At 43.0% G+C, this 288,358-nt stretch overlaps 7 protein-coding genes, 1 long non-coding RNA gene, 2 other non-coding genes and 2 pseudogenes across 15 annotated transcripts; 7 read left to right on the top strand and 5 right to left on the bottom strand.

Annotated features, from left to right (window-relative positions):
- Positions 1–4,252: 4,252 nt before the first annotated feature.
- On the bottom strand, positions 4,253–13,441 carry PSMG1 (proteasome assembly chaperone 1). 2 transcript variants are annotated; one of them, XM_037042971.1, is made up of 7 exons: positions 13,262–13,439; positions 11,818–11,924; positions 10,711–10,862; positions 8,766–8,828; positions 6,304–6,502; positions 5,166–5,302; positions 4,253–4,461 (listed from the first exon to the last, which is right to left on the bottom strand). In XM_037042971.1, exons 1-7 carry the CDS (start codon positions 13,393–13,395, stop codon positions 4,387–4,389), a joined length of 867 nt encoding a protein of 288 aa, XP_036898866.1. In that variant the 5' UTR covers positions 13,396–13,439; the 3' UTR covers positions 4,253–4,386. The 2 variants fall into 2 exon arrangements, with proteins under 2 accessions (XP_036898866.1, XP_036898867.1); XM_037042972.1 differs by lacking the exon at positions 4,253–4,461 and having other exon boundaries at positions 5,230–5,302; positions 6,237–6,502; positions 13,262–13,441.
- Positions 13,442–13,563: 122 nt separating this feature from the next.
- On the top strand, positions 13,564–14,447 carry LOC118984830 (uncharacterized). The gene is made up of 2 exons (XR_005066000.1): positions 13,564–13,746; positions 13,862–14,447. It is a non-coding gene; the product is annotated as an uncharacterized LOC118984830 (long non-coding RNA).
- Positions 14,448–14,488: 41 nt separating this feature from the next.
- BRWD1 (bromodomain and WD repeat domain containing 1) lies at positions 14,489–132,766 on the bottom strand. Of its 2 annotated transcripts, XM_037042969.1 has the most exons (42): positions 132,372–132,766; positions 132,216–132,274; positions 132,057–132,086; positions 131,825–131,884; positions 111,548–111,698; positions 109,373–109,471; positions 108,862–109,022; positions 106,900–107,121; positions 104,907–105,007; positions 102,856–102,926; positions 101,137–101,237; positions 100,341–100,381; positions 99,456–99,554; positions 94,549–94,699; positions 93,921–94,055; positions 93,013–93,141; positions 91,254–91,479; positions 81,514–81,699; positions 75,629–75,812; positions 72,128–72,221; positions 69,750–69,881; positions 64,219–64,313; positions 62,149–62,338; positions 60,659–60,784; positions 60,445–60,552; positions 59,425–59,549; positions 58,692–58,774; positions 54,843–54,954; positions 54,145–54,206; positions 51,530–51,685; positions 51,182–51,302; positions 49,792–49,917; positions 48,222–48,294; positions 47,286–47,324; positions 45,314–45,460; positions 44,199–44,351; positions 38,465–38,631; positions 33,569–33,795; positions 31,982–32,149; positions 28,714–29,622; positions 26,937–27,869; positions 14,489–17,820 (listed from the first exon to the last, which is right to left on the bottom strand). In XM_037042969.1, exons 1-42 carry the CDS (start codon positions 132,418–132,420, stop codon positions 17,462–17,464), a joined length of 6,960 nt encoding a protein of 2,319 aa, XP_036898864.1. In that variant the 5' UTR covers positions 132,421–132,766; the 3' UTR covers positions 14,489–17,461. The 2 variants fall into 2 exon arrangements, with proteins under 2 accessions (XP_036898864.1, XP_036898863.1); XM_037042968.1 differs by lacking the exon at positions 14,489–17,820 and having other exon boundaries at positions 23,282–27,869; positions 132,372–132,765.
- Positions 63,615–63,721, top strand: LOC118984914 (U6 spliceosomal RNA). Its single transcript, XR_005066013.1, has one exon. It is a non-coding gene; the product is annotated as a U6 spliceosomal RNA (small nuclear RNA).
- Positions 89,079–89,183, top strand: LOC118984913 (U6 spliceosomal RNA). The gene has a single exon (XR_005066012.1). It is a non-coding gene; the product is annotated as a U6 spliceosomal RNA (small nuclear RNA).
- On the top strand, positions 91,531–92,665 carry LOC118984821 (heterogeneous nuclear ribonucleoprotein A1-like). Its single transcript, XM_037042959.1, is given in 3 exon segments — positions 91,531–91,561; positions 91,699–92,171; positions 92,173–92,665. Coding segments are annotated over 3 exon segments (987 nt in total). The 3' UTR covers positions 92,656–92,665.
- Positions 132,767–149,304: 16,538 nt separating the features above from the next.
- On the bottom strand, positions 149,305–155,645 carry HMGN1 (high mobility group nucleosome binding domain 1). 2 transcript variants are annotated; one of them, XM_037042977.1, is made up of 6 exons: positions 155,458–155,645; positions 155,107–155,139; positions 154,989–155,018; positions 154,855–154,905; positions 151,566–151,711; positions 149,305–150,133 (listed from the first exon to the last, which is right to left on the bottom strand). In XM_037042977.1, exons 1-6 carry the CDS (start codon positions 155,470–155,472, stop codon positions 150,004–150,006), a joined length of 405 nt encoding a protein of 134 aa, XP_036898872.1. In that variant the 5' UTR covers positions 155,473–155,645; the 3' UTR covers positions 149,305–150,003. The 2 variants fall into 2 exon arrangements, with proteins under 2 accessions (XP_036898872.1, XP_036898873.1); XM_037042978.1 differs by having other exon boundaries at positions 151,583–151,711; positions 155,458–155,641.
- Positions 155,646–161,232: 5,587 nt separating this feature from the next.
- Positions 161,233–178,044, top strand: GET1 (guided entry of tail-anchored proteins factor 1). 2 transcript variants are annotated; one of them, XM_037042976.1, is made up of 5 exons: positions 161,233–161,362; positions 173,609–173,774; positions 174,562–174,629; positions 176,374–176,488; positions 177,882–178,044. In XM_037042976.1, the coding sequence occupies exons 2-5, from the start codon at positions 173,609–173,611 to the stop codon at positions 177,953–177,955; spliced, it is 423 nt and encodes a 140-aa protein (XP_036898871.1). In that variant the 5' UTR covers positions 161,233–161,362; the 3' UTR covers positions 177,956–178,044. The 2 variants fall into 2 exon arrangements, with proteins under 2 accessions (XP_036898871.1, XP_036898870.1); XM_037042975.1 differs by lacking the exon at positions 161,233–161,362 and adding an exon at positions 168,557–168,741.
- Positions 178,045–186,871: 8,827 nt separating this feature from the next.
- LCA5L (lebercilin LCA5 like) lies at positions 186,872–213,494 on the bottom strand. Its single transcript, XM_037042980.1, has 9 exons — positions 213,343–213,494; positions 208,477–208,790; positions 208,068–208,214; positions 201,760–202,274; positions 199,103–199,240; positions 192,136–192,220; positions 190,670–190,773; positions 190,392–190,506; positions 186,872–187,818 (listed from the first exon to the last, which is right to left on the bottom strand). The coding sequence occupies exons 2-9, from the start codon at positions 208,781–208,783 to the stop codon at positions 187,097–187,099; spliced, it is 2,133 nt and encodes a 710-aa protein (XP_036898875.1). The 5' UTR covers positions 208,784–208,790; positions 213,343–213,494; the 3' UTR covers positions 186,872–187,096.
- On the top strand, positions 188,305–188,530 carry LOC118984909 (uncharacterized; annotated as a pseudogene).
- On the bottom strand, positions 195,665–196,748 carry LOC118984887 (hsc70-interacting protein-like; annotated as a pseudogene).
- A 12,108-nt stretch (positions 213,495–225,602) lies between the features above and the next one.
- On the top strand, positions 225,603–258,014 carry SH3BGR (SH3 domain binding glutamate rich protein). Of its 2 annotated transcripts, XM_037042973.1 has the most exons (8): positions 225,603–225,813; positions 232,160–232,345; positions 234,118–234,198; positions 242,390–242,464; positions 243,403–243,492; positions 252,159–252,161; positions 254,891–255,029; positions 257,599–258,014. In XM_037042973.1, exons 1-7 carry the CDS (start codon positions 225,769–225,771, stop codon positions 254,993–254,995), a joined length of 585 nt encoding a protein of 194 aa, XP_036898868.1. In that variant the 5' UTR covers positions 225,603–225,768; the 3' UTR covers positions 254,996–255,029; positions 257,599–258,014. The 2 variants fall into 2 exon arrangements, with proteins under 2 accessions (XP_036898868.1, XP_036898869.1); XM_037042974.1 differs by lacking the exon at positions 252,159–252,161.
- Positions 258,015–288,358: the final 30,344 nt, after the last annotated feature.

Below are 288,358 nucleotides of genomic sequence, written 5' to 3' on the forward strand. Positions count from 1 at the left end.
ATTACGTGGTTTTTTCACCCTTCTTTCTGGGCGCCTTTCAAGTTCCCTGCGGCTATGAGGGTTTAGATGTAAATCACTCCGTTTCCTTTGAAATAAATACACTTGGAGCTATTTTGGTATCGGTCATGTTTAATATTGGGTTTACAACATATAGACATGAATGTATGAGCAGTCTCACATTTTAATATTAAGAGATTGAGCAGGCGGCCGAGTTATTAACGTGTGGTTTAAACCCAGCACTCCAGCCGTCAGAGAACATGCAGCGGAATTTCTGAGTCATCACCAGGCAGGCTCAGCAGTCTGGCGGCCACATGGCGGCCAAGACGAAGGTTGTTTGGTTATAAACATCAAAGGCCCGCACTTGACCCTGTGGAGACCCCCGCTGCTCAGAGCACTCGTAGGACAAGACCACCGACCCCCGTGCGGAACTCAGTGTCCAGTCGTGAGAAGGACTGGAGGTGCCCAGAGCCTGCCTTGGCCCGGGGAACCCTGTGACGGGCCTGTGCCTCGTGGACAGGACAGACTGGGCCTCTGGGGCCTCGGCCCAGTCCCAGCATCTCTTGAAGCCGGCAGCTCTCTGGAATCAGAGAGAGAAACCCAACCTCTTCTGAGGTGAACCCCGAAACCAGCATGGACCACCAGGCCCGAAGGCGGGGTTTGTGTTGGCTGAACCGCCAGCACCAAGAACGGGGTCGAGGGGCCTGTGGGCCCAGGCCTCTCGGGAGCCACGCTGTCTGGATGCTGCTTCGAAGCAGCGGGGAGTATGCCCTGGGACAGCGGGCCTGGCACATGGCTGCTGTTGGCAGGGCGTCACCAGGCTCAGGGGCAGGAGCTGGCTTCCCAGAAGACAGGCTTCCAAATGCGGCTTTGCCATGTGAGCCCAGTTCTGAGGCCAGTGCTGCTGTTTTCAGGACATCTTCTCCTCACCGAACACCTGCCCAGGTTTGCAGCCTGACGCGCATCAGAGCCAATGCCTGCACGACCTCTGACTCCCTTCCCGGCAGGACTGGCATCTAGGACCTGGGCCCTGGCTCTGCCCGGCCCCCTGCCCATGGCTTTCAAATTGGCACCAGAGGAAACCGGTTCCTGACAGCGACTTCTGAGTCCACAGAAGGGAATGAGAGCCAGGAGAGCTGGCCCAGAGGTGGAGCAAACACACCCTCCACAGAAGCCTGTGACGGGGACACGTGGGCAGAGCTTGGAGACCCCACAACTCAATGCCCGTGCCCGCTGCTCTGCCCGCAGGCCCACTTGGGGTGCGACGCTGCTGCCGCCAGGCACCTGGACCGTCGCCCTCCTGGACTGTCGCCCTCCCTGCAAGGCGGAGCGCAGCCTCGGCATCCGCCGGGTTTCCCGTCCTCTGGGTGGTTCCGGCCGTGAGGCCTGGAAGCCGGCACTCACCAGGGTCCTCTGAGGTTGTGTGTGAGACAGGCTCTTCCTAGGCCTGCATCAAGGATGACGGGGCGACAACTATGGAACGACTGACATCAGTGTGCTGTGTACCTTGGCTGTACATCAAACTAACTTTTTACCAGTTTGCATCCCAAACCTCAAATGATGTTAATTACATACCTGTTCGTACTGTGAGAGTTTCTTTGTACACTGTATGGGGCACTGAAAATTAGAAATGAAACTATCATGTTTTAAAAAATGATATGAAGGGACACCCACACACCTGTCCAGGCAACGTCTAGCACACTGTGGAATTCAGGGGGAGGGGACTAAAAGCAGCGACCGTGGAGGTGAGGATGAGGGGGGGGGGGTTCTTTAGCTCATACTGTTGGTTTTTTTCTAGGTGGGCAAAGCTGGCATCCCTGGCTTTTTCAGTTCCCCTTCACACAAGTACCTACACTGAACTGGCTTCTGGGAGAATCTTTCCCATCCACTGTCTCCCGTGGACGTGTGGCAGCACAGGGAGACCAACGGGGAATGCGGGGTCACCTTGGTGGGGCGGCTGATCCGGAACCAGAGTGGCGGGCTGCCGCCTCCGCTCCTTTCCTTTCCGAAGGCGGGAATGAGGAGTCCTGCCCCAGGCTTTCGCCGGGCTCAAACACAATCTGCAGAGAGAGTGCCAAGAAGAGACTTCTGTTCGTGGGGGTATAGTACAGTTGAGTGGCCGCAGAGAGTTCTTAAATCGGCCACCAGATAGGGGCTGGTGGCATTTTTCATATTCAAAAGTGGTGGTGGTGGTCCTGGCTGGGGGGCTTGGTTGGTGGGAGTGGTGCCCTGTACACCAAAAGGTTGCGGGTTTGATCCCCAGTCGGCACACACCTTGGTTGTGGGGTTGATCCCATTAGGGCACATTCGAGAGGCGATTAAACAATGTTTCTCTCTCTCAAATCAATTAAAAAAAACAGTTAGAACATGGACTGGGCTATCATTTGACACATAGGAAGCCCACTGAGTTTTTAAGGGTATTACATTGCAGGTACTCATCCACCCGTGGACCAGAAAGCTACTTAGCTGCGATTAAAGATCATGGAACCAGGCGTGGCGCACGATGACAGGCCTAGACTGGCGAGGCTCTGCCCGAGGACAGAGCTGGGCCCAGCGAGGACTGCTCACTCCCAGAGCAGAGCGCGGGTCTGGCTCCACGTGCCTGGTGGGATTTCAGAATCGGCAGGCCGTGTGTCCTAGCCTTTGCCTTTCGAACGGAAATAGTTCTGACCGATGGCTTGTCCCTGTCTCACCGCCGTGCACCCGTGGTCAAGCACCACTTGTCTATTTACCTGCCAGTCTCTGGAGAAGATGCATCTGGATCACAAGCCCCTGTATTTCAAGCCCGATGGAACGGGCAGACTGTGGTGCCCGGAACTGGTGTGTACAGTGCAGGGGTAGGGGAGCGTGATGATTGTGGTCAGGGGGCAGATGCAGGCACACTGATTGTGTTAACGGCCAGCCCCAACGTCAGGCCACCCCCATCCAAAGCTTTTGATGGTGCCCCACCACACCCTCCCTTCCAAACCTGTTGGTGGTGCCCCCCACGCTGCCTCCACATGTGACCATACTGGGACTGCAGCGCACTTGACACAAAGCTTGAAAAGGCACTTGCACACTTCCGTTCCCTCTCCCGCTCCTCAACAGCCAGGAGAAATGCCTGGGCAGGCCTGCCGAGCAAACCGGAGTGACACGGGGAGGACGACCAGGTCATGCCAGGCCAGGCCGCCCAGACCAGCCAGGCCACAGCCAACTCACGTCAGAGACGTGACTGCAGGCTCAGGAGCACAGACTGCTGCGCGCGGCGTGGACTGGCAGGGGCACCCCTCCAACCTAGACTCATGAGAAATGATGGTGGCTGCTTTAAGCCTCCAAGGTCAAGTATGGGCATCGGGCACTAACAGCTGACGGATAAGATAGGTCATTGTTTTATTTGTACCTGCCTGAATACTCTGGCCTTAAAATTCAATGTATCTAATTAAAAGATACATTAATTGTATCTGTATTAATTGATTTGAGAATTTTGTCTTTTCGTTTTCACAAACTGACGTAACCTCTAGGGTCTGCAAACCCATTTCCAAATGGATACATGCTTTTTTTCTTCTGCAGAAAGGAAAACACCTCAATTTCTATCACCAGGACACACTCATACCACACTCCCACTGCACTACTGGAAGGAAGCCAAGGAGCCAGCACACAGTGTCTCCCACCCCACCTCCCGCTCCGACCAACCACAGGGAACTTACTAAAATCCCGACTATGTAAGTGGGTAGGACACACAGATCTATGTAAGTGATCCCATAACTGAGAGAGAAAAAGCATTCATGAACTGTACCATTTTAAAACTCCTTTTCATGGACGCACTTCAGTTTGCAGTTCAGTGAGGCAGAGGGGCGACTGCGGTGCCCGACCCAGCCCCGTTCCCACGACAGGACCCTTGGAGTCACACCCGACGCCGCGGAGCCCCAGGCAGGTCTGGGAAGGTACTGCCGAAGTGAGGGTGCCACCTTCCTTGTGTTCAGTAGGAGGAACATGTAACTGTCACCTTATTGTCCATTTTTACCCACAAAGCAAATCAGAAACCCTCCCTCTATTAGGGTCTCCAGCAGGTTATCCATTTTCAGGTATCACAGCGAATGTCTACACCAAATTAACTATACTCTGCCATATTAGCACAACCTGTATGTAGCTTTTGAAAAGTTTAACTATATTACCTCAAAATATTCAAAGAGAACAATACCCCCACCTAGTGGATAAAGAAGAATGTCTACTTATTTCAGCTGTGAACAGCACCACCATAAAAAAGAACTGTAACTACAATGAATTTAAAACCAATTTATTCTGGTTTTAACACCCCCAAAATACTCCTGGAAGAAAAGGAACCTCATGGAACAGTGCAGCTGCCCCCCGAGGAATGAACAGGTGACACAGGTGACAAGCTATCTGGAGTCACGTGTAAATGTTACTCTGGATCTCATCTGCCGTCACCAATTTCTTCAGTATCTCTGTGCTCTGGGGAATGTTCTGAGAGGAGAGAGTAAAGGCGTTAATACAGTGAGACTGACAGTTCAGTGAGAAGCACCGTGCGGCCCCAGTCCCGACCCCAGGCAGCCGACTGCACAGGCTTTGTGGCTCGCTCTTCACCCAACACACAGACAAGCAGGTCAGACATGTAAGTGTGTCCTCCCATCGTCCAAACCTGGCCAAGGACCGGCCACGGAAAGCCCTCAGGCAGACACTACGCACCAGCCCGGCCCATCTCTCCCCGTGAGCACCGACCTCCCCCCGCAGCCCAGTGCCTCGCTCGTCACCCTTCTCGGGGCGCCCAGATTCACCCACTCCTGGGCTCCTGCTGCTGCCCTCTGCACACAGCCGCCCACAGGGGTCCACCCATCTTTCAAATCCAGCCCAAGTGCCGCTGTCCCAGAGGGACCTCTCTCCCTCGGGTGCCACACGACAGCGCCCTCTGTTGGCAGGACAATCAACAGTGCCTCCGGAGGCCCCAAACTGACCTATGGCAGCAACAGAACACTCCTGGTTACAGGGGAAATCTACGAGAGAGGGGCCCCATCGAGTCCAACTGCCAGATCAGGAAGCGCCATTTTGAGGCCAAAGAATCTCCAACTACTATTTAGGTTTTAAATTGACACCATACATTCATGGCTGTTACTGCATTTGTGGATTATAGTAACTCAGCTATTAAGTTAATGAGTTAAATAAAACTTTACCTTGACCAAACCTTTTAAGCTTCTGGAAGAAAGTACTGGCTTAAAAGCTTCGATTGTAATTAGGTCCAATTTCATCACGTCAGTGTAACACAAGTACAGAACGGCGGGGAGTTTCCACACCTGACAGTAACTCAGAACTAGGAACACGTAAGGAAAAATGCTTCAGTTTTCTATTGCGGGATTTAAAATGAAACACCTGAAATGAAGGCTGCTTTTAAAAATTAGTTGTCTCTATTGCCTTTGAATCAAAGCATTTACTGCCATTTTGAATTGATTCTAATGCATACTTTCTTTCAAAGCCAATTATTTTCTTAGGTATTCTCCTGACTTTGCAAATATTAGGATTTTTAAATTTTATTTTCAATTTCAGTTTACATTCAATAGTATTTTGTATTAGTCTCAGGGCACAGACTGGGCAAGTACTGTCTATTCTGCACTTCCTGGACATACTACTGAGACACGTCTTGAGGAGCTGCAGAGTTAAAAATTTCCTGACCGTAATAAACAAAGTTAATTAAATGTAAGTAATATATGAAGCATAGCACAAACCACTGAACTGCTTACTCTAATAAACTTAACATTTAAAGGGAAAAACCCTTTTATTTATTAACAAATAACTAATTACACACAGTAACACTAACTACCGGAAAGTGACAATCTAATTCTGATGTGATGTGATTAGTAACAGAAACCAAAAATATTACTACCGAGATTCAATACCCGAAACCTCCTATTCTGACTATTAAAACACACTTTCCCAACTCTTCACGCAATTTATATCTAACACTGGCTCACATGAGTTCCCAAAGACCAAAAGGAAACAGAGCAACTCTGAAGGGCAGCAGTCAGAACCCTGAGCTGCTCTCACGTAACTGCGTCTGGGAAGTTTTTAAACTCAAACCAGACGGACCAGCGACTACAGGTGATGAGTGTCAGCAGCAACGCACTGGCAAGCACTGACAAACTACCTTGAAAAGATCTCTAACATTCATCCTGAAACCTACATAATTTTGTTAACGAATGTCATCCCACTAAATTCAGCAAGACAAGAGGAAAGAAAAGATCTCTAACATTCAAGTATCAGCTGTCAGCAAAGCAGTAACAGCTTTGACGAAAATGTCATGAGCTGTAGCGCCACCTGCTGCAGGGAGGTCGTGCACGATATTCGGCTGCTCCAGTAGCGAACAGCACGGAGGCTCTTTGAAATTCTGTGTTTTCAGGGCTCTCAGGAAAGGACAGCGAAGGCTGCTGGTAGGTTCTGAGGTTTTATAGTCAGTAACATGTCGACTTGTGAGGATAGTTACTTGCATATTCTTCTTTGGACAGGAGCCAAAAACCTGACACAAAATCGAGAGCAAATTAAAACAGACACATGACTATGGCTGAGCGACCTTTGGGCCAACTTCCTGCCTGTGAACTAAGGACAGCACCACCCACCCAAGGGAGCTGCGGTCTCGGGGAATGAATGGGGAGCAAAGACGGCCAGGGCAGCCATCCCGACAGCCAGCGATGCCACCCCAGTGACGCGTCCCTGACGGTGAGCCCTATCAGCTGGCACGTCCGCTCCCTGCCCTTCCACCACCATCTGCAAACAGGTCTTCCTAAAGTGAATTTTAAGCAGGGAGAAAATTTTTAAAAGGGAAAACTTTAAGCAGGGAAAAACTGGAAAGAATTTAAAGTAGTCCCCCCCTCTGGAGTTTTGCTGAGGTTCTGCTTTCTGTGGTTTTGGTTACCCATGGTCAACCATGTTTTGAAAATATGACATGAAAAATTCCAGAAATAAACAAATCATACCATTCCATGCACAGAATGTGATGAAATCCCACACCATCCCACCCCGAACGTGAGTCACCTCGTCACCCAGGCAGCCACGCCAAGCGCGTGGCACCTGTCACTGAGCAGCCGTCTGCGTTACCAGACCGACTGCTGAGGTATCACGGCTCGATTTCGTTGCGGCCATTCTGTTTCGCTATTAGCTGTTACTCTCTTAATTTCCAAGTTAAACTTCCTCACAGGCATGTGTGCACGGCAAGAACACAACACACACGGGTGTGGCACTCTGCGGCTCCAGGCACTGCCAGGTCCGGAAGCCCCCACGCCTGCAGGGTGGGGGCTCCCACACACTGGGACCCCTCGCAGCCCCAGGGCTCTACCACCACATTCCTAGGTTCGCGTCCGATGGCTTCCCAAGGGTGCTTCTGGATTTAAAAATCTAGGACGGTGTGAACAAAGAAAGCACCTATTTCTTAAGGAAAACATACTTCAGGTCACTGCACCTTGTTTGAAAATATTTTATGAAGAGAAAGAAATGGCTATTTCAAATAACAAAAGAAGATTTTATAGTATATCATAAATGATTTGCAGGACTCATTTCATTGTACAGCTTTGCAAATAAACACCAAAAAAGTTACCACCAAGCGTCCTTGCTACAGTGCCCATCCCATTTAAGACACAACACTGCTCACGAGCCTAATTCGCACCCACCCTGTAATGCTCACAGTCCGAACCCACAACACGAGCGCCATCAGGCTGTGGGTGAGTGTCACTTCTGTGCGGCCCACATGAACCAGACAGCAGCGGGGCTCAATGAGCGTCCTCAGGCGAAAAAACATGGATTAAAATCTGCTGTTTTAGAAATGTGTAATTGCACATTTTTAAAGTCTGGAAAAGTAGTTACATGGTACAAAAATTTTAAAAAAACATTTTTTCTTACTAAGCATCATACATAAATTTAAAATAAAATCATAGCTATGATATCCAATGAACCCTTTCTCCCTAAGAAATACAACTAGGTAAATGAATATAAAACTTGTATATAATTATCAGAAGATCCACAGACCTTCTTAAACAATCCCTCAATTAATAAAATGCATTTAATAACTTTTAATGAATGTTTCTAAGTATGCCAATCTAGTTTAAAATGAGAATACATCAAATTTCTTATTTCTAGTTAACTGTGGAAAACATACCTAAGAATTAAGCTGAAATGTTGCTAAGATGCACATAATAGGCTATTTCAATGAAAAATAATATTGTCTATAACTGCCAAAATTATGATTATTCTCTAAAATTCCTCATTTCTTCATTAGGAATTATTATTCCTAACCTGTATTATTCGGTACATACTATGTGCATAATTTTCCACCAAATGAAGCCCCAACGGATTCACCGTAATGCTGAGAAAAACCATACAATATTGTGGAGTCGGGGTGAGTGGCAGCGGAGTGCCAACCCCTGCCTCCCCTCCCCACACGGCTCTAGCTCTGCAGTTTTCACCCTTGGCCATGACCCTATTCTGTTTCATGTGTGTGGCTTGTACTTCTTTTAAATAAAGTAATAAAGTGGACGGGAAGAATTACTTCAACTCACATTTTATGATTCTATGACCTACAATCTTTAGCACAATGCTAATTCTGCTTGTTAAATACATCCTTTTATTCTTTATATGCTCTAACGAATTTCTACAGTATTTTTAAGGGGGGAAAAAAGGTACCTCCCCCACTTCACTATCTGACCGTGAAGGTTTAAGTGTGAAGATACTGACCTGTAACTTAGGGCCACCCCCGCCTCCCAAGCCCTCACCGCCCCCCTCTCTCTCACCTTTTCCAGCCACTGGTACTGCTGGTCTTCGGCCACGTAGCAACTGCATTGACAAAGGAAAATCTGGAAAACCAAACTCCAAGTTTCTGTACAGCCAAACAAATTTTAAATGCAGCCCAGACTGTCACCAGATACACATCATGTACATCCTAACATAACACTTAGATAACACTTGTTTCCCTGAGTTTGCCACTGGCCTGTTGTTTTTTTTTAACATTTAAGAATCAAGCCCTGGCTGGTGTAGCTCAGTGGATCGAGCACGGGCCTGCAAACCAAAGGATCGCGGTTCGATTCCCAGTCAGGGCACAGGCCTGGGTTGCAGGCCAGTTCCCAGCAGGTTACAGGCACGAGAGGCAACCATACATTGATATTTCTCTCCCTCTTTCCTTCCCTTCCCCTTTAAAGATAAATAAATAGTTTTTAAATATAATCAAGCTACTACTGGCAAGTAATTGCCAGAATAAAATGCATACTGACAGAGTTGGCACACAAGACACGGAAGACACGCCCAGTGAAGACCACCAGGATCCACTTCCTAAAGCAGGGCCAGTGGCAGCCCTGCTGCCTTGTGAGTGTCACACACTGGGACTGAAGACCAGACCCAGCACCAGGAGTGGGCACCACGGAAACAGTAGGTGCTGGCGCAGTGAACAGGGCGGCCCGAGGGACCTCCCCCAGTGGCACCCGGCAGCGTCGCCATTGCCTCTGAAGATGGTGTTAGTTTAGAAACCAAGTACCAGGCTGTGTGCTCAGGTGAAATAACTGGCAATGCTGCGAGGCCATAAAAGTATGATCACGGATGCTCAAGAACAATACTATCCACAGAAGTCAACCATGTCTTCTGGTAAACTCTGCCAGATACGCTGTCTGCACAAAGCAAGCCCCAGAGGGGCAAGGGGCCGCAGGACAGGCGAGAACAAGACAACTGCACTGATATTTAGCTGCGTGCAGAGGGTTCTGCTCACTCAGATATCTAACCAGAATGGTACAACCAGACCCAGTGACAGAAATTTCTCATTATCTGAAGTAAAACCCTTGCACTGAGGATCAGATACAGAACATGCCTCCTTCCTTATAAACACTGGATATTTTATAAAAATCCTCATGAAACTTCAGTAACTTCAGAGTACATGCTATAGAAACAAACTGTAAGTACTATAAAATCAAACTCTACAGTTTTTCCGGCCAACATTTGCTCCTTACCTTCTGAAATAAGCAACACTGTACATTATGGAATTACTGACTGCCCCCGCCCCCTACCCCTGGCCCTGTGTGTATGTCCAGCAGGTGTGGAATGGAACTCTTGTCAGACCACCAACGGGGAGACACCTCACCTGTGGGGCCACCTCCTCTGCCTGACCTGCTGCCCAAACTCAGCACACCGCATTCTCTGAATGAACCCAAGAGTAGGATGAGGACAAACACAAGCCAAAGAAGTCACTCAGCATCCGCTGCAGTGTCCTTCCCGACTTAAGCAATCAGGACACACTGGGTTAGGATGAGAGTCTGACGTCAGCAGGACTGTACTTAGAATGCACACGGTGTTCATTTGTCCAGCACACGTTACCGGGGTTTCTAGTGTGTACTAGGCACTGGCTAAACACTGCGTTACACAGCGATACAGTAGGGTCCCTGCCTTCACAGGATGAATGCATTTTGGCACGTCTGGAGTCACCGTATTTTTGAATAAGGGCAACAGTTTAGGTATCTAGTGTTTATGGCTTGTTTCTATCAAAGTTAGATTGGAATTTCCTAACAACTTTGCCAACATAATGTATACACCTCGTTAATATTTTTATAAACAACAAAATGGTTACTACCACTGCCTACAGGCAGAATTCCTCAGGCCAAAAGTACACACAGAGGAACGTGGCATTCAAACGAACACTACACGAATGAGGCCCACACAACTACTTCTTAAACAGGCAAGACAGGTCCCACATACCGAGGGATTTGATTTTAGATGATAAAACACACAGAAAGCCTCAGTGGGAGAGAGATGTGCAGTGTCTGACGTTCTACACCACTCATTCCAGAGTTTAGCACAACCAACTTCTTCCCAGGCTCCTGAATTCATGACAAACGATGTCAAAAATGCTGTAAAAACAATTCACGTAAGTTAGTGTTCAGTTCTGCAAGCTGCATTTTCTATTCAATAAAAAATAAGGGCATTCAAGTTACTGTAGGATTCTAAAGCTAAAGGAGCCATTCCAGGCCACTGCCCGTACACCACCATTTTGCAGAAAAGGAAACTGAGGCCTTAAAGAGTCAAAAGCCACCCCAAGTACAGATGGTACCAGAGCCAGGAGGTGACAAGGTTTACCGACACACTGTGCAATGCTCTCACAATGCAATACTTACCCGGGAAAGTGTAGGCCAGGAGAACTTGATATAATGACTCAGTACTTACTGTACTTACTCAGTACTCAGTACTTAGCCTGCACCAGTTCTGCAAGCACTGGGGCCACCTGACAGAACAAAGGATCCTACTGGAGTCCCAAACACCCTCCCCCGAGCCAGAGAAGCCCCTAGAATTATACAGGTTTGTGCTCTTGCATGTGTGTGTTGTTTCAGCCAATTCCTGCACTGTTCTCACAACTTCTCAAATAGAGTAAAGACTTTAGAACTTAAGTACTCGAAGATAGTGCTTAGTTACTTTTTAGAGTTACCATTATGTTCTCAAAGGAGCATTTAAGAAATGTTGAAAAACAGGTAAGAACCTTTGCTATAAGTGGACCATGTACATACACCACCTCTGCTCCTCCAGGTCTGGCCAAAACAGGCTCTTGAGCTCAAGGAATTCTGGACACTGAACACAACAGAACCAATTCCCTGGGTTTATAAATTCCTAAAGCCAAGAATGTTCCTTTAAATTTTATTAAGTTTATGAAAAAGTGCCACGCAAGCAATGATAGACTTTACTCAAATACAAAGTTACTCTACTATAGCTTTTTCTTTAAAAAAAAAAAATTTAAATCTTTTATGCTGAAAAGAAGTAACCTGAGATTTTATTCTTTCAACAAAATGTCTAGTCTAATGCACATCCACTCACCTACTGCATTATTTCCAACCGCAATTATAAATTTGGAGCAAGGATATTTTTCCAGCAGAGAGACTTCCAAGGCTGTTTTTGTTTGTCTTCGAAGGAGCCGCACCTCCCTAACACAAGACACAAAAGACAAAATTAGTTTAAATATAAATGGTACCTTACTATGATAAAAAGAATACTTACTATAATTTTGTATTAAGTAAAATATAAACTTTGATCTTATCAAGAACATAATTATAATCTTCAGGAAACAACAGAACCAGGTGATAACTAACAGAGAAAACCAAAGTAGATACAAAGTTGCCGGAGAATTCCACAACAGAGATTAGGCTGTCCACCTAACCTGCCTACCAATCGATCTTGGCATCCCCCAAAGTGGGATGACCCAAAGGGACACAGCGAGGGGTAAGGAACACCCACCACCACCTTTGAAGCATTCTTGCCAGCAAAACATTGAACCTGAATCAGACCAAGCCTCTAGACAGAACTTCCATTTACAGGAAATGCAGGGGATGGAAACAAGTTAAAGGGCACCAAAAGGAAGCAATCAGACAAATCCAGAGTAGATACAAATCCTGAGAGCCTGGCCATCCCACAGGGCAGCCAGGCTCTCAGCAGGGGAGAAAACGGAGGGGCGCGCTGCTACAAATGAAAGGAAGCTGAAAAAAACAAAACATCTACATGTAACTTGTGGGCCTTGTTAGGATTCTGATTTATACAAACGCACTGTTAAATGTCATATCAGAGGCAACTAGCCAGATTTGATCATGGACTGGCTATTTAACAGTATCAAAAATTATTAATATTGTTGGGCTGACAATATCATGTGGAAGAAAATGCCAATAGCATTTATGATGCATTCTGAAAAAAGTTCGGGTAGGAGAAAACCCATGCTTCTGGAACTCATGGGTAATGGGAGATAATGGGGCCAAAATCTTCATTTTGTTATTTTCTCTAATTTTTGTGTATTTGGAAATAATACTTAAAAAAAAAACCGCCACTGACACACAATGCTAACTGAAGTGTGGGGCGGAGAATAAAAGTTCTAAGAGAGTTGTCTTATGTTTAATGAACCAAATACATGACAAACTTGGGGCACGAAGATACATAGCACGGCAACCCTGGAAAAAGCTAAAGGCCGCAAGAAACCACCTAAATCAATGCTAACGGAAGTCTTGCACACCGCCCCTTTAAAGAACACGTGAGTCCAAACAGTCCACCCAAACTGCAGCAGGCCAACACGAGCCCACCTCCACCCTACACCCCAGGAAATGGTTTTGCAGACCCACGGAGGGCTCCCCGAGCCCCAGGGCAGAGCTAGGCCGCGAAAGAGCGGCCGCGTCCCTGGAGCCTTCCGAGAACCTGCCCCGCTCCCGCGACAGCCGGAGCCCGGAACCGCGGCCGCAGTCCCAATTGCGCCGCCAGCTCCTCGCGCCCAGGACCTCACCTCTTCCGTGCCAACTGCCGCCGGACCTCTCTATCTTCGGGCGACTCCGTTTTCCCCTCGTCTTCTTCCTCCTCGTCCTCCGTCCCGGCTCGGCATGGCGCCTTAACCACCTCACCAAAGAAAGTAGCCGCCATGGCCCTCCTCCCGTCCGCCCTGCTTAACAGCAGGGTCAGGGCTCGCGCATGCGCTCCCCGCGCATCGCCCCGCCCAGCAAACCAATCCTACTTGAGCGACCCTGATACTCTGGCCACGCCCCTGAGCCCTCCACCGGCTCACTGCCACGCCCCCTACGCTTTCTCCGCGCACGCGCTCCAACCCCTGCCAGCACCCACTGCGCACGCGCCGGGGGACTCTGGGGTCACGCAAAATCGGGGCGTTTTCTCCCTTCTCGGGATCCTCGCGGGGACACCGAAAGATCGGATGATTGCGGGCTGGAGAGGCGGAGTCGAGAGGCGGACGCAGGGCTGCGCCTCCTGTCTCGACAGGTAACGGAGCGGGAAAGGGAAGGGGTCGGCCGCCCATTCTCCTATCCTTAGTGCTCCGAAAAGAGGCGGATCTCTGAACCTTTCCCTCCCTCTCTCCGTTTTCCTGCTCCGTTAGGAAAGAGTCTGGTTGAGCTTTCGTTTATTAATCACCCTTCTCCAAACCGCGATCGCTCTCAGGTAGGTGTCGACCGGGCCCCGGCGCGTCTATGGGACAGCGGGCAGTGGGAGGATGGCAGGGCAGGAAGAAACACAGTGCTTCGTGGGATTATAAATATGAGGCCTTTACTCTGGCAGTAGGAATTCACATTTCAAAACATGATGGTCGTCAAGCAGATCGAAAAGACTTTATGAGACTGCAAAAATATTAGCTTTTTTAAAACTTGGCCATTTCTAGTACAAAGTTCCGCTTTAAATAGCCTTTCACTAGTAAGCAAAGTAAGTGTTCAATTGGTTCTCTTTAAAATTTGCTGGAAGACAAAGTTCACAGAGCACTATTCCAAACAGGAGGGGAAAAAGGACAACTCTACCACATAGTTCAAATGCAAATGAAACTATCCGAATTGCAATGGAAAAAATTTTTAAATTACCTAAATTTAGTTGCACTGAAACTAGATGGCATTGCTTACATTTTGGAACCCTGTCAATAAATAGTCACAAACTTAAGTACTAATTTGGGGTTTTGCAAAGCCTCTTGAGATAATGAAAAAAAAATTCCCAGAAAGTTGCTAGAAACATCTCGTTGTAAGATGTGGAGAAACAATGATCAACAAAACCATTTACATAAAACCGATATTTAGCAATTTTACACATTACTGCAAAGTTTAAGACTGGGCTTAGAAGCAAAATTTGAACCTTTAAGTATAAATATTAAGACCCAAATTGCTATCCTGTAAGAGCTTAGGAAACTTTAGGTACAGTTAGAGAGCTAGAATATACAAGATTACCAACGTGATGTTTTAAAATTGCTCTACGATTCCTGGGTTAATTGGCTTTATGGAATGACCAAATTGCAGAATAAAAACTTTGAGTATCATTTTGTCTTAGTCCTTTTGCTGAATAAAATAATGTCATTTTTTACCATTAAGATCCTCAATTTGATTTCACAATTATGTTATGAAGAAATCATTTCTGGAAAGCTGATTATAATTATAGAATAATATTACATTTGGCCATAATTAAGATTCTGCACACATTTTAGCAAGAGCGTTTTACAAGAATGTTAAGTTTTAAACAAAAGCTTGTTTCATACAGTTACAATAATTTTAGGCCAAGCACTTAAAAAAAGGCAAATATATGTTCAAATTAAATACTTAACCGGAGGAGGAGTTCCCTTATGAAAGAATGCTGATGATATAATCTCAAGTACTGACAGAATTTAACCCCAACAGAGTAACTTATAAATTCTAAAGTGAAATTCTTTCATGACACTGAAATTGTCAAAAACTTCTGCATAAAATATTCTTAACTAAGCCCTGGCTGGTGTGGCTCGGAGGACTGAGTACTGGCCTGTGAACTGAATGGTCGCAGGTAAGACTCCCAGCCAGGGCACATGCCTGGGTTGCAGGCCAGGTCTCCATTTGTGGGCTTGCGAGAGCCAAATGAGCAGTGTTTCCCTCTCTTACACTCTAAGAATACGTAAGATCTTTTAAGAAAAATCTTAACTCAAATATTTCAAATACTTTCATTTTGTGTTATTTGTTGATGCTTTGCCCAATAAATATAAATGTAGGACTGGAAATAGATTTAATTACATTTAAGAGATCAAAAATCAAACCCCATGCACCTAAAAATATCATTTATTAGGAATTCTCCCCTTTCTCAACTGCACTGAAACACTAGTATCAGTGTTTCACATGAAAATAGACTCTGAACAGAGCAAAGGACATGAACTGTAGTGTAGAAGTATTCTGACTTATGCCAAGAAAAAGAAAACAAAAAAGCCTTTTTTTAAGCAGACATGCAACCACAAGTTTCTCAAATAATCTAGACACTTGGCCAATCTGTATAACCAAAAAAAAAATGCATTGTGTTAGTCTTTTAATGAAAAACGAGTAGAAACCCTTAGGTTTCCATGTTTTACTTTTTCAGATTTAAACATGCAAATCATATATTAGTATTCATAGATATGTTTAAATAGGAAAACAATCAACAATTCAGCTTTCCAATATTATGTTCTATTTTAAGATTTGACAGTGCATTCATTTAATCTGGTGACTTTAATTTCAACAACTACCTATTAACAAATTAAACATCATTTCAAATAAATTCTTTATAGTAACAAAACCAGATTTTCTAATCCTAGTGAAGGCCACCATGAAATAGCCCAGCCACACTGCCATTCAAGTTGGTTCTGATGAGATTCTAATAAATTCTGTACGTTTTCATAAAGTTCTAACTTTTAAGCTGCAGAGAAACATAAGAGGACATCACTGAATCATCTAAAAATATGAGTTTTGATCTTAATCTATACTTTATTTTCTGACTGATTAAGACCGGCCTCATCATGAGACACATTTTGGCATCTCTGTAAATGCTTGCTGCCTGAAAGTAAAAATGAAGACACGACGTTGTGATCGTCACATTCATGGCTTTCATAGAAAAATATATATTCCTTGAATAGTCATACCAAGTGATCATCATTCAATATGAATTCCAATATTATGAATAAAATAAGACATTAATGGATTTTCTGTTCCCAACACTACTTCAGAACTCGGTTATTAAGATCCACATCATTGAATCATCCTGTCCTAAAGTTGTTTCGATGTTAGGGCTCTGCATTGTCCAGACTACACCTTGCTAAATTATTTGTTTCACTCAGAAGTCAAATAGGCTCAATGGCACTTCCTGAAATGTGCCTTTTCATTTAATCATGACATCATCCACAGTCGTGGTGGTCTGAGTTTTTATTCTCTAATGCAGAACCTTAAAATTATCAGGTTGAGATTTTGAATTTCTTTCATTCCTTTAAGGTGTTTCCTATAGACCCTCTGTACTAACCATTAGGGTGGGTCCTCCATCTCCAAGGGTTCCACATGCACTGTTGGGGGTGGGGAATCACATTGTTACTGGCATGTACTATGTAGTTAGGCCAACTGTAGTTGCTTTGTAGTGAATATACTTTTTTGTCATTAGTCCTTAAACATACAGTGTGATTGTTATATGCAATGCAACTGTTTATATAGCATTTGCACTGTAAGTAATGTAGAGAGAATTTAAAATACATGGGAGGATGTGCATAGGTTATATGCAAATACTTCCCCATTTTATAGAAGGAACTCGAGCATCTGCAGATTTGGGGGGGTCCTGGAACTAACCCCACCTCTGGGATATATGGATGACTGTATTTTCTTGCTCTAAGGAGTCAAGAAATTTCTCCAAGGTCCTTCCTTTCTGAAGAGGAATAATCTTAGGAGAAGCCATTAGTCTTTTCTTTGTACCTCTGCAACTACCGGCTTCACAAGTGTTTCCCCCTCAGAATTCCTTGTGGTTTGTGTCTGTACAATGGCTGGCTGGGAGGAAGCCTGCCTAGGACCCACCTTGACCCTCTGGATTATGGCTTTCAGAAAATTCCTCCAAGGGGGCCAACAGGGGATTAACTTTAGAGCTAAGAGCAAAATGCAACTGCCAGCTTACTTGGAACCCGGGATGGTTTTCGATTCCATTTCTACATTTTCATAGACACTAACTGTGCTTTTGCTTTCCAGGCTCTGATCTAACACAAAATCATTCTGCTCTTAATATCTTCTAGCTCTTTTTCACTTTCAGAGTTTATACTTGTATCATCCTCTTTATAAACATGCAGTAACTTTCTCTTAGCCACAGCAGAAGCATTTCGATGGGGCAGTTTTCTGCTACTCTTCCTAATCCAGACATTTTCTGGTCCTGAAATCGTTTCCTTTAGATTACTCATTATCTTTATTTTATTTGCAGCAACAGTAGCACATCTGCGGGGAACTCTCTCAGGCACCATTTTTGCTTTCAGAGTGTCACTAGGCATCTGCACTGCATCCTTCTGATTACGCAAACATGTTCTCATTTTTGTACTGGGTTTTCTGTCTCTAGGAACAGATTCTGAAAAATGAGTGAAAGGTCATGTAAATGCAAAAATCTTGTAACACAAGATTTTACTACTTACATTCCACAACAATACATTCCTAAACAAGAAAGTGTAAAATCAGTCACACTGCTAAATAAAATACATAAGTGATCATCAATGTGTTTCTGACGTTGATATAACCTTTCATTATCTACATTATCTAAAAGGAAGTCTATTCAAGAAGCTAAGTTCCCTTCACCTAACATACTTTGTAATCTGTAAGGGTAACAGGCACTAAAAACAGTAGCAGACTTGTAAGAATGGTGTTAAGTATCATAAAGCATCATAAAGCCGTTAACCAGAAATCTGAACTTTAAATACGACCACTTACAGGTTTTATGGTTTTGGTATCATTTCCAGTGCTCTGTGTTCAACTACTTAAACACACTCAATGGTTCTATAATTTTTCTAGAACCTAAACAAGGAGGAAAGGCCATCGTGGCGTAACAGCACAGCAGCAGCTGGACTCCAAGATCCTTGTTAAGGTTTTAACTGGAATGTGGACCAGTACTTCCTTTGGTTGCCCCTCCCCACAAAAAAATCAAATTGGTTAACTAGTAGATAGAAAGGAATTGTATATTGAAATGTAGTTTTAATCCCAGATTCACTTTTTTCCAAGTATTTGCGCATTTTACATAACTGGAACTGTTAACCTCTAGTGTCATTATTCAAATAGTTTCTGAGCTGGGGATGTGCTAGGCACACAGAGGATCCGGATAAAGATTCAAGACACAATAATTCTACACTTGTAAGCATAGCCGTATAAAGAGCTAAGCAGTGCAGAGTGCTGTGAGAACATATTCTAGAAACTGAACCTCCAGTGAGGGGCAAGGAAGGATGCCTTTGAGGAAGTGTCCTTGCAGCCAGGAGCTACAAAAGGAAGAGAACAGCGGGCAGAGTGCAGCTCCTCCAGGCCCACTGAGGCAAGGGCAGCTTGAGAGCTGTCGCCCTGGAGCTGTGCTGAGAGGCCACCGGATGTTTAGCAATTTAGGTGGACCCAAAGCCAGATTTTCAAATTTAAAAACAAGATGAACTAGCACTCTCCTGGGGCAGAAGTATTATCTAAAACCACCTTAAAAGTCAACAAGTCTGGCTGGGGATGAGTTTGTAGGTCCCCACCTGGTTTCCACAGATTCAGCAGTCCATAAAGACAGGCTGTAGGTCAAGAAATAATCATGCTTAACATCTTGGAGAACTGATGCCCACGATAGCCTTTTCACGACAACGGACTAGAAAATAAGGCTTTGGGGTTAGTTAGCTGCCAAGCAGTATTCTGTGTCAGCGCCAGTACCAACTACCAACCCTATTCTCTCTTGTGAGTGGAGAAGTCTGCTCTCCCACCACAGAACAAATGAGTACCTGCCTGTGAAAATGGCTTCTTTGAATCGACATGTTAACAACAGTGAGAACTCTGAGGAAAGTCTTCTGTCCTTAAAAGGAAAGTCCTTCACATTTTACCTTAATTCTATGAACCTCGTTTCAAAGATATGCCTGTGCTTTCCCAAAACCCATCAAGAGTTCTCCCCAAACAGGTTAGGAACTACTTTATTAAAAGAAACCTCCTACACACACTAGTCCCTTTTGCCAATTGTTTCACATGCCTTTCCAATGGAATTCTATTTCTAAAGATGTCACATTTTGTTAAATACCAATCACCAGACATTGCAAAAATGGCATTTTAGCAGAGTAACGTGACCACGGCAGCGCCCCCTGCCCCCGTTATTTGGGTTCTGTGAAGTCGAATATGCCCCTGTGGCTGGGGGAGTGACATGGGAAGTAGCTCAAAATGCATTATTTCTACCACTTAAAAGAGTCTTTTAGGAACTTTTACATTGTGAACATTAGTCTCTGCAAACCAACGTTTGGTCCAAAACCGATCTTGAACCGATCGGTGTCGGGCAAACGCCAGAACATACAAGGGTGGGCAAAATTCGGCTTACAGTTGTGGATCCACAGAAGTTTGTTCCTGTATTGATTATTACACTATTCATTTGTACTACAATTGTAAACCTTTTGGCCCACCTATATATTAGCATGCTACAACAGATAAAATGAAAAAAATATATGGCAAAATTAAGGTGGAATTTGAACTTATAATGAACTTGTAACAGACTTAAGAATATACTAGCATCATTCAACTAAATGTAGCCGTTTGCATGTTGAAATGTCATTAAAAACAGGCAACTGGTTCATTCCCAACAACACACCCCGTTGACAGGCACACAAAGTCCCATTACAACTAAAAAGTGCTGTGGGACAAAATGACTAAAGTTGCAGTGATTAATTCCTTTGTGACAGAGTGATGCAAGTACTCTATACTATCAATTTAGGAACCCAGTTAACTAAGACGTTTTAGTAAATGCTTATTTATAATCCAAAATAAAGTTAAGATTCTACAGAAGATACTACAAGTAGCTTTTAAAAATACTTTAAGGAAATCTGAACTTCAAATAAATAACTGTCCAGAGTGGGGAAGAATATGGGAGTAAGTTATATTGCATATAGCAACTTAAACTTGATAAAACTATCTCTCAAGTCTTAGAACATACAGTGTGAGGAATACATGAGTAACATGTGGAACTGAAAAGTAATGCATCTAAGTCAGTGTTAATTTTATTACTGAGAACTTGGTAAATTATGAAGTACTTTATTTTCCTTGGAAAACTCCAGGTTTTAGAAATATATACAGGATAATTCAGTCTAGTTTATGTTAGTGTACAAGCTTCAGAATTTTGGATGCTGCTGTCACAATTCATCTGTGAGTGTGTCATTCAGTGCTCACAGTACAATTCAAAGCCCCTGTCTCAGATGGTCTTGGGTCAGTCGGGTGTGTTGGAACCGTCACTCAGTGTTTGCGGTGCTGTTGCTCTCCTACAAATAATCCCTCATCTGGGTGTGGCAAAAACCTCATTAGAAGAATAAAAACCAACATCTGCAGTAGGGCTTGATCAGGTTACCTAAATGCCCACTTTAAAGCGTATCTCTTATCACTACGTATTCATTCTAAGAGGATCTGCAGTAGACAGAAATGGGCATAGGACAGTACAGCTTTGACCGAAAGCAATAATCTCCAGGTTCTATATTTTAAGGATTCATATCCCAACTATACTTCATACTAAATTGCCTTCCTAAATCCAAACTACACATCATTGCTGTAGAAGAAATTTTAATCTGATCAGCATTGTAACTGGAATATTAAAAACAAATTTGAGGTGGAAAGAGAATGCCCAAATCGGAACTGAAAACCACACACAGGCCTACCTCACACACTCTCAAGTACTGACATGTGGATGGGTATGGCTGGTGGGTGTGGCTGGTGGGCACATCAGTCCCGTGTGGAGGGAAAACCCTTCAGTGGCGAATTCTAACCTCCCTCAAGCCTTCAGCAGAACTGGGTGGAGATGTCCTTTCTTCCTTGTTTTCCTTCACTGTTAACCAAAGCTCAGGAAGCAAATAGCATGTCACCAATACTCATCCCTGCCCTGAAGTTTCCAAAAGGATCCCACAAACTTAAGTGTCTTTAGAAAATGTAGAATAAAATGTTTTCTGTGACTCTTACGGGTTTAACTCTCTCCTAGGGGAGTTGCTAACGTTGAGAAGTCAACTGCTACTGTATGGCAGTGTCGGGTGAAGAGACTATCAGAAATAATTGCATAATCTAGAGCTGTTCTCCACTAGTTTGGTCACCTTTCTGGTTGAATAGATGAACTTATGAAGTCTTCGATACAGCTACTGACGGCACCACAAGACCTTGTTTTATTTTGTACCTAGAGCTAATCTACAGCTTTCTTCTCTAGAACAGTTAACTGGTAACATTCTGAGTCTCACAAGATTGGTGATGGCTATTCCAACTTTTTCCTAAAAATCTGATGTAAACTCTATTATAAAGTATGAAAGGAATCTGATGCTCATCTGCTTAATGAACTTGTAAGAGGTTATCTCAGAGCATTTTCGACTAGCATAGGCAGGGTAGGTGTAAGAGGAAAATAATGAACTTCCCATCAACTCTCTCACTTCCCTAATGGAAAGCCACAGGCACAGACAGTCCAATGACAAGGGTTCAAGCACACCTCAGACCTCCCTTCAGCACCCCCAGCTCCCCCAACTTGTAGCCCACTGTTCTGCCTGCCCAAGTCACCAATGGGTAGAGGCGAGGGAGCTCCATTAGACAGGAGGTAAAGATGAGTTGTGCAGACCAATGAGCCTATATTGCAGACCTTACTGAATCCCATCAGCCAGGAGCTTGAAGTAGTTTTTTTTTTAAGCCTTATTAAATTTATTATAATAATGGACTAAAAACTGGTTCCTAGATGAAAATGCTATGACTCAGATATGCTAACTTTCCTTAAAGTTAGAGAGAGATCTTGTGTGGGAGAGGAAAATTAAAAGATTTGGCTCTTTCCCAACCAGTAAAATGCTGAGAATTTTCCAGATGAACTGAATGTGTACAATCCAGGGACTAAATATGGATCAACACTTAGAAAAATACCTTCAGTATATTAAAAAATAAGAATCCTTTAGCATTTAACCACTAAAAAGGGTAACAACTTCCGAACGGTTTCCTTGTGGGACCCAGGAAGTGGGGCTGCTGCTGGATGTAGCTGGTCAACTCCTTTCAGAAAGGTCGGCCGGAATGCCCCTTTCTTTTAGCAGTCCAGATCCCTGTTAAAGTCTTTAATAAACAGTAAAACTTACCTTAAAGTTAACTTCACAACTACAGTATGACCAGAAAATATGTTGTAACACTGATACTTATTCTGAGTGAAACTTCTAGACTTGACTCATTAGGGTGTCGAACCCACAGCCCAGGATGGCTATGAATGCAGCCCAACACAAAATTGTAAATTTACTTAGAACTTTTTTTTTGCTCATCAGTTTTTGTGTTTGTGTATTTATTGTGTGGCCCAAGACAACTCTTCTTCTTCCAGTGTGGCCCAGAGATGCCAGAAGGTTGGACACCCCTCTAGGACATGCTGACAAATACAGAAGCCAACCTTCCCCGCCCCTGTCAAATTCGTAAGAGCAATCCTTGAAGAGACAACAAGGAAGAGTCTATATATTTTTCTACCCTGTTAACAATACATCAGGAACAATACAGCAGGTTCAGTTGGTCTTTCTGTTCCCAAATACTAGAGAAGAGACAGTCTTTAAACTGGAAGCTGCAAATTTCTTAGGCTTTCTGCTTAATTACTCCCCAATATCCACAGCAAAGTGTGAGATATACTTAAGTAATTAACAGGCAAAAATTTCTTCTACATTGAAGACACTTTGTTCTACCCCTTCATACTAGAATTGACCTGTAATTTCCATACAATTAAGAAAACTACAGTACTGTATTTGATGACCAGTACAAGATACCTACCAAAGTAGATATGCTGACTTATCAATGAAAAAGTGGGGCTGGTATTTTAGCTATACTAAAGGGCAAGACAAAAAGCCCTTACCCTGGACATTTACATGTCACTCGAAAAAGCAATGCAATTTAGTAGAAAAGAAAACCAAAAATGTATGTTAGGCGCCTTTAACAATGTTCTTACATTCTGATATACAAAACCTTCATTTTGTTCAGGTGGCACAACTGAATCCAATTTGTACTGACAGAAGACGTTAAATCCTTTCAGCTTAGTTTTTAATACTGTACAATGAAGTTAACAAACTTTGTGTTCTAATTATTCCAAAGTAAAAAAAGGCTAGAAGAGGGACAGGAAATGTATGGACCCAATGTTATTCTAAATTTGAATTTTTACTTACAATGTCATCAACCAATGGAGTGGGAAGAACTTGGTGACGTGTGTTACTCCTGTTTTTAGACAGGAGTACCCTCAGACAGTATTTTTATTGGTTTATGTCTCCTTTTCCCATTTGCACTTCTAGGTTTTAAAGTGCATTTTCCTAAAACAGAAGGTCTTTCCTCCCACTTCGTTATTAAAAAACTATTTCCCTTTTCAGGTACAACTCTCTACTATTTAAAGGCAACTCTTGTTTTTAACTTAGAAGCTGTAACTGCCTTATCCTTTTCTGTGGATTACTAAATTGAGAAAGGGTTTAATCAGAGATTTCACCCTAAAATAAAAAAAGGGAGAATGACCATCCTAGGAATCTAGGGATAAACTTTACTTTTATTCAGAAATCACTATACATTGTCAGTATACCCTTTTTAAATAAGTAGGATATGGAAAAATGCTTTTAAAACCTCACCTCCTTTCTGAATGAAAACTTTTTTCTTAATATGCTTGGTAAAATTAGTCTTTCAAAGAAATCAAAAATCACATCTAAGTAGCTCAAACCTTTCTGTTCAAACCATAACTGAATACAATTGTAGGACCCTGGACATAGACAACCACAGAATTTTTTATCGTGCCCCTCTAAGTTATGGAAGGGCCGTGGGAAGGGCTGTGGGAAGTGCAGCACTTCTGGATCAGTTCCCCTTCAGTTTGTAACCTTGTATCTTTTTGGTAAGAAAAATACAAACTGATCCCAAACACGGTGAAGTACATCTGTGCATTATATCCTTGTGCATTTTTGCATAAAGACAAGTAGAAAAAAGCCAAGCCTTCTAGTGGTCAATGTAAACATTTTGAACCATTATTTATTAATTTTCCTTAAAGGTATTTAGGAGTGTGTGTCACATACTCAAAGTTAAACTTAGGAATAGCACCATGACCAAAAAACACCATAAAAATTATTCTCTCTATAATCCCTTAGTTTTACTTCAGAACTTGAGAAGCTACCATTGTCAATCATGCCTTCCAAGTCACCAGGTCAATTCTTGTTTTTTTTTGTTTTTCTTTCAGATGAAACCAGAATACTTCTGTAAACAAGGGTCTAACCATTTTGGACAAAATGAAAAATCAGTAATTAGTTGACTAGCCGATCATTGTCTAAATCATTGATTCAGTCTAAGAGATAAGAATAGTTCTGTTGGTGAAAGCTAAATGGTCAAAGTATCATTTTACCAAAAGAATGTGTGTTTATGGATGTGTTCCATATTTATTTTTCAGATTTTTGGTACCTTTTTGCAAATGATGGTAAACATGGAATTAAAACCCTGAGAAGAGATATTAAACTTAAAGAAGAGTTTAAATAAATAAATGGATATGACATCTATCACCACTTCTTATTAATTTTTTCACATCAAAAATCAAGGACAATTACCCTGCATCAAACTATTATAAACTCAATGCAAGCTTTGAGAAGAAGCACATCATACTTCTAAAGTGGTGATAGCTCTCTAAACAACCAAAGGAGAGGCAGGTATGCCACCTATCTCAGCTGGTAATGTCCAAAAATACCCTTCCCCTTACATTAATGCAGGAAGAGAAAATACGTCCCACCGTGTCAAACAGAATAGGTAACGACAAAGTGCAGCACTTAAAAACATTTTCTAACACTCATACCCGAGTCGGGTGCTTTTCCCTGTCTGCCACGTTAAGGATACACAGGAGAAAAACGGTTAATTTTGTCTGAAACCAAATAGAGCCAATAACAGTAAAGGTGGAAGTACTGTCACATACCCCTTCACTACAAAATATGTAAACCATTTGAATCAAGTCCATTTTCAGGCACAAACAAGCTAGGAATGGCTACCTGCACTATGGAGTAGCACAACCTATCAAGAAATTATTTGGCTCGAAAAAAGGTGTACTATGGTATTTGATGATGTGATAAAAGTTTCACTTTAAATGGATTCCAAGATTATTTTCCCACAAAACATGACTTTCTTAGATTGTAACTAGAGGTCACTAATAAAGATACACTTAGTTGCCCAGTGAAGAATGAATGCTTGAGATTGCACAAGGCAGCAAAGCCAAAACAAAGAGATGGAGAGTAACAGTGAACTGGTTTCCTATATAGATGAGATCTGTAATTGCACACTTCACTCAACTCTACGATTTCAATAAAAAATGGGGGAAACTACACATAATTTAAATACTTTTAGTCCTGTACACTCTACTAAAGAACAAACTTTTCCTAAATCTAAGGCACACAAACTCCTCTAATTCACAGAGTAAGACTACGGAAGACCAAGAGTTTGGTTAAATCCCTTACATGGAGACCAGGAGATCTTAAAAAGAAAATTACATGGCGTTTTGTTAGTGCACAATTTAAAAGAAAATGCTAGGACGAAGGTCTGGCCTTAGAGGTTTGAAATATACAATCAAAACATTAAAAATAATTTACCAGCACTTTATAAATTCAAGTTTATAAAATAAAAATGATATTTTCCTTTAAAATAAAGAGACTCAACAGTATTTGGAAAGCAAACTGAAAACCATTTCAATGAAAATGACCAAATCTGGGATAATGCATTCTACTCAAGTGGCCTGGGAAAGAAAAAAAGTGGTAGGTGCTTTCCCTACTACTAATCATGGTCAACACCCCCCATGATTGTAATGTCAGTATGCATGTAATATTCATGAAAAATCCGTAAATGTAGGTCACGTGAAATTGTTCTAGTACAATGGGACACGGGTTAGAAACTACCACCTCTTGACGAATTCAGAAAACATCTGCATGGCACTTGTTACCACGGAAGTAATGCTCATTGGTTACGATAACCAGGGTGTCTAGTGTTTAACGTATCTCCAACTCCTGCCGTACGTACGTAGTTCCATACTGTTTAAGTAGATCTGCCCCCAAAATGAAACACATTTTGGCACCTGTGCTGAATGCTGCTACAAAGGCAAGTGCAAATAAAAATAACAGTCATGATTTAGTCACATTCATCACTTTTCATAGAAAAATATAAATATATTCCCTGAATTTTAGGACAAAAAAATAATTTCAATAGCCAGGTTTCACCATAAACTCCAGTCCATTTTCTCTTTAAATGAACTGGTCTTCCCTCAAGGTCATAAGGTGCAATCACCAAAATCTAACACATTTTCTAGGTTTCTGTCATCATCGGCATCATGGTACCTCACGGTCCTTCTACCCTGATTTCTCGTTTTTATTTTTGAACGTCGAAGAACTCTCCTAGATTTTGCATAGTCCAAATCCTCCCAGTCATTATCATCCCCACTTAACCTAGGGCGCTTGCTCTGTCGTTGTCGCCTCACGGTTTTAGATATGTTAGCTGTAAAAGTTTTACCTTTTCTAACTACTTTTGCTTTTCCTTTCATTTTCCTCTTTTTGGTTTTTGTCTCATCGGCACAGTCACCATCCGATTCAGTTACAGACCCCAACTCTGAATCAGATCTGGGACTAGTGTCAGGCCCACACTCTGAATTCCCTGTCGTTTCTGAAGTTTTCACGTCCCCCAGTTCAGGATGTAGTCTCTTTCTTCTGATTTCCGTCTTAGCTGCTTCCCGTGAGTCCTGGATCACTTCTGTGGCACTGAAAGGGGCCTTCCCATAGGTCCTGAGTCTTCTGCCATTCCACCTGCGCAGCCCATAGTTCAGTTCCTCTTCAAAGTTAGTCTCTGCAGCATCTTTCTGCTCCAAAGCTGACTCAGAAGAAAATTTTCTACCTATCTCACCCCCTGGAATATGGCTTTTTGAATCTTCCTCTGAAGACCCAATCAATGAATTCTTTGTTCTAGAAGGTGCAGCTTTTGTTTTGTGATTACTGGTATGCCTCATAGGCCTGTTCCTATGTTCCGAACTTGACACACCTTCAGAACCCGAGTCTCCGTGTGAAGACTGATGAGTGCTCTTTGCACTACCTTCCGAGTCGGCTTCGGGCGACTCCCCTTCCCAGGCATCCTGGTTGTTTGGCACTTCACCGTTTGCATCTGCCTCGGAATCGCTCACGTCCTTCTTAGCCGCGGCGCATGCAGAACGGAGGGGCTTCTTCCTTCCACTGTTGCTTCTAGTACACATCCTTTCTAAACTGACACCTTCCACATCACTCATAAGTTTAATCTTACTGGCAGCGGTGGCTGCGCATCTTCGAGGAATCCTGAGGAGACCTGTTTTGGCTTTAGAGGATTTCTTAACCACCTTTGAATTGCTCTCTGAGTCACTGGAACAGACCCTTTTCCTGGAAACTTTTCTTCTTTGTCCATGGTCTTGTGATGTCGAATCTAAAAATTAAGAGTATTCCTTTAATCTTTAACAGAACATTTAAACAACTTCAGTCCAGAATTCTTCATTCTTACTAACTTGGAAGGGGGGTGACAGTGAGCATGGTGGGAAGAAGTAACTTGTCAGCCTCGGCACCATTCACAAATACGTATTCTCATCAGTAAAACCCCATGCCTTCCAGCTACTTCAACAAAACACCCGACACTGAAACATTTTACATGAATACAGACTAAACTCTACACTAACATACGCACATAAACCACTGACTCTCAGCCTTCCTGAAACTCTTCTTAACTTCGCAAGTCCCCATCACACCAGCAACCTTCTACCCCAGCTTTAGCTGCCCCTGCTCTTTAATATTTTCCATCAGTTCCCATTTACCAAGAGTGCAATCTCAATTCAGCAACTTAGATCACCTCTCCACGCTCCAGAGTTATCAGTAAAAGTGACAATAATAATAGTTCCTACCTCATAAAAGATATGAATGCTAAACTGATTAATAAACAAAGCATTTAGAAAAACATCATGACACACAGAACATCTCAGTAACTGTTCTGGTAGCTGCTGCTATTACCACATTCAACCAGTCCTACCCTTTTCTTTCCTCTTCTCATAAATGGTCATAAATGTGCTTGCCTCTGCTTTTCTTAAACCCTTATTAGCCAATACAATATCCCCATCACCAATACAAGAAGTGAAATCTTTACAGAAATAGTTAAGGCCAAGATTGCCTGTTACTTGAAGTAAACTAAATGTACTCACCAAACAGTTATGTGAGCACATAGCAACATAAGCTATGATGAAAGGACAGTAAGAGTGAATCAGTGAAATGTTTTCAATTACCTTTCATAAAACTGTTTGGTTTTTCTTTTGTTTTGTCATCATCTGAATCCAAATCAGTTTCAGATACATGATCTGAGAAACAATGGGACCCAGCAATAGGGTCACACTTCAGATTTCCTGACATCAAGTTTGCTGCCATTTTGTGACATCTACCGCCTTTTCTATCTTCTTCAGATGCAGAGTCCTCTGAATCACTGAAGATCGTTGCTTTTTTAAGGAAAGCAGCATTCTTGCGACCTTTGTTGTATTTCCTACCATCATACTTTCTTGGTTCAGAATCTGCTTCCTCCTCTTCCCCTGAGATGCTTCTTGCCTTAAGTTTCTGCCCAGAAGTTGACGGACCAGTAGTTCTGTTATGTCCATGATCTGAACCATGACTTTTAGAGTCTTCCTCAGAGGACTCTATCTTAAGAAATCTTGTTTTAGAAGTTGTTGGAGTGTGTGACTTGTAACCATTCGCTTGCCAACTTTTCCGGACTACCTGCAAGTCACTTTCTGACTCTGAATCTCCATTTTCAGATTCACTGACATTATTCTGGGCAGGATGAGAGCTGGACACTGGTGATGGTTGATTTTTTTCCTTTAGCTCCTCTTCTTCAGTTTCTGACTTTAAGCTTTGATCATCTTCAGAATTATATAACAACTTTTTTCTAGCTACAGCAGAAGCATTGCGGTGAGGCAGCTTACGGCCAGAACAGACACTTTCAGAGCTAGACTTCTCCTCTACATCACTCATTAGCTTTATCTTATTGGCAGCCACAGCAGCACACTTTCGTAGTACTTTCCGGTTATTTCCGGCTCGAGCTTTTAGACTTCCACCGGTCTCCACTGAATTGTTATCAGAGTCACTTAAATAGACCCTCTTTCTAGTGGCTTTTCTGCCACATCCATTTTCTAAAGAAACTGGACCTAGAAATAAAGTAACAATAAGATTAGAAAGGTCTTCCTTATTTCAACATTTTAAAAATGATTTTATTATTTTAGTACTGATATTCCTTATGTTTTACTGCCCAAACCAGATTTTCTTTCTAAATCTAAAAGGCTTGAAGGAGGGAAAAGAATAGACAATCTAGAAATAAACCCACACATACATGGTCAATAAATTTACAACTGAGCCAAGAATATACAATGGGGAAAGGACAGCCTCTTCAATAAATGGTGTAGGACCATTGAGAATGGCCATCGTAAATAAAGCAACAAACAAGTGCTGGAGAGGTTGTGGAGCAAAGGGAACCCTAGTGCACTGTTGGTGGGAATGCAGACTGGTGCAGCCACTATGGAAAACAGTGGAATTTCCTCAAAAAAAACTAAAATAGAACTGGCCTTTTGACCCGGCAATTCCACTGCTAGGATTATATCCTAAGAACCCTGAAACACCAATCCAAAAGAACCTATGCACCCCAATGTTCATAGCAGCACAATTCACAATAGGTTGCTTCCAAGTGTTGGAAGCAACCTAAGTGCCTATCAGTAAATGAATGGATCAAAAAACTATGCTACATTTACATGATGGAAGTCTATGCAGCAGAAAGAAAAAACTACCCTTCTCGACAGTGTGGATGGAACTGGAGAACATTATGCTAAGTGAGATAAGCCAGGCAATAAAAGACAAATACCATATGAGCTCACCTTTAACGGGAACCTAATCAACGAAAGGAACAAGCAAGCAAAATATAACCAGACACTGACACTGAGAACAGGCTGACAGTGACCAGAGGGGAGAGGGGAGGGGATTATAGGGGGAAAGGGCAAAGGGTTTGCAGGAACAATTTTAAAGGACACATGGACAATAACAAGGCAGGGTAGAAACAGGAGTGCTGGGGTGGGGGGGAAAGGCAGAAAACTGTACTTGAACAGCAATTAAAAAATGTTTAAAAATAAATAAATAAATGGTGTAGGAAAAACTGAACAGCCACATGTAAAAGAAGGAAACTAGACTACTATCGTACACCACCGCACACAAAGATTAACTCAAAATAGATTTAAAACTTGAATGTAAACTTAAGACTATAAAACTTTTAGGGAAATCACAGGCAGTAAACTCCTTGACACTGGCCTTGTTGATGATTCTTTGAATCTTAGGAGACCCATTTTGGCTTTGACCAACAAAAGCAACAAACAGAAGCAAAAACAAACAAATGGGACTAAATCATCAAACTATAAGCTTCTGCAGAGCAAAGGAAAATATCATGAACTTCTATAACTCAAAACAAAAAAAATCCAATTTAAAACAGACAAAGAACCTGAATAGACATTTTCCAAAAACGACATACAGATGGCCAGAGTGCTCATGAAAAGATGTTCAAAATCACTCATCATCAGGGCAATGTGAATCAAGACACAGTGAGATGGCAGAGTGGCTAGTACCAAAAAGGAAGGAAGAAGTGTTTGCAATGTGTGAAGAAAAGGGAACCCTTGCCTCCTGTCAGTGGGAATGTCAATCAGTGCAGCTGCGATGGAAAACAGCATAGACAGTCCTCAAAAAATTAAAACTAGAACTACCATATGACCAGCTATTCCACATTGGGGTATTCATCCAAAGAAAACAAAAACAACTCCAGAAGTTCTATGAACCTGCGTGTCCATTGCAGCATTATTTGCAATAGTCAAGATATGGGAACAAGCAGTGGCCATCAACAGATGAATGAATAAAGAAAATGTGATATACAGATACAATGGAATACTATTCAGCCCTAAGAAGAAAAGATTCCTGCCATTTGCAACAACACATTAGGACCTTAAGGGCATTATGCTAAGTGAAATAAGTTAGAGAAAAAGAAATACCATATGATCTCACTTGTATGTGGAATCTAAAAAACAAACAAAACCAAGCTCATACATATAGAGAACAGTGAAATGGGTGAAGGCGGTCAAAAGGTCCAAACTTCAAGCAGAACAAATAAATCACAGGGATTTAATGTACAGCATGGTGACTAGTTAATATTGTATTGCATTTTTAAAAGTTCTAAAAGAGTAAATCTTAAGTCCTTATCTCAAGAGAAAAATGAAAAAGGAACTTCCATAACTATATATTGTGATGTATGGGAGCTAGACTTGTGGTCATTTCACAATATACACAAATATCAAATCATTATGTTGTACACCTGAAACTAATAAAATGTTATGTGTCGGTTACACCTCAATTTTTTGAAAAGCCTAAAGAACATTTAATCACATGTAGATGCATTAAATCAATAAGCCATTTAATGTTTAGCTTTTGAATTCTCTTGATGTACATTCCTCCAAAGCACCACTGAGAGTCTCTTACCAGTTTTTCTTTGGGCAGCTCTGGTTCTGGTCACTCTGAGATTGCTGCTTCTGGCCAGCCTCCCACGTAAAGAGGGTTCACGAGCTCTTGAACTCTCTTTGCTTTCCTCAGAACTACTTGAAGCTAAAGATGATGAAGAGGTACCTAAGGAATCTTCCATTTCACTTTCTAAGAAAAATAAAGCATCAACAGTTTATTACCTATATTCTGTCTTTACACACATAAGCAGTTATTTCACAACAGAAGACTTGGAGCAGATTCTTAAAATACTTAAGAGTATATTCCTAAAAATTATTTGAAAGAACAGCTGATAAAATTTTAGCATCAAAAGGTACATAATCATCATACCAAATCAAGTCCATTTTCTTATTTCTGAAAGTAACATTACTCCTGGTTTCAGAAAATTCAATTTATATATTTAATAAACAAACTTGCATTTAAACATTTAATTAGCCTCGCTATCCCACTTCCTTCTGTTATGAAACAGGCATTTCCAACAGAAAAGACCTATCATTTCAAATCTAGGAATTCGAATGGTCATTTTTACATGCTTTTAAAAAAATGGAAAAAGTAAGATAAACAATTTAATTAGCACAGGTTGTTTCCCCCCTATATTCCCAATAAACAAGTGTATGCCCCAGTGGGAGCACAAGACAGGAAACTCAAATTCCTATTACTCCATCCAGACTTATTTCTTACATGCCTAACACAAAATGAAAACTTCATCAAAATGAATGGGAACACTGTTAAAAGACAAATTTTACACCATTACATGACCCAACTCTATGTCAGAGAAGAAAGTGGATGTGTTAAAAAAATGTTGGTCACCAAACTGTGTTTCTTCCTTTGAAATGACTCTGCTGTTTGTCTGCTTTGACTGCTCCTACTCTATTCCACTACCTACTGCATTGACTGTTTCCAGATTCTTCCTCTTCCCTACTTATCACTTCCAGAATGATCCATCTTCTTAAAACAGAATTATTCATGTGACTCCCTTACTCAACAAGAGACCCAATTAAGGGACTCTTCTGCAAGGCTTGCCAGTCTCTTAAACATGGCTACATTCTACCTGCTTGATCCTATTATTTTAATTACAACAATTATTATTATATTATCATCACAACTCACCAAAATCACTCAGAGCAACACCTCCGAAATAAACACCACAGCCTTACCCACACAATGCCAGCAAAGGGTTAGCATCAGCTAGTTATACCACCAAATAACAATAACATAACTTAGAATTTACTAGGTCATCAGCTGTAAGTACCATGCCTCTTTTTACTTAAATGTCAAAATTTTTTAACTTAAATGCCAAAGACTGCATACAATGTGTGATATCGAATTATTTAAAATGTGGAGGATTCAAATTTGCATAAAATGTGGTAGTACCAATTGCAAAGAACAATACTTATCAAACATACTCTAGTTGCTCCGTGTTTGTTACTTTTGTCTCCCACTGAACTTCAAGTTCCTTGAGTTGTGAAGGCCATGTCATAGTTATTCCTTCCTGCAAACCCACAGTAACTAGCAGTGTTCAACACCTGAGCGCTCAGCCGTTGACTAACACAATGCTCCCCTTCTCACCGGATAAGGCAGAACCATTTGTCAGAGTGACAGTTCTATTTCTTCTTATCCTTTCTGATGATCCTGTTGAATCTGAAGAGTCGCCAGAAGCAACGCCTGAAGAGACACTAGCACTTGTCTTGTGGCTTGCAGAGTAAGCTGCCTGACTTGAGGTAGACTGGGTAGGAGAACCCACCAGCTCAGTAACTACTCTTGTCTGAGATTTTAAACGCTTCTGCTTGATATTTCTGGTCAAAGAGATGAACAAAAGAAACAACATTTAACAAAACAAAATGCCTAAATAAAAGTGTATTATTATTTTAATCAAAACATAATTTTAGATCAAAACATTCATTAATAACATCTTATTCTGGCATGAATTACTATTAATATTCTTACTCTAAATTTGACATCATTTTGTTACAAACTGAAGTAATGAACAAATGATCCAAGTAACAGAATTAGAGAAAATCACATTGAATATCTCATGTTCTTTGGATTAAATACTTAGGTGAGCCAGTATGTGATGTAGGCATCTTTCACATTATGAATCTGAATCTTAGTATGACCCAACTTTTTCTCTAGTCTACTATTTATGTTTCTAAACATACTATAAGATTAAGAAGAGAAATCAACAAAACTTGAACACAAGTAAGAGAGAGGCAAAAAGGAGGGTGGGAATGGTAGGAAAAAGTAAAGGCGAGGAGGTAAATGGTGATGGAAGGAGTCTTGACTTGGGGTGGTGAACACACAGTACACATCTGCTGATTATAGAATTGTACCCCTTAAGCCTAAAATTTTATTAACCAGTGTCACCCTAATAAATTCAACTAAAAAAGATGAACGAAAAGGCTATTTTTTCTAAAACCAAATTGTTTACATCTATGTGCCAATTCACACCATGTTTGGCCCGAGCCATGGGGAAAATAGTAGAAGTATAATAAAACAAGTTAATTGTTGCATTTACATTATAGATCTGGGTAAGGGCTTTTCTGGAGTATAAAGCATTTCAGCTAAAAGATAACCACAGTTTTTTAAAGTAATTGTGCTGAGGCTGCTGTGGCTCAGTGGGCTGAGTGTCAGCCCGTGAACCAAAAGGTTGACCGTTCAATTCCCAGTCAGTGCACGTGCCTGGGTTGCAGTCCAGGTCCCCAGTTGGGGGTGTGCTAGAGGCAACAAACTAATGTATCTCTTGCACACTGATGTTTCTCTCCCTCTCTTTCCCTCTCTCTAAAAATAAAAATAAATTCTTTTAAAAAAATTACAATATCATGATGATCAAGAAAATTCAAGCTTGTTATGTCAAAATTTTACCCTCTAATATAGTATCAACTAGCGGATAGACCAGTAAGTAACAAAAAGAAATCATTACATGCTTATATTTATCATAAACTTAATTTTTAATAGTAGACAAGCTGGTAATACCTCAAGAGTGAAAGCTTTCCTTTTTTATCCTATGTTCTCAACTGTTAAGACTCTTTCATGATTCAAACAAAGTAGAGTTTTGAAATATAATAAAAATAAAACTCATATACTAATAAACATACCCAAACTCAAGGTCATTTTATAAAATAACATATAGTTTTTTTTAAATGTCAACCAAGAAGGCAAAGTTGCAAATAAAATTCCAGCCTAAAAAAGACTAAATGAGACAGAGCAACTAAAAGCTAATGCATAACCTAGATTAGGGGGGAAAACTGCCCTAAGAACATTATTGAGTTAACTATTGAACTGTAAGGTGTGATTAAAACCTATTCTTAGCAAATCCACACCAAGTATTTAGGGGTAAACAAGCATGATGTCAGAAATATTCTTTTGAATGATTTAAAAGGAAACACAAGTTAAAATATAAAGAACATACAGTAGTTTTCTGAATTCAACTTTTCTGTAATTCTGAAATTATTTCAAAAAAAAAAGTTAGAAAAAAGATGTGGGGCAGAAAAGATGTTAGAAGAAGGACTCATACTACTGTGTACTGTATGTACTTGAATTAGACTGNAACTATTGAACTGTAAGGTGTGATTAAAACCTATTCTTAGCAAATCCACACCAAGTATTTAGGGGTAAACAAGCATGATGTCAGAAATATTCTTTTGAATGATTTAAAAGGAAACACAAGTTAAAATATAAAGAACATACAGTAGTTTTCTGAATTCAACTTTTCTGTAATTCTGAAATTATTTCAAAATAAAAAGTTAGAAAAAAGATGTGGGCAGAAAAGATGTTAGAAGAAGGACTCATACTACTGTGTACTGTATGTACTTGAATTAGACTGCAAAGAGGCTGAACAGGGGCTTTACCGAGTGTTTATATTTTCAATGAGGCTCTATTATTCTAAACATGGGGGAGCGGTTAGAGTATGTTAGCAAATCGTCTCACCCAAAAAACAAAAATATGACTGGCAAAATAATCCAAAACAACCATTTCAGAACTAAGGAAAACAAAGGCATATAAATTAAAAAGTGTTTACTGAAGAAAAACTTCTGAACCTAAGTAAAAACAGTGGCATCCTTGGCATTTAGACTTGGGGCTGCTCCCAGTCACACATACACACCCCCAATTCTGTGCTCAACAGCCCTGAGGATCAGGATGAGCAGGCGGAGAGAGCTGGCTGTTAGGGGAGCCCCACAGAGAAGCTGCATGCTCCCGAGCACTGAACGCACCACACGGTACCACTGGCAATTCAGTAAGGCCAGCGGCTGCCTGAGGCTGTGTCACAGCTGGAGCAGGAAAGAATTCGGCCAGATTTAAAGGGGAGATTTAGTGAAGGACATAGTCCCAGGAGTCTTTAAAACATGTGCCTGGGGCCCTCTCTGGTGTGGCTCCAATGGACTGAGCACTGGCCTGAGACCCAAGGGATCACCGGTTCGATTCCCACTCGGGACATGCTTGGTTTGTGGGCCAGGTCAGGTCTCTCTTCAGGGGTGTGCGAGAGGCAACCACACATTAATGTTTCTCTCTCTTTTCCCTCCCTTCCCTCTCTCTAAAAATAAATGAATAAAACCTTTTAAAAAATCTTCCTGGAGATGCAGAAGGTTCCACACATATTCAAGAAAGACTGGAGAGAATCCAGTTATATATACATCCTTGGCTGACCTTGAGACTCTTGGGTCTGGTAAAATATAAGCAAAAAGTCAACCCAGACATACCCAAACTCAAGGTCATTTGGGTGTGTGATGAAGTTTTCCCTACATCACACGCAGACACCTTTCAGAAAAGGGGTAAGCATTACCTAAAGTAGTTAAACACAAATTTCTAATCCATGAGCTATGTTGAGCAAGGGAAGACATCTAGAAAAACAGGCTCAAAATTTCTTTTTAACTTTTTAAAAAGAAGCAGAGACTTTAGTGACTAAATACTGCAAGAAGACAAACTCTGCTGAAATTGGTCTAGTCAATTCACTGAACAAAACCAACAGCAGCTTCTATCACTAAAGGAGAAGGATCAGAATCCAGAGTTTCTACAAACAGCAACAACAAAACCTGGGGCAGATGTGATTTCCAGAATTGCCAGATTATATAATTAAATATGCCCAGTCTGGGTAGCTCAGTTAGCTAGAGCATAATCCTGATAATGCCAAAGTTATGTACGGGTTTGATCCCTGATCAAGGCACATACAAGAAGCAACCAATGAGTGCATAGATACCAATTTAGAACAACAAATTTATGTCTCTCTCTTCCTTCCCTCCTCCCTGTCTCTCTAAAAATCAATAAATAAAAATAAATAAATATGCTCAGTTTTCAACAAAAAAAATTACAAGACATATGAAGAACCAGGAGTGTTTGTCCATATACAGGAAAAAGATACCATCAACAGAAACTGTCTCTGAAAGGACCCAGATGGAAAACAAACAGCAACAAGCCTTGAAAATTCTGAGCAGACAAAACCAGTTTAGCCATACAAATAAAGCTTAATTTAGCTTATTTTGCACAGCTAACTTGACCTACATCACTTCTTGCTTATGCCTTTGGAAATCATAAGCAAAACTTGCACTGTCTCCCAAAGCTATCATTGGGTAAACACTGAAAATTTGAATATTATAGTCGGTCACCAGGAAGAACAGTCACAATTCTCTCCATAAACTGCTTCTTAACAATATACTGAGTCTCATTCCATGTTTTCGTTTGAATGCTCTTGGTTTACAAAGTCTTTTGGGTTTTTGCACAACAAACTTACTAATTATTACTTCATTAAATTCACTGGTTTTACTTCAGCTGTTTCTGAACTTTTTGACCAGATATGTTAGTCAACAATTATAAATATCTGAAAATGAAATAAATTCATGTTTACAGAATTAAAGGAAAATATGATGACAGAAAATATCAGTAAAGAGGGATGAATTACAGAAAATAAACAAAATGAAAATTCTGGAGTTGAAAATTATAACTGAAAAAAATACGCCAACATGGGCCCAAGGGCAGATTTGAGCTGGTACAAGAAACCAGTGAATGTAAAGTTACGTCAGTCAATAAAGATTATCCAGTCCAAAAAACATAAAGGAAAAATATGGGGGGGAAATGAAGAGAGCACCAGAGTTATACATACACCAACATACGTATAACCACAACACTAGAAAGAGAAAAAAAGGTAAAAAAATTGGAAGAAATACAGCTGACAACCACCCAAATTTGATGAAAAATATTACACATCACAAAGCTGGCCAAATTCCAAGATGAATAAACTCAAGGAAATCCACACCTAACTGCCTTATATTTAGTTGCCAAATTTGCATGCTTATAAATTTACATAATAACAAATCAATGCACCAGTTCTATATACACATGGAACACTTTCTAGCCAAAAAAGGACTACTCTGAATATACTATACAATGATTGAGAATTTTTATCATAATAAAATTAAAGATGGTATCACAACCTGAAATTTTACAATATTGCATACAAAGCTGGCAAATCACCTGATACTTCTGTTAGCCTGATTGACCTGGTTACAATTTTGCTGTCTCCTGAACCTCTGGCTTCTTCGAAGTTTTTCATTGAATTTTTGACCAATTTTAAAATCAGAGGATATTTTCTTCATTTTTTCTTCAAATAAGGCAGATAGTCTCAAAGTCATGCTGTAAATCTGTAAGGATATGAAAGCAAAACTATAACCACAAAATATCTTTACAAATACTTTTCTAAATAAGATTATAATCATTGAGGCTACTTGCAATCTATTGTATTATAGTACTGTCACAGACAATAGCTGTTACTGACTTTATTTTCCATCCCTTCCCTTCAGTGACATCTCCCAGAGCCTGCAAGAAAGAAAGAATTTTGGCTTTCCCATTTTCACATCTCCATGTACAAGCCTAGCAAAGCGTCCTTTTCTGAAAGTTAGATGGGAAGTTGGTTTTCAGGGTGCTACTCGGGCAGCACAAGGGCAGTGTCTCCTTGAAACAAGGGAGCTTTTACACCAGTGTCTACGTGAAATGTGACTCCCTTTGATACAGAACTAAATATGAATTACAGACAGAATTACTTGCATCCAGTAGAAGGGTGAAAATATGCCCTAAAACTTTTATTTTTTTAAGATTTATTTATTTGTTTGTTTGTTTATTTATTTTTAAGCAGAGGGGAAGGGAAGGAGGGAGGGAGAGAAACATCAATGTATGGTTGCCTCCCGTGTGTCCCCTGCTGGGAACTGGCCTGCAACCCAGGCATGTGCCCTGACTGGGAATCAAACCACGATCCTTCGTTTTGCAGGCCTGCATTCAATCCACTGAGCTACACCAGCCAGGGCTGCCCTAAAACTTTTATATGAAAGATTGTTTTAACAATTTTTATAATTAAATGACATCAAATCTTTAAAAGAACAGTAATGTGGTGTTAAGTGCTACTATAAGTAACACTTGGTCCAGCTATGTGTTTACAGAAAATACTCTTGATTCATCCGCAACCATTCCTGAAAGTTAGTACAAAAACCCAGTGTTCAGAAGGTAACATCAACTACTCTGATGCACAGGAGAGGTGAGTGGAGAGAGTCTAACACTAGAGAACCTTTAAAAAATAAAGTATGTGAGTAACTCAATTTCTTATATGCATCCTATGTATAATATATAAGTATAAAATATGTGAAATTTGTAATCCCTGCTAGTATCTTTTATATATAATCTTTAACAATTATTTCCAATATTTTGTGCATACACTAGATGTATTCTTTTCATTCAAACCTGAAGTTTAATGTAAATCACCAATTTTAACAAGGGTGATTTTTTTCTCATTCTGTTTGAAACCTCTGATTATTTTATCACCATTTTCATGTTTTCTCATTAGCTTTTATGTAAAATTCATTAATATATTTGAATTGAAAATAAGCATTAACAAAAATGGATGCTAAAATTGTCATGAAGAAGGGAACGTATGAAAAACACAGTTGGCATCATACACAATGGCGAAAGACTGAAAATCCTCCCCCCGCCCAAGGACTGAAATTGGTCAGGAATAAGACAAAGGTGCCTGCTTTCATGACTGCTATTCAACACCACACTTTAAATTCTAGCCAGAGCAATTAGACAATAAAAAAGAAATAAAAAGCATTCAAACTGGAATGGTGCAAGTAAAACTATCTCTATTCACAGATGACACAATTCTATATATAACACTCAAAGAATCCACAAGAAGTTATCAGTGCTAATAAATGAACTCAGCAAAATTACAGGGCACAACAATACACAAGAATCAGTTGTGTTTCTATACATCAACAATGAACAATCAAAAAAAGAAATTCAGAAAGCAACTGCATTTCACATACCATCTAAAACAATAAACTGGGAATTAGTTTAACGAAGGAAGTGTCAAGACTTGTCACCAAAAATTACAAGGCACTGCTGGAAGACATTAGACCTAAATAAATTAAAAGGCATCCCCTGTTAAGAAAGAGGAAGACGTAATATTGTCAAGATGTCACTACTGTGCAAAGCAATATACACATTCAATGCAATCTCTATCAAAAATGCAAAGAACTTTTTCAGAATGACAAAAGCCATTCCAAAAAATTCACAATGAATTACAAGGGACCCCAAGTAGCCAAACATTGACAAAGAAGAAGTGTGAGGACTCACACTTCCCGATTTCAAAACTTACTACAAAGCTACAGTAAATAAAACATTGTGGTACTGACAAAAAGACAGACAGGCAGACATACATATACATACATAAGGATGCAATGACAGAACTGAGTTCAGGTGGTGCCAAGTTTATTCAATGGGAAGAGAATAGTGTCTTCAATAGATGGTGCTGGGACAAATGTATTTCCACCTTACACCATAAATATTAACCCAGTATGGATCAACAACTTAAATATAAGAGCTAGACTACAAAACTCTTAGAAGAACACATGGGGGTGAATCATTACAACACTGAATTTGACAATGGAGTCTTAGACATACAAACAAAAGCACACACACACACACACAAGATTAAATGGACATCATCTAAATGAGAAACTTTTATACATCAAGAAACATTACGAACAAGTTAAAAGACAAAGTACAGAATGAGAGAAAATACCTGGAAAACATTTATGTGACAAGGGTTTAATATCCAGAACATAGTAACAAATTCCCACAACTCAACAAAAAGACAAAATCCAAACAGAAAATGGACAAAGCACCTGGCTGGTGTGGCTCAGTGGAATGAATGCTGGCCTGCGAACCAAAGGGTTTGCTGGTTCAATTCCCAGTCAGGGCACATGCCTGGGTTGCAGGCCAGGTACCAGTGGGGGGGCGCATGAGAGGCAACCACACACTGACGTTTCTCCCTTTTTCCCTCTAAAAATAAATAAATAAAATCTTTAAAAAATAATGAAAATGGGCACAGCACTTAGATATTTCTCCAAAGAAGATACACAAGCAGCTAATAAGCACATGAAAAGAGGTCAATATTAGTGTATTAACTATATTCTGTGGTTTGTTCAGTTTTTTTTTTTAAAGATTTTATAGGGAGAGGGAAGAGAGGGAGAGAAACATTGATGTGCAGGAGAAACATCAATCGCTTGCTTCTCACATGCCTGCCAGCCAGGCACCTGGCCTGCAACCCAGGCATGTGACCTGACTGGGAATCAAACCAGTGAACTTTTGGTTTGCAACCAGTTGGAAACTTGATTCTGGAGAGACTGCCCTTCACGCAGCTAGCTAATTCCTAGAACTAGCAAAGGATTCTCTTAAAAGCATGCCTTTAACATATAAGACAATCCAGAGTCCCTACCCCTAACTTCTTTATCAAATTCTCACATACCAAGCCAATATTCCATTCCTCTCATCCTAATCACTCCAGAGCCAGGAACCAGACATTTAGAGACCACCCCTGTAACCCAGAGCTACCAGGAATATTCAAGATAGCCAATCCTAAAAACTCTTTACTTTGCCCTGCGCCTTGCCTTCCTGCAAAAACCTCAATACTATAGGCTCTGTGCTATAATCTTCCCATTCCTCTCCTCTGCCTACTTACCAATGCTGGTCCATCCCAACATGGCCCTACGTGTTGAGTCATGCCTCCTTGTTTTTGGAATCTGTCAGCATAAACTTACCCCTTCTGGCAGTCATTTCATCTGCATGTCCTGCCATACCTGATTAAAATATATCCCAGGTATGATTTGTAATAAGCCACAAGAATAATGCAGATCAAAACACTATGAGAGGCCTGGCTGGTGTGACTCAGTGAATTGAGCACTAGCCTGCAAACCAAAAAGTCACTGGTCCAATTCCCAGTCAGGGCACATGCCTGGGTTGAGGGCCAGGTCCGAGGCTGTGGGCCTATGAGAGCCAACCCAATCGATGTTTCTCTCACATCGATATTTCTTTCTCTCCCTCTCTGTCTCCCTTCCCCTCTCTCCAAAGAATAAATAAAATCCTTAAAAACTCATTTGAATAACAATTTTTTAAAAAAGAAAAAACAACAACACACACGTGATTTGAGATAATATTTCACATTCACTAGGACAGTTACAACTAAAAAATGGTCACTGTTGGCAAGGATGTGGAGAAACTGGAATCCTCACACATGGCTGGTGGGAATGTAAAATGATACAGCCATGATGGAACAGTTTGGTGGTTCCGTGAAAAGCTGAACATTCAATGACCCTATGAACCAGCAATTTCACACTTAGGTATATACCCAAGGAGATTGAGGGCAAGAACTCTTACAGATACCTGTATTGCAATATTCACTGCAACATTAATCACAATAGCCACAAAGTAAAAATAGCTCCAGTGTCCATAAGAGATAAATGGATAAACAAAATGTCATATACCCACCCAACACATACAATGAAAGATTACAGTAAAAAAAATAGTTATGATACATGCTACAGCATGGATGAACCTACCTTTAAGACATTATGAAAAAGTGAAATAAGCTAGACACAAAGGGACAAATTGTATTATTCAACTTACACGAAATACCTAGAACAGGCAAATTCTTAGAAACATAAAGTAGAACAGAGGCTACCACAGGCTAAGTAAGGAAAGGGTGTGGAGTTACCGCCTGATGCTTACTGAGATTCTGTGAGGCGTGAGGAGAGTTTTGGAAACAGCAGTGGTGCTTAAACAATACTGTAAATGTAATTAATGCTACTAAGTTGTACACTCAAGAGTAGTTACACATTTTATGTTTCACAGACTGAACAATTTGAAAATTTGATAATATACTCAAAACCATTCAATCCTACACTGTAAATGGTTAATTGTATAGTATAAATCCTCAAATGTGTTTAAAACAAGGGAAAAAAAGACATGAAGGACATTTATTTTCTCTCTAGAAAGGAACGGTGTCACAAATGGTGACTACTGACACGCAAGCCTAAAAAACGTAGACCTGCATGCTAAACTGATCCGATAAGCAATGGTAAGCGTTCTCAAATGGAGACAAGACTTGATCATGCAGGGGAAGTCTGATGGTAAGTACTGAAAGTGAAACTAAGACAAAATGGTTACTTAGTAATGACAGTCACTGATGACAGAAAGTGCTGCATCAAGCAAGCGCTTTACTTTAAAATCTTCTCAAATCAATGCTGTTTTTAAAAATTACCCAGCACCTTGACCACACGAATTTGTGTTGTTTGCACAGATTCCCTGACAGCATATGTGCTCTTCTGTATATGTATTATGCTTCAACAAGTTCTCAAAACTTATCCAATGAATAAACTTTTAAACAAAGATTTAGGAATGTACTCCATACTTGTATTCTTAAATAATCAGATAGCTCATGTGCTTCTTCTTGGGATCCAAAATACTAGTTTACATCAGTAATCCCACTCCCACCTTCGGACGTTCCTTCTCTTCCTTTCAATATTCTTCCAGCTCTATCGGGAAGTTTCAACCGACTTTTCAAGATTCCCGTATGTATGAAAATGTAGATTTTTCCCATTCTACATATCAAATTTAAATTTGTTCATTTTTCAGTGAGGCCCTCACCCCCGATCATCATTTGTTTATAAAACTTTAGGAAAGATAAACATTAATTGTTGTGAGGCAGCAACAGCAGACATTTGGTCAGTGGCAGAAACTATTCTCAATAGTAGTCCTGCTCTACTCACTCACTTCTAATGTTCCAACCTCTACCAGCCAGCAGAAAACCACCCACACAGATCACCCCCTTTTTTCTTATAAAGATCACCCCCTTTTTTCTTATAAACCAGCTTTAAATTACCTTTGATCTTTTATTTGGTGTATATGCTTTTGCGTTGCTAAATATCAACCGGATGTCTTTGCAAAATTCCAAAGGGCTGTCGTAATTTTCCGCTTCTAAAGTCTCCCTTACTGTCCCAAAATCCATTGGAGTGTCTATAATATCTCTGTAGTCCTAGGTTTTAAAAACAATAATTAGTCCAAAGATTTCATTCCTGATTTTAGAAATGTAAATGCATCAGATCTCTAAGATATTCCAAGTTATAGAAGAGAACACAAACAGAAGCTTAAGAACCATTAATTTTTTTTAAAAGACCCACACACAGAGACAAGGTCAGAAATACACCAAAATGTTGTACTTGGTAGTAAGACATGGACTGGTTATTTTCTGTCCCCCAACTCCCCAAACTATAAGAGAAAGTTTATTTAGGAAGTTACAAAGGTAGTAGAAGTGAGCCAGCTGCACTGTGCAGGCTCGGGAAACAAATTACAGAAGCAAATGAAGGGCTCTTGGAGTTTAGCAGAAGAAAAGGCAAAGGCAGCAGGACTGGGGGTCGGGGGAGGGGGCCAGGGAGAGGTGTGAGCATGCCCCCTAGAGGGTCATCTTCCATTCCCCTATTACTGGAGTGGAGACACTTTTTAAAAAAAAATCCTCACTTGAGGATATGCCTATTGATTTTAGAGAAGGTGGGTGCACAGCAAGGAGGGAGAGGGAGAGAGAGAGACAGACTGACTGACAGACAGACAGACAGACATATCAATGTAAGAGAAAAACATGAACTGTCTCCCATATGCGCCCCAACTGGGGATCAAACCCTCAACCTACGTATGTGCCCTAACCAGGAATCAGACCCACAACCTTTTGGTGCATGAGCTGATGCTCCAACTAACTGAGCCACCTGGCCAGGGCAAGACAGGCACTTTTTATCTCATCGTCTCCCTGGAGTCGGGCCTCCTTAGGTAATGGGCGTGGTGTAAAGGCCTTCCACCATCCTGTAACTGACTCAGTGGTAAGAGAAAAAGCTAGCATAACACCTAGACATCTTTTTCTTTAAAAGTTTAATTTAAATACTTCCACCCCCATCTCCTCTACACAATATAAGAAAAGACCCAAACAGTCAAACAATGGCAACTTACTGGATATTCAACCAAATCAACAGGTTGTCTAAATGGCTCAGAATCTTCACATTGAAAAATTAAGTTCACTAGTTCCTTACACTGCTTCTTCCAGTTGCTTTCAACATAGTTGCTTGATTTGCTACTCCTTTTTTTCCAATCATGGACCTAAAAATATATTCACAATATTAAAAGTATTTTCAATGTTGGAAAGTGACACCATAATATGATATTTGTTTTCCTACCCACTTGGAAAAAATCCACTCTTCTGTAAAAATCCAATAATGTCACATATATTACTCTAGAAACATTTTTCACTCCAGCATTTCTCTCTCGTGTTTAGAAAATGTTATCACAGATTCTGAAATACCACATTGGATAATGTGGTAGGCAGAATAATGATACAGAGATAGCCACACCCTAAACCCGAGAACCTAATCCCAGAGTGACTACCGGTATGTCATTTTACATGGTAGAAAGTAATCTGTATCTGTGACTACAGATATAATCTTGAGATGGGGAGACTGTCCTGGATTATCAGGGTAGGCACAATGTAACCTCCAGGGTCCTTACAAGGGGGAGGCAGAGGGTCAGAGGAGGAGACCGGAAGAGGTTAACCTGAAGGTGGAAGAAAGGGGTCACGGGCCTCCAGAAGCTGAAAAATGCGAGGAAACAACTTCTACCCTAGAGCTCCCAGAAAAGAACACAGCCATGCTGATACCTTGATTTTAGCCCAGTGAAACCCATGTCAAACTTCTAATTTACAGAACTGTAACCTAATATTTTTGTTGTTTAAGCCACTAGATTTGTAATTTGCTAACGCAGTCATAGCAAACAAATTCTAAACGAGTACTAATCACTTGAGAGAACCACATGAAGAGGACAAATCAGCTGACAGTACTTCAAGTCTAACTTTTCAGTGTTATCTGGTACAAGCATATTATGAAAACTGTTATAAAAACTTAAGTACAAGCACCATTTAGATAAAATTTAAAACGTTAACATTTTTTAGCATTTTCAGATCACCTTAACTAACATATTACATTAGAACTTCAAGAGTTCTGCTGGTCATACCACAATTCTAACTACACAATATCCGAAATATTTCCATACATCCCTCAACTGATCCTCTTTTTTTCTCTAATCCTCATTTTTAAAAAAAGTTTCAGTCACCAAATGCTAGTTAATTTTTTCCCTTCGAAGGTCTCATCTTTTCCCCCTCCTCTGCATTCCAAGCAACACTATCCTTGACTAGGTTCCCATCCTTTACTCCTAGATTCTTGCAAGACTCCTAATTCACATCCTTCACTACCTTTATTTTAAGATTTTATTTATTTATTTTTAGAGAGAGGGAAGAGAGGAGAAAAGAAAAGGAGAGAAACACCGATGTGCCAGAGAAAACATCCACTGGCTGCCTCTCATACAGGCCTCTAACCAGGGCCATGGCTCGAAACCCAGGCAGGTGCCCTGACCTGGAATCAAACCAGTGACCTTGCAGTTTGCAGAACAATACCCAACCCACTAAGCCACACCAGTCAGGGCTACTACCTATCTTCTTATCCCTCAAAATCTATTTATCTATTTTGGCTATGCAATTGATTTTCTACTTTAAGAAAAACCTTGGTTGTTGATATTACCATAATCTTCTCCCAAACAGACACAGCCGCTTCGCTCATTCCAACATTAAACCTCGGTACCAGTTAGGCCCTTGGTAGTCCAATGACCCGCCATGCTTCCCTCCTTTTTCAGCTGGGATCATAATACCCCCTACTTTCTGACTGTTCGCACTCCATCTCATTCTGAGAACATGCTTCGAATCCCAACTCTTCTAGTAAACCCTAACTATCCAGCTTTCATTGATTGCTCCTCTTTCTCTTACAAAATATTCCCTATCTATATTCCCTAACTTCCCCAAGACAACACCTAAGATCTGAGGTTGATTTTAAATAAAGAATAAGTAAACCACAAATGTCAATCAGGCAGATTAACTTACTCTCCTTCCAGAAGATGTTTTAGGGAGATCACTATCATCCTGGAAACAAAAATCAGAGCACTTTAAGGGTTAATATTCTCATTAGAAAAGTAATAATCTTAATTTTAAAAGTGTATGAAAGACAAGGTTATAACTTGTTAAAATCTCCAAAGACAGACTGTATCACATGATCTTTGCAGCAGGCAGACTCCAACAAACCAAACATCCTTAGCAACCCTTTACATTCCCTAACAACAGGCACTAATTCGAAAATACAGCTATGAAATGCAGCTTTTCATTTACATTTTATATCTGTTCATATGGAGTCCCCTATAATGCCTGTATTTCACATCTCCGTATTTTCTTATTCCCTAAGTCTGTACCCATTTTTATTTCAATATAAACCAGCATGAGAATCGATGTATCACAATAAAAGTTTGTGTAGAAATTACACCCCACTGTTTTTTAGGAATATCTTCCCTGCCACCGAGTCTGACAGCCTGACTCTGTAAGGAATTCAACATTGCTGATAGTCACCTTACTGACACTTCAAGACCATCTGAGTGAAGAACTTTAGGGTACCTGGAGCATGGTCAAGTTCATTAATTTTTAATTACAAATAGATTCAATTCTCAGATATTGGTTTTACAAAAAATATTCCCAAGGTACTTCTTTAATGCACCTTTCTTAAACTAAATTTGGAAAGAGAACACATTCCACACTGAAGTTACTCACTTCAACATATTTTGTTTGATATATTGACATTACTGGCTAAAACAAATCGCATCACTGACCACCTAGATAATCAACATTTATACATTTATCAAGTGCCCTATATTCATAATTCATTGGAATATAGCAAGAACTGACATAGGAAATCAACATTTTCTCCTTCACTATTTTCAAGTTACCATTTGAAATTAACAAAAATCACTGTAAAATTGACAAACTTCATACCAGAGATTTGGCATTTTGCTCATCATTTTCAGAAGTGATAGAAAGTTCTGAGATATCTGTACAGTCTTGATTCCTAAAAAAAATAATAATAATTCTTTCTTTTAACAGTATATAGATGTCATTATTGTTGCCAAAGATTCAAACAAACTACTGGTTAGATATAAATAGTTGCCTAACTGGGCATACTTAATTTCAAGCAGAAAAATATCAGGTTTTTATTCCATCCTCTATGGAAACAACTGACCAACTAAGAATACGGAAAGTAAGAGGGTTTCCCCTCTCCCCAGTTAAGTATGTATGCAAATTTAGCTGGTAATCCAGAAATAACAGATGATGACTACACAGATGAGTTTTTCTAAGTATCATCAATAGTAATAATCACAGAGATTCGCTACCAGAAAAATGACTGATTTGAGATAAAAGAGGATAGAAGAAAAAAGGAAGAAGAAAATAAAGCAAATTACACCTTAACCTCAACTGTAAACACATAAAGAAGCCTAAAGTAGGAATAAGCATAAAGAAGATGAAAACGGGTATATGATCTTCCTGAAGAAAAAAAGAAGAAAGTTCTGGGAAAGTCCACATGTTCCTGGAAAGAGGGACAGAGTACAATTAGTTACTCCCCAATTTATTGCTACCTACTGAAAATAATGGCACAGTTTATAAATTGTATTCTGTAATACATTCTTTCACAGAATTTTTAGAGCTATGGGGAAAAGACATGTAAGTTCATATAGCAGAAATCACTAATTTTAAAAGATAACAGGTTGAAAGTTTGTCCACACCACAGAAAACATATTCACTAGAACAGACTGGGCTAGACCTTGGATTTCAGCTTCCAGATCAATCTTCACCATACTATTCCAAACCTGATTTCCTGATGCACAGAAGTATGTGGTACATTCATGCATGTACAAACAGTCTCATAGGACACAATCCAAAAATTAAAATTCAATCTAATCATGAGAAAACATTAGATGAACCCAAGTTTAGGACCTGCAACAAATTGTCTAAGGCTTGTAAAAAATGAAGAGGTCATGAAAGAAAGACTGGGGAAACAGGTTAAAGGAAATTAAGAAAACAAAATAGTAAGTAAGATGGAAATTCTGGATAGGACCCTGAAACAGAAAAAGGACACTGATATAAAAACTAATAAACCCAAATAAGTGCTACAGCTTAGTCAATAGTATTGTACCAAGGATAATTCCATTGCATTTTATTGGGACACCATAAATATGTGAAAAAGAAATGTTAATCAAGGTAAACAGGTGAAAGATATATGCGTACGTGTGTGTGTGTGTGTGTGTGAGAAAGAGAGAGAGACAGGCATCTAGTACCAAATTATTTCAAAATTTTAAAGAGTACAAAAATCATTTTCTTATTCCTTTACAGAAATTACGATCACAGTAAGTATGTAAAGAAATGGCATTTAAAGTAACATATTAAAAGGATATAAAATTCAGAGAGCAAAAACTAAGCACTGGCGAGCTTAAATTAAGGACTGGATAGCAGGAACACAAAATGCAAAGTCGTTCACTTTTCCACAACCCCTACACATGAAGTCACTTACTTGATAAATTTTAAAAGTTGGTCAGTTATCTTCTTAGCTGATTGTGCAATTACACTCTCAGGTTCATTAAATGTCCTGGCATTATGTTCTATGTATCTGACTTCCCAAACCAATGCAGATAGCCTCCTTCAAAACAAAAGGAAAATTTAGGGTTTAGACAACAACAACAAAAAAACTAGTAAAAAATCCAGCATGTTAAGCCAGCTTGACAATATTACTTAAATCATAACTGCAAAGTAATAATGAATAAGTTTCTCATGCTGTCAACTTGATCATAGTCATAAGCAATTACACTGGATGCTGAACTACAGAGAATACATTCAAGGATACAAATCTTAACAGACCACTTATTCACATTCAGAAAACCAACAGTGATCCCCCATTTCACACTGCCTATGGGTACATTTGAAGCTGCTGAGACTCAATGAAGAAAATGTATTCAATACCATCAATCCTGGGAGTCATTCTCACTGTAAATTTGCAAAGGGGTTTCTGATCAAATGCACATTTCCATGTTTGAGATAAATTATGCCAACAATGTAAACTCAAAAAGTCAATTTTTTATAATAATTTTTCGAAGTAGTTGAATTATAAAAAATTTAATACCATCAACTGCTTTTAAAAAAATCACTGAAAATAGAAAGTTTAGAGTTATCAATGCTCTAGAAGCCAAACATAAAAAGTACATGACTCTAGGGAATTAATTTTTCAAAGGCCAATCATTAACAAAATTAAATTTTATTTTTAAATGGTACATCTAAATAGGAATGTAAAACATACAAATAAAAATATAATTTGTAACTACTTAACATAATTTGTAAGAAGAGACTAAAGATTGCAGAATGAAATCTGAACATTTTTCTTACGCAGGTTCTATTAACACATACTCCTAGGCACCTAACACAATGTCTTACAGTAGGGATCCTCGACCCCTGGGCCAAGAGGACCGCTATGGGTCAAGAACCAAGCCACTACCCTGTTGTCTCCTTCCCACCCCTCCACACAGCAGGCAGGCGGGCAAGTGAGAGCAGCAAAACAAGCTCACCTGAGAAAACCCTCCTGGTAACCCAACCCCTCATCCCACCAGGAACCCACCTCCCAACATCCACAGCAGGTGAGCTCCGAGCTCCACCTCCTGTGTGTCCCTCACACCCCACCCCCTGGGCTCACAAAACCAGTCCCTGGTACCACAAAGGTCAGGCACCACTGTCTTACAGGACCAAAAAATTGTAATTAAAAAACAACAACAACAACAAAAAAAAAAACAGAAAATGATGTTAGTCCCTCCCCAGTCTACCACTGTCACAGTCAACTACCATTACCTCTATTTGCTCTAGTTGGTACGGCCAAGTATCTTTTCAAGCTATTTTTAAAGTAGGTTTGGACTTACCTGTAAAATCGATTAACAAGTCTCATTCGGATTGTGTAAAGATCAGTTGGGTAGGCCACTACAGTACAGTACTTCGGGTAGGTGCACAGATCAACTGGACCTGCAAATGCTGCCGCTATATCTGTCAGGGCAGACGGAAGAGTTTTTATCAATAAATTCATGACCTGTAAGTGGTATTTCTCTACAAGTTCATAAAATATGTTACAGCTACATTTAACACTGCAGGCTTAACTGAAAGGTAACAAATAGAAATTGTAGTAATAAACGCAACCACAATTATGATTTTTTTAAATACTTGTGTGGAAAAGAGAGCTTGAACATGCAACTTTTCACACTAAAAATACTCACCAAGATTCAAAAGTTGATCTATGCCACTGATAATTCGTTCACATTCTTCATCTCTGGATTTATGACCCCATTCACCATCTTGTGGTTTGTAGAGCAATTTCTCTAGCTCATCTGAAGTGACAGAAATACTAGCTCCTAATTCTTCAGGTGGATCAACTAGCAATTCCATTAAAAAAGAACAAAAAAGATAAAACAAAATGAAAACCAAATATACACTATACATTCAGTTGTCAAAGGTCATATACAAGACACTAATTACAAAGGACAAGGTGGTTGCTCAACAGCAGAGAAACCTGGCAGACACCACCATAATCAAATGATTAAAGCTAACATTCCCACCAATAGGACAAGCTGGTATCACGTGCCCCCAACATGAGGTGCTGAAAACACAACATCACTTCTTTGACACTCTCACCCCAAATGCAAACCCTGCATTTAATCATGACAACATCAGACAAACCCAAACTAAGAGGAATTCTACAGAACAACTGGCCAGTATTTTTCAATAAGTTTCATGGTTATGAAAAATAGTGGAAAGACCCAGGGATCTCAGATCGAAAGAGATTAAGAAGGTATGCCCTGGCTGGTGTAGCTCAGTGGATTGATCACAGCCTGCGAACCACACAATCGCGGTTCGATTCCCAGTCAAGGGCACATGCCTGGGTTGCAGGCCAGTTCCCAGCAGGGGACTCATGAGAGGCAACCATACATTGATATTTCTCTCCTCTCCTTCCCTTCCCCTCTAAAGATAAATTAATAAAATCTTCAAAAAAAAAAAAAAGAAGGCATGGCAATGAAATCCAGTACGGGAAAGGACATTAGGACAACAGTCCAAATTTGAAGGTCTATAGATTAGAAATGTATCAGTGATAATTTCCTGATTTTGACAGCTGCACTATAGTTATGTAAGTTGTTAACATTTGAGAAAACTGGATATTCATAAATTTTATGTACTATTTTTGTATAATTTTGTAAGTCTAAAATTATTTCAAAACAAAGTATTATAAAGTGTAATAAAAATTGATAATAAAAGAGTACACATATTAAAAAGGAACAGGAGGCACTGTTCCTTTTTATTCAGAGGACATTTTCTTGACTAGAAATCATAAATAAAAGGAGAAAGTGTTAACAGGACCAGAAAATACACTTACCTATCTAACAATCTGATAAGTAAAGCCATATTTTGTTATTTTAACATGTATTTCCAAGAGTACTAGTGCAAGTGAGTCTCTCTTCCTGTTTTTCTGCCTGCTGATGTCTTTTGACAATTCTAAAGACTTACTGACCTCATTAACATGAAAGATCTCTTCATGTAAGTGCTTCCACTGATTTGCAGATCCTTTACAAAAGAGCAGCTGTGATCAGTAGTAAAGGCACTGGTTGGAGCAGACAGTTTGGGTTAGAATCCCAGCTCCTACCCTTTTTTCTAGATGTGTGCACGACCTTAAACAAGTTACTGCCAACTTCCCGAGCCTTAGCACCTTCATCTGCAAACTAAGTAACAGAGCACCGACCCCAGAGTAGGGATGAACTGATACACACAGTTCTTAGAAACAGAGTAAGACCTCAAAAATGTTGGCTTTTACTTACCTCTGATGTGGTTTCTACATTACAAAAATACCATCTCCCACTATTTGTAAGACACTAAGCTCAAATGAAAATCTAACAAAGGGAGGTCACTGGTGACTCTAAAGAGTGCAGTTATTAGAAAAACATTTTTTGAAAGAAAGTTCTCATTTCCATAAAAATCTTTATTTCCAAAGCAAACCAAGACCATGATTGATGGAGATCTATCAGAGTAAACACAAAGGGCTCAGCTAAAATAGAAACAGGTAAAACTTGTGAAACAATGATTTCATATACCAAATGATTTCAAAGGTGGCGGTGGAAGAACATAAGTTTCTCTATGTTTTTACATTGAATAAACACTAATATAAAACAAAGCTTGAGAGTGAAGAAATGGAGGCAACAGACACAGAGCACTCCTCCAAAAAATTTGTAAGAGGAAAATAACTCAGTAGATAAAATGTTCAAGAATGTCAAACAAAAGGCATTTTAAGGTACAGGAAACAAATGCAAACTCAAAAGGAGAAAAAACAAGGAAACTAAAACTGTTGCTGGGAATCACTCCAGTGTTAAGTGTCAGGACCAAGAGAAGTTGAAAGCAGTGGGACGGCAGGCACTGCAGGAAGAGGCTGGATGCAGCACAGACACGCCCCCTCTCGAGGGAAAGGGACAGACAACCCACAGTAGAACGACAGGTTGAGGTACAGCAAAAGACAGAAGGAAGTCAAGTGAGAGCTGCCCTTTGAAGGGAGAACAAGGAAAACAGAGTGAGGATGAGGAAAGGGAAATGTAGGCCAGTGGGTTTTACACAGGCTTACATGAGAAATGACAGTGGTCTACTAAGACACAGCCAGCATCAAGCTGGAAGCTCAGGATAAAAAAAAAGAAACTAGATATACAGAATTCTGTTGACTTCTTTTGGTAAAGCTCACAGTTACTGCAGTAATTTAAAAACATTTCTCAAAGAATACAATTTCTTCTAAGTACTTTAGTGAGATAAAAATGAAAATATCAAAATAAAATACTTTAATTACTTAGCAATTACATACCATTATCAGGAATTGGTTCCATATCCCATGGGCTAAGCTTTTCAATTTCAGTGTTGTCCCACCTGTTCAAACCAAAAGAAAAGTTTGCTTAGCCTGTCATACAGACAGTCTGTGGCTAATACCTAGGATCCACTACAAGAGGAAACAGGAAGAGAGAACATGTGAAATTAACCTGACTGTAGCAGTAAAAGTCTAAATATTAACGGTAAAATTCTTTTAGAAAGCTGTAAGAAGTGAGTGAAAATGTATGGCGGGTTCAAGGACAAAACCAGAAACCTGTAGACTGCACTAGGGTAAGTGAAGAAAACCTCATGCATACTGTGAAGCCCTTGAATGTGACGCTTCGGCATGTGGACTTTATTCCACAGCCAACTGAAAGGCAGCAAAGATTTTTTGTATACAAAGGAAATGATGTGCTGATGCTCCTAGACAATGATCCTGCAATGTCAGATGGAGAAGTATCAAGAAGCTACAGAAAGGCCCCAGGAAAGGAAGCAGAGACTGCATCCTTAGGGATACTAGTGTACAAGAAATGACAGGGACATGTTAAAGAGACACTGTAGAGGTGAGACTAATGTGACATAATGACAGATTAAATTGTGGGGATTTTTTAACCTGAAATGTGTTAGTTGTTCATACAACAACCTGCCACAATGAACCAGTGTTTGTAGATGATTCGTATCCATCTGCATACAGACCTAACAATGTAACACTGGAAATGACTATCAGGGTACTGTGGCTGATAGGGTTCTTGACTTAGCACCGTTCCAAACCACCAGGCATCATCAATGATAGAACGGAATCTGTCACCTAGAAGAGATATGACCCAGTCTGAGACACCAGTTTGAAACAGTAATATTGTTAATTTATAAAATATCATATGATAAAGATTTCAGTAAAGATAAAGTAATCAAAGCATTTTTCTGTATCAAAATTAGCCATTTCTTCCCACTTTCCGACAATCTTCAGTGATAAAACAGATGTAAAAAGACATGTTACATTCAGCAGGTCACTGAAAGTATATAACCATACAACCTAATTGGCTAAAGTGGTTTACGACTAGGTTCCATTGTTTAGTGAATCCAAATGCCCACTCCAAAGTAAGTTCTATTACATTTCACAATGAAGAAAAAAATTTAACAAACATCTTTTATAACGATATATACTATCACTAAATATTTGTGTAACAACTACATTAAATACATACTTATTAAATATAACATTTCCTGTCCTGGCTGGTGTGGCTCAGTGGATTGAGTGCCAGCCTGTGAACTGAAAAGATCACCAGTTCGATTCCCAGTCAGGGCACAGGCCTGGGTTGCAGACCAGGTCCCCAGTTGGAGGCATGGGAGAGGCAAGCGAATGATGTACCTCTTGGCACATCAATTTTTCTCTCCCTCTTCCCTCTCTTTTTCCCCTCTTTAAAAATAAATAAATGGAATGTTTAAAAAAATAAAACATCTCCTGAAAAATAAAACAAATTATAAAAGTATGATTAGATTTAATCCATGATTATTTTAAAGTTGTTCCTGTGTATAAGTATCCTCACATAAAGCAATGTTCTAATTCTTAAGATCTCATAATAAAAATCAGGTGTATGTCTATCTTCAATAACATGTATTTACTGTTTTACAATGTTAAACATCCACATATCCTATTATCTCAGCATAATATAAAAGCAGGAAGCAAGTCCTAGTAAGGCCTCTGTACAAACCAACTGTGGAACAAATACGTCAATTACTTCAAGGATTTTAGGTTACACAGATTTCTAAATGTATTCTACAATTATAACACGTCTAGGGAAACAAACTGCATTTTGCTTTTGTACTACATATATCACAGAGAAACACAGACTGCTCTAAGAACCCTATCTCTCCTTCCCATCAATCCCACCATTTTTCAAAACAAAATAAATGAGGGAAAAAGTCAATCATCCAGCATTACTAATTCTTTAAATACTGTCATTTAAAAAAATGCAATAAAATAATTATTTAGTAGATTAACAATTTCTTCTTCAATGAAAGTTTTGCAGAAATACCAATCAAAATCAAATCTACATTTCACCCCTAAGAAAGAGAATATTTACTTAATAAAATACACACAGTCTTGATTAAAGAGAGTATGCTTACAGTGAATCCCGTAAAAACAGCAATATCACAACTATCAGTGTTACATGTTTCAATATTCTTAATGTATTTTTAAATTCATGTAAACATGACTTCTATGTATATTTTACATCATTCCTTCCATCCACCTCTCTATTGTTAATAAAATACCACTTTTGAAAGTATTTCATTAATATATAGATATTCTAAAACTTCACCTTTCAAAATAAACCTTAATAAATGTTTTCTAACTTTTTTCATTTAAGGCACATACTACAAATCTGATATCATGGTTTCTGTCCAATCCCATAATGTAAATAACCTAACGTAACATGAATATCAATCACATATTTATTATAAGAAATGGTATAATAACAAGTCCAATGGCTTCATTTTGAGATGCCTATAAACATGGTTATAAGAGAACCAGTCCTTTTTTTAAATATCTTATTTATTTATTTTTAGAAAGAGGACAAGGGAGCGAGAAAGAGAAGGACAGAAACATCGATTGGTCATCCCTCATATACACCCCAACCCAGGACTCGAACTCACAACCCAGATATGTGCCCCAACCAGGAACTGAACCAATGACCTTTTGGTTTGCAGGATGACACCCAACCAAGCCACACCAGTAAGGGCTAGAGAGCCAGTCTTGGAAAACAAAAATTTACTTTATAATATTTTCTTCTCTATTTACCTAATACTAGAAGATTCACTCAGTTTAGACAAAAATATTTCTTTTAGTTAAGACTAACACTTTAAAGAGAGCTACAAAAATTACTCTTCTCATGGTAAAAATTGGTGTTTCTATTCCATTAATTATTTTCTTGGTTATTCATGTTGACTGTTCCACAATTTAGCTGTAATACCAGTTTGGTCCTGCAGGTGATAAGTAGAACTCTCACCTACTCTGCTGCCATCCTGAATTTCCATTAAGAATTTTCAAGTAAACCTATTTTGCTATTCACAAGGGTAAACTTCTGATAAGTCCTCAACACAGTATAAACAGAAACAGGCAAAAATTCCTCTAATACTACAGCTCAAACTTCAGGAGAATAGGTAAGGTTTTACGGGGAAGCACAAATGAATTAATTATTGAACAGCAGTATAGAAGATCTAGTACAATAATTCCTCAGCCACAAAAATAAAACAAAAATCACTATATTGTAAGAGGCAACTGGGAATCTGTATCTAGAATCTAGCTATACAAAATTAAGTTTAAAAACATTTCTGGCATGGGCATGTTAGCAGAGCAAAATAAGAGCTGACTTACATGTCATAAGAGATTGAAAAAATATTAACAGATAAGAAACTTTAAGTTCTTTGGGACTTGGCTGTATGACTTGTTAACACTCACATATTCTAGCTACCTCTTTTTGTGTGTAAATGGCTAGATGCTTTTCTTCAAAAACAATTCCTTTACCTCTAGTCCCAAAGTAATCTTGATTATTTGTTCTCACATTACTGGTAAAAATAGTTTACTAAGAACAGCAACACTCTGATGATCTTTTGTTTGAATAGAGATGGCTCAAGGAATCTATCTGAAATGCACCTGTTTATAGTATCTGCAGAAAAAGGCAACAGAAACTAGGAAAATTAATGAGGTCCTAACATCATGTATGAAGGTGTATACCAAAAGACACAGCCTGGGTAAAACTTAATATTTCTAATAAGCAATATTATCCAAACTGGTAATAGTACAGTAAGTTATGCTAAATGACTGACATTAATATGAGCTCCCCAAGAAAACTGTACACACTGAGAATATTGTCTGTGCACCTGTGAAAGAGGTGTTACAGTTGCTGATGTTATCTGGCCCAATCAGTCATCACTTATGACCTGACAAGGTTCATGACCTATAACACAATTAATTATGGCCATCATAAAAACCACATTCAAGTTAGTGCCTATGCTGAAGTGATTTATTTTTTTCTGTCCACCTACATACATCATGATTATAAAGCATAAGTGTTACATACATTTTTTTATTTTTTAAAGAAATGGTTTCCTCGAGTCAGCCTCTTTAAGTCTGAGCTGATATGACAACAAAGGTAAAATATTCTGCTGTGCCAGACATTATCTGTGTAAAATTTACATTACTTTTCAACTTTCTGATTATTTTACATCATAGGGTAATTCTGTGAACTGACCAGTGTCACGTTAAATGTAATTACAGATAATATAGTATGGGGAAGTCTGAAAGAAAATCAAAGGTCTAGACTACAGTCAACAAGTGAGAAATACCCCTTCACAATGTCACAGACCACACGAAGAAATGCTGTGTGACTAAAATGTTTACTGAGAAGTAGCAAGTACCAAGCCCTAAGCAAAATATATTTATCGGTGCTTGTATTTCTTTCCAGAATTTACATGTTTGCACCACCAACCAAAGGAGAGATTAGTATCTAAGGACACATAAAAACTCAGTAAAAACAGACTTACTACACTGCCAATTCCTTTGTCTTGCTTCATCGTAAAACTGGCGCAACACAAGAAAGTCAATAACATCTGGCATATCATGATATCTAAACAAAAATAAAAGATTATTAAATTCCTTGTATAGCAGGTTATACTCTAGAGCAACACTGTCCAAATGAAATACAATGGGAAATGCATATATAATTTTTATAAATAGAAACCAGTGCGCTTACTCTTAACAGCCTATCATATTTAATTCAATAATATATCCTCATATTGTCTCACCAGGTAATGAATACAAAATAATGATATTTTACATTCTTTTTCTTCACACCAGTTTTCCAAATTCAGTGTGTATACTTACATCACACTCAAGTCTAATCAGCCACATTTCCAATGCTCAGAAGCCACATGTGGCTAATGGCTACCATCTGGACAGCACAGGTTTAGAAAATTATTAATTCTAACATTTTCTCAAAAAAAAAAAGCAGAAGTTATTTCACCTACAGGCCAGAACCCCCCACACATTGAACTGGCATGGGAAACTGTATGCAAAGGCCAGGGCCAGTGCCTACCTGCGGCTGCCGTAGCATGCTTAGTTTCGCCTCTAGTGGGGTCCTGTCTATCAGAACTTAAACCCACATTGTACGCTGTCTGCAGCACTCTGCTATTTACCCTGCAGCTAAATAAAAACAGCAAGCTACCCAGCAAGAAAGGAAACCTAAATTTAAAGAACTCCACAAAAAATAACACATACCTAATAGAGAAAGATTTGTCCATAAGTTTCCCAGTTGCAGGATCTATAAATGCCAGTTTGAGGCAACACAGCGTTGGGGGCCCAACCTCATAGCGTATTCCAACAATTTTGACCAATTCTTGATCCTTCAACAGATTTTTTAAAAGAATAAATGGTTAAAATAAATCAATTCCTCAAGACTCCAATTCTCTACATATTGGAAAATTTAGCTAACTCACAATTTAGACTTTCAAACTAGCAGAAAAGTTTAGGTGACTATTAATTACAATCATCTTTGCTAAAGTTTACCTTTGCATCTTTTTGAAGACAGACATTTAACACTGTTTCTAATGTAAGAAATATATTCACTTTGGAAAATACAGTAATTCTCCCTCATCCATGGTTTCGCTTTCTACTGTTTCAATTACTTGTGGTCTACCACAGTCCAAAAATACTAAATAAAAAATTCCAGAGATAGGCAATTCATCAGATTTAAATTGTGCCCGTACTAAATAGCATGATAAGTTTCCTGCAACTCTCCACTCCGCCCCACTTGGGGCATGAATCCTCCCTTTGTCCAGTGTACCTACACGGTGTATACCACCCACCCATCAGTTACTTAGAGGCCTTCTCAGTTATCAGACTGACAACTGTTTCAGCTCAAGTTTTTGTAAATGTTGCATGAGGTTGAACCTTTTCCTTTTCCCCAATTTGTATTTCTTTTTTTGAAAACTTGCACTGCTTTCTAAAATCTATCCTGAGTGTGCACATTTTAAGATTACTGATACATACTGCAAAGCTGCCTTCCTAAGAAACTCAAACACACTTAGAATTTTACATGTTAACCAGCAATATGAAGACTGCCCACTGATAAACATTAGTCTTCCTACTGGATCTTAAAGCTTAGAGTACTAGTAGGAATGTTTTTAAGTAGGAAATTAATGTGAAGATAATAATGAAATATGCCTCCAGGTTTTTAAAATGATTTATAAGTTATTCAATTATATATGTGCTAAATGTTTAATAATATCATCATCTTACCCTAAGATCCATTTTTCTCCATGGCTCTTTGTTACAGTTCAGTTCATAAATGTTATTTCTTCTAACAGCCTCAATATAAGCTTCATGACCCTGTCGAAAATATATTACCTACAAGAGAATAATTAAAACATAACAAATAAAAATAAAAACATAAGAATAACATTGATTTTATATTCCATATTCAAGTTTTTAAATGTTATTTAATTACTCTCACCTCATCACCCATTTGCGGAACAAAAGGAGACCTTCGAAGTGTGGTGTCAGTTATCCAAACTGGAGGATGAAATTCATACAAATGTTCCATATTTGCAAGCTCTGACGGAGTCATTCTCTGCAAATTCTGCCAAGAGGAAGAGAACAAGTTTAGTAGAATATAAAGGAGCAGCACATACTCTTTAATTGAAAAATAAAAGAAACATCACGATTCAGAATGACTCTTCACTGCAAGTCACCTGATGATTCGTTTTTGAACACCGTACATGCTCAGTTCCCGAACACACACAGGGACATGTCGCTAGTCTGCACTGGAGATCTACAGTGCACGTTCTTGCATCTCCTGAACTTAACAGACTCTTTTAACACTGGACATGCTATATGCAGAGGAACTAATTTCCACCCTAAATCCTCTTCAGTACACAGCCTGCTCTGCCTGAGACACCACTCTGAGTTTCTTCACAGACTAATCAACACAGGCCATCTCCTCTTGATTTGAGGTTTTAATACTGGCGATTTTCAAATATGGCCTAAGGTCACTGATACTCGTCCTCTCCAAAGTCTCTTCTGCTTGAATATGGGCTCAACTTGCTTCTAACACAGAGAGTAAAGCAGAAATGACAGTGTGTGATGTGAAGATTAGGTAATAGAAAGCATATGAGTAAACCCCTCACTTATGCTTTTGGATCACTAGCTCTGGGGAACACAGTTACCATGTTTTGAAGACACGCAAGCTGCCCTACGGAGAGGCTCATGCAGTGGAGAACTGAGGCCACCAGCCAACTGCCACATGAATGGCTTCAAAGATGATCATCTAGCCCCAATAAAGCCTTCAGACAACTTCAACCCCAACCAAATGATTAGGCAACCTCATGAGCCCAAATTCCCTACGCTAATCAGCTCCCAAATCCCTTTCCCATCAAAACATGAAGTATATATTTGCTACTGTATGCAGCTAGGTTTCAGGGTGATATGTTACAAACAAATAGATAACTAACATAAAGACATGGCATTATTAAATAATGAGAGCTACTTGCACAACAGGAGAACACGCACTGTGCATATAAGGAATAGGGATAGGACAATTAGAAGAAACGTATGAAGGTAGAACACAGCGAATGGGAAACATGGCAGTAACAGACAAAACAACAAGAAACAGCCTTCAAATGCCTTGAAGTAGATTTCTGGTGTTGAAATTAATAGGAAAAACGTGTTAGGGTAGGATCCTGAGCAAAAGAGAACTTTCCCTTTCAGTTTCAGATTTAGAAAGGCTTAAGCCCCAAGTCCAACTCAGAGCAGATTAGAGAAGTTTAATAATAAAGTAGCTTTTCCAAAAATAAGTTTGCATTTTACATTTAACTCCTGATGACATAACACTGTCAACAGAAAAAAAGAGCTCCAATTTCAAAAAGATTTCTAATTTCAAATATGAACAGAAACACTGAATAAAACTGCACAGGTATGTTATTTCTAAAGATATACTTTTCTTACCTCTTTTGGGGGCTTATTTTCTTTCTTTCTCTTTTGTCTCCTTTTAGGAGGAGACAAATTTTCAGCAGACATTTCATCTTCTGAACTACTGCAAAATCGGGTAATACGCCGACGAGATGAAGCTCTTAAAGGGGGCTGCAGATTGATGCCTGCATCAGCTGTCCAATCAGAATACTGAGATGAAGAGTCACTAAAAAAAGGAAAACATTTTAAGTTGTAGGGAACCAGAATCTAAGCCTTGAGAGACTATGAGGAGGAGAAAAAAGACCTCCAAGAAGCTTCAACTTGAACAATTTGCCCTTTCCATCAAAGATCAAAGGGTACTGAAACGATCAAAGATCATGATCATGAGAAAGAAACCCTCACTGACACTGGGAATTAGGAAAGAATGTAAGCCTGGGGGATTTCTAAATGATAACATAAATAAGATCTCATGGAAGACAATATCTAGAGCCAGCTAACAATTCCCCTTTTAAAAAATGAAGTGTGGTGATGAAACAGTAGTGGTCACACAGAACATAAGTAGCACTCCACTAAGATCGAGGAGGCTTTGGAACAGACTAGAAATTTTAATTGGATTAACAAACCATTAGTGAATACACTGAGAAGCCCAAGGAAAACACAGCCCCACCAGAAAGCGCTAAGAGGTCAGTTTCTTGCCAAGAAAAGAACTTTCCCAGCTATGACGAAAGATCCAAAAAAGGGACCACTCCTAGCCTACCCTGAGCAAAAGCAGAGTCTAATGGGAAATGAGCCATAGAACACAAGCCATAGACCCACCACCAGCTTCAACAAACACATAGAGGCCTCTCTTGTGACCACCACTGGCCAACCACTTACCTCACTGGCTCAATAAAACACACTTACACAAACACATTTCCAAAAGCTTTTTATTATAAAAAGAGGTGTTTGAGAAAATTTAAGAGCATCTACTTTATAACATCCAAGAAAAGCTGAACTGAAAAACAATGAATGTAGAAATAGAAAGGAAAACGATGGTTGCCAAGGGCAGAAACAAGACAGAGAACTGTTGTTTAATAGGCATATAGTTTCAGTCGTACAAGATAAAGAGAGTTCTGGAGACTGGGTGCACAACACTGCGAATATACTTCACACTGCTGAACTGTACAGTTAAAAATGGTTCAGATGGTAAACTTTATGCTGGGTAAATTTTGTCGAAATATTTAAAAAATTTTTAGAGTAGACAAGTGTTCTAAAAATCACTTCAGCTCGTACTCATAATGGGATAAAAGTAGACAAGAAAGCAAGCAGCAAGTAGAGTACGGTGGTGTGGACCAGTCCAGTATCAGTGGAAACAGAAGTGAGATTATTTTAGTCATACTTAGAAGGAAATTTTCGAGACTTGGTGATGGACACATTGTGAAGAGAAAATTATGTCCAGGTATATGGCGTAAGCATCTGTCAAAACAAAGTTGACATTTACCAAGATAAAAAATAGATGTCAAGTGCTCGCTTCTGTAGCATATATGCTCAAATTGGAACGACAGAGGTTGGCATGGCCCCGCCCCTGAGCAAGGATGACATGCAAATTCGTGAAGCATTCCATATTTTAGTGGGGGGGCACGGGGCAGAGGAGAGCAATGGGAAAAAAGGCTGGACAACTGTAACTGAACAACAATAAATTTTAACAAACTAAAAGAGAGAGATCACTCAATCATGAAAAAAAGATGTTAACATCTTGGTCCAATGAAATCTGGTTATCAAAGTAAACGAAGCACAAAAAGTAACTAGTAATGAATGTAATAATGGTTTCACCACACATACTCTGGACACTACTCTTTATAAATGCAGCCCAAGACTAAATCAATCTTTTGAGTAAACATATTTTACACTTCTGGCTCAAGTGTTTACAGTCAAATAAAAATACACAAAATATCATCTATAAAAACAGTGGTTAATTCAGTTTCCTTCTCCTTTTAAATGTATTAAACACTCAATGTAAACTGTTCCATAGTTGCAAACCCTTGTGACTTGAACACCATTCAAATACAGGTCCAATCAAGGCTCTAACTAAAATGCTTAAAAGATCAAAACAATCAAAACAGATACCTTGAACTTTCACTATCACTTTCACTTCTTCTATCACTTTTCCATTCTTCTTCTTCCGAAGAACAAGAACCTTCACTTTGATCACAGGAGGTCTCCTAATTGGTTGGGGGGGAAGAATAAAATAAATACCTTGATCTCTGAGTGAAGTTAATAAAAGTCACGTACATGTTCTCAGTGTTTTGGACGTAAGGCACTGGAATAGGAATGTCCTGGTACCTCCCACTGTTCCCCTTTCAATTCCCTGATGCACAGGGTGTCGAGCACTTTCTATATGCTTATTTGTCATCTTATATCTTCTTTGAGGGAGTGTCTGTTAGATTTTTTTACCAATTTTTAAGTGGAGTTTTCTTGATGATAAGTTTTAAGAAGTTGTGGTATATTTTGAATACAAGTCCTTTATCAGATATGAGTTGTACAGATATTCTATCCTGTTCCACAGCTTGTCTTTTCATTCTCCTAACAGTGTCTTTCCCAGAGCAACAGACTTTAATCTCAATGAAGGGCAACTTGTCAAGTTTCTCTTTCATAGATTATGCTTTTTGTATTCTATTATCTAAAAAGTCAGCACTGTACCGAAAGGTACCTAGATTTTACCATGTTATCTTCTAGGAATTTTATAATTTTATGCTTTAATTAAGTTTATGATCCATGTTTAGTTAATTTTTGTGCAGGTTCTGTGTCTAGATTCACTTTTTTTGCATGTGGATGTGGATATCCAGTTGTCCCAGCCCCATTTGCTGAAAAGAATATACTTTATCCATTGAATTGTCTTCAATCCTTTGTCAAAGACTAGTTGACAGTATTTGTATTGGTCTATTGCTAGGTTCCCTATTCTCTTCCACTGGTCTGTTTGTATATTCTTCACCAATACCGCACTGTCTTAAAAACAGTAAATTTATAGCAAATCTTAATGTCAAGTAGTATCAGTCCTCCAACTTCCTTTTTTCAGTATTCTGTTAGCTATTCTGTCTTTTTCCTCTCCTTATAAATTTAAGAATCACTGTCACTATCCACCAAATTATCTTGCTAGAATTTTGATTGGGATGGTTGAAACTATAGATGAACTTAGAAAGAACTGTTTTATTAACTGAAATATAATTGGCATACATTACATTAATTTTAGGTATACAACATAATGATTTGATATTTGTATATATTGCAAAATGTTTACCACAATAAGTCTGGTTAACATCCACAACACAGAATTTCTCTTCTTATAACGAGAACTTTTAAGATTTACTCTCTTAGCAACTTTCAAATATGCAATACAGTATTAACTATAGTCACTGCAGTGTACATTATATCCCCATGCCTTATTTATTTCATGACTGGACATTCATACCTTTTGACCCCTTTCACCCATTCCACCCACTCTCATTTACTGCTGATGGGAATGCAAATGAGTATAGACACTTTGGAGGACAGTTTGACAGTTTTGTATAAATCTAAACATAGGCTTAGCACAGGTGGCAAACACAAGGCCCATGGGCCGAATCCACCCCTTCACCTTGTTTTATCCAGCCTAGCACCTGTTTCTACCCAGCAGCAGCACCAAGCTCCTTACCCCTAGTTAAGGAGTAGTTACATTTATACTATCTTAAATTACATTCTACCCTTTGAAGGCAACTGTGAGGTTGATATGAACCCCAATGAAAATGAATTTGATACTCCTGGTTATAGTATATGATCCAACAATTATGCTCTTTGGTATTTCCCAAATACACTGAAAAATTGTGTCCACACAATAACCTGCACACAGATTTTTTAAAATTAAGTTTAGAAAGAGGAAGAAAGAAAAGGAAGAAAGAGGGAGAAGGAAGAGAAATAGGGGGAGGGGAGAGAAAAAGAGAGAAACATCAATTTGTTGTTCCACCCATACGTGCATTCATTGGTTGATTCTTGCACATGTCCTGACTGGGGACTGAACCTTACAACCCTGGCGTATTGGCATGATACTCCAACCAACTGATCATGTTTACAGCAATTTTATTCATAACTATCAAAACTTGGAAGCAACCAGTATGTCCAACACTAGATGAATGGATAAATAAACTGTTAAATCCAGACAAGAGTTTTAACATGAAAAAGAAATGAGCTATGGAGTGATGAAAAGACATAGAGGAAACAAACTCTTATTATTAAAAAGTAGCTAACCCGAAAAGGCTATATATTGTATAATCCAACTACATGACATTCTTGAAAAGCCAAAACTATGGAAATAGTTAAAAGATCACTCAAAAGAACCTATGCAGTCCAATGTTCACAGCAGCACTATTTACAAGTGTTGGAAGCAACCTAGGTGCCCATCAGTAAATGAGTTGATCAAAAAACTATGGTACATTTACACAATGGAATACTACACAGCAGAAAGAAAGAGGGAGCTCCTACCCTTCTTGACAGCATGGATGGAACTGGAGAGCCTTATGCTAAGTGATATAAGACAGGAGATGAAAGACAAACACCATATGATCTCACCTATAAGTGGAACCTAATCAACAAAACAAACAAGCAAGCAAAATCTAACCAGAGATGTTGAAATAAAGAACACTGACAGTAACCAGAGGGGAGGTGGGAAGAAGGGGAAGGGTCACCAAGGAACATGTATAAAGGACCCCTGGACAAAGCCAAAGTGGGGTAGGAGTGAGGGTGGGAGGCCGGGGCAAGTGAGGCAGGGGGAAGTGGTGGTGGGAAAATGGAGACAACTGTATTTGAACAGCAATAAAAAAGATGATCAAAGAAAGTTTTTAAAAAAGGGACATAATGAAATGTGAAACCATAAATAATAAATTTAAGATGAAAAATAAAAAAAGATCAGTGGTTACAAGTGGCTCAGGAGGGAGGACGGTATGACTTAGTATACAGCACAGAGGGGCTTTAGGGCAGTGAAACTTTTCTGTATAATACTGTTCTAATAGATACGTAACATTATACCTTTGTTAAAACCCACAGAACTGCACAACAGACTGCTCCCTAAAGTAAACTATGGAACTGAGTTCATGACCACACAAAAATTGGGTTGGTTCATCAGCTGCAGCACAGGTACCACAGTAATTCAAGTCTGTGTGCAGGGAGCAAGGGAGTACATGAGAACTTGACCTACTTACTGGGTGCGCAATTTTTCTGTAAATCCTATTAACTGCTCTAAAGCATGAACTATCTTTTGAAGTCAATAAAATGATGAAATAGTCTCAGTACCTAAAAGGAGACCATTTATTGGGAGGGTTGGGGGTAAGGGATTGAGCAAAAGATTAAAAAAAAAGAAAGAACTCAGAGACATGGACAAGAGTGTGGTGACAGCAGCAGTAGGAAAGGAGGATGGGTGGAGGTGGAAGAAGGTACTAAAGGGTGAAAGAAAAAGATCAAATAAATCATTTAAATGAACAGCTCTGATGATGACAGCAGGTAACATTATTGAATATTAGGCACTGTTTTAAGCACTTTACATAAATCAATTCTCATAACACCTGAGGACATACTATTACCAATTACTTTCACAGACATGGCAGTAGTACAGAAAGTTTAACAAGGTATCAAAATGGAAGACTTTGGGTTTAAACTAGAACCCGGTATGTTCACTATTATGCTAATGCTTTGTAAAGTAGTAAAATAAATTATTCATCCATACAGAACATTTCATTCATCAAAATATTAATCATAAAACATTAATATTCTATTATTAATTTTTAAATATGCTTTACCAAAAATATTGGTTTCCCAAGAAAATCAAAATGAAGACCAGTGACTAACAGGATTACTGAAAGTCAAGGAAAGAGGTTAGATACAACAGTAAAAGCAGTAAGGGAAATATAAACTGGACGCCATCAAATGTCAAACTTTTGCGCTTCAAAAGAAACCATCAAAGTAAAAAGACAACCTGTTGACTGAGACAAAATATTTGCAAGTCATATACCCAATAAAGGACTTGTATCCAGAATATCAAAAGAACATTTACAGCAATTAAAAATAACCAAACTAAAAAAAGAGCAACAGATTTGCACAGAAATTTTTCAAAAGATATACAAATAAGAACATGAAAACATGTTCAACATTATCAGTCATTAGGGAAGTGCAAATCAAAACCTCAGTGAAATACCACTTCACACTCACTAAGATAGCTAAAATCAAGACAGACAATAACAAGTGTAAGCTAAGATGTAGAAAAACCAGAACCCTCATACAATACTGATGGAATATAAAATATGCAGCCATATAGGAAAAGAGTCTGGAAATTCCTCAATAGGTTTAAACACAGGATAAATACTAAAATGAACTGAAAACTTATGTTCAAACGAAAACCCACACATGAATGTTAGTAAGGAGCACTGTTCATTAATAGGCAAAAGCGGAAACAATACAAATGTCCCTCAGCGGATGAGTGAATAAAGAAAATGTGGTTTGTTCACATACTGGACAATGAAAAAGAATCAAGTATTCATACATGCTACACATGAATCAACCCTGAAAATATTACAGTAAGTGAAAAATGCAGTCACAAAATCACATATTATTATTCCACTGATATGCAATGTCTAGAATAGGCAAATTCATAGAAGCAGAAAGTAGATTAGTGGTTGCCAGGGGCTGGGGGGTGATGGGAATAAAGAGTATAGGGTTTCTTTTTAGAGGTGATAAAAGTATTCTGAAATTAAATAGTGGTGATAATGGCACTGTTGTGTTAATATACAAAAATTACTGGATGGTACACTAGTATAGTGAGTATCCCAAAAAAGCTGTGCATAATTTTTTTTAATTCAAAATGTGAAATTGTATCTTAATCTCTACAGAACAGTATATTGTCAGCCCTGGCCGGTGTGGCTCAGTGGATTGAGAGCCAGCCTGCAAACCAAAGGACCGCTGGTTTGATTCCCAGTCAGAGCACATGCCTGGGTTACAAGACCAGGTCCCCAGAAGGGGGTATGGGAGAAGCATCCAAACACTGATGTTCCTCTCCCTCTCTTTTTCTGTCCCTTCCACTCTCTTTAAAAATAAATAAATTCTTGCCCTGGCTGGTGTAGCTCAGTGGATTGAGCACGGGCCTGTGAAGCAAAGGGTCACCAGTTCGATTCCCAGTCAGGGCCCATGCCTGGGATGCAGGCCAGGTCCCCAATGGAGGACACATGAGAGGCAACCACACATTGGTGTTTCTCTCCCACTCTTACAACTGTCCCCTCAAATAAATAAAATTTTTGAAAATAAAATAAAATAAAATAAATTCTTAAAAATGAAAAAAAAAAAAAAAAAAGCCCTGGCTGGTATAGCTCACTGGATTGAGCACACGCCTGCAAATCATAGGATCACAGTTTGATTCCTAGTCAGGGCAATCATGCCTGGATTGCAAACCAGTTCCCAGCAGGGGACTCACAAGAGGCAACCATATATTTATATTTTTCTCCCTCTCTCCTTCCCTTCCTCTCTAAAGATAAATAAAATCTTTTAAAAAAGAATAGTATATTTTCACATAATTTCAGGGTAGAATCAAAGTAAGAAAAATTATTTAAGATTATTTTATATAGTTTAAAGTTAAAACTTACATGTCTTATAGAGCCTGAAGACTCATTTTCAGAAGATATCTCAATCCGTGCAACATTTCTTCTACCATAATTTGGATATTTGCGCCTACATGTCCTCTGCCTAGACTGTGACATCAAAACCACTGAGTCAGACTGCAATGTGAAGAAACAGGCATATGAAAATAAACACCAAAATAAGTACAATCTTCAACAAAAAGAGCATTCAAATTTCCAAAAAGATTTAAGGCAAAAAAATAAAAAATAATAACAGTTGAAAAATAAAATAGTCTTTAATAGATTTTATTTTTGCCATATGCTGTTAAATCAACCTTGGGAGTTTTACTTTTAAGATACTTGGAAGACATAGCTAAATTAGGCACATTAGATTAGTATTTTCCAAATAAAACTGTCAGTTAATTGGTTCACCATGAATGAAATAATAACCCAAGAAGTTCATCACTTTAGAAATATATATCTTAGAAGTGAAAATACGTATTATGAGGCATAAACAACCTTCAGAAATGTATCATTCTGTGTATACATACAGGTATAGAGAAATATCTGAAAATTTCCTCAAATATTAACCTTAGTTATTTCCAGGTTTTAATTTTTTGGATGATTTGTTGTCAGTACTTTAAAATTCTGCTTGAGCCCTGGCTGGTGTAGCTCAGTGGACTGAGCGCGGGCCTGTGAACCAAAGGATCACAGTTCAATTCCCAGTCAGGGCACATGCCTGGGTTGCAGGCCAGTTCCCAGCAGGGGACTCACGAGAGGCAACCATACATTGATGTTTCTCTCCTTCTCTCCTTCCCTTTCCCTCTGAAGATAAATAAATAAAATCTAAAAAAAAAAAAAAGAGAACTGTGGAGGATGTTTATTAAAAAAAAAATTCTGCTTGAATTTTGAAAATATCGTATTTTTTTTTATTGTTGCTCAAGTACAACTGTCTCCATTTCCCCCACCACTCCCACCCATAGAAAATATCATATTTTTATCAAAACAAAATAATTAAACTTTAAAATTCAGCCAAATAAAACAATATTTTTTTAAATATTTTATTTATTTATCTTTAGAGAGGAAGGGAAGGAGAGAAGGAAAGAAACATCAATGTATGGAACTGGCCTGCAACACAGGCATGTGCCCTGACTGGGAATCGAACCTCGATCGTGTGGTTCACAGGCCCAAGGAGCTCAATCCACTGAGCTACACCAGCCAGGGCAAAACAATATATTTTAAAGGTTTGAGGGACAACCTATATTCCTCAAACCCCAAAGTCATATGTGAAATCAATCAATAAGGGTATATTAGTGTCTTTTGTTTGATAGTCAGTACTGTGTACTAACATTTCAATGTATCACTGGCTGATTCCAAAATCAATTATGTTTTCATAAATTTGTCAGTACTAATTTTTGTTAAGGCAAAAACTCATGAGTTTCATAACTGGTAATATATAAAAAGAGTTGGATCACAAGGAAAAAGAACTCATGGACTCGGACAACAGTGTGGTGATTTGAGGGGTGAAGGGGTTTGATGGAGCTGGAAGAAGATATAGGAGGGATAAATGGTAAGGGAGAAAAATACAATAAAAAATAAACTATTAAAAAATAAAAATGAAATACACAAACTGTAAAAAACATTATTACTCAGAAGAACAAGCAATTTGTCAAAATACGTATTTTTTTTAAAAAATCAGTTTGAGAGCATTATATACTGAACAAGGCTATGAACAATTAGACAATAATCCCAAACACTAAAGCCCATCCTTGTGATGAATTCTGAGAAAATCCTGCAAATACACAACTATTTTTCACCAGTTTGGTAGCACTAATCTTACATACATCTTGTATATCTTCCATGAACCCAATATTAACGCTGTTCATGTAATGTTCAAGAAACTCTAAATAAAAAATTAAATACTGAGGAATAAGATTTTCTTGAGTTTCAAGGATTACCAACCATTGTAACATCTAAAAATATTTATAAATGCATGATTTGGATAAACTTCAGAAACAGACAAACTAACCAACAGTTTAGAAGTAAAACAACTGGTTACCTATGGGAGAAAGGAGAGTGTAGTGATTGGGAATAGACACAAAATGCTTTTAAAGGGCTGGTAACGTTCTAGTTCTTGACCCGAGTGGTCATTAGGCAATAATTTTCTAGAATCCGTTAGCACTATTGGGTACTAGGCTACTTTCCTTAACTATTCAAATTATTATCTTTCCTAACAGCTGTACAACCTTATGTCTACCATTTTAAATTCCAAACAGAAGGCTTTAAGCAAGATATATTATTTTACTTCAGGTGAAAATTACTAATATTCTCACTGAAAAGAAAACCATAAATTCCAGTTTTATTTCTAATTTACTCATTCTTAAGAAAAATAAAATTTAGGTTACCTTTTGTGAGAGCTGAAGGGTCTTCTTTTTTCTCCCAATTACATAAAGATTTCTTTCCTCTTCACCTTTCTCTATTCTGAAGTCTTCCAACTTCCTACAAAGTTAGTTATCCAGTTATATTAGTTACCAAACTGATGGATAAGCAGAGGATAGCAACGGGGAAAAGTAATCACTATGATTCATAAGCGATTCATTCAAAAGAATGAATGATTAATTCCCATATGATTCATTCAAAAGAAATCATAAGCTTAAAAACTTTTAAATTAATATAGGAAATACCTAAAGTTATAGCATAACTTAAGTCAAGTTGTATTTTAGGTTAGAAATTTAATGTGAATAAAAATAAAATCTCAATAGTAGCTAGGGAGGCCTGTTTTTCATATTTTACACAGAAATGGTTATTTGCATTTTGACTGGCTTGAGTAGGACCAACTCTAACAGGATCTCTCAAATTAGCTACTCAGAATGTCCCTGTAATTTTCCAAGATTGCAATGCCTTTCTCTAACGAACAGGTAGGAGCAGAATCCTCCTCCAAACAACTCAAAATGAATGTTTTATAATTTACAGAAAACCAGAGTATCAATGTTAGTACTTCTTCTAATCACCTATATTTTACTTACATGATATAAATGAGACATTGTAATGTTACTGTGACCAATTTCAATGCAAGGGACCTCCCACTATGATTATTATTTTCCTTCTCCATGATAAAGAGAATAAATGAATGTCCTCATTCTCCAATCTGAACATTATTAAAAACACACAGCTTTGTTTTTGTTCACCTTTTTAAAACCTCACCAGAAAAAGACTCAAAACTTGACCATGCTCCAAGATATAACTGGACACTCAAATGAGTACAAGCACAAATGCTATAAGGGCAAAAACTGATTTCTAAGGAAACCACCTTTTTCTCAAGCTTCATCTGCAGCCCATGTTCAAATTTCAGTGAAACATTATTCTATCCACAGGGAAATTCTAAATTAGACTCGACCCTTCAAAGTTGTCCATTTCACCACTTTTATATGTATTTAAGAAATTATATGAGGTTTCTCACTTGCAGCCAAATGAAACTCCTACCACATATCCGTTCTGACAAAACACTACATACCATTCACTCTCAATCAATAATAAAACAAAGGAACAATCTAGGCTTCAAAAGTCATCACCTGTGAGTACAATTACAAGCCTAATGAACTGCTAGCATCACTCAGCTATGAAAAGTGATATTACAGAAGATTTTAGATGGAACAGAATTTCTACCATTATTGGGTAAAGACAAACGATACGCCTGAATGATAGCCCCAAACAGAATTTCTCTACTAGGAAGCAACACAGTGTGCTCACCTTTCTGCACAAAAGGGTTATCTATCTTCTCACTTTTATCTATTACCTAAATTTTTCAGTATGGATACAAACTGCTTCTATAGGCAGAAAACAAAGTTTTCGTTTCTCTTGATCCTTATCGAATGACACTCTAATACCACATGAAGTCTGCCGTTGCTCTCCACTATACGGGCTGTTGTCCAGGGCACTGCCCACTATCTATCACTCAGCATCTCCTTCACAAACTCAGTGTATGTGCTAGAATACAGAAGTAAAAAGAACAATGCTCTTCTTCAAAAAAATTATTTTGTGGCAGACAGCTGACTCTCAAAATCCATTTTCCCTTTCTTCCTTAGAAACAATCTCAATTTTTATCTAGGCTCTTCGTTGCCCTAAATGGAAACTATTACCTAGCCTCTTCTGTAGCTTAGTGTAGCCATACGACAACATTCTAGTCAATGAGTTATAAGCAGAAATGTCATGTGGGGTCAAGGCTGCTTAAATAAAGGAATTTGTGTCCTGTCTCTCCTCTTCCTTCTTATGCTCTAAACCCCAGCATCCACATCACAAATGCTATCTTGGACTTAGAGTTGACCTTAGGATTAAAAGCCATACTCTAAGATGGAGATCCGAAACAAAGGAACTAATAAACTAGAACCATGATTCCAGCCTTAAACTACTTCCACTCTTCCTTTATGTTAAGAGAACAAATGCTTGTTCGATGTTCTAGGACTAATTCTTCACGTCTTTCACTCCTGATACCTGTTTACTTCCCATGGTTTTGACAACAAAAAGTATCTGGAAATGACACTTCCCATTCTAATAACCATACAGCTCAGACACAATTGTAAGGCTCAACTGTAGCATTCTACATAAATGATGATGATTTGCTGTATTTCTCATCTCAATTTCAGATTTTGCTTTTCACTATTTTGTTATGTACTTCAAGTACCTCAAATTCACTGTACAATTTACAAGTATTATGCAATATTATTCTAAATCACCAATCACTAAAACTCTTGCTAATAAACACATGAAGGAAACACTTTTTCAAAATTACCTTCAAAGTATTAATTATTTTGAGACACAAATATGACAAAATACTGGAAGATTTTAGATACTGATGAAAAACAGTACTTGCTGCCTCTATTTCAACAACTCAGTACCAGAAAGCACCTACTGCCCAGACTATAACTATGAAACATTATCTCCCACTAGAAGAAAATGGAGCTGCTTAAGAGAAAAGACTAATTCCAGGTCTAGATCAAGAAATTCACAAGACAAATCTAGGACACTTGGCCACACCTAACAGCAAGGACAGAATAGTACGCTACTTACAATCATTTCAAAAGGACTCAGAAGCCAATCTGAAGAGACCCAGGTCAGATAAAGGAAAATTTAAATATCAATAAGGAGTACAGAATAAGCTAAATCACAGCAGTATGATTTATACAGTGAAAAACACAAACACACACAAACTGGGTCATTACTGAAAGATAACAAAGAACAAACCTTTATTTTGAAGGCAAATACAGCAAGTAATCAAGCATCTATCCTGTCTTCTATATACAAACTATACCACTGAATTATCAAATATTAGACTTGGGAAAATTTCTTTTTTAGAAATATCCAAAGTAATAAATGAGGACTTCGTAGAGTTGAAATATCACTATTTTTATAATCCCTAATGAAATAATGAGTCTAAACAATGGGCACCAATGCCTGCTAGAATCACGAAAAATACAGATTTTAGGAGCCTTCTAACAAAATTATTGCTATTGTACAAATGAAGCCTTACAAAAGAACTAAAAACATTTATGACCTGAGACAATCTGAAACTGAAACACTAAGATACAGTTTTATTAAAAATTATTGTTTATAAAATATAATAATGGCATTATAGTTATATTTTAGGACAATCCCTCATCATTTAAAATCTATACTTACATACTTTGGACAAAATGATGTAGATGAAACAAGATTGGTTATAAAAAAATTTGCCAAAGTAAAGAGAGAACAAGTTTGACATTTTCTTGCCACAATTAAAAGACTCCAACCTATTACTAAAATATATTTATATGATTATTTGTACCACTAATGGATTAAGATATGTAAATAATCACATAGATATATTTTCAGAGATTACGAACAATACAAATAGATACCCTAAAACAAACCTAAATGTGCCTAGTGGTACCTCTGGCACAACCACCCTTCGTTTCCAGGCCTGCAGGTCACGCTCTGTAGCAATCTGACTACGGGGAGCGTTCTGGTGCATCTGACGAACACCTTCAACTTGTCCACTACGACGCAGACCAATATTTGGAGGGGACTGGATATCTAAGCTTAGTCTTCTGAAACCTAGAAAAAATTTATCAAGAAATGATTCTAAAACAAAGTTCAATCTATATGCATTTAACACGTAATAAGCATATACATTCCTTCTGAAATACAAACCAAAAATAAAAATCTACAGAAAAAAGTCTGGAAAAAAATCTTCATATGACTGAGATCAAAATGTAGACTAGAGAACAAACATTAACTACTAACCTCAATTTCCACTTTTAGCAAACTTTCTGAAAATTTTTAAAGTACAGGCATTGTCTATTACATCGTATTTGCATTCCTACAAACTTTGCCTTACTCAGAGGTGCACATTAAAAACACATCTTTTTGGAAAAATTAGCATTGAAGATAGACTCCTCAAACTGCAGTGGCTTTAAAACAAGAGCTCTAACAACATTAACTGCAACCTCAAGAGATAATCCGAGCCACTCAGGCAAGCAGCAGCCAGAGCCGAGTATTAAAAATCCACAGAACTGCCAAGTGGGGGAAATGCTGGCAGACTCAGAATTGAAGCTGGGAAAGTGGGTGACAGGGGAACGCAGACAACAGTGAGCTCTGAGCCTACGCAGAGCTGATCGCTCGGGTGAGCACTAGAAGCAAGGCAACCTCCCAGGAGGTCAAGTCATAGAACATAGAGACCCATGTGAGGGAGGAGGGAATCCTAGACAAGCGTTTGTTTTCTTAAAACACAGGGAAAAGGGCTCCTGCTACAACTGCAACAGAGAAATTAGGGGGCTATATGATTTCCTGCTGGAGGCTTTAAAATGCTACTCAAGCTATGCCAGCTCTCCTGGCCCAGGGTAAACCCACATGTGTAAAATAACTTCTGCCTTCTTCTATGCACAGCATTCTGTTTACCAATCAAATGAACCACTCTGCACCAAATTGGTTAAACTACTAAAAATGGCATTAAACATTTATATTAAGATGTACTGATGTTTAAGAAAAAATTTTTGCCGGCCTGCAAACCAAGGGATCATGGTTTGATTCCCAATCAGGACACATGCCTGGGTTGCAGGCCAGTTCCCAGCAGGAGGCGCACAAGAGGCAGCCACACATTGATATTTCTCTCCCTTTCTCCTTCCCTTCCCCTCTAAAAATTAATAAATAAAATCTTTTAAAAAATTGTTTTGAATGGAGAACTAAAAACAAATTCTAGAACTTCCCATCAAGATGGAGGCATAGGTAAACATGGCTCACCTCATCGCATAACAACATCAAAATTATAACAACCATCGTTCAGAACCATCAGAAATAAGGCCTCAGTCCTACGCCAGATGCACATCTATAAATGAGAAATAGATTCCCCCCAAGGCCAATCCCCCCAAAAGCCCAATGATCCAAACCCCACAAAGATGGGAAGCTAAAGTACAAATTGGTCCTGGTGGAACCTGAGTATTTCAATGCCATCTTCCACCAAAATTACCGTCTTTGGGGTAACCTGATTTTTACATCATTCTGTTCTTATCAGTAAAGGCAATCTGTCAGATATTTAATTCAATGTTTTACAAGACTTCTGACATGGGTAAGATCATAGATTACACAAATATTTTACTGAAAAAAAGGGCCTAGTGGTTGGTGATAAACCTGGGTAACTTATAGAATCATTTAAACCATTCTGGAATGAAAAGCCCTCATCATTCTCACTGATAATTTCCTACTAGGGACAAACTCAAAATCTAAAATAATACATAATAATATATAATAATACAGATACATGACAATATAGGATTAGGCTCTTCAAAAAACTTCAGACAATAAGAAATATATGATATAAAATAACTTATAAGGAAAAAAGAAAATATGGCCAAAAAATACTCAACTTCATTAGTGAATTTTTGAAATTTCAATTTATGATCTGCATTACCATTTGACACCCATTTACATGGCAAAAATCAAGAAACCCATCAAATATCAGAGAAATTAATCAATAGCACCCTTTATATATATCATACAACCAATTTCACTCGAAGATTAATATTTAAAAGAAAATCTTTCAAATGTAAACAAGACCCATACAGGACTATTAATATTATTTCTTCATGATTAGCAACATGTCAAAACCACTCAAAAGCCTAAGAGAATGAATAAATAAAATAAGATATAGTTATACAAGGAGTAACACACAATTGTCAAACTGAACCTGATGCGATAGTGGAGCAATCTTAAGATATAATATCACATGAAAAAAGTAAATCTCAAATGAGAATATACAATCTAATCTTTTTATAAAGTCTAAAACCAAATACTTTCCAGTAATACATATACGAATGTATTTTTAATGTACTCTAAAGAGGCAAAGAAAGAACCAAAATGAGATTTGAAATAACTGCTATCTTCGAAGAGGGAAACAGAGAAGGACCACATAAATAGATGTAGGTTATCCGCATGATTTAAAACAAATAAAAGAGAACCTTAGTAAACAACTGGTAAGAGTAGGTCATAAACAAAGGATTGACAGATTCAATTCTGAGCAGCTAGGATCCAAAACAATTAAAGACATTAAAAAAGTAACATTTCAGGCAAAAGTCACTGAATTTAAAGTGAGGTTTTAAAGAGAATCAATAGAACTTCTAGACTTAATAGCCACTGCAAATAAAAATCTGAAGACCACTTACACAGCAGATCAGATGTAAGAGATCAAGAGTAACAGCGCAGACACAGACGTGAAGAAACTGTCCAGAAGACAGCAGTGAATAATAGAGACACAGGAAATAAAGTAAACTTGGCAAATATATTCTAAAGTTTCTGTCTACAAACAAAAATTTACTACCTATAAATTAATTTGTTCAAAGTAGTTTTCTTTGAAATGAATTATTTTGCCATTACTAAATAAAAATTAATTAGAAGAGTCTACATAAAAGAAAAAGTAAATCACCGACAGAGAAGTAGAAAGACTGGCCAAAAAAAAGATACTGAAATTCACGGCCAAGTGGCCATGCAGGTATCATATGACCAATATTATCTTTGTGGCACTGTTGGGATTTAATGGCATTTGAGACATTTCTCAAAGCTTCTCTAATCTTCCACATTTATTGTTCCAAGAGAGACTTATCACTTACATGACAATTACCAGCCTCCTCCAGATTGTTTCCACTACTAATATAATTACTACTATATTCCAATATCAAGTACTTAGCCCTGAAAATTCACTTCAAGCCTTCTGTTTCACAAAACACAACCAGGCTCTACCCAATTCAGTTTTCCTTAATTCCTCACCCAAGGACATTTTTTAAATTGCTTTCAGAGAGAGAGGAAGGGAGAGAAACATCAATGAGAGAAGCACAGATTGGTTGCTGCCCAGACCTGAATGGGGATTGGTGCAGTGACGGGGATTGGCTCCTAGACTGGGAATCGTTTGCATCCAGGGGTTGCACATGCCTGTACCCAGACCAGGGATTGAACCCACAACCTAAGTATGTGCCCTGACCGGGATACAAACCCAAACCTTTCCGTTATGAGACGACACTCGAAACAACTGAGCCATATCAGCCAGGGCCCAATTAAATTCAGTTATTTTTTTCTCTCCTTGCACAACCAAGTTTAAAGACTAAGTTTTAGTAACAAAAACGCAACCAAAACAAAGAAAAGTGAACAGTATGGAAGTCCAACAACAATGAACCATTTAGCCAGACTGGTAAGAGGGGCGGAATCAGTGGCTAGCAGAGCAGATCGGGCAGGAAAAAGCCGCAGGACCCACCCAGGAGCCCAGGTGGTGGTTGGCAGATCCCAGGCATGGGGTGGCAACGGGCAGATCCAGTGAGGATGGAAGAAGTCTGGCTGACCACGGTCACACATTCGCAGGCAGATAAACCAGGCGTAGGAGCTAGCAATGAGACAGATCACACAGGCTAGGGCCCCAGTGACGGGAACTAAAGCCTAAAAGCACCAATTGGAAAAACTTTCAGGGTTGAGATGCCAGGAAAAGCTCCCAGGCTCACAGAGAGTTTGTTGGAGAGACCCACAGGGTCCTGGAGGGTACACAGGCCCACACACCCAGGAGCCGGGGAGCCAGTGAGCCGACACCAGGGGCCCCGGTTTGCTTTCGGGAAGCAGCAGAGGGGACCGAGGTGAGAGAGAGAGTAGAACAAACGCTACTGCCCCTCTCCGACCCCACCCACACACACAGCGTCATAATTCAGGGACTGGGTCACCCCACCCTGGTAAACACATAAGGCTCTGCCCCTCATATGCAACAGGCACAAACAGACCAAAACATTCTGGCTCAAAAAGTACAGCTCAAAGCCCCAGAGCCCATACTTCTAAGTGACCAAGAAATAGCCAACCTACCAGATGCACAGATCAAAACACTGGTGATCAGGATGCTCACAGAACTGGTTGATTTTAGTCACAAATTAGAAGAACATATGAAGGCTAAACTAAGTGAAATGAAGGGAAATGCACAGGAAACCAAGAGTGATGGAAAGGAAACTGGGACTCAAATCAAGGGAGTGGACCAGAAGGAAGAAAAAAAATGACCAAACAGAAAAGAATGAAGAAACAAGAATTCAAAAAAAAATGAGGAGAGGCTCAGGAACTTCCAGGACATCTATAAACGATCCAACATCCAAATTATAGGAGTACCAGAAGGGGAAGAGAAATAGCAACAAGTGGAAAACTTATTTGAACAAATAATAAAGGAGAACTTCCCAAATCTGGCAAAGGCAATAGACTTCCAGGAAGTCCAGGAAGCTCAGAGAGTCCCAAAGAAGTTGGACCCAAGAAGGAACACACCAAGGCACATCATAATTGCATTACCCACGATTCAAATGAAGGAAAGAATCCTAGAAGCAGCAAGAGATAAGCGGACAGTCACCTACAAAGGAGTTCCCATCAGACTGTCAGCGGATTTCTCAAAAGAGACCTTACTGGCAAGAAGGAGCTGGAAAGAAGTATTCCAAGTCATGAAATCCAAAGACCTACAGCCAAGATTGCTCTAACCAGCAAAGCTTTCATTTAGAATAGAAGGGCAGATAAAGTACTTCTCAGATAAGATCAAATTTGAGGTGTTCATCATCACCAAGCCCTTATTACATGAAATGTTAAAGGGACTTATCTAAGAAAAAGAAGATAAAAAATATGAACAGTGAAAGGACAGCAAACTCACAGTTATTAACAACCACACTTAAAACAAAAGCAAACCAAGAGGACAGCTAGATCAGGAGCAGAACCATAGAAATGGAGATCACGTGGAGGGTTAGCAACAGGGGAGTGGGAGGAGAAGGAGAAGGGAGAGGGTACAGAAAATAAGTAGCATAGATGGTAGGTAGAAAACAGAGGGGAGTGGCAAGAATAGTGTGGGAAATACAGAATCTAAAGAACTGTGACACATGGACATCAACTAAAGGGGGGGCATTGGGAAGGGGTGGGCAGGGTGGAGGGGAATGAAGGGGACGAATGGGACAAGTGTAGTGGCATAATAAAATATATTTTTTAAAAAATAAATAAATAAATTCAGGGTTTAAATTGTAAATGTTTAAAACAAGGAAAAGCCAGAATTTTAGTTTTCCTTTATAAAACCTTTCATAGTATTTGAAGATCAAACGTCCATTTGTTGGCATATCAACTCTACATCTAAAAAGCTATCCAAACTAATACTTACATTATAAAAAACACTACTTAGTTTTTCTTTTCCCATGTAATTGACAATGACTTCATTTACTCTTCAATTTCAATCCAGCCATATTAAGGCAAAACATATCTCACATTTTATTACCTCTTCGTGGTGTTTCTCCCTCACGGGGAAGTCCATTTGGACTAGTATCCTGACCAGCTCCCATTCTCTGATCTTGCTGCTGCTGCAACTGTCTTATCATTCCATCAAGAACACTGGATTCTGGGCTTCCTTCACCACTATCATTAGTTTGTAGGCTTATAATTTGTTCAATTACCTCTCCATCACCTGCAAATTCAATGAATGAAGATAAAATCATAATCCATATATAAACAGGAAAAAAAACTTCCAGTAGGCTACAATTAAAATTATGTTAGCAATTGTCAGAGTTCCTGGTTTTTAAAAAAAGATACCCTATATATTTGTAACAGTAAGACAAAAAAACCTTTCCTTCAGAAAATAATAAATGCCACAGAAACCTCAGTAGAGCCTTTGAAACCCCAGCAAGTGAGTACATGGAAACACATTTCAGTGAAAATTTTATTCTGCTAGTTCACACTAACCCACACCCGTCAATTATACAAAATATGCCTCATTAAAATTAAAATCTTTTTTTTAAAGATTTTATTTATTTATTTATCTTTAGAGAGGAAGGAGAGAGGGAGAGAAACATCAATGTATGGTTGCCTTTCGTGCGTCCCCTGCTGGGAGTTAGCCTGCAAGGAACCAGCCTGCAACCCAGGCATGTGCCCTGACTAGGAATCAAACCACGATCGTCTGGTTCGCAGGCCCACACTCAATCCACTGAGCTATGCCAGCCAGGGCTAAAATTAAAATCTTATTGCCAAAGGTCCCTCTCATTAGAACACAGCAACAATGCATGATTTATGAGGGAGAAAAAGCAGTGGCATTTCTTCTCCACTGTTTAAAAAAAATTTTTAAAGGGGAAGTATATCTCTTTGACCTTCAGCAAACTATGTAACTCTGGCTCTCCTCCCACTCCAAGCATCCTGAGAGAGCAGGGGCCTTTGAGGGAGGCAGCTATACATGCCTCTCCCACTCAGCGTAAGTTTCTCCCCCACCCTCTGAGATATGCTTTTAGCACAGCCAGTACCCATAATTCTTACTTCAATTACAAAATCAGGTTTTTTGAAGTGTCTTTTCTTCTTTATTTTTCAAATAATACATTTTCAGAGATATTTGATAGGTTCAAAGTAAGTGTCAAGGAGTAAAAACTGTTCGGTGGTTGTGAGGCGGGAGACAGCCCAGGGAGAACTCTGAGACTGCATGCTGCTACTGGCCAGCACCTACCATCCTGGTTGCCAGGAAACACCCTTTACCACTTAGATGGATTAAACAGTAAACTGAGGCAGGGAGGAAGAAGACATGTCATACATGCTAACTCAGCAGTCCTGAGCCTGGTCCAATAATATTGCCAGGTGTTTCAACGTCACAAGAGACACTATGTTAGCAAGAAAGAAGGGAAGTCCTAGAAATTCTACGTAGCATTTCCACTATCTGGGAGAGAAAGCCTTGAAACTGTGCTTTCATCCCAAGGCCTGGAATGCAGGAGAGGGTCCCCGGTGCCCAAAGAAGGAGCCCATAAAACAACCTTGGTTAGTTGTCTACCTCTGGTCACTCTCTGTTTTACGAGGGAGTCCCTGATGCTCACAGAAAGAGCCCATATATAACTTTGGAAAGTGCCCCAATTTTAATTAACTGCCTCCTGTCACGTATTTGTTTTACAGCAAGATGAACAAATGAGGTCTGGAGCAAGATAAGGATTTGGGCGAACAGACCAGCACACATACCTAAGTTTGGGTAGTCACATTCTCCCAGGAAAGCTAGCACCACACTTACCTGTTAATCAACATGTAACTTTTCTTCTCTCCTATCCCACCAATAAGTCTTCAGAACAAAGAATGAACTATCTCTCTCTCTCGGGCCTGGGGTAGTCTTGGCTCTTGGGCCACAGGGCCTCTGGCCCCCCAGCCTCAGGCTGCCTGGGGGCTTGCCACCCTGGTCTTTAGCCCATCTTACTTTTGCTGCCCTGCTTTGCCCTGAAACTTTGCCTTTCACCCCCACTCTACCCAGTCCTGTTCTCCTCAGGTGACTAATAAACTGATCACATGCTAACAGATTTGCTGATCTGTAATTCTTTACATGCATGAGCAAGAACTGGGTCTCTCTCGTCAACAGTTGTGGATCTGGAAATTCATCAAAACATTAACATTTTAGTGCAAAAAATTCCTTACATAGCCCTCCCACCATAAAATGCATCTTCTTTGAACATAATACATAACACAGACCAGCGCCTCACCAACTTTTAAGCAAAACTCTAACTGAAATTAGTAGTGAATTAAGCAAAAGGAATGCAAAGATTTAATTCACTTTCATATATCAGATCCAGAAACTGAAAAATGTCATTTTCTGTACCAACAAAAAAAAATACTTCCATCTTACTAAGTTAATTCCCTCATAGCTCACTGATAAGACTTCCATTTTACTGTGGAAATCAATGAGGAACTTACAAGAGCTGAATGTCATTAACTGTCAGTAGATTAACTTAGTATCACTAAATATCTTAGTATCATTAAAATTTTTTAATCTTAGTATCATTTTAAAAAGTTTTTAAAGATCTTATTTATTTATTTTTAGAGAGATGGGAAGGGAAGAAAAAGGGAGAGAAACATCAATGTGTGGTTGCCTCTCACACACCCACAACTGGGGACCTGGCCTGCAACCCAGGCATGTGCCCTGACTGGGAATAGAACCGGCGGCAACTCCTTGGTTCACAGGCCCGTGCTCAACCCACTGAGCTACACCAGACAGGGCTAAATTTTTTAAAAATTTTTATTTATTTATCTTTAGAGGGGAAGGGAAGGAGAGAGGGAGAGAAAGATCAATGTATGGTTGCCTCTTGTGAGTCCCCTGCTGGGAACTGGCCTGCAACCCAGGCATGTGCCCTGACTGGGAATCGAACTGTGGTCATGTGGTTCGCAGGCCCGCGCTCAATCCACTGAGCTACACCAGCCAGGGCTAAATTTTTTTATTACTCTCAAAAAATAAGCTAAGACGACAAGAAGTGAAGCCCCAATCTAAAACAATAGAGATTTTAATCAGAAGTGGATATACCATAAAAATCCTATGAACACATGGAACCAAAGGGAAAACAGTAGAAAAGAAGTCTAATCTTCTACCCTTCTCCCCCAAAACCCTAACTTTATATACCTTTTCTTTCACAGCACAAAACATTTAAATGTAACTTGGCAAATATCATCTGAATGGTAACTGCTTCTATTTGGCAGAATGCAATCACTATTCAAATATTAAAGTAGGTAGGGTTCAACCCATGAAGGCTTAAGTGCTACGGGAACTGCCCTTCCACTATAAACTACTATTAACGATGGCTTAAAAATAAAGGAAACGAGGGCTCTCAGACACTGGAAATCAGGCAGCACAAGGCTGTGATCCCAAGACAAGACAAACAAACGGAGTCCAGCCTTTTGATCATTCCAGGTAAAAGCCTGGAAGTAGTTTCTGGGCTGCAAAACAAAGAGAGGGTACCCAAATGGCATCCAGACATCTGAGTTGAGGAGACAGTGATTACAGCTGGGGGTGAGGGGAGTGCGGGGGACTAGACTTTGCACTGCATTGCTGAATATCAGAGTGAATACACAGAAAGCTCAAGAGATTTACAGCAAGGACCAATCAATTCTTTGATTAACTAATGATATGTGCCCTCATTTGGTAAAAAACTCCACCATGCTAGGGGAAAAACAGGAAAAAGTGGTATGTCGAAACAAACAACAAAAAAAACCCAGAGCTCTCACAGGGCTGGGAATAGTTCATGTTTCCCCACCAGTCAGGACAGGCTTCAGAACACACAGCAAGACTGCTTTCTGCATACTTCTAATTTTAAAACTCGTAATATTTTAAAATGTGTATTCAAGGCAGTGAAGAATACAGGGACTGCTAGCAGTCTGGCTGGTGCCAAGCCCTTGATCTGTGTGTGCTAAGGTGCCAAAAGTTTACTCACCATTGCTTCTGTACTATCAGTGCAAATGTCTACACTGTAAAAAAGCAAATAATGCTTCTTTATCATTATAAAGATGGCTGCGACCTCAAAGACCCCATGAAAGGTCACAGATAAAACTATGGGTCTGCAAACCACACACTGACGATTGCTGGCCTATAGGAACCATTAAAAATAAACAAGACAGAGCACTCTGCACCTTTCCACCAAAGACTGTGTTTCCCTGGCTGAAGCTGAAACACCAAGAGGTTTACCAGAGCAGAATGCGAAGACCAGTGCAGGCCAGAACAGAGCAGACCTGCACAGGGAGGAGCAGAGCAAAGCAGATGGGCACAAAGCAAACCAGTGAAGAGTCCATCAGATCTGTCTAGTTGGAGAGAGCCTGGCCCCAGAGCCGCCTGGCCCCAGAGCCACCTGGCCCCAGGGCCTCCTCACAGCCATAGTCATGCTGTATCCTTATTGAGCTATTTCGCAGTCATGATGTTTTCACAGCTGAGCTGTAGCACAACTGAGCTATTCTGCACTGAAGAAAGTGTCCTTAAGTAATAAATAAACAAACAAACAAATAAATGGTAAACAAACAGGTACTCCTAATAAAACTTTAGTGGAGATGGTATGAAACACACAACAAAGTCAAATAAGCAGAAAAGAAGAGAAAAGAAGTACTGAAAGGATAAAGAGGAAACAAACAGCAGTACGGCAGAAAAGGGAGCCGGACATAAAAACTACACACTGTACAACTCCATTTGTATAAAATTCCTTAAGAAACCAAAAGTAGTGACAAAATGGAAAACAAAAACACTAGAAGAGGGCCAGGAGGGAGAGAGGACCGACTTCAAACAGGACCAAGAGAACTTTTGGGGGAAATGAAAATGTTCCATACCTTCATCTGCAGCGGTTGTTACACAACTATTTATCGTTTGTCAAAATGCATACAAACAGTACACTTAAAAATAATGACTTTTGTTGGATAGAAAGTATACTCCACAAAACTAACAAAACATAAACTTTTGAAACAATAAATATTCAGTGATTTACATTAAGCTTAAACCTAATATTAGCCCTGGCTGGTGTGGCTCAGTGGACTGAGCGCCAGCCTATAAACTCAAAGGTCACTGGTTAGGTTCCCAGTCAGGGCACATGCCTGGGGTCGCAGGCCAGGTCCCTTGCCTTGTGGGAGGCAGCCGATACCTCTTACACACTAATGTTTCTCCACCTCTCTTTCTCCCTCCCTTCCCTTCTCTCTAAAAGTAAACAAATAAAATCTTTAAAAAAAACAAACCCTAGTTCCATCCATGTTGTTGCAAAAGGTAGGAGTTCCTTCTTTCTTTCTGCAGCATAGAATTCCACTGTGTATATGTACCATAGTTTTTTGATCCATTCATTTACTGACAGGCACCTAGGTGGCTTCCAACTCTTGGCTATTGTAAATTGTGCTGTTATGAACATTGGGGTGCATATGTTCTTTGGGATTGGTGTTTTAGGGTACAATCCTAGCAATGGAATTGCTGGAAAGCATTATGCTGAGTGAAATAAGCCAGGTGTTGAAGGACAAATACCATATGATCTCACCTTTAACAGGAAGCTAAACAACAAAACAAACAAGCAAGCAAAATATAACCAAAGACACTGAAATAGAGAACAGGCTGACAGTGACCAGAGGGAAGAGGGGAGGGAATTTCAGGGGAAATAGGGGAGGGATTTAGAGGAACATATATAAAGGATACATGGACAACAACTGAGAAGGGTGGAAATGGGAGGGAGGGGGGGAACATGGGGGGTGGGATTGGATGGGAGTAATAGAAAACTGTACTTGAAAAATAATTAAATAAATTTGAAAAAAATCAAAAACAAAAAAAATAAAATAAAAAACCCTAATATAAACTGGTAATTTAGTTTCAGTAAATCAATCCTCATCTTAACAAAATACAAGTATACTCTTCATTTTATCGTGCTTCACTTTATAGCATTTCACAGATACTGTTTTTCTTTTTAATAAGTTGAAGGTTTGTGGCAACCCTGCATTGAACAAGTCTATCAGCACCATTTTTCCAACAGCATTTGCTCACTTTGGGTCCGTGTGCCACATCTTGGTAATTTTTGCAATACTTCAGACTCATTGTTACTGTTTTATTTGTTAGGGTGATCTGTGGTCAGGGATCTTTGATGTTACTATTGTAACTGTTTGGGGGCACAAGGAACCGCACCCATGTAAGATGGTGAATTTAATGGATAAATGTCGCATGTATTCTGACCATTCCACCGACCAGCTCTTCCCCACAACCCTCCCTGTTCCCTGAGACACAACAGTATTGAAATCAAGCCAATCAGTAACCTTACAATGGCCTCTAAGTGTTCCAATGATAGGAGGAGACACCCATCTCTCACTTTAATTCAAAAGCTAGAAACGTCGAGCTTAGTGAGGAAAGCATGTTGAAAGCCAAGATATGCCAAAAGCTAGGGAGGCCCCTTGCACCAAACAGTTGGCCGAGCTGTAAATGCAAAGGAAATATCCACGAAGGAAGTAAAAAGTGCTACTCCTGGGAACACGTGAATAAGAAAGAGGAATAGCCCTACTGCTGATGTGGAGAAAGCTGCAGCGGACCAGACAGAAGACCGACCCAGCCACACCATTCCCTTACACCAAAGCCTAATCCAGGGGCAGGCCCTACCTCTCCTCATGTCTGTGATGGCTGGGAGAGAGAGCAAGCTGCAGAAGACAAGTTTGAAGCTGGGTGAGGTCGGCTCATGAGGTTTGAGGAAAGCAGTCTCCATAAAACCAAGTTCGAGGTGAAGCACTGAGTGCTTGTGTAGAAGAAGCTGCACCAAGTTATCCTAAAGATATTTAATGGAGATTTTCAATGCAGATAAAACAACCTCATACTGAAGGAAGATGCCATCTATGTATGACCTTCGCAGCTCAAGAGAAGTCAATGCCTGGCTTCAAAGGACAGGCTGATCCTCTTGTTAGGCCTTATGCAACTGAAGCCAATGCCTGCTTACTATCCTGGAAATCCCAGGGCCCTTAAGAACTATGCCAAATCTATTCTGCCCGTACTTTATAAATGGAAAATTCCCAGATGCCAGCGCATCTGTTTACAACATGGTTTACTGAATATTTTAAGTCACTGTTGAGACCTAGTGCTCAGAAAATAAAAGATTCCTTTCAAAATATTACTGCTCACTGACAGTGCATCTGGTCATCCAAGAGCTCTGATGGGGATGCACAATGAGATGAATGTTGTTTATATGCCTGCTGACACAACATCCATTCTGTAGGCCATGGATCAAGGAGTACTTTCAATTTTTAAGTTTACTATTTAACTTTTTTTAATTTATCTTTAGAGGGGAAGGAAAGGAGAGAAATATCAATGTATGGTTGCCTTTCGTGTGTCCCCTGTTGGGAACTGGCCTGCAACTCAGGCATGTGCCCTGACTGGGAATCAAACCGCAATGGTGTGGTTCGCAGGCCCGCGCTCAATCCACTGAGCTACACCAGCCAGGGCCTATTTAACATTTTTCATATAGCAGCTATATAGTGATTCTTCTGATGGATCTGGGCAAAGTAAACTGAAAACCTTCCATAAAGGATTTATCATTCCAGATACCATTAAGAACATTCGGGATTCATGTTCACTTCAGCAGCACACATACTAAAATTGAAATAATACAGAGAAGATGAGCATGGTTCTTGCGTGAAGAGAACATGCAAATTCGTGAAGCATTCCTTATTGAAAAAAAAGAGAAGAATATCTGTTATTCACGGGAAGAGGTCAAAATAACAACATTAACAGGAGTTTGGGAGACTTCCGTGGAGGATTTAACTGCAGATATGGTAAAAATATTAAGAGAACTAGAATTACATGTGGAGCCTATAAGTATAACTGAATTGATGCACTCTCATGATCAAACATTAACAAGTGAGTTGTTGCTTCTTATAGAAAGCAAAGAAAGTGGTTTTCTGAGATGGAATTTCCTGGTGAAGAAACTGTGAAGATTGTTGAAGTGACAACAAAGGATTTACACTACTACTTAGTTGACAAGGCAGCAGCAGGGTTTGAGAGGACTGACTCCTATAATGAAGAAGTTCTACTGTGGATAAAATGCTATAAAACAGCATCACATGCTACAGAAAAATTGTATGTGAAAGACAGAGTCAATCAGCTCTGGCTGGTCGGCTGAGTGGACTGAGTGCTGACCTGTAAACCAAAAGGTAATGGGTTTGATTCCCAGTCAGAGCGCATGTCTGGGCTGTGGGACAATGTTTCTTTCCTTCTCTTTCTCCCTCCCTTCCCCTCTCTATAAATAAATAAATGAAGTCGATCAATGTGGCAAACTTCATTGTTGTCTTATTTTAAGAAATTCCACAGTCATTCTAAACTTCAGTAACAACCACCCTGAGCAGTCATTAGCCATCAACATCATGGCAAGATCCTGCACCATCAAAGAATATAGTTTGCTGAAGGCTCAGATGATGGCAAGCACTTTCTAGTAGAAGTTTTCTTTAATTAAGGAATGTACATTTTTTAGACACAAAGCTATTGCACACTTAACTGACCACAGTACAGTGTAAGCGTAAGTTTCTTTTTCTTTTTTTAATCCTCATCCAAGGATACGTTTGTTGATTTGGGGGCGGGGGGAAGACAGACAGACATCAATGTGAGAAACATCAATCGGCTGTCTCCCATACGCACCAAAATTGGGTATCAAACCCACAACCTAGGAACGTGTCCTGACCAGGAATCAAACCCACAACCCTTTGGTGCACAGAACGATGCTCCAACCAATTAAGCCACCTGGCCAGGGCTGTAAACATAATATTTATATGCAATGGGAAACAAAAAATTTCATGTGACTTGCTTTGTTGCATTATTCGCTTTATTGCAGTGGCCTGGAACCGAACCTGCAGTATCTCCAAGGTATGCCTGTAGAAGCACTGTTTTCCTTTGCATAATAATATATCAGGAGAACCACTGTAACAGTATGAAAAATACAAAAACTCTGCAATTGGCTAGGCCAGGCAAAGTACAAGATGAGACTGGAATACCTCATGCCAAAAAGTAAACAAGTACTCTAGGGGACTTGGGAAGACACAAAACTCAGCCAGAACAGGCTCCAGTATGCAAATCTAAGGACAATATAGACAACAAGTAACAACAGTGCTGGACTATAACTCACCATATTACCGCCTATAAGTCCAAACTAAAATTTAATAAACTACATATATAAAAGGAAGGGTAGTATAAGACCAACCCCCAAAAATGTAGGTCTGATGATGATAAGAGTTAGAAAACAGTCATTTTGCAACCTTCAAGTAACAACTAACTGAGGCAAAATCGTCAGTAGATCCTAAAACACAAGTCTAATAATGAATAAACTATCTACATAATATATCCCCACAGATTACTTACTTACAAAGAGAAAAATTAAGTGGCAAAACCTGGCAGACACCATTCTGAGTGTCCAAAGACATTACCATTGGACAAATCACAATCATGAGCATCCTGGCCAGGAAGGCTACAACACTGTATGTTGCATTGTGTCAAATGTTGACTATAGTTTATGTTTATGTAAGAAAATATCTCTGTTCTTAGAAAATACAGACTGAAGTACTTAGGAGTAAATGAACACGAGGTTCAAACTTGAGCCTCAAGTGAATCAAAACAATACATATCTAGAGATAATGATAAAACAGTTATTATAAACTATTAACAGGTGAATTTGCAAGTGTAGGAGTTTTGTGTTTTTCTTTACATTTTTCAAATAAAGTTGCTTTGATTTGTTTAAAAAAAAAGACTGTACTTACTTGTTGCCACATAGCCCAGCTGTGGAACCAAATGTTCATCTGCAGAATTTTCTCGGCCTGGTACTAATCTCTGGTACTTAGTTGGATGAGGATTTCCATCTACATCTACTAAGAATGGCGGAGGCATAAGGTGAGGAGCCTGCTGAGTTTGCTCATCTAAGACATAATTATTCGAGTCTCTAATCAGTGGTCTGTAGTCAGTATGGAAGAACATCTGATCAGGAATCTAGAAAAGGCAAGTTAAAACAAAAACAAATGAAAAGGGAAGGAAGTGTACATGTTGATACTTGATACTGAGGTTTATACATGTTAGAAAAAATATTAAGCAATTAATTATAATTATAAAAGACAAAGAAATAAAATTAATACATCTAACCTATATTCCAAATATCCTTCATAACTACTTATTCTACACGCTATAAAAAATACTGAACTTCTCTGCCAGTGCATGCTGCTGAGTTAGTACCACTGAAGCCCCCTGCCCTGTGGTTGTCATGTCTCAGTCAGTCTCCCAAAGAGCTGGAACAGCTACGACAGCTCTTTATCGGAGACCTGAGCTTGGAACAACAGATGAGAGTCCGAGATGCCATTCTGAGCAGTGCAGAAGGCTCACAGGCTGTGGTGACAAGAGATCCAAACGTCAAGCACATCAGAGGCTCTGGGTCTGTCACCTATGCGACTGTGGAGGAGGTGGATGCAGCCATGAATACAAGGCCACACAAGGTGGATGGAAGAGCTGTGGAACCAAAGAGGGCTGTTTCGAGAGAAAATTCCCAAAGACTAGGTGCCCACTTAACTGTGAAAAAGATTTTTGTCGGTGGTATTAAAGAAGATGCTGAAAAACATCACCTAAGAGATTATTTTGAACAGTATGGGAAAATCGAAGTGATTGAAGTCATGACTGACCAAGGCACTGGTAAAAAAGAGAGGCTTCACTTTTGTAACCTCTGATGACTGTGAAGTAAGGAAAGCCCTATCTAAGCAAGAAATGGCTAGTGCTTCATCCAGCCAAAGAGGTCGAAGTGGTTCTGGATACTTCAGAGGTGGTCACGGAGGTAATTTTGGTGGGAATGACCACTCTGGTCGTGGAGGAAATTTCAGTGCTTGAGGCAGCTTTGGTGGTTGCCATGGTGGTGGTGGTGGTTACGGTGGCAGTGGGGATGGCTATAATGGATTTGGTAATGATGGAAGCAATTTTGGAGGTGGCAGAAGCTACAATGATTTTGGCGATTACAACAATCAATCTTCAAATTTTGGACCCATGAAAGGAAGAAACTTTAGAGACAGAAGCTCTGGCGCCTATGGTGGTGAAGGCCAATACTTTGCTAAACCACAAAACCAAGGTGGCTATGGTGGTTCCAGCAGCATCAGCAGTAGCTATGGCAGTGGCAGAAGGTTTTAATTACTGCCAGGAAACAAAGCTTAGCAGGAGAGGAGACCAGATAAGTGACCAGGAAACTACAGGTTACAACAGATTTGTAAACTCAGCCACACACAGTGGTGGCAGGGCCTAGCTGCTACAGAGAAGACATGTTTCAGACAATCCTCATGTGAATGGGCAAAAAACACCAGGACTGTACTTGTGACTAATTGTGTAACAGGTTATTTTAGTTTCTGGTTCTATGGAAAGTGTAAAGCATTCCAACAAAGGGTTTTTAGTGTTGTTGTTTTCTTTTTGCACCCATGCTGTTGATTGCTAAATGTAACAGTCTGATCATGACGTTAAATAAATGTCTTTAAAAGAAAAATTTTATATGACCTTTTCATATGGCTTGCTGCATCCAAACCCAAATATCAGAAGGTGCCCGTGAGAGTCTGTACAGGCAAAATGCTGTCCATCCTGTGAAAACTTACAATCAAATACAGCTCCATGCCCTTGTCCTTCAATCTAGGAAACACAGAGGGAAAAAACCTCACTTATGAGTCAAGTAAGTCTGGCACATGCTAATCATAAAAAAAGGAATAAAGTTATGGCCAAGTTTACACAAGTGCTTTTGCTGTATCAACTGTTCTCACTGTTGCTGCCCTGCTATAATGTAACGATTCAGGTAAATAAATTTTAAAAAATTGTTTTCATTAAGCATGTCAACTTATATTTTCAGTAAAGAAAATTCACTTTTAGACACCACTACCCTTAATCAATTCTCAAAATGATTAAATGATTAAATCATAAACCAATCCAAAATGAGGGCTTTTTTCAGACAAATGAATGACGAGCACCTTCAGAAACTTTTGTTTTAATACGTAACAAAAGGCTATTGACTGATAGCCTACAAGGGAAATAATTAAAATTTAATAAAGTATAGTATTTATAACTAAAAATCAATACTTTTCTAGAGTTGAAACTTTCTACTAAGATGAGTGATCACCATGTAAAATTTATATTGCTGCACAGTCTCAAGTTGTGTATAATCACTATAATTTTGCCAATTTAAACAGAGATATTCACCAATACACACGAAGCTAAATGAAAATCTTTCCCTCAGTTACACAGAGAATTTCATGTATATATAGATATGGTAGTCAGACATTTATTAGGCTTTAAATACCCTGATTTTTAGAAATGGAAACTGCCAAAACATGCAGACCTGTTTTTGGCTAAACTTTTTAATCTAGATAATTGAAACAAATGCAAGCATGCATGAAGACATCGCAGACTTCACTCACCATGTTAAAATAGTGTTTCACCTTGGTACCTTTTGTAACATCCCATATAAATATGCTGCCATCATGTCCTGCAGATAACATAATTCTGGAATCAAAGGGATGTGTCTCCAAAACAAATACTTCATCAGCATGTCCCTTCATTCAACAAAGTCATATAGTTAAGGAGGGTTTGCAATTTATAAGTTTCTAATTAAAAACCCACATTTGCATAGTGTGTAAGGGCTTTTAAAAGTGTATTTGAAAAAAAATGTATTTGACAGTAATTTTTACCAGTATATATACAAACTTCTATTTATTTGATAATATAAACGAAAGAAACATGTTTAGCCCTGGCTAATGTGGCTCAGTGGATTGAGTACCAGCCTGCGAACCAAAGGGTCACTGGTTCGATTCCCAGTCAAGCCACATGCCTGGATTGTGGGCCAGATTCCCAGTAGGGGGTGTGCAAGAGGCAACCACACCTTGATGTTTCTCTCCCTCTCTCTCCCTCCTTTCCTCTCTCTCTAAAAATAAATAAAATCTTTAAAAGAAAAGAAACATGTTTAATATATTAATTTCATAGCTTTAAAAAATAAAATTATAGCTCAAAAAAAATCTTGCTTTGTTATATTGGATAAGAAGTACCCACCAGTAAGTTATGAAGCAGTTGTCCAGTATAAGAATTCCATACTTTGAGGACATGATCATTCACAGCTGTGACAACAATGCTATCATTCTGATTCCAAGCTATCATTGTTACTTTGGGTTTCATGAACCTTTCTTCTTCTGAAGTTAAGTCCCTAAAAAAAACACACACACACAATGTGTAAATACACTTAGATGGTAGGCTACACAATGTAAACAACCCCTCATCCATACAAAAATCACTAGAGGAATCCAGTTCATGTGCTTACCTTACCAACTGTGTAGAAGGTTGGTCATATCTAACCCATAATAGATAATCTATATAAACAGATCAGGGCAAAACCCAGAGGGAAGGGGATTATTCAGAAGCAGTTCAGAGACTAAATTAAGGCAGATTTCAGGATACCACTGCTACGCCCAAAAAACAAAGCTTTTTCTCTCTACCTCTTTTCTCCTAAACCCAAGCCCTAACAGGAATACTTTCAACTGTTTCTCTCTCCAGAAAGAATAAGAAATTTTAGGAAGAGAAATAAAAAGAAATTTATCTTCATATCCCCAATGTCTAGAAAAGTGCCTATCACAGACACACAATTTGCTGAACTGTGAAACTGTACTCATCTCTTTATACTTCCCTATAGACTGTTCCCATGGGTCCCATAGTAAAAAGTCTTGGATACAATGTCTGTAATGCTTTGCAGCCTTTGTAAGAGTGAGATGTAAATTTTCTCTGTAAAATACAGTCAGCAGTAAACAGTGGGAAAGTGAGGAAAAGCCTAAGGGCTTCTGAAATCATCTAATATATTCTGAGAACTACGAACATGTACTAAACATTTTCATTAAAGAAAACAACTATAAAAATATGGGTGTTATGTAATAGCTACCTATGTAAACCCAATGGAACGCAGACAAGAGAATAATTCTAACTAGACAAGTTGGAGAAAAGTATAACATAAAAGAGGGGAAATATGGCCCCGGCTGGTGTAGCTCAGTGGATTGAGCATGGGCCTTCGAACCACACGATCGCGGTTTGATTCTCAGTCAGGGCACATGCCTGGGTTGCAGGCCGGTTCCCAGAAGGGGACTCACAAGAGGCAACCATACATTGATATTTCTCTCCTTCTCTCTTTCCCTTCCCCTCTAAAGATAAACAAATAAAATCTATAAATAAATAAATAGTTTTTAAAAATACACCTTTAAAAGGGGGGGGGATATGGACTTCCGGTCAAGATGGAGGCATAGGTAGAAACACTGTGCCTCCTTGCACAACCAAGTTTAAAGACAACAAAGTGTTAGTACCAAAAACACAACAAAAACACAGAAAACTGAACTGTATGGAAGTCCAACAACAACAAACCATTCATCCAGACTGGTAAGAGGGGCACAGTCAGCGGCTGGCGGAGCGGGGTCCTACAGGAAAAAGCAGTGGCTGCCAGACCAACCCAGGTGCGCAGGCAGCGGCTGGCAGATCCCAGGTTTGGGGTAGCAATGGGCAGACCCAGTGCGGGTGCAAGGTGGCTGGCTGACCACGGTCACACATTCATACTCAGATAAATTAGGCAAAGGAGCGAGCAGTGAGACAGACCATGCAGGCTACGGCCCCAGTGACGGGAACTAAAGCCTAAAAGCACCAATTGGAAAAACTTTCGAGGTTGAGGTGCTGGGAGAAGCTTCCAGGCTCACAGAGAGTTTGCTGGAGAGACCCACAGGGTCCTGGAGGATACACAAGCCCACACATCGAGGAACCAGCACAAGAAGGGCCCAATTTGCTTGTGGGAAGCAGCAGAGGGAACTGAAATCCAAGAGAAAGCGTGGAACAAGCGCCACTGCCCCTTTCTGACCCCGCCCACACACACAGCGTCACAACCCAGCAACATAGGTTGCCTCGCCCTGGTGAACACATAAGACTCCACCCCTCATATGTAACAGGCACAAACAGACCAAAACATTCTGGCTCCAAAAGAACAGCTCAAAGCCCCAGAGCCCATACTTTTAAGTGACCAAGAAATAGCCAACCTACCAGATGCACAGATCAAAACACTGGTGATCAGGATGCTCACAGAACTGGTTGATTTTAGTCACAAATTAGAAGAACATATGAAGGCTAAACTAAGTGAAATGAAGGGAAATGCACAGGAAACCAAGAGTGATGGAAAGGAAACTGGGACTCAAATCAAGGGAGTGGACCAGAAGGAAGAAAAAAAATGACCAAACAGAAAAGAATGAAGAAACAAGAATTCAAAAAAAAATGAGGAGAGGCTCAGGAACTTCCAGGACATCTATAAACGATCCAACATCCAAATTATAGGAGTACCAGAAGGGGAAGAGAAATAGCAACAAGTGGAGAACTTATTTGAACAAATAATAAAGGAGAACTTCCCAAATCTGGCAAAGGCAATAGACTTCCAGGAAGTCCAGGAAGCTCAGAGAGTCCCAAAGAAGTTGGACCCAAGAAGGAACACACCAAGGCACATCATAATTGCATTACCCACGATTCAAATGAAGGAAAGAATCCTAGAAGCAGCAAGAGATAAGCGGACAGTCACCTACAAAGGAGTACCCATCAGACTGTCAGCGGATTTCTCAAAAGAGACCTTACTGGCAAGAAGGAGCTGGAAAGAAGTATTCCAAGTCATGAAACCAAAGACCTACATCCAAGATTGATGTATCCAGCAAAGCTTTCATTTAGAATAGAAGGGCAGATAAAGTACTTCTCAGATAAGATCAAATTCAAGGAGTTCATCATCACCAAGCCCTTATTATATGAAAAGTTAAAGGGACTTATCTAAGAAAAAGAAGATAAAAAATACGAACAGTGAAAAGGACAGCAAACTCACAGTTATTAACAACCACACCTAAAACAAAAGCAAACCAAGAGGACAGCTAGATCAGGAGCAGAACCATAGAAATGGAGATCACATGGAGGATTAGAAATAGGGGAGTGGGAGGAGGAGAAGGGGGGAGAAGGTACAGAAAATAGCATAGACGGTAGGTAGAAAATAGATAGGGGGGAGGGCAAGAATAGTGGGGGAAATATAGAATCCAAAGAACTTGAGACACGTGGTTATAAACTAAGGGGGGGAGAATGGTGGGGGAGGGAGGGTGCGGGTGGAGGGGAATGAAGGGGGGGAATAGAACAACTGTAATGGTATAATCAATAAAAATGTATTTTTAAAATAAAAAATAAAAAAATAAAAAATTTTATGCCAGTGTTGGCACTGATGTTCCTGTTTTCCTAATAAAACAATCATTCTTAAGTGAATATGGTTCTAAATTATCTTCATTCCATTCCCCTTCGTAATTTCAGTTAACAGTACTCACTTTTACACCAAAATTCTTTTGAGTACACAGTGTAACATTTTTAAATAATGGTAAAGATTTATATGTGAACAAGGATTGTCAGATTTCTAGTATATATTCCTTCCATCCTCCACCACAGATCATCCCACAAAAACATCAAGATCAAATTTATTTTGAAACCGAGTACTACTGTTTGAACCACAGCAGAGATGATGAGTTAATTTCTCTTATAATTATTGAAAATACAGCAGACATGAGGATTTCCGAAAGACAAAATGTGTAACATTTCTCAGAAAAACTGGTATGAAAAAATATAAAGTTAAGCCTTGGAAATAAACTCTAAACTAAAATATATTTAGATTTCTATTACAGTGTGACTAAAGTAATAATATTTACACCAGGCAAAAGAATACTGATACTCCTACGCTGGAGCAGGCAGTATGCTAGCATCTTTCATCCTATCATTTAAAATTTCCAATAATACTTAAAGGTGGGCTGTTTCATTTTCCAGATGGTGAAACAGACTAATACTAAATGATGTTTTCAAAATTATACAGGTATAAACAATCTAAGTAGTACCTGAGCAAAAGTCTGATTCGAAAACGTGCTCTTTCCACCACCTGTACTGCCTCCCAATACATACAAACCAAAAAAAGGCAATATATTTCAAATTGGTAATATTTACCTTGGAAAGTACTGAACTTATCAATAAGATGCTAAAAAGAAGTGTGAAACTTTGGAATGTTGGGGGACGGGGACAGAAGGACAAACTTGCCTCCAATGTCATTTTACAAGCCAAAATTTTAGCACGCAAAAATAATCTCTCCCATTGGACCACAACTTTCTCCCCTTAACAATAAACTATGCATCCTTTATTCATCAGACTTAGCTAGAGCCAATTTTAAAATATTCTAAAAATCCTATCTGCAGAAAAGTAAAATTCCACATTTGACATGCCTCGGTTATTTTTATAATTTATTTAAAGTGTAGGTGGGTTTTAAATACAACACCTAAGAGGAAGTCAATGCTTTGAGAAACAGCAGAAAAAATATGTTTTTCTTTCCTATGTAAATGTTAAGAATAAATTCTTTTGGCTAGATGAGATTTAAGTGTCTATCAGACACAGAGGAGGTAGCTATTTACTTCATTTTTTTACTAGTTTATTTTTTTTAAGATTTATTTATTTTTAGAGAGAGGGGAAAGAAGGGGGAAGGAAGGGAAAAAGAGAGGGAGAGAAACATCAATGTGTGAGAGAGACATCTATTGGCTGCCTCTCACACACCCCAATTGGGGACCTGGCCCGCAACCCAGGCATGTGCCCTGACTGGGAATCAAACTGGCGACCTTTTGCTTCACAGGCCAGCACTCAATCTATTGCACCACACCAGCCCGGACTAATAGTTTCTTTTTTATTGTATTTTTTTCCCATTACCATTCATCCTCCTTTATACCCTCTTCCACCTCCATCCACTCCAGTCCTCCTACCATTCCCTTCTATTATAGCTCTTCATAACAGGGGGTGCAGCTCCTGTCCCCTGAACAAAGCAATCAACCAATCAGGAAAAACCAAATACTTATAATGTACCATACTTAAAACAAACCATCTCAACTTACCCTGAGATTCTGGTAGCCATATCCAATAAAATGCTTCTCCATTCTAACTGCTCAAATCTCCAAATACGTGCTGTTCCATCTCTGCTACCACTTAAAAACCTTGAAATATTAAAAAACAGATATATACTCACACACATGTCACCAACAGCTACAGTTAAAATCACAAGCAAAAAAGCTTTTTTTAATGTAGCTGTCCTGACTGCAGGTAAATCTATAGGTGTTAAGTGAAAAGTCAGAGCATTAGGGTATATCTAAATAGAAACCATCTGCTTTGTTATAATCTGCCTGGCTCTGTGAAATAAAGCATACTTCAAACTCACTCAATAGCTTGTCAAATAGATTGGTTTTGACAAAACAATAGCACCTGGAGAAAACAGGAAGAATTAAAGACATGTGGAAATTACTGTAGTAAGAGTAATCGCTCCATTCTAAGCACCTGAACACTAAACTCAAATTCATGCTGGCCACTGTGTAAAAATAATCTTTTAACAGTATTAGAATCTGCAAATTAGAAAAGGCAACTGAGAGACATTGGGAATCACCAAAAAAAAAAAGATTTAAGTGATAATTCCATTTCAGGATACAGCACAGTAGTTGATGAGAAGACGTAACTATTCACATATGAAGTTTCACATAATTCTTCTGTAAATCAAAAATTTAGTTAATTTAAGCTAAAGGAGACCTACATTTGGTCACAAGAGACAGCGGAAACCACAATTCTAAAATCTTGTATTTCATGTGTTTCCCACTGCCCAGGCACTTTTCATTCAACTAATAAACTACTCACTAACAAACACCTGCAGTATACAAAGTGACATATTAGCTGTACTGATATGAAGCACAGTTAGGTATGCCCAAAACACGCACAAATATAAATACACTTACCGATCACCACTGTTACAAAATTGGATGCTGTCAACTTTATCCTAAATCAGGAAGAAAAAAAACACAAAAGTCATCATTTGCATAGTTTATAAACAAAACAAAAAACAGTTTTAGAGCTAGAAGCACATTTGCTTTCGAGCAAGAAATCTGCACTTGTGCTGCTTCGTCTTTGTTATTCAAACATAAATTACACATTTAAGTGCAAAGAATCTATTAATCTAAACAGGACTGTTGTTTCAAATACATATGCAGTAAAATATTTATATAAAAATTGATATATTTGTAAAGTGATCAAAATATTAAGGTTTAAACATCTGAAAACAAGGCTGAATATGCATGTTTTATGATTATTTATACCCCAAAAATTTCTTTTAAAATGATTCAAATCTATGTTTATCAAACAACTTCACAAAACTGCATTTAGGAGAAAACATGACCTGACCACTAACTAACCAGTATTCCAGAACATCAAGTTATATATCTTACCACACATTAACAAAATAGCATTCTGATTTCAAGAGCCTGGTTAAGATAAACTGGCCCACCTGAACCTAACCAACCCAAATCAACTATCATAATCAAGATTTTGAACTTAAAGCTGAAATAACCACTGGAAAATAGTAGCACTGTCAAGGTGCTACCTGAGTTGTCAACATCCTTCACCTTTAAATGCAATTCGTCCTACAATTAAGTTAAAATTAGAATCCATATCAATTAGTGTTAGCAGTATTTTACTATATACCAACAGGAATATTATTTAAATTAACCTATAGAATTTTAAAACATGAATACTTACAGTGTGGCTTTCAAGTTCTGCAATTTTTTCAGGTGCTTCAAAACCCAAAAAATACATTCTGATTACATGATCAGTACTGCCAGTGGCCAAAAACATACCACCTGAAATAAAATGTTAAGGGTTAAAAAATCCACTTTATAACAAATATCTGCACAAACAAAATTTTTGTATTAAAGCTAGAGCTTTTATTACAAAAATTTACCTCAACAAATCCATTTTGCAATTCACTATATAAAGACGTGTTAAAATTAATGTAATATAGTGTGATAACAGGTTTATAACATATTTGCTCTTTGTCCCTGTTCATGGCACAGAGCTCCTAAAACCTTTGGAATTTCCTAAGTGACAAGAGTGATAAAGGTGTCTTGATATTCACAGCAAATCCATTTCAACAACCACACCAGAGTTTATAATAACAAGGTGACTTTAAGACAGCACTCTATAAGCAGTGGGGGTCAGGGGGAGGGTGCTGACTGCCAGGAGAACCAACAATGTGAACAGAGGAGTGGAGTCCAACCTTTCAGTCCAACCTCTGTGGAGGGAGAAAGAAGTTACTGTATTTTTTGGACCATAAGATGCACCTAGGTTTTAGAGGAGAAAAATAGGAAAAAAGTTTTGAAGCAAAAAATGCAGTAAACTATTTAATAACAGAAATAGCATAATATTTCACCAATGTAAATGTAAACAGAACTCAACAGCAGCATTAACAACCATTATGGGGGGGAGGAGGGCATCTTATAGTCCAAAAAAAAAAATGTGGTAATCAACCCCCATGGCCAGTGATTGACTCAGTCATGCCTGTGTAAGCAAGCCCCCATAAACACTCAGAAAGATGGACTTCAGAGAACTTCAAAGGAGGCTGTGGAAACCTCCAGTCTAATAGTCAGTAGGTCAGAAGCACAGGTGACAATCTGGTCTGAAGCCTGAGGTAGGGGGAGGAAGAACCATATAGGAAGGAGCCCTTAACCTGTGGCATCTCTCACTATTCTCTAGGTAAACAGTGTCAGAACTGGGTTCAACTGTAGGACATTGAGCTGGTGGGGACACCGGAAGAATTATTTGGTGGTGTTGGGAAAAAAATCTGATGGGGCTTTAATTGTTAAAAGTTAATTCAATCTGGAAATGCTCACTGCTGCCCTCTGCTTTACGAGTTGTGGCAATGGCCCCAAGTGCTACTGCCTAAAAGTGCTGAGCAGAAGGGGCTCTGCTTCTAGACAACTTTACATACCTAAACCTAGCTATGGAATATGAAGTTCACTTGTTGAAGTTTCTGGACTTTTACAGGGAAAAAATCCTTGACCTCTCCTAAACAGAAAGGTTAGCACATAAGTTAACTGTGCAAGAAAAGAACATGGGGAATAATTTCACCAAGATGTATGGAAAACAAATTTAAACTATAAAAAAAAAAATACAGGTTAGCTTGTTAAAAGAAAATCACAATCTTGGTATAGCATAACATCCGGGGCACGTGCACAGGAACTGCTGGTGTGGACATTCTGAGCCTCCTGTTGGCCAGCTACCTCTTCTATCACTGACTGATTACTAATCAAAAACAAAAAAGGCAGAGTAAAGGAGTGAAAGAGAAAAAAAAGGCCAACAAAATAAACATCACAGATTAAACCTAATGAAATGAACGTAAGGCACTTACTATCTATCTGATAAAGGCTTTTATCAATAATGTGGTCATTCAATAAATGCTAAAATAAAAGAAGTACTTACCAACACTAAAAGAAGAACAAAGCATTTGAACGCCTGGTCTAGGCTTTTCAGTGAACTTCAAGGGACGTGGACTTTAAAAGACGATGTTTTAAAATACATTAGTTCTACAATTAACATGATTTAAATATTGATTGTAAGCTAGCATATTTAAATATTATGTTATTTCTTTTTTTATTTAACTCTTGTTCAAGTACAAAATATTATGTTATTTCTATAGTGCTTCACAGTACCCCAGATATTTCCACATATGCTATTAGAGATGGATGGATTTTTAGAAAACTGTCTCATTTCCATCTTCACACCAATCCTACAACACAGAAAGAGCAGACCCACTAACTCCCATTTGCAACTGAGGTGACTACAGCTCAGAGTCTCAAAGTGAACCCATCATCAAGGCTACAGAGCAGGGCATAAAACCACCAGGTTGTAGCCCTGTCCAATGGGAAAAATGCAAGCCACATGTGTAACTTAAATTTTTTAGTAGCCACATTGAAAGGAGATGAAATTAATTTTATTTCATTTAACCCCAAATAGCTGAAATATCACAATATTAACAACATTTTAGTGAGAACTAATTAATTTGAGAGAGAGAGAGAGAAAGAGAGGGGAACCAATGACTTGTTGTTCCACTTATTTATAGATTCAATGGTTGCTTCTTGTATGTGCCCTGACCAGGCATCATACCTACAAACTTGGCGTAACGGGACAATGTTCTCACCAACTGAGCTGCTCCACCAAGGCCTTTAATGACAACTTTGGATTCTTTCCTTCACATCAATCTTTGAAATCTTTTCAAGTATGTTGGACATTTATAATATATCTCAATTTCATTGTTTCCATCAAATATTCAGTTCTCATAGCTAAAAACTAAACTCACATTCTCAAGTGGTTTGAAATATACTTAAGAGCTTTGTAATAACTGAATCCAGTTATCAGTTTAAATTTAAACTAATCCAGTTTCTCAAGTACATGAGTCACATCTAGTGTGAAGTACTTAACAGTCATATGTGGGTAGTGGATACTGTATTAAACAACAAAGGTCCAAAATCCAGGTCTTCTGATTCTTAAATGATCCCGCCTAAACTCCTATGTATCTAATTATACATTTCTAGTATTTTTCAAATGTTTCAAATACATACTATCTTGTGGGGTTTTGTTTTTTTTTTTTTCACAAAAACATGCACGCTAAGAGAGAATATTTATGCTCCTTTTACATACCCAACTATCTAAACAGAAATTTGTAAACAGTTAAGTAGTCAATACGACACATATGCTGTATATCAGGGGCATGAAACTCATTTTCTTTTCTTTTTTTTTAAAGATTTCATTTATTTATCTTTAGAGGGGACAGGAAGGAGAGAGGGAGAGAAATATCAATGCATGGTTGCCTCTCGTGAGTCCCCCGCCGGGAACCGGCCTGCAACCCAGGTACGTGCGGAGAGACTAGGAATCGAACCGAGATTGTCCGGTTTCGCAGGCCTGCGCTCAATCCACTGAGCTACACCGGCCAGGGCATGAAACTCATTTTCACAAGGGGCCACATCAGCCTCACAGTTGCCTTCAAAGGGCCGAATGTCATTTTCGGACTGTATAAATGTAACTACTCCTTAACTAGGGGCAAGGAGCTCGGCACTGCTGCTGGGTAGAAACAAGGTGCTAGGCTGGATAAAACAAGGTGGAGGGGTGGATTCGGCCCATAGGCCTTGTGTTTGCCACCTGTGCTGTATATAATAAAAATTAAGTTCAGCCCTGACCAGTGTGGCTCAGTTGGTTGGCTGTCAGACCCTGAAGTGAAGGGTCACCAGTTCGAGTTCTACTCAGGACACATCCCTGGGTTGTGGGTTCGGTCCTCAGTCAGGTCACATGCAGGAGGCAACCAATAAATGTTTCTCTCCCTCTTTCTCCCTCTCCTCCCCTCCCTCTAAAAATAAGTAAATAAAATCTTTTTTAAAAAATTAGGTTCAAGAGTAAAAAGGTAACCACTATCTGCTACTTCTCTTTACAACCAGACTTCAAAAAAGAAAACTTATTACATGATTAAAGTCACTTACCTGAATTTCAGAGATTCTAAATCCCACTGCCAAAAACAAACTGTCCCATCAGCACCAGTTGAGACCATGTACCTTTGAGAGCCTTTGGCCATTGGGCTAAACTAAAAAGCAATAAGATATACAACCCAATTACCTGAGCTTCTACTAAAGTTGTAGTTTAAACAGTATTTCAAAGTTAACTTCAACAGACAGTCTAAAATATAAGACATCCAAAAATAAAGGTGACACTATTGTAGTGAAAGGATATCCTATAAATAAAAAATAAAGTCCATATCTAAATTAACTTATAAACATTAATATGACCTCAGTAAAAAATTATTTTCAAAACTAATTAACGAGAGAAAAACGTTTACAAAGAGAGAGCAAAGATCTAGTCCTATCAACATGAAAGGGTATCACCAAGCCTCAAAAATCAAAACTATGGGGGAAGGCTGGCACATTAACAAAACCACCAACGAAAAATCTGTTACTCCAAAATCCAACTCAAATCCACTGGGGAAAGCACGGAGAGCTGCATAAATGGCAAAGGGACAGCTGTGCTGCAACCTGGGGGGTGGAGCTGATCTACCCTCCAGACTGCACCCCAGAATAATTTCCAAGTGAATCACAATTTAAACATTTTTTAAAAACCATATAAGTATTAGAAGAAACTACAAGAAGTATACTGTAACTTCAGAATAAGGCTAACATCTGTATTTAATAAATGTTAATGCCCAATTATGCTACACAAATAAAAGCTAAAGAAAATTCAATCTTGTCAAGAGATATCCAAGAAGGCTTAAAAGATAAAGAGGAAAATACAAGATATCAAGAAACACACACTAGGCAAAGAAGTAGTATGAACAAAAGTACAAATATGATAGGGAATTTAGTATTTGATAGCAATGGGAAGATCTACATGACTAAAGTATTCATTTTTGGAAGTGGTGCTGAAATGGGTAGAGAATCTGAGCCCAATAACAGCAATTAAAAGGTAACTGTAGTTATCAAATAAAACTCTGATGTCAACTAAAAGATTTGTATGATGGCAACGTACAGATAGTGATTGAAAAGAAACAGGTAAGATAAAGAACCAAGAATTGATCCAATCAATCCAACTAATCTAGGAACCTTAACCTTAATCTTTCCTTCTCCCCTCAGAATGGGGAGAACCTGGAAGAAGCAACAACCCTTGCTGATTCAGGAGACATTCACAACAAGGAGCTTAGGAAAGAAAAACCATCAGTAGAAAAGAAAGAGGAAGAACTGGTTTTGGTGGTTTTTTAGAAGATTCATAGTTATCCTTATATATCAGAGTATAGTTTATAAGTTTATCTACTTTGAGAGAGGGAAGGGACGAAGAAACACACCAATGCATGAGAGAGACATTGGCTACCTCTCACACACCCTAATGGGGACCTGTCAGGCAACCCAGGCATGTACCCTGACTGGTAATCAAACCAGTGACCTTTCTGTTTGCAGGCTGGCACTCAGTCCAATGAGCTACACCAGCTAGGGCTATCATCTGTTTTATGACTTTCTCCCCCAAGTTCACATACGTTTTTAAGGGAAGTAGGATTTAACTTATAACTTTTTCAAAGAAGCTTCTTCCAAGCGCTGTCTCTTCAAGTACACAAAACGAAGGGTAGCAATGTTGAAAGTGACTATTTAAATCTAAATTCCAGAATATGAACTAAAAGTTAAACATATTTAGCAAATTTAATTAGCTTACCAAAATCCTCAACTTTAAAGTAGAAAAACCATTAACTACTCTCATCAGTCTGTAATCGACTCATTTGGTATCCATTAAGCCTTCATATAAAGCTCTAACCACACCACAAATTTATTAAATCATCCTCCCAAGAATCACGGAACTATGATTAATTATATTCTTTCTTGAGTACTAAATTTAAAATACAGCATATAATTACTAAGCATCTTACCATTTCTCATTTCCAAAGAGGAGTTTTAAAGATGGCGCGAACACACAAAGCACCCACAAACACTAGTTTACCTGTAAAGATGTGATTGACCCTGTGTGTCCCTGGAGCACAGCCACTGGGGCACAGGTCCTCAAGCACCACACTCTGATGATTTTATCACAGCTCCCAGCAGCAATCATCGTATTCTCATAGTTTACCGCCATATCTGAAATTTCTGCAGAATGACCTCTTAATGTGGATAACAGGCGACCATTGTGTGTTGACCAAATCTTCACCAAACAATCATCTGAACCCTAAGAAAAAATACATCCCAAATAAATGTCAATAGGGAAGTCATTTACCATTTAAAAAATACCATTCACATGTCACTCCAGTGTAACTCCTCTTTCCAACTGTAGAATACTGTGATTGACTCATGCTGAGAACACCTATAACAGTTTTTAAAATCAAGCAATGTCTACATAAAGATACTGTTTTCATTTCTATGAGTCAGACCATTTTATAAATACTATCTTCTCAAAATTCTCTGCCAAGTAATAAGTCCAACTACGAGTTCATGGCTCACCTATTTTTATAACAATAGTTAAGTGTCAATTTAGTTCACATGAAGCTAAATAATTTGATGAGTGTTAGGAAAGATCTACATTTCACAGATCGAGACACAAGAGTAGTTGTCCCAAACACAACTAAAAATAATGGGACTAACACCCTCATTTTAAATAACCAAACAACAGAGTCTAAAATTTATAGTACCAGCATTTTGCAAATCGTATCTACTCTGAATCTCACAACAGAGAAATAAAATTCAAAGTTTTTTTCAAAGAGAGAAACATGGATTTGCTGTTCCACTTATTTATGCATTCACTGGTTGTTCCTTGAATGTGCCCTGACCCGGGACCAAACTCACATCCTTGGCAGATCAGCTGGTGCTCTAACCAATTGAGCTACCCAACCAGGGCCTAAAATTTGAACTTTCTGCCCATCCTAATTTTCCCCTACAACATTAAAAATGTAAATCAAATTCCAAAGTTACAATTAATTTTATAATTATGAAATACCTGTGTTTGAATAATCAATTTCCCTAGATCAGTGAGCACTCAATGTGACTATGAATCACCTGGAAAGATTTAGAGACTTGTGGGAGGGGTTTGGGGTTTTTTTTGGGGGGGGGTTGTTTGTTTTTTAAAATTTTTATTTATTTATTTTTAGAGGGGAGGGGAAGGGAAGGAAAGAGGGAGAGAAATATCAATATATGGTTGCCTCTCTGCCCTGGCTGGTATAGCTCAGTGGATTGACCGCAGGCCTGCGAACCACATGATCGCGGTTCGATTCCCAGTCAGGGCACATGCCTGGGTTGCAGACCAGTTCCCAGCAGGGGACTCACGAGAGGCAACTGTAGAATACTGTGTGATTGACACACATTGATACTTCTCTCCTTCTCTCCTTCCCTTCCCCTCTAAAGATAAATAAAATCTTTAAAAAACATATACATACATACATACATACATATATATATATATATATATATATATATATATATATATATATATATGGTTGCCTCTCATGCGTCCCCTCCTGGAAACTGGCCTGCAACCCAGGCATGTGCCCTGACTGGGAATCAAACTGCAATCCTTTGGTTCGCAGGCCCACACTCAATCCACTGAGCTACACCAGCCAGGGCAAGTTTGGTTTTAATTAATACTCAGAGTGGAGATTGACCTAATTTGGTAGGTCTACAATGGGCTGAAGAAGTACTAGGCATGTATATCTTTAAGCATCCTTGATGATCACTCCCAAGAACCACTGCTCTAAATCAAGTCTCACAACCACTATACAAGGCCTATCTACATCTGAATCACTTGAGACACTAAATAAAAATGCAAATTTACAGGCCCCACACCACACCTAGTGAGTCAAAATCCCTGAGAATAGGAAACATGTAATCTATGTGTTTTAAAAGATTTCTTAAAAGATTCTGATGAACACCAAAGTGCTCCAGATGATAACAAATTGAGTTGAAAATGTTAACTCACTGTAAAGATTCTATGTCCTGTCCTATCAAATGCTACACAGTAAACAGCAGATAGATGTCCAAGAATCCTTCTGTGCATTTTTATATGCTGGTACATAGTTCCTGGAAATGCTGTGCTAAAAGTGGAACACCCTGTGAGTTGTTTGCCTCGATGTATCTCCACTAGGAAATAAAAACAACAAAAATGGTTAAGGGGGTGCCAGTATGTAAAAAGCTAAGAAAATCTCCAAAACAAAAATCTATGTTCAAGAAATCCTAAGGACATAAGTTTCTTCTCAGTTCTGGTCTATTATAATCACTGGTATAGGCTTCTTTTTTAATAATAAAATAGTTTTTTATTCATTTTTATTACTTTTAATATTTTAGGAAAGCAAATTTGAAAATTGATCCTTGTTACTACTGAGACAATGCTACTACCAGTATCTCCTTTAAAACTTTAACAGAGCAGTTACAAAGTTGGTCAAGAAATTAAAAGAACGGCTTCAGGCATCTAAAAGGCCAGCCTCACTTACCAAGACTTGGTGGGGAACCGTAATTCACCGGCATTTCAGGAGGTCTTCCTCTATGAAGAGCAGCAAAGGCAGAGCCCTTCCAAACTGTGTGCCTGCAGTCTTTAAAATGAATTTTAGATACACATAAAATCTTGAAAGTTAACCCCAAGAAAGATTTTATAGAGTACTTATGTATATTTTAATAAACTGTTTATTCAAAATTTTACCAACTAATATACTTTAACAGAAAAGCCCTAGAAGTTTATTAGACTATTTCTGAAGGAAAAAAATTTAAGACATCTCAGATACAACAACAACTAACATTGTACAGCACTTTACAATTTACAAAGTGCTTTCCACATACATTATCTCATGGAGTCCTCACAACAACCCTGTGAGGTAGGTATTAATCGCCAATTTACAAGTGAGGTAACTGAGGCTCAAAGGTTCCAGGACCTTTAAAAAGATCCACTGCAAATGATCAGTCAAGATAGACCACAAAACCAGATCTTTTGACTCCAAGTCCCATTCAATGCCAAATAAATTTTTATTTTTCAAAGTGGAATTATACCATACAATATTAATGATAAAGTCTTAATCACAACTGATCCAACTTCCCAAAAACAAAAACTTTTGTATGGAAAATTTCAATTTCTTTGATTTATATGAAGATCCTTGATTTAATTATTTAAATGTCATTAGATTTTAAAATTAATTTTGGCCAATATTATTATGACTTTAATCTCCTTCGGAAATATTGACAAAATTAAATGGCTTTCCTCTTGTTTAAGGGTCATAGCTGATCTTTACACAAGAGCACGTATGTAGTATATATGAGTCTGAACACTAATTCTAACATCCCATCCCTCTTCGACCTACCAGCAAATATACTAAAAAAATAATAATAATAAATGTCTTCCCCTCAATAGGGAGGAGTAGCAGAACACAGATTATTCGGTGCTAGAAATTAGCTTCTTCACAACTGAAAGGGGAGGGGAAGGAAGACATCCTACTGAACTTCTACTGAGCCTCGGGTGCCCCAAACTAACAGGCATGTTAGCATTTTACATGAATGGATTCATTACCACCATAATGATCAAAGAGCAGTTACCAGGCATCCTCCCGTGGCACTAGTACAAAACAAACAGCAAAATACAGTCCCTACCCTAGGACAGCTTGCTGAAGCCTCTTCTAGGTCTGCCAGTTCTAAAGCAGTGCTCATTACAAAGCAACATTGAGCTTGACACAAGTAAAGAAAATAGGCTACCCAGGCAACTACTATATAACAACCTAAAATAGAATAATTACAAGGTAAATAGGAACACAGAAAAAGGAAGAATGTGAACAGTTTCCTAATTCAAGCCCCAGTGTGGCATGGCCATAGAGCACAAAGAAACAACTAATGCTGACAAACCGGTCTGGCACGGAATCAAGAGGGAGGGCGGTTCTTCCTCAGTCAAACTTTATACTGGCAGTACATCTAAGAGGCAGTATCATATCAGCAACAGATCTTAAAAATAACCACGGGGGATGAACTTGATGTATGCTCAGGATCAGAAGAGCCAACATTCTTGCCCATTAGCAGTTAAGCTGTGTTGTATACATAGATCATATCATATACATGTACTTAGTCTAAGTGATTTATACCAAGCTAACAGAAAAAGAACAGCAATTCCAACAGTTTGCTACCACATAACTTATCAAAAAAATTAAGTTGGTGAAAAGAGAACCATGCAATTATACATTTTGGGTGCTTGTTTTCAAACTGCTACCAAACTTAGAAAATCACTTCCCCTTTTTAACAAAGGGCTTTCAAAGATCTAAATATTAAATGAAATACTTCTAGCATTTAAAGAGTTTATTAGACACATACAATTACATTCAATGAAGTTATAAGTGAGCTACAAAATGGAAAATTAAGAACTCACATTGATAAAACCTCAAACACATCTCAGAATAAATTCAAACTTTTTAGCTTAACATCTATACCTCCATCATTTTTTTAAATGCAGAAGGACCCATTAAACACTTGTGTAATAAGATTCGATGTCTATACTAAATGCAGAGAATTTTATAGTCCACAGTACGGTGTATAGTTACATATCACCTTTCTTCCACAGTGCTCACATTACTTCACAATTATAATAATTATTAAGCTAGTAATACAAAGCAGAACACTTCTTCAAATTAAGGTACCTTTTGCTGTACGTAGCAAAGACTGCCTTCCTGCACCAAGTAAAGAAGTGACTCTTGAAATACTGGGTGGAATTTCTTTATCCAACATGGGACCGATGCGCTGGCAGATTTGCAACAGATGATCAGGAGCCACATGTTTATTGGACAAGACCTGATTGGAAAGCAAATTTTAAAAACAATATTTTATAATTGTATCAAAAAATATTAAATACTTAGGGATAAGTCTGACAACACATGTGAAAAACATGTACAGTGAAATCTATAAAACACTGCTGAGAAGAATTAAAGAATATTTAAATAGATGGTAAATTAATGTATAGATTCAAAGCCATCCCCAAATCCCAGCACGTTTTTGTAGAAATTGATCATTTCAATCTAAAATTAATATGCAAATGTAATAGCCTAGAAAAGCCAAAGCAGCTTTTAGAAAAACAAAGTTGAGAGCTAACAATACCTGATTTCATGACTTGTTATTATAAGGACAACTGGTTTTTGACAAAGATTCAAAGGAGAAAAGATAACCTTTTCAACAAGTGGTACTGAAATAACTGGATATCCATTTGCCAGAAACATTACTTTGGTCCATATATCACTCCATAAACAAAAATTATCTCCAGACAGGTCATTGATTTAAATGTATAATCTAAAACCATGAAATATATAATAAAAGAAAAAACTGGAGAAAATCTTTATGACTTCAGATTAGGCAAATATTTCTAATACAACACCAAAAGCACAACTCACAAAAAAATTAATAAACTGAACTTTATCAAAACTAACTACTTTTGTTTTTTTCAAAAGGCACTGTTTAAAAAAAAAGACGAACCAAAGACTAAAATATTTGCTAAGCACCTACCTGATAAGTGCTTGAAAAATTCAATAATTTTAAAAAATCTTTTTTTAAATGGGCAAAAATTTGAACAGACACTTCACCGAAGAAGATAGACAGATGACAACTAAACACATGAAAAGATCCTCAACATCACCAGTAACTGATGAAATTCAAGTTAAAAACATGAGATAGCACTACCTAAAATGGCTAAAATTAAAAAGACGACATATATATATATGTATGTATGTATGTATAATATATATGCCCTGGCTGGTGTAGCTCAGTGGATTGAGTGCAGGCTTGCAAACCAAACCATCGCTAGTTTGATTCCCAGTCAGGGCACATGTCTGGGTTGCAGGCCATATTTCCAGTATGGGGTGTGCTAGAGGCAACCATACATTGATGGTTCACTCCCTCTCTTTCTCCCTCCCTTCCCCATTTCTCTAAAATAAATAAATAAAATCTTAAACATATATATATATATAAAATTGAAAAGATTGACCAAATATATATATAGATTGACCTATATAAAAATGGGCAAGAATGTAGACCATATATATATAAATAAAATATATATAATTTAAAAGATTGACCAAATATATACAGATTGAGCGATATAAAGATGGGCAAGTGTAGAGAAACGGCTTGTGGGCATAAATAGTACAACCACCTTGGAGAACAGTTGCACATACACCTATCATACTATCCAGCTATTCTAATCCTAGGTGTTTACCCAAGAAAATGAAAGCATACGTATGTACAAAAGTTTGTGAACAGCCTTCTTTTTAAAAGCTGAAGAGTAGCCCTGGCTGGTGTAGCTCAGTGAATTGAGCGCGGGCCTATGAACCAAAGGGTCACCAGCTCAATTCCCAGTCAGGGCACATGCCTGGGTTGCAGGCCAGGTCCCCAGTGGAGGACACATGAGAGGCAACCACACATTGGTATTTCTCTTCCACCCTTTCTCCTTCCCTTCCCCTCTCTCTAAAAATAAATACACAAAATATAAAATAAAAGCTGAAGAGTAGACACAGTTCAAAATGTCCATTAACAAGTGAATATGAATACACATTATTGTACTGTACAAGAGAATACTATTCAAAAATTTAAAAATGAATTATTAATAATAAAAAAGGACATGGATGAATCTCAAAATAATTATACTCAATGAAGGCATAAGAGTACACACTGCCCTGGCTGGTATGGCCCAGTGGACTGAACACCAGCCTGAGAACTGAAAGGTCATGTGTTCCATTCCCAGTCAAGGAACATGCCTGGGTTGTAGGCCAGACCTCCAGTTGGAGGCATGGGAAAGGCAACCGATCAATGTATCTCACACACATTGCTCTTTCTCTCCCTCTTTCTTCCTCCTTTGCGCTCTCTCTAAAAAGAAACTTAAAAAACATTTTTAAAAAAGAGTCAGAATATGTATGAAGGACACATGGACAAAACCAAGGAGGGGTAGGATCAAGGTGGGCAGTGGAGATGGTGGGGTGGGGGGGAGTAGTGGTAGGAAAATGGAGACAATTGTACTTGAACAGCAATATTAAAAATAATAATGAGTATATACTATATGATTTCATTAATATTCAAGTCCCCAAAATGCAAATTAATATGTAGTTACAGCAAGCAGATCAGAGATTGCTGGGGGAAGGGGGAGAAGCAGGAGAATTACAAAGGGGAAGAGAAAACTTTTGGATGTGATAGTATGTTTACCATCTTCACTGTGGTGGTAGGTTCACAAGTGTAACACACCCAAATTTATCAACTTGAACACTTTGTAAATATGTGAAGTTTTTAAAATAATTTTTACTTACTGAATTTCAGAGAGGAAGGGGGAGAAAGAGAGAAACATTGATTCATTGTTCCATTTATTTATGTATTCATTGGTTGCTTCTGGTATGTGCCCTGACTGAGGCTTGAACCCACAACCGTGGTGTATTGGGAGAACACTCTAACCAACTGAGCTACTGGCTAGGGAAATATGTGCAGTACATTGCATGTCAATTGCACCTCAAAAAAACCAAAAAGAAATAATGTGTAGATTTAATTCATGAATATGGCTGGTGTTATCCGATACGAATGTATTTGGCGTATCTTCAGGTTTTCTCAGTTGTGACATTAACAGCAACTGAGAACAAACACCAGTGTACAGGGCTGTCCCCACATTCAAGACACACGGTATCCCTGGCTCCCTTCCACTAATGCTGAAGGTACTCCCATGCTTCTCTGACACCAATAATGCCCCATTTTCAAACTCCCAGAGAAACACTGCTCCAGAGAAAATGTAAACATAGTTCTAAATCTTACTTTTGGTTTTTAATTATGAATTTAAATATCAAATAAACCTGGACTCAGTATCAAGTCTTTGTTCATAAGCCCTGGTGCAGAAAAAATATTTTCAACTTTTCAACCTTACATTTCCTACCCTGAGAGATATTCCAAGGAATACCTCAAAAGGTATATCAAAGCTCAAAGAGACCTCAAAAAGTGTTTACTACTAATTAGCACTGTGATTCAAAGTGTCTAAAAACTATTGTAGATAATTAGCTCATCACAGGATGGGAAAGATAGAAGGAACTAGAAAATAATTCCAACAGAAACCAAGGAAATTATAGATCTAATAACTTGTCAGTAATGCAAACCTAAAAACAGCATTGATGGGCCTAAACAATATATCTAAAAGGGTTAAATATTTAAGATAAATTGACACTGGGCAATGGCAACATGACTTCTATAAGGGGGAAAATCACTTATCTCTAACCTAATAGTGTGCTTTGAGATTTCCACTATTCGGATAGTTAGAGAACTTACACAACTGACTTTTAAGTTTTCAGGTTACACAATCAAGCCTACCTGACAATGGAGGTTTGTTTTTGAAGATCAGATATAAAAGGTATGGATAAAAAGAATTTCCCTAGATAGAAAAAGTATAGACAGAACATTTTAAACAAGTTGCTTCCTAGTGTTAGACATGATCTCACTTTCTCTCTTAAATGATCCAGAAGAACTTTACAAATATACATGTTATATACACTACTGCCTTGATGCCACAAAACTAATCATGAAAACAGGAGGCTTCAATATAGTCTGGGCAACATTCAGATACATTAATCCCATGCAGCAGCTGTAATCTCCCTAAAGAGAATTACAGATTCCTTGCAAATTTCCAAGGATTCTAAAAAAACATCAAAGATGGGGGCAGAGAGAGGGAGAATTATCCTATTTTTGTACAAAATAAAGTGCATCCGGAAAATAATTTTTGGTTCTAGTCCCCAAAAAAGGCAACAAAAATAATAATGATGGTTCTAGATTATTAAAATTAATAGTATATTGACCAAATCAGTAGAGTAGTTTTCCTTCAATATTTTCTAGTACTAGACAAAAATATGAGAACGGCCTCATTCAGCCAACTCCAATGAGTAAGCCACAGTTACACAAGGTCCCAGGAGTCAGGGCAGAACTAAGACCCCAGAACAGTCAAACAGCCAGTCTCTCTACCACCTTGTTTTTTTTGTAGCCATATGCCAGGGGTGAAAACTCATTTTCAGTGGGGGCAACATCGACCTCACAGTTGCCTTCGAAGGGCCAAAATAATTTTGGGACTGTATAAATGTAACTACTCCTTAACTGTTAAGGAGTTGAAACTACATTCGGCCCTCTGAGGACTACTCACTGCGAGGCTGATGCGGCCCCCGGTGAAAGTGAGTCTGACACCCCGGCCACATGCAGTCTCACAAACTTCATCAGCCACAACCCTAGGGTCACTTTAATACCATCACTACCACCAAATACGGCTGTGAGCATGAGCCTCTTAAAGTCCAGGAGTTGTAGAAAGAGGTAGTAGGGTCTAGATAGCCAGATTAATTGTAAAGTTATGGGAGAAAGTAACTTTTTCTGTAAAGTTTGGAATGCTGTAATCTAACCAGGATCTAAAAGAAATATGTAATATATTTCGTATGTGCCTATCTGACCTTTAACTTTCTCTAAAATTATTTTAAACTACATCTACAACCCTCACAATGGTGACCAAATAAGTAAACTATAGCGTCATATCACAATTCCTCTACAATAAAAAGTACAGTAAAGCCCTGACAAGGTGGCTCAGTTAGTTGGTGCATCGACCCATGCACCAAAAGGTTGAAGGATCTATTTCAGGTCAGGACACATACCTAGGTCCTAGCGTATATGGGAGGCAACTAATCAATCAATCTGTCCCCCCTCCCCCGCTGCCACCCTGCACCTGCCACTGTTCCTCTCTCTCTAAAATCAACACACATATCCTTGGATAAGGATTAGAAAGAAAAAGTACAGCCCTGGCCAGGTAGCTTACTCAGAGCGTCACTCTGATACACCAAGGTTTCAGGCTCAATTCCAGGTCAGGAGACATACAAGAATCAACCACTGAATCCGTAAAGAAGTAGAACCACCAATTGATTTTTTTTTTCCTCTCTCCTCCCCTCTCTCCCCCTCCCTCCGTCTCTTTCTCTCTCAAAAATTGATAAAAATTTTTAACTGTGAAAAAAACACAACAATGAAAAGTGACAGAGCACTGTATCTTACACAAAATAAAAATTTTGTGTCTCCCTTGCTTAAGTAATTCCCCTCAGTCCTGGCCAGATAGCTCAGTTGGTTAGAACATCGTCCCAATGAGCCAAGTTTGGCTTCAATCCCTGGTCAGAGTACATACAAGAGTCAACCAATAAATGCCTAAACGAGTGAAGCAAATCAATGTTTCTCTCTCTCTATCCCCCCACCCCCTTCCTCTAAGATCAACTTATAAAATAATAATAATTCCCCTCAGCTTCTGATGCGATAGATGTTTTTGGCCTCTTTTCTATGCTTCATATTCTATGCTTTATGAAGATGTGAAAGTTTTGTAGTCAATGGCAGGATAAATATTCCTACAGAAGTGAGAGGACAAAGAGCTTCACTCAGTTTATACAAAAGGTCCTAGGCACAGACTTCCATCAAGATGGAGGCATAGATGGAAATCCTGTGCCTTCTCCCACAACCAAGTTTGAATACAACTAAGGTTTGGAGAACAAAGACACAGTGAAAGGGCAGAAAATTGAATTATACGGAAGTCCAACTACATCTAACCATTCAATGGGGGACAGTAAGAGGAGCCAGCAGCAAGCAGGGTCGGGCAGGACAGATCCCCCGACCTAGACGGGCAGGCAGCCCGGAACCAGTTGGAGTGCGGGGCAGACTGACCGCAGTCGCACATTCGCGCACAGTGAGACGGACCACGCAGGCCCCAGGGGGCGAGGGCTGACAGCAGTGGCACACTCGCGTGCAGTGGGACGAAACGCGTGGCCCCGGTGACAGCAGCAGCTGCGGCACCGGTGGGGGCCGCAGTGGCAGGCGGCAGACGGGACCCCATTGCTCCTCTTTGACCCTGCCCCCACATACAACGGCACAAGCCAGCGACTTAGTTGCCCTGCTCTGGTGAACACCTTAGGGCTCCGATCCTGCTACTTAACAGGCACGAACAGCCCAAAAGATGGTACAAGAAGAACTCAAAGTCCCAGAGCCGATAACTCTCAGCAACCGAGAAATTCCCAGCCTCTCAGAAGCACAATTCAAGACACTGTTTATCAGGATGCTCACAGAACTGGTGGATTATAGTCACCAATTAGAGGAACATATGGAGGCTAAACTAATTGAAATGAAAGGAGATGTCCAGGAAACCAATAGTGATGGAAAGGAAACGGGGACTCAAATCAATGGAATGGACCAGAAGGAAGAACGAAACATCCAACCAGAAAGGAATAAAGAAATGAGAATTCAAAAAAATGAGGAGAGGCTTAGGAACCTCCAGGACATCTTTAAACATTCCAACATCCAGATTATAGGGGTACCAGAAGGGGGAAAGAAACAGCCACGAGAGGAAAACTTATTTGAACAAATAATAAAGGAGAACTTCCCCAGTCTGGCAAAGGAAATAGACTTCCAGGAAATCCAGGAAGCTCAGAGAGTCCCAAAGAAGTTGGACCCAAGAAGGAACACACCAAGGCACATCATAATTGCATTACCCATGATTCAAATGAAGGAAAGAATCCTAGAAGCAGCAAGGGATAAGGGGACAGTCACCTACAAAGGAGTACCCATCAGACTGTCAGCGGATTTCTCAAAAGAGACCTTACAGGCAAGAAGGGGCTGAAAAGAAGTACTCCAAGTCATGAAATCCAAAGACCTACAGCCAAGATTGCTTTATCCAGCAAAACTTTCATTTAGAATGGAAGGGCAGATAAAGTGCTTCTCAGATAAGGTCAAGTTCAAGGAGTTCATCATCACCAAGCCTTTATTATATGAAATGTTAAAGGGACTTATCTAAGAAAAAGAAGATAAAAATACGAACAGTGAAAGGACAGCAAACTCACAGTTATTAACAACCACACCTAAAACAAAAGCAAACCAGGAAGACAGCTAGATCAGGAGTGGAACCATAGAAATGAAGAACACATGGAGGGTTAGCAACAGGGGAGTGGGAGGGGGAGAAGGGAGGAGAAGGCACAGAAAATAGCATAGATGGTAGGTAGAAAAGAGATAGGGGGGAGGGCAAGAACAGTGGGGGAAATATAGAATCTAAAGCACTTGAGACACGTGGTTATAAACTAAAGGGGGGAGAATGGTGGCGGAGGGAGTGTGCAGGTGGAGGGGAATGAAGGGGGGGAATAGAACAACTGTAATGGTATAATCAATAAAATCTATTTTTTTAAAAAAGAAAAGGTCCTAGGCAGAGAAAAGTCCTAATGTTAGTGTTAAGATCCTTCACTTAAAAGCATTTACTTATTTTAGTTCAGAAACATTAATCAGAGCTTCTGGTCAAGATGGCAGCATAGGCAGATATGGTTCACCTCTTCGCATAACCACATCAAAATTACAACTAAGATACAGAACAACCATCACTCAGAAACATCAGAAATCAAGCTGAATGAATTCTGACAACTACGGAATAAAGAAACCACATCCATCGAGACTGCACCCATCAATGGGCGCAGATGCAGAGCCAGCTGGTCTCTCACCTACACGTGGTGGATAAAAATTCGAGGGATATTTCAGGAGCGAGGAGTCCCAGCCCCACACCAGGACCCCAAGCCCAGGATTCCAGTGCCAGGATGGTAAGTCCTCACAACTTCTGGCTACAAAAACCAGTAAGGATTGAACTGGTGGAAGAAACTGCTGGAGGCCAAATCAGTTCCTCTTTAAAAATCCACACATGGAGCCACCTACTCACGCTAACTCCCTCTTAGCTTCAGCACCAGGGTGGCAACTTCAAGGGCACCACTGGCATACTGGGAGAAGCTGAAGTGTCTGGCATTGAGGCAAGCAAAGGCCATTGTCCCTTATCTGATCCCTCCCCAAACCATGGGGCCAGCAGGCTGGTGCCACATCTGACACTTCACCAACCTGGCTAACACTGTTTGACCCACCCTGGAGCTGACTTCATATTTCATAATAGAGGTGTTTGCACTGAATAGTTTCCTTCCTCGGAACATGCCCAAATTGAGGGATTCCTCTTGGTGTTGAACTGGCACCAGTAAGGGACCAGGGCTGACATTCCTAACTTCCGTGGCCCTACATACTCAGCACTCAGCTTCTGTCCAGTGAGTGGCAGCACGAGCCTGCACTTAGAGACACTGAGGCCCCCCTACCAACCACTGGTCCACTGCTAGAGTGGAAGGCAGTGTGCATGAGGACAACGGGCGACATACACCCCACCACACATCCTAAGGACAACTCACAGTCTGAGTGTCACCTTGGAAAATGCCTTAAGAATATCAACACATAATTCAAGTTTTATTGGTGGGGTCCCCCTTTAGAAACAATTGGGTAGCTCCCAGCTGCTGGGAGGTGGCAGTTCAGACACCCCCCCACTGGAGACTGGGCCTACCAGAACCAGGTGGCCCCCTCCCAGTGACAGGACCATGGTGCAGGGAAGCACGGGATGGGGGCAGAATCTGTGGGAGAACAGCCAGGTCTCCTGACTCGGCAGGACCAGGCACCCCGTGAACCTCCACACTGACATACCACTTTTTAGTTACACCTCATAAAAAAGCCCCTATCAACATCATCAAACATTTACATATAAATATAGGCAAATATAGTGACTTTTTAAATCCTCACCCAAAGATATGTTTACTGATCTTAGAAAAAAGGGAGAGAGAGAAGGGGGAATAGAGAGAGATAAACATCGATGTGGGACGGAAACACAGACTGCCTCCCGTGAGCTCCCTGACCAAGGATCGGGGAGCTTACAACCTTTTCTTTTTAAATTTTTTTAAATTTTTCTTAAAAAGAGGGGAAGAGAAGTAGAAATCAATGTGTCGTTGCCTCTCACATGACCCCCAACTGGGAACTCCACCCACAAACCAGGCATGTGCCCTGACAAGGACTCTAACTAGCAACCTTTTGGTTCACAGGCCAGCACTCAATCCCCTGCACATACCAGTCAGGGCTAAACTCACGACCTTTCAGTGTACGGACAATGCTCCATTCAGCTAAGCAAGCCAGCCAGGGCCAGTAAAGACTCTACGTTGAGGTTCTACCACAGGTCTTCTTCAAGCAAAAGTCTTTCAATTTGAAGACACCTTCAACTATACTTATGATAACATAACAGATACTAGAAAAAAGTGGGGAGGAGACTCTCCTGACCCACAAGAGATGTGGTTAACAGTTGTAACCCTTCATCCAATTAGTTATGAAATCTTGGACAAGGTACCTTCCTATCTTTTTTTCCCCCTTTTGAGAGTACATTAAAGCTGGCAGCGAACAGCCAGCGAGGAACTGAGGCTCTCGGTCCAACAACCCCCTCCAGGAACTAAACCTAACCAAGAACTACAGGAGCTTGTAAGGAGAGCCTTCCCCATTCAACTTTTCAGCTGAAAATCCAGCTCTGGCAACTCTGTGACTGCGGTCTTGAGAGAGGCTACAGAAGGAGACCAGACTCCATTGTGCCAGGACTCTTAACTCACAAAAACTGTTAAGGTAATAAATCTGTGTTTGGAGCCACTGCGTTTTGGGGTAATTTGTTAGGCAGCCATAGATAATGACTACAGTTCATCATAATAAAGCTGCTGAAAATCCAAGACAAAATGAAAATCTTAAAAAGTAGCTGAGGAAAAAGCATCTTCAAAGGAACAATGGTAAGACTGCTGGCTTTTCCATAATGTGCTGAAAGAAAAAAAAATACAGCAAATCAACTAGAATTTCACAGTCAACAAAAGTAGCTTTTAAAAATAGACAAAAAAATTAATTAAAATTAAAAAAATAAAGACAAAACATTTTCAAATCAAAAACAGAAAAACTGTGACAACCATTATAATACCAAAGTAAGTTGTTCAGAGTAAAGAAAAATAATCAGACAAGACACATGGGGAAAAAAGGGGATTTAAAATAACAGAAAAGGTAGACAGATGGGTAAGTAAATGAATATTGACTTTAAAACAATAGCAGTAACATCTAAAAAATTTTTAAACATAGATTAAAGTAAAATATGGCAATAGCCCAAAGGGTAGAGGTGTGACTAATAGATTTAACTTAGCTTCATTTAAGTAGTAGACTGCCTAAAGTAAATGGTAATATTTTAACTGCAAAGGTAACCATTAAATAAAAGGACATAAACCAAAAAGGAATAAATAGAACAGTATTTGCTTAACACAAAATAAAGGGAGAGAGGAAGAATAAAGATGATATGGGACGTATATAGAAGAGATACCTGGCAGACTTAACACAACTGTTTAATTATATTACATGCAAATGGCTGAGACACTCCAACAAAAAACTGCACAAAACTATATGCTCTTTACAGGAGACGTGCTTTAATGAGAACACAGGTTAAAAGTAAAAGGACCGAAAAAGACATACTATGATATTACTAACCCTAACCAAAAGAAAGCTGGGGTGGCTATAGTAATGTGAGGCCTAATATAAATATAATGAAACACTAATGTAAACTATGGACTGTGGGTGATTATATGTCAATATAGATTCATCAACCATAATAAATATCCCACTCCAGTAGGGAATATGGATTATGAGGAAAACTATGCATTTATGGGACTAGTATTTACCATTTATATGGCAAATATTCTATCTGTATATTTCACCTAAAACTGCCATAAATGTAAAAGTACTCTAAAAAAATTAAGCCTATTAAAAAAAGGTGGCAGCCCTGGCCAGTGTGGTTTGGATGGTTGTCCTATAAAATGAAAGACTGCGAGTTCAATTCCCAGCCAGGGCACATACCTGGTGTCACAGGTGTGTGAAGACAATGAGTTGTCTCTCCCTCTCTCCCTCTTTCCATCCCTCTCCCATTCTAAAATCAATAAGGATGTCCCCATGGGTCAGGGTGGGGGGAATTCAATAGGAAGGTAACAATTCTGAATTTATATGTACCTAATAACATAGCTCCAAAATAAAAAACTGAAACGAGGAAAAAAAACAAAGACAACTCCACAACCACAGCTGAAGAAAAGATTTCTCAAAAACCAACAGACTAGCCCTGGCTGGTATCGCTGAGTGGACTGAGCAAGGGCTGCAAACCAAAGGGTCACCAGTTTGATTCCCAGTCAAGGCATAAGCCTAGGTTGTGGGCCAGGCCCCCAATAAGGGGCATGCAAGAGAGAACTATACACTGATGTTCCTCTCCCTCTTTCTCCTTCCCTTCCCCTCTCTCTACAAATAAATAAATAACATCTTAAAATATAAAAATTAAAAAAATAGATCAAAATGACAAAAATCTTCAAGGATTTAAAAAATGTGAAGGAAAGAAAAAGGACACATGATTTTGTTCCTTAGATACAAAAAGCTGTTATGTGCAAGTGAACCTATAAAAACAAAATAATTAGTAACTATTCTCTTTTAAAGTAGCACAGGTGCCCTGGCCAAGTAGCTCAGCTGGTTGGAGCGTAATTTTGATGTGCCAAGGCATGCCTGGGTTGTGGGCCAGGTCCTCAATGGGGAGCACATGAGAGGCAGGCACACACTGATGTTTCTCTCCCTCTCTTTTTCCCTCCCTTCCCGTCTCTAAAAATGACATAAAAATAAAATCTTAAAAAAAATGACTCACAAAAAGTAATACCACTACCATTATTCAGGACTGAGCCATAGAGACTACCTACTATTAGTTCCCTACCTCACACTGTGATTGGTCATCCATTAATGGGTATGTATACCAGGTATCATTAATTCAAGCATTATACCTCATAATGTAAATTAAGTGAAAAAGTTCACACGATTATGGTTTATCACTCTACCAGCACTGTTACTAATAAATACTACTATTACCAGGCGCCAGGCACTCTAAAGCCATTTTTTCCCAATGTTCAAAACAACCCTTTAAGCCCTGGCTGGTGCAGCTCAGTGGATTGAGCGCGGGCCTGCGAACCACACCATCACGGTTCGATTCCCAGTCAGGGCACCTGCCTGGGTTGCAGGCCAGTTCCCAGCAGGGGACTCATGAAAGGCAACCATACATTGATGTTTCTCTCCTTCTCTCCTTCCCTTCCCCTCTAAAGATAAATAAATAAATCTTAAAAAAAAAACCTTTAATACAATTATTTTTTAAATTTAAATAAATGTTTATTTTTCAGTTGCAGTTGAAACACATTATATTATTTTCAGATGTACACCTTAGTGATTAGACATCATTTAACTAAATGATCATCTCAATGAATCTGGTACCCCTCTAACACCACATAATTATTAGAATTTGATACAATTATTATTACCCTTGTTATACAAACCAAGAAACAGGTAGAGATTAAACAATTTGCCTAAGATTGGAATATCTAATAAACAACACAACAGTGTGACAATGTCAGGTGTACAGCCCAGCTACTTGGCACCAGAACTTAAGATTCTAACGTCCACAGCGCTATACTGTAGACTGTGACTTGTCACCACACTGCCACAATCATGTGCCCCCAAGTTATCGATGAAATGCCTACAGAATGATATATCTCTATGGTAAACAAAAAAATGCAGAATCCATACAGAATGGAAAGAGATTAGCTTCGCTCAGGCTGAAGGGCCTTCAGAATTCCACAATAAAAATAAAATAGTAATGAGATTAGTTCCAATGCAGGTAGAAAATACATTGTTTTTATTTTAAATTAGTATAAGTAGACTTGCTATAAAAAAGGGTTAACCTGAGACTCAAAATCTGGCATCCTCAGATGCAAGAGGCAACCAATTGATGCATCTCTCACTCATCAACGTTTCTCTTTCTGCCCCGCTTCCCCTCTCTAAAAATAAATAAAACCTTAAAAAAAAATGACGTGTCTTAGTATGGTCCTCTTTGGATTCAATTTGTTTGGGACTCTGTGCTTCCTGACTTGTATGTCTATTTTCTTCACCAAATTAGGGAAGTTTTCTTTCATTATTTTTCAAGTTCTCAATTTCTTGCTCTTCCTCTTCTCCTCTGGCATCCCTATGAGTCTACTGTTGGCACATCTGGAGATGTCCAGAGTCGTCATCTTACACTATCCTAGTTTTTTTAAATTTTTTTTTGTTTTGATTGAATGTTTATTTCTTCCTTATTTTCCAAATCACTAATTTGAATCCCAGATTCCTTCCCTTTATTGTCGGTTCCTGTAGATTTTTATTTCACTTAGTGCAGGGGTGTCAAACTCATTTTCTTCGGGGGCCACATGAGCCTCAAAGTTACCTTCAAAGGCCCGGATGTAATTTTAGAACTGTATAAAGTACTGTTTCTTAACAGTTAGGCAAAAGCTCGGTGCTGCTTCAGGTTGAAACAAGGTGCCAGGCTGGATTCGGCCTGGGGGCCTTGTGTTTGCCACATGAGACTTAGCATAACATTCATTTCTTCCTTTATGCTGTTGCTGTACTGAGCGAGTTCTCAGAGCACCCAGATTACCACTGTTTTGAACTCTGCATCTGATAGGTCGGAGATCCATTCTGTTTATTAGTTCTTTTTCTGGGGTTTTGTTCTGTTCTTTCATTTGGGCTGTATTTGTCTCAACTTGACAGCTTCCCTGTTTGATTCTGCATTATCAGTTAGAACTGCTCTGACTTCCTGCCTTAGCACACCTGTTAAGTTCTGTGTGGCAGAGCCTTAGTTAACTCCTAGAGTAGGACAACCCCCTTTACTGCTTTGTGGCTCTGTGTGAGAGGAGGGCTCAGAGAGGGGACAATGCTGCTGCCTGGCTTCTAGAGGCTTGTCCAGCACCTGTCCCATTTCCAGTTACTTTACCCACTTCCCATAAGTGACTGGTGCCCTTCCAGCTGTTGCCCTGGTGCTAAATGCCAGAGTGGGTAGGTTTGCATAAGTTCTAAGTCTGTGCAGGCCCTTTATACAGACTCTCCTGAGAAACCACCAGTTTCTTCCACTGCTAACCCCCACTGGTTCTTACAGCCAGAAGTTATAGGGCTTTATCTTCCCAGCAGTATGTCCCTGGGTGTTTGGTCTGGCCTGGGGCTCAGATCACTTGCTCCCATGTGTCCATCATTTCCCAAGGTATCCCTCCCAATTTCTATCCACCACAAATGAATATGCGACCACCCATTCTGCCACTGCCACTTCTCTGTTCCACACCATGTCTCCTTGCCTCTCCACTCCTCCTACCCATCTGGATGAATGTGGCTTCTTTAAGTCCCTGGTTGTTGGACTTCCCTATAGTTCAATCAGTTCGATTTTCTGGCAGTTCTGGGTGTTACTTGTTTTGAGGTTAGCTGTAATTCTTGTGGTTGCCATGAGTAGGCAAAGTACATCTACCTATGCTTCCATCTTGACCAGAAGTTGGAAAAGAAAGTTTTGATAGATGTGTGGAAGTTATATTTTTTCTGATATATTAAAAAGTTTCCTAACTTTCCTAATGTTTGAGAGTAAAAAAATAATAAATTTAAAATATTACATTTATAAGTTAAATCCTTAAAAAGATATTTAGATTTATCTAAGTTTGCCATCTTGAGATGACTGATAATTATATACTTGTAAATATAGTGGAAAATGCTGAGAGACTTTAAGATGTAAGTAATATTTAAGATTAAATTCACATTACAAAGTAAATGATCAAAAAAAGTACTTGTTCCTACACATATTACTATATAATTTGAAATTGAATTTAAAGGTTTAAGAAAATGACTTCTTACAATTCTAATAAACCAAATGCTAATTTCAACACAAGTAACTTAAAATATAACTCTTTTCCTTATACAAAAGGCTTGCTCATAAAATATCTTAAAAACTAATAAATGACAATATATCCCCTAGTAATGAGACTACAAAATAAGGATCCTCTGACTTTTGTTTTCTAGTTAAGGAAGAGACTGGCCTACAAAAATGTATCATGTTACTCAATTACTGGATATATCATATCTTTCTCCCTTTCTAACTATACCATTTCTCTTGAATATTTTATTTTTATTTTTATAGAGAAGGGAAGGGAGGAGAAAAAGGAGGAGAGAAATTGATCAGCTGCCTCTCACATGCCCCCCAACCAGGGACCTGGACCTCAACCCAGGCAACTGCCCTGACTAGGAATCAAACCTTGCACCCTCTCAGTTCACAGGCCAATGCTCAATCCACTGAGCCCCACCAAACAGGGCTAAATACACCCCTTCTTTACAAACCTAGCCCTGCCCAATTCCCATGCCCAATTCTATACGTCTTGTTCCTTCTTCTTCTTCACCACTTATAAATCATGAAAATCCCAATTAAATTTTATGAATTTATAGCCCAATGCAGGTATTGAGAAACAGTGTCAATTTTCCTAAGTATCAAAAATATTCTTGCTTTTTAAAGGACAGGTTGGAATAACAGCATGGTCTTAAGTGTAAGATAAACTGTATCTTTACAAACAATTATATTGGAATCATCTGATAGGCTTTAAAATTAGTGATGTCCAGTCCTACCATTAAGATTCTAATTTAACTGCTCCAGGCATCCAGATTTAATAAAGCTCCCAGATGATTCTGAGCCAAGAATGAGAACTACTCAGAAAAAGGAGTAAGTTAAACAACAGAAGACAACATGGAAAGGAAGAAATCAGACAAAACTGGAATGTGTAACATTCTACAGGGTAACTAATTCAGTCTCTTCAGTAAATCAATGACACAGAAGAAAAAAGTATGCAAGATAAGAGGTTCGTGATACCTCTAGAACCTCTACAGTGTCCTGGCCAGGTAGCTCAACTGGTTAGAGCATTGTCCCAACAGGCCAAGATGGCAGGTTCGATCCCTAGTCAGGCCACATAGAAGAGGCAACCAAGGGCCCTCTGTGAATTGAGCACCGGCCTGCAAAGGACGGGGTCAGTCCGATTCCCAGTCAGGGTACACCCCTGGGTTACAGGCCAGGTCCCCAGTAAGGGGCGCATGAGAGGCAACCACACACTGATGTTTCTCTCCCTCTCTTTCTCCCTCCCAGCTAAATAAATAAATAAAATCTTCTAAAAAAGTGGACCAACAAATTGATATCTTTCTTTTTTTTAAAAAAAGATATAATCAGTGCACTGCATAGAACTTGTTTGAAGCCCAATTCAAAGTAAATATAAAAAGACATCAGACAAGAGAAAAATCTGAACATCAACTACACCCACACACACAGTATCAAGAAACCATGGATTATTTTATACACATAATACTGGTACAATGGCAGCATAAAAAAATTGTCTTTAATTTTTTAGAGATGTACTATCTAAAACTTAGGGATGAAATGTAATACCTGAGATTTACTTTAAAATACTTCAGCCATGGCTAGTGTGGCTCAGTGTATTAAGCACTGGCCTGTGAACCATAAGGTTGCCAGTTCAATTCCCAATCAGGGCACATGCCTGGGTTAAAGGCTAGGTCTCCAGGTGGAGGGCATGTTAAGAGGCAACTGATTGATGTTTCACACACTGATATTTCCATCTCCCTCTTTCTCACTCCCTTCCCCTCTCTCTACAAATAAACAAGTAAAATCTTTAAAAAAAATACTTCAGCATGTTAATAAAAAGAGTCTCTGAAATTGGCTTAAAAACAGTACAACCTGGGGGAAGGAAGTTATAGATACAACATTGCTTGAGAATCACTAAGACTGGTGGATAATTCAGTATTCTATTTTTCTATGTTTGAAGGTTTGAGAGTTTATAAGAAAAAAAGTATGTACCTCACAGAACCCAAAGCAAATATAGCAATTAGTAACGAATGTCATTATGGTAAGCTTTCTTTGGAGAGCTAGAAGCTACTAATATACCTTTGACAAAACAATTATACTCTTTCTAGACAAGGAGCTCACCCTGTTCCACATAGTGCTGGGATATGGGAGAGTGAGGAAGTAGAGGAGGAAGAGAATACCCCACCAGACAGACCAGATCAGGCAATGAGCAATGACATGTCACAGCCACATCACAGGAGTATATCACAGATTTTGAACAATTTTTAAGCAAAATGCTAAGTAGGATTTTAAGCAATTCTAACAGCAAAAGCCAAAATATATATGCCTATTTCCAGTAGGTATAACATTACACTTGCTTTAAAACATAAACGATGTTCTCTCAGTAGCATGACTTTACTGTCATGTCAACACTTCTCTGCCTCACCAAATACTCTATTCTCTCTCACAAGACAACAGATCAGTCCTTTAAATGTTTCCTTGCAAAATTATCAAACTCAATGAGTAAAAATTCTGCTACCATGTACTTTCAGAACTCACTTTCTGGAAATTATCTGCTTTTAGAAGTTTGGTGGACTTCTAAAGTGGACCGAGCACTGCCCTGCGAACCAAAGGGTCAGTGGTTCCATTCCCAGTCAGGGCACATGCCTGGGTTGCAGGCCAGGTCCCAAGCAGTGGGTGTGCAAATGACAACCACACATTGATGCTTCTCTCCTTCTCTTTCTCCCTCCCTTCCCCTCTGTCTGAAAATAAATAAACATATTTTTTAAAAGTTTGCAATAGCCCTGGCTTGGTGGCTCTGTTTGTTAGAGCACTGGAGCACAAAAAGTCTCAAGTTCCATTCACATGCCTGGGTTGCGAGTCCTATCCCCAGCCAGGGTATGTATGGAAGGTAGGCAAGTGATGTTTCTCTTACATCGATGTTTTTTTCTCTCTCTTCCCCCTTTCCTCTCTCTCTCTAAAATCAATTTTTTAATAACATATCTTCAGGAGATTTTTTTTTTAAGTTTGCAACAAAAACCCCTGCCTGGTGTGGCTCAGATGACTTGAGTGGCCCCCTGCAAACCAGGTCGCATGTTCGATTCCCAGACAGGGCACATGCCTGGGTTGCTGGCCAGGGCCACGTAAGAGGCAACCACACATTGATTTTTCTCTCCTCCCTTTTTCCCCTCCCATAAAACCTGTAAATACTTTTTAAAATAAAAATGAAGTTTTTGCAACAAAAACCTCTAGTAAGACAAATATTGAAACTGGCAATTGAAATAGAATCTCTATAAATCTGATTTTTAAATCTTAATACTTAACTATTTATATACAGATGACAAATCCCCTTGTTTTGTCCTTTTCATTTGATTCAAAAACGGTAATCGGCCCTGGCCTGTTGGCACAGTTGGTTAGAGCATAGTCCCAATACACTAAGGCCGTGCCTTCAATACCCAATCAGGGCACATAAAAAAATCAACCAATGGCCATGGCTGGTGTGGCTCAGTGGATTGAGTGCCAGCCTGCAAACCAAGGAGTCACCGGTTCCATTGTCAATCAGGGCACATGCCTGGGTTGCAGGCCAGGTGCCCAGTAGGGTGCACACAAGAGGTAATCACACACTTATGTTTCTCTCCCTTTCTCCTCTAAAAATAAAATAAAATCTTTTTTTTAATCAACCAATGAATGCATAAATAAGTGAAACAACAAATCGATGTCTGTCTTTTCAATCAGTAAGTTAAAAAAGAGGGGGAAGTGGCTAGTATACTGAGCTCTGGCCTGGGAACCGAAAAGGCCCAGATTCCATTCCCAGTCAGGGCATATGCTTGGGTTGCAGGCTGGGTCCCCTGTTACGGTCCTGCAAGAGGCAACCTCACACAGGATATTCCTCTCCCTCTGTCTTCCTCCCTTATCCCCTCTCTAAAAGTAAATAAATAAAAGTCTTTTTTAAAAAGTGGTAATCACATCCTACAACTTCTGCTTCAGTATTGGGTGGGCCAAAAAGTCCATTACATTTTTTTGCATACGATGGCTCTAGTAGTGCTTGTATTGTGACAACTGTCATATGTGGCGTGCATTTTAAAAAACGTAAGAAGTGGTAAATTTTTGTGCAGCCATTTTAATATTGAAGATGAAATAAGATACACAACATTTTGGCATAGTACGCTTTATTATTTTTAAAAAAGTAAAAGCACAGCATTTGAAATGCAAAAAAAAGAATTGTGCAGTGTATGGAGAAGGTGCTGTGACTGACCGAACATGTCAGAAGTGGTTTGTTGCAAGCTTCTTGGTCCTACTGACATTTTGGCCAAATAATTCTTTGCTGTTAGGCTGTTTTATGCACTGGAAGATGTTGAGCAGCACTCCTGGCCTCTCCCCACTAGAAGCCAATAGCGTGAGATAGCTAATGTACACAAAATATCCAAATCCATAAAGTTACTGGGGAAAAGATGAAACGTTGTCTTTTATATTATGAAAAAAAATCACGGACTTTTTGGCCAATCCAATATTACAACTGTGGTAAAAGTTCATTCAAGAGCTCTTTATTCCGTTGTCCTGCTCATACAAAATGCTTAACATGGCCTGGTAAGTAAAAAACCGTATGTCTTCATTCACAAATTGACAAGAATAGAAACTGCATAGTTAGAAACAATATTACATCCAGCAAATGACTATAAAACTTCATCAAAATATTTTAAGGCCTTCAACAAGTGTTCAGTTTAGAGGGAAAATTAATGAAGTCTGGCCATGGCGGAGTCCTCGCCAGCCCGACGCCCGGTGCCCCTCATCGAGTCGGGTAGGACGCGCCGCCCAAGCCCTCCCCGCGACGCCCCATACAAATACATACATATTCCCACAGCAGAAATATTTTTATTTTTAATACGCCGATGAAGTAAAAGGGAAAAAGTGCCGAAGAGGAACAGGCACGAAAGGTTATTCCTGGGGAACAAGTGGTCTGAAGACCTGGGCGTGGCCCCAGGAGGGTGACCAATCAGAGCTAGAGTTACAAGTCGGGTTAGGCGGCCCCGCCCCGCGCACGCGCGCCCCGGCCTCTCAGCACCAGCGGCGCACCTGGAGGCGCGGCGCACCTGGGGCCCCCCCGGCCGCAAACCGCCGCGCCCGGTCGCCCCCACCGCCGCCCCCGGCGCCGTTTCCTACCAAAACAAACACAGCCGCCCCCAAAGCAAAACAACCCTGCCGCGGGAAGTCCACGGCCCCGGAGACGCCCCGGCCCCCCTCCCGCCCGCCTCCGAGCGCGGCTCGGGCGCTTCGCCCCCCGAGCCGGAGCCCCGAAAAGGGGGCGGGGGGGCGGGAACCCGGGAAAGAAATGTCAAAGTCTCACCAATTCCTCGTAGCTCCTGCTGTGCTCGTTGCCCTCCCAATCCAGCCTCTTCGGCAGCAACTGCAAAGACACGAAATGCACACGAGTGACCACCGCGTGGGTCCCGGCTGGAGGGAGGCGGGCTGGGGGCCGCGACGCCGGGGCTGCAGGCAGCGGGGCCGGGCGAGCGACCTCGGGCGAGGCTGGGAGAGGGGACGGAGGGCCCGGGGCGGGGGCGACGCGATGCACAGACCTGATACTGCTCCAGCTCCTGCACCAGCACCTGCAGCCGACGAGACGCGCAGTTAGAGGGGCGGCGGCCGCACCGGGTCCACCCCGCGCCCTCCTCCCGGACCCCAGGCGATGGCGAGGCCGGGCCGCGGCCGCCGCCTCCCGCAGGGCCCGCACTCACCTGGGCGGCTCTCCGACACGGGCCGGCGGACAGGTACCGGGCGATTAGGAAGTACAGCTCTGAGGGAAGAGAGGGAATCGGGTCAAGAGCGGGCGCGCCGTGGGAAGGGGACCCGGACGGGGGCGGCGCGGGGAGGGCTCGGGCGGCGCGTCCTACCCGACTCGATGAGGGGCACCGGGCGTCGGGCTGGCGAGGACTCCGCCATGGCCAGGCGTGGGGCGAAGGGCGGGAGCGAGCGAGCGAGCGAGCGAGCGAGCGAGCGAAGCGTGTAGGCCGCGCCGAGGCCTGACCGGGCCAGCGTCCCTCTACCTCAGGCGCGCCGCCGCCGCCGCCGCCGCCATGTCGTGCGCGCCGCCAGCCCCGATGCTTCCGCAGAAGTAGTCCCTCCGCGGAAGGAAAAGTAGTCCACTGAAGGGGCAGCCCGACGCCACCGGACAACGCGTGGTCGGGCCGGGCCGGGAAGAGCGAGCCTCGCTTCCCTGTCCTCCGTCTCAGCGAGTGGCAGGAGGAGAATTTGGGGGGCAAAGGTCCCGCTCAGGGTCGACGGCGAGTGGGGGAGGGGTGGCGCGTGTCGGATCCCTGCGCGCTGTGAGGCGCCGGCGCGGCGGCCCAGCTGCGCGGCGGGGCGGGCGCTAGGGGCGGAGGTCGGGCCGCCTGCTGGGCGGGGGCCCAGCTGGGGGCCGGGGTGGGGGTGGGGACGGGTCCTGGACGTGAGGCCTCGGGACTCGCTGCAGGCCAGCCGGGGTCGCCCTCTTCGGGCTTTCGGAAGGGACATTGCACGGATGGTCGTCTGGGTCCTGAGTATTCGCCCCCTTGACCCCCCTACGAAGATTGCTCGCTTCGAAGAGGCGACACCTTGAAAACTGAGAGTCGCGCCAACCTCAAAGGAGAGAACGGCCCGAGAAGCTTCCCCGGGGAGGGGAGGAGGAAGGTGGGGAAACTGCAGGTTGGGAGGGGGAGTGTGGGCAGGGGTCCGCGCAGTTCGACCCTCTGTTGTTGGGAGGGCACAGCGAACGTTTTCGGAGAGTCCACATTTCCACATGCAGTGGTAGAAGTTAGAATAAATAAAACAGCCGAAGTCCTTGGAAAACCCAGCAGGCTAGTGGAGAGAAAGGGTTAAGAAAATGCAGCACAGCCAGAGGATGTAAACCTGGCTAGGCCGGGAAAGCCGCCCAGAGCGTTGCCTCCACGGATAGGAAAGGGATGGGAGGGAGCGGACAGCACTCCGTTCCAAGGTAGAGAAGCAGGAAACTTGGGGGGACGCCGGGGGAGCCGTATGTAATTAGGGTATTCTTAGAAGACGGGATTTGAGACTGGATTAATGGACAAAGGCCAAAAACGTTCCTTTAATTGCCAAGCAATTCCTGCTTCCACGGAATACACATTGTCCTTCTGATCCCCACCCGGTGTGTATAGAAAGGGATTCCAGGCATATGAACAAAAGGTCACGAGACGAATAATTTAAGGAACTCAACTTTAGTGTGACTACCTGGGGTGACTTTGGAAGTGTAGATGGGACCCAATCCGTCAGAAGAAGTTAAAATTGGGAGCAAGTGAGAGGTTCTAAGGTAGTTTTAGTTTCAGGATAGCTCTAAGAGGGTTAAAACCAAGAGGCAGGAAAAGTGCTTGGTAGACCCCTGAAATAGGAAAGGTGTAGATGCATTAAGGCAAGAGCTATAAGGATGGAGAGGAATGAACAGGATCAGAACCCAGTATGGGTTCAGTCCACGAGATGAGGTTGGGTGCCTTGAGAAGAGTCACCAAAAAATCGCAGTTTGGGCCTTAGTAGGTCAAGGTTGCATCAACAGCTGAGGTAGGACGCACAGAGTGGAGCTAAATCATTCAGATGGATACTACTTTGGAACAACTTTATTATTTGAAGTTGCCAGCATATATTCCTGTGAGTCAGTCTGATGTGCTGCTACAAGATCACCACTAAAGTTAGCAGATGAAAAAGACAAAAAAGGGGGGGGAGAGAATTGAAACCTTCAGAGATTGAACAAGGAGTTGCCTATTTCATTATGTAACAATACAGTAAAAATAAGAGAGATAGCCCCCAAAACATGTTATAAAAATGCATATCCCCAGCCCTGGTCATTATCCAAAACTATAGTTCTGGTGTGGGCAGCATAGTAACCACAAGAGATCAAAAATGATGACAAGAGAGTTTGGTTTTGGTTTTTTTGTTTGTTTGGTTGGTTTGGGTTTTTTGCAAGAATTCTAGTGGTTCCAACTTACTCCATGACAAATACTGTTCCTAGATTTGGAATAGAGACAGATTTCTGACAAGACAGAATGTCTTCCCCATTCAAACCTCAAGTGACAGAGACCCAGATTTGACCCCCTCTGCTGCCAATGAAGAGGAGGAAAGCGGGGTGGTGGGCATATGCCAGACGTGGTCTCCAAACAAGGCGAGAAGAATCATGTATGTGTCCCTCACACCTTTGAATCCAGGCCATACCAAATGAACACAGTAAGTTTTGCTTTGGGGTCAATGGAAATAACTTGAATTTCACCACAAGAAAGCTATATGGAGAGCTAAGCTATTGAAAAGTTGTTTGGGGGGCAAGGGTTGGAAGATCTTAATGGTTGGTGATGTCAGCTATATGCTGTCACCCATCTCTGCTGTAAGGGCATGACGATATTTTAGCAACCCCTCTCCTGGATGAACGTCACCTGTCCTCACACAGCTCTTAGTCGGGTGCCACTAACGTGCTCCACAGCTGAGAGAGCTGCAGCCCAGAGAGACTGAGAAGGGTCCCGGGGCGCCCAGCCAGGCTGCAAGCCAGGAGAGGAGGGCACTACTTAGGCTGAACACAAGCACTGCGCAGTTCTTCCTCCCCTCACCCTTTTCACAAAGAAGGGAGTTGGGGCCTGAAAAGGACAGGACTGAACAGAAGATCGTGCAGCTAGTGCGTGAGAGCGCCGAATCTGGAATGTTCATGCCATAAATACCGGGTAGTCCCATCACTGGCAACTTGGAGGTTCAGATTCTGTTATTCTCATTTTCTTAATTTTAAGGATGAGGAAACTGAGGCTCTGAAAGTTTAAGGAGTTGTCCAAGAATGAAAAATCTTTTTAAAAAAGTAGAATTCACTGAGTTGTTCCAAGTCAGCACTTAGGAGGCACAGATGCATTAAGTGTGAAATCTTACCTGGAAAATGGTAAGGAAACCAGTCTGTTTCCAATAAGCCAAATAGGAGAGTGGTCAAAAATAGGGTAAGAGAGTAGGTTAGGGTCAATTTTGAAAGAGTTTGAAAAGTAAATACCAGCAGTGGGGAGCACATAAAGAAAACCTCATGCCTAACTCAAATTCTAATACCGGTATGCTGATGCAAATGTACATGAACTGAATTTAGGTTCATCCAGCAGGTGTTGTTCACCCATGCACAGTATATCAGCATAGTTCGGAGGACATAAGGAAAGTAGATGATAGCCCTGGCTGGTGTGGGTCTGTGGACTGAGCACCGGCCTGTGAACCAAAGGGTCACTGGTTTGATTCCCAGCCAGGACACATGCCTGGGTTGCAGGCCAGGTCCCCAGTGGGAGGCACACAAGAGGCAACCGCACATGATATTTCTCTCCCTCTCTTTCTCCTTCCCTTCCCTTCTGTCTAAAAATAGATAAATATTTTTTTAAAGTAGATGACACTGAATCTGCTGATCTACATGGGCAGCTGAAGTCAAGGACACGCTATACCTGCTTCATTTCATTTATTCAACAAACGTACTGAAAGCCTTCTCTGCGGCTGGCACTGTGGTGCACACACTGACTTCTGTCAGATAAATCCCCAAGGGAAAGATGAGTTGACATCTTGATAGATTTCCAGAGGACTTCAAAAGAAAACAAAATGAGTCTGACTTCTTAAGCCTCAGTCACTTGCAGAACTCGCATCTGATTCCTGAGGCCCCTCCTCCACCCCCTCCTTGGCTTTCCCTCGGGACCTTTTCTTCCCTTTAACCCAACCAGCTGTCCTCAGGAGGCTACTCGTCCCCGCCTCCCTCAGCAAATTGTTTCCACTTTTATCTCTTCCTCTGGAGCTTTGGTTCCCCCTTGTCACTCCTCGTCTTCGGTCGCTGTGGGCTCGCACAGGGCAGGCGTTGGCCCACACCTGTCTCCAGGTCTCACCAGTTGTCCCTTCGCAACATTTCTCACCACACTGGAGAGGACTCAGTGTGGTGGACCAGACGCTGGGAACATGGGAGCTGGAACCGGAATATGTCTGCGTCTGAACACCACTTACTGGTTGAGCAACCACTCTGTGGCTCAGTGTTTGTTTTTGGTTCTTATCCATCGTTGTTTCATTGCGGGTAACTAATCTAGTGAGTGTTTCTATATCCTGGACACTGCGCTCAACCTTATTCCATCCTCACGAGAGAGCCAGAACAGGGGGGCGGTTTTGTGAGCCTCTGCCCTCCGGAGAGAGTGCCTACCCGGAAAGCTCTGAGAGCAGTGCCTCGCTTTCAGCGGGACGCTGCTGCATGGCAATGATTCTTTTTCTCTCAGTTCCCCGGTTATCAAAGAGCCTCCTTGAAGGTCTCCTAGACTCCCTACCTAACTGATCCTGTACCTTTAAATTCCCTTAAGTACCATTCAACACGCTCTCTCTTCGACCCTTTCTAGTTCCCTATCACCTAATCCCCAGATCCTGGCTTGTTCTTTAAAGCTGCACCCCTGCTGCGTCCCCAGCCTGAGGGCACTAGGCTGTGGACTCTCTTGCCCTGGGGCCGGAGGTGGACGAGTGGGAGGGCAGTGAGGGCAGGTTTCTATCTTCCCTGCTCCTTTCGCAGGTCGGCAGGGGTTGCTGATGCTCCGCTGCAGGCCGCAGTCCATGAGAGACAGCCCTCTCTCCAGACCGCTCTGGGTGTTACCACCCCTCCCTCCCCCGGCCCCTCGCCCCCGGCCCCTCGGCACCCGGACTTCTCTTCTGAGGCAGAGGGGAGCCATCCCTTGTCCCATAACCCGGCCCACATCCTCGCCAATGCTAACTGGCATCGTTCCTCTGCTCCGTGATCCCAAAGGGTCGTGCCTTCCGTTTCTGCCAGAACCCGGGAGGCACTAAAGCTCCCGGTGAGAACCCACATTCTCACTCTGTCCAGAGCGCCCTCTCTCCAGTTCTCTCCAGTTCTCTCTCCCTCTGCTCTCCTTCTCTTCCTGGTCTCTATCGCGTGTCCTTTCGCTGGGAAGGACCCACCCAGATCCCTGTGCTGCTTCCTTCCCAAACTGTTTCCTGAGTCACTTTGGCCCTTGTTGGTCCCTTTTCAAAAATCTTAGAATCGCCTCTCTTTTAATCACATGTGCAATTCATCAGTGAGCTCTAATGAGCTCACCTTCAAAATACAGGGTCCGGGAGAACTAACGCCTGCCCGGGTGTGGTTGGTAATAATGTGGGTGTAATAATTGATCGTTTTAATTTGAACATTTCACCTCAGATGTTATATGGTGCGCTTGAACATGACATTGTTATGTTGCAGAGGATTTTGTAATAAAAGAGGAGCATTATTTGTGTCAGACCCTGTATAGCTAGAGTGGAAGCACTTCTCACCTGGATGAGAACCCAGCCTCCTAAGTGTCTTCCTGCTTCCCTTCATCCGGCTGACACCTGTCCTCGAGGGGCAGCTGAAGCGGTCCCAGTCACACCTGAGTCAGACCTGTCCTCCCTCAGAACCCTCCCATGGCTCCTATCAGACCAGAGGAGAAGCCCAGGTCCTACGAGGCCCCGCTGAGCTGGCCTCTCTAGTACTTCTCTGACCTCCTGTCCCACTGTGCTCCCTCCTGTCACACTCTTCCACCCACGCGGCCGCCTTGATGGCCCCGGGGGAACCAGGCGTGCTGCTGCCTCAGGGCTTTGTACATGCTGTTTCTTCTGCTGGAGGCTCTTCCCCTGGAACGCGGTGTGGNCCTGCCCGGGTGTGGTTGGTAATAATGTGGGTGTAATAATTGATCGTTTTAATTTGAACATTTCACCTCAGATGTTATATGGTGCGCTTGAACATGACATTGTTATGTTGCAGAGGATTTTGTAATAAAAGAGGAGCATTATTTGTGTCAGACCCTGTATAGCTAGAGTGGAAGCACTTCTCACCTGGATGAGAACCCAGCCTCCTAAGTGTCTTCCTGCTTCCCTTCATCCGGCTGACACCTGTCCTCGAGGGGCAGCTGAAGCGGTCCCAGTCACACCTGAGTCAGACCTGTCCTCCCTCAGAACCCTCCCGTGGCTCCTATCAGACCAGAGGAGAAGCCCAGGTCCTACGAGGCCCCGCTGAGCTGGCCTCTCTAGTACTTCTCTGACCTCCCGTCCCACTGTGCTCCCTCCTGTCACGCTCTTCCAGCCACTCGGCCGCCTTGATGGCCCCGGGGGAACCAGGCGTGCTGCTGCCTCAGGGCTTTGTACATGCTGTTTCTTCTGCTGGAGGCTCTTCCCCTGGAACACGGTTTGGCTCAGTCCCTCACCCCCTTCACCCCCTTCAAGGCCTGGTGCAAATGTTGCATTGTCGGTGAGACCTTCCCTGACTACCCAAGACACCCTAAATAAAAATTGCCCTGGCTGGTGTAGCTCAGTGGATTGAGCGAGGGCCTGTGAACCACACGATCACGGTTCGATTCCCAGTCAGGGCACATGCCTGGGTTGCAGGCCAGTTCCCAGCAGGGGACGCACAAGAGGCAACCATACATTGATGTTTCTCTCCCTCTCTCCTTCCCTTCCCCTCTAAATAAATGAATAAAATTTAAAAATAATAATAATAAAAATAGAGCTTGCCCTTTATTTCCCTTTTCTCCTCCTCGCTTCCTTTTCCTCCACAACCCCTCTGACCTTCTAACCCGCGGGAAAAGTTGCCTGTCCTGTGTGTTTCTTGCCTGCCTCCTCTCTGACTGAAGGCAGGCAGAGACTTCTACCTGTTTTGCCCCCTGATATATCCCTAGAGCTACAATGAAGCCTGACAATGGTAAATGCACAATAAATATTTGTTGGATGTTTGATGAAAAATTTCTCAACAAGACAGGCCCTCAAATATGAGGCGGTTATGCTCTTAACATTCACTCATAAATCTCTTGGTTGGTGTGGTTTATTCCGAGGACAGCCCACAAACCTGATGGCCCCACATACCAAGAGACAGGGGCCCTTGCAGGTTCCATCCAGGGCTGCCGTGAAGACAAGCCCAGCAGAGATGGAACTTGGAGGGCCCGGGGGGCCGTTCCCCTCTCCACAACTTTCCCCCACAGATGCCCCATGGGAGAAGGGCCTCCTGGCTTCTCAAAGGAGGAAGAAAGTAGTCCGGAGAGAGGTAGAGTGGGAAGAGAGCGTGTTCAGGAGCAGAACAGAGGCTGCTTTGGGGATAGAACATCCTGTCAGATCTTTCCCATGTGGCCTCTACTTTCACCACACAGCACCCCATGCACAGACGCCTGGCACCCCCAGCCAAGCACAGCCTTCTGGGGGTCCCTCAGGGCCTTGCTGATGGCAGAAATAGGAGACAAAGAAAACCAGCCTCACCTGCTCACAAGACCTGCTCACAAGCAGAGCCTTCGGGGCTTCTGAGAGGGCGGGGCAACCCCAGCAGACCCAAGGAAAGTCTGCAAGAAGTCTTCAAAGGGTGGAGAGAAATTGTAAAGGAGTGAAGGAAAGGACCGCTTAATTTTATTTATTTATTTAGAGAGGGGGGAAGGGAAGGAGAAAGAGAGGGAAAGAAACATCAATGTGTGGCTGCCTCTCATGAGGACCTGGCGGCACTCAACCCAGGCATGTGCCCCGACTGGGTATCAAACCTGCAACCTTTTGGTTTGCAGGCCCACACTCAGTTCACTGAGCTACACCAGCCAGGGCCCTTTGCTACTATTTATGCAATGTCTACATGTAAGCCGGATGCCTACAGCAAGATCTTCTCATTTTCCATCATGATATCTGACACCCTGTTTGCAACCCAGAGGGGGCTTTCTGGTCCGTCTTTTTTACTTATGGACAAAGCTGACCCAGACTCTCAGTCTAACACCATAAAATCTTAATTTTCAGTAGTTAGGCCTCGGAAGGTTTAAGACATGAATATTGGCGATGAGATCAGGTTAAGATGAATTTTTGGCTTGAGAATGCAAATACAAAACAGCCCAGTATTTTCCTGAATGCATCCTATACATTTTAACATGCCATCTGTGTGCTCTTTAACACACTATTTTGACCCAACGGACCTCTGTCATCACCTAAAACAAAATAGACCATTACAATTGCATCATTTAAAAAATCGACCAAGTCATTGGATCCCTCAGCCTCGTTCCAGTACTGAACTTCACTCCATCCTTCGTTCCTGGAGCACAGTTGTGGGGAGCCGTGGAATAACAGGGAGGGCTGGACTTCTGAGAGTGGGCTCCACAGTACCTGTGGAAGCTGAGTGTGTGCAAACCCCGGACTCCAGCACTGCCACTGTTCAGCTCATACACAACAAAAATGCACACTTGTGTTCATCAAAAGATGTGTGAGGATATGTTCATAGCAGAACCACCTACAACAGTCCTGCACTGGGAATAACCACATGCCCGTCAACTGTAGGATGGATGGATAAATTGGAGTTCATTCAGAGGGCTGGGGAGCCATACAAAAGTGGGAGTGAGTTGCACCCTAAATGACTGTCACAGACATATGGATTGAGCAAAAGAAGGCAGACACAATAGATGACATTCTGTGCCATTTGGTTTGAAACCAGCAAAACTAGCCTGTGGCATTAGAAGTTAGGATAGCAGGTACCCTTGCGGTGGGGAGAGTGAGCGGAGGACACCTCTGGTGTTCTGGATATGTTCTTTCTTAGTTTGGGATTTATTAGTCATTTGGTGAAACACGCATTGAGCCCTGTGTATGATTTAGGCACTGTTCTAATTTTATGTTATAGTACTTTGGGAAAAAGTTTACATTAATAGAAAAGAGACAAATGGAAAAATGCCACGGTTCCTGTGGTAGTCAGAATAATGGCTCCCCCAAAATGTCAACATCCTAATCCCCTGAATTTGTAAATATATTCTATTATATGGCAAAAAGGACTTTGTATGTAACTTAGTGAGGGTCTCAAGATGGGGAGACTGTCCTGAATTATCCAGGTGGACCCAGTGTAATCACAAGGGCCCTTACCAGAAGAAAGCAGGAGTCAGAGTCCACGAGGAGACGGGAGGAGGGAAGCAGGGGTCGGAGACGCGTTTTGAAGCTGCGGGAAGGAGCCTTTGGCGGATCAATGAGGGCTGGGCGAAGCCGGAAAGGGGAAGTAAACAGAACGCCCCCTGGAGCCTCCAGGGGGAGCCCGCTCTGCCAACACCCTGACTGTGACCCATTTGAAACCCAGTTTCACTTCTGACCTCCACAATTGTACACTAACACGTTTGTGTGGAGCCAGTAAGTGTGTAACAGCAGCAAGAGGTGCCAGAAGCAACCTTAGGATCCCAATAATCTACTCCAGTTATAATAATTGGCTAAGTTACGTGAAACTATTTCATTTATTGTTCAAAAATTTCAGACTCTGGAAAAGATACCTTTCTTTTCCTTCTTAGCTTAGATAATTATCAAAAGAAGGTTCAGATGTGACTCCGAGCTATTTAAATATGAATAATCAAAGTTATTTCCATCTGGCCACCAAAAAAACTTTTTTTAAGTTCTGGCTTTTGTCAATAATTGATTGGGGTTCGACCTGAGAAAGCAGATCATGGGGTCTATGCCAAAGATTCAACCTGCAATTGTGGAAGCTGGTTACGCAGTCTCTGTAAGGCATGCTGTCTTCCTTTCTGACGCCAGAGCCTGAAGCTCACAGGGCAGGAAGTGGGGAAGAGAAGGTGGGGATGTCTTGGACAGACTGGAATCCACAATGACAGATGTGAGCCATGGGGGGGTCTCTCCACCAGCCTCCCACTTTGAGGATGTGGGTATCTTGTGAGAGGAGGTGACACCCTTTGTCAAAGAGCTAAGTCACACCTGGAGAATCGGGGTGGGGTGCAGGTGGAAGAGCAGCTCCGGGCAGGCTGGGTGGGCATGTGAACGCCAACAGCTCCTGGACGCCCCGCATGGACCTGCTGAGTGTAAAAGTCCACACGCTCTGGCTGCCAAGGTGCTGCATCATGGCTTCTGTAACCCACTCTACGTGAGACATACAGAGGGGAGAATGGTGGGAAACACAGCTCAGCTCACCAAGGTGGCCCATCTCACAGCCGTCACATGGGGTACCCTGATTAGCTGGTATCCACGGGCGGGGGAAGGGGGAGGAATCCCTTCACTTCTGCTGAAAAAGGTAAATAGTAATAAGTACACATGGATTTCCATAATAATTAAATGAAGCATATGTTCTGGGCACCCTGCCTAGACTACAACGCTCACATTTTTGCTGAATTAGTTCATTGATCCCACTACTAACTTAGATGCTCAAAGAATGTGCCTTTGGCTTAACTGTTCACTCATAAAGATAATTAGCTCTTTGGAATGGTAAAAGACATCTATTACACTCAAATGTATAAAGTATTTTATACCAAATGCTTCTGTGGTCAGATGACAGGAATGTGACTCTGGTCTCCGCTTGGTACCAAATCCTGTGGGCAAATCAGGTGAACATGGTAATGACGTTGTTAGTAAAAAAGGAGGGTGATGGTTCTGATCTCACAGAGCTGTCCGATTAACTTAGAGAATGTGGGTACCTGCTTAGAATAGCACCTGGCACACAGCAAGTGCACAATAAACATTTGCTGACCACCATCACCGTCGTCGTTAATATGGACAGACCTAAATGCTGACCTCTGTGGTGGGATGTTGGTGGGGTTTTGTTTTCTTCTTTTGTGCTTTTCTATGTCTTCAGTATCATCTACAGTAAATGTACACTTTATTTTTTAAACACTCCCCCCACCAATAAAAGTCTGTCTTTGCTCACAAGTCCTGACTCCATTCACACAGTTCCCATCCTGCCTTCTGCTCCTCTCTATATAAGTAACTCCAGAATTAGCCTGTGTCTGCAACACCAAGCATGCCCCTCATCCTCGCTATAGTTTTCTCTTTTTTAAAGATTTTATGTTGGGGACCGCTCTGCCTGGTTTCAGGAATTGTGAACCCCCCATGGCTGAGGATGAGTGAGTGACCTCCGGAATGCGAGCCACAGGAGACAAAAGTTTGTCTCTGATAGCAAACGCTGTCTCAGTTTCCCCTGCCCCCGAAGCATGGTGGGAAGTCAGAGATGGGTTAGACTCCTCACAGCGAGGGGCAACCTAAGCCAGACTTGATCACTTGGGAGGCCATCATGGAAGGACTCGAGGACTGCAACAAAGAGCAATGGACCCTTGCCCCCCAGCTATGTGACATAGCCTGGGTCCCCATGTCCTCTGGGAGAAGCATTTCCTCGCTCTAATCCACTTAAGCCTGAAAACCTGATGGGGAGAGGTGCAGCTACTTGCCTTGCTAGAGCATGTCCTGGGGGAAAATCCGGCATAAGAAAGAATTCCTAAAAATCCTGTGAAACCTGCTTTGCTAAGAGTGCTTTCATTCCTAAGATAAGGGTCTGAGCAGGAAATGAGTATGTCTCCCAACGTTTCTGCAACCCCCTTACCTGACAGACACTGACTCAGACTAAGCCCTCAGATTTCTTTGAAATGTTATCTACTGTTTGATCCTTGCCGCCCTGTATTCCCGTGTATCACAACCCAATAAAAGCCCCTGGAGGAAGGGGCTCCTGGCCTTTTTCCTCTGAGCAACTGGCCACCTCTCCTCTCCAAGCAGACCATGTCTTGATAGTGTCTACTTTCATCTATGGCGGACGGGGGGACTTGAGGGCCAAGTCTTATTTTGCACAGTTTTATTTATCTATTTTTAGACAGAAGGGAAGGGAGGGAGAAAGAGAGGGAGAGAAACATCAATGTGTGGTTGCCTCTCACGTGCCCCTCACTGGGGACCCAGCAGCAACCTAGGTATGTGCCTTAGACTGGGAATCAAACTAGCAACTCTCTGGTTCACAGGCCAGTGTTCAGTCCACTGAGCCACACCAGCCAGGGCCCTCTATAGTCTTCTATCATTATCCCATATGTTTGGCTACCTCTTCCTCCTCCGTTCCAGAAGAGGGACAACTTCTGTCCTAAGTCCTGTTAGGTAAACAGTGAATGCATCTTCTGAATAGTTGTACTGTAAAATTCAAATATGATTAGCAGAGGTAGAACATTTTCCTCTAGCCAGTAGGTAGGGTATCGCCTGCCAAAACCAACTCTACCTTTTCAACGTCTGATTCAAGAGGCAAATATTTCTCCATGGCAACCCTGTAGCTAAATTTAGATGCCTCAGCAAAAGTATCCACATTTTTTAAAATATTTATTTCAAGATTCCAAATCAACGCAATGCCAGGTTTAGCAACGTCTAAGTACAAGCCTAACAGTGTTTTATTAATCGAGTGGTTGTCTTCTTTTTCCGTTGTTTGCTTCCCCACCCCCTCAAATTTTTATCTTGAACGTTCTCAAGCCTATAGAAAAATGGAAAGAGTAGTATAAAGAAATCTTCTATATCCTTCATGTTCATCAATTGTTTATTTTTTATATTTTAATCCTCACCCGAGGAGATGCTTATTGGCTTTAAAGCAAGGGGAGGGGGGGAGAGAAACATCAATGTGAGGAACATGAATCGGCCACCTCTCTTATGTGCCCTGACTGGGGACTGAACCAGTGACCTTAGCTATGTGCCCTGACCTGGAATCAAACCCAGGGCCTTTGGGTTTCTGGGATGATGCTCCAACTGAGTTACTCCAATTGTTTACTTTTTGCCACATTTGTTTATTTATTTTACTGTGCAATTTGAAATGAAATCACACACATCATTACTTTTCACCTCAAACAATTCAGTATGTACCTACTAAGAATGAGAACACTGTTCCATGTGATTCTAATGCCATGACCACATCCCCCCAAATAAACAATAACCTTAAAAGGTTAGATGACTGAATAAATAAAATGTGATACATACATACAACAGAATATTACCCTTAATAAGGAAGGACATTTCTGACACAGACATTTCTACGGCAGGGGTGAATCTTGAAGACAATATGCTAAGTGAGGTAAGCCGGTCACAGAAGAACAGACCATGCAGTCCCACTGAGACGAGGCCCTGGAGTGGTCAGAATCACAGAGGTGGGAAGTGGAGCAGTGGTTGCTGGGAGCAGGGGGCGGGAAATGACTGTTTGATGGGTACAGAGTTTGTTTTCCGAGATGAAAAGAGCTATGGCAACAGATTTCGCTGGTGGTCACACAACATTAAGACCACTGAGCTGTGCACTTGACTCTGATCCAGACCCATTTGGAAGCCCGGAAGTTCTGGAAAGCAGTGAGGTCCAGGGCCAGACAGGAGACCACTTTATTCATAGCAGTTCAGTTCCATTTGTTGAATCGAATCTTTAGTTCACTTTGGCTTCAAAAATTCCATGAAATAAGAAGTGAAGCAAAAGTGGGAAATCATGCTACAACAGTTAAGACTATCTTGAAATATACTTCTTGGGAAAACCCAAATCAGCCCTGGTAAAAATTATAATCTTGCACATCGCCATATGCAGCCACACCCTGACGCAGACACGACGTCCAAGCATAAAAGACTACGGACTTTTCGTCTCTATGAGTCATGCATAACAGATGAGTGTCTTTGTAATTTTACATGTGTAACTCGAATTTATCATTGCCTTTCCTGCTGTTTTTTGGTTAGAGTTTTCTAAGGGTAACATAAAGTGCTTTCAGAGATAGCATTTAATATGAACATTATTTACAGTTATGAATTAAACCTAAGACACAACAGTCATCTTTCCAGTGAAGAATGTAAGGGAACACTGGACTTAAATGTCATATTCTGGTAAGATATCACAACCACACCTTCTCAAGTGTAATTCTCAACTTAAAGTTAGTTAAATTAAACATATTTCCTAATGCTTTACTTAATAACATATACAAGGTGGGGCAAAAGTAGATTTACAGTTATTCATATGGAAAATAACACAATAATTAATAAGTAATAATACAAGCATAAATTGTTTTGCGTACTCACAGTTGTAAACTTACTTTTGCCCTGTCCCGTGTTGTTGTAAAGGTGGGGTGGGGGGTGGCAGGGAATCCCCAGGAATCCAGTTATTATAAGCTCTGGAATCCCTGAGGAATCTCAGCAGACATTTATTGGGCAGTGTGTTGCAGGAACTGTATTAGCTCCTTGGACCCCCTGGGAAAGGAATTACAACTTCGGTTAGGCCCTATTACCCATTTTTCCCCTCCCATGGTGGGCTCACACTCCTCTACAGCCAGGAAGGTGCCCTGAGCGCCCCTAACTCTGTAGTGGCACCATGCTGAGAGTGACCTTTTGCATCTCTGTACTGTGGCTTCCCTTCTCTCGAATGCCTTTCTATCATTTAATCGCATCACTTTACATCTCCATGCCCTCAAAAACCTTCAAAATACCCATTCACTCTGTTGTAATCAATGCTGAATCCGCATCTGGAAAGTCGTATGTTGATTCTAGAGATGAAAGTGGCCAAACTGGATTAAAAATAGTGACAGCTTCTTGTTGAATTGAATCCACATCCAATCCCAATAAAATGTATAAAACTTCAAAGATAAAAATTTTTACTATGAATATTCGCTTTTCATGCATTTTGTTCACTTTTAATTTTTTATTTCTTTATATATATATATATAAAATTTGAGATAAAATTTGAAAAACATTCACCTTTCTTTGCTTCACAGTAATCTGGATGGGCCAGATGGACAATGGTTTGATGGCTGTCGGGAATGGCTGGTACGTGGGACTCAGTATACTGTACTGCCTTTGACTGAGGGTAGAATTCTCTCTAATTCAAAAACCAACACACACCGAACTGTAATGTCCAAATTATGGCATAGCCACACAATGAACTATTATGCAAGTATTAAAACATTTTACAAATAAAGAAAAACCCAAATACATATGAAGGAAATTTGCTGTGTCTGAAATATTACTTACAGTTGGTGGGATTCAATGATTTTTTCAGTTTAAAAAAAAAAGAAATCTTACATATCACTTCTGTTAACATAAACCAGCTCGTTACTGAGCTGCTTCCCATAATCTATTTGAGACTCTTCCTCACCTATTCAAAGCCTAATGTTTTGAAACATTCAACTGTCTTGCAAATAAGTATTTTTACTGCAAACTCATGGAACAATTGCTGTTCTGATGAATTCTAATAGGCAGATATATCTTCAGGATCTGTCTTCAAATTAATAGAAATTATCCATGTTTGTTTCACCATGCTTGTTTTACAGGGGAAAATGTCTACATCTGACGAATTAAGTTCTCAAACTACTATGCAACTTACAAATGTTATAGAATTATATTAACACAAACTCTGAGAAAGATTACAAAATAGGATGATAGCAATTTGTTAATTCACATAAGCATAGAAAAGGATCTGAGAAAAATGCACTTTAGTTGACTAGTAACTGAATTAAGTATGTTCTTAATTTTTCTGCATTACCCAGTTTTTCCTAAGGGGTTGCTTCTGTATACTTAAATCACACACAGTTCTCTCCCCTGCACCTGCCCAGTCCCCGTAATTCCCATCCCCACCGCCACAAATACTTTTTCTACACACCTCTGAACAGACTGCTGCTACAACCTAGCCTTTTCCCTCGGCCCTCCATGATTAATCTCAGTACCAGGCACCACGCTCCGTGCCTGAAGTCTTGATTCTCATTCAACTTCTGACGAGCCGGAAGATAGGGGTCTTGTTAACCAGTTTTTCTAAATTAAAGATTGACTTATTTACATCACTACTCAGTTATCTTCTTTTACCTCTTCGGATGTCTGAATTGATGTCAAGTCTGTTCTTGCCTCCATCACTCAGTTCTTTGTTCAACTAGTTGAAAGGGCAAGTTTCTTTTGTGAATACTGATCCCAGACCTCAAAGTGGACCATGTTTTTTTAAAAATCAATTGTTTCTCTTTGACAACAAAGAACACACTGTTGAGGGTTCATTTTATGACACAGGGGCAATGCTGAAGGCAAGTAGGACCTGGAAGTACTTCCAATTTTCTGAAGACCATTTTTTAGGTTATCAATCCATAAGAAATTAGAAAAAAACCCTACTAACCTCTGTTGTACTATTTTTTAAGAAAAATTAGTAGTGAATTCAGAATTTGGAAAATTTTTACTGTACAATTTATCACCATTCCTAGGGGTGAGGAATGTTGGGGGTTATTATAAATGAACACTGCTCAATGGGTTAAAATTCATTGGTTTTTAAATATCTAACTGGTACAAATAAGAGGTAGAGAAATTCTGGTATAAAAAGTTACATAGTGTTTGCCTAAGTGTTCAGTCTGTCATTTGTGCTCCTTGCAGAGCCGGGATCCCCTAGGACTCCTGTTTTTAAAGCATTTTTGCCTCCCACTCATCAGTTCATGGGCAAAGTAACCTACGGAGAAAGGAGAAATCTGTACGTTGTGCCAGGGTCCTCCCTCAAGTGGTAACCTTGGCAAGGTACTTTCTATGGCCCCCTTGTTTTTGGATTTGCCAAATCAGCACAGGTATTGAGTATCAACCACTTCTAAAGACTATTTAGATAGCAAAACGCAAAGTCCAATATACAGGAAAGCAAATTTCAAAAATATGCAAATACAAACCACACTAGGTCTACAAACCACACTAGGTCTAATTCTAGTTCAGTCAGTACCTACAAGCTTCCTGTGAACAGCAAATTACTTCTTTTGCTTTGGAAGACACTGGACTATTTTAACCATTATAAAACCAATTAAATCACACACATCTTCAATGTACAATGTAGATGCTCAAGTATCACAGAAAAATCAGCCCTTGCTCACAGTTCAGGGGGTTGAAGGCCAGCCTGCAAACCGAAACGTCACAGGTTCAATTCCCAATCAGGATACACATTTGGGTTGGGGGCCAGGCCCCTGGTTGAGGGTGTGCTAGAGGCAACCAATAGGTGTCTCTCTCCTTCCTTTCTCCCTCCCTTCCCCTCTAAGGAAAAATAAAATCTTTTTTAAAAACTGCAACTTTTTCAAATTTTAAGAAAACTTTGGAAGTATATGGAAACTTTTAAATAAAATTTAAGCCAGTTTTCATAAATGAGATTTTATTGGTGTTCTGAAGTACACAGACATTTCAATTTGTACACAGTTCTTAACATACGTACCAAAAATGTAAAGTTATGTAGTTATGATTCTTTTCTGAAGTTATTCCAGTGACTTTCCAGCTTAAAATTTGGGGACTAATTTCCTTAATAGAGTATCAAGTACCAATATCTGCAAATGCTGATATGCTGTTACATCAAAGCCCAACTAATTCACAATTTTATATATATACTACATAATCGAATTTTCAATCTTTCACAGCACATTAACGAAGTTACTAGAAAACTGGACTACCACAACAAGATGTTACAGAGTGCACACAGTTCTGATGGGGAGGGAGTCAAGATCAAGGAGTGGTTTTATTTAGGAAACACTTCTACCAAAAACATGGGAATAGAAGTAATTTAAAATGTTCGAGACATAGTAAATGCACAACTGACTCCAAATTGCCACTTAGTATGCTTTGTATTATAGGATATAAAAACGCCCCCCATCCATGGAATGTTTAGCCGGCACCCAAGACAATCAAAGCCTCCCATATTCAATATCCCACTATTTTCTGGTTGTACCAAAAAATAAACAACCAGCAAATGATTTCACCTCTTAAAAAAAATCATTTACACTTAAAAAAATGGGATGAGGTGGAATTCCCTCCTTCTTAAAAATGTTTCTAGAGCTACTAAAAAACTTGCATTTACAAAATAGTTGATAAAAATATTCCTCTGGATTGTACAAGAAGGGAGACAGGGACCACTGATAAGACATGATATGTGATATTAATCAGACTTGGCTTCTTTTTCTCCTGCTTCATCCGAGGCAGGACTCTGCAAATAAAAAAAAAAGATTAAACATTTGGTTTCTGGTTATTCATTGCTTTGATCTTTGAGAGCTTTAGCATTTCACATGGCTTAAGTTTTACTTATATATATATAAAACCGCAAGTGTTAAAAACAGTTGATCCTCATTATTTGTAGGTTCTGCATTTGTAAATTCCCCTGCTCGTACAATTTATTTGTAATCCCAGAATTGATATTCACAGCACTTACGTGCTTGTTCACAGACACAGACCACCAATAACCAGAATCGTCAACCACACACATTCCCAGCTGAGTCCTCATTTCAGCTCAGATACTGTAAACAAGCATCTTTTTCACGCTCTATTTAGTGCCACACATTTCATACTGTGTGTGTTTTGCCGATGTTGTGATGTGTCTTATGGAGAAAATACATGTGGGATAACTTCATTTAGGCATGAATTACACTGGTTTTTTTTTGGCCCCAAGTTCAATGCTAATGTATCGACAACATATATTAAGCAAAAACATATAGAAAATAAGGTTATATATGATTGCTCGATGAAATGTTGTGATAGCTGTTGCAGGAATCTAACCTTGTATTTTCCCTATTTGCAACTGTTCAGTATTCACAGCAACCTTATAAAATATAACCACCATGAATACCAACGATCAGCTGTCACTTGATAATGTATTAGGTTAGTAATGTCTTCTTACATCACATAGTATTTGATGTGTGGTTACAGCTAGGAATTAAAAGTAACTTGTGATGGCAAATTTCTTAATTTAGAAGTAGACAATTACATTAAAATTTACTCTATAAATAGGAAAGTTGAAAACCCTCTTTTCCTCATAGCTTAAAAGAATACAGATTAAGAAAGTGAACTTAATTATCATGTACACTAGTATTTGCTTGTTTTACTTACTCTTTATTTGCTTGATCTAAGTTATTACTTAGTCCTAGACAACCAGTCCCTTTTAGGAAAAATAAACCAAATGTATTAGAAACAAAAATGGTAAAAAATATGCCAAACGAAGGGAATAGATTTTTTTTAAGTTTAAAGCAATATCTAGAATATAAAAACATGACTGAAGCAGTTCTATAGATGGCAATTTGAAAAACAGAAGAGATTTAAACTCCTGAAGTCATGTCAAAGAGAAATGAGCGCCATACCAATTAGTAAATTAAATCCTTTTTATATTAATGAACCCCATGTACATCACAGATGATCCACCTGTTATTGGTGAAATTATGAATATATTAGAATTTCTTGTTCACTCAAAAAGAAACCATTTACATACATATTATTTTTTCAATTATAATCTAATTCATAAAAACAAATCTGTCTATACACTCAGGATTACTACACAAAACTTTCAGCACTATAAAAATGAAAGACTATCTTATCAGCTACATGAAAGCATATAATTTATTATCCACAGTTCAGAGTTAAAAACCAACAACACAAACGCTCCAACCTCCTGGTTTTTAGTTTCTCCGTTCTCCGCAGGTAGATCTTCCTTAGGTTCCTGGTTAGCCAGGTCGGCTTGTTTTCCCTTCGCTCCCCTCTTCCCTTTCGTTTGCACCTTTTTGTCTGCAGGTTTGTCCTACGATAGAATAAGAATATACTTTAAGCACTAACTCTATACTATTAATGTTTTCTGACTTGCTACAGTGTTTCCACAAAAAGTGAAATGTTAATGCTGTCACACATCAGCCCGAGTTACATGACACATTTTTTAAACGAGCTACCTTAAGGGCCACTCCCAGTAATCAGGACACCCGTCTACGGAGAACTGTAACAGGACTTGCCTATCAAGACTCTTAACAATGACTTAGCCATCACAAAGCCCAGACACAACTTTTCCCAACATCTCCATCACCCACTATTCTCTGAATTTCCACATGGCAGAACAAATGGGGTAAAGAACAGTTGGAGGAATCTCCTTCCCAGGTCACTCCGAAACTGAACAACTGAACTGACCATTTCAAATGGTCAAATGTCCACTGTCCTGACAAGACATTTAGCCTCACAGTAAGCCCATTCACCTGAAAAAAGCACCATGTCATAGGGTCAGGTTGACTATCGTATAATGAGTAGCTAAAAGGATCAATTTTGTGTTTATCATTATCATTTAGGTGATTTGAAGAAACTGAAAGCACACATAAATTAGTATGATGATAAAATAGATTCAAAATTTAAGCCACTTTTAAAGCAATGTAAAACAATATTTCTGGGTACCATCCATCAATGGGGAAGAAGCTTAATGAATACTTTAATATTTCTTGAAAATAAAGAAATCAAGTTAGGTCAGTAGTAAGTTGTATAAAGACTCCTATCAACACTGACCACTTGAGTTAAATGGCCACAAAGACAGGCAGGTAGGTCTCACAAACACCAACGCTGAGAGGAGGTAAAAATCTGTGCCGTGGATTCTGTACCAGCTGTGGCATTCCACACATAAAGACAGCATGACTACTAATAATTCTGTATCTTTAGGACAAATACTAAATTATGTAAACAAATACATTTATGATAACACTACTACAGATGTTGCTGCCATGAAATGTCACAAACGCTCCCGTACTTAAAACTGTTGTTTTGCAATCTTTGGATTTCTCATTAATTTTACCACCACCACTACTGTAATGACATACAAACGTAAAACCTTAAAATTGGAAATACAATATGTAGTAATGACTTGGACTGAAATATTACCACCTTTAAAATTATCCAAGTCAGGCCCTGGTTACTGTAGCTCAATGGATTGTGTGTGGGCCTGTGAACCAACAATCATGGTTCGATTCCCAGTCACGGCACATGCCTGGGTTGCAGGCCAGTTCCCAGCAGGGGACGCATGAGAAGCAACCATACATTGATGTTTCTCTCCTTCCCTTCCCTTCTAAAGATAAATGAATAAAATCTTAGAAAAAAATTTTTTAAAAAGTTTAAAAAACAATTTATCCAAGTCAGGAACATACAGTGGGATACATATGCTTTGAAACCACGACCTATATAACCTGTACAATGGCAATCAATACTTCAAAAGCTTTACCTTCTGTTGAACACTTTAAACAAACCAATTATGAAAACAAATGGATCAATGATAAAAACAAAGGTGTATTATATGAACTAAAGGGGGGAGAAAAAGCCAACACCCCACCTTTTTCTTTTGGAAAAACTCACCTGATAGTGCTCCATAGAAACACCAACATTAAGACTTACCTGTTGACCCCGCTGGGAGGAAGCAAAATGTTTTTGTGTTAAATTTTATGTCCTAAACTGGAATCACCAAGTTTGAACTGTTTTCATTAAAATAACTTTAGGACAGATCAAAACATAGACAAAAACAAGCACAGTGTTTCAACCAGTTGATCTATTAAAAAAGCAAATAAAAGAAGATGGATAACAACACTACACTGTTCCTGTCACTGTTTTCTAGAAAGATCCGCCATCTTTTGTCAGCCATCATCTGGTCTGTATGCAGAGAATTTCTGCATCATCTTCTGGTGTGGGAAATTCCAAGTTGCCCGTACTATGTTTATACACTCGGCTCTATACAATGTTTAAGTAAAGCAATGGGGGGGGGGGGGAACACTTTGTGAAGTGCTACGCTTCCACCTACACTTTCAAGAAAGGGATGACAGCCATTAAGGACATTTTTTTTGTGGAAGAGACTGCAAATACCAAACTTTTACTTAAGTTCTGAGTGAACAGAAATTAATCACACCATGAGTTTCCCTTGGTTAACATGGAGAGTGTAGCAGAGAGTGGTTTCACTGCTATAGCCAAAAACCAAACTACCAATGATTTACGTATGTTCTGCCTTTCCAACTTAAGCTTTCAAATGTATACATCCCAAGGAACTTCTTTCCAAAGACCTGAAATGTAATTCAATCACATCTATTCCAGATCAACAACCGTCATGATTAAATGTCAAGACAAAAAAATGATTTAGTCAACTTCTTCACCTAACTGCAAATAAATTACATTTAAAATAGTTTCGCTGGTGTAGCTCAGTGGATTGAGTGCGGGCCGGGCCTGTGAACCACATGATCCTGGTTCGATTCCCAGTCAGGGCACGTGCCTGGGTTGCAGGCCAGTTCCCAGCAGGGGACTCAAGAGAAGCAACCATACATTGATATTTCTCTCCTTCTCTTCCCCTCTAAAGATAAATAAGTAAAATCTTAAAAAAAAAAAAAAGTTTCGCCCTCAGGGAACACAGCTCTTACCTACCCACACACCTGAGATACCACCCCCACCATGGTTTGTGAACTTTACAAGCAAAAACGTTAAAAGTCCCTTTCTCCTGGCCTCATTGCCATCTCCAGTGTTACCGTCTAAAGAAACACAAGCATGCAACCATAAACAAGCAACATGTGTACAAAACACAAAGAATGGGTTTCCTTTGTAAGCCCAAATTAATATTTAATATTTTTAGTTGTCTTGTCTCCTAACCTCTGTAGCAGAATTAATGTCACATTGTATTTCTGTAAGCCAGAGCAGTTATGTCTATATTTTACCTACACCTTCCCCCGCCAAATGTTCTCTTAAGTTATTAAAATACACTACTAAGTAGAAAAGGTGAAATTCCGACATTTCCGGAGAATGACATCCTTTAATCACTTTGAGTCATTCCAAATCCAGATGTTAGTCGCCGGCCACAGCGTTGTGCAAAGGGACAGTCCCGCGCTGGGCAGTTAACACTGCAGCGAGACACCGCGGGCCCAAGGTGAGCTTGAAACCTACCTTTCCTGCCGCCTTTTTTGGCTTGGTTTCCACTTTTGCAGGAGCAGGCTTCTGAAAAGCAAAGGTAGCACTAAGTTTCTTTACTGGGTACGGTCCCCCCGGAAAGAAACGGGTCTAGGACTCTCTTTACTTACAGCTGACAACCTCGCCGATCTCCTCTTGGGCTTTAGGAGAGAAAAGGAAAATGAGCGAGGAACGCAGAATGCAGCTCAAGCGACCCCTCCCCCCAAGGCCATGGAGCAGGGCGCTTACCTCCTCCTTCGCCGCCCCCTCGGCGGAGCTGACCTGTGGAAGGAAGCACGACACGAGTGGGAACTACCCGCGAACAAAAGTGCCCCAGTGCCCCTCACGCCCACCCGCCAGAACAATGCCCGGCCGCGTGACGTCAGGGGCTTCCCGCCGCTGCGTTCGAATCTCCCACTCGGATCTTCGGGCCACCGAACGCTGCGAACCACTGCTCCTGAGGCCGGGGCGCCCGCCCGTCTGTCGCAGGTCCCGGGGCGCCCCCCTGGGCCCAGCCCCACCGTGGACGCGCCAGGCCCGGAGCGCTGCAGCAGGCCTGGGCAGCGAAGGGGGCGTGTGCGGGCCGCGGTCCCCGCTTACCTTCCTCTTGGGCATCGTGGAGGTGGGGCGGGTGCCTGCCGGGGACCCGAGAGCCGAGGTGCGCGGGGAACCTTTGCAAACCTGGAGTTCCTGGCCGATACTGCTCCTCCCTCTGCCCAAACTGCTCGGACCCGCGATGGGGGCGGTGGGAGAACTGGATGAAACCGGATTGGGAGCCCGCCTCCTCCTCCCCCCGCATCCCCCGGCCACTTGCTCCCCCTCCTCGCCGGGCGGGCCGCCCCCCTCCCCTTCCCATTGGCTGCAGGGCCCACTTCGCAGCGGTCTGCACCCTGAATAGGTGAGGCTGGCCGTCACTCGACCACTCTGCCCCGCCCCCGCTCTCGACGCCCCCACTCCCGCCTGCCATCTCGCAGCCCCAGACCCCGGCGAGTGGGGCGGGGCCTCGGTGGCCGCTTTTGCCTCACGGTAGTTTGAAGTCGAGCCGCAAAGTGCGGTCTGCCTGTCGATTGGTCAATGCTTGTCACGTGATCTCCGAGTGGACCCCCCCCACCCCCGCCCCTGGATACCTGGTAGTACGCCAGGTCTGCATGCCAGAAAGGTCGAGTACATTCCATGCAGGGTAAATTACGATGAAACAGTAAAAATCTCGTAGACTGTGAAGGGAGACACAATGGATTCAAGTACGAGGTCATTTTCCCCACCTAAGTCGACGGGAAAAGAAGTTTGGGGTCTGTAGCTTCTCAGGCCTGTGAGAAGCAGGTCTTAGTGCGCAGGCGCTGGAAGGGAGGTCGTGGGAAGGAAAGCGGGAGCGGGCAGCTCGAGAGACGCCACTGCGCAGGTGCCGGTCTTTGCGACGTCTCCAGACTGGAGGGTGGCTCCGAGCGATGTTCCCTTGCTAGGTTTTTTGGAGTCTGCTGTATTCTGGATTGTTTCTTTTTGATCATCTATTCCTTCAGAGGCCGGACGTGCACGTGGGTCGACTCAGGAACCTTGTGGGTTCCTGGCCTGCACTGTCCCGGGATGTGTCCAATGGCAAAACCTCGAGCCAGTCTGTCCCATCTTGCGCCAGAGTGAAGTGGGCAGCATCGCCACCCAGCTCCTGCCCGTTTTTAACCAGCTGCTCACATAAGCACTTTTTTAAAGTGGAGAAAGGGCTTCAGATTGGGGATCGGGGCTGGGAACCCCAGAACCAGTGAGACTGCACGTTACCCTGTTTCTTTAATGAACAAATTACGTTTAAAAGACTGAATTGAGTTGGGTTATTAAAGAACAAAATTTTAATCGGAAAATTGTCAGCTGGAATTCTTAGGAGAGGAAGAAACGTGAGACTACTTTGAATCCAAAAGATTGGAAAGAGACCAAGTGTCAATCATTTGAGAGGTTCGGATAAATTATATATGGCATCTTCACCGAGTGGAATACTGAGCTACTGGGGGAAAAAATGAGGCTCCTCTTTACAGAGGAACTGAATTTTGAAAACCACTAGTCAGACTATGTAACTCCTGATCGATTATTCTAGCGCCTTCCCTTCTCATTCAAGAAAGCCTGAAATCCTTAGAGTGGCTGATTAAGCCCTTTATGACCTGGCCCACTTCAATGATCGTCACCGAGGCTCACCCTATTTCACCTTCTGACCTTCAAACGCCCCTTTCTTTAGGGCCTTGTCACCTTCTGTTTCCTTAGACCACAGCCGCTCTCTTCCTCGGACTCCTTTGGATCTCTGCACATACGTCACCCTCTCAGTGAGGCCTTTCCTGACCTTTCAAGTTAAAATCGCAACTCCCTATCTCCCTTTGCAGCCTTTTAAAGCTAAGCACTCTACGACTCAGTAATTTCACTCCTAGAAGTATACTTAACAAAAGTGCTTACATCTGTTCACCGGAAGACAAAGATATTCATAGCTGAAGTATTTCTATAGGCCCAACTGGGAGCAACCTAAATGTCCATCAAAAGGAGAATGGATGAATGACTGGGAGACTATCAGCAATGGGAAAGAGCCATTTGCCACAACAGACAACAGTATGTGTGCATCTCACAAGCGCAGTGTAGAGAGGAAGATGCCAGGCTCCCTCTCTGTATATAATACACAAAGGGAGGCAAAACTAATCTGGTCTGCTAGAACTCAGACTAGTTGGAATGGATGAGAAACTAGTTAGTGACTGGAGTAGAGGACTCTAGGGAGCTGGTCATATTCCATTTCTTGATCTTGTTGCAGTGCTCTGACTACTGTGTGAATATTAATTGACCAGTATATGTGTATATACACATTTTTCGATATATGAGTATATCATCAATAGAGTTTAAAGGTTTTTTTTAACTAACATGTCAGAATCAGAGGGTTTCACATACAAATTCAACTCGTCAACTTCTGGCCTCTCTGTCTACATGCACTCGACCCTGTCACTTTTAGGAGGCATCCCTTTTCCAGTTTGCTGCAGTTTCAGTCCTGCTGATTTTTCTCACTTGTGTTTCCTGCCCGGCCCCTGAAGGTATTTCTGAGGCATTTGTGATGCCTGTGTGTGAGTGCTGTGCCGTATTGTGTCTCACAGTGCCCTGTTATCTGTGTCATGTGGCTGGAAGGTAACGGAGGCTAGGTGTGCGACAAGTTTGTGAGCAAAGGTATGAGGGATGGTGATGGTCAGGACTCTTAAATGCCTACTGGTCACTGCTGTGTTGGAAATCAAAGTTGTTGCAAAAGGATGAGATGTCAGGCATGCAGTGAGCGAAAAAAATGCAGGTCTGATGCAGGAGCTGTCCTGTTCACTCTGCTGAACGAGTTGGCCAGAAACTCTAGGGCACAAAGAAAGAGCTCAAAGGTGACCAATAGGTGTGGAACTCACCATCCTGCATATGTTTCTAGCCTGCCTGCAAATTTTATGGATCTATGACCATAGAAGTAATTGTTGTTAGATAAGATTATTGAAATTACTATTACAAGCTTCCCTTCCAGAAGTTCACAGTTCTGGTTGTTATTTTAGAAAGAACATTAAGCCTAGGCTGGTATGGCTCAGTGGACTGAGCATCAGCCTATGAACAGAAAAGTGGCCAGTTCAATTCCCCATCAGGGCACGTGCCTGGGTTGTGAGCCATGTCACTGGTTGGGGGTGTGCAAGAGGCAACCAACTGATGTTTCTCTCCATCTCTTTCTCTCTCCCTTCCCCTCCCTCTAAAAATCAGATCTTAAAAACAGAAAGAACATTAAGCCATCTAGAAAATGACCATATTATTCTTTCCTGTTCATGAGGAAAGCCTGGCTTTCCAAATATGGAAAGGAAATGTCTTAGTCTTTGAAGGCCACCGTAACAAAAATACCATAGATTGATTTATAAACAGCAGACATACACTTCTCATGGTTCTGTAGGCTGGGAAGTCTAAACTCCTGGCACTGGCAGAGTTGGAGTCTGGGGAGAGTCCGCTTCCTAGCTTATAGAAGGCTATATTTTCGTTGTGTCCTCATGTGGAGGGCGGGGGCGGGGAGGGAGCTCTCTGGGGTCTCTTTTATGGGGAGAATAATCTAATTCATGAGGGCTCCACCCCCTGACCTAATCACCCAAAGGCCCACCTCCAAATATCATCATATCAAGAGGTGTCTGTCAGGATGGGCAGGGTAGGACAAAACGGCGGCTGGATTACAACCCGGAAAAGACCGCCGCCGTCCAACCAGAGAGTTGAAGGGGCAGGCTTTATCCGCATAGCAACCTGAGCCCAGGGAGAACCACCAATGATATATCGCCACTTGTTCAAAGGGGACCAACCCCCAGCTCCCACGAAAAGAACCAACTAGAATAAAACCCCGCCACATTCCCTGCTTGGGTGCGACTTCCCCAGCCCCACTGTATGGGCTGGGGAACCTCGCAATAAATCTCTAGACTGCCTAACTTTGTGGCTAATTGGCATTTCTTCCTCGCCAGAGCCTCAGTTTCAGTTTCTGAATTTTGGGGAAACACTCCCTGCATCTCTTCCAGATCACTCAGCTTCTGTGGCCTGGGAAGAGAATCATCTCAAATGGGCAGCCATCTCATAATATTTTAGACTTGGCCAAAAATATTCTACTCCGATGTTAAGGGATACTTGTTCTCTCCAAAATGACATTGTCACAGAACAGAACTGGGGCAGGGGTGCGAATGACATACTATTATCGAATGGACCCACCCTTGTGCTATGGGGGTTCCCCACCCTATACTAGGTTCTCCTTGCCCACTGCCAGGGGAAGATGTCTCTCAATGCCAGAGATTAGTGAAAAGGAAATGAATTATTTATTTAAAGAGTTACAGAGACTTAAGAGTAATGACTTAATGTCTTCATTGAGATCCCCAAGTCCTTTAGAATACCCACAAACACACAGTCCTTCCCTCCCCCTCTGCCCAGCCTAGGGTACCGTATCTCGGAAAAAGAAATAGAAGTCTGTAGTTCTCTGCCCAAGCTGCGTGGTCCCAAAAAGATGCTGCATGGCTGCCGTGCCTGGGTTTAAATCCCAGCGCCAATCTCCCTATGCTGCACCATTTCTGACTCCGCCCACAATTGGCCACAGCTGCCAGCACTCCCGTATTTTTCCAGCTTTACTGGGCTGCCATAGTAAGTCCTGGCAGGTGTGGCTCTGTGGTGTGGAGCCAATCATCTCCAAGCTCTTACGCAGTCTCTGTAACCAGTGGAAGTTGCCTCCCAGTTATATCTTGGGTGGAAGTCTCTCCTATCCCCCTGGCTCAAAGCATGGCCACAGCTGTTTAACATATCTGTGAAACCAGTTGAAGGTTATAGATATGATAAATAACTGTTAGAGGTTAGCTGCAAAATTGTTGCTATTCAAAATAGCTCTCAATGGTCCTGCTCCACGCATCCCATCCCCCAGCTCAGACTTGTGGGGGTGAGGACATCATATATATACATATTTTTTTCCTAATATTTCCTGGACACCCTGAGTTCTGGACCCCATGACAAATTCCTATTTGGGTCCCCACCCTCGCTTGGCTGCACCCTGTTACAACGTGAAAGAATTTTGTTTCCTTGGCTTGTGTGAACTCTAAAAGCAGAGGCAATGGCATGGATGAGTTCAGCTGACGTGGTTTGAGGGATGGCCCGTTCATAAAGAGACAGGAGGAAGGTATCTCAACTTTGGTTAGATGTTGCCTCACAACTGTGGTTTGGAGTGTTGGCCAGAATAACAGGCAGGAAAAAAAGTTAGTGTTTTTTTTACATTTTTCAAATTAAAAAGAAAGATTTCTTTCTGAATCCTTTCTCAAAAGCATTGTAATTGTAATTTATGTAGAATTCATGTTAGTGTTATTTTCTTTAAGGACAAAACAGGGAAAAAGGGATAGAATGTGACATTTTAGTATAGTTAAAACAGATTTTCCTTTCTGGAACAGATTTTCCTTGCTGTTCAGAGACACCAGATATAGCTCACGTAGAAAAACAGCCCTGGCTGGTGTTGCTCAGTGGATTGAGTGTCATCCTGTGAACCAAAGGGTCCCCAGTCTGATTCCCAGTCAGGGCACATGCCTGGGTGTCGGCCCAGGTCCCCAGTAGGGGATGCGTGCAAGAGGCAACCACACATTAATGTTTCCCTCGCTTTCCCCCTCCCTCTCCCTCTCTCTAAAAAATAAATTAAATAAAGTCTTTAAGACAAAAATAAAAACATAAGCCTTACATATTTTTATTGCTTATTGAGCCTAAGTATAATCCAGTTTCATTTTGTGACTTATGGTCTTGATTGTCACATGATTTTGCAACACCTTTCTATGGCTAGTATTGATCATATTTCATGTTGTAAAATGCCCTTTGCCCCTTTTAGTGGTGCCAGCCTATGCCATCGGCTCAGTCTAACACTGTCTGTGAAATACCATGAATTTAAGTTTGATCTAAAATTTTTTTTTCGTCATCAAAATGCACCTGTCCTGTTTGGTGACCAGTAAAGTTCTTCTCGCCGTCAATAGGACTAAGAGAAGTGAGTGATTTTAGACTCGTATACTAGTCTGTTTTACTTGTGTGCTTGTGTTGTCTACCCTCATTATTTTGGTGAACTTGTAAAACTTCCTGTGTGATGCTAGTAAGTTCATGGTGTGCGAGAGGCAGTGGGATCAGAAGGCTGCATTTGTGCCCTTTTTTCCTTTGGAAATTTCTAATACAGATCCATTAATCTATCAAATCCATTTTTCCATGGATGTGAAATGAAAAGAATAAAGTATATGAAATCATTCATTAACTGTCACAGGCTCAACCCCCACTTTAGCTCAGGCCCCCATATTTAATAGAATCTCATATCACATTTTTGGAAAAAAGTTTTAAATGGTGCATATACCATCATTATTTCATGCATAACACTCTTTTATTTTACATGATATACTAACAATTGACCGAGTACCCATAAACCCATCATCCCATCATCCGAGCTTGGACCTAGGAAACAGGTGGTTACCTAGATAAACATATGTGTCTGTCTTAAATACTTTTTAAAAATATATATTTTATTGATTATGCTATTACAGTTGTCCCATTTCTCCCCGTTATTCCCCTCTGCCTTGCACACTCCCTCACACCCACATTTCCCCCCTTTAGTTCATGTCCATGGGTTGTACATGTAAGTTCTTTGGCTTCTATATTTCCTATATTATTCTTAACCTTCCCCTGTCTATTTTCTACCTACCATTTATGCTACTTGTTCCCTGCATGTTCTCCCCATATCTGCCCCTACCATTCCCCTGTTGATAACCCTCCAGGTGATCTCCATTTCTGTGATTCCGTTCCTGTTCCAGATGTTGGTTTGCTTGTTTTAGGTTCGGTCGTCAATAGTTGTGAGTTTGTTGTTATTTTACTGTTCACAGTTTTGATCTTATTTTTCTTAGATAAGTCCCTTTAACAGTCCATATATTAAGGGCTTGGTGATGATGAACTCCTTTAACTTGTCCTTATCTGGGAAGTACTTAATCTGCCCTTTAATTCTAAATGATAGCTTTGCTGGTTAGAGCAATCTTGGATGTAGGTCCTTGCCTTTCATAAGTTCAAATACTTCTTTCCAGTGCCTTCTTGCCTATAAGGTTTCTTTTGAGAAATCAGCTGATAGTCTAATAGGAACTCCTTTGTAGGTAACTGTCTCCTTTTCTCTTGCTGCTTTTAAGATTCTCTCCTTATCTTTAATCTTGACTAATGTAATTATGATGTGCCTTGGTGTGTGCTTCTTTGGGTCCAAATTCTTTGGGACTCTCTGAGCTTCTTGGACTTCCTGGAAGTCTATTTCCTTTGCCAGACTGAGAAGTTCTCATTCATTATGTTTTCAAATAAGTTTTCAGTTTCTTGCTCTTCCTCTTCTTTTTCTGGCACCTCTATGATTCATATGTTGGAATGTTTTTAAAATTGTCCTGGAGGTTCCTAAGCCTCTCCTCATTTTTTTGAATTCTTGTTTCTTCATTCTGTTCTGGTTGAATGTTTACTTATTCCTTCTGGTCTAAACTGTTGATTTGAGTCCTGGTTTCCTTCCCTTCATTGTTGGATCCCTGTACATTTTCCTTTATTTCACTCTTTATAGCTTTCACTTTTTCCTCTATTTTGTGACCATACTCAACCAATTCTGTGAGCATCCTGATTACCAGTATTTTGAACTGTGCATCTTCCTCACTTAGTTGTATTTTTCTGGAGTTTTGGTCCATTCTTTCATTTGGGCCACATTTTTTTTTTGTCTCAGTATACCTGTGTTGTTATTCACCAGGATGGGACAACTCAGGTCTCTGTGTTGTGGCACTGTATGTGGGGTAGGGGTCCAAAAGGGAACAATGTGGCCTGCTCCGCTCTCTGCTGGCTTTCAGTTGCTTCCTCTGCTACCCACAAGCAAATTGGGCCCTTCTGGTGCTGATTCCCTGGTGAGCGGGTTTGAGTATGTTCCAAGACCCTGTGGGTGTCTCCAACAAACTCTCCTGTGAGGCTGGGAGTTTCTCCCCCCCCTGCAACCCTACAGATTTTTTCAGTCAGAGGTTTTGAGGTTTTATTTTCCTGTGCTGGAACTCTGGATTGCATGGTCTGTCTTGCTCCCCACTTCTTCCTCCCAGTTTATCTGCACGTGAATGTGGGACTGCCTGCTCTGCTGGCTGCTGCCTTGCCCACCCCAGTCCTCCAGCAGCTACCTTGCCATGAGCCCCTCCTACTGGTCTGGATGAATGTTTCTTCTTTAACTTCTTGGTTGCTGGACTTCCATACAGTTCAATTTTCTGTGAGTTCTGATTGTTTTTTGTTTTAAAATTTGTTGTTGTCTTTCTTTTGGTTGTGTGAGGAGGCACAGTGTGTCTGCCTATGCCTCCATCTTGGCTGGAAGTCCTTAAGTATTTTTTTTTAATATTTTATTTATTTATCTTTAGAGGGAAAGAGAAGGAGAGAGAAGGAGAGAAATATCAATGTGTGGTTGCCTCTCATGAGTCCCCTGCTGGTAACTGGCCCGCAACCCAGGCATGTGCCCTGACTGGGAATCAAACCTCAATGGTGTGGTTCACAGGCCCACGCTCAATCCACTGAGCTACACCAGCCAGGGCTACCTTAAGTATTTTTAAAAAATATTTCATCTGAGAGGGGAAGGGAGGGAGAAAGAGGGGGAAAGAAACATCAATGTGTGAGAGATACATTGACTGGTTGACTCTCACTTGCCCCCAACTGGGGACCTGGTCCACAAACCAGGCATGTGCTCTGACTGGAAATCCATCCAATTATCTTCTGGTTCACAGGCTGTCACTCAGTCCACTGAATCATACCAGCCAGAGCTCAAAGGTAATTTTTTAAAAAATATTTTATTTATTTATCTTTAGAGAGGAAGGGAAGGAGAAAGGAAGAGAAACATCAATGTATGGTTGCTTCTCATGCATCCCCTGCTGGGAACTGGCCTGCAACCCAGGTATGTGCCCTGACTGGGAATTGAACCGCGATCGTCTGGTTCACAGGCCCGCTCTCAATCCACTGAGCTACACCAGCCAGGGTTCTCAAAGGACATTTTTAAGAGAATGAAAAGACAAGCCACAGACTGGGAGAAAATATTTGCAAACCATATACCAGATAAAGGACTTGTATCCAGAATGAACTCAAAACTCTATCTAGTTCTAAGAGGGTAACTCAGTAAAAGAGAGGGCAAAATATTTGAACAGATACTTCATCAAGGAAGACATAAGAATGATAAGCACATGAAGGCCCACTCAATATCAGTACTCATTAGGGCAATATACATATAGGATAAAAGTCTAGTGAGATATCACTATTTACCTGTTAGAGTGACAAAAATGTAAGAGACTTACATTGGATAGGATATGGAGGAACTGGATTCAAACCCTGTTAGAATGTAAAATGGTAAACCACTTTGGGAAATAGGCCAACAGTTTCTTTAAAAGTTTTTATTTATATTATTTTTAGAGAAAATGCATCTTCAAAATGATCAATGTGATAAAAAACGAAGACTATGGAAATGGTCCAGATTAAAGGAGGCCGAAGAGACATGTCAATTAAATGCCATGCCTGACCCTAGACTGGATCTTGTACTGGAGGGAAAAATGCCACAAAGGACGTTGTTCAGTCAACTGTCAAAACTGGAACAAAAATGGCAGCTGGAAAGAAATGTCGAGTCACTGTTAACATTGCTGAGGTTGACAAATTACTGATTCTATAGGAGGACATTCTCAATGATACCCTGAATGAGGGGGAGGAAACACGACAGAGTGAACGGGCTACAATGTTAAAGTAGATGAATCTAAATAAAGGGTGTTGGGTGTTCTTGACACCATTTTTATTTTTTGCAACTTCTTTATATGAAATAATTTCTTTAAAAAGCTAGTGATAGGTAAATTTCTGACCCCAACCTCTGTGGCTTGGTTGGTTGGGCATTGTCCCTCAAAGTGAAAGGTTGCCATTTTTTTCTGTGTCAGGACACATGTGTCCTGGGCTGCAGGTTTGTTCTGTGGTCGGGCTGTGAGAGGCAACCCATCATGTTTCTCTCGAACATTGATGTTTTTCTCTTTCTCTCTCCCTTCCCCTTTCTCTAAAAATAAAATCTTAGAAGTAAATTTCTGGACATGGTACAGAGCTTGTAAAAATTGGAAGTTTATTTTTATTTTAAAAAATATTTATTTACTTATTTTTAGAGGACAAGGGAGAGAGAGAGGGAGAGAAACATCAATGTGTGGTTGCCTCTTGCTCGCCCCCCACCCCCTGCCTACAGGGGACCTGGCTGGCAATTCAGGCATGTGCCCTGACTGGGAACCAAATTGGTGACCCTTTGATTCACAGGCCAGCGCTCAATCCACTGAGCCATACCAGCCAGGGCAAAATTTGAGATTTAAATGAAATCAGTTGCACTCATAACAATAAGATTAATTTTGAAACTACTGAATTTTGCATATCCAGAAGGCTTAGCATAACAGAGACTGAAATAAAAATACTTTAAAGGTTATTTGGTTCTGGCAATTAAAAAATTAAATTTACATAACATGCAGTTAACCATTTTAAGGGTGCAATCCAGAGGCATTTAGTATATTCTGAGTGTTCGACAACTATCTAGCAAAATTAATAGTGCTGCCTGATAATTTAACATTTGAATTTAAAATTTTTGCATATTTTTAACAAGTTAAAAAGCAAAGCAAAATAGTTGAAATGACATTGCATTTTTCTTTCTGACTAGCTCCTCACACATACACACATACAATGCACACGTGTGCCCACTAAAGAAATGCTTGAATATTCAGCTATGCTAGAACACGATTTTCCAAGAGACCCTCAAACTTCATTCCATGTTAGCTGTCCTGGGTCCTCAAACAGGCTGCCAACATATAGGACAGATCCAGTGACAGCTAATGAGCGATACGAAGGCTATAACATTTGTGCACTCCAGGCAGCTGCCTGATTTTCCACTCACCGAAACAAACACTGCAGATTTTACTTAATTCACTCCGAAAGGTGGTTAGTCTGCTCTTTGGCTCAACACTCCTCTTCCTCCTCCTCCTCATTTGTACTTGGTAAAATCAAGTGGGCAAAGCAAAGGATAGGTAAATTCAGTTCCCACTAAATTGTTTCTTCTGTTTTTTCACCCTGATTTTATAGTTTTGGGAATAGCTGAGGCCATCTTGTTTCACCTTGTATTTCAGTGCTGCCTCTGGGTGTGTCTCTCTTGAAAAGAATCCACTCTGTGTTGGCTGCCCTCAGTAACAGACCATAAGTCTCTCAATTCTCTCTCTCCCTCTCTCTCTTACATCCTCACCCGAGAACATATTTTCATTATTTTAAAGAGAGAGGGAGGGAGAGAAGCATCAGTTGGTTGCCTCCCTTAACCATCCAGATCAGGAATCATATGCACAGACCTGGGATCAAGCCCGCAACCTAGGTATGTGCCCCGACTGGGACTCAAACCCTCAATCCTTTGGTAACAGGACGATGCTCCAACTGCCTGAGCCATGATGGCCAGGGTAACTCATTCAGTTCTGAGCACATCTCTGGTTACTAGATCCAGACTGAGTCCTATTGAGACACCTTGGCTTTATATTTTCTTTCCACATGTGAGTGGAAGAATTCAGCCTTCCACTGTGAGTGCTTTTTGAGACACCCAGTGAAGCAATAGGAGAGCGCTGCGTTATTCAAGCTGGGTTGCACCTGAGGGCCAGATCAGTGCTGCACAGTCAGGGACTTTTCTCCGGTGTTTATTTTTATTTTTATTTTTTTATTTTTGTGGAAGTCAAATCCTTGCCTCATAAGGATCTGGTGGTACTCCTCCTGTGGGTATGCAGTAGTGGGGTGGGGTATGTGGTGGAGGTGGGGAACAGCTGAAACTCCTGTTTAACCTGGAAGGCAGAAACAGAGAAGCTGCCATCACTTTCCATGAGGTTGTTTCTCCCTATAAATTCTAAATCTCTAGTGAGTAGAGAAGTCAGTAGCCAGGCTGCAGCCATGAATGGTCCAGCTGGAGCGGAGGGCTGTGGAGAGGAGGCAGGCTCCAAGCCTGTCTTTTGTTGCGGTCAGCTCGGCATCATCTACCAGCCAAGATGTGTTTTCATGGAAAGAATTGACCACTATTAAGTAGCTCCACTTCAGATGTTTTTTTGAAACAGAAATGTGTAGAACCATAGTTCTGTGATTCATTTCAATTAGGTTTTCGTTCTCTGACTCCAACCACAGCAGAAGTAGCTAGATATCTTTTATGTGCTACATATACATGTGAATTGGGATTATTTTGCTGTGATACCTCATCTCCAGCTAAATGTAGGTTAACTAGTTTATTACAAGCTCACTGTAAACAGTGCTTTTTAATTAATATTTATTTTTCAGGTGTGCAGTTTTGGAAATTGTTAGAATTTTTGTAGTGTTTAGTTTTGACATGTAAAAATACATTTTACATATATTTACAAAACATTTGCTTTTACAAATATCTGCTACTACAATCATCGTAGTTTTCTCTTTCTAGAAAGGTTTACTTTATTTTTAATCCTCACCAGAGGGCATATTTTAATTGCTTTTACAGGCAGAGAGGACAAGAGACAAACATTGGTGTGAGAGAGAAGTATCAGTTGGTTGCCTCCCTTACACACCTGGACTAGGGAATGAGCTCATAACCCAGGCATGTGTCCTGATAGGGTATCATGAACCCACAATCTTTTTCTTATTGAAGGACACTCAAATCAACTGAGTCACACTGGCCAGAGCTGGAAAGGTTTATTTTTATTTCATTTATTTTTTTTTAAACTTTTAAAAATATTTTATTTATTTTTAGAGAGGAGAAGGGAGGGAGGGAGAGAAACATCAATGTATGGTGCCTCTTGTGAGCCTCTACTGGGCTCACAACCCAGGCACGTGCTGGAATCGTCCTGGTGACCCTCCGGTTCGCAGGCTGGCGCTCCAGAGCCCCACAGCTGGGGCAAAGTGTAAAGGTCCACCGAGATTTAGTTTAAATAAAAGTGAGTCAATTTAACTAAAGTATTAATTACATAATAACACGGGCGATTTGCAAATACACACAAATTAGGGACAGTACTGGCCTAATCACCAGAGTTTGGAAAACAGGTCACGCGGGAGTAGTGGAAACCGGTAAAGGAAGGCTACGGAAGCCCGGAAGGCCAAGGAGGAAGCGTTGGCCGGGACCGACTGGAAAAGACCGCCCACTTCCTTGTTGGCTCCTCGGGCTAGGCCTCACTGCGCAGGCGTGAGCGCTAGTGCGGGCGTGGTCCCCATGGAGCTTTGGTAGTGGAGCCCGTGCGTCTGGGAGAGTCAGGAATGAACGCTGCGGAGGCCGACCGCTGGGCGTGGCTGCTGGTACTCAGCTTTGTGTTTGGGTGCAATGTCCTCAGGATCCTCCTCCCGTCTTTCTCCTCCTTCGTAAGTGGCCTGGCAAGGGTCTTGAACCGGCTGCGTGAGGGCTGCATTGGGCCCCCAGAAATGTCTTGGTTGAGACCTTCTCTGTTTTAAGAAATACATGCATACATGCGTAGATGAATATAAATAAAAGATAAGAAAGAAATATCTGGTAACACTTGGCCACTTTTTGGGGAGTGGGAGTTCATCGTGCCCCGCTGTAATGCAAGCTCGTTTCTGTTATTTCTTGGTCTCTGGAGGCATCCCGCAGCCCATAGGGGGACAGTGCCTGGAACAGCTCGGTGTCCAGTGTTTGCTGGAGGCCTCGGCCTTTCTCGCGGGGAGTAGCTGTGGCAGGTCCCGAGGAGACGGATCTTAGGGTGCAGAGCCTTCACTCTGGGGGATGGGGCGAGGTAGTTGACAATGACGACCGAGAATCCCAGTATTATGTGATACTTCACTCAAGAGGGCAATGGGCGCTGGGGAGCATTGTCTCAGCAGGGCGTTTTGCCAAGGCCAGAGTACACTTCCTCGTGTCCAGCTGTCACACTGGAGGTGAGAGGTGAGAGGTGGGTGTCATCCCATCTTCCTTTACTTCCCAAAGGAGTCTGATTCAGAAAGTCATGCAGCTAGTGGCTGTTGGATTGGAAGTTTGACCCTTGGTTCGTGATTTTTTATAGTTCTGCTCCTCTGCCTACTGGAGCATGAATAGGGGGTCCCTGGCAAATTTGATTGGAAAGGTAGGGGTGTGTGGGAGGGGGGAGGGCGAGAAACACAGGGAGCTGTTCCCCCAGGTAGAACATCCTCTGCGTGCCCACAATGTAAATGAGAGGCTGTCTGACTCAGATGGAGACCTCAGAGATTGGGTGCCTGGATTGCAGCAGCATTCTGGGCAACTCAGTTCTCCCTGCTTTTCTCTCCTGATATAAATTCCTGGTGGTGGTGGTTATTTAAGACTAGGCAGGATTTCTACTTCTTTATGTTTTGTTCTATCAGTGTTCATTGAGTGCCTTTTGGTGCAAAGCTCTGTTCTAGGGCCTTACAACACCTATTGTTCTGAGGCATAGAGACTTCTCTTAGGCCTGCATCTCCCCCTTCAGAATCTTTCCTGGTGCTGCCTAGTCTTTAAGATGATGTCCCAAGTCCTTAGTGTTAGGCTGGTCGGTGATGCGGGCTGTAAAAGAATTTACAAAGAGAAGAAAGTGTAGAGAGTAAAGATTTTATTTACTCTGCAAGAAAGGACAGGGGCCTGGTGTGGAGAGATACACCAGCACAGGGGTGGGGGCTTTGAGCTTTTATTGGAGTATGATTGTATTTAAAAAGAGTGGCGTTTGCTATTGTGTGGCCCTTGGGCTATTGAGGGCTTTGTAAAGAGAGACTGCAGTTTTTTTCAGTGTTATCTTCTGCCTGTGGCTGTAGGTTAGTCACATTACTTTCCAGTCGTTTTCAGCCCTGGGGACAGAAGCTCAGAAGAGTAAAATGGCAGTTACGTGTTAAACAGGGTCACAGGCCTGCTCAGCAAATGGCGGTGACTTTATCCTTTCATTTAGAATTGCATAAAAGACCATCGAAGAGCCTGCTCCTGGCCATCTTCTTTTGTAAAAATTTTATGTATATCTAAAATTTGCCATTTTAACCCCTTTTAAGTGCACAGGTTAGTGGCATTAAGTACATTCATCTCATTGGGCAGCTGCCACCACCATCCATCTCCAGAAAGTTCTCATCTTCCTAAACTGAAACTCTGCATCGCTGAACACTAACTCCCCATCCTTCCTCTTGGCAGTAAAGTTTTTATTTACTCTGCAAGAAAGTCTCCATTCCACTTGCTGGCTCTATGAATTTGACTACTGTACCTCATATGAGTGGAATCATGGCGTTGGTCCTTTTGTCACTGGCTCATTTCACTTAGCAAAATGTCTTTAGGGTTCACTCTGGTTGTAGCACGTGTTTGGACTGCATTCCTTCTTTAGGGCTGAATATTAGGTCCTTTGTGTGTATGTACTACATTTTGTTTACCTGTTCATCTTTCGATGGACATTTGGGCACCTTTTGGCTCTTGTGAATAGACTAGACTCTAGCAGGCATGTCCAATCTTTTGGCATCCCTGGGCCATGCTGGAAGAAGAAGAGTTGATTTGGGCCACACTTTAAATACATTGTGACATGTAATCACAAAACAGTCCCAGTGTTTTAAGTAAATTTACCATTTTATTGTTGGGCTGTATTTACAGCCATCCTGGGCTGCATGCAGCCCATGGCCCACAGGTTTGACACCCCTTTTAGAGCATTGGTATACAGATATCTGTGCAAGTATGTTTTCACTTTTTTTGGTAACTACTTGGAAGTGGAATTGCTGGATCATAGGGTAATTTCATATTTAATTTTTTTGAGAAACTAACATACTATTTTTCACAGCAGCTGTACCATTGACTTCTTACCAGCTTTGCTTTGCACAAGAGTTGCAATTTCTCCACATTCTCCAACACTTGTCACTTTAGGTTGTCGCTTTGATAATAGCCATCCTACTAGATGCAAAGTGGTATATCATTGTGGTTTTCATTTGCATTGTTCCTAATGATTAGTGATGTGGAACATCATATCATGTTCCTCTTAGCCATTTGTTCTTCAGAGAAATATGTATTCAAGTTCTTTGCCCATTTTTAAATTAGGCACTAAGAGCTGGCCCCCAGGGGAAGGGCACCCTCTGTAGGCCCACAGCAGCGGTGAGGGGCTATTTCCCTGCCCCCTGAATTAGGAGTTCTTTATATGTACTGGCGACTAATATATGATTTACAGTCTTGTCTTCCATTTCATTTGTTTCCTCTCCATCTTTCTTGCAGCATCACCTCCATTTTCCTATGTACCCCATCCCATTTCACTTCATGTTGGAGCCGCTTGCAACTAATCTCACTGCTCAGAGGCTATGCTTTATATCCCCCTCTGCGTTGTTGGTAATTTCTCACTAGCCAAAAGCGAAGCTGGAGTCTGTCTTTGGAGTTTGCTAGGAGCTAGAAATAAGATCTGTCATCATCTCAGTCTCCTTCACCAAGCCTACAAGAGGTTAGACAGTCACAAGAGGTTATGGCTACAGTCTAGACATGGGGGCTCTTGTGCCTTGTGAGTGTGGCTGTTCATGACGAAAGAGGATTGCATTTGACCTTGGACCAGTGTCACATCCTGTGTTTCTTCTTACGGGCTGTAGATGCTTTCTAACTTCACACCAGTTAGCTTTCTTAAACCTGCCCCCCGTGGCTGAAGCACTCTTTGTCGGGCTTATTAGCCAGGGTCAAATAAATTATGTAAGGCAGAGTACAGCGCCCATTGTTGGTGTTCAAAACAGGGACGAGTAATAACGTGGTCTGTTGTGCCTGCGCACAGGGTTTGTGCTGAGGGTTGGTGAAAACCTGTGAGGAATGCCTTGGTTCCTTGGAGGTAAAATGCTTCTCCTTCAGTACCGATAGAGGTGGTGCACCGGGCTGCAGGCCCAAGTAGAAAGCCTCCCTAAGAAAAAGGGTTCATGGGGAGGAGCCACCCCCTGTACTTCAGACTGCGACCTTCTCCCAGTGCTTCTGACGTTTTCTGTCCAGCCGGAAGCAAGGGAGGCCTGCACCGTCCCCCTGCGCCCCCACCCCCGGCTGGGCAGCGGGCTGGGCTCTGGGCCTGAGGCCCTTGAGGATACTAGAACCGGGAATCCTCTGCCCAGCTAAATCTTGCAATATCCCTGGAGAGGATTTCAGCCAAATACCGGGGTGTGGTGCGTGCTTGGGTAAGGACACCCCAGTCCCTGGTGTTGACTTGGAATTTTCCCGAGAGGTCTTTCTTCTTTCCCTTTAGGCTGGTCTCAGGACACACGGATGACAGAGCCTTGATCATTTCGTAGGCAATCCAGGACTTTTTTAGTCAAAGGAGGCCTGGGTGGAGGGGGGTGGGGGTGGGAATAAGGGCTGTCTATCTGGGCAGCGTTCTGTGGAGTGTAGGAGGCACACTGCGCAGGCGCCCCAGGACTGGCGTGGCAGAGGGCTGGGAGGGGCTCCATGTGCAGCATGCACTGCGCAGGCGCCCCAGAACTGCCACGGTGGAGGGTGGGGGTGAGGGTTTTAGCGAGCCGCACATACTGCGCAGGCGCGTCAGGCCTGGCGGCGCGAAAAGTTACTCCTGTTATTCTCATTTTCAGTTTATTTGATAAATCCCTTATAATTACTCTCCCACCCCCACCCCTTCCCGAGGGTGGATGCCCTCCTGCCCCACTTGGGCTCTGATACCGTGTTGGACTGGGTACCCTCCTCTTAACGCACATGCGACCCTCACTCTGCTCAGGACCTGACTCCGTGTCAGGCTGCCCTTTCTTGGAGAGCCCCGTATCACTGCGCTCGGCTCTGACCGCCCTCCTGCCCCTCCTTCCTCGCCAGACACAACAAGTGTCCCTGTACGAGAAGGGCCTCCTCACTGTACTAGAGCTCTGCATCCTTATCGCTGGCACTCTTACCCCCTTCCTGCTCTGCCTACCTAATTTAGGACTGAATTCTTCAGGGAGGGAAGAAGAAGCAAGGCCTGTATACTTGAATGACAGCTCTGGGGTTATTCAGCTCTGGAAACAGTTTTTATTTTATAATTACAATTTTACAGTTATAGTGAAAGATTCGTACATTTGTACCGTAGCAACCCATTGGCATGTCTGCAAAAGAAAAAAATGTAATGTGAATAGTGATTCAAATGGGAGCGAGTTTTTGTGGTTTTAGGAAGCAGGACCAGGACGAGGCAGCAGAGGCTGGCTATTTAGGTAAAGGGCGGCTTGTCCAGTTGAGGGGGGCAGCAGGTAGGGTGGTGCAGGAGGGGAGGGGGACTGTTACCCCCAGTGGGAAGGCTCTGACGCCAGCTGTCCTCTCCACCAGATGTCCAGGGTGCTGCAGAAGGGTGCAGAGCAGGAGGCTCAGATGAGAGCAGAGATCCAGGACATGAAGCAAGAGCTCTCCACTGTCAACATGATGGACGAGTTCGCCAGATACGCCAGGCTGGAGAGAAAGATCAACAAGATGACAGATAAGCTCAAAACTCATGGTACTGTTCTCAGCTGTGGTTTGGAAAGCTTCATAAGAGCCAATTCGTAGAGAAGTCTCTGTAAAGATTTGTAGAATATATGCACTGATTCCTGGATGTTCTAAATGTTGATGTAAACTTTTAAGTTGTCTAGAAGAAACCCAATAATAATTACTTTTTCTTTGCTTGCTGGCGAACCTTTGCTTTCCAAACACACAAACATCCAGGAGACTCCTAGAATTTCTTTAGAGCCAGTGTGTTGGGTTATCATTTTCATATTCAACACTTTTCTGAGAGAAGCCTAGAAAAAAATCACCAAGTGGACTCTCAGGAGCTTTCTTGTTCCACGGTCTCAAAGTGCCTCCTTCTCTGAGAGCAGACTTGGGCTAGGGCTCAGGTCTTACTCATTTTTGCATTTGCTACTGTCCCTAACAGTCTGCTGTGATGAAGATGGTTTTCACGGGGCAGGTTGTGTGCTGAGCGTGTGCACAGTGAGGGAGCCGTCTCCATGGCTAGTAAAACACACAGAGGGGCCTGCCCAGGCCCGAGGCAGACGAGACTCCCTGAGTGGGCTAGTGTACAGTGTAGACGGGGAATCAGGGGAGAATATTTAGTCCTCTTGCTAAGTATGTTGTAAAAAGAATTTCTGATTTAGGTGAATAGCTTTAAGGCTGACTTAAGACATTCTATTTTATATTTACATATGTAATTAGAAAATATTTTGTGAGGAAATAACATTTCTGTGTACTTGAATATTTTCTTCCCTTTTAGGACTGATGTAATTGTTTCATCCTGTTTTTCCTTTCAGTGAAATCACGGACAGCTCAGTTGGCCAAGATAAAGTGGGTTATGAGTGTTGCTTTCTACATACTGCAAGTAAGTGTCCTCTTGTGCCACTGGGATCATTCAAGTTGGTGATGGACTTTGTTCCAGAACCATTCAGCCCCTGGAATCCAGGTCTGGGAGTTCAGGTTTTTCCACCTTCGGCTGCTCTGCTGTGCGGCTAGCACGTCCCTCTGAACAGCATGTGGGTTTGTGAGTTAGACTAAGAGAAAGCCTTTCTCTGGGCCGGAACTGCTAGGTATGGGGTGTAGGAAGTACCAGGTGCACTGGTCCCGAGGCACTGTAACTCATGTGACAGGGGTTTCTCAGGGACTGGAATGGAGTTGGAGGCCCTCTTTTAGGTCTCCTCATTTGAGTGGGTATTGAGGGAATGCTTCTAGGGAACGGAAGGAGGGGACACACTGCTTCTCCACCCACTGTGAACGCTGACGGTGGGTCCCGTGCACGTGGATGCCAGCACTGGACTGTGGGTGGGGTCTTTGATGCGTAAGGTCACATTTGTCACTGATGAGGTGTATTTATCACAGCTTGGCTACTTGAAGGAGATAGTCAATGTGAAAAGAACACCTGTGTTGTGGGAGACCTTGGTTAATTTATCAGCTAATTTAACAGTGTGTACAGTGGACCCTTGAACAACATGGGCTTGAACTACACAGGTCCACTTATATGTGGATTTTGAAAAAATACATATATTGGAAAAATTTTTGGAGATTTCAGACAATTTGACCAAAAAAGCCCTGACTGGTATGGCACAGTTGGGCGTTGTCCTGTAAACCAAAAGGTTGCTGGTTCGATTTCCAGTCAGGGCACATGCCTGGATTGAAGGCCAGGTCCTGATTGGGGCACATAGGAGAGGCAACCAACCAATCTCTCACATTAATGTTTCTTCCTTCCTTCCTTTCTTCTCCTTTTCCCTCCCTTCCTCTCGCTCTAAAAATAAATAAATAAAATCTTCAAAAAACCCTTGTAGCCTAGAAATATCAAAAATGTTGAGAAAAAGGTATGTCATGAATGCATAAAGTATATGCATGTATTTTCTCTTATGATTTTCTTTTTTAAAAAAAATATTTTATTTATTTATTTTCAGACAGAGGGGAAGGGAAGGAGAGAGGGAGAGAAATATCAATGTGTGGTTGCCTCTCATGTGTCCCCCGCTGGGAACTGGCCAGCAGCCCAGGCATGTGCCCTGACTGGGAATCGAACCGTGATCGTGTGGTTTGCAGGCCCACGCTCAATCCACTGAGCTACACCAGCCAGGGCATGATTTTCTTAATAATGTTTCTTCAGCTCACTTTATTGTAAGAACACAATATAACATATATGTTGTTTATGTTATTGGTAAGGCTTCCAGTCAACAGTAGGCTACTAGTGCTTACATTTTGGGCAAGTCAGAAGTTACACTGGGAGGTTTTTTTTTTTAACTTCATTCATTTATCTTTAGAGGGGAAGGGAAGGAGAGAAGGAGAGAGATATCAGTGTGTGGTTGCCTCTCATGTGTCCCCCGCTGGAAACCGGCCTGCGCTCAGTCCACTGAGCTACACCAGCCAGGGCTACACTGTGAGTTTTGACTGTGGGGTTGGTGCCCCTAACTCCTGTGTTGTTCAGGAGTCAACTGTATATGTGATCGGTAGCCGTTGGCTACAAAGACTGGATTGACAGGGCTTGAGGGCGTCGATTGGAGAGTTTCCTTAGTTTGTTTCCATATTTCCTCATCTTTCTGTGATGACTGGTTGCATGACTGGCAGATCATGTCCACCCACCAGCAGTGTCTTTGCAGGCTGCCCTGATGGTCTCCCTCATTTGGAAGTATTATTCTGTTCCTGTGGCCGTGGTGCCGAGTAAATGGATAACTCCGCTAGACCGCCTGGTAGCATTTCCCACTAGAGTAGCAGGTAAGAGTTTTCTGGAAAACACAGTGGAAGAATATGGAGAGACATATGAGGAGGTGTGTGGTGGAAGATTAAGGCAGCCTGACTTCGTCCACATCATCCATTTCACCAGGGAGCAGTGCTTTGGTCTCAGCCTCGCAAGGTTGCAGCGAGGAAGTGGAGGCCTAAGAGGGGTCACTTGTCTGGTGTCACCAGAGTGTTAAATCACAGAGCCAGAATCAGCTCACGTCTGCTTCTGGAGTCTAAGCCCAACGCCTGCAGTCTAGGAGCTCGTTCAGTCAAGCCCTAAGTCCGCTCCCAGATTCTGTGACCTCTGGTCAGCTCCTGTGCATGGCGAGAGCATTTATGGCTCTCGGTATTTCATTTTGAAAGATAATTTCTTTTGGATGTTAAAAGTAGTATGTGTCGTTGTGGAGTGACTACAAATATAAGACCAATAAAAAAAGATTTTTTTCTATTTTTTTTTATACAGGGGTAGGCAAAAGTAGGCTTACAGTTGTGAGTATGTGAAACACAGTTTATTCTTGTATTTTATTTATTCTTGTATTATTATTTATTCTTGTATCATATATTTTTCCGTATGAACAACTGTACACCTACTTTTGCCCACCCATGTGTAGTTACAGGTGTCCGATTTTTTGTCCCTTATTACTGTATATTGTAAGCCTTCCCCCATATCAGTACACTTCCATCTATTAAGAAATTCTGAATAGTTGTTCTTTTTGTGGATGTGTCATAATTTACCGAGTTCCCTGCGAAAGGATATTTGTTGAGAGCCTGATTTCTTCTCCCAAGAATAATGCCGCTGCCCATGTCCTTGTTAGCCGATCTTTGGCTGTGACTTGTGATGCTGGGGGTGAATTACTGCAGTGATGGTTTCAAAGGTTCCCAAATTAGCCACACCCTCTCCCAATCCCCACCCCCACCCCGTTTACTCACCACTCGGCCTTGGGGGCAGTGCCAGGGGCAGGGGGCCACCCTTCCAGGCAGCCAGTGGGCCACTGGCCACTCCTGCAGCCTATCTTCCTGCCTCTCGTTTACCAGTGGGACAGGAATGGTGTGGGTAAACACGCTTCATTTATAAAGGTTTTTTGAGAAAGGAAAATGAAATGGTCTCAGAGGGGTCTTACAGCCTGTTAATATCATAAGTAATAAAGCACATTTCTCGGGCAGGGAGGAGGAATTGGAACCAGTGCTCATTGGGTAATTCCTGCCTAGTAAAGAAGGCAGCCCTGTGAAGGAAGTGTAACCCACAAAATACAAACTTGGCCTTAGCCCAGCACTGCCCAAAGATAGTGGAACTACTCTTAATTCCGCTCAGTTAAAGGCAGCAGAGGCAGGGAGTGTGGGCAGAACTCGGGGAGTGCTTTCTTATGTTGGATTTCTTCATTTTTAGGTGGTGTCGGGATCACCTGTTGGATTTTAGTCTGCAACAAAGTTGTGGCTATTGTGCTTCACCCTTTCAGCTGAAAAGGAAGACGAATACAGCTGTGATACTTTTAAAAATGGATTTTCGGTTAAAAATCTGGCTTAACTGTTTTATTGATTTGCTTTTTTTTTTTTATGAAACAAAAACACACAGTTTAGTTCTTCTGTCGAATATGCTTGCTCTTGGACTTTATGTGAGATTCTTTTAAGAATTGCGACATGTACACTCGTCGCTGAGCCAGCTTAGTAGCAGATCCGTGGTAAGAAATACACGGCGTTACGGGCAGCCCCACGTTGCTACTCGTGATTTGCAGTCTTGGCATGTTTTAAAGGTCACACTGCCAACTGGAAAGTCACTCTTTCCTAGTAACTGAAGTACTTGGAAGACTTCGTGTTATTTTTTGACCCGGGTTAGAAAGCAACTTATTTAATGTCACTGGTAGGATTTGAAAGCGTGTTTTTTATGTCATGCAGCGCAGCTGAAAGAATGACACTAATCACAAAGCCTGCGCTTCTCCTCTGGTTGGAGTGTCCCCGGCTGAGCAGGCCTTTGGAGAGCACGGTCTACTTATTTGATGCTGTTAAGTCTTCATTTCCGGGTTTTATAATTGTATTCATGAAACCATAATGCATTGTTTTGTGTTTGGTTTGTGCGTTTTGTATTTAAAGCATTTCAAATGAAGTGTATTTTATAAGCATTTAATATTTATATTTCATAGAATGGAACAAAGTTAAACAAACAAACTAGGAAACCTGATGAATTAATTCATGGGTACATGTTTGACCCATAAAGTATAATTCTGCTAAACACTTTTAAAAACCCTTTATCCTAATTAAAATCCATGCAAGTGCCTGTGTGACTTCCTTCTTTAAAGATCACGCTTGGCCCTGGCTGGTGTAGCTCAGTGGACTGAGCGCGGGCCTGCGAACCAGCGGTTCAGTTCCCAGTCAGGGCACATGCCTGGGTTGCAGGCCAGTTCCCAGCAAGGGATGCACGAGAGGCAACCAGACATTGGTATTTCTCTCCCTCTCTCCTTCCCTTCCCCTCTGAAGATAAATAAATAAAATCTTAAAAAAATAATAAAGATCATGTTTGTATTCATGTGTCCCCAACAATCCAGCAAGGGGCTCTCTGATTCCTGCTGATCATGCTGTGAAAAGACACCGTGCTGTGTTACTTCACTTTGTCATCGAGGAGTGGGTTTCTGGTTGCCCTGATCACTCATGCGGGCGCAGTAGCAAGTTGACATGGCTCCAAGAAAGGAGGCAGGACAGGGAACAGAGCGCGTTTCTAGCAGATGGCCTCATGAGGACTCAGTCCCCACTCGGGGCACATCCTGGCCACAAGGGATGCGAAGCCAACCTGGGAGGCAGATGGGGGTAGCACAAGGAAGGTGCAGGGTCTGGCGCCCTTTTGCAGTGAGCTGCAGGCATCACGGGGGGGCTGCGCAGTCAGCACTCGGGCGACCGTGTGCACGTGCCCGGGGACGTCCCTGGAACACTGATCTGGTAAAGTCTCCCTGACGAGACCCTCGTTTGTCTCCTAACGATGTATTCTTTCAGTTAATACTGCAGTCTTGACAGATCTCACTGAGGCTAGAGGAAAAGATTTATAGTTCACAGCTGTCAGTACTTTCTATATACATTAGTAGTTAATGAAGAGTATGGTCAATAGGGGAAATTTAAATGTCTGTCATATTTCACATCATTGTGGTTTTTCAAAAACGATTTGTTTTTAAATAGATGAACAAATGTGGTACTGAATTCAAGAGGTACAGAAAGGGATGAAATGAAAAGTACCTTTTTCTGACCCTTTTACTGATACGTTCCCCAACTTTTCAGTTTTCCACTGTTACCAGTTTCTTAGATTTTTTCTGATGATATTCCATACAGTTATGGGTATTGATATGTGTGCTTTTAAAATAAATGTTTTTGAATTATAAAAGTCGTACCTAAAAAAAACTGTTTCCTGCCTTAAAAAAAAATCCTACTTGGAATGTATAGGAAAGGAGCGAAGAAACAAGGGCTCCCACAGACCTGGGATTACGGGCGTTAACATTTGTATGTTCATGTTTGTTTATGGATAGCTACAGGCTTGTGTTTCTATTAAAAATACTGGGCATAGTTTATTGGTTATGAAAAGAGGCATCTGTTTGATTTAAAATATCTGAAGCTGTCTTCATGCCAATTGTGTTTGCTTTCTATTGAATATTTACAGTAAGTCAAGCAGGAAAATCTTTTAACATCCACATCCAGTCATTTGTTGTATGGGGTTAATGTAATGCTTTAGGCACAGCTGGATGAAGTGCCAGTCGAACTAGTTCTCTCCTTCCTGACCCGGCCAGGCTCTTGGGCTCCTGTGATTTTTCTTACTCATTCGCAGGTCTATGTGCGGACAGTGTGTGTGAGCGCCAGCCTTCCCCTCCAGTCTCTTTATGTTGTAGCGGACCTTTGAGATTGTTTGTAAAGCTGCCCCTGACCATCTTAGATGATAATGATTTCCTTTTTCTTCCCTAAGTCTGAGCATTGTAAGTATTATCTGTGTGGCTGATGTCAACTGATTTGTGTTTGCCGTTGTGTGATTTTGTTTCTACTGTTAGATACTTTTTGTGTGATAAAGAGTTTTCTTTCCAGCAGTGCTTCAAGTGCCTTTAGGGCCAGAGACTGTTTGCTATGCTTTTTTTTTTTTTAATATTTTATTTATTTATCTTTAGAGGGGAAGGGAAGGAGAGAGGGAGAGAAACATCAATGTATGGTTGCCTTTCGTGCGTCCCCTGCTGGGAGTTGGCCTGCAGGGAAGTGGCCTGCAACCCAGGCGTGTGCCCTGACTGGGAATCGAACCGCGATCGCCTGGTTCGCAGGTCCGCTGTTTGCTATGCTTTTTTAAATACCCCCCCCCCCCACAGCATGTCTTAAGCCAATACTCAGTAATATTTAGTTTTTTAAAAAGTCACATAATGGTTTTCACTAGGGCCCTGTATGCCTTTTACATACACTGTGTGCCTTTTACATACACTGTATTTTCTTTGTGGTTGTGGTGTTACCATTTACCAGTTACTAGGATCACTTTCTAGGGTGTGGTTCTCTTGCAAGTCCCTCAGTGATGCCGCTAGATTCAAAGCTGTGTGGGTGGGAGTTTGCACAGCACGCAGACCCCAGGGCAGGGACTTGTCCCCTCCCTGGGCTCATCGTTCCAGTTCATGTGGGTCAGCTTTGCTGCTGTATGTTTGGAATGTCATCTACGCCCATCGTTTGACAGTAACTGTTCCTTGTCAGTGAGTCCAGTCTCAATGGAATGACTGTTATGTGGCCTTTGCCAATATTTCTGTTGTTGCTTGTGCTTTGGGCGTCATCTAGCATTCCACTGCCAAATCCAAGGTCACAAAGATTTATGCCTATGTTTTGTAAGAGTTTCACAGTCTTCATTTTTACATTTAGATCTTTGATCCATTTGGAGTCAGTTCTTGTATACAGAGTGAGGTGTGGGTTCAACTTTTCCTTCTGTATGTGGGTATCCAGTTATTTAAGCACCGTTGAAGAACCGGTTCCCCATTGAGTGGTCTTGGCAACCTTGTCAAAGTCAGTCGGCTAGACACGTGGGTTTATTTCCGGACTCTCCATTCTGTTTCACCCATCTGCACGTCCATCCTTACATCAGTACCACATGCTTTGATTACGGTGGCTTTGTAGTAACTTTTGAAATTGGGAGGTGTGAGTCCTCCAGCAGCGTTCTCCTGTTTAAAGATCGTTTGGGCTAGCCCTCGCAATTCCCTATGCCTTTCAGGACTGGCCTGTCCGTTTCTACGAAGAAGTTAGCTGGGATTCTGACGGGGGTTGTATGGGACCTGTGGGTCAGTTTGGGGGTGTTGCCACCTTAACAGTGTTAAGTCTTCCGGTCCGTGAACGTGGATGTCTTTCCATTTATTTAGATTGTGTCTAATTTCTTAGTTTTTAGGTGATTACTTTTGTAATTCTTTTGTTAAATTTATTCATAAACATTTTATTCTTCAGTTTGGATCAGGTTAAGATCTAAATTATTTATTTTTTGAATATACGATGGTGAAAACTTGGCTTTTTCATTTTGGAAGATTGTTTAGCTAGTGATTTCAATTCCTTTAGTGGTAGTAGGGATATTCAGTTTTATATTTCTCCTTGAGTCACATTAGGCATATTAGTGTAGAGATTTATCCATTTCTTCTCAACTTTCAAATATATTGGGATAAAATTTTGGTAAATGCCCTAGATGTGACAGAAAACATAAAATTTGAAGTTGTTGGGTGTGGTCTTTTGTATATGTCTGCTAGGTCAGAGTTATCCATTGTCGTATTCAAACAAGCTATCCATTACTGAGAAAGGTATGTGAAGTCTCACAGCATGACTTTGACTTTAGTTCTGTCAATTTTTGCTTCATTTGTATTTGTATTTGTTCCATTCTTTCTGTTTTCTTTTTCCTCCTTGCTTGCTGCTTTAGGAAAACCTACTGTTCCTTCCTTCTGTGTGTGTCCTTCACTACTCACAGCACGCCCACACTCGTGCTTCTGACACTCCGGTCGCCAGTGTGTGGGGGTTTTAGCCCATAGCAAGCAGTTGTCTGATGCCAGCTGGGCGTCCAGCAGTGTAACTCTGTTCTGACACTGTCTACCTGGAGAGAGCGTCAGATCACACGGGGGGCGGCGGGCTCAGTCCCACAAGGCTGCCCTGCTTCAGGTGCCAGCTTCGATTCAGGTTGTCACCTGTGCTTCTGACTGAGCAGCCATGGATCAGAGGTCCTCGCGAGCCCTCCTGAGGTTCGTTAATTGGCTAGAGCAAATTATAGGATTCAAGTTCACTCACCATTTACCACTCAAGGACCCAGGCGAACATGTCGACGGAGGAGATGGGGAAGGCGTGTGGGAGCATCACTACCCCACCACCCCCGCACGCTCAGCGACCCGGGAGCTTCCCGAGCCTGTGCTCCTGGGACTTTATGGGGCTTCATCACCAAGGCACGATCCGTCTCCCGGGTTCGGCCCCTCTCCCTTCTCGAGGTATGGGGGTGGGGCCACAGATTCCCAGCTTCTCCCCAAGGCTCGTTCTTCCTGGTGGCCAGCCCCGACCTGGCGCCATCCAGGTGTCCACCCCGAGCTGCCCCATTACAACAGAAGACACTCCTGTCACCCAGGAAGTGCTGGGGCTTCGGGAGCCTGTGTCAGGACCTGGGGGCAGAGAGCAATGTCTATTTTTTATTGTCTTACAGTTGCCTTTTGTTTTTTCACATCCCTCTCCACCTTACATTTTGAAGTTGATTGTTTTTTTAGTGCTTACACTAGAAAATCTACCAACGCTTAGCTAGTATTTTCCTCTCCTGCGTGTAAGACTCATAACCCATTAACTTCAATGCTTCCCTTGTCACATGTTTATGTGACATATATGTATATGTGTGTATGTAAATGATGCTTCAGCTGTATCTTAATTTTTTTGTAACCCCACAGGAGATGGATGTACAAATCAATAACATTTGTTTACATCCTTGATTAGGTTTATTCCTAGGTATTTTATTCTTTTCGAAGCAGTTGTGAATCAGATTGTTTTCTTAATTTCCCTTTCTGTTGGTCCATTATTGGCATATAAAAATGCAACTGATTTCTGAATACTAATTTTGTGTCCTGTTACTTTGCTGAATTCATTTATCATCTCTAGTAGACACTTGTTTAGAATTACACGTTTACTGATCTCTCGGATGAGACCCTATACTCCAAATCACTTTCCCTCTGCTGGAAGTTCATCTGCGGAGAGGGGGGTTCACCAGCTGCTCCTCGCAGAAGCAGGCAACAGGCTGGACCCAGCCCACAGGCTGCGGTGTGTTGATTCGCCCATTTGTTCTCATGTTGTCTTTGTCTCTTTTCACGTTACGGTGGTGGAGTAGTTGTGACAGGGTTTATCTCCTGCGAGGCCTAAAATGTTTACTGTCTGGTCCTTTACAGAAAAAGTTTGCTGATCTTTGCTTTTAATTTCCTTTAGTGAAGTGCTAATACTGGCCGTCTCTGTTTTGGGTTCTCTGGAAGTGTGTCCGTTGTTCCTCCCTTATTCTCGGTCGCCTTTGAGGGTGTGCGTTCCAGGACAATAGCGCCAGCGCGCTAACGGTGCTGTTCCACCGTTTCCTGCCTTCTGCGGTGGCCGCTGGGAAGTCCAGCTGTTGCTTTGTTGAGGAGCTGCCTTTGGCTGTGGGATTGCTCCTAAGATTTGTTTTCTCTTTGTTTCTGGTGCTTTGCAGTTTCATCATGATCCAGCTGGGTGTGAATTTCTCTTTATGTCAATGTCTGTTTATTTTCCTGGGCATTTGTTGCGCTTTCTAAATCATTGGATTGAAACCTTATCTAGATACTTAGCCCTGCTCCCTTCTGTCTTCCCTGCTCTTGGGAAGTGGAGTCGATTTTATTAAGCCCTTTGCTCTGTTTGTGTCTGCTGACCTCCCTGCCTTGTTGTCCTCTCTGTCTCTCTCCGCTTTGACACTGATCACTGCTTCAGGTCTGTCTTTTACTCTCTTCATTCTGGTCTCATCCGCTCCTAGGCCTGCTTGTCAACTTAAACTATTATGTCTTTGAGTTCTTGGTCACATATGCTGAGTTCTTGTTCTTTTTATTCACATTTGTTGGGAACTGCCCTGCCTGGTTTCAGAAGCTGTAACCCCCCAGGGCTAAGGCTGAGTGAGCGACCTTGGGACCCTCAGCCACTAAGGAGACAAAGCTTATCCCCCTGGCAGGAGCGTCGCCTCTGCCCACCTTACTTCACCCTGCCTGGCCCCCAGTGCACAACCTGTTAGCCAATGACAGGTAAGATTCTGCAAGGAAGGGTGAACTTATGACAGGCATGATCACGAGGGGGCCCTCAGGGAAGGACTTGGGAGGCTATAGAAAAGGGGGTGATGGACCCTTACCCCTCAGCTTTGACATAGCCTAAGTCCTCATTCTGTCTTGCAAGAAGTCTCCTAATCTCTGGGCTGCCTTACTTCCCCTGCCTGACTTCAGCCTGAAACAATGCCAGAGGTGGGTGCCGCCCTGTGCTGGAATAGGCCCCAGGGTGATCAGGCCTAAGAAAGAACGTATAGAATCCTATGAAACTTGCTTTGCTAAGAATGTCCTCGGTTTTCTGATAAGAGATTGAGCAGGAAATGAGTTTGTTTCCCAGAGTTTCATAGCCCCTTAGCTAACTGACCCTGACTCAGAATAAGCCCTCATAGTTCTTTGTATGTTATCTATTGTTTGATTCTTACTGCCTGACAATGATTGATGAGCTTTACCCATATTCCTGTGCAAATTGAACCCAACAAAAGCCCATTGAGGAGCAGGCTCCTGGCCCTTCTCCTTCAAGAGAATGGCCGCCTTTCCTCCCCAAGCAGATCTTGTCTTGGTAGACTTATTCTCCCGGGCAGCTGAGGGGTGCAGGGGGGGGGGGAGGCGACTCTGCAGGCAGAGACCCCCCTCCCCATTTCCAAAAACTACTTTTATTTCTTTAAACATTTATTTTCTGGGTATAATAATTTATTCTCTGGGTCCGATGGGCGAAGCCTTTGCAGATCTGGTCCTGCTATGTTGTTCCTCTTGGTTTTCTTACTGTTACCGAACAAAGGGTCCGAGGGGGGGGCAATACTTGGCCCACCGAGGGATGCCAAAAACCTGCAGAAAACAGGGGCCCCTCCCAAGGACGATACACTAATATCTATAGGGCTCTTCTGTCCGCTGCCAATTGGAAACACATCTCTCAATGCCAGAGATTTGTGGAAAGGAAACAAAATGTTTATTTAATGCTATTCAGGCCTAATGCCTTCCTTAAAACATTAAAGTCTTTAAGGGTATACACCTACACACACACACACAGCGCTCCCTTCTCCCACTGTCCCAACTCAGGGTACCGTACATCAGGAAAAGAGCACACATCCGTTTTTCAGGTTGCTGGCACTGTGAGCTGTGTCACCTGCCTGTCCAGGCAGGATCTCCAATTAATCCAAAGTCATGCGGCACCTTCCACTGGCAAGAGTTCTTTGTACCAAGTCCTAGTCAAAGTCTCTCCTGGTTTCCAGGCCACTCAGCCAAAGGGAGCCCCCCAAAGCCGCGTGGGCCTCTTTAACCAAAGCCAGGTGGGCTTCTTCCACCAAAGCCGCGTGGGCTTCTTCCACCAAAGCCGCACTCCACCAAAAGCGCGTCTTTCTTCTTCACCTGGCCGCAGGGATCTCCATTTCTGGCAAAGCTGCGTGGTTTTCCCTTTCACCTGGCCAAGAGGAGGTCTGCACTCTGCTGAAACCGCGTGGCTCTCCCTCCTAATGGCTACAGGGGTCTACATCTTTCTAAATAGCGTGGCTCTCCCCCTCATCTGGCCAAGAGGGGGGCCTCACTCTGCTAAAGCCACATGGCTCTCTCGCAGGCACTCTCTCCGAGAAGCAGCCCCAGTTCCACCCTGGTTAGCCCCCACTCTGCTAAAGCCACATGGCTCTCAAGCAGGCCCTCTCTCAGAGAAGCAGCTCCCAATTCTAGCCTGGGTAGCCCCCACTCTGCTAAAGCCACATGGCTCTCAAGCAGGCCCTCTCTCAGAGAAGCAGCTCCCAATCCTAGCCTGGGTTTTTTCCACCACTCACTTCTCCCTGCCCCAAAACTTGGCCACAGCTATTTAACATATCTATGAAACCAGTTAAAGGTTATAGATATGTTAAATGCCATTCCAGAGGTTAGCTACAAAACTGTTGCTATGCAAAACAGCTCTCAATGGCCCTGCTCCATTCATCCCTTCCCCCAACTGACACCTGGGCGGGGGGGTGAGGACATCTCAATATTTCCTCCAATATTCCTGTACACCTTGAGTTCTGGACACCATTCCAAATCTTTTCTGGGGCCTCCCTTGGCTGCACCCTGTATCATTACCACCTTGTTTTCATGTGTTTGGTGATTTTTTTGACTGTTAAGTTTTTTTAAGCATTGTGGCAATGTCTCAGTTATAGAGAAAAAAGGTGTAGTTTGTATTTGAAATGCTGTCATTAGCTAATATACAATGGATTTAAAAAATTGGATTAGCCATTAAACAAAACCTTAGTCAATTACCCAAAGTCAGTGTGTGTACTGAAAACACAGAGAGACACACACCAAACCACAAGGTTAAAGGCGCAGAAGAACCAGACTGGCAAAGCAGAATGCAGTAGAACATCGATCTTGTTCAGATAATTATTTTTATTTTGCCTTCTGTAGGTGAAGATGACTTGATAGAGTTCACCACAGTCACTTGCGAGTCTCCGAAAGCGTTGCTGGCACAGGCCTGGCTGGGGGGCGGCTGGGGCATCTCCATGCTCTTCTGAGCCCCCTCGGGCCCTCGGGTAGCAGCGCTGGCCCGGTCACTTCTAAAGACGTGGCCTGACCCAAAGAGCTCCTCCATCAGACTGCTTTTCTTATCCCTGAACGCCGCACCTGCTGCCTTTGTTCGGGAAGACTTCCCGAAAGAGGGCTCATAGGCGCTCACAGAGTGCTCCGGCTTCAGGCCCTCCGCGCAGCCGCGCGGCTTGCCTGTGCTGGGGTTGCACTTCCTGGGACCTGGGGTCGGCCCCCCTGAAGCAGGGAGCCCGTGGTGCAAGTTTTCAGTAGCGACCGTGAATGAATAACGCTTTCTCTGTCTGAGGAGCATTTTCGTATTTGGGGCAGCGGTTTTATTCGGTGCCTCGTCCATGTCACTTATTTGTAGGCTTTGTTTAACCCCTTCTTTTGCTGCTTCGTCTCCCTGCTGGCCTCCCCGTTCAAGGTGAATGACTTGAATTCTTTCTGGTGGTAGTTCTTGTTCTTTTTCTAAAGTGATTTTCTTCCCTTGATCTGCTTTCTTCTCTCTCCGTCTTCTCGTGTGCTCCGGAGCCGCCTGCACGTCCGGAGGTTCCTCTTCCTTGGACAAATCTGTAGGAGAAAAATAATCAATTTGGGGACCTTTGAAATGAACGGACTTTTTTTTTAATTTTGAAAGATTTTATTTATTTATCTTTAGAGAGGAAGGGAAGGAGAGAGGGAGAGAAATATCAATGTATGGTTGCCTCTCATGAGTCCCCTGCTGGGAACTGGCTTGCAACCCAGGCATGTGCCCTGACTGGGAATCAAACCACGATCGTGTGGTTTGCAGGCCTGCGCTCAATCCACTGAGCTACACCAGCCAGGGCGAAATGCACGTACTTTTATTTCAAGATGGCATGCATGTTTATCACACTTCTTTACACCTCCCGACAAAGACAGTAAATGACAAAAAAGGCAAGAAAGTAAGTGTATACAGCACTGGAATACAGGCAAGGTGCTATTAACCAGCACGAAATGTTGCATTCTCCTAGAACATGCCGTATGAGTGAGAAGTATGAAACCAAAAGAAAAGTGATATTCATAAAGAAAAATCAGCAGACTGTACTTTCAGGGATCATTTCTATAGTGTGTCACTAGAGGAGTTTCTCTGAACTGAACGCGTGGAGCACCCGAAACCACGAGGAGGAGACACAGTGTCCTCTCCTGAGCGTGAAGCCGGCATTTGGTGTTGCTTTTGCAACTACCAACAGCTGTTGGTGACGATCCTTCTGCTCTTACTTTGGAAGAGTAAGTAAGAGGGAGGGAACACAATCTGAGTGGTTTCTAAAAAAAAAAAAATGGAAAAAGAAAAGAGAAAGAAAAATCTGCCTATAAGGTATTACTAGAAGTCCCAACACCACCAACTGGATGCAGTGCCAGTTAAGACAATGAGGATACTTTTCATTCACCCAACTGGCAAGTAATTTGCAGACGTGGTGAAAATATGGGGCAATTGGAGCGTCCGTTCGCCATCGGTGGGGGTGTAAGTTGGCATAGCTTATTTAGATAACAATTTGGCAGTATCTCTCACAATTTCATATGAATATAGTCCTAGCCACAACAACTGCACTTCTAGGACCAAACCTTACAACAGTACACAACGTGCAGCGTAAGGACATTACCAAGCGTGGTTAATACCAGCGAACTGGCCCGGAAGCCCGGCAGGTCCTGGTTAAATAATGACGGTACGTGCAGCCTGTGGAATTCCGGGCATTTGTGATAAAGAATGAGGACGGTGAACGCCCCGACAGGAAAGGTTTCTCAGTGTGGTGGTAAGTGAAGCAGCTGCGTCAGGAAGGGCGGTCCCTTCCCCATCCTCGCCTCCTACAGGCAAAGACACACCCGAGTCCCGATGCACAAGCCCACAGAGACCACCCACACATTCATCACACGAGACCGTTGTTTGATTACAAATCGGAATGGCCAGTCATTTGTGGGGACAGCTCTGTGGGGACAAAACTGGCAAACTTTCCATGTGAACACATTCTGAAACAAAACCATTTATGCTCCAGGCAAATAAAGAAGGAATTCTTGTAAGAGAAGAAATATGTTTCTAGAATTAGTTAGTGGTGAGCAAAGAAGCCAGCAAGATCTACAGTTAATTCTAAATGATTGTTAACGTTATGCCCTATGACCCTTAAGTGTTAAAGTTTGGAGACTGGTGAAACGCTTGTTTCCCACCTCCACTGCTGCAAGCCCACCCCCATACCTCGTCCCTTGTCTGGGTTGTGCCACCGGGCTCCAGCTGGCCTCCTCGAGGAGGCAGGTCTGGTCCCTCTGGTGCAGTGCAATCCCAGGGTGACAGCTTTGCACCAGAGACAGAGGGCCACCAGTCCAGAGGCAAGGAGGCTTAAGCATTAAAGGCCGGTGCCACCAAGACCCATGGTGCTCTCTACCCCTGTGGCAGCAAATGCCCGGTGAGCAGGTCCTTGGCTGGCCTTGGCCATGGCCTGATGGAGGTGTTGCCCTACCATGTGCCACCACCTGGGTGGGCGGAGGGCTCACTTCACCCCATAGGAGCGTTCCACCCTCACCTGTGTCCAGAGCTGCAGAGGGCTCTAGGGACCGTGGGACGGGAAATCCCGAGCACCCCATTCCGCCTAAACCTGCCGAGCAGCCCTGCCAGATGCCGCGTGCTGATGGGTTCTCTGCACCCAGGACGGGGCAGGACCTTGTCCCGACTGGGCCTTGTGCCCTCGGTCTGTGTCCAGCTTACCCCTTCCCGGAAGCCTTCAGTTAGTCTCCGCTAACCGGAGATGGCAATGCTGCCCTTCACTCATCTGGGTCTGGTTTGCCTCTCAGTTTGTCAAACCCAAACACGTTGCTGAAGGATCCATACGAGGACAGGGAACGGAGTGGCAAAGCAAGGGAATGAGGAACTGGCCGAGGAACGTGGTGGTTTCTGGCGGGCGGGGAGGGGACGTGGTTGGGAAGGGCCCACAGTGTGTTCGAGGGGACACTAATGCTCGATAGCAGCCAGCAGAGACCAGGATAGGTGCTATTTCCCAGGATAGTGGCTACGCGGTGTTAATTTTATAGTAATTCTTTGAGCAGTATGTCTTTTATGTGTACTTTTATACGCAGTAATTCACAGCTTAGGAAAATCTGTAAGAATAAATACGAATTAAAAGCTGTTAAGTTACCTTTGTGCTTTCCCTCGGCGTCTTCTTGGCTTGGTAGTTCGCTGTAGCGAGGGACCGCACGGGCTGTTTCGGTCGGCTTTTCTTTACGACCAGCGTTTCCTGTGGTCTTTTTACCCTGCAATTCAGAAAGCAGCAACACCTTGTGTTTTGGGTGTAGATGCTGTGAAATTGTACTTCGTGCAATGACTACAAATACTTCTGTGCAGCACAAGTGACTGTGGCCTGTTTTTGTGGAGGTTGGTGTAATTAGATGCTGCAGGACTTCAAATGGGCTGTACCTTAGTCATCGAAGCTGGAGCGTCTTCCGATTTCTGGGTTTCCTGATGTCTCGTACTTGTTGAAACACCTGTCCTGTCTGCTTGCACTGATTTTGTTGAAGAAACTACAGAACGGGTACATTACGCATGAGAAACATATCTGACATTGGGAAGCAATCTGATTTTTAGTATAACATTACTGACACCGTGTGACGTGATGGAACAAAGTACACTAGGTATTTTCTAAGACTTCTCAGCATGGGTTAACCATTTGTGCTGTCGTGTTTCCCCTCAGTTGCCCCTGTCTGTCTCATTTTGGGCCACAGAGTTTACGGGAGTGCCAGTGGCCGACCCCAGAGCAGGCAGGCATCGGTGGGCCTGCGCTGCCTCTGGGGGCCCGGCAGCCCGGCCTGCAGACGGGGTTCAGGGCTCAGATGCCCACGGCTGTAGGCCTGAGCCCCCCACCCAGCAGCGGAGCCACCCAGCCAGCGCCCAGGTGGCCTGGGCTGAGGTGCGTGACCATGACTTGGAAATCTGGGTCGCCCTTTCCCTGGGGTATCATTGTGGTTGAACGGCCGCCGGGCTGCACCTATCCTGGTCTCTGCGGGCTGCTATTCTGGATTATAAGCCAGAGGCCAACGAGGGAAAGTGAGGGAAGCCGAGGCTGCGGCCTTCCAGAGTGGCACAGTTACTTCCACTGAACCAGGGCGGGTGCCCCTGTTGGGCCATCCTGAGTTGGGTGTTTCCCTGGGGGCCCTTGTGGGGCTGAAAGTAAGGACGCCTCGTCCGGAGGGAAAAGTGCTACTGGGGAACGAAGAGGTACAGACTAGGGGCCACGGCAGCAGCAGAGGCGACCTCACAAATGGGGTGCCGGGCAGAAGAAGCCAGACACAAAGGAGCAGCCCGGATGACTCTGCATCTAAGAAGTTGTTACTGTTGGGACAGCTGGGACTCAGCAGCTGCCTCAGGCCAGGGATGCGGGCGACTGAGCGCAAAGGGGGCACGAAGGCGCCTCCCCCCACCCCCCACATGGCCGTGACCCCATCCTGACTGCGGCGGTGGTTATGTGGGAATAGACACGCATTTGTCAAAACCCATCGCCTGGCGCACTTAAAATGGGTGCCTTGTAGCGAGGCAAACTCTACCTAAATAAAGTTGGTTTTCAAATCCACACCCTGGCTAATAGATACTCTTAGAAAGTTCAATGTTTGGCATCCACGTGGCTTCAAGCCGAAAGTTCTCTCCTTCGACCTGCAGTGAGAACACACGGGACTGAGCAGAAGGTGGGGAGGCAGGAATGCGCATTTCTCGGTTCTTTTCCAGCTGTTTCAACCCCGGCAGTTTCTTTATTCTCCTGAAGTCACAAAATGTGTTTTAATGCCTAATAAAGTGATTTTTAAAATATCCATTATTTTGGTGATATAAGTTAGGCAACTCTGACTAGACTCTTAAGAATAGATTTTTGAGGAAAAATAATCAAAACATACCTTTTGGATAATCTTCTCTGTCATGTATATTTTTCAGTATCCGATTAGCGTAGATGTTTTTAATTTCAAGCTCTCTATCCTTCTCCTAAAGAGAACCACAATACCAATTTTTCTATAAACATTTGCTTTTATCAGCCTTGATTTCTTCTAGAAAGCAATTTAAGTGAGTTCAGGATTCTCTGAGTAAAATCTATAATTCTAGCAGAAATAGAAATAGGCCATATCACTGTATTTCATTCCTGACATCAAGAAGCACTTTTTCACAGAGTGACAGACTATTGTGATTGGGACAACAGTTTTGAAAAGTTTCCAAGCCAGCTTCTTCCACTTCTTCCCATCCCCTGACATTTGTCATCCATGTTGTCATTTGAGCCAATTAAAGTACATAAAAAAGAATGAAATCTCACCGTTTGTGACAGCAGAGATGGACCTAGAGGGTATTATGCTAAGTGAGCTAAGTCAGCCAGAGACAAATACCACATAATTTCACTTGTTTGTGAAACCTAATGAACAAAATAAGTGAACAAACAAAATAGAAACAGACGCAGGCACAGTGGTGGACAGAGGAGGGGTTGGGGGCTGGGTGACAAAAGTGAGGGGCTGAGAAGTATGAACTGGCAGTTACGGGACGGTCGTGGGGATGCAACGCGCAGCACAGGGAATACAGTTGGGAGTGTTCTAACAACTATGTGTGGTGCCAGGTGGGCGCTGGAAATACCCGGGAGGGGGACACTTTATAAAGCGTATGATTGTCCAATCACTGGGCTGTACACCTGAAACCAGCACAAAATAACATTGGAAGTCAACTGCAATTGAAAAATAAACTTAAAAAATAAACTAGACGAGCAACTCCACCCTCAGTCCCGCTACCCACACTCCGCACAGCCGTGGCCGGCGCAGACAGCTCTCCTTGGTCACGGAGCGCGCCACCAGGCAGGCCTGCGTTCACGTGGCCGGGCACGGACGCCACCACTCAGCTTCAAATCCCAATTTTCTCTTTAAAGTCTTGGCCAAACGAAAGGTTCGAAACCCTAGCTTGTTGAGGAAAAACCAGATCTGATTAAGTACCAAGCACGCCTTCCTACACATACATCACGTCTTTTTGTGAGCCTGTCAGACTCAAGACCACTGAGTTCTAGTCAGAACCGGTCGACAGGAGGTGGGCCTGCAAGTTCAGGTGTCCCCCACCTCTGGTCGGAGAGGAGAGCCCGGGAGGGAAGGGTCCGGTGGTGGGGCCCAGGGAGAGACAGAAGAGACCTTCATAGTTGGAGGGGCAAGTTTTTTAAAAAAATTATTTCTTTATTTATTTTTAAAATATATTTTATTGATTATGCCATTACAGTTGTCCCATTCCCCCCTTCACTCCCCTCCACCCTGCACACCCCTCCCCCACCATTCCCCCTTTTGTTCATGTCCATGTGTCACAAGTTCTTTAGATTCTGTATTTCCCATAGTATTCCTGCCCTTCCCCCTGTCTATTTTCTACCTACTGTCTATGCTACTTATTCTCTGTACCTTCTCCCCCCTTCTCCTCCTCCCACTCCCCTGTTGCTAACCCTCCATGTGATCTCCATTTCTATGGTTCCGCTCCTGATCTAGCTGTCCTCTTAGTTTGCTTTTGTTGTAGGTGTGGTTTGTTAATAACTGTGAGTTTGCTGTCCTTTCACTGTTCATATTTTTCATCTTCTTTTTCTTAGATAAGTCCCTTGAACATTTCATATAATAAAGGCTTGGTGATGATGAACTCCTTGAATTTGACCTTATCTGAGAAGCACTTTATCTGCTGGAGGGGCAAGTTTTCGATTATCTGCAAAATTCAGTTAGAGGGTCAGTATGCCCTTCAGCCCCAGGGAGCAAGAGGGGCAGGTCAAGAGCTACTGACTGACAGGTATAGGATGGCTGCTGGGGCCATGAGGAGGTAACAGGAAGGACAGTGCTTCACACGTGGAACAAAGGTTTAAGTGGTGGGTCACAGCCCTGACTGGTGTGGCTCAGTGGATTGAGCCCTGGTCTGTGAACCAAAGGGTGGCTAGTTTGATTCCTGGTCAGGGCACATGCCCGGGTGCAGGCCGGTCCTTGGTCGGGGTTGCATGAGAAGCAACCATACACTGATGTTTCTCTCTTTCCCTTTCTCCCTCTCTTCCTCTCTGTCTAAAAGTGAATAAAAAACAAACAAACAAACAAACAAAACCATTAGTTAGTGGTGGGTCACAGAGCTGGGCCTGGGTCCAGAACCAAAGACAACAGGTTCAGAACACCATCCACGATACTTGTGGGTGAGTTCAATTGGTTAATCAAGAGAAACAGTAAGAAGAAAATCCATGTCTAGGAACACTCAGGGAATGCCTGTGGACTCTTCGTAGGGAAGGACACATGCTCAGAGTTCAAGGGGAAGTCGTGGTGTGGAGCCACAGTGAGGCCAGCACAGAGGGCTTCTGGGAATTGGAGAGGGAACGAGGTCTGCACAGACACCACCTTTTTGGCAGGGGTAAGCCTGTAGCCTGGACATCAGCTGGGGTGCAGGACCTCGCTCAAAGCCGCGGGAGCCTGACACCTGTGCCCTCACTGCGGCCCATAGCCTAGACATGGAGTGTGACCTAGACTCAGGGCTGGGCGACTCTCCGCCGTCCACTCCCATAACTTTCCTCTTGTAAAATGCAAACCGTGTCCCCGCTAATCACGAACTCCCCGAGCCCTGGGAAACCACCGCGGTGCCCTGTTTCGTGACTGTGACCACTCACTCCAGGTACTTCGTGTAAGTGGAATCACACAGTGTTTGTCTTTTTGTGACGGGCTGACTTGGCTCAGCATGCTGTCCTTGAGGTTCACCCAGGCCGTAGCACGTGTCAGAGTTCCCTCCCCTTAAAGGCTGACCCAACTCCAGTGTTTCGTATATAAAGCATTGCCCTTACCCCTTCACCCCGGCAAATGCAGTAAGCAAAATCAACTTGTAATGGTGTTTCTCTGATATTATAGCAGCACTGGAAAATCAGCTTTGTTTTCATCATCATTTGGATTTTTCGGGAATGCTTTTCAATTTGTTTGCATTTCCTTTTGCTTCATAATATGCAAAATATTTACAAGGTTCCAAAGTCATGTTTACCAAGAAGATAGTCCAGAAATCTGGGTTCTATAACCATCTCTTCTACCGTAGTCCTTACCCTACTTCCATTTTTACCCTGCTATTGTTTTTCTTTTGAAAATACAGGCTAATATGTGGATATATTTGTATCGCCTCCTTTTCTTTTTTCCCTTTTTTTAGTAAAGAGGAATGTAGGGTTTAACACCCCCGTTTAATTTGTTTTTACGTATTTTTAAGATTTAAAAGCGTTCAAACTTTCTAACTCCCAGTAGGAAAACATTGCCTGAAAGAATACTGTAGCGCAAATCACATCTTGCAGCTGCTTATGGGGCACAGGGGCGGGAACTTTCTTCAAGTCCCCGCCCCCAGCCTTACTCACAAGGTGAGAGGGGCCCCAGGTTGTATTACTGTGACATCCATGGGGTGATCCAAGTTGCTTTTCCTTCGTCAAGGGCTTGACCTGTCAGAAGGGTGTGACGCTTGACCCACAGGTTTGGCTGACAATTCACCGATGAGATTCATAGCCTTTGGGTTGCTCTGACATTTTGACATATTTGCCAGGTTCTGAGCCCCGTCCTGGAAGGCCACCATGACTTTTGGATCTTGCGTGACGGCAAGAACCTCTGGATTCCTGAGAATTTCACTGGGCGCAGGCATTGCTGCGATTCGAGGCAGGCCTCCGGGAAGGCCACCTGGGAAAGAGCTGTACTGCGCTCCTGACTGTCATCTGGCTCCGCCCTCCCTCTGGGCTCTCTCAAGTTCTTCCAGAGCCTTCTTAACCCTTTCCACCCTTCCTTTGATCTCTCGCTCTTCACGGCTCTGCTCATACTTGCCCCGATGTTCTGCAGCTTCCTGGGCCCTGGGTTGAGCTTCTTTCAGCATTCAGCACCTTCATCATAATCCAATTCACACGCAAGCGCAAGATCCTGGGCTGCTTCTTCCCAAAGACCCAGAGGTCTGTGTGCTGTCCCTCGCCCTTTACATGGCTGAGCTGAACCAGGGCTTATTGCAACAGCTCTGTCACAGTCTCGGATGGCGGCATGTGGCTTCTGCAATGTGATGAAGACGACGCTGGCTCTCCTGCTACACAGAATGGCCAAGCGAGGATTCAGCTTGATGGCACCTGTGAACACGTCAATGGCTTTCTGTAGCTCACCATTGTTCAGGGCCTCGATGGCAGACACTTTTTTATTGTTTGCCTGTTCCCTCATCTCAGTCACCTCTACATTTTCACCTTCCATTTCTTGCGGGCATCAGTGTCTGCGTCAATCACATCCTCATTGTCAATTGCCAGATCACTTTCCTCGCTTGATGGTTTGTTAGTCTGTCTTTAGGTCTCCCTCCACCTTCTACTGTTTTTTCTTCCTAATTTTCTTGTGATTTGATTTTATGAGTAGCAGGTGGTACTTTACCTCCCATGCTCTCTACCCACTCCCTAAGGAAGCACATGGGATGCAGAATGCCTGGATCCCCTGTACACACTTTCAGGAAGGCCTGAGGCTCGAAGCTTGCTCAGTTTGCAGGGACCCATGGCCGGGGAGCGGTGGGAGGCAGCAGGCGCGGCTTAGGTTGCTAACTCGGCATGGGCTGCATCCCCTCCTTTTCATAAATAGCAGCATACTACACACTTTCCTCTGCCTTCCTTTCTTGACTTATCAACGTATCCTGGAGATTATTCCTATTATTCCAATCCATACTATTGTATGGATTCCTCATTTCTCTTTACACATGCACAGAAATGCATTGTGTGTAGGTTTATTTACTCTTTAAAAATAATTTGGATTCTACTATATATAGGATTTTGTATCTTTCTTTTCATTAAGCATTTCAGTATTTCTCCTGTTAAATTTAAAAAAAAATTTAATTGTTCAAGCACAGTTTTCTGCCTTTTACCCCCATCCCAGCCCATCCCCCAGCTCTCCCCACCTCCCTCCTGTTTCCACCCCCTTGTGTTAAATTGTTTTTAATGACTACATACTATTTACATGCATGCATATGGTGACATATGAAAGCACAAAATTTATGTTAAAATTCCTTGATTGTGTCTCCTAGTGTGAGTGTGTGTGTGTGTGTATGTGTGTGTACGTTTGCCTCAACAAGTGGATCTTAAAGCTTTTTCCGTTAGCTTCCTAAGCTGGTTGCTCTGGTCACGTACAGGGAACTGTTCTGTGTGGCATGGCGAATGTAGCCCAGTCCTACCAGAAAAGTGACAGGTGTGAGTCAGCACACAGGAAGCCAGACCCAAGGATCGGCTTTCCCGTGGGAAACCAGGCCTGCATTGCACCTAGGCTGCTCTGAGTCTTGCTTTTTACTAAAACTCCCTCATCCTGGATTGAGGCAGCAAATGTTTATCTCTAAAGTAGCTTCCTAAAGTCTGTACTAAACCTTCCAAGTATGGAGTGTAACCAGTTAAACCACCCCTCTCCCTGATCTGTAATATCCTTTTCTTTCTAACTAACATGTAATTAGCAACATTCTTTCCTCTGTTATCTGTGGGGGACAGTGAAGGCTGGCGTCACAGCTGAGGCTTGACAAAGCCGCACTGCTTGTATCTGCTAGGCAGATCAAGCCAGCAGCTGACGACAGCCGGAACCTGGAACCCGGAACCTGCAGGGGTTGAGCAGGAGACAGATAACCGCCGGCTTCAGCTGAATGCACTGTAACTTTTGCAGAAGACAGAAGTATCAGTTAGATAGCCTAGGAATGTAACCGTCTGTGCCTGCAGCATCTCCCTAAGTTTGCAAGCCATCCTCGAGCTCTGTCTAACCAACTCCTATCAAATGGGTGCAGAGACCATGTTCAGGGCTCTTTGTCTCTCTGTCAGAGGACAATGTCCCACCTGGTCCCCTATGTTGTGTTTTTCTTCATCTCCCATTGACCCCACTCAGGGACCCCCACTCCGCACTGGTCTTGGCAGTTATCTGTAAAAAGTAATCACCTACAGCAAACCTGTGCATAGTAAATGAGGACCATCCTTGATGTAATGTACCCAGAAAAGCAATAAAAGCCTGTCTAGGCAGGGGTCAGAGCCTTCTCTCACTTAGAGAGCGGCCATGCTGTCCCTCTTTCTCCACAGGACTTCTGCAGGCTGTGTGAATTTGTTCATTGCAGCCACGACACATGGACCCCGCGGGCCAGAGTCTGTGTCAGTCATGCCCAAGTTGGGGCGCAGTCCACTCTCTGAAGTTCCCTGAGACTCCACAGAAGGAAGAACCCACTCTTTCTTTCCTTGCTCTACAAAAGGAAAACCAACACCACTCTCCCCCTCACCCTCTTCTGCCTCTGAGTGCTCTCAAGGCTCCCAGGAAACGTCCTAACAATGTTCTTGCCTCAAAGAATCAAGCTTAGATGAAGCTTTGCTAGATGAAGCTTGATGAAGCCATATTTACGTTTCTTAAGTGTCTTATCTAGCTTTCCAGCTTGTTGGACATTTTAGAAATCTGGAAGGCAGACATAGCAAAAGTCTGAAAAAGTACTTTTAATCCTCATTTTTAAAACACTTTAAAAGACAGTTTTTAAAGCCTATTTGCAAATTACTCTAATGCTATAAGTTAATTTTTAAATTAAAAAACTTACACTGGGTTCCATTAAAATATTAAGAAAATACAATAATATTACATCATGTGATGAAATAAAAATATTACAAAGTGCTGTCAACGAATAGAAGAGAGAGCTACTTTTGCTAATGGAGTGCATGTTTACCAGGCTGCTAATGCATCTTAATAATTCCAGGTCCTCCATCTGGTCATACGGCTGTAGGGAAAACCATTGCGAGACGCACTCCCCAAGTTAAATAATTTAAAGATGTAATAGGCATGAACAGCTCTGGCAATTTGGGAAGCACAGTTTCACAGATTTTGTTACATTTTGCTTGAAAAGAGGTACCTTAAGTTTTTGGTGGAGGCGTCTGACTTCCTTTTGCAGAGTCTCCTTAGCCGTCTCGGCAGCTAACGTCTTCTGGCTCTCGACGGCCAGCTGCCGACCGAAGGCTCTGGTCTTCAGCCTCAGCTGCTTCTCTAAGTTCTGAAAACAGTGGGTATTTCAACTCTTCTGTAACCAGCGCACTTTTATGAAAAGCTTCCGCTTAAAGGAACTAATTACCTTTATGACAAGTGCGAATTTTTAATACAGTTTTAGTGATGACTTGTATAGGGGATAGAGTAGAAATAAATACAACCACAAAAAGCCAAAATCTCAGATCATGACTTTAAAGAATAAACATCGTGTTTTGAGCCTAATGTTTTTATGTTCTGGAATTTGATAAAACAGTTTTTGAACACGTTCTGAAAATCAATACACGTAATCAGTGTCACCTGTTAAACTGAGATAGTCCTGCTGACAGGAAGGACTCTGCCACCTTGGCGTCGTGCACAGAGTCCTCACCTGACAGGTCAATAAGCTCTTGGACACCGTTACTTCAAGTGAACGATGTATAATGAAACCAACTGATATAAATTAGAGCTGCATTCCCATGGCATAGTTCTGGTCATAAAAACATCACCAACCCTCTAAATAAAGACCAAATACATCCTAATATTAAACATTGACATAAATGTGAGCTACCCATACATTTAAGAAAAATGAATAGAAACCAGGTTAATTCTTTTCCAACCCTCTGATTCCAGTTCAGGGTCATGTGTGGCCAACAGCTGAGGGTTCCAGTTGGGACCAACCTGGACAGGATGCCCTTCCAGGGCAGGGTACACTCACACCCACACCCACTCACACTGGGACACGGGAGACACACCGAGTCCCCTCAAGTGCACACCTCTGGGGTGCAGGAGGAAACTGGGGTCCCCAGAGAAAGCCCACGCAGCCTGGGGGGAGGAAATTCCTTAGGGACGAACTCCTCACGGGCAGCGGCGCCCGCCAGGAACCCGAGATCTTTTTCTCATCGATGTTGTGATGAAACGGTGTTGAACGAAACATTACTTGAGGACCTGCTGTATTCTTTAAAAATCTTCAGAGCCTCTCTTTCTGAAGGGCTGTGCAGCATCAGTGCAGCCCACCGTGGACTGCAGTTCGGATAACTGGGACGGAGGCTGTCACAGGGACTCATGGGGCCACACACAGACGGGGGACAGCCGAGTCAGCTTGCACGCTGCCCACACACAGGACTGGTGGCTGCAGGCTCACCTCTCGGGAAGGAGGACTGTGCCCCCGGAGAGCTGCTTGGTTGGGCCTTTGACGGAGGCATGGCCAAAGGCCTTTTCTCTCTTTCACTTTTTTCATAAAGTGTCATTTCCCTCATTACAATATTAGTTCCTTTTCATTAAAGGAGAGTGGGAAATATGGTAAGCTAAAACAATGAAATAGTCACTAAAAACCCCACTCCTTAAAATACTAACCTTAAAAAAATACATGTTTGGGCCCACATTCCGAACCCCTCCCCCCATAAAATGCCCTACAACCAAGTGGAATTCCCCACACAACCAAGTACTTCTAATAAGAAAACGCTCCACTTCTTGAATTCCCTTTGTTTTGCTTATAGATATAAAAACATGTAGATGAGATAAAAATACATGTACTTCTACGTGACAGACACATGCTAATATGGACCCGATATTCCCTGTAAGACTTCATAAAAGAATTGTGATATCCTACTTGCGTGAGTGAAAACAAAGTTTCTCATTATTTTCTGTTGCTCACATGTCCATTTTAGGTGAGAACATTCTCTTTGAAAATAGAGGAGGATGTTACCAAAGAAGAGATAACTGAGATTTAAAAAGTGAGTGAAATGAATTGATATTTTCTAGTTATTTCAAAATCATAGAAAATACTGATTTCTTACCATAGTGTATTAAAGAATTAAATGGTAAATTAATTCCACTTATATGTTTATGTCTAAAGAGACCAAAACTATCTGATAGAAAATAAGCAGAATTCTCATTATAATCAAGGTGTTCTGACAAATTATCCCTCAAATGGAATCCCCACGCTTTGGACAACCATGCGTTGCCAAGGAAAATCAGTCCATTTGTTTCTTCACATATTTGAATTCCTTTTCCCTCTTGGTTCTCAGGATTATTATGTGGGGAAAGTTTCTGTTTCTAAAATACCAAAAATGCCTACGAGGTGGTGACCGGACAAACTGATGAGGGAGAACATAAGGACAGGGAGTGAAGGGATGTGCCCTGAGGTTTTTAGGGAAGCAGCCTGTCAATAAAGAGTTTGAAGAAGAGGGTTGGTTTCTCAGGCACGTTGTATACAACACAGCCCAGCCCAGAACAGCACAGCACAACCCAGCCCTCTCAGCGGTGAAAGGTCTCTGCTCAGGAGCGAACCGCCCCGCCCAGACAAAGCGCCCCTAATGGAAGGGCCCTGCTCCCTGTTACAGAAGGGCCCTTCCAGATCTGGGCTCTTTCTGCCTCGCCTTCCAGCCGACCTCCACACAGTGTTTCCTGCCCCCTAGTGGACAACAGCGGTGAAGGCTGCAGGGCTCGGCCCGTGGCGAGGCTTTGTTACGCCGGGGTGCGAAAGCGCACGCGCCCCTTTGTATCAAGTCTGGAACCTGAAGGTGTCCAGGCCTCTGCAATACAGACCTGTAGTTTTTGGTCATTTTCCTCCATTTTTGTTGTAAGAATGGCCAATCTTTGGGTAAGTTCTTCCCTCTCTGCAAGACTTTTGTCCTCGGAAAGTGCCTGGAGCGCCTGCAAGGCGTCTTTGGTCTTCAGCAGCTCGCTGTCCGTGTCTCGAAGTTTCCTGGATACAGTTCTTTCCTTTTCTCTGGATTTCCTGAGCAGCTGCCTTAAATTTTTAACTTCATTCTGATGTTTAACCATAATCTGAGGCACATTATTCTGTGAAGTCTCATATTTTCCTATAGCTTTCAAGTGCCTAAACTGAAGTTGTTTCAAAAACTGGTTTTCTACAACCGTGGCTTCCAATTTACGGTGTATATCAGTTAGTTCGTTTTTTAGTTCTTTAATTCTGTGGAGCCTTGCTGAGAGTATGCGATGAGTCACGGCCTCTCTTCTCTGGGCAATTGTGCTGATTTTAGAATTAAAGAACGATGCATTCCAGTTGTGCTTTTTGTCAGCTGAGATTTCCTTCTGGCCTGTGAAGCAGATAACCCAGTTTGTCACTGGTAATATCTCCATCTCTATAGATATGCAGATATGCAAATATAAATGTGTGATACCCCCCGCATAGACATGCATACTCATGAAAACTGAAAGGGACAGCACTAATGTTTGATGAGTACCCTGCTTAGGCTGGGTGCTGTATGCATAATATCCCGTTTACTACATTAGGTGGGCAGTAGTTTATTTTATAGCTGGACATTTTAAGTCTGCTGTCCAGGGCTCCGCAACTACAAAGTGACAGTGGATTGAAAACCAGGTCTTCTCTGACTCTGAAACCTATACTTATGTCTTGTATAAAGCTACACTAAAATTCATGATAAGAGGTAACATTTATTAAGTGCCTACCGTATGTCAGCTGTTGAACTAAATGCTTTATACAGATTATAAATCCTCTAACAGTGTTATGGGGTAAGGAGCGTGTAACGTGGGAGCCCAGTATTACGTAAGAAGATCTCACACACTCAGAAGGACCCTTTAGAAGCCGTCACACTGCGTGAGTATATACATGCGGACATTCCATTTCTCAGTAAATCCAACAAAGACCATTTTCCCCTATTACTTCGGCACTAAATTAAGTGGATAGGGGGCTTATGTTCAGGAGTATATTTTAAACAAAATGTTTCTAAACAATATTATAGCAAACTTACAAGTACTAAGTTTCTATAATTGAATTTGAGAATGCCAAATGTGTGTGTAACATCACTGTATTGTTATCCCATTTAATTATTTATTCCTTAAAATATCAATTTGCTGTTCCATTTATTTATGCATTTATTGGTTGATTCTTGTATGTGCCCTGACCAGGGATTGAACCTGCAGCCTTGGCGTATCTGGATGATGCTCTAACCAACTGAGCTACCGGGCCAGGGCCTATTATACCATTTTAAAGATGAACAAACTGATGCTTAGCAATGTCACTTGGCAAAGGGCACAAGGCTAGTAAGTGGGGCAGAACCCAGGTCTGTGTGCCTACGCCACTGCCCCATGTCGACGTGCCTTTGTATGATATGTATGTATGCACATGTGTGCCTCTGTGTATGTAAACATATGTGAATAGGCATGTGTAGATACAGTGGTAACTCATTGTTAATTCCTTCTGGAACTCAGGACAGGTGCTGAAACCGATGAGTACTGAACTGTTTTCGAGCCACCTACTGCGAGACTGACCCATGGACCTCTGTTTCATTGTGAGGGAGGGGTGCTGAGTGGCGAGCAAGCACCGAGTGCAGAAACTTTTTTCCTCGTCAAATTGAGACCACAGTTTGATGAGTTCTGAAGCCAACAAGTGCTGAGGCATGACTGAATTAGTATATCTACTGTCTGAGAGAGAGAGGTTGAAACTGAACTGTACAATCTAAAATACCTGGTCCTCATCCTGGAGAGAGAAGGGAACGTCATGCCCAAGGTCACTGGAGTCCTTAGGGTCTTGGCCAAGCGTGGACACATCTCTGAGACCTGGCCTAGTATGTTTGGTATGGGGAAGTGATTCTCCTGGGATGGAAGCAGTGAGCCAGGAGAAGCAGAGGGTGCTTGTTGGGGGTAAAGCGTTTGAATCTGGGCTGTGACGGATCACAGGGATTTGACCGCCAGCACAGTATATGCATCACATCAAGAATTGACCAACTGTCTTTACAAATGTGCCTCCAGTGGTATTTATTTTCCCACTGGTAACAACTTAGGAGGGGCTGTGGTTGGATATTTGAGTATTTTGGGGTCAGCTTGTGAGGACAATGGAAACCAGAAGGCAGAGCAGGCCAGACTCTGTGACACACACATCAGAAGGCCAGGGACATGGGCCACGGTTGTGGCCAGGTCACCACCTGCATGGTCTGGGCACTAGACCCAGGCCATGTGGGTTAGAACAGGGGGGAGTGACTCCCATGTTTCACACCATGTCCAGCAGGACTGAACTTGATCTCCAACTTGCAATGTCTTCCAGCTCTTGGGTGAGGTGGCCCTGGACAGGAGAGGGAGTTCCTGGAGACTAGAAGGGTGAGGGGTGGGGGTCCCATGGGCAGTGAGGCTTGTGTCCCTGTCTCATGTGTGTTCAAGTGACTGGAGGGCGGGCAGTTGGAGTGGGTGGGCCCCTGGGGACTAACCCCCAGCCCTGGGGCACCGTCCAGGCCACGGGTGGGCATGTGCACAGAGCACAAGGGGGCTTTGAAGAGAGGAGCTGTTACCCTTTTATAGGTCACATAGGCTTCGACAGGGAACACGTAAGTGAAGAAAATGAAGGACCAGAGGCCCCCCCCACCAAATGATCTTGTCTGCATTGCTGGGCCGGTCTGAGAGGATGAGCCAGTGTGCTTCAGAAAAGGCAGATGCACCACTTGGTGCTTGAGTGGCAGACGGCAAATTCATCATATGTATATGTATCTATCTCACATATACTTACATCACTATAAAGCTTACAGAAAATTAAACTATAATTTAATCCCTAATGATTTTATATCTCATTATCCTAACCTATACATAATAAGGGTAAGACTTACAATTTCTCTTTCATTTCACACAGTTAAAGCAGATTTAGCTCAATGATAAAAACACTTATTTTTTTAAAATCTTTACCCAAGGACATTTTTTTTTTCATTAAAGAGAGAGAGAGGGAGGGAAAGAGAGATTGATGTGAGGGAGAAACATCAATTGGTTGCTTTCTTTTATGCACCCAGATGGGGGATTGAACTCATAACGTGGGTATGTGCCCTAATCGGGAGTTGAACCTGTGACCTTTTGGTCTACAGGATGATACTCCAACCAAATGAGCCACACAGACCAGGGCAGGATACTTAATTTTTAAACCACTGAACTAAAACACTCAATTTAGGTTACTTCATCAAAGATGTGCACATTTAAGTCCTTAATGAACCAAAAAGGCACTTTTCACATTACGTACAAGGCACTGTGCTCTTCTGAACAGTTCTAAGGAGGTGCCTACAGTCTCCCTTCACCGGCTCCAGCTTGCTCCCTCCTAGGGTCACCCTCACCCCCAACGCCTCCCGTTTGAAGGGCTACTGTCCTCCTGGCCCGTGCTGTTTCCTTCCCCTGGCCTCCCTGGCCTCGTCTAGTCCCCCTCCTGGCCGTTTCCCTTTGGTTCAGTGTCTCGTTCCCTTCTCGAGGCCTCCGCGCCTTCAGTCTGGTTCTGCTCCTTCCCCGGGGCTGTGTTCCCACTCACTCCTGGTGGCCCGCCCTCCACCAGGTTCCTCTCTTCCAGGTAACACTGTATTTCCCTTAAGGGACAAGCCCTTTTGCACCGAGGACCAGCATAAGGGGAGGGGCCAAGAGAGGACCGTTGCCCTTTCTGCTCTCCACAGTTCCTGGCGTCAGTCTGTCGGGGAGTCTCTCCACCACCCCCTTCCACCTACAGCTGAGTACAGACAGCAGGGCAAACGGTGTCCCCCACCCGATGTGGTAAGAGGACCTCCTTCCAGGATGCCGGTTATTTCGGAACGACTATCACACATTTTAGCATTGTACTGACAAAGCACATTAAAGAAGGACATACAGGGGTGAGCAAGAGTAGGTTTATAGTTGTGAGTGTGCAAAACACAGAGTTTATTCTTGTATCATTATTTATTAATTGTTGTATTGTTTTCCATACAAATTGTAAAACCTACTTTTTGCCTCACTCTGTATAATTGAAAGAGTGCTAAAAACACATTTTCTACAGAAGAAGGAAATAACCAGCTTTTGAAAATTAAATTGTAGAAATATATTGCTTGCTATTTATCTTTTATTTCAGAGAAAGGGGGAGGGAGGGAGGAAGAGAGGGAGAGAAACACTGATGTGGGAGAGACACGTCAGTTGCCTCTCACACGCCCCCAACCAGGGTCCTGACCCACAACCCAGGCCTGTGCTCTGACTGGGAATCAAACCTGTGACCTTTCAGTTCAGAGGCTGGTGCTCAACCCACTGAACCACACCAGCCAGGGCTGATGTTCCTGTTCTTTAGCGAATTCCAGGTCTCCATTGGTGGCCCCTGATCCAGTGTTCCCAGCCCCCAAGGGAACTTTCAACACATGAGAAAGTTGAGCAGACACTGAACGCCCACTTGAGACAGGGCTGCGCTGGCTAGAAGATTAAGCCTCTTTGGGTTAGAATTCTATTAATTACTTGCTGCTTAAATTTCTTTGACTAACACATGCAAAACATGAACTGTAAGAGAACAACAGAATGAAAGGATAAACCAAGGTAATGATTTATCATTCTGTGACCAAGCTTAATGTTACAACAAGTGTTTTAAGTTCATAATGCACCCTCAGGAGCATATAATTTGAGTTAAAGAGGCACCTAGCCCTGGCTGGTGTAGCTCGGTGAATTTAGCGCCAGCCTGCAAACAAAAGGGTTGCCAGTTCGATTCTCAGTCAGGGTGCATACCTGGGTTGTGGGCCAGGTTTCCTGTGAGGGCCATGTGAGGGGCAACCACACACTGATGTTTCTCTCTCTCTCTCTTACTCCTTCCCTTCCCCTTTCTCTAAATAAATAAAATCTTTAAAAAAGGTGCATCCAATATTTAAAATAATTTCAGAGTATTCTATTCGTACACAAAGGAGTCCCCTTCAGAATTTTGACAGGTCAGGTGGCTGAGTTAATTTAGCTTGCTCCCGATTTATGAACAGGCATCTTGCATAAAACACATAACACACAGTAAGTATCTGTGGAACAAATAAATGAGGAATTGAGTTTTAAGAGTTAAAATTTAAGCTGCTTAGAACTCAAAATGGAGTTCATTCATCATAGAAAGTTTCACAAGTGCTCACTGTCTTCTTCCTGTTTCGCCAAGCGCAGACTCAGGAGAACACGCGGCAGGGACCCGAGATCCCTGGTCGTACACCAGGAAGGGGCCACCCCTTCCCGAATTTGGGGGTTGTATTTTTAAAGGTGCATGTATGGTATTTTCCATGGCGCTTCCCTCCCAGTGTGGTCAGGGACAGCAGATTTGAATCAAAGCATAGTTTTTGAAATAAATATGACTATTCACACTAAGTGACATAAATAAAGATCAGTCTCATGTCCATTTAAATCAGGTTTGTGTTGGCAAGTCAGTTTTGGTGCCAAAGATTGGAGAAATGTTTGGTGTTCGGAGCTTCGTGTGTTTCAAGTGCAGCTCAGGCCTGAGCAGCTGCGGAAGCTGACTGACTGCCCTGTGTGTGTTCTGCTGAGCCTGGTGACCACTCCCAAACGCCGAGCCCGCTGGGAGGGCAGGAGCCTCACTTTGCATCTCCTGTCCTTGGCCTTGCCTTCTAGTGAAGGGGCTTCTAACCTTTTAAGAATCTGCTGAAAGCTGTGGGCCCTTCTCCCTAGAACAGTTCACAAAGGCAAACAGGCAGAAACAATGGTAGCCGGCTGACAGGCATGGGTCTTAGATTCAGAATCCCTGCTCTCTAGCTGGGAAGAGGGGGGAACTGAAGATGCTAGATGGCCCAGAAGTGGCACGGAGGGTCCTAGTCAGGCTGGGAGTGACAGCTGGATGTGCCCTCTGCCCCCCACTCCCCGGGCTCTGTTTTCCAGCTGTTGACTGTCACTCTCACGGTCACAGGGGGAAAGAGTCTGGTGTTTCTGGCATAAGGAATAGGTGTGAGCCCAGGACTGCCTACCCTCAGGGGAGGCAGGAGGGAGGAGACCGGGGCTTTCAGGGGGCTGGTTCTAATTTGGACAGTTAGGAGCTGATGGTAACAGTACTTCTAAAATCCACCAGGAAATGACATTATCAACAACCTTTGGAGCCATCTCTGTCTCCAAAGACTACCTTTGCCAGTATGCCTCACCGGACTTGGAGACCATCTTGTTGGGCTGTTGAGGCAGGAATGTATAGTTCATTGGTAATTCAAACTGTGATTCTTCAGCGGAGAAGAAAGGCAAGAAGCCAGTGAAATCCAGGTATAGCGGTGCTCTGTAACAGGGCCACCTGTCAACTAAAAATGGAGCCAACCTCACTAGTAGGCCCCAGTAGTAAGCCGTGCAAGAGGGCGTTGCATTTTACACCTAACTTTCTGTTATTTTGTAGTTATTCTTACTTCCTCTATTTCCTAACTCCTTCAATAACACTCCACTTAGAATGCACATGTACAATATGGAGAAATTATAAAACTGTATGGGCGGCTTCTAATATTAGTGCATGAAATAATGTCATTGTCACCACACCTTTGGGCTCAGTTGGGACGTTTAGCTTCTTACCTTTAGGTTGGGAGACTTTAGAAACGCAGTTTTTCTTCTCCTCCTTTCCCCTCTTTACCGCAGGCTTCTCTGAATAATTGTTATGAGCGGCTGTTTCCGAACATTCAGAGAGAAAGTCCTCCGAATAATCGTCGTAAGAACTCAGACTCCGGAAGGAGCATGGGGACCGGCTCCTGGAGGAGGCGCTGTGGTTCCCAGCAGCCGGACTGGGGCTGCCCCGGGGCTCTGCCGACAGCCTGCAGTTCTCGGAGGCCACGCTGGCGAAATGCTTGCCCGCGTGGGTTTCTGCGGTGGCGGCCAAGGGCATGGCAGACCTGGCAGAAGGAAAGCATCTTTAGATGTGTAGCTGCTGACTTTGAAACAAACCGACACGCTCTATGGCGTGTAACTATAATGAATCATTAAGAATGTGAAACACCACCTTATTTTGAAGTACTTTCTGGAAACATTTCAGTTTGGTTGTTACGTTTTATATTTTTCTACATAAAATAGAGGACGTCCAAGCCTAGACTTTGGTGAAATTGTATCCACAGGTGACATAAGACAGAGTTCATATCGGGTAGACACTGAGGACAGTTTATGAGTTAGTGAATCATACCCCTGCTCTCTCGGCCTGGCTGCCTGTTGGAATGTTTTTTGCCTTGGTCAGAGCTGAAGAAAGTGACAGCATTCGCTGGGTCTGGGTGTCCCCCCCGACCTCCCCTCCCCGTGTTCGTCCAGGTGCACGTGCTGAGGGTGAGATCGCACACCTCTGAGCTTAAGCACGGAGATTAGGGTTGATCTATGTGACCGACGATTGTACGGTTTTGTGTGCTTTGGTTCAGGAAATTTGCATTTTTGTGTTTTACCTAGGCCACTATAACATGAATGAGATTCCCCTGATTACATTCAGCGTGGTCACAGAAGCAGCAGTTCAGAAAAACATGCCGATTTGCACAAGAAAATCATCCAGGGGTGGAAGAAAACGCACCAAGTGAATAATTTCCATGTGTTTAGCAAACAACGAATCATATTTTCAATGATACAAAGAACGAACTTTTACAAATAATGGATTTGGAAGAATCAAACTGAGTTTGTCTCGTTGTTATACAGGGCCTGGCAGAAGGAAGGCCTGCTTGAGTGTGGTTGGTAGGGTAATAATGTGGGTGTAACGATTTATAGTTTTATTTTGAACATCTCACATAAAATGTCATATGCTGGGCTTGAGTGTGGTATACAGAATTACATGCTTATAATTTTGTAATTAAAAAAGGGTGTTGTTTGTGCCGACCCCTGTATGTTTAACTCTTCAATGTGAAAAGTAAAAATATTATTTGGGAACTAAGCAATAGTACAGTAGACTTCAAAGAAATACATTTAAAAGATAAAAACTTGAAATTTGATAAAAAATGAAATTTGATGGTGTGGCCCTAATATCTAATCAGGGGCATATAGTGTCACACAGTCAAAAGTCCCCGTAACCAAAGGCCACGACTGGAAACTAATTGAAGACCCACACAGATTCACACTTCTTCTGTGTAGGGGCTTTAATTCAAACCAAGTACAAGTTAAAGCAATCTGAACACAGTAGTTCTTCATTTACGGATCACGAATGCCTTAGAGAGAACAGGAAATCAGGCACCAGAAGGCGGCAAAGGACGCCCTGAATAAAGCAGCTTCCGTCGGAAACCAGGCAACACCGCATCTCCAGCCGCTGCCCCAGGCTCAGCAACCCCGCCCTCTCCACACCCGCCCGCCACCGCCGCAGTCTGAAACACAGCAGTCCGCCTCCCGGGCCTCTAACAGGAATCTTTTTCCCTTTAGTATTCTCAACTCTTCTGCTTTTTCTCAAGAAAGCAAAAGAGAAATCAGCCATCATCAGGTCCTTGCCAATAGGAATCTAATACCACTCACTCTACTCAGATGTTTCCCCTCCTAAATGCTTTTCCTCTTTCTGCATCTGCTTCACTTCGTAGCTTTCTCCTCTCCTGGTGAGACACATCGGCAGCTCAGAATCTCCCTGCTGCAGGAATCCCGGCCCAGACCTTTGTCTGAGCAACCTTTAGCATTATACTTAGTATTTAATGCTTTGACTTCTTACGAGCTGCGTTCACATCCTGTAATCCCAGCCGCACGAAGGGAAGAGGCTCAGACAGGTTACGGTTGTTCATGAACATGAGTGTCCACGTTTTCCAGCTTCAAGGTCAGGGCTGTTTTCATAAAGTGTCACGATGGCAAACTACACACCGGTGGTGACATCGCACAGTCCTAAATAGGGACTGGGCTGCCCAGCATTCTGCCTTGTTGCTGTGGCGGAAGCGTAGGCAAAGACCCTGATTTCTGAAGCTCTGTGTCTGGATTAAGAGACCCCGAGGACCACAAACGTCCCGCTGCACCCCTCGAAGTCCTGTTGGTCCTCGTCTCCGGGAGCCCCCTGTCCCCACCTCTTCTTGCTCACAACCTTGGCCCCTGACTTCCTTCCTATGCTTCTAGACAAAACCGGATCACCTGAACAATGGTTGCTAATCCTCGGAATAATTTGCTTTTTGACCAGTTGTTCCTGATACGAGCTAGACTTTGGCCGCCCTCCCCCCTCCCGCACCTCGGACCACTCCTTGGCCAGCATTGCGCGATAAAGGCTCGGTCGAGAGTGTTTTTCGTGTCATGGTAGAAGATGGCCCCACTGCTACAATGCTGGGAGTGTGCACCTACAATGCAGGTGGCAGAAATCTGAAGGCTGACAGACTTGGGTTTGAATCTGGGTCGGTCACTTAGTGGTCTTGGCCATTTGTAAAATGTGAATAAGAAGCCGATTTCACAGGGTTATTACGGGGGAAATGAGACTGGAAATGCCCCTCCCAGTACTGGCCACCCACACGGTAAGCAATCAACAAACAGAGGTCCCGCTCCTCAGGAGGGCCCTTCTGGGACAGCTGGCACCAGGGTGCCCTCAGCAGCCCAGGGACCCTTATGCCTGTGTGGGACAGAAGCGACCAAGAGCCAGCCCGTTTCTCCATCGAATGCCTCACCTCCANGGCAGAAATCTGAAGGCTGACAGACTTGGGTTTGAATCTGGGTCGGTCACTTAGTGGTCTTGGCCATTTGTAAAATGTGAATAAGAAGCCGATTTCACAGGGTTATTACGGGGGAAATGAGACTGGAAATGCCCCTCCCAGTACTGGCCACCCACACGGTAAGCAATCATCAAACAGAGGTCCCCCTCCTCAGGAGGGCCCTTCTGGGACAGCTGGCACCAGGGTGCCCTCAGCAGCCCAGGGACCCTTATGCCTGTGTGGGACAGACGCGACCAAGAGCCAGCCCGTTTCTCCATCGAATGCCTCACCTCCAATGACTCCTTCAGCAGCCTCAGGAGACTGAAAACTCCCTGAAGGTAGACATGGGCCGTCCTGGTCGTCACTCCAGGCCTGGTGTGCTGCTGCCGCAGGACCACTACCAGTGAATGCCTGGAGGGGGACCACACCCCCCCACCGTGCACTGTGTGCCAGGCACAGAGGCAGGAGCCCCACCCGCCGTTAGTTTCTTGGCCATGGCGACAGGGCTGGAGAACAGGCGTCATGAACGCTGTTTTACAGACGAGCAAACTACGCCTCTGAAAGGTCAAGTAGCTCGTCCAAGGCCACAAAGAGTGTGGGAGCTGAGTTCTGGATCCGGGTCTGTCTGCCTTGAAAGTTCTTCTCTCTGCTCCACGCTGCTCTGCGGAAGCCCTGCAGAAGCACATGCTATTTGGCTTGCACGATTTTACCCCTGTTCTAGAGTTCAAAACCTTGCACGGTGTTGCACATAACCGCATACTCCTTGATATTTTAGATTAATCGGTGTAACGCACTCCAGATCTGCTGCGATGGGGACAGTGAGCCGATGGACGCCGTCAGGTTGGGGGGAGGGAGTGGTGCCCTTTTCCATCTCTAAACTGGAATGCTGAGGCCTAGGCCTGGCTGCACTGCACCAACGGTTCTAGAGATTCCCTCTGAATCTCAGGTGCACCAAGGGCTGGAACTGCTGACTGTCCTGTGTCACACAGTGCAGGGTGCCACCCTGGTCTCTAGTTTAATAAACGTTCATATAACAAGCGCAAAATACCAGTTTTCTCCTTGACCTGACAAAAACTGGCTGACAATGAGTCCCAGGCCTGTAACTACACTTTCAAGTTGATTGCATTGTTTTACAGTGTCTCTGTATTAACATAAATTGGCTATACCTCACCACTGTTATCAGTAAAAACATATGGCTTTCTGATTATGTGGCGCATTATTGAAAAATCCAGGTCTTAGGCCAACTGCCTCACGTTATTCTTAATTAACTGGCAAATTAAAAGCTTAGGCAAAGAATGTTTACTTAGTGTCTGCTGGGCACTGAGGTTATGAAGACAGCCAACCTCTGCCTTGGGGGATTTGAAAATAAGCCAAGTTGGCAATCACGTAATTGATGCTTCTGGTCAGCATGCTGGTTTCCGATGCATGAGATTTACGGCGGTGCCCGGGTCAGGTGCGGCATCGGCATTTCAAACCACCAGTGTTTACAGTGCAATGCTGCCTGTGTTTATTGCGCTTGGAGCGTAATTTCAGCATGTCGCTATCGCCATTGGGTTTATGGTAGTTTCTTTACTGTTACGGCTCAGAAACACACCCACGATTAAAATCACTGTTCTAAATGGAGAAACAGCTGACGATGTTTTTCTGGAGCACACCATGGCAAAGCGGTATCTCCCTGTAAAGATAATAGACTTGTATATCATGTTCGCTGACTTGTAGAATTAGAATGAGAACATCAAGAACGAGAAATACACCTAGACCACTCAGTTCTGCTTTTGCCACAAGGTGGAGAAATGAACACCTGCTAAAATGTTCAAAATGAATGAATGCACACCTGTCGTTCTCTATCGACCTTTCCAAAGACGCCGGGAGATCAGCTGTGCGTTCTGGGCGGAGGGCTCTTCACACTTCAGCATTTATGAGGTTTCCAGGTTAGTACTTTCTGACATGCTTTGGTCTCCTTTTAAGCAAATAATATATTGCAAAAAACCTAGAATGATATTATAGAAACAAAGGGTTAAGACCTCACAAATAACTATGGAAACCTGGAGTAAGATACAGGGGAAGAAAAGTGGACGCTTAATAAATGAGGAGGAGCAACGGGCTGGACATCTGTTTAGGACTCAGAACAAAGGCGAATCCTTATTTCATTCCAACAGCAAAATAAATATAAGGGAATTAAAAACGTAAATGTTAAAAACAAACCTGAAAAGAAAACATAGTGTGGTAAGAAAGAAAGCCCAGAAACCACAAAAGAAACAGTTAGTAAAAACAGCTGCGTAAAGATTTAAAATCTTTGTATGATGAAGAAAATCAAGTAATAAGGCACATCAGTGACTGGGTAAACTATTTTCAGCCCGAACGAAAGGAGCTAAAGTGGGCAAAGGGGGCGGACAGGTTACTGGACAAGCACCTCACAGAAACACGGACGACCCGGAATGTGTAAGACGTTCCAGCTTGCTCTGCACTAATCAAATGGAAATTAAGACAGAGTCCAGTTTCGTCTGTCAGGACAGCGAAGATAAAAGAAGTGGAGGAAACACTGTCATCGTAACTAAGATTGACAGCAATGTGGACCCCCATGTTGTTTAAAACCCCAGAGAACGAAGTGTATCTCCGTAGGTGTGGATGTGTAAACATCTCCAAGACACGTTCATTTTCTAATTGATGTCTGTGGGTAGCTCAGCATTCGCCACAGTAAAAGGCGTTAACATCCCATTGTTTAACAGTTGAGACTTGCTTGGCCATAAAAAGGAATGAAATCTTACCATTTGTGGCAGCATGGATGGACCTAGAGGGTATTATGCTAAGTGAAATAAGACAGACAGAGAAAGACAAATACCACATGACTTCATTTATAGGCAGAATCTAAAGAATAAAGTAAACGAACAAACAAAACAGAAAGAGACTCATAGAGACAGAGAACAGACCAAGGGCTGCCAGAGGGTTTGGGAAAGTGGGTGACACAGGCGAAGGGTGGAGAAGTACAAATTGGTGGTTACAAAATAGTCCTGGAGATGTAAAGTACAGTGTAGAAAATGCGCATATAGTCAATAATATTTTAATAGCTATGGATGGTAGCAGGCGGGTACTTGAAATATCAGGTGATCACATTATAAAGTATATGATTGTCTAATCACTATTCTGTATACCCCCAAACAATACACAATCATAGTGAAAGTTAACTGTAATGGAAAAATAAAATTTTAAAAAAGGAAAAGACGTAAGACTTGCGTTTGGTGCTGTGGGGGTCTGATTCATTTCCACCCCCCCTTGGCATCCGGATGCTCATTCCCAGACTCTGTGACCCCACAGGCCCTGTGCACAGCCTGTTACTTCACAGAGCAAAAGGGACTTTGTGCAGTGGCCGATGGCTGGGTCTCTAGGTGACTGCCCCGAATTGTCCTGGCTTATCCACCTGGGCCTGGTGTAATCACAAACCCTTAGTTTGGCGGAGGGACACAGGAGGAGTTGGAAGGTGGCACAGTGACAAGGGCCACAAGCTGGAGAAAGATGCTTCACTGAGCCGTGAAGATGGACGAAGAGGCCAGGGGCCAAGCGCAGGCTTTTCGGGAAACTAGGGAAGGCGAGGGAACGGGGTTTCCCCTGGAACCTTCGGGAGGAGTCTAATTTTTTGGCTCCAAGAGACTCATTTCGGACTTCCCACTTTCAGAACAGTAACAGAATAATTGTGTTGTTTTAAGTCAGAGTCTGGGGTAATTTTTTTTAAATAGCAGCAATAAGAAACTAATATGGGTTACTTTGAAGAACACTAGGGATCAGAAGGAGACTAAAAGCAGGCTGTGAAACTGTAAATGAAACTCACTCTTATAAATTTGAAGAAGGCCAAGAAGAGGGGGAGTTCAGAGGCTTTGGGGAAGTGACTTCCTGCTTCCAGAAACCGTCCTCCGGATCACCTCCAGGAAGAAGGCGGCTGGCAGGGGGGCTGGCAGGACTGCAGGGGTCTCTGGTTAGCGCTCTGGATGGAGGCCTAGGAGGGCTGGCCTCTGTGCAGAGGCCTGGTGGAGGCCCCCGGCAGGTTGTGAAAGCAGGGTGCAGGGGTGGGGGGAAGGCTTGTGGAAGGTGAGGGGGTGACAAAGGTGACCGGGAGCTGGTGAGGTCAGGATATTAATTATACAGAGCAAATAAGTTAATTGAGGTAATAAGTGGACTCCTGGAGGCAAAGGTTCCTCGTGCCCGGAAGAGCTTTGCTCACATCTAAGTGGAGAAGGCTGGGCAGACCCTGGGTGCTGGGTTGAAACAGGACATGTTGGGTTCCTATGGACACATATGTAGACCAGCAATGCCGATCTGCGCATGTACACGTGCAGGTAGCTCTGACTGCGTGTGTGTGTCTCTTGCCTCTGCTCTCTGAGAAGGCCTAGAAGCCATGACACCCCAGGAACAACGGGCACAGTGAACGCCACTCCCCAGTAAGGGGAATCGGGGCTCCTGGCAGAAGTGGACGATTCAGGCCTGGGGTAGGAGAAGTTCAAGGTAAGGCTGCTGTGTGGGAAAGGACACAGAAGCCAACTTGAAGCATTCTGCACGGGTCAAATCCAGGACATCTGACCATCAGAATAGATGAGGGGGACATGGGAGAAGAACCTACTAAATCAAATAGGAACCCGCAAGTCCATACTGATAGAAATAAGTGAGTGAGAAAGCAGAAAGTTCTTCCTCATGGTAGAATGACAACTAACACATGTACACAGAACGGTTGAAATGGGTGATGCCCATCGGGCAGCTGCCCAATGGAAGGAGCTGAAACAGGCAGGAGCTGGCAACAGATGCTGAAGGGCAGTGAATGGAAGTTTGATAAGGATCAGGATTTGGCACAAACACGAAGGGGGAGATGGCGACCTTGTGGACAAACCCGGCAGACACGACCTTCACCGGCCATCGGGTTCATCCCCAGGGGTGGGGCAGGGGGACCTCCTGTGTCCCTGTGACCAATAAGGGTGCAGGGTCTTGGTCTTCCTATCAGGAGCTCGGCCTGAGTCGGGTCCTGAGGACACACCACCCTGACCCAGGATGAGGGTCTCCCATTGAACGAAAGGCAGAATGTTAAATGACTAGAAAAACTCTTCCCCGAGCTTATAAAAACAACGTTATATGGGTAAGATGATCGCATCTCTCAGGGCATTCAGGACACCATTTCAAACCTGTATTCACTTTTGAGAGTATGTGTTTCCAGATTGTTGCTTCAAAAACTTGGTCACTCTAATATTGGAGAAAAGTTTAAGGATTAACACTGATTAAGAAGAAAGGGAGTGGGCTGTACAAAAAAAAGCTTCTCTGGGAAGGCATCTGAGTTCGATAGGGCAGCAGCTCTTCCGGGGCGCCGAGCTGTTTGTCCTCGGTTATTCAATGGATGCTATTAGCTGGATGGACTTCTGAAGTCCAGTCTAGCACGAACACCCTTAAACATATCTATGTATCTATCTATCTATATCTGAAAACAAGCTTTGATAACACAGAAATGTGCTGTAACTTTAAATATAGAAGTTAGGTAGGTTTGGGTCATTGAACAATTTTACATATTTTATTTTTGACAAAAAGCTTGAATTTTTCACCAGACTGAGCTTGCCGAAGTAGACTTTAGGATTAGAAACTGTGCCTCTGCTGCCACCACGTGGTGGGAAAGGAAATACACGTTTCCGAACGTGTGCGTTTTAGCTCCCCCTCCATGTCCACATTTCTTGTTCATTTTCAGTGTTGACCCAATTATTTTCTCTAGGAATTTCATTTCTTATTTTAATAAAAATGTACTAAAATAACATCCATTTGAGATGTCTTGCATGTTACACGTTCATTTCATTTATTCTTTCAGTACATATTTGGGGGCTCATCCTCTGCCAGAATCTGTGTGAGTCGTGGGGATTAATACACACAAACAGAAATGTTCTTGTTTTTGGTGGAGATTATGTGTCGGTAATAAACCAGTCACAGCAGTGACTTTTCTAAGTGTTTTCAAGGAGAGGCACTGCTCTGTGAGATGACAGAGATGACAAAGACATTGGATGCAGGCAGTGACCTGGGAAGGCCTCCGTGGAAGCACCAGACTGAGTTCTGAAGGGTCAGTGGGGACTAAGTGGGCCGAGAGGAATGGCAGGGAGCGGGGAAGAACACTGCAGCCACGGAGAGAAGGCAGTGCCAAGGCCTGGTGGGTGGACGAGGCCCACGGGGCTGGGCACGGGGAGAAGTACCTGTGGCTCCACTTGGGTGTGGGGGGCGGGTAGGTGGCAGTGAGAAGCTGCAGGGCCCTGGGAGGTCACGCTCATGATCTGAATCATTAACCCAAGAGCAACGGGAAGCTAGTAGTAGGCAAAAGATGGAGACCGGGGAAGGGATGACGTGACCATGCCGCTTTCTGAAGAGGCGACCCTGGCAGGGGTACAGAGCAGGTGGTGGGCAGCCAGGCAGAGGGTCGCAGAAGGCCGGATGAAGGGAGGCGGGAATTGGGAATGACAAGCCAGGGGCGAGGCAGAGATGTGGAAGATGCACAGGAGAGTTACCAGGGCTTGGTGACCCACCAGGTGCTGGGGTGACAGAATAGTCAAGGAGGAATCCCAGTGGGTGGGGCAGTGGGAGACTGGTCGCTCTCGTGCGTGTTGAATTGGAGGTGTCTGAGGGGCCTCGGACAGCGACGCCGTTGAGCTGGCGTGAACACAGCGGTCTAGCTGAGAAAAGAAGGCAGAGCTGGAGGGACAAAGCTGGGGGCCAAGGGCACAGAGATGGTGGGCATGGATTTGTGCCTAATGTCAGGATACGGGGGACATGGGGGGACAGCATAATAAGAAGAGACACTGAGCTTTGAGGAACTGCACTATTAAGGACCCCAGGAGAGGGGAGTGAGCCTGAGTGGTGGCGGAGGAGCAGGGGCCAAGGGTGGGGGGGGAGGGCAGGCAGGCGGGGAATACTGGGTGTCAGAAGTGAGGCGGGAGCAGCGGTGTCAGGTTTCAACGCTGCTGAGAAGGAGCCCGTGAGGCCTGGAGCGTCTGGTGAGGGTTTTTTGTTTTATTATAGAGTTGAGGGCGGAAAGCAGACCCCAGTGGGCTGAGGAATGAGAGACAGGAACGGACGTATCGAAGAGGGCAGTTCTTTAATAAAGTTTGCCTTTCAAAGTGGATGAAAGATAGGGCAACAACTGGATAATGAAGGAGAATCAAGGGAGTTTTCCCCCTTTTTTGTGATGGAACACTTGAGCATGTTTAAAACCATGGGGAAGAGCCAGTTGAGATGGAACAGGCGATTGTACAGGTGAGAGAATGAGTAAGAGAGAATGAATGACAGAGTGCAGAGTAGGGTTGACAAACCGGAGGACGTGACGTCGGAATCACAAGGCAGGGTGACCCGGGACGGGAGGCAGGAGGATGAGTACCAGGTGGGTGAGGCTTGAGGCTGTGGAAGCTGGAGAATGAGGAGATTCGCACTGGGCTGCATTAGGTTCCCCTATGAAGTGACAGCGTGAGGGGCAGGTGGGGGGTCCAGTTTGAGTGAGCATGGGGAGGTGACAATCAGCTGTTTCCCACAGACCTGCAAGTTGCAGCAGTGCCCCCAGGTCACTTCGGTCAGTTGGGGTTTCACTCCATGGAAAAAGAGGAAAAATGGGGGTGGGGTGGGGGTTGAGATCGGCAAGGGTACAGGTGTGCGGGGGCCATTGGCTCCCCACGGGCAGGGACCTGTCCCATCCATCAGAGCATCATTCTGTGACTGACAGACTGGAGTGTCGGTGCCCAGGTACTTCCTACGGAAACCATCAGCACTGAGGCGAGCACTTGTCTCCACTTCCATTGGCCTCTTTTGGTGCCTTTCTAAAAAAACCAAAGAAGAAAGGGCAGGGAGCAAAGAGCCTACTTTCCTATGTGACTTTTTTCTCACTGGGAAGAAGTCCACAGTCCACGGACTATTTTATCCTTCCGAACAGCCAGTTTTAAAGTTCTGGCCATAATTCCAACCAGTGACACTGTCTTATACCCAAGAAAGCCAAGGGACATCTTTTCTTAATTCTTAGCCTGTTATTAGGTGCTTATGTAGCTTTGTCTACCTGGTTTCTAAACTTGTAATTCTCAAAATACGTACTAAAATTATATTTTGATCTATCAAATTCATGTGCAGTTTTTCCTAAACTCACTCACTTGAAGTAACAGAGAAAGAGGAAAGAGCAGAGCATTCAAGGCACAGGGGGGGGGGGGGGTGGTGGCAGGAGGACGCAAGTGGGAGACCAATTAGGAGGCGACTGAAATAATCAGACACCTGATGACGGTGCCCAGAGCAGGGTGGTGACAGTGGGGGTTGGTAGAAATGGTAGGACTGCACGTCTATTCTGGGTACTTTCTGAAGGGCGTGCTGACAGACCGAATGTGGGGAGGAAGAAGAACAGTGGTCAAGGAGGACCAAGGCCTGGGTGAGGGGCAGAATAGTTTCTGGTACCTGGGGTGGGTAAAGGTGTGGCAGGAGCAGGTTTGGGGGGATGTCAGGAGCTCTCCTGCACCTGCCCATTGTTGAGGGTGCCTTAGCCATCTAAGTAGAGGTGCAGACAGGTGTGAGAACACATATCTGAGGTTCAAGGGAGGCGAGGGGCTGGACATGTACTTTTTGGGCTCACTGGCATGTAGATGGGTTTTGAGTTTGTGAAACTGCACGAATTCATTTAGTTCGTGTACATGGGGAAATGTTCAAGGCCATATTCAGCAGTGAAAAACGGGTCTAAAACAAAGTAACTGTTGGCACAAGCGCTCCACGGCCGAGCCGGTGCGGGACAGACACAGAAGTCACTTGAAAGGGTTCAGAGTTCCACGGGCTGAGGCTGGGGCAATGTCCGCACTAAGGCGAGAAGGAAAACAAACAAAACAAAACAAAACCAAAAGCAAAAAAGCAAAAGCAAGTAGGTAGGTGCAGCATTCAAATGTCATAGAAAAATATCGGTGAAAGCCTGCAAATCAGGGGGCAGGGGTGGGATGGAAGTGGTGAAATTGCCCCCGAGGGCGGGGTGACCGGAGGCTGCCCGAGGGCCTGGCCCCTTCCCCAGGCCGTACCCGGGCCGGCTGAGGGCAACCCCTGTCCGAAAGGGCCCCAGCGACCAATCGCGGGGCTGGCGGGACCTCAGACGGAGCGGCGTGGTGATGCGAGTGTGTGGCGTGGGTGCAGTCACTGTCTGGGCGCGGGAGCGCACCAGGCCCAGCTGTGCAGGAGGGGCCGGCCAGACCACCTGGTCCACCTGGACCACCTGGCTACGTTACCAACTCCAGCGCGGGCGCAGCGCCGAGGCCGAGCCGAGCCGAGGCCAGGCGACACCGGAAGGCCTGGAAACTCTGGCAGGAGTTTTTGGTTCGGGCTCGGCCCGGGACTAGGGCACCAGGGGGCGCTGGTGGGGCCGTTACCTGCTCTGCTTGGTTCCCGAGGCAGCACCAACCCCCGGGCCTCCAGGCTCAGACTCGTCCCCTTGGAAACCAGCCCGCGGGGTCTCCTGGGACCGGCAGCGGGGGGAGGAGCGGGGGTGGCGGTGGCGGCGGGAATGGGGCCGCGAGGTTCTTGCACATGCGCACTCGGGGCGGCGGCCGGGTTTGGTGGCCCATGGGGCGTGTCAGGGCCTGTGTTTCTCCGGGAGAACGAAGTGGGATGAGTTGTGCAGACGTCTGTAAGGAAGCCGCCTACCGCCCTTCTCGGTGGCCCCGCGCGAGGTGTTCCCGTGGGCGCGAAGATCCTGCTGCTACGTCCCGCTCTCGGTCCCTCTTGCCCACGCGCCGGGTGTTTTGAATCTGAGTCCGGGAGCGAGTCTAGTTCCCTGCCTGAGAGGGGCCGAGAGCAGAGCGCTCCCGTAGGCTCCTAGGCACGCAAGTGTGGGCGCCAGGTTCCCCGGGAAGGGGGTGGACCCAGACTGGCAGGTGTAGACCCCAGGTCTTTGCCTATTAACCTCTCTCTGTAGAGTTGGATTTCTTTGGAGAAAGAACATCTGATCACAAAGCAAAGTACATTTGGTGTCGAGAATTTAGAATTACGGGGAAAAGTGCCAAGAAAAAGTAAGAATCAGCCCTGGCTGGTGTGGCTTAGTGGACTGGGTGCCAGCCTGCAAACCCAGGGGTCACAGGTTTGATTCCCAGTCGGGGCAGTGCCTGGGTTGCCACGGCTCTCCTAATAGAAGGCGAATGAGAGGCAACCAATGTATCTCTTGCACATTGATGTTTCCCTTTCTCCCTCCCCTCTCTGTAAAAAGTAAATCAAAGCTTTAAAAAAAGGTAAAAAACATCTAGATAATGGAATGCATATTAACAAACATTTACATTATTTCTTCTCTTCCTCATTCCTACCCCCATCGCTTCGCTGCCTTGTCTGCTCATGGGTGAATCTCGAGATCACCCCTGTTTCCTCAGGATCCATCCCTGTAGGAGAACTGACGGGTTAAAGGGTGTGCACACGCTGAGAATTTCTGGAGGTGATAAAAGTCTGCCTTACAGGCAAATGTCTTCAGTCACTAATCCACATTGGGGATAATCTTACTTCTTTTTAAAATGCCCATTTTATTGTAAAAAATGGACATCTTTGATTTTATTCACTTCTTTGATCACTGGGAGGGTAGATATTTTTCCCTATGGCCATTTGTCCTCATTTTGTGACTTGCCTGTTCTGCCCATGTTTGCACTTGGCGTTTATTCATCTTTGTAAAAACGAGTTGTTAGGATTTTTGATGTCTGTGAAACTCAGTTCTGTGAGATGTGTTGCAAATATTCCCCCCCAGTCAATCACCTTTTAGTTGTGTTCACAGTGTATTTTTGTATTTGCGGAAAGTCAGATTTATCGTATTTTCCCTCTGTGGTTTTGCGCTGGTTTTCTGTCATAGGGGCAGTGCACATACCCAGGCAGACTGTTTCATTCCAGCGTTGCTGGGTGGGTGGGGCAAGGCTTTCCCTTCCCATCACCACCCCTTCCTCCTGTGGAGAGCTTCTGTTTCTGCCTTTGAAAGGAGTGCTTCTTTCTCACATGGAAGGGAGCGAGGTCCTTGGGGTACAGAGCTGAAGAAGGGCCTTTTAGTTCTTTCGGTGGTTCCCTCCATCATGCTATCAACCAAACGTACGCGTGTGTATCTCTGTATCCATTTCTTAAGGTGGCTGTGACGAATTGCTGCAGATCTGGGTAGCTAAAACCACAGGCGTTTATTCTGCCACAGTTATGGGGTGAGAAGTCTGAAGTTGAGGTCCGCGCTCCCTCTGAAGGCTCCTGGGGAGTCTTCCTGCCTCTCGGACTCCGGTTGGCTGCCGGTGGCCTTGGCTGTGGCCGCACCACTTCTGTCTTGGCCTCTGGGTTCACGTGGTGTTGTTCTCCAGGTCTCTCGGGTGTCTCATCCTCTTACGGGACATCAGTTCCTGGAATTAGGGTGCACCTGACACCCAGGATGATTTCACCTCAAGATACTCAACTAATTTCATCTGCAGAGACCCTGTGTGCAAATAAGGTCACAGCCAGAGATTTTGGGTAAGCGTGAATTTTGGGGGAGATGCTATTCCATTCACTGCAGTTACTGTGGAGATCACCACTGTGTTCTGCACACACTGCAGACGTGCCTTTATGTCTTGTTTTAGATTTCACATAAAGTTCCATACGTCAAAACATGGCGTCTGGCTTCCTTTTTCCATGAGGTCGGCTGAGGATCCCTGCGAAGCTCGGAAGCCCATACCTCATACTTTTATCGTTAAAATGAGGTCAGATCCTCCTTTGACAATGTATCCAGATCTACACTTTAAATACATTAGCGTTTTGGTCCCTTATACCCCACTAAAGCTGGGAAAAAGAAAATTCTGTTAAAATGGGTTCAAATGGAAAAGTCTTGTTATTCAACTGAAACACCAAAGACGAGTGAGGTGAAATGGTTAGCCTCTTTCATCCCCACTGGATTAAACAGCTTATTTCTGAAGTGCATTTTCTAAGTCAGAGATTCACTGAGCTTTATTTTAGGATTCATTTGGAATGTTTGGTATTTCTATTAATTATCTTGAAGCTCACTGGTATCCCTGTGATAAATTAAAAGGTCTTTCAGCTAGAGTTTTCACACTTCTGATTTGTACGTTTTCATGGCATTAGTAAAAGGATAAACATCTAAAAGTAATTCATGGTAAAAAAAAGGGAGTTCTAGAATTTGAGGATAGCCTGTCAGGACTTTTTCTGGTGTGGTTTGCAGATAAATGGGTTCAGTTCAAGTCTTGGATACACGATTCACAGTTTGCATCATCTCCAGTTCTAAGTCCTCATCCGGGAGTAGACCTAGAAATAGAGCCCAGTTTTAGGGTGTTTGTGCAGAGGAAGGAGTGGTTAATGCAACACACTGAGAGCAGGTCTGGCGTAGGGCAGACACGTAAAAGTTGTTAGCTAGTACCTCAAACAGGACCTTTATTTCTCCCAGGGTGTGCGGATGGAAGTGGTGCCCTTACTGAAGGCAGCTTTGCCTTGAGTGACCAGGGGGTGTACTCACCGTGGGGCACGTGCGGATCCAGCTATAGTTCATGTTACTAATTTACAAAGTCAAGAAGTGTGCATAGCTTCTTGCTTTTTATTTTTTAAGGATTTTATTTATTTATCTTTAGAGGGGGAAGGGAAGGAGAGAGGGAGAGAAATATCAACGTATGGTTGCCTCTCCTGCATCCCCTGCTGGGAACTGGTCCGAAACCCAGGTATGTGCCCTGACTGGGAATCGAACCGTGATCCTTTTGTTCGCAAATCCGCGCTTAATCCACTGAGCTACACCAGCCAGGGCACTTCTTGCTTTCTTAATAACATCTGGAGAAAAAGAACATGCTCGTGTGACAAATTTTAGGACCCAGGTATTGAAAAATATATGACAAAAATTGTATATACTCACTGTAGAAATTTTGAAAATACAGAAAAAATGAAAGCGACAGTGACCTATGATCTTTGGTGGGCTTTAAAATAAAATTGACCATGCTCAATTGACCATGCCTGGGGCACCATTAATCATCTCCATCCACCCAGGGCCTACTTTGGGGCGTGGCTAACTTGGCCCATTGAGGCTGTGAGCTGTACTCAGGTGGAATCATCTCAACAGTTTGTCCTGAGGTAAATGAATTTGAGCCCTAGTCCAGGGACAGGGCCTCCTTGGACCAGGGCCTCCTCATCACAGGCACCTGCCTGGGTGGGAAGGCGACAGGCGTCCAGGCCTCTGGGACATTGGCGAAGGGGCCATGTAGGAGCCTGGCCACCAGGGATCCACCTCCACCACCGCCAGGAGGAGCAGGGACTTCAAAAATAAGAGACTCAAGTATCCAAGAGGACTGGATATCCCCCGAGGGGCCTTTGCCCCTAGTGACCTTGATCTTGATGTTGCAACCCATCAGAAGAGTTGGCGGCTAGCATTTGGGCTTCTTACTAGATTTTGAATTTCTCCACTTTGAGCATGATTAAAATTGTATAAATAAGATGGATAGAGCCTGTGACAAACAGATCAGTTAACACCCTTCTTCCCCCACCCCAACATAGACAATTTGCTTGCTGAAGGCCTTGCACTGATGGGCCAGGCGCGGTCTCCCTGCCTCGTCTGGGGTGTCAGTGAAACTTTACCCTACCACGATCTGTCAGTTTCTGTTCTTACACAGAAACAGGTGTGGTCAATGAGAAAGCGGAAGGAGGCCACTCATAAAGGAATCTATTGTATGACAGTTCACTGATTTTCTTTTTGGGCCACCGGGGAAACCACAAAGGAAGGAGGAAGCTGTTCTTCATTTATTTAAAGGCTTTTGTGACTCTTCGGGCCCTGCCCCTGGTTTGCCAGAAGCCCTGTAAACACAGCCTCTTCTGAGGCTCAGTTGGTGTGTCCTGGGCCTTCCCAGCTCCCAAGAGCGCCTCCCCCCTTCTTTGTGCCTCCGCAGGGCGCCCCGCCTGCTTCCAGCCCAAGGCATCCCTGCGTAGGGCTCTGATTGGTGCGCGGTGCAGCCTCGCCTTTTAGGGACTGTTGTCGGGCATTTGAAGTGGTAAGGGAAAGGGTCCAGGGACTGCTTTTATCAACCAATCAAAAATCTTCCTGACAGGTCCCCTAATATTCCCGGGCCAATGGAGAGGACGGTCCAAGATGCCTGCTCCCGGGAGAGGCAGACTTTAAGTTGCAGCAGGACGGGCAGGAGCTCAGAGGAGCGCTGGGCCCCGCCAGCCCCGCCCGGCGTGCGCTGGGCTGTGTCGCTGTCAGGGTTTGTCTGGCGCCGCGTTCCTTCACAGGGGTGTGTTGGGGGGAGTCCTCTGCCCGACTATCAAAATGGTTATCAAAGTGTTTGTTGCCACATCTTCTGGGTCCATAGCGGTAGGTGTCTGATGGAATTTGTGGGCTTTCGTCCTAGGCTATTTTCCGAGTCGCGCAGACTCGGAAAGGAGCGGGGACGGCCCAGCGCTGGCTTTAAATGTCTTTTTGAGGAGTGTGGAAGTAAACGGTGAGCGAGCCTGCGTGCCCTTGCTTTCCGCGTTTGTTTTCACGGTGATGAGGAAGTGTGTAAGCTGGGTGTGAAAGGAGACATGAGCAAGGGGGCGTGTTTGATTCTGGACTTCTTAACGAGTGATTTGTGTCCTATTGTGTTGCATATATTATGGGATCAAAGGCTTTTTTTCTTTTTTTGTGCGGAGTGCTTTTGCCATTCATTCTGCAGGAATTAGATAAAAGTTGCAAAGAAAGGAGAGTTGTTTAACGGTATTTGGACTAGAAGACCAAAATGACTCCCCGGTGTAAGTCCTTGTGTGTGCAGTGTGACCGTACCAAAAGTGTAATACTATTATTTGAGGAAAATGATGTCACAGTGACAAGAACAAACATCCCTACGGCCACAGTTTTAAATTCCCCAGGAATCCAGACAGACCTGAAATAGGCTCTGCACACCGACCCCACAGCAGAGCTTTCCTTGGGACCAGGCGGGAGTCCGCCACCGCCTGTCCAGTCCCAGCCTTCCTTCTGGCCACCAGAGAGTAGTGGAGGGATGATTCCGGCTTTGGTGCTGACATTGGGACCCGCATTTTAGCAGGCGTTTGGGAGGCCCGTGGAGAGAAAACAGTTTAATTAATCCTGAGACTTGGAGACCAGGGAAGGGGCTGTTTCCTTTTTTACCCAGGTCCTGGACCGGCTCGGGTGACAGCTAGGGTTTCAGCAGTCACTGAGTTGGGGACGATAGTCTAGGTGAGCCTCGTCGGGTGGGAACAGCGCCAGCAGCAGCTACTGAAGGCCTCGCTCCTCCTTCCCGCAACAGCTAGTGATTTCTACATCTTTTAACAGGAAAAGTTGAGGAGAAATTCCACATGTAAAACTCTGAGAAATATTTTGTGGTCGTTGGTCACCTCAGAAACTTTGAGCTGACCTTCGACGAGCATGCATTGTTTTTGTCGTTTAGATAAAATAACTTTTGAGGAAAATGGTTTTAGTGGGTTTTAAATATGCTGTTGATGTTCATTGCTGGGAACTTCACCACTCACCTGCCGATCGATCTCCTGCATATTCTGCAGATCTGGTCAGAGTGGTCCCATGCATCCTTCTGGAGACAGTGCACAAGCTGATGGGTTGGGGAAGGATCGTTCGATCTCTTCCATTCCTAGAGTTGGAGCTTGATTTCGTCAGCCTCAGAGCACCAGGAGAGGTGCTGTCTGGTCCAGGACCTTGGAAATGCCACAGTAACTCTGGTTCCCTAAGCAAATAGTTGGGTGACACTTGGAACCATGTGACCTTGGAAAAGTCACCTTGCCAAGCCTCAATTTCCTTATCTGTAAATGAGGGTCCAAATAATACTCATCTGACAGGGTGCCTGGCATGGTATCAGGGGCTTCATCAGTGATTAATAAACAGTATAGTGGTTAATGTCATAATTATTAGCTCTGGTTAGTTAATATTATTGTTATAACTATTAGTCATTATAATTATTAGTTGATAATAATCCACATTATTGTGGTTGTCATAATTACTCATTAACAAGAGTAGATCTGAGTCTATGGTGATGATTTTTATAAGCATCGTCCCAAACCACGTAAAGGGAAGAATTTCGGTCCTGTCCTAGAGAAGGAGAGCGGACCATTTCTGTGGTGTCGGTTCGGAGGACTTTTCCTGGGTGGGGGGGGTCTTCTACCCAGAAGCTTCTCTGTAGGAGAACCTCAGGGCGGGCGCTGTGACTCTGGCTGTGTGGGGGGCATCAGTCTGTAAAGCTTTACTCCTGTGCCGTTAGCCCGTGTACTTCAAACACGAGTTCGCGCCTCGGACCTAGTCAACAGGGGCAGCAAGGCATTTGTTGGGTGAGTGACACGTACACGAAAGGAAGAGACGGCTGGCCGTATCTCTTGATGAGGGAGTACAGCTCGGCCCTGGTGTTGTAGCTCTCCTTTAACCGCGGGTGTTACAGTGAGGCTTTCACGGCGGGGTTTGGGTGAAGGGACCCTGGCAGCGAGAGGAGGCCTGTGCCCCCTGTGTGACCCTCCTCTCTTCCTGAAGGCCACTGTCACAGCGGGCTGGGGGACAGAGGGAGAGAGCACAGTCCTCGCGGTTTCCAAAATGGGCAGCTCTGGAGTGGCAGTCTTTGGGACAGACCCTCACAGGGCTCTTGGGTCCCTCAGTCCTTCCTCCAGCCTTGAGTGGGTGGGAACACGGTGGGAAAAGAAGGCTCTTGAATTTGGTGGATCTGGGTACAAGCCTTGGAAACTGTTTTCATTCCCTGTGCCTTTGTTATTTTAAAATGGTGATCAGAGTTCAGAGCCAGCGTGGTGGTCAGGCAGCTAAGTCAGGTAAGTGTGCTGCTGGGTGTCCAACAGAGCGGGTTCTCACCCTGGGGTGCAACATGCTTTTCCACGGGTCTCCTTCCCGGGTTCTCAGCAGGACCTGGGAGGAGGGTGCACTCTGTCCGTCCTGCGGAGAAGGTGGCCAGCAGAGCGCCTGCTCGGACAGAGTCCTTGTGAGCCCGCACGGAAATGCGGGTCACTGCTCGCTCGAGTGCACTGTGCTTTTTACTACAGTACTGTGACCTCGGTTGGAAAGGCTCCTAACTGTACAGGACGATAAACAGGCGAGTGTCCCAAAGACACTCTGACACATTAGTGGGCCTGACAGCGGCCGGGTGACTTCAGGACAGAGCACAACACTTTTGTCTGAGTAAATGTGATGGGATAGGAAGCTCTCTGAGCCAGCACTGCGGTCCCAAAGGCTCCAAATGACACAGACCCCTAAGGACGCCCAGACCCTCAAGAGCGGCTGCACCTTCCTGGGCCACCGTTGGCCATGGCGCCCTGGAGGGGAAAAAGGGTGAGAAGTAGAAGCAGCAAGAAGTGTGTCCGGTGGGAACTTCTGGGGTGCTGTGCCTGCCCCTCGCCCCGAAGCCAGGAAGAGGAGACACCCTCTGACGCTTTGTTCCTGGAGGCTGGCTCAGGAAGACGCGTGGAGAAGAGCTGCGCTTTGACCGAGGGTCTGGGGGTGACGTGAACAGAGACCCGTCAAGGGGGAGGGCTGCAGGGGAGAGTCTCCCCTGCTCAAGGTGGGCATCAGGGTGTGGGCGAAGGCAGCCATGCCAGCCAGGCAAGCTCATATGCTCCCTACTCCCCTCTCCCCTCCCCTGACCTCACCCTAAGACCCTTCTCCAGTCCTGGCAGGACTCAAGGTCAAGGGCTCCAACAGCCAGATGCCTATGCCTTTGGCCGCATCTCAGTTACTGGTGTTTGGGAGGTACAGAGGGGTATGTTTAACTTTTCTTCCCTTTCTTTTGGTGGGGGCTGAGAATAGCATTTTATACCATATGACGCAGCCAACAATCCTTGGCTTCCTTTGCTCGTCTTGTGAGAAATAAGAGTAAACAGGCCTTCCCTTCCCTCTTCCCCGTCTCTCTGATTTTCCCTCAGAAGAACCATGGGAGGACTTTGGATGCTTCTCATCTATTCAGAAATCATGGGATGAAATGAAACCCCTTTGCCACCTCATTGCAAGTCCCGGGGGATGATTGATAGAGATGAAAATAATGTTGGAGCGGTGGCCGCGGGCCCTGGCCAGGCTGCTTTGACTCCTGAGGGGTATTTGAGAAGGAAGGAAGACAGGGGTTTGGACAGAATGAAGGATGTTGTCTTCTGAATATTTCATTAAAGGTACACCTACCTGATATGAAGACACCTCTGCTCTTCAAAACAGCGAAATTATCTCTGAAAATATCTAAAGGAATGAGTAATGTATAAAGTGGTGCAAGTAATTTTGGACAGGTAGGAAAGTATGTAGAGAAAACATGATTGACTAAGATAACAATTTTGTCCAACAACCTGTCATTGGGTCTGATGGGATTTTATAATGTTCAGAAAGTGCGCTGGGAAGCTGTGGGGTCTGGAGCCCAGTTTCCAGAGGAGGGGCGGGAGGTCTGGGCCCATTCCCACCCTCCCCCCAATCCCGACGCAGCCTTGGGTGGGGGCACAGGGCTGGAGGAACAACCAGGTCCTCCTGCGGTTCTGACAGACGCTGACACTCAGGAACATGCCCACGTGCTGATGCCGGAAGCTCAAGAAAAATCCCATTATTGCACATCATTCTGTGTAACTTTTATTTTTATTTTTGCCCACACTTGCCCCAAACTGAAACACATATCTTGGCGCAACTCTTACTGATTTTAAGTGTTGTATTGTGGCTAACAACCACCTTTAATTTATTAATCTAGGAGAATGCTCTTATTTGCAATATCCTTGTTATGTTGATGGTACAAATGTTAATTAAAAGGTAAATGTATGATTACCACTAATATATATGTGTATATGTAATTCATATTTAATTTACTTTGTTAAAAATCAGTATTCGTTTTTATTGTATTTATAATTAACATAACATATACAATCAAATCACCACCCCAAACAAATTTGGGCATAAGCATCCAGGGCTTGAGCATCTGCATGTACCTTACTTTTCCTTTAATTAAGAAAGAAACACTCAGCGGGCCTGTGAACCAGACGATCGCAGTTCGATTCCCAGTCAGGGCACATTCCTGGGTTGCAGGCCAGTTCCCAGCAGGGGCCAGTTCCCAGCAGGGGATGCACCAGAAGCAACCATACATTGATGTTTCTTTCCTCTCTCCTTCCCTTCCCCTCTAAAAAGATAAATAAATAAAAAAATATTAAAAAAAAGAAAAGAAAGAAACAAATACTGAAGTCGTTGATAGAATCATTCACTTTGGCAAAAATGAATAAAGTAATTTTTGTTGGCATACTAACCTCTATGAAAGAAATAGGGTTTAAAACCATTTTTAATGTCTTGATTTCATTATGAGACAATATTCAGAGGACTTAAAAATTAAGATATTGAATATTTCATGTCAAAAATACTTAGATTTTTAATCTTAGTTTTTAAAAAAATGACCATATTTTGCCTCTTTATTATCTTTATCTTGTTATATATCTAATTTGTGTCAATGAGTTCTTTCCATTTTCCTTTTACCTAAATAAGCAGCTTACGAACCTTTCAGATGAAGACCTTGGCACAATTTCTGGTGCAGATTAGACAATCAATAAGCAAGTGTTGATTGATCATTCAATTGATCATTCTGGAACAGGAATGTCAAACTCGTTTTCACGGGGGGCAGCATTGGCCTCACGGTTGCCTTCAAAGGGCCAAATGTCATTTTCGGACTGTATAAATGTAACTACTCCTTAACTAGGGGTAAGGAGCTCGGCACTGTTGCCAGGTAGAAACCAGGTGCCGGGCCAGATAAAACAAGGCGGAGGGCTGGATTCGGCCCACGGGCCTTGTGTTCGACACCTGTGCTCTGGAAGTTTCTCCCAGACGTTGTTGAAATCTGCAGCCCAGAGTCTGCTGTAGCCTGTTTACCAGTGTTTCTTAAAAAGGGCATCATGCATTTCTGGGAGAGAGTTCTTTGACTGAAGAGAGAACATTGTAATTTTTTCTGGAAAGGGCTTCTCAGCTTTGAAGATGGCCACCTTCGTAAGAAGTGGCAGTTGGTGGAACAGGCACTCACGTGGCTCCCGGGGCTGAGAAAAGGTGTGGCCTTCAGAGCTGGGTGTGAGCGGGAAGGGAGAAGTCTCTGGGAGAGCAGGGCTCTTTCACTGAGCTACTTTTGTGGGTGCCAGGAGAAAGGTCCCCCAGCTTGCCCCGCCCGTTCTCTGTCCTTCCCTGCCAATGACTTCCACGTGGGTTTTTCAGTTTCCTGTGTTACTGAACTCCTTTTGTTCCATGGGGCTCGTGTTCCCATTTTCAGAACTGCGACTGAGTGCATTCGTGTGGGTGTATTGGTATTTGAGTTTCATGGTAAATTGCCATTTTTTTCTTTTCTTCTTCGTCGTCTCCCAATCATCATTTTTCTTCTTGACTGATTTTTATTTATTTTTTGGCATTAAAGCTTAGCAGAGAAAAGTACTCTGGAGAGCTCACACAAAAGCTGTGATGAGAGCGCATGTCTTTTTACTGGGTTAGTTATACCATGATGAGTTTCAAACACTGATGCGTTTAAAACTTCAGAATTTAAGTAATCACTCTGCTTATCCTTAGAATGAAGAGGCGTGATTTTATCGGATTTTTTTTGTTCAAATACTTTGAAAAATTATTTCTGTTATATATAGTATAATTGGATAAAGGATTTAATTTATGCAAATATAAGCAAAACATTAAAAAACCAGTCTAATAGTTATCTGTCTCTTCCTTTGACCAGATTAGGAAAAAACAACAAGAAGTGGTGGGCTTTTTGGAAGCTAATAAAATCGACTTTAAGGAGTTAGACATAGCTGGGGATGAAGACAACAGGCGGTGGATGAGAGAGAATGTCCCCGGAGAGAAAAAACCTCAAAACGGGATTCCTTTGCCTCCGCAGATCTTCAATGAAGAACAGTATTGTGGGGTGAGTGTTGGTTGCTTGGAAAACTCTTCTTGCATGTGTGTTTCTCAGAAATTGGTTAAAGCCAGTGACTTTTGAGGCAGCATTTGAAGTTCACATTTTTCAGGTCATGACCTGTTCCTACCATCTAACATCTGGACGGTAGATCCATTGTGAATAAGCTGTTATCTGAGATTTACAGCATGATGGAAACAACAAAATGATGATTCAGAAGTTCTTGGGATTAGCTTAGGTTCCTTATCTTTATCTGAAGAACTGAGGACACTCATTCAGACGCAACATGCCTTTAGTTGGAAGGACTTCTAATCCACCCTGCAGGGGACACACGTGCACCCCAGAGACCCAGGGTGGTTTTCATGTTTATCAGAAATGATCTGCAGAAGTCCAGTCCTACTATGGATGCAAGATAAGTGAATGCGTGTAAGTGTGTCTAAGTGGTTTAAAACCAGTCCTGGACATTCCGATCGCAACGGCAGTTTTATTGCGTGCATATAATGGCTCATTTCACCATAAAACCACTTCTTCTTCAGAGTTTACAGATTCTATTTAGTAAATCAAATTATTGAAAAGGAGGGACATCTAAAAACTCAAAGGACTTTAGAACCTGAGAATCGGGAGTTATCTCAGGGGTCGTCTAAGCCTTCTCGGTCACTTTGCAGATGCTGCCATGTAAGTGGCCTGTATGTGGTTTTAGGTTTTTGACACACGTAAGGGTAGGGTCAGCGGTAGCACAGCTGAGTTGGCTGGGGTGGTGTCTGGCTCAGGCGAGACCGCCCAGGCTGCTGTTTCTGCGTGAGCCCTTCTGTGACACTGTTGAAGGTGTGTCACAGCCCTGATGACAAAGACGGGGTGTAATATAATAGTCTGGGGGGAGATCTTTTGTATTTTACTGAAAAAAAAAAAAGGAACTCTTCTGAGTTGTTGACAACTACACTACTGCAGAGTTGGTTTAGGGCTGGATCCCATGTGAGGAGCTGGCCCCTGGGTGGGGCCTGAGCTGGGGGTACAGCTTCCCTGAGCTTCAGCTTTCAATCCACGGCTGGGTTTTAGATCCCAGTTTCCTCCATTTTGCCCAGACAACCTCTGCTCCACGCCCTCCATGATCTTGTGGCTCCTGGTATCGGAAGGGCCTGAGATGAGTCTGTGCCCTTGGAAGCTACTAGAACTACAGCAGAGAAGGCCCGTGTTGTTTTAGTCTCTGCTGATCAGCCCCAAATCCCTAGGGCCAACGGGTAAGGGAACCAGCTAAAGCTGGGAAACCCTTGGGGAAGCCTTTGACTGTGCACACCTATCTAAGTGGTGGCAGTTCCTGAGTGTGAACAGGGTGCGTGTGTGTGAGCGAATTCTCACTGCATTGCAGTAGGCATATTGAAAGTGTGTAAAAACAGATGTAAAGTTCACAGATTTCTTAACTTTGGGGATTGGTCATCTTTGGCAGAGCAACCTCAATTAATGACTANCCGGTTCCTTGCAGGCCAACTACCAGCAGGGGATGCACAAAAGGCAACCATACATTGATGTTTCTCTCCCTCTCTCCTTCCCCTCTAAAAATAAATAAATAAATAAAATCTTAAAAAAAAAAAATCTATGTTTATAAAAAAAAAAAGAAAGTGTGTAAAAACAGATGTAAAGTTCACAGATTTCTTAACTTTGGGGATTGGTCATCTTTGGCAGAGCAACCTCAATTAATGACTAATAAGAAAGAGATCAGCTTAGGTGAGGGTCCTGGCTCATAAGTGGGCAATGGGTTTAAACATTCTCTTTCTTTGTTCCAGGATTTTGACTCTTTCTTCTCTGCAAAAGAAGAGAATATTATTTACTCGTTCCTGGGTTTGGCTCCCCCGCCAGGCTCAAAGGTAGGCTTGAACACCCCACTGGGGCCCCGTGCAGGCTGTGATACGTGATGACAGAAGTCAGCATTCAGGACTGTTTAATGAATGATGATATTTAAGTTAACGTGATTTTAATACACTCCTTGTTCTGATGAACTCTTAGGCATAGAGATGATGCAAAGTTTTTACTAACACGTGTTCCAAAACTATACTTTTCACATTTTCCCTTCATTATACTTTATTATACAGAAATAAAAATAAATGGTAGTTTTACAGTACCTTTAAAAAAGAAATATCATTGCACTCAGTAATCTGAGGTTCGCTAATTAAAAGTGTAAGAATATGAGTTCTCAGGTTGTGCTTATGAAAATTTGTTATGAATTCTCATATATCTTCCATTAGTTAATTTCATAATGACATATCACCTACTTTAATTCTTTCTATTTAAAATAAATTAAGCTCTGCTTTTTAGCTGATAAAGAGGGGGAAAGTAAGATCTGGACTCAAGAACAAGGTGAGTTTCATTAGTTTTTTTTCCCCCTTCTGGTGTGGTTTCATCTTTAATTATGTATGATTACACCTATTAAATAAAGAATTGTGCTAATAGAGTTAATGTCACGAGTTTGTCCAGTGATGATCACCCAGCCTCCCTCGCTGCGGCGGCCCCTGCATTCCTCACCTCTGTCACCAGCCCCACATGGGACTCTCCGCAGACACAGGACAAGCACATGTTTGATTGATTCATTCCATAATTCCTTTGTTTGCTTGTGTGTGCCCAGCTTCATTTCTAATGAGATATGAGATGACTGAGCCCAAATTAATTCTCACTATAGGAAAAACAACCCAAATCGACCTTGTAGAGGTGGGCTTATCCCAGAGGCGTGTGTCTTTCACATGTCAGCAGTCTTCGGGTAATGACTTTGAGGTGTCCTAGTGCTTAGGCTGACACCTGCAGGCCTGGCACTAACTCCTGCCCCAGACAGCAACACGTAGACTCCATGGTTGGTTAAGGGAGGGTAAGAGGCAAAAACCTTCCTTTTTAATGGAATACCTTGCTGGCTTTGGCCAACTTAAATGTAGCCTATTACACGCACTTTATTGAGAGTGTAGAACAAGTACTAAAGGGTACTTATTTCACTTGGAAATTATGTGGAAACTACGTTCCATGCAATTTCATCTTTTTTCGTCTGGTGTTGGAGTTAGGTATAGGAGTGTGTTAACTGGGTCATGTTAGTTGAGTTATTATATTTCAAGACTAGTGCCTTCATGTTAAGGTCCATTCCTTGGTGGGGACACTCAGGACTCTTGTGTCTTGGTGGGTGGAGGGAAGAGTGTTGCAGGCAAAGAGAAGAGCAAGTGGAAAGGCCCCGAGGCAGGAGGGAGCGTGCAGAGATCTAGGGCCGCCATGGGGCCCACGTGCTGGAGCTGGGGGAGGCCCCCCAGGAGTCGGCAGTGGCAGGCGGGCAGCACCCTCGACCCCGTCTTAGGGGCAATGGGGACACGGTAAGTGTTTTGAGCAGAGGGGTAAAGGAGCCTTACTTCCTTCTTTAAAACTCATTTTGGCTATTGTGGGATGAATGGACTGGAGAGGTCAGGCTGTGACAGTCATTCAGATGAGATGTTACGGCTCAGACTAGGGTGGGAGGCTCGGACTCTACGGAAGCGGATGATTTTAGGGTCTGTTTTGGAGGAGGGGTGATGAGACTTGCTGATGGACCTCTGCTGAGACCTTTGGTGGTGCCAGCGTTGCTTGGGGTTGCAGGTGCTTATGTGTGCACATGGCAGAGTCCTTCAACTACCCTTTGGGAAGACAGGCACTTGATTTATGGAGCTGATATTATTTGTCACAGTGTCTTTTTGTAGTAAACAACATTGTGGAGAAGGCAGCAAGGAAATTAATCTCACCAAGGCTAAAAATAAACACTCGTGACAATTATGTAGAAATGTACCCTTATAAAAATGATAGTAAGTACCATAGGGGCATTATTGCTTTTAGAAAAATTTTCTTGTCTTAGGCAGGCTGTGCCAGACCAAGTGCCAGGCTGGTTTTCCTAGGTGGGCTTTCTAAGTATGCTTTGTCTCCATCAAGTCCACCTTCGTTCTTTACAAGCATCTGGTCACATCTGATTAAATGAGCATCATTCTTAATCCCACGCTCCAGTGGAGGCCTTGGTTGTATAACTGGTTTCCAATTTTGCCCTAGTAATAGGCAATATGAATTCTCATTGAGCCAAGGCTTATAAATAACTTTACTGCCATAAAGAATAAAAGGATTTAGTAAGAATTTTTAAAGTCTGGAAGGGTCAGGTGGAGAGAATATCATTTACAAACATTTCCTTTTAACTTACAAATGTGGAGTCTAGTACATTGTTATGATTTATAAGAAGCTTAAGGGGAAGGACAGAGGGCTTCCTTATGTATCCAGAATATAGAACATTAACGTGATGTCAGCAGTATTGTGAACAAAAGCTACCACCCTCCCTCATCGATTCCTTTAGTCCTGTGAATGTAATTCTGGTTCCACTGGATCTGGGGTTAGGAGTCTCATGAAGCCATCTGCCCCTTGACCACAGTTCTGGAAATCCTGACTTAGGATTGCAAAAGCTTGTAGGGAAGCCTCGAAGTAAAGCTAGCTAAGACAAATATCCCTGAATGGCCGAGACCTGAGATGACTGTGGTTAGTTCAATACTGATAATTTTCAGCTGTGAAAGGCTTGATGCGAATATAACAAGAATAAGGCACCTGGCAAGAAAATTTGGTGGTTTCTGTGGTGTGTAACCAAAATAAAAAGTTAATCCAAGAAAGTTTTAGATAAAAGGTCTACAAACATAATCACAAAGGCTATTTTGGAAGAAGACAGCAAACATTATACCTTATTGGTAAAAATGGTTGAATATAGGAAAAATATTGCTGTAACATAATTATCGAGATACCTTCTATACCACAAATATACCAAGCATATGCACCATGCAATATACCGTGAATGCTAAGCATATTCGTACCGTATGTGGTAGGGATATATCAAGACTATCAAGTAACAAGATGCAGTAGGTCTGGAGTAGGTCCCGACACCGACAAATTAATAAAACTGTGTGTGTAGGCGGTGGGCATCCCCAGCTGAAAACTACTGTCCTAAAATGTGCTGCACTTACTGAACTCATTTCGCCTTTACTCAAAATTGCTTTCCATGAGAGCCCCCTAATCATACCAGAAAATGAATATGGAAACCTTTGATTACATGTCATTTTTGTCTAGATTGAAATGAAAGAAGTAAAGTCATGAACATTTAAAACACGTAACTGAAATTCTGGTTGATAACATGTTACTGTCAAATGCCCTGAAGCACTAGGGTCAGTGTCTTTGATGCATTATTTTAGGGGAATGTTGCTAAGATACCAGTGGAAACTACCCAGTTACATCTTAGAGAAATCTCCCCTCCCCCCACTGGGTAGAGATAAGTCCAGTCATGACAACGTTAGAGCGTGACATTTACCGAATGCCGTTGGGGTTGACTATTCAGTGTCAGCACTTGTGTGTCCCAGTGAGTGCTGTCCTTGCTGGAGCCCCCTCAGGAAGTCCTGACATCACAGCAGCAATACCGACGTTGCTCTAAAGAGGTTTCAGGCCCTGGCTGGTGTGGCTCAGTGGGTCGAGTGCTGGCCTGTCAACCAAGGCATCACTGTTTCAATTTCTAGTCAGGGCACACGCCTGGGTTACAGGCCAGGTCCCCAGTAGGGGGCGTGCCAGAGGCAACCACACATTGATGTTTCTTTCCCTCTTTTTCTTTCTCCCTTCCCCTCTCTCTAAAAGTAAATAAATAAAATCCTTTTTTTTAAGAGAGATTTCAGATCTTGTGAGAGACCTGAAGGCATCTTCTAGCAGAAGATGGATTTTGAGGGTGCATCCAAGTCTGGTGACTAACACAATGATAGTAATGTTTGGATAATACAATTTTTGGCCCCAAATGACGTGTGATTAAAAGTTCTGATACTCATTTTCTGAAACGATTAGTGGGCTCCCCTCGGACGTGCTTTTGAGTGGTGGCAAAACTTTTTAAATAAAGGCAGCATGTTCCAGTCACGTGCCGGAGGAAGGACAGACGATTCAGATGCCTGCAAGCGAAGGAGCCTGAAGGGGGGAGCAGAGGGAGACTTGGGAAAACATGGGAGCGGTCCATAAGGGACATGACTTTGGAGCGGGAACAGGTTCTGGAATTTCCTCATTTACAACTGCGAGATGAACAGCAGGGAACACGGACACCATGGACGCCCACACTCCTGTTCAAGAGGATCAGCAGTGGAAACACCTCGAACACGAACCAAAACACAGAGAAAGAGGAATCACGAAGGAAAGTCAAGAGTCAAGAATCAGTCTCCAACACAGGAGACCTGGTGTGTGACTAACCGGAGTTCCAGAAAGAACAAATGATGAGAGAGATCCAGGAGGGCCTTCTGGTTGGAGACGGTGCCGATTCCTCCCCCTGCAGCCCCTTGGCCCATGACTGTGCGGGAAAACCAGAGAGGGTGCTGCCTGAGGACCAGAAACTAGAAAAGAACCCTTGAAAGATGAAGAGCAAAAATGGTTGGTTTGAGGAAGGAAGCCAAGGTCCCAGTACTGGCCAAAGGCAGGCATGGCTCTCCGGCCCTTCACACCCCACCGGAGCTGTATTCCAGCTGCGGGCAGCAGTGGGCAGTGGGCAGTGGGCAGCAGCGGTACCTGCCGCCTGGGCGGATTAGCGAGTGTGAGCTGGGTGGGCAGGCCCTGGGAGCTGCTTCCCCAGGAGGAACAGGGAGAAGGGTGCATACTGGCAGCCAGCCTCCACCCTGGGTGTACTTCCCCTGGGTAGTCAGCTGCTAGGATGATAAAATGGAAGGGCTGCCTCCAGATCCAGGAAGCCTTAAACTCTGGGGTGGGGGTGGAGAGCTCCCCGGTGGATTCAAAATGCTACTAATGTTGAGAACCACTTTCACTGTTATTATTGTAATAATAATGAAATCAAGAATTTTAAACTATCTTGGAAAAATCTAGGCGTGTGGAAGGGGACATGTGAAAAAGGACACCTGTGAGCATATATATTACGAGGGGACTGTGTATGGATGGGAGATTCGTCACCTCTCCTTCAGGCCTTCTGCTTACACGTACGATAAACCTTGTGTTGTTATTCCATGCTTATCTGAAGCTCTCTTCATTAGAAAAATATCTCGTTTCTCTCTGGCCCTCAAATTAGATGCTTTCCATCGTATGGATACACCGTACTTTGCTTTTCCATTCATTCTTTGACCACCTTTGGATCCTTCCACCTCTTGGCTGTTGGGAACACTGTGAACTAGGGTGTGCAAATCATCCTCCTTTTGTAAGTGTCAACTCCTTCTAGAATCTTCTTGTGCTGGTCCATTCTCCTCTTGTTTTGCCCTTTTTAAAAATGTTTTTTTTTTGGACTTCCGCCAAGATGGAGGCATAGGTGGAAACAGTGTGCCTTCTCCCACAACCAAGTTTGAATACAACAAAGGTTTAGTAAACAAAGATGCAGCCAAAGAACAGAAAATTGAACTATATGGAAGTCCGACAACAACGAACCGTTCAACCGGACCGGTAAGAGGGGTGGAGCCAGTAGTGGAGCAGGGTCGGGCAGGAAGGATCCCGAGACCCAGGCGACCCAGGCGTGGAGGCAACTGGGGTAGCGTCGGGTGGACCCAGTGAGGGTGCGGGGTGGCAGGCTGACTGCGGTCACACATTCGCGTGCAGATAAACCAGCAGAGGAGTGAGCAGTGAGATGGACTGCAGGCCCCAGCAGTGGACCCAGTGAGGGCATAAGGTGGCGGGCTGACCGCGGTCGCACATTCTAGCACAGTAAGACAGACTGCGCAGGCCCCTCAGGCGGGAGGCAGCAGAGGGGACCACCATTGCTCCCCATTGACCCCGCCCCCACATACAGCGTCACAACCCAGCGACTGAGTGGCCCCGCCCTGGTGAACACCTAGGGCTCCACTCCTCATATGTAACAGGCACGAACAGTCCAAAATATGGCTCAAGAAGAACTCAAAGCTCCGGAGCCGATAACTCTAAGTGACAAAGAAATAGGGAACCTCTCAGATGCACAGTTTAAAACACTGGTGATCAGGATGCTCACAGAACTCGTTGATTTTAGTCACAAATTAGAGGAACATATGAAGGCTAAACTAATTGAAATGAAGGGAAAGGCACAGAAAACCAATAGTGATGGAAAGGAAACTGGGACTCAAATCAAAGGAGTGGACCAGAAGGAAGGAAGAAACATCCCACCAGAAAGGAATGAAGAAACAAGAATTCAAAAAAATGAGGAGAGGCTCAGGAACCTCCAGGACATCTTTAAATGTTCCAACATCCGAATTATAGGGGTACCAGAAGGAGAAGAGGAACAGCCATGAGTGGAAAAGTTATTTGAACAAATAATAAAGGAGAACTTCCCCAATCTGCCAAAGGAAATCGTCTTCCAGGAAGTCCAAGAAGCTCAGAGTGCCAAAGAAGTTGGACCCAAGAAGGAACACACCAAGGCACATGATAATTACATTAGCCAAGATTAAAATGAAGGAGAGAATCCTAGAAGCAGCAAGAGATAAGGGGACAGTCACCTACAAAGGAGTTCCCATCAGACTGTCAGCGGATTTCTCAAAAGAGACCTTACTGGCAAGAAGGGGCTGGAAAAAAGGATTCCAAGTCCTGAAATCCAAAGACCTACAGCCAAGATTGCTCTATCCAGCAAAGCTTTCATTTAGAATGGAAGGACAGATAAAGTGCTTCTCAGATAAGATCAAATTCAAAGAGTTCATCATCACCAAGCCCTTATTATATGAAATGTTAAAGGGACTTATCTAAGAAAAAGAAGATAAAAATATGAACAGTGAAAGGACAGCAAACTCACAGTTATTAACAACCACACCTAAAAGAAAAGCAAACCAAGAGGACAGCTAGATCAGGAGCAGAACCATAGAAATGAAGAACACATGGAGGGTTAGCAACAGGGGAGTGGGAGGAGGAGAAGGGGGGAGAAGGTACAGAAAATAGCATAGACAGTAGGTAGAAAATAGATGGGGGGAGGGCAAGAACAGTGGGGGAAATATAGAATCTAAAGAACTTGAGACACGTGGTTATAAACTAAGGGGGGGGGAGAATGGTGGGGGAGGGAGTGTGCGGGTGGAGGGGAATGAAGGGGGGAATAGAACAACTGTAATGGTATAATCAATAAAATATATTTTAAAAATGTTTTTTAAAAATTTTCATTTAAAAATGTCTTGTCCCGAGTTCAGAGCCACCGTGTGTTGGAGGACTGGGTCCTAGAGGGGACTTCATGGCTGTTTTGCAGGTGGTATTGTCAGTGAGGTTGGGTTTTAACAAGGACTGAGCCACACATCATTGGTAACGGTGCAATAAAACAGTCATTCAAATAGAAATGGAAAGGAAAGGACGAGACTACAACAGGACTATAGAAACAAAAAGGAAGCTGGAGTAGAATTAATAATATCAGATAAAGAGGAATTCCAAGCCAAAGGCATTAACTAGGGAAAAGGGGTATTACATAATAGAAAATGGTATCTGGAGCTATTTTAAACATGTATACAAATATAATGAACAAACTTAATTTAATAGACATGTTCTACTAAACATATACATATACACACAAGAATAATAATAGATAGATTTAATAGAATGTATTTTCCTCTTTTACTTATTGAACAGTTTCCAAAGCTGTCATATACTTGGTCACAGAAAACCTTCATAAATTTCAAAAAGGGATGTTTTAGCAGACTGCATGCTTATCCCATATATAGACTTACAATCTGAGAGGGAAACATCATAAAAATTTGAGAAGCAAATATACACCATTTAAAGTAACTCCATATTCAAGTGACAATAAAACTGATACTACAAACCATCAAATAATAAGCAAAAGATTGTTTCACACCCTACTCCCAGTATATAGCTGTGTTAATCAAAAGAGCATAAAGCAGGAGGTACAGACCCAGCCCTTACTCTGACTTGTAATTGATGTTTTCTGCCTTCACCTTCTTGTCCCTGTGGAGTAAGTGGTGGTGACTGTCCTCCATACTGAGGTCACGGTGTTGTGCAGAGAAAATGAGAGATAAAGGCAAAAAAACTTGCCTAGTCAAATGATGTTCAAATGCAAGCTATTACCCTCAAAAATACTCTGAAACATTTTCAATTTATATGACGCAGGAGACAAAGCTGACTGAGGGAGAGCCTTCCCTCCCCAATGGCGACGTCGAGGGAGAGGCGCTGAGCACTGCGGAGGTAAGCGTTGGTACCTCGAACCACCTTTCTGCAGACCAGTTTCCGCAGAATGTCAGCTTGGTCCTAATCCTTCTATATCTGTGTCCGTCTGCCCACCTTATCTACCATCTGTCATTCTGTGTTATCATCCATCTATCCACCCACCCACCCACCCATCCATCGATCTTTCCTCTTTCCTTTCCTTCCTTCCTTCCATCCATCCATCCATCCATCCATCCATCCACTAGCTCTGTCTGTCTGTCTATCTATCTATCTATCACCTATCTAATCTTTTTAAATCTCTAAAATTATAAAGCCTCCCTCCCACAGGAACAACAGAAAACAAACCTTGCCTAGATATTGAATCCTTTGGCATCCTCTTCATAAGCCTTAAATAGGCAAATTGAAACTCCTCACTCGACAGTGTATGACTCTACGGTGCTCATGAATCAGATCTGTTGAATTTCACCAAGAGCGCCAGTCCTCAGTTTTGATGGGTGGTGACCCTATACTCTAGTACAGAAATTGTCACCCGGTATGCGGTGGCACACTGGGGGACGCGAGGGTTTTTAAAACAGGTGATACCTGACTATTTGGTCAGGGACACTGACCTCCTTTCCCTTACATTGTCACATAAAAAAGTGACAACAGCAGCACAACAATAGCCATCTGGTGCGAATAAATCAAAATTGTACCTAGTTTTTAAAATCGGATTGGCAAGAAGTATAATATACTTTTTGGTGTGTGCAGAATTTTATTAATTAGTTTTTGTGTGCCAGGAGGTGACAAAGGGTGACCATCGTGCCTCTAGTAGCTAAGTGACCTAATGAATAGGAGGTCTATGATTGCTTTGTTTTTACGGTGCACATCGTGGTGAAGACACCACGGCACTTGTGGCCTGGCATTTCCTGGGATGCTTATCTCAGACGAGTGACACAGCGGGTTTCCTTTATGACCAGGGGACAGAGACGGCTGGAGAAAGTGGTGAAAATGAGGCACAAGAAGAGGGCAAGGAGGATGAGGACAACCCGGCTGAATCCCGAGAGAATGTGAGTGCTGGCTTTTCTCACCGTGATTTCAGGGGCTCAGTTCTGTTCACCAAACATTCACGGAGCTCCTCCCGGCTGCCAGGGATCTTCTTGGGCACAGCGTGAGGATGGAAGGAGGGAGCCAGGGGTTTAGCCAGGGAGCAAGTGGGTCGTTTTCGTCTGATGTGTTAACTGCTGGGCTGGAGGTGGGTGCAGGGCTAAAGGGAAGCCCGAGGAAGGACCTGAACCCAGGCCTGGAGGGGCTGTCTAGACAAGACTTTATTGGCTTGTCATTGTGCTGTTAGGGTTAGGTTGAATTTTCGTTCTTTATAGAACAGGGACCTTACTCCTTGGTCACAAGTAATGACAGGCTCCCAGCATACATCCACCAAGAGCACTGCCTGTTGGGGACACACAGCGCAGGCTGTTGTGTGGGGAGCCAGTGGGAGCTGAGATTAGAAAGGGGGCCCCTGGGGAGCGGAACCGATATCAGTTAAAATCGAATCAGAGAATGGTAGCTCTCAGAGGATCTGAGGCCTGTTCCAATTGAGGGGGGTTCCAATTCAGGAGCCATAGGACAGAGGGTGGGGGAACGTGAGGAGGGGGAGAAGACTGGTTCTAGAAGCACCAAGCTAGATAATGGGGGACCAGATGGACTGCTTAATCCAAGAATTCTAAGAATGTGGCTGGGAAGGCAGGTAAGGGGGGACCCAGGTGCAGAGGGAGCTTGAAGAGGTCGGGCTGTGGGCATTGGGCTGAGCCTCCCCCAGGCAGAGTGTCGGTGGGCTTCTGCACCAGTGCGGCCGCAGCAAAGACTGTTTACTGAACCCCGATGGTGTGCTCTTTTACCAGTCACTGATTTCAAAGCGGTGTGGGGGGTGGACCCCTGTTCCCAGCACGTGGGCTGCGGGACTAGGAAGGGCATCGAGACCGGCCACCTTGCTATGAAAGTGGGGGTTTGGGGCGTGGGCATCCGTCCATCTTTGTCTAAAGGAATTTAAGTCCGGGAGGGCCTAAGGCAGTAAACTCATTGCTGTTTCAAAATATGCATAATTTAAGGCCCTTTGAAGTTCCTTTTTTATTTTGAAGAAAGGTGAAATCTTTAATTTCGACCTAGAAGTTAAATGGGGTTTCATGGCAGCCTATATCATTCAGAAATAATAAAATGAAATAAAATATAGGGACAGTTTCATCATCTTATAATTTAAAAATCTGTTCATATAATCTGAACTTGGCGTGAATTGCTTCATGCATTTAGAGTATTATTGATTTATATATGTCAAGATCCAGGTTGCTTCTTTTAAGACACAGAGACAAAGATAGGAACGGTGCGCCCAATCCCTCTCTCCCAGGAGGCCAGGAGGGAGGTGGCATTTGTGTGGTCAGACCCGCCCCTCAGCCCCTGGGCCAGGCTGGGGCAGGGGTGCGATAAGCCATCCAGTGTGCGGGTTCTCTCTGAGCCCAAGTGAATTGTAGCCTTGTGACTTGTGATACATGGAACTTTAAAAATCATTTTTGTTACTTTGCGTGGGCTGAGATGAAAAAAGAGACAAAGGAGAAGACAGTTTTAAAATTTTAGATGAAGATGCTCTTCACATGACATTATCAAACTCACTTTTTAACTTTTTAATGCTATTTCAAAAAAGACAGATGCTGACTTTTCCCTCATTTGATAAGTGATTCATGCTCTTTGACTGACTTTAATTCAGTTAAATAACAAAAACAACCCCATACTTTGTCAATAAACAGATTAAAAGTGACATCATAACATCATCATTGTCTTTGGAATTGAGTACCGAGGGAAATTCATTGAAATACAAAACAGAGGCAAAAGCCATCTGGTGTTTGGAGGCTGCATTTTGCGCTCTCAGAGCCCGCCGTCGGTTCCTGTGGCCTGGGGTCTGTCCCCAGACGTGAGGCCAGGACGGCCATCTGGCTGTCGTCACACCTTCCCCACAAGGCTCCCAGGCTCAGACGGGCGTATTTGTACTCGACAGAAAGGCCGTGCTCCTGTGCCCGAAAGGCCAGTGTTTCACCTTTTTAACATTGATCTTCAAAGTACTAGACGCATCCTGGTAGGTTCTTCTAGACATTACAACCCAGAAAAAGCCACGTCTTTTAGGTAAAATCTAGGGCTTTGTTGAGCCCTTAGGAGATTGCACGGATTCTTAAGTTTTTTTCTCCTCCTGGCCCGTTGTGTGTACACGGCTGTCTCCCCCGCCCCCGGCTTCCTGTTTCTCCCAGCACTCCGTGAGCGCCAGGAGGATTGTGGCTCAGTGGGTCTGGATCTGGTTCCTGAGCCTCGTGTGCTTGAGTGGCAGCTTCCACTATTTCCCTCCATGTCATCGGCTGGGCCTCCCCTCACGGCTGTCAGGAAGTTCAGCCGGGGGGCAGTGTTTTGGGGACCCTCTGCTCCCCAGGGTCTCAGGGTCATCCTGTGTCTCGGGCAGTGACTGGAAGAGGAGAGGGCTCTGCTACTTTGTCCGTGGTGGTCACGTTGTGGTGTGCCTTTCTGGCTGCCTGCCCTAGCTGTTGAGCACTGGTCCAGTGCAGAGAGCCCAGGGCCACCCGAGTGCCCCGGGGTCCCTGGCTCTGCTTCTGTGTGCAGGCAGGACCCGGGTGGCACCCCTCCTGGAAGGCCACCTCCCCTGTCCTCTTTGTCTTCTCTCTGGCTGCTTCCATTTCCTGACTCTAAGCCCTAAGCTCCAGGCTCTTTTTCAGGAACCATGTAGCTTCATCACTTCGATTAGCCCAGGGGTTTGAACGGCAAGGCCTGTAACTTCTTCCCTGGGGGCTGAGAACCAGGACAAATGTGTGTCTATTTTCTTGCAGCGTGGTGGGGACGGCGGCAAGTCGACTCTGGCCCTGCAGTTTTGTGTAGTAGGGAGAACAAAACAAGAAACTGTAGCGTGGTATTCAGCCACTCTATGAAAAGGAATACAAATGCATTTTAACCTTTTATTCTAAAATAATTATGGACTCACAGGGACATAGCACAGGTCTGTGTGCCCTGCCCCTGGCATCCCCCACGGGTGGCATTGTATGGTACGTGGCTGCAGTGTGACATTGGAGCCAGGAATGCGTCATTGCTGCTTCTCTGTTAAGTAGACTAGAGTCCTTGTACAGCGTTCACCACTTTTTAAATCTGTCACTTGTGTATTAAGAACCATTTTCAAGTGCATGATGGTGCCAACTCCCGTGGGAGCTGGCAGTGTCAGGCTGAGTGACGCACCCCTGAGTCAGTGTCCGAGGCACAGGCTTGTCCGTCTCATCTCAACAGTTGTGCGTGCCCACTCTGTGCACACGTGTGCACTCAAACAATGCCCTTTGGATGGGGAGAGATATTCACCTGAGAATGCTATATCAGTGGAAAAGACCAGAAACAGAGACAAACCTTTAATGACGTGGATCTCCCCTGACTTCCTGTCCAAGTCCCCAAGGTTCTTAAACGCAAGGGGCCAGGGTGTGCGCCACTGCCTGCTGACAGGTTGGAGCAGCGTTTGGGAGGCGGGATGGGTATGCTGCAGAGACCCTTGACTGATGCTGAGGGAGATGTGGTCTGTAGCTGCAGACCTGCTGGGGAGGGACGCTCTGTGAGGGCCCAGGGAGCAATGAGGGGCTAAGGGGCAGCTGGGAGCTCGTGGATGGTACCTGAAGAGGGAAGGAAGAAAGCGACAGGTCTCCTCAACTCTGGGGCACTCTCTCAGAGGGACTGCAGACTGGGCCATGGTGAGGATGTTACAAAACCCTGGAAATATTGAGGCTGGTTCATGTTTGTGTTTGGTTTGCATTGATTTTAAGTTGTGTTCTCTGCCAGATCACGTCCTCTCCAAAGTGTTTTAAGACCTTGGCCCGATTATGGTTTGTAAGTCACCCCACTTGTTCCTCCAAAACCAGTTGGGAGGAAAGTGGCTTCTGCAGGAGGCAGACACTGGTGGAGGTCCTTGGGCAGCTCCCATGTCTGGCTCCCATGGTGCCTGCCCATGGGGAGAACTCAGGCCTTGCCACTGCTCTGAGCCAGCTGCCCTGCTCAGGTGACTCCTGGCCAGCTCTCAGCTTTCTTCCACCCCTGCCACCTGTCCTAACCGGCCTGGCCTGGCCCTCACCACAGATGACACCTGTTCTTACTGCTGGCCTCATACCGCCTTGGCAGCCTGCTTCCCTGGCCAAGTGCCCACTTCTGAGGCTCCCCCAACTGGCTTTCTTCGAAGAGCAACACAGTGAAAGAATTGAAAGTTGTAGCTTTGTTAAGGGAATGGTTATACCCTGTCCTGAAATTTTGCAAGAGTTTGACCATGTGATTATAATTATTTTAATTAATTAATTAATTTTTAAGATTTTATTTATTTATTTATAGAGAGAGGGGAAGGGAAGGACAAAGAGAGGGAGGGAAATATCAGTGTGTGGTTGCCTTTCACGTGTCCCCTACTGGGGACCTCACCCACAACCCAGGCATGTGCCCTGACTGGGAATTGAACTGATGGCACTTGGGTTTGCAGCCTGTGCTCAATCCACTGAGCTACACCAGCCAGGTTGATTATAGTTATTAAAAAAAACCTTTTTGTCACTATAATTATCTGCTGAGCATAATACTTTTAAAAAGTTCCTTTTTGGCAACATCATTATCTGCCAACCATAAAAGTCAATCCAGTCATTGTATATTGGTAAGGATCTGCCTGATTCTGATGTTTTGCAGTTCTGTGAGCTAAGGATGGACATTTAAGTGTTTAGTCCATCTATCCCACCTCCTCCCGAGAGGGATTTGAGACAGCAGGGGCTACCTAAGTGCATGCATCCAGTGCTGTGTTGACAGATGGTGCTGCCCCCTGCCAGGTGCAGTTCCAGGGACTGGGCCTGGGCCATGACACACAGTCCCTGCCTCTAGAGCGTGGGCTCTGATGGAGCTGGTGATGGTCAGATAGAAGGTTCTTCAGAGCTTGCTTGACCCGGGCATTTCTGAAAATTCTCCGAGCAATTGCTTTCTCTGTTTAATGTCTCCTTCAGGAAATTAAGGTCAGTTCAGGTATTGATGAAGACTCCACAGTTCCTGTCCTGTGATAATGGCTGCTAGCCAGCCTGTGAGACCCCCGTCTACGCTCTGGGCTAGCTCTAAGGATGACCCATTTTTGATAGTGTATCTCTTCTTAATTCACTTGTTTCAGCTGAGTACTGTCAGTACAAATACTTGGATGTAGAAAAATGTAAAACTCGGACTTCCGCCAAGATGGAGGCATAGGTGGAAACACTGTGCCTTCTCCCACAACCAAGTTTGAATACAACAAAAGTTTTGGAGAACTAAGACACACCCAAAGACCAGAAAAAGGAATTATACGGAAGTCCGACAGCTACGAACCGTTCAACGAGGACGGTAAGAGAGGCGGAGCCAGCAGCGGAGCTGGGTCGGGCAGGACAGACCTAGGAGCGCAGGCAGCCTGGAACTAGTTGGGGTGTGGAGCAGACTGACCTCGGTTGCACATTCGCGCGCAGTGAGACGGACCACGCAGGCCCCAGGGGGCGAACCCAGTGGTGGAGGGCTGACAGCGGTGGCACACTCGTGTGCAGTGGAACGAAACGCGTGGGCCTGGTGACGGTGGTGGCTGTGGTGCCGGTGGGGGTCGGGGCAGCAGGCGGAAGCCATTATCCCTCTTTGACCCCGCCCCCACATACAACGTCACAACCCAGCGACTGAGTTGCCCTGCTCTGGTGAAAACCTAGGGCTCTGATCCTGCTACTTAACAGGCACGAACAGCCCAAAAGATGGTGCAAGAAGAACTCAAAGTCCCAGAGCCAATAACTCTAAGTGACCGAGAAATTGCCAGCCTCTCAGAAGCCCAATTTAAGACACGATTTATCAGGATGCTCACAGAATTGGTAAGTACAGTCACAAATTAGAGGAACATATGAAGGCTAAACTAATTGAAATGAAGGGAGATGTCCAGGAAACCAATAGCGATGGAAAGGAAACTGGGACTCAAATCAATGGAATGGACCAGAAGGAAGAACGAAACATCCCACCAGAAAGGAATGAAGAAATGAGAATTCAAAAAAATGAGGAGAGGCTTAGGAACCTCCAGGACATCTTTAAACGTTCCAACATCCGGATTATAGGGGTACCAGAAGGGGGAAAGAAACAGCCATGAGTGGAAAACGTATTTGAACAAATAATGAGGAGAACTCCCCCAGTCTGGCAAAGGAAATAGACTTCCATGAAGTCCAGGAAGCTCAGAGAGTCCCAAAGAAGTTGGACCCAAGAAGGAACACACCAAGGCACATCATAATTACATTAGCCAAGACCAAAATGAAGGAGAGAATCCTAGAAGCAGCAAGGGATAAGGGGACAGTCACCTACAAAGGAGTACCCATCAGACTGTCAGCTGATTTCTCAAAAGAGACCTTACAGGCAAGAAGGGGCTGGAAAGAAGTATTCCAAGTCATGAAATCCAAAGACCTACAGCCAACATTGCTTTATGCAGCAAAACTTTCATTTAGAATGGAAGGACAGATAAAGTGCTTCTCAGATAAGGTCAAGTTCAAGGAGTTCATCATCACCAAGCCCTTATTATATGAAATGCTAAAGGGACTTATATAAGAAAAAGAAGATGAAAAATATGAACAGTGAAAGGACAGCAAACACACAGTTATTAACAACCACACCTAAAACAAAAGCAAACCAAGAGGACAGCTAGATCAGGAGTGGAACCATAGAAATGAAGAACACATGGAGGGTTAGAAACAGGGGGGTGGGAGGAGGAGAAGGGGGGAGAAGGCACAGAAAATAGCATAGATGGTAGGTAGAAAATAGATAGGGGGGAGGGCAAGAATAGTGGGGGAAATATAGAATCTAAAGAAATTGAGACGCGTGGTTATAAACTAAGGGGGGGAGAATAGTCGGGGAAGGAGTGTGCAGGTGGAGGGGAATGAAGGGAATAGAACAACTGTAATGGTATAATCAATAAAATATATTAAATAAATAAATAAATTAAAAAAAAGAAAAATGTAAAACTCACAGAGTTGGTAATTCAGTGGTGCATGTTGTGAATTTTCATTTGATATGTGGATAAGAAGACAATGTTCTCTGAGATCGAAAGAGTTCGTTGCTGACTTTCCATGCTGCCTTACCCAGGTAACACGCGGACTGAGCTCACCCCTTGGTTGCAGACAGTGGCTGGGTCCCGCAAATCCCAGATGTGTGGGATTTGCACACCTGAAACCGTGTAATTTTGTTAACCAGTATCACCCCAATCCATCCAGTAAGAAGGAAAAATACCCCAAATGAGTGCAATACAGGTCACGCCTCAAGGAGTACTCAGACTAGTCAAGGAGACAGATAAGAGATGATGACTATGGGAGCAATGTGGGGGACCCCTAACTCAGCCTTCGGGGCCAGGAACATCCTCCTTGAAAACGTCATTTAAGGCAGCATCCTGGAAGGTGTGGCTGACATGAGAATATGGCATGTTGGCCGTGTGGCTGAGACAAAGAGGGTGACGGTTGAGCCTAGATGGGTAACAGGGGGCCCGATGGTGGTGGCCTTCCAGCCATTCTGAGGATGATGGGTATATCTTGAAAAAGGTGGAAGTTTTGTTGTTCTTTGTTGTCATGGCAACATCTGTTGTTTTTTAGAACAGTATGTCTGGCTACTATGTGGAGAATAGGTTGAAGATAGGGAAGACTGGAGGCAAAGTAACACAGGATAGGAGGGCCAAGGCATGGGCAGAATTAGGCAATATTAAAGAGGCTAAGTCATGCCCTGGCTGCAGTGGCTCTGAGGATTGAGCACCAGCCTGTGAATTGAAAGGTTGCTGGTTCAATTCCCAGTCAGGGCACATGCCTGGGTTGTGGGCCAGGCCCCCAGTAGGGGCATGTGAGAGGCAACCATACATTGGCGTTTCTCTCCCTCTCTTTCTCCCTCCCTTTTCCTCACTCTAAAAATGAGTTTAAAAAAACAAAGAGGTTAAGTCAGTGCATCACTGAGAACCAACCTCCAGATTTTCTAACCAGTGCAGGGCTCTCTTTTCCTGGACATTCTTTTGGTGGTGAAACTTGCACGCTGTCGGTGGTGTTTAACACAGGGGCAGTCCCGTGCTAGGGCTGACTCAGCAGCCTTGGCCAGCTGCATGGGGGCTTTCGGGTTCTGCATTTTCCATGCCAGTCTTCAAAAGCCTGAGAGTATGGTTCTTGAAACTTGCCAAGAACAGAAGGCTGGGCTGGGGGTTGCGACAGGGTGGTGGGTTCTCCATGACTCGCATTCCACAGTTTTGCCTGTTCTGTGACTGATCTTGAGAGGCAGCCGGGGGGGTACGGAGAGCTCTGATTTAGGAAGCAGGAGCCTTGAAGTAAGTTTCAGCTGGGTTGCTTGCTTGCTTGCTCTGTGACCACTGGCAAATTATTTAAATCTGTCCTTCTCTGTACAGAGAAGGAAGCGAGTGAGAGGATGCCCACGGCTACATGGGCTTTTGCTTCCTCAGTCCAAGACACCGTGAGCACACTGCCCGAGCAGAGAGGCTGAGGGATTTTGGGGGACCGCTTCCCTTACTGAAAGCAACCATAGTGTTCTGGCCCCAGGGAGGTGGAGCACAGGGCCATTTTGGGAAGGGATGGGAAGGCTCTTACTTTCTTGCATTTTTAGCTGGTATGTCTTGGTTCTATTCCTTTGATCTGAGAAAAACAATAGAAATTCCACGGAGAACGTAGCCAGTAATACTGTGATAGCTATTTGTGATACCCAGTGGGTACTAGACTTATCAGGGATCAGTTTGTAAATTATATAAATGTCTAATCACTACGCTGTACACCTGACACTAATAAAAATACTATTGACTGTCAACTATAATTGAAAAATAAAAATAAACATCACTGCCACCCCTCCCCTCACTTAGTTAAAAAAAAAGAGAGAGATCCCAGTGCGCTGACCGAGTGGGGGCCTGTCTGGGCCTGTGATGGCCTCTCCTCCCTCACCTGGCAAGCGTCTCTCCTTAACTGGAAGTCAGTGTGTGAGGAGTCCCTGGTTCAGAAATGGCAGTCTTTGTCTGATGGAGGAGGAGTGTTCGACCTACTTTTATTCTTTGGTTCCAAGTTGTTGAAAGGCACACTTATAAGGACACAAAGGCAGACAAGACACAGTTTTGTTCCAGTTTTTTAACTGCTTACATATATGGTGATCTACGGAAATTTACTAGGTAGCTCTATAGATCTGCAATATGCATTGGACATAAAGATAGAATTAAACATATAATTAAGCAGTATTAATAATTCTATTTTCTCAGGTGTATGAGTGACATAAAGGTGTCTTAATCTCCTAGTATTCCAAGGGTTTGAACCTATAATGCATGAAACAAGTACGTATTGCTTAGTTCTCATACCTTTGCTATTTCTGTTTTATACATAAATTATTTTCTTTCATTTTGCTGAACATATATTTTATTGTAGTTTGCTTAATATGTAGATTCAACTTCAAACTCATGCCAGTTGATGTTTCTTCTTTAATTTCGGTTTATGGACCTAAGGAGGAAGAGGGAGGGAGCATCGGAGGAGGTACAGAAGCAGATTTGATAGCTGTACTTATAAAAAGCACAGGCTTTTGTAGGGAGAGACTGTAGCTTTAGCCACGTTCTCTTTGTTCTTCACGATATAAAGAGGCTGATGCAACCCACGCTCCCAGAAAATCCTCCTTTCCCTGCTGAGAAGGGAAGTTTAACGAGTCGGAGATAAATGTCTCCAAGGGAGGTGGCTGGGAACCAGGGCTTGGCGCTGGTCCTTTCTCTGAGCCTCTGGTGGTGAAGGTGTCGCCAGTGAAGCCAGGCTGGGCCGGGCCTGGTCATTAGGTGGAGATTTCTTCTCCATCCTTCCTCCCCTCCCCACTTTGAACAGTGAAGTTCATGCAGCTTGCACGGTGCCCCGTGCTGCTGTTACGACCGCCTCCTGTTCACCGTGCCGTCCTTCCCTTCCCAGGGCTGGCTGATGCACCTGACACCAGACAGATGGGCTGGACAGTGGTTTGTGAGTCATGGGCGGAGGATGCTGTGCAGTGCAGGGCCATGCAGGGGTGGCACTTGGATTGGTGTGAACCATCAGGGGGTCAGAGCAGGGCTCTGTCATATCAAGAGGATGGGGTGTGCCGGGTTCTCATGGAGGATGTGATTGGCCTGTTTGTACATTTCAAACGGGGAGATGCAGATACCATGCCCGGTCCCTGTGATGGGGAGGGTTGCTTGGCTAGGAGACCTCATCTGCCGGAGCGAGTGGGAGGGGACCAATAGTTAGGCCATTTCAGGTCTTCCCAATATTACCAGATGTCAGGACAGCAGCAGAGGCGGGCACCTCAGACGCCGTGAATTTCAAACATGTAGCTCATCATTAAGTGTCCGGAAGCTATGTGACCTCAGCGAACCATCTGGTCCCACAATTTCTGGCAGGCATCTATCCAGGGAGAACATTACTGACTTGGGGAGAATTTTTTAACCTGCCTCCTCAACTAAAATTATTGGTTCTCACCCACTATAGAACAATGGGCAGGCATTAGAATCGCCTGGTGATTTCGAACCTCAAAAAGCCTGCCTCCCTCAGCTGGTGACTAAGACCCTCCCAGGCTGGCAGGCCTTCTGGGCGTCTGAGAGGGCTGAGCCCCAGAGGCTTCCAATAGGGAGAAGGGGTGGGAGATCATGTGGACATGCAGGAGTCTCCAATTCCTTGTTCAGGTTGTAGGCTTCCTCCTATGGCCAAGGACAAAAAAGAATTAACATTAGCCCTGGCTGGTGTGGCTCAGTGGATCGAGCACCAGCCTGTGAATCAAAAGGTCACTGGTTCAATTCCTGGTCAGGGCACATGCTTGGGTTGCCCACCAGGTCCCCAGAAGGGGGCACTGAAGAGGCAACCACACATTGATGTTTTTCTCCCTCTCTTTTTCCCTCCCTCCTCTCTAAAAGTAAATAAATAAAATCTTAAAAAAGAATTAAACTTAGAAACATGAACATATACATTCAGTAAAATAGTGCATTTAAGGAGAAAATGTCTTAAATGAATAAAAGTAGAATAAGAACTAAAATGTGAAAGAACCAGGATAAAAGGGTAAGAATTAAGAATATGAAAGTATTAGAAATTAAGACTTAAAAGTATAATTAAAGCATTAAAAGAAATATTAGAAAACAGTGTTGAAATTATTAAGGATAAAATATAAAGGAATAAAGTTTATCCTCTGTAACATGTAATTTAGACTGTTAGTGGGCTAGCTGGCATGTTTATTGTAAGGTCTGTGGTGTGTGTTGGTGTGGTGTGCGTGTTGGGTGGGGTGTGTGTGTGTTGGGTGGGTTGTGTGGGTTGGGAGGCCCTCAACTCTCATTTGAGACTTTTCACTTCATTCCTCACTGTATCCTTTGACCCTCACTCTTCTCCGTGATAAAGTGATTTTTGTTACAAACAGACGGGAGAAGTAACCGAGGAGGGGGCAGAAGGCAAAGCAGAGGAAGAGGAAGCTGAAAAGGGGGAAGAACCAGGAGAAGAAGAAGGAGGAGAAGAAGATTCCTAGGCCTTCCCATGCTTTATTTCTTCAACTGTTCCAGGTAGTCACCTAATTCCGGGGTCGAAAACTTTTTTATTACCTTATGATCTCTATACCGCATTTCAGTGGTCATGGAAGTGGCTTCTAGTTCAAGTCTATCTGTCTGTCTTCCTGAGACTTGAAGCTGCCCCTTCCTGGAGCCACAGGGCCGGTCGGCTCTGTCAGACCCAGGGCTTGGGCACTGGGGCATGGCAGCCTGTGGATTCTAGGAGGGAGTGTGCCTCTGAGGAAGAGCCTGCTGTGTACTTAATTCTCTCCTCTTTCTCCACGTGACCTTGGTTATGTGAAGGCACAGGCCGTGTTGTGTTATCATCCTTCTAGTACACGGACCCCTCTGCCGATCCGTATACTTCCATATTTATAAGGGAGTGACAATTGATGTTCATAGTGGCGGGGACAAATTGTAACTTCAAAAAACCACAGAGCTGGCTGCCATTCATGAACGACAGATATTGCTGCTAGATGTTTAGTGATAAGAGCTTGGTGTGACATACCCGCTTCTTAAGTATTAACCAGAACACTCACGCAGAAACACCGTGGAACATAGTGGTGCTGCTTTAGGGAGATCCGGGAAGTGAATTTGCTGCCTCATAGTTCTAAACTTCTACTGAGCATGAAGAATAACTGTACAATCCTTAGGTTTGGCAAGTGCCACCTAAATATATTCATAAGGTAATGACAGTATCTAACGGTAGTGGATACAAGAACCCGGGGGAAATGCTCAAGTAGCGCGGGCCGTGCAGAGAGGAGAGAATGTGGGGACACCTGAAGAACACCAAGCGTTATGGAAATGTCCGACTTTACAAGTCATATAGCAAGTACTTATGTCAACGTTGGTAATGATTTGACCCCAAAGTTGAGGCAGTAGTTTGCTGTGGTGCTATAAGAATTCTTTTTAAAATTTAAATGAAAATTAAGGATGTAAAAAAGTCTCCTTCCTGTCCACGTCATGCCTCCGCTGACACGCACATACGACAGGTTCATGGGCTGGGGGAGTCAGGGGCCCTGGGAGGTGGGCGAAAGTGCGGGAGGGAGTAAGCCCCTGCCCACCCCACAGGTCTCATAAGGTCTGTGGGGAAGCGCAGGGCCCGTTCGGTTGGGGGGGGGGATCACTTGGAGAAGAGGAGAGAAATCCCGGTGCTTTGTGAAATTTCTGCTCATGAGTAACTGCTCTTTGCACCAAAGCCCAGTTTAAGTAGCACGAACCTCCTCTCATAACATACTTACGCCTAGACGTGAAAAGCTGATACACAATCTTGGAGCTTCATACATTTTGAGGAGAACTTAGAGCTGGTGAGAGTAGCCATCACAAGTTGTTAATGGGACCGGGAACATCTCACCACTCATGTATTTAACTGCGTGGCCGAGCTAGCCCATCATTGGGCGCTTTCCCAGGCGGTCTCCTTCCTGTGCCGGGCACATACATTTCTACTTTGAGGCCGAATGCTATAGTTTTGAGGCATGACCCCTTTTATTGCATTTACTTATTTATTTTCCATTGTCACTATTGAGAAGTCTGGCGTCAGTCTTACTGGTGTCTTTGTTCCCATTTCTGAGGAAGAGGTTGGGAGCTGTATTTGAAAAAAAAGAACATCAGCAAGGTTAGTTTGCAGAAGTTTATCTGAAGAATTGTTGGAAAGGAAAATAAGCTGATTTTTATCCTGATACCAAGAAGAAAAAATCCCCACAGTAAAAGACTTATACGTACTGTGTAAATTCATTTTTATTCACTCTGATTGCGAAGTTCTCTAGGAGTCATGCCATCCTAACACGGCAATCATAAAACCATATTGAATGTGGAATGGCGCAGCTGAGAGAACCCTTCGCGCGGCCAGATGGCCTTGCAGGGTGACTTGAAAAAAAAAAGGTGATGGCAGCTGTGGCCAGTGCCTTGTGCCAGTTTCTCTGGGGGCTTCTGGTTTGGAATCCCGTCCACAGAAGGCTGTTGTGGGGTCAGAATGCCTGACGGGGAAGGAGCGAAACAGACGGCTCCCTCCACCGCCCCCTGACCCCTGGGAAGAGTAGATCCTTCTGTGAAACGCAGCCTGGCCATGCAACCCCAGGATCAGTAAACCGTTCAGCTTCCAAAGACACGCCCGTCTCGTCTCTTAGTTCACGTGGGTGGTGGTTAGGGAGAGCGCGGCAGGGGGCGGAACTAGGAACACATCCTCATCGTTTGTGTTTGACAGTGATACTCAGGTGATGCCCCCGGAGAAATACCAGGGAGCAGGAGGCTGGGGTTGCGCTCCTGGAGGGGCTCCCCTGGACGAGACTGTCAGCTGAGCCTCTCTGTTCACGCTCCGTGAAAACACAGTGGGGACCCCCTCAACACCGAAGACATGGCCTTCCTTAGGGCATTTGCCGTGTGCTCATGCAGAGAAAGATGGAAACCCAGTCTGGTTTCCCATGAGCAACACTTCATTTCCTCTCATGCCCCTGGAACAAATGAGGAGAATGGCTTATGGAATAAAAGGCCATCCTTTTTCTTGCGTGGTAAACAGTGAGGATTGTGCTAAACATTCTTTTCTCCCTTTAACCGCTGTCTCCCTAACGCTCTGCCTTTCTTTCAGAAAGCCCAAGTCATGAAGCGGCATTTCAACGGTCTCCCCACCAACCAGACTCAACACCGCCTTGGCCCAGGCGAGCCTACCTCTCAGCGCGGGGCTCACAGAGGACATGCCCTGGCTCGGTTAGGTGTCTGTGGACCTGCCTGCTTGTTATGTCACCATGAAATTCAATGTCAGGGCAACACACGCCTGCCTTCACGGGCCTCACCTTTTTGGCCTTTGCCTAATTTTTTCGTTTCTCTTTTGCTTTGCATGAAAAGACCTTCTGGCTAATACCCTGAAAAAAAATTTCCAAATATAGAATTTCTCTTTGTGCTAAGACAAGTATTTCTTTGTATGTGCCTTATGCTACTGGCCTCAGGATTAGCTTTCAAAATAAAATGCTTTCCAGAGAGCAAGCAAATAAAGACTAATAGCAAGGATCTTGTCCCAAGAGCATCCGATTTTGGGGGGTTTGGTGTCTCCTTGAGTGTACCTGCCCTCCATCTATCTGTCACCACATCCGAATCTTCAGCAGAACTTTCCGGTCTGCTCAGGTTGGGTGTGTTTTGTTCCACTGATTATTGGGTCCGTGTGTTCAAACACCACTGGTTGTCCTGTGATGTCCTGTTTTCTGTTGTACACACCGCTGCGTGCACTGTCTTTGAACCCTTGTCCAAATGTCACACTATCATTCACACGTGTGGGGGTAACAGCAAGGATAAATAAATGGACAACCCGTGTCCTTGGCATGTTTCTCCGCCGGAGGGAGTGGGTGGCTGCTCTTCCTCGGTGGATTGACAGCCGTAGCTGCCACGTGCTGAGCCTGGGCCTGTGATTCTGCCTCCTGATGCCACAGTATCTGACCCCAAGGTCCAGCCCCGATGACTCATCCACCAGGAGGTTCAGCAGTGCTTTTCTGCTCACCTGCTACACCTTGGTTTATTATAGATATTTTTCTCTCTCAGAACGTTTTGTTGACATCCCTCCCCTTTTAAATGAATGTGCTATTTATTCCTTGTATTTTTCTTGCTGCAAATGTTTGCTTTTCTGCTGTTGGAATAGCTCATTTCCTGGCTTTTGAAGGATGATTTTCTGATTCAAGGACGATTATGGCAATTCAACTGGGCGTGCCCATCAACTTTCCCTCTCCCCGAGTCTGCTGCTTGTCTTGCAGCTGAGCCTGTTGGTGTTATTTAAGAATGTTTTCTATGGTGGCAGAGGCCGTGGGGGTCTCAGGGATTCTGGAAAAGAAGCTCTTTTCTGGCTGCCACCCTAATAACAAAAACAGGCCTTTTGAAGAGAATTAAGATGATTCTGTTCCAAATTGTTGATATAGATGACTTCAAAGACATTTCTCCCTTTGCTAAAAATAATGTGAGAGCCTACAGTGAAATGGAAATCTATGTAATTAATAAATTGATTTCTGTTTGTACTTCACTGCACTAAAGAACGTCCCATCTAAGAGCTTGTATTATTTTATAACAACTCCATGCATGAATAGGCCTTACACTTTCTCTAGGCTGATGTTTAATTCTTCAGTGATAAGGTAGGATGAGGATAGACTTATTCATCTAGGAGCCAATTTTCCTCCTATTTCTCACATTTGTAAATGAAAATAAGTATTTGTGTTAATAATAAGCAAAGATAATGAACCAGACCACTTATTTAAGTTGCATTACTTTTTTGCTGTGTTGTCTTTCTGCAGTCATAAAAAATATTCTAGGGGAGTTTTATTCACATTACGTTTTCTTTTTTTATTATTGTTCAAGTACAGTTGTCTGCATTTTCTCCCCACCACTCTCCCCCACCCCACCTCCCCCCACCTCCCACCCTTCATCCTTCCCCCCTTTGGCTTTGTCCATGGGTCCTTTATACATGTCCCTTGACGACTCTTCTCCTTCTTTTCCCCGTATTGCTCTCATCCCTCCCCACTAGTCTGTCAGTTTGTTCTTAATTTCGATGTCTCTGGTTATATTTTGGTTGCTTGTTTGTGTTGTTGGTAAGGTTCCACTTATAGGTGAGATTGTTATGGTATTTGTCTTTCACCAACTGGCTTATTTCACTTAGCATAATGCTCTCCAATTCCATCCATGCTGTCGAGAAGGGTAAGAGCTCCTTCTTTCTTTCTGCTGCATAGAATTATATTGTGTAAATGTACCAGAGTTTTTTGATCCACTCATTTACTGATGGGCACTTAGGTTGCTCCCAGCACTTGGCGATTGTAAATTGTGCTGCTATGAACATTGGGGTGCGTAGGTTCTTTTGCATTGTTATTTTAGGATTCTTAGGGTACAATCCCAGCAGTGGAATTGCCAAGCCAAAAGGCAGTTCCATTTTTAGTTTTCTGAGGAAATCCCATACTGTTTTCCACAGTGGCTGCACCAGTCTGCATTCCTACCAACAATGTACTAGGGTTTGCTTTTCTCCACAACCTCTCCAGCACTTGTTGTTTGTAACAATACATTTTCTTAAAGGGATTATCAAAATGCAGACATTACTTGGGTAACAATACCATATAAATAGAGTAAGTTCTTTTGCAGATTTGGCTTAACCTTCAATGGCTAGTGGGCCCAGTGGCAGGCAGAGGAAAATCCTCAAATACAGACTGTGCAATATCAAAATATAATAAAAAATATATATGTATTTTATCAATACAGGAAGTTTCTGGAACCTGAACAGCATTATGAATATGTCCAAAAGAGTAACGAAAAACCCAGTGAACAGGCAAAATCATTCTGCACAAAAGAGACAAGACCAGGAAATGGAATAATTATATGATTCATATATAATTATGTGACGGTTTGATGCAGAAAGAAGTTCAAAGAGTTTGGTTTATTAGTCTATGGGAGTCCTAAAGATTCAAAGTAACAGTTCCTAGGACTTCCGCCAAGATGGAGGCATAGGTGGAAACACTGTGCCTTCTCCCACAACCAAGTTTGAACACAACAAAGGTTTGGAGAACTAGGACACACCCAAAGACTAGAAAAAGGAATTATACGGGAGTCCGACAACTACCAACCATTCAACGGGGATGGTAAGAGAGGCGGAGCCAGCAGCGGAGCTGGGTCGGGCAGGACAGATCCCCTGACCTAGGCGCGCAGGCAGCCTGGAACCAGTCTGGGTATGGGGCAGACTGACCTCGGTCGCACATTCGCGCACAGTGAGATGGACCACGCAGGCCCCAGGGGGCGAACCCAGTGGTGGAGGGCTGACGGCGGTGGCACACTCACGTGCAGTGGAACGAAACGCGTGGGCCTGGTGACGGTGGTGGCTGCGGCGCCGGGCCGCGGCGGCAGACGGGAAGCCATTGTCCCTCTTTGACGGCCCCCCCCCATACAACAACCCAGTCACAACCCAGCGACTTAGTTGCCCTGTTCTAGTGAACACTTAAGGGCTCTGATCCTGCTATGGAACAGGCATGAACAGCCCAAAAGATGGTGCAAGAACTCAAAGTCCCAGAGCCAATAACTCTCTAAGCGACCGAGAAATTGCCAGCCTCTCAGAAGTACAATTCAAGACACTATTTATCAGGATGCTCACAGAACTGGTAGATTATAGTCACAAATTAGAGGAACATAGTCACAAATTAGAGGAACATATGAAGGCTAAACTAATTGAAATGAAGGGAGATGTCCAGGAAACCAATAGCGATGGAAAGGAAAATGGGACTCAAATCAATTGAATGGCCTAGAAGGAAGAACAAAACATCCCACCAGAAAGGAATGAAGAAATGAGAATTGAAAAAAATGAGGAGAGGCTTAGGAACCTCCAGGACATCTTTAAACATTCCAACATCCGGATTATAGGGGTACCAGAAGGGGGAAAGAAACAGCCACGAGTGGAAAACGTATTTGAACAAATAATAAAGGAGAACTTCCCCAGTCTGGCAAAGGAAATAGACTTCCAGGAAATCCAGGAAGCTCAGAGAGTGCCAAAGAAGTTGGACCCAAGAAGGAACACACCAAGGCACATCATAATTACATTAGCCAAGACCAAAATGAAGGAGAGAATCCTAGAAGCAGCAAGGGATAAGGGGACAGTCACCTACAAAGGAGTACCCATCAGACTGTCAGCGGATTTCTCAAAAGAGACCTTACAGGCAAGAAGGGGCTGGAAAGAAGTATTCCAAGTCATGAAATCCAAAGACCTACAGCCAAGATTGCTTTATCCAGCAAAACTTTCATTTAGAATGGAAGGACAGATAAAGTGCTTCTCAGATAAGGTCAAGTTCAAGGAGTTCATCATCACCAAGCCCTTATTATATGAAATGCTAAAGGGACTTATATAAGAAAAAGAAGATGAAAAATATGAACAGTGAAAGGACAGCAAACACACAGTTATTAACAACCACACCTAAAACAAAAGCAAACCAAGAGGACAGCTAGATCAGGAGGGGAACCATGGAAATGCAGAACACATGGAGATTTAGAAACAGGGGGGTGGGAGGGGGAGAAGGGGGGAGAAGGCACAGAAAATAGCATAGATGGTAGGTAGAAAATAGATAGGGGGAGGGCGAGAATAGCGGGGGAAATATAGAATCTAAAGAACTTGAGACACGTGGTTATAAACTAAGGAGGGGGGAGAATGGTGGGGGAGGGAGTGTGCGGGTGGAGGGGAATGAAGGGGGGGAATAGAACAACTGTAATGGTATAATCAATAAAATATATTTAAAAAAATAAAGATAAATAAAATCTTTAAAAAACAAACAAACAAACAAAAAAAACAAAGTAAGAGTTCCTTTTGTGTTTATAACTAGAAAAGCAAATACCCCCAAATCCGAAGGCATTTTTTCTAACCGCTAAACAGGGAGTGCTTCCTTCTCTCTGCCTCATCTCCCTCTTGTCTCCTTGCATTTCTGTGGGTTGAAATCATGTGATACAAGAACCCAAGCTGTGCAATACAAATGCTTTGTGGTTGTCATCCAGTTCTTAGTTTTCCAGATGAAATGCATTGGCTGAGAAGGCTCTTGAGTGATATTTAAAACTGTCTTCTTTCAAAAGTGGTGTAGCGCTACACCTGTGCGTGCGTGGTTACCTGACGTGGCCCCCGTGAGTTGTAATAGTACAGACTGACCATTAGGTGGAGACAAAACACAAGCTTCTTGATAAAGTGTCCGCTCTCAGCGTCCTGGGAAGACGTTAGAGGAAGAACTAACAAACAGAAAAACTCCACACGACTTGGTCAATTAATTAGTGTGCTGTTTATAAGGATTTTATCCAAGATAATTTATTTTGGGCAAAATGTTATTTATACCTTCTTTGAAGCCATTAAAACAATTGATTATTTGAACTTCGCAGCTTTGCATTACACACAGAAGGAGTCAAAATGGAGTCAGCAATCGATCACTTACTGACGATCCTGATAATGATATGGGATCTTCCTTTAGCCTATAAACAGTTCTATGTCCTCAGAGAAGTATAAACAGAACCCTGGTGAGCCAGTGGCTGATCGTTCTTCTCTGGTTTTAGCCATAATACAACACATTTCCAAATATCTGGAAATAGTTTCATGACCCTCACCAAACCTTCCCTTTTTAATTGTCTAAGATACTCAGCTTAAACAAAAATATTTCCGTCTTGGCTGGTGTAGCTCAGTGGACTGAGCCGGGACCTGGGAACCAAAGGGGGGTTGTGGGTTCCATTCTTGGTCAGGGCACATGCCTGGGTGGGCCAGGTCCCCAGTAGGGTGGTGCGTGGGAGGAAACCACACATTGATGTTTCTCTCCCTCTCTTTCTCCTTCTTTTCCCCTCTCTCTAAAAATAAAGAAATAAAATCTTAAAAAAAGAACCCACTTAAAAATTACTTCTTTTGGAAAGACTTGCTCATAAGTAGAGAAATGAGTGGCTGAACCTTTAAGACGCAGCAGCCAGTCAGGTTGTTTTCTAGACCCAGACACTGGACATTGTTCAAAGACGCTGCTGTGCTCCCGGGGGTGGAGACTCACTGTAAAGGGCTCTGCCCGGTGGTGTGTGGGGCCTGCAGGGGCTGGGGTGGGGGGTTGGAGAATAGCTGGGGGGAACTCACCTGGTCCAGGGGAAGGGTCCTGTCAGTGCGGGGCCTGGCGCCTTCGCTCCCCCGCTCACACACATCCAACTCAGTTTGGGGTTAAAATTAGATGGCTGGTCCTGTGTTTCATGGCATTTTAATTTGCTAACGTTTATCAGGAGCCTGCTGTGCGGCAGGCTCTGTATCTAGGGCTTCACATAATCCCCATGGGAACCCGATGGGGGGGCCACCCTCATTTACGCGTAAGGAAACTGAGGCAGGGGTGAGTTTGGTACGTGTGTAAGGTCATGCAGCCTGGAGATGGCCAGGCTGGGACTCAGATCTACCTGAGTTCCACTCTGAAGCGCAGACCAACCTTCCTGGCAAACCCTTCCTCTTCGTCCTTGACCATGGCCTCGCTCCTTGGGCAGGAGCTGGCCGGGGTGGTAGGCAGTGTGCACCCTGTGCTCAGAGCGTGCCCTGCTTGGGCCTCCTCCGGTCCACAAATTCTGTCCTTAGACTTGATGCCATGGTCCCATTTCCTTTTCTCCCAAGTTCTCAGGATGGCTGCCACCAGTCACAGAGGGAATTGGTCCCTCTCCCCCTGCCATGACAATTTACTAGGACAACTCACAGGACTCAGAGAAGCACACAGCTCATGATTATGATCTACTGTGTAAGAGACACATGAACAGCCACGTGAACATGTACACAGAGCAAGGGCCAATGGGGTCCTAAGGGGGCACCTATGTCTCTACGGAGTAGGGGTGCACTGTCCTCACCCCCATGGCATGTTCCGAAACCAGAAAACTGCCCCAAACTCATCTTTCTGAGGTCTTTATCAAGGTTTCATTTCATAGGCAAGATTGATTAGATCCCAGGCTGTTCTAATCTAGATCTCCAGCTCCTCTCCCTTCCCTAGAGCTGGGGCTGGGGCTGGGGCTGGGGATGAGGCTGGAAGTTCTAACCCGACCACATGACTGGCTTCTCTGGCACCCAGCTCCTATGGGAAGCTCTCTGTTCCCCGCAGTCCCCGTGAGTCATCTCACGGTCTAGAGGGGCTCCTCACAAATAACAGGAGATGGCCCCATCACTTAGGACTGTTCCAGGTTTCTGAGAGCTCTGTGCCAGGAGCCAGAGACTGCGACCAGATGTCCTCTCATTGTGCCACCACACCCATTGTCAGTGTTGGGTTCGATGGGTTCTGACAATGTGTCTGTTCACCTAACAACACCCCAACGAGATTCAGAACATTCCCATCACTCTGCCAAGTTCCCCTGTGATCCTCAGCAGTGAATCTCTCCCCTCCCCACAGCCCCAGGCAACCTCTATGTGGTTTTCTGATGCTATTCTTATTTCCTCTCTTCTGTCCGGCTTCTCTTCCTTCTCAAAATGTTTTGGATATTCATGTATGTTGATATCAGTAGCTTGTTTCTTTCCTTTGCTGAGTAGGGATTGCCCGAGTTTGTTTATTCATACAACCGTTGGTGGACATTGGAGTCATTTCCAGTTTGGTGCTGTTTTGAATAAAGACCATAAACACTTGTGGACAAGGCTTTTTGCAGACAAATGTATTTATTTATGGTGAGTAAACACCAAGGTTGTAATGTTTTGAAGACAGAGTGCACAGGCCATCGTCCTGTGACCCAGAGCACAGCACCTTGAGCCTCTGTGTTAAATGAATTCATTTCTTGGCCAGGAAAGGGAACGAAACCCACTGTTTGCTGTGTGCCAGACACTGCTGAAAAGATTTTTCATACGGTGTCTTGTTTGGTCCTTCCAACACCCTTCAGTCCTGAGTGTTATTTTTCGGAGTTGTGTTTCTGGCCGAGGGAACAGGGGCTCAGAGACACTGAGGAGCCGGCCTGGGAGCACGCGGCTGGTGGGTTGGGTGACGAGGAGGCCGACCCCTGGTGCAACTCCAAGGGCCACGCTCATTTGTAATGACGGTTTCTGGCCGCCTGCCCGAACAGTCAAGGCAATTTCATTTGCAGGAAATGCTGTCTGTTCTCCAGACAGACTCTGCGGCGTCTGCGGGGCCTTTCTGGCCACTGGACTAGGTCAGACCCGGCTGCAGCAGAGGGTGGCAGTGAGCCTGCCACTCGGGGATACTGGCCGAGCTGTCATATCATTTCCTGTTAAAAACAAGAGACTCGTCAGCGGGGTTTAAAATTGCCTTTATGATTTTTTCACATGATCACCTTTTTGCTATTAAGCAAATTCTTCATTGTGACCTTGTGGGAATTTAGACTAATTACCTGGCTCTTGATGTTCTGTGTCTTAGTAAACCGCACTGCCACAAAGTCCGCAGGTGACGCTGGAGACTTTCTGTGGAGTTGCAGGCGTCTCTGGAGAAAAAGAGAGCCTCGTGGGATTCGATGCTCCTGCCCTCCCAGTGGGTGTGAAGAGCAGGCACAGGCAAGTTCACGAGCAGCGTGCAGCATGGCCTGCAGTGCGGGAACCAGGCGAGAGTGGCCACGGTGGGCTGGCCTGTGCTGGAACGCCCTGGCTTGGCCACAGGACGAACAAAATGTGGGAATAATACTTCGGCAGCACTAGGTAAATGGCCTATCACCCCGGATCCTCCCTGGACCCCCTTTCTCTCCGCTACTCCACAATCCAGCTTCTCAAGGGTTAGCCCCCCGTCTCCACACAGGACCGTTGAGCCCTGTTTCAATGTCTCAGCCATGTCGGTTGCCACCGGTCTGTCCCCACGACACAAAATTGCTTGAATGTAACCCGTGGCAAAATTATTAAAAATAAAAAAAACCTTACAGGTATCAGGCCAATCATGTTCTTAACCCACTTTTCAGTACTAAAAACCCAGCGGCCCGTTGCTCTCTCCCCTCACATTTCAAACACACACTTTAAGTACAAACGATCCTGGTGAAGTTCATTTCCACGTTTTTTTGGCCACGTCAAAGCATAGGCAGCCAGCACAGTCTAACTAATAGAGCATGAATTCAGTGGTCAGACAGTGTCACTTTTGATTTGTGTTTTGCTACATCTTCTCATGGCAAGTTATGGCAAGTCACACACCTTCTCTATGCCTCAGTTTTCCCACCTGTAAATTGGGTAAGATGACATCTACTTCACAGTGTTGCTGGGAAGTAAGTGGGTGCAGAGGCTCACCTCCGGGGCTCCCTACGTGTTGTCCAGTATTTCAGTTGGGGTCTTTTGGGGGGTCCCTCAGTGCTGAGTGCTGCTATGAGACATGCGAGGCTGCAGCTCTTAATTCCAAAATGACCTCTTCTGTTGCTTCTGACTGGCTTGGTAGACACTGATTTCATCACCCTGCCTTTCTGTTTTCCTTTTTGGTAAGAGAGTCTATCCTTGAAATTTATTTGATTAAAAAAATAGGAAGTAAAGAAAAAAAACAGGATATAAAAATGAAAAACAAATTTAATGTTGAGTTTTGCATGCATGGTCTTTACTGCTTTTGCCTGCACAGTTGAAGGGAAGTTGGCCACAGCAGTGTGCCCTGCGTATGAAAATGTAAAGACCTATGGCCTCTTGGGGTGGAAACCCTGCAAATTTCTTGGGGTTCAAATCTTTGGTTCTAACTAACAACAAATACAAATTCCTATTCTACCCAGCGATTCTTTTCCTTGATAAAACTGTATTTTTGAATGAAAATAACGCACAGCTTAAGGCAAAAGCAACAGCAGCTTTCATGCTAAAAATGTTAGGAAGTGAAGATGGGGAGGGGCGTGTGTGTGTCTGAAGAAAATGATGCCAGAGAGATGGGAACTTTGAGCAGGAAATGGAGAGCAGGGAGCTTCCGGGTCAGGCGCGCAGCTCTCGCGGTGGCCCCAGCGTCAGTCACGCAGAGAACCCAGGACAAATGGTTAGAGGGGGCGGGTGAGGTTCCAAAGGACAGTGGTCATTTTCATTTGAGAGTACTTCCTTTGTTCATGTCCATTCCTGGTTAAAAGTTCATTTGATTCATATTGGGGAAGCCAAAGGAAGAAACTAGAAACATACCTAAGAAATGAAAAGGCTTCTGATTTCTAAGTGATGATGATGGAAGATTTTTTTCAAAGGTGCAATTGCACTTTTATTATTTTTATGAAGAGTAATAATATAACAGAAGTCTTAGAGTCCTCTTTCTTTTTACCAGCATAATCTCAATGTCAGCTAAGCTTAGCTGTCCTTTAAGATGTATTTAAATTTTGCTCAAAGTCCTGTTTCATTCACGGAAGGAAAACTGTTCGCCACGGGAATTTTTCAAGGGAAAATACTACCTTGTAGGAATGTCTCAGCAAAAAGATACAATCGGGGCAGCATTGTTTCTTAAATGTGATTCTCTGGTGATTTTTACTCTGTCTCGCAGGTCCAGTTCTAAAGCCAAAACATGTTGCCAAAGGCAGCAGATGGCCTCATCGATTCCCCACACCTTGAAGTCCAGCCAATCTCCAGTTTTACTGCCCCCTGGTGCTCCGTGCCACTTGGAGAAGCCAACTTCCTGAGGATAGCGGGGAAGGGGTCCCAAGTAAATCTGAGTAACGACCCAGCCTCTGAAGCCCCCTTCCTGGCCACGCGCTACAGACAAGACTGGAGCAGAATGACTGTCCTGCAGAGACAAGCAGACGAAGTGGGCAAGGGACACCGAGACTTTCTAAAGCCACCTTCAGGAGGAGACAAGTTTTGGCCCCTACCCAATGTTCTGCCTAAGTAGGTGCTGGTTTGGGTGGCTTAATTCCTCTAGTCAGCCTAACAGGTGTGAGGCGATAGCTTCTTGTGAGTTTAATTTGCATTTGTCCGATGATTAGTGATTTGAGCATCTTTTCATGTTTGTTGGCCTTCTACAAGTTCTCTTTGGAGAAATGTCTGTTTGGGTCCTCTGCCCGGTTTTTAATTGAATCGTTCGTTTTTCTTTTTGGAGTTGAGTTGTCTGTGTTCCTTATAAATTTTGGCAAACTAAACTAAAGTAAAAAAGAAAGGCTAAATATATATGAGAGTAAATTCTACAATCCGTATAAGCATCTTTTTCAAACAAGTGAACCGGTATGCTCAGAGGGAAGGCCAGAGGGTATAGACTGGAGCTGCTGGGAGCCTTTACAGGGTCACGAGTGCCACCTGCTGGAGGTGGGACCTGAACCCAGGTCACCGCATACTCGGTCACTCACCTTCTCTGTGCTCGTTTGGGGCAGGACACCACGGACACTGCAAAGGCTCCCTGCTCCTCCTCCTGGTTCTTCACCCTCTTTCCCCTTCTCTTCCCTCTGCACGTCCTCCTTTCTCTCATTTCTTCTTCCTCCTCCTTTTCCTTTCTCCCACTTCTTCCTGACATTCTTCCCTTTCTTTCTCCATTTCCTCCTCCTCCTCCACTTTCTTTCTTCCCGGTGTCACTACAGCTGCCACGTGCCGGATGTTTCCTGCGTCCCAAGTGTTGTATCAAGTGTGTTACCTGCGTTATCTCATGAACTCAGACATTTGGCGTCATCCTCCCCATTTTCCCACGAGGAGATGGACGCTTAGAAACCTCCTCAGGCCCCCCAAGTTCCACAATAGTGAGGGGATGGGATTTGACCCCAGGTCTGCCTGGCTTCGGAGCTGGTGCTCATCACAGCTGTGGGCACTGTCCCTGGACACCCACACATGTGTCTGTCTCGGTCTTAATCGTGCAGAAAAAAGCTCACACCCTGCATTTTGTTGTGTATAACGCACACCCATGTTTTGTGTGCATTATACACGGGATTCTTACACCCATTATTTTACCCATGGTATGTAATCATTAGACTCATGTAGAGTGCGGAAAAACTCCACATTATACATGCAAAATATGCTCATCTCCCTTCTTGGCATGGGTTCTGTTGCCCCCAGGCCTTAAATGCCTTGAGGGTTTTGTAAAAGTCCAAAGTAAACAATACGTGCCCTGGTCTCTTTTCACGTTTGTGTAGCGTGAGTTGATCTCACCTTCATAATGACGGCCAAGATCCTGGTGCCCACAAGAGCGGTCCTGCCTTTGATGACATGCTGCTCTCGCCGCGGCTGGTGCACGGGGCTGGCTTCTGGTGGCCTGTCTCTGAGGGACCCTGCTGGAACTACATAAGGGGTGCTGGCGACCCCCTGCCCAAGACCTCTGCCTTCATCTAGGGTCCAGTATGATACGTCTGTGCCTCACCTCCAGTAATTCTGATTTCTGGGACAGAATTTATGCCTATAGAGCACAAATTACAGTTTTCAGTTGGTTGCTGTTATTTATTTTGAAGGACAGTACCTAAACATTCATTTTCAGTAGGCCAGCATGTCTGTGTCAACCTGATTTCACAAAAGCAGGTGCAAAACAGTGTCAGCACTTTCTTGCCTGAAGTTGCAAAACTAAGTGCGTGTGCATAGCACATTGTTTAAATGCCCTTATTCCCTTTCCATCCTTTTGGCTGAAATTTATCATCTGCCCTTCTCATATTCCCTCCTCTTGTGAGGGGCCTCACTTTCTGGCTACCTAGGCCGGTCCTCTCCTTCACCGTCCCCCACCTCTGGCCACCAAGTGCTGACCAGACACCTTCCCCAATCCCTCTGGAATTGCTCTCTTCTTTGGTAGAGCTCCCTTTTGCAAGTCCATTTCTTTGTAAGTCTGACAAGAGATTTTAATAGCCGTACGGCCGTTTTCTCTTCTTCAGTCTGTGGTGTGAGCTCCGGGTCTGTTTGCTTCTGGAGTTCTTGTATCATGGTCACAGTCTTATTAAAAACAGGCTCTTTCTGCTCATCAGCAATTGGCTTGAAGCTTAGTGCAAAGTTTGCTGTCGAGACTTTATTGCTGATACTTCCTGTAAGAGTGTAATTAGATTTTTCTCGCCCGCTGAATCATCATGATTAGTCTTGATTTCATATCCCAGCCTCTGCTGAATGTAACCCGGGTCAGAGTCAGGCTTCCGGAGCAGCAGTTGCAGCTTATGGACCCCCTCCACCATGTAGAATAGTTGACATTCCTCAGGCCTTGGGGGTGCCTAAGCCTCGGTGGTGTTTTCGCTTCAATGTGTCAGTAATTCGAATTTGAAGAGGAAGGACTGTTATCCTTATTGAAGTAGTTCCTCATGGGATTCCTGGTAGGAAGCCCCACCCAGGCCTGGCGTGGACACACAGTAAAGACACGCCTGCAACGACATTAAGTTTCATTTGCCAAGTCACACGCCTGACTGTTGGCAGGCCCACACCACACTCCGGCACTCTCAAATGCCAGAACTGAGATGCACAATTTCCCCCTCTGAGGAGCACGATGGTGTTTAATCCAAGAGTAAAACCAATAGAAGCTGTGAATAAAAACCAAGAACCCAGTCTGTTTTCTAGCAGTGTCTGTAACCCTGGGAAGCCTCTGGTGTGGACCTGGTAACCATGGCAACAGCACTGCCAGGCAGGCAGCTCTCAGAGCTCCGCACCTCAGGCTGGAGGATAAATCCTCTTAGAAAGCTCTTCTGGGTGAAGTGGGCCCAGGGTCCTGACTGTGGCCTTGGCCAACCTTCAGCCTGAAGATCCAAAAGAGAAAATGGGAGTCTTTATTTCTTTTTTTATAGTCCTCATCCGAGGACATGCCTATTGATCTTTAGAGAGAGGGGGAGAGAGGGAGAGAGAGAGAAGAGAGAGAAGCATTCATGTGAGTCAGCTGCCTCTGGCCTTCGGAGCCTGGACCTGGGACTGAACCTGCAACCTGGGTACGCGCCCTGAGGGGGAAACAAACTGGTGGCTTTTTGGTTTATGGGGCGATGCTCCAACCAACTGGGCCACACTGGCCAGGGCAAAAAATGTGAGTCTCAATCTTTGTTCCACTGATTACTCTAGAAGAGGATGAACAAAAAATGCTAGCAAACCTGATGGACGTGCCCACGTGACTGGGGCTCCTCTCCTACAAGGTACGTTTGCTTCATCCCACAAGCTCCCCCAGACACGCATTCGGTGCTCGTCGTCCACAGAGTTGGGCCGTGCTCTTTAACTATTCCTCATTTTACGTACAGAGGGTGCAGTCACCAAAGCTGCCCCGGAGGCTAAATGGAATGGTACAAGTCACTCTTCTGCACAATTAGCTCCAACGGAGCTCCTGCTGTGAGAGTCGTAGCTTCCATCAGCGGCTCCCTGAGCTGGTCTTGCCATCAGCTCCCTGCTCAGAAAGAAAGTGGGATTCAAAGTAGCACCTTTGTTAACATTGAGCCCAGATGGTATGTACCTTAAGTTTCTTTTAATCCATGAATTTAGTTTTTTCCTTACGCTTTATTGGCTTGAGGAAAAGGCTGATTTATCTTGCAGAGTTTCGAACTGTCTGGAGTCTCTGGTCTTCCTGTGTTGTCTTGAGATTTGGACCAGATGCCAGAAAAGTTTAAGTTTCTTTCACACTTACTTAGTTTTATAAATTCTGAATAATATACTTTTATTCTAAATTTTTGTTTCAGTCAATATTGCTATCTGTTAGCAGAGGTGTGATACATATATATTATATAGAATTTATATTATATATTATATTAAATAAGATAATAAATATATTATACAAATTATATAAATTATGCCCTGATTGGTGTGGCTCAGTGGGTAGTGCATTGTCCTGCAAACCAACAGGTTGTTGGTTCAATACCCGGTGAGGGCACAAGCCTGGATTTTGGGCCAGGTCCCTGGTCAGGGTGTATGCAACAGGCAACTGATTGATGTTTCTCTTGCACATCAATGTTTCTCTCCTTCTCCTTCCTCCCTTCCCTTCTACCTAAAAATAAATACGTACAATCTTAAAAAGAAATATATATGTATATAAACATGAGTTCTACTACATTTAGGGTTTATGCATGTTGGTGTTTGTATGTGATACCTCAATGAACAACAGTAAAAAATAATTGCCATCCATAAGGCCTCTAGAATCGGCCCATATAAAATAAAATTTTCTAACTAATTAAAAAAAAAAGAAAGTAGCACCTTTTTTATGATGCAATTTCCACAAGAATTTTAGACACAAGATTTAGGGAGTTTATTGTCAATAAAGATAATCTGTATGTTACAAAACTGAGGAGAAAATAGATTCCAAGTTAATAAAATGTCTGGGATAGGAAGTATTGAACCAGAAAAGAGGTGTAATCTTGAATTCTTTTTTAAAAATATATTTTATTGATTATATTACAGTTGTCCCACTTTCCCCCTCCACTCCCCTCCATCCTGCACCCCCCACCACCCACATCCCCCCATTTTAGTTCATGTCCATGGGTACTTATAAGTTCTTTAGCTCTACATTTCCCATACTATTCTTACCCTCCCCCTGTCTGTTTTCTATCCACCATCTATGTTACTTATTCTCTGTACCTTTTTCCCCTCATACCTGCTCCCATTCCCCTGTTGCTAATCCTCCATGTGATCTCCATTTCTGTGGTTCTGTTCCTGTTCTAGTTGTTTGCTTAGTTTGTTTTTGTTTTTGTTTTAGGTGTGGTTGTTAATAACTGTGAGTTTGCTGTCATTTTACCATACATGCTTTTTATTGTCTTTTTCTTAGATAAGTCCCTTCAACATTTCATATAATAAGGGCTTGGTGATAATGAACTCCTTTAACTTGACCTTATCTGGGAAGCACTTTATCTGCCCTTCCATTCTAAGTGAAAGCTTTGCTGGATAGACCAATCTTGGATGTAGGTCCTTGTCTCTCATGACTTGGAATACTTCTTTCCAGCTCCTTCTTGCCTGCAAGGTCTCTTGAGAAATCTGCTGACAGTCTGATGGGAATGCCTTTGTAGGTGACTGTCCCCTTATCTCTTGCTGCTTCTAAGATTCTCTCCTTATCTTTAATCTTGGCTAATGTAATTATGATGTACTTTGGTATGTTCCTCCTTGAGTTCAGCTTCTTTGAGACTCTCTGAGCTTCCTGGACTTCCTGGAAATCTATTTCCTTTGCCAGATTGGGGGAGTTCTCCTTTATTATTTGTTCAAATAACTTTTCCACTTGTTGCTCTTCCTCTTCTCCTTCTGGTATCCCTGTAATTCAGATGTTGGAACGTTTAAAGATGTCCTGGAGGTTCCTAAGCCTCTCCTCATTTTTCAAAATTCTTGTTTCTTCATTCTTTTCTGATTGGATGTTTCTTTCTTCCTTCTGGTCCACTCCATTGATTTGAGTCCCAGTTTTCTTCCCACCACTATTGGTTCCCTGTACATTTTGCTTCATTTCACTTAGCATAGCCTTCATTTTTTCATCTAATTTGTGACCAAATTCAACCAATTCTGTGAGCATACTGATCAAAATACTGATCATCAGTATTTTGAACTGTGCAGCTGATAGNTACCTAAAAATAAATACGTACAATCTTAAAAAGAAATATATATGTATATAAACATGAGTTCTACTACATTTAGGGTTTATGCATGTTGGTGTTTGTATGTGATACCTCAATGAACAACAGTAAAAAATAATTGCCATCCATAAGGCCTCTAGAATCGGCCCATATAAAATAAAATTTTCTAACTAATTAAAAAAAAAAGAAAGTAGCACCTTTTTTATGATGCAATTTCCACAAGAATTTTAGACACAAGATTTAGGGAGTTTATTGTCAATAAAGATAATCTGTATGTTACAAAACTGAGGAGAAAATAGATTCCAAGTTAATAAAATGTCTGGGATAGGAAGTATTGAACCAGAAAAGAGGTGTAATCTTGAATTCTTTTTTAAAAATATATTTTATTGATTATATTACAGTTGTCCCACTTTCCCCCTCCACTCCCCTCCATCCTGCACCCCCCACCACCCACATTCCCCCATTTTAGTTCATGTCCATGGGTACTTATAAGTTCTTTAGCTCTACATTTTCCATACTATTCTTACCCTCCTCCTGTCTATTTTCTATCCACCATCTATGTTACTTATTCTCTGTACCTTTTCCCCCTCTTTCCTGCTCCCATTCCCCTGTTGATAACCCTCCATGTGATCTCCATTTCTGTGGTTCTGTTCCTGTTCTAGTTGTTTGCTTAGTTTGCTTTTGTTTTAGGTGTGGTTGTTAATAACTGTGAGTTTGCTGTCATTTTACCATACATGCTTTTTATTGTCTTTTTCTTAGATAAGTCCCTTCAACATTTCATATAATAAGGGCTTGGTGATAATGAACTCCTTTAACTTGACCTTATCTGGGAAGCACTTTATCTGCCCTTCCATTCTAAGTGAAAACTTTGCTGGATAGACCAATCTTGGATGTAGGTCCTTGTCTCTCATGACTTGGAATACTTCTTTCCAGCTCCTTCTTGCCTGCAAGGTCTCTTGAGAAATATGCTGACAGTCTGATGGGAATGCCTTTGTAGGTGGCTGTCCCCTTATCTCTTGCTGCTTCTAAGATTCTCTCCTTATCTTTAATCTTGGCTAATGTAATTATGATGTACTTTGGTATGTTCCTCCTTGAGTTCAGCTTTTTTGAGACTCTCTGAGCTTCCTGGACTTCCTGGAAATCTATTTCCTTTGCCAGATTGGGGGAGTTCTCCTTTATTATTTGTTCAAATAACTTTTCCACTTGTTGCTCCTCCTCCTCTCCTTCTGGTATCCCTGTAATTCAGATGTTGGAACGTTTAAAGATGTCCTGGAGGTTCCTAAGCCTCTCCTCATTTTTAAAAATTCTTGTTTCTTCATTCTTTTCTGATTGGATGTTTCTTTCTTCCTTCTGGTCCATTCCATTGATTTGAGTCCCAGTTTTCTTCCCACCACTATTGGTTCCCTGCACATTTTGCTTCATTTCACTTAGCATAGCCTTCATTTTTTCATCTAATTTGTGACCAAATTCAACCAATTCTGTGAGTATCCTGATCATCAGTATTTTGAACTGTGCAGCTGATAGGTTGGCTGTCTCTTCATCACTTAGCTATATTTTTTCTGGAGCTTTGATCTGTTCTTTCATTTGGGACTTTTTTTTTGTCTTGATGTACTTGTTATGTAGTGAGGGGCAGAGCCTTAGGTGATCACCAGGGTGGGTCAACCCAGTTGCTGCCTTGTGACACTGTATATAGGGGCGGGGTCAGAGAAGGGACAATGACGCTTGCTCCACTCTCTGCGGGATTTTAGTCACTTCCCTGGCTTCCCCCAAGCAAATTGGGCCCTTCTGGTGCTGATTCCCATGTGGCTGGGCTTGTGTATGTTCTAGGACCCTGTGGGTCTGTCCAATTAACTCTCCTGTGAGGCTGGGAGTCTCTCCCAGCACCTCAACTGCCAAAGGTATTTTCAATCAGTATTTTGAGGCTTTATTTCCCCACACTGGAGCCCTGGGTTTCACAGTCTGTGTCGCTCCCCAGTTTCGCCTGATTTATCTGTATGTGAATGTGGGACCACCTGGCCTACAAGCTGCCTTGCATGCAGCGCCCCTCCACAATCCACCACCTTGCTCGGTCCACCAGCTTGCCTGTGCACCCATGGTCTGCCAGCTGCCCGTTTGCTGTGAGGGCTCTCTGTCCTGCCACCCAACTCCACCCATCTCTGCTCCTCCTACTGATCTGGAAGAGTGTGTCTACTTTAACTCCTTGGTTGCTGGACTTCCATAGAGTTCAATTTTCTGTTGTTACTGGTTGTTTTTTGTTTCTAAATTGTTGTCCTTATTTTGGTTGTGCGAGGGGGCACAGTGTGTCTACCTATGCTCCATGTTGGCCAGAAGTCTTAATCTAATCTTGACTTCCGAAGAAAGAGGAGCCATTTGGAAATTTTGGTGATGGTAAAAATGTGTCTGAATTCCAGTTCACTGTGGTGCAGGACGACAGCTCTGTGGGAAGCTGGAATGGTGACATCCTAGGCTTTGTAGTTGGATCTCGATTTTCTTATTTTCCAGGTGTGGGCTTTTGGGAGAATTACCTAATCTCTTTTTAGGCAGTTCTTGAGTTCTAAAAGGGGGCTAAAAATAACACCCGCCCTCTGTGTGCTGTGAGGAGTGAACGAGGTGGTTGGCATGATGTGCTTTGCACCTTCACAAACTACCGACACTGTTCATAATGTCGGTGCATGCTTCATGGCTGGGTCATGGCCAAGTCCGTCCGATCACATGTGTGTGTCTGTGGGGACTGTTATTATTTAAGGGTTTAACCTATGGATATTTGCATAAATATAGAATAATAAAAGTACAGAATGTGGTGACAGAAGGGGACAAAGGTAGCCTAATTTTTGGCTTGTGATTGAAATTATTTGAGATGTTGGCTTCAGCTTCTGGACTTGACAGATCACAGTAGGATCAGCTATGGAATGCGTAAACCGATGTGCTTGGAACACAGCATCCTGCCTTGGGAACTAGAAGGTCTGGTGACGTGAAGGCTGTTCTTTCTCAACAGAGGAGAACTAGGAATGCACATCTCCTGGTGAATGGTGTTCCTTGGGCAACCGCCAGCCTGGGGTCAAGATGTGGGGAAAGGGAACACTAGGGAATGTCAAGGACGGGGCACTGTCAAGCAGGGTCTAAGCCTGTCTCCACTCTGAAGCCTTGACCTGCAGCTCTGAAAATCTGATGGCAGGATATCCTATGGGTCTTAAGTAAGCTCAGGGACATAAAGAGAGGAATGTGTCTTCCAGTGGGTGGCTTGGGTTTTGGTTCCTGAAGCTGCAGGGTGGGATTTGCCAGGGGCTGTGTGTGAGGTCAGGAGTTTGGGCTCTGAGGTGGGCAGAAAGGGCAGGTGGGCTAGCCAGCTCTTCTGATGGCTGCTGGCCACCTCCTCTCACATCTCCATGATTTTGGCTCCTGGTTCACCGCCACTGTCCCCATCCCTTCTCCAGCCTTAATGCCTCACGGTTTCAACATGTGCAGCTGATTCATCTAATAAGGGGCTTTCTTGTTCCCTGAATTCCTCTCTTCCAGTAGTGGTGTCCTGCACCCCAAGCCCCTCTCACCCTTATGGTTTGTAATACCCTTGACCTCTGCTGTCCAATATGGTAGGCACTAGTTAGTCACATGTGGCTATTTACATTTAAATCAATTAAAGTTAAGGGTAAGTAAAACTTTGGTTCCTTAGTGGCACCAGCCACTTTCAAGTGCCTGTGGCCAGTGGCTACCGTGTTGGCTAGGGCATCACCACGGATAGTCCCATTGGAGCTCTCTAGGATAGCTCCTTTTTTTAAATTACAAAATCTTTTACTACAAAATCATAAGCATGTAATTCCGTAAGGTAACAATATCACACTCAAGCACACCATGTGACATTTCAGTTGAAATATTCAAATTAAAGCTGTAAATTATTACACCCATTTTATTACCCTGCCAATCACCCTCACACAGGCCTTACTTCTGCCAGACCCTGTATTTACTTATTAAATTATATATTAGTGATTATGCTATTATAGTTGTCTTGATTTTTCCCCTTTTGTCCCTCTCCACCCAGCACCTCCCACTCCGTCAGGCAATCCCCACACCATTGTTCACGTCCATGGGTCACGCGTGTAAGTTCTTTGGCTACTCCATTTCCTATGCTGTACTTTACATCCCCATGGCTATTCTGTAACTACCTATTTGTACTTCTTAATCCCCTCACCCTCACCATTCTCTCGCCCATCTGGCAGCCTTCTGGTAACTAACATCTTTTCACTTGCTGCTTTGAAGATTCTGTCTTTAACCCTTGGCTTTTTAGTTAGGATGTGTCTTGGAGTAGGTCTCTGTGCACCATCATCACCGGGACTCTGCATGCAGCACAGCTTGTGACTCCATCGTCACCAATCCCTGCAGCTCCCCCAACAACCTCAGTCAGACGCTCCCCACTCTCTGCCCACCTTCTCCGGGCTTTTCAGGTTACCTCTGCCTACTGCCTGAACTCTGCCAATCCTTTGCCTCTTTAAGAACCTACACACGATTCGCTGAGTGTAACCTCTGTCCACTCTCCCTCCACCTGCCCACCCCAAGCCTTTCCTATCTCCCCCCTTACTCTCAATTTCCTGCTCAAACATTCAAGTTAGTGGCTTGCACAGTCTCCACTCCCTGACTTCTCATGGTTGCCTGTGCTTGGTTTCTGAAACCATAAACTTGCTTCACTTCAGTTTGTCATGCATGTCTTTGCATCCAACCCACAGAACGGAGCGGGAGGAAACCACACAACCACACTAAGAGTCTTACTCAGTTTCATGACCACATCCACAAACGTCTAGTGCATCCAGGACTGTGATAACCTGGTCTGCTCACGTCCTCATTCTTCCTGACAACAGTTTCAGCTGTTTCCCACTATCCTCTGCTCCATCCCCACTCTCAGCTAATGACCTTGCTTCCTTCTTCACCCAAAACGTTACACAGATGGAACATCCCCACACCCCTGACACATCTCCATGGCTGTGTCCGCAGCTGTCCCTGCTGCTGAGGTAGAGAGGGACTGTCCCGGCACGGACGGATTCTCCTGCTTGTGTCTAGGACCCATCTCCTGAATGTTTTTAGCAACGCCATCGCCCCTCTCACTGGAATATTTATTTTGATGTAGTAAAGGCAGTGTCCTCTGGACCTGCCTGTGTTCAGCGGGCTGCTGGGAGCTTTGGCTTAGTGGCACATGGATGCGAGGCTGACCTCTTCTCAGAGCCCCTTGACCTTCCCTCCAGCACCTGCCATGGAAGTTCTGACCTTCTGCTTCACTTATACCTTCAGGTTTCCAAAGGTCAACCCAGCAGTTTTCAAATAGTTCTTTGTTTCTTTTAAAAAAAGATTTTGTTTATTTATTTAGTTTTAGAGAGGGGAAGGGAGGAAGAAAGACAGGGAAACATCAGTGTGTGGTTGCCACTCATGAGCCCCCTACTGGGGACGTGGTCTGCAACCCAGGCATGTGCCCTGCCTGGGAATCAAACTGGAGACCCTTTGGTTCGCAGGCCAGAGCTCAATCCACTGAGCCACATCAGCCAGGGCCAAATCATTGTTTTTTAGGACAGTCTTAGGTTTCCAAAAAAATTGAGCAGAAAGTATAGTGTTCTATGATCCCTCCTTTCCCTCCCCCATAGTTCATCCTATTAATATCTTGCACAGGTGTGGCAAGGTTGTTACAACTGATGAGCTAATATGAGTACATTATTTATGGACTAAAGAGCATAGCTTACATTAGCGTTCTTGTCTTGAGCAGCTCACTGACAGTCTATTCCACTTACCCATGTTTTGAGGGGTCAGCCAGAGGTTTGGGCACTTTCGACATGTCACCTGGGGCTCCCTTCTCTGACTCTTCCATCTCTTGGACTCCCTTCTCATTTTTTAGGGGCTGTGGTTTCCCTGAGCCCTGTCCTTTGGATTTTTTAGGCTGCCTGATGAGGTGCTGACTTTACCTTTAAAAGCCATTTGAAGGTCATCTGAACCGGGATCTCATCCTCAGCCAATCCCTTCTTCCAGGTTTCAATCTCTTATAGCGTCTATCTCTTTTCTGTGCTCTCTAGAGTCTTCTGGTCATTTTGGGGGGGTCCATTGTTCAGAGTTCATTTATCTTGGGTAGGCTGGACTTGCTGAGCCAATTAGTACAATTACGTTTAACTTTTAAAGAAGCTGCCAAAGTGATTTTTAAAGTGGCTTCATTTTTTTTACATTTACATTTTGGAAAATGTTGGCCACTATTTCTTTGAATTATTTTTCTGCTTCCTTTCCTCTCTTTCCTCTTTCTGAAACTCTCATTACATGCAGTAGCCATGCTTGACAATTTCTCATAGGTCTCTCGGGCTCTGTTCATTTTTACTCAGTCTTTTTTCTCTCTATGCCTCAGATAGAAGTTTCTATAATCTATCTTCAAGGTCACAGAGTCTTTCTTCTGCTTTCTCAAATCTGTTATCGAGTCCTTCTGGTGAAAGTTTCCTTTCACTCATTGGACTTTTGATCTCCAGAATTTGTATTTTTTAAATTTTATAATTTCTATCTCCTTATTAAAAAATCTCTTCTTGTTGATTTATCATTGTCATAATTTCCTTTAAAAGGTTTTACATATGGTTTTCTTTGGTTTCTATAGTATATTTACATCAATTGCTTTGATGTCTTTGTCAGCTAAATCCAATATCTGGTGACACTCAGTTTATTGGCAGAAAATTTCCCCCTGGATTATAGGTCACTGTATTATTTGCGTGTCTTACAATTTTTTTGTTGCAAATTTATTTTACATTGTATATTTTACCCACTTTGGATTCTTGTTTTCCACCTAAGTGCTTTCAGTAGTCTTTTTAAAATTGTTTCTTTGTTTAGTGACTCATTTGGGCTAACTCTGAAATCTGCTCTTTTCCTTGTGGAATCCAGTTGCTGCTGAGTATATGTAAACTCTTTTTAAAGCCCAGTTTCCTAGGGGTCACCCCTCTGCTGGTGCAGCTTTGCAGTCAGCCAGTGAGGCCATGCAAATATTGAACTATATTCATGATGGAATGGGTCTTCTCTGAGCACAAGGATTCATCCCTAAAAATCTGTGTTGAAATTCTAGGTTGAGTGAGGGAAAAAAAAGGGTTAGCAAGGGCCCCTGTAGGAAACGGACCCATGAAAGCACACACTTCCAAACGTATGGAAATACAATGTGCATTCAGAAGAGAGCTCTTATCTTAAGTGCTCAGTTCACACCTTGACCCAGACAGAATCCAAACAAGACACAGCATATCACCAGAACTCCAGACCCCATCTGCTTCCAGTCACTGATACACTGCTAGGGTGCCCACTCTCTCGACTTCTAACAGTGGAGATTAATTTTGTCTGGTTTTGAGTTTCATGTCAGTAGAATCTTACAATTGGTCCTCTTTGCTGCCTGGATTTTCTCAATAGTATATCTGCGAGATTCATTTATATTTATTGCTTGTTGTAGATAGTTCATTCGTCTTGCTGTGTGGAGTTCCATTGCGTGACTCTCATAGCCTGAAAAGTACCTAATACTTAAGCACTCCCAAGTTTTACAACAGCAAAATGTAAAAATTTTGGTCCTTGGACCTGAATGAGGTGCGTATTTTGATAATGGGCAGAGAAGGAAAAAGAAAAAAAACTAAATCAGACCGTGGCCCAAACATTGTGTAAACATAACAGATGACGTGCATGCCCATTATAGAGTCTACAAGTTGTCTGAAGCATTTACTCCATATGCTGTAATTTTTTTCTCCTTTCTCTGCTTGCTCTCTGAATTCCTGGCCCTCTTGATATAGCATTTTAGGGGAAGGGTTTCTATGTATGTTCATTTTATTTTATAAGGACATCGCTGAGTAAAACTAACCCTACAGCATCTGTTGCCAGGTTTAACCACTAATTCTACTTTCAAACCATTTCCTCTGTTGAAGAATAGGAAGTGTGGCTGTGGTAGGTCGAGCACTAAGGAAGCCACAGAAGGAAGGAGTGGGCTCTTCATGTGCAAAGCATCTCAAAGATCTAGTCAGAGATACAGGGACGAACAAGGCTCTGGATTTGGGGGAAGAAAAGACCACGAGTGGAGAAAGCTGCCTCATTTTCCCAACCTCCTATCTAGTTTCTTCAAAGTGCCCCAGCATCTGGCCACTACAGAGGCATGTTTTGTAGGGAGGGGTGGGGAAGGGGGTGTCTCCTTCTTCCTCCCGGCCCCACTTCTTCGCTCTCCACGTATTTCATCCTGGAAGTGCTGCAGACGGGGAGGGGTGGAGACATGCAGGGAGGGATGCAGGAGGAGACGGGGAGAAAGAAGAAATCTAAACATCAGTATGAAATGAAGGAATGATGGTTTGGGCCAAAAGTAGATTTTTTTGAAGTATGGTTTACCTCTATTGGTTATAAATATGTCCTGAAAAGGCAAAATAAGTACAGACTTGAAAACCACTGGATGGTCACATTTATGTTAATTTTGGGCAAAAGGGGGACAGGAAGTCTCCAGGGCATAAGTGGAAACAAGTGGAAACTGGAGCTTGGGTGCGCGGCCAGCCTGTTTGCCGGTGGCAGAGAGAATCCGCCGATAACAAAGAAAGCCTCGGGGTGAGAGTGCAGGAACTTGAACTAGGAACTACTCCAGAACCCCACGTGTGGATTACGAAGTGACTGTCTCCTGCTCTGTGCCAACCATCTCTGCTGGAGCGGCTCCACCGCCCCGTGGCATGAGGATGAATGAGTTTCCTTCACACTCACGCAGGTTTCTACATATGCACAGTAGGTAACACATACATTTTACACATTGATTGAATTCACTTGGCAATGTCACACAAATCTTAGCAGAACCTTTTTTTTTTGGCACTGGCAGAAGCAAGAGAAACATGGACTACTGCCTGAGAAATGATACGGTTAGGAACAGACTTTTTCTTGGAGAAAAAAGCAAAATTAATGACTTTTGTGATCTTGTGGGGATAATACATAGAAGACAATGAGGCCTCCTCCAGCCTGAAATACCCACACGGGTTGCAAGCCTTGAGTAAATCATGGCTATTTAAGAGGGACAGAAATGGACTTTTGAAATGCGGAGAGGCCAATCTAAAACATTATTGCAAATACGAACATGAAGCCAAGCATTTAAAATGCTTTCTTTTATAACATAGCAGATCCTTGTTAAACAGGTGCAGTTCCGAGCTCTCAAAGGGCATCACCGGAAACTCTCCTGGTGGCCAGACACAACAGAGAGACATTTCTTGGCCTCCTGTAATGGCTCCTTAAGAAATTTAGAAATCGATATGATTAAATAATTCATAATTATTAAATAAAAATTTTGTAGTTATTTATGTCTTAAAATCTTGTTACCAGAGACAAAATACTTTGGGAGTATGAAGGAATAACAGGTTCAGAAGATACTTGCAAAGCAAATTCTTAATCCAAATTTGGGAAAGTTTGCAATTTTGGAAGGTCCTAAAGGCAGGACAGGGCTGGGCAACAGCTCTGTTGCCCTTCACAGGCCTGTGGACAATGGGGTCCACACTGGGCTGAGGAGAAGCTTGTCCCTGAGCCCTGATGTCACAAAGTCTTAAGTAAAACATCCCCTTTGCTTTTTACTCACAATACCACTTTCTGAAGGAGACCCCCAGTAATGGACTGGGCACCTCCAGTTTCCCTGGTTCCCTCCAAGGTTCCTCCTCACACCCCAAACCCCACTTCCCCTTCTCCTTCAACCTCAGAGCCACCGTCCACCCTAACAAGCTATGAAAATGGATGCCTGCATGGGGTGGAAGTAGTTCCAGCCCTATACCCCATTTCACTTGAGCTTCACTTAGAATCCAGTTTCACTTACGTAAAATATTTAACTTCATAGAAAGGCTCCACCTCATCCAACTTATGAGTGCACTTTTCTGCAATAGGCCAGATGACTCAGCAGCCCGACCTAATAAATAGGAACGAATACAGGGAGGCTGCCAAAATGAGGAGACAAAGAAACATGGCCCAAATGAAAGAGCAAAACTCTAGAAAAAGAACTATACAAGATGGAGATAGGCAACCTATCAGATGCAGAGTTCAAGACCCTGGTTATTAGGAGGCTCAAGGAACTCATTTGGTACTTCAACAATATAAAAACAACCCAGGCAGAAATGAAGGTTACACTTAATAAAATAAAGAAAAATTTGTAGGGAACCAACAATAGAGGGGATGAAGCTGAGAATCAAATCAATGACTGGAAATATAAGGAAGAAAAAAAATTCAATCAGAATAGCAAAAAGAAAGAAGAATACAAAAAAAAACAAGGATAGACAAGGGGCCTCTGGGACAACTTTAAATGTACCAACATTAGAATCATAGGGGTCTTGGAAGGAGACAAGAAAAAGTAATAAATTGAACATTTATTTGAAAAAAAAACAATGAAAGAAAACTTCCTTAATTTGGTGAAGGAAATAGACATACAAGTCCAGGAAGCATGAGGAGTCCCAAACAAGATGGACACAAAAAGGACCACACCAAGATACATCACAGTTAAAATGCCAAAGGTTAAAGAAAATAATCTTTTTTAAAAAAGATTTTATTCATTTATTTTTAGAGAGAAGGGGAGGGAGAGAAACATCAATGTGTGATTGCATCCCACATGCTCCCTACTGGGAACCTGGCCTGCAACCTAGGCTTGTGCCCTGACTGGCAATTGAATCTGTGACCCTTTGATTCGCAGGCTGGCACTCAGTGCATTGCTTCACACCAACCAGGGCTAAAGGGAGACTCTTAGAAGCAGCAAGAAGAAAGCAGATAGTTACCTACAAAGGAGTTCCCATAAGACTGTCAGCTGATTTCTCAAAAGAAACTTTGCACATTAGAAGGAACAGGCAAGAAGCATTCAAAGTGATGAAAAGCCAGTACTTACAACCTATGCTACTCTGTCCTGCAAAACTAATATTTAGAATGGAAGGGCAGACAAAGTGCTTCCCAGACAAAGTAAAGCTAATGGGGTTCATCTTCAACAAGCCATAATTATATGAAATGTTAAAGGGACTTATTTGAGAAAAGGAAGACCAAAACTGTGAATATTAAAATGGTAATAAATTCACAGCTATTACCAACTGAATCTGAAAAACAAACTGAGCAAGCAAGAAGAACAGAAACACAATCATAGATGTGGAGATCATTTGGAGGGTTATCAGTTGGGAGAGGAAAGGAGGAGAAGAGGGGCCAAGGGGCAGGGATTAAGCGGTACAGAATGGTAGGTACAGAATAGGCAGAGGGATGTTAAGAATGGTATAGGAAATGAAGTAGCCAAAGCACTTATATGTATGACTCATGGACATGAAGTGAAGGGGGTGGAGTGCCAGGAGGAATGGTTGTACTGGATGGAGGGGGGCAAAAGGGGAAAAATTGGGACGATTGTAATAGCACAATCAATAAAACATGAAACATAGGAATACAAAAAAGAAATACAATCTTTTAAAAAAGAATTAATATAGAAATGGTGGCACATAGGACCAGGAGCAATGCTTGGGCCCGTGCAAAGTCACCCCCATAGCCTGCGATGCCCCTCCTATGTCTAGAGTGTGGAAGGGAACAGTGGCTTCAGTGACAGTGGATGATCTACCCAGCAGTGTAGCTGGTAGGTTCCACGTGTGACATTGCAGGGGTGGTGTGCCGCTAAGGACTGTGGGTGGCATCACAGGTCTGGGTGGCCTGTGTGTGGAGCTCCTCTCATCCGGGCCCTGGGCGTCTGGCCCACAGTGGGACTGAGTGGATGGGCTGAACAGACAGACGCTCAGCTGCTCTGCTCCGTGACTGTCATCCCACTGGAAGTGCTTTTCTCAGCTGGGCTTTCCTTTTCTTTGTTGTTTGTCTGCATGGTGTCATACAGGCTGCGTGTCTTGCTTCCTGGGACAAGGCTGGTTTTTCATAGAGACCCGCCAACTAGGAGCTGTCTTTCCACAAGACCCGGGCGTAGCCTTTGGAGCCTTAGTTCTTCTCATCTGGTCTGTCTTTTGATGTGACTTTCAGGGTGCAAGTGGGAGGTGGGGGTGGGTTATGGGTTGCACTGGGTTAATCCCAAATTCATACGTTGCAATCCTGACCCCTATTGCTTCAGAAAGTTTTTGGAGATAGGGTTTTTACCAAGTTAACATGAAGTCATTATGGAGGTCCCTAATCCAATATGGCTGTTGTCCTATAAGCAGGGGAAATTCGGAGCCAGACCTGCAGATGGGGAGAAAGCCACGTGAACGTGAAAATAGCCGTCTACAGGCCAAGGGGAGAGGGTGGGACAGAGCCTCCCTTGCAGTCCTCAGAAGGAAGCACCCGTGCCAGCACCTTGACTTCAGACCTCTAGTCTCCAAGACTGTGGGGCAATATGCTCCTGTTGTTTAAGCCACCCAGTCTGAGGTTCTTGGTTATGACAGCCCTGGAACATTAAAACAGGGGAAGTGGCAGATTTTGAGCTATTTAGGAAGCCTCAAGTATGATGGTGAGAAAGAGGGATGCATACACATTTATGTATATATATGTGTGTGTATATATATATATATATATACACACATATATATGTATATATACACACATGCATTTGCATAATCTCAGTTTATTTGGGTATGAGGAATGGGGAATCCTTTTAAATAGGGGGAGATGCATGCTCCTCAGTAGGTTTATTTGGGTGGTGCTAACCTAACCTGTCAACCTCTGTGCCCCAAGAGGGTGGCCTCCACAGCAAGGCTGTGAGCAGCTGTTTCAGAGTTTCACCTTTGGTCGGTGCCCTGAGGACTGAATGGCATATTTAGAAATGATTTTGTTAGTTTTGGTTTAGTACATCCTGTTTGCCAAACCTTACTAACTCTGATGCTTCTCTGCCATAAAAGCTCATTAGAGTTTTCGGATTAAAAAATGGCCTCCCATTTTAGAAATGGCCCACCTAGGACTGTCCCCTGTGGTTTGGGTCAGGGCGGTGGCTGTGGTATCCACAAGTCCTGGAATAGCTCTGCAGTGTTTGGATTACTTTACAAAAGGCATGTACTTTCCACGTGTTTAGTGCAAGTATGGGGAAAACTGTGCTTACTTCCTTTCACTCCCACACAGTTCTTTGCTATCCCGAGAGAAGTATCGATCAGTTGCCTCTTGTGTGCCCCCAACTAGGGACTGAACCTGCAACCCAGACACATGCCCCAACCAGGAATCTAACTGGTGACCTTTCGCTTTGCAGGACGACATCCAGCCAATGGAGTCACACAGGTCAGGGCTTGGCTATAGATTCTTTAAAGGGATATTTACCCAACAAGAATAGAAAGTTTGGCAAAATGAAACGATGATCAGGACTTGTGAATGACCCTAGATGGGAAGGCATCTGGAGGAGAGAGAAGGCTGTATGGGAAGGTCCTAGTGCTCAGCCTTGAGAAACAGCATGCAAAGGATGGAGGTCCAGGAGTTCCATTCAAATGGAAGAAAATTCTTTGTCAGGGACCCGAGAGAAAAGGGTCAAAAAGAGTGCATGACCTCCCATGAGGAAGACGGTTTTGAGCCATAAAAGGAGAAAAGCCAAGAGAGTCACTCAGTCTATGGTTTGTCTGCCAAGAGGTCTTCCAGTTGGAAAGAGCAGAACAATGTATGAAGGGAAGTGGATGTTGGGGAGCTGAGAGGGAGTCAGAAAATCTAACACACTTTTAAATGGCAAATGGATGCTCTGGACAGGGCTCATCCCAGAGTACTTCTCAGAGCTGCTGCCAGGTGCCGTTGAGGATGCATCGTCATGGGAAGGGGAGTGGGGCTGGGAAAATGGAGACCCCCTGGTCTAGAAAACTTCAGGTCTGTCCCTAGAGGCTTTTGGAAGGGCGTGTGAAACAGACGGTTTCTGAACCTCTACAAAGGCAGACAATGAACAGTGAGTGCCAGCTGAGGTTCCTAATGAAAGAAAAAACACCCAGTTAGCCTCATTTTTCATGTTGTTTTTAATTAGGACTACTTTATGCATGTTTTTGACTCCTGAAAACACTTGATGAAGGTTCTTGCAGAAATATTCTTCACTGAGGGGAGAAGGAGGGGAGTGAGAGACTGGAGGGTGGGTCTGAACAGATGAATGGCTGCCTTCAAATAGAACTGATTAAGAATGTGGTTTTGAGGTAAATCACTGTAATCTTGGGCCACAAGTCTCTCTCCCAGGATGGGTATTTTTTTTGTTTTTTAACATGTTAATATATTTTATTGATTATGCTATTACAGTTGTCCCATTTTCCTTCCCTTTATTCCCTTCCACCCTGCACCCCTGCCCCACCATCATTCCTCCACCCTAGTTCATGTCTGGGGGTTGTACATACAAGTTCTTTGGCTTCTACATTTCTTATACTATTTTAAATCTCCCTCTGTCTATTTTATGCTTCTTATTCCCTTTACCTTTTCTCCCATTCTCTCCCATCCCCCTCCCACTGATTACCCTCCATGTTATATCCATTTCCGTGTTTCTGTTCCTGTTCTAGTTGTTTGCTTTTGTTTTTATTTTAGGTGTGGTTGTTAATGCTGTGGGTTTGCTGTCCTTTCGCTGTTCATATTTTTTATCTTCTTTTTCTTAGATAAGTCCCTTTAACATTTCTTAT

Source organism: Sturnira hondurensis, unplaced genomic scaffold (genome assembly GCF_014824575.4).
Source record: "Sturnira hondurensis isolate 20B ecotype Veracruz unplaced genomic scaffold, ASM1482457v3 Scaffold0003874, whole genome shotgun sequence".
Lineage (NCBI taxonomy): Eukaryota > Metazoa > Chordata > Mammalia > Chiroptera > Phyllostomidae > Sturnira > Sturnira hondurensis.

Excerpts from the sequence above, each read along its gene's own strand:
- LCA5L (XM_037042980.1), bottom strand. The coding sequence starts at position 208,783 with ATGCCCTTGGCCGCCACCGCAGAAACCCACGCGGGCAAGCATTTCGCC. Across the intron at positions 208,215-208,476 it reads TAAAGTCTCCCAACCTAAAG|TTGACAGGTGGCCCTGTTAC; the intron begins GTAAGAAGCTAA and ends CTCCATTTTTAG. Across the intron at positions 190,774-192,135 it reads CAGAGAAGATTATCCAAAAG|TTTCTTCAACAAAATCAGTG; the intron begins GTATGTTTTGAT and ends CCCGTTCTGTAG.
- HMGN1 (XM_037042977.1), bottom strand. Across the intron at positions 154,906-154,988 it reads GATCGGCGAGGTTGTCAGCT|AAGCCTGCTCCTGCAAAAGT; the intron begins GTAAGTAAAGAG and ends TTTGCTTTTCAG. Across the intron at positions 151,712-154,854 it reads CAAAAAAGGCGGCAGGAAAG|GACAAACCTGCAGACAAAAA; the intron begins GTAGGTTTCAAG and ends ATTCTATCGTAG.
- PSMG1 (XM_037042971.1), bottom strand. The coding sequence starts at position 13,395 with ATGGCGGCTACTTTCTTTGGTGAGGTGGTTAAGGCGCCATGCCGAGCC. Across the intron at positions 11,925-13,261 it reads CGGCAGTTGGCACGGAAGAG|GGAGGTGCGGCTCCTTCGAA; the intron begins GTGAGGTCCTGG and ends GTCTTGTGTTAG. Across the intron at positions 6,503-8,765 it reads AGTACCAGTGGCTGGAAAAG|GTTTTTGGCTCCTGTCCAAA; the intron begins GTGAGAGAGAGG and ends ATTTTGTGTCAG.
- SH3BGR (XM_037042973.1), top strand. The coding sequence starts at position 225,769 with ATGGTTATCAAAGTGTTTGTTGCCACATCTTCTGGGTCCATAGCG. Across the intron at positions 232,346-234,117 it reads ATGAAGAACAGTATTGTGGG|GATTTTGACTCTTTCTTCTC; the intron begins GTGAGTGTTGGT and ends TCTTTGTTCCAG. Across the intron at positions 242,465-243,402 it reads AGGCGCTGAGCACTGCGGAG|GGGACAGAGACGGCTGGAGA; the intron begins GTAAGCGTTGGT and ends CTTTATGACCAG.
- BRWD1 (XM_037042969.1), bottom strand. The coding sequence starts at position 132,420 with ATGGCGGAGTCCTCGCCAGCCCGACGCCCGGTGCCCCTCATCGAGTCG. Across the intron at positions 107,122-108,861 it reads CAGGACATAGAATCTTTACA|GGTTCAGATGATTGTTTGGT; the intron begins GTGAGTTAACAT and ends ATTTTTTCTTAG. Across the intron at positions 32,150-33,568 it reads AAATGGTTCTGCCTTATCCG|AAAGTGAAATGGAAGATTCC; the intron begins GTGAGAAGGGGA and ends TATTTTTCTTAG.
- GET1 (XM_037042975.1), top strand. The coding sequence starts at position 168,640 with ATGAACGCTGCGGAGGCCGACCGCTGGGCGTGGCTGCTGGTACTCAGC. Across the intron at positions 168,742-173,608 it reads TCCCGTCTTTCTCCTCCTTC|ATGTCCAGGGTGCTGCAGAA; the intron begins GTAAGTGGCCTG and ends CCTCTCCACCAG. Across the intron at positions 176,489-177,881 it reads ATTTCCCACTAGAGTAGCAG|GTGGTGTCGGGATCACCTGT; the intron begins GTAAGAGTTTTC and ends CTTCATTTTTAG.